General features: G+C 43.7%; 8 protein-coding genes and 1 long non-coding RNA gene across 21 annotated transcripts; 2 read left to right on the top strand and 7 right to left on the bottom strand.

The window, feature by feature from the left end:
* Positions 1-45,862: 45,862 nt before the first annotated feature.
* On the top strand, positions 45,863-50,141 carry TMEM17 (transmembrane protein 17). Its single transcript, XM_061356172.1, has 4 exons — positions 45,863-46,023; positions 48,932-49,035; positions 49,292-49,405; positions 49,503-50,141. Exons 1-4 carry the CDS (start codon positions 45,921-45,923, stop codon positions 49,830-49,832), a joined length of 651 nt encoding a protein of 216 aa, XP_061212156.1. The 5' UTR covers positions 45,863-45,920; the 3' UTR covers positions 49,833-50,141.
* A 19,623-nt stretch (positions 50,142-69,764) lies between these two features.
* Positions 69,765-82,740, bottom strand: LOC133213728 (uncharacterized). Of its 3 annotated transcripts, none has more exons than XM_061356165.1 (8): positions 82,097-82,740; positions 81,708-81,747; positions 75,377-75,442; positions 74,303-74,403; positions 73,666-73,730; positions 72,932-73,083; positions 72,700-72,852; positions 69,765-70,527 (listed from the first exon to the last, which is right to left on the bottom strand). In XM_061356165.1, exons 1-8 carry the CDS (start codon positions 82,226-82,228, stop codon positions 70,208-70,210), a joined length of 1,029 nt encoding a protein of 342 aa, XP_061212149.1. In that variant the 5' UTR covers positions 82,229-82,740; the 3' UTR covers positions 69,765-70,207. The 3 variants fall into 3 exon arrangements, with proteins under 3 accessions (XP_061212149.1, XP_061212147.1, XP_061212148.1); XM_061356163.1 differs by lacking the exons at positions 81,708-81,747; positions 82,097-82,740 and adding exons at positions 76,371-77,444; positions 78,100-78,137; XM_061356164.1 differs by lacking the exons at positions 81,708-81,747; positions 82,097-82,740 and adding exons at positions 76,809-77,444; positions 78,100-78,137.
* A 20,350-nt stretch (positions 82,741-103,090) lies between these two features.
* On the bottom strand, positions 103,091-128,406 carry B3GNT2 (UDP-GlcNAc:betaGal beta-1,3-N-acetylglucosaminyltransferase 2). Of its 5 annotated transcripts, none has more exons than XM_061356149.1 (2): positions 128,271-128,406; positions 103,091-105,509 (listed from the first exon to the last, which is right to left on the bottom strand). In XM_061356149.1, the coding sequence occupies exon 2, from the start codon at positions 105,498-105,500 to the stop codon at positions 104,307-104,309; it is 1,194 nt and encodes a 397-aa protein (XP_061212133.1). In that variant the 5' UTR covers positions 105,501-105,509; positions 128,271-128,406; the 3' UTR covers positions 103,091-104,306. The 5 variants fall into 5 exon arrangements, with proteins under 5 accessions (XP_061212133.1, XP_061212129.1, XP_061212131.1 ...); XM_061356145.1 differs by lacking the exon at positions 128,271-128,406 and adding an exon at positions 125,322-125,787; XM_061356147.1 differs by lacking the exon at positions 128,271-128,406 and adding an exon at positions 124,940-125,021.
* Positions 128,407-136,100: 7,694 nt separating this feature from the next.
* Positions 136,101-139,197, bottom strand: LOC133213722 (uncharacterized). The gene is made up of 2 exons (XR_009725862.1): positions 138,701-139,197; positions 136,101-136,292 (listed from the first exon to the last, which is right to left on the bottom strand). It is a non-coding gene; the product is annotated as an uncharacterized LOC133213722 (long non-coding RNA).
* A 1,986-nt stretch (positions 139,198-141,183) lies between these two features.
* COMMD1 (copper metabolism domain containing 1) lies at positions 141,184-220,931 on the bottom strand. 4 transcript variants are annotated; one of them, XM_061356175.1, is made up of 3 exons: positions 220,681-220,923; positions 195,735-196,016; positions 141,184-141,323 (listed from the first exon to the last, which is right to left on the bottom strand). In XM_061356175.1, exons 1-3 carry the CDS (start codon positions 220,873-220,875, stop codon positions 141,216-141,218), a joined length of 585 nt encoding a protein of 194 aa, XP_061212159.1. In that variant the 5' UTR covers positions 220,876-220,923; the 3' UTR covers positions 141,184-141,215. The 4 variants fall into 4 exon arrangements, with proteins under 4 accessions (XP_061212159.1, XP_061212157.1, XP_061212160.1 ...); XM_061356173.1 differs by lacking the exon at positions 141,184-141,323 and adding an exon at positions 163,087-163,257 and having other exon boundaries at positions 220,681-220,931; XM_061356176.1 differs by lacking the exons at positions 141,184-141,323; positions 220,681-220,923 and adding exons at positions 163,087-163,257; positions 211,795-211,933.
* Positions 220,932-221,033: 102 nt separating this feature from the next.
* On the bottom strand, positions 221,034-228,472 carry CRLS1 (cardiolipin synthase 1). Of its 2 annotated transcripts, none has more exons than XM_061356171.1 (7): positions 228,299-228,472; positions 227,225-227,362; positions 226,527-226,656; positions 225,983-226,068; positions 225,190-225,258; positions 224,630-224,721; positions 221,034-222,763 (listed from the first exon to the last, which is right to left on the bottom strand). In XM_061356171.1, exons 1-7 carry the CDS (start codon positions 228,350-228,352, stop codon positions 222,676-222,678), a joined length of 657 nt encoding a protein of 218 aa, XP_061212155.1. In that variant the 5' UTR covers positions 228,353-228,472; the 3' UTR covers positions 221,034-222,675. The 2 variants fall into 2 exon arrangements, with proteins under 2 accessions (XP_061212155.1, XP_061212154.1); XM_061356170.1 differs by lacking the exon at positions 228,299-228,472 and adding an exon at positions 227,647-228,062.
* Positions 228,473-229,249: 777 nt separating this feature from the next.
* On the bottom strand, positions 229,250-244,754 carry MCM8 (minichromosome maintenance 8 homologous recombination repair factor). The gene is made up of 18 exons (XM_061356151.1): positions 244,517-244,754; positions 244,262-244,336; positions 243,689-243,771; positions 243,366-243,515; positions 242,553-242,656; positions 241,877-242,075; positions 240,976-241,061; positions 239,343-239,494; positions 238,083-238,281; positions 237,591-237,621; positions 236,918-237,058; positions 235,132-235,273; positions 234,319-234,514; positions 233,855-234,068; positions 232,760-232,969; positions 231,976-232,052; positions 231,316-231,505; positions 229,250-230,113 (listed from the first exon to the last, which is right to left on the bottom strand). Exons 1-18 carry the CDS (start codon positions 244,641-244,643, stop codon positions 230,021-230,023), a joined length of 2,469 nt encoding a protein of 822 aa, XP_061212135.1. The 5' UTR covers positions 244,644-244,754; the 3' UTR covers positions 229,250-230,020.
* A 393-nt stretch (positions 244,755-245,147) lies between these two features.
* TRMT6 (tRNA methyltransferase 6 non-catalytic subunit) lies at positions 245,148-260,329 on the top strand. Of its 3 annotated transcripts, none has more exons than XM_061356166.1 (11): positions 245,148-245,309; positions 247,709-247,836; positions 248,258-248,367; positions 251,523-251,614; positions 251,701-251,784; positions 253,010-253,134; positions 254,380-254,744; positions 254,948-255,033; positions 258,185-258,287; positions 258,372-258,458; positions 259,387-260,329. In XM_061356166.1, the coding sequence occupies exons 1-11, from the start codon at positions 245,209-245,211 to the stop codon at positions 259,558-259,560; spliced, it is 1,455 nt and encodes a 484-aa protein (XP_061212150.1). In that variant the 5' UTR covers positions 245,148-245,208; the 3' UTR covers positions 259,561-260,329. The 3 variants fall into 3 exon arrangements, with proteins under 3 accessions (XP_061212150.1, XP_061212152.1, XP_061212153.1); XM_061356168.1 differs by lacking the exon at positions 248,258-248,367 and adding an exon at positions 245,854-246,022 and having other exon boundaries at positions 245,177-245,309; XM_061356169.1 differs by lacking the exons at positions 248,258-248,367; positions 251,523-251,614 and adding an exon at positions 245,854-246,022 and having other exon boundaries at positions 245,177-245,309.
* Positions 260,330-262,797: 2,468 nt separating this feature from the next.
* CHGB (chromogranin B) lies at positions 262,798-273,792 on the bottom strand. Its single transcript, XM_061356142.1, has 5 exons — positions 273,543-273,792; positions 269,656-269,699; positions 268,282-268,375; positions 264,848-266,598; positions 262,798-263,200 (listed from the first exon to the last, which is right to left on the bottom strand). Exons 1-5 carry the CDS (start codon positions 273,775-273,777, stop codon positions 263,117-263,119), a joined length of 2,208 nt encoding a protein of 735 aa, XP_061212126.1. The 5' UTR covers positions 273,778-273,792; the 3' UTR covers positions 262,798-263,116.
* Positions 273,793-288,358: the final 14,566 nt, after the last annotated feature.

The following is a 288,358-nucleotide window of genomic DNA, read 5'->3' as shown; positions in this document are numbered from 1 at the left end:
AAGAGAGCCACACGCATCCTGAGTGTTTGAGGAGCTTCCTATAGAAGTCCCATTGCTTCATTGCCCCAGACTAGGTGCTGCTCCTAGTACCCAGACGCACTCTCTGTCTACATGCAGCATCTCCTGAGGCATGTATGTATATATATATATACACATATATATACTTCCTCTCCCAAAGGTTCAAGGGCTGTGCTAATCCTCCCTCATTCATCTGCTGCAGCTTCTGTGCCTCTTTTTTCCACTGTGTGGAAAGCTGAATATCAGAGCATCTGCACAGCAGCACATCTCAGAGCCAACTCCTGCCTCTGTTATTCCCTGCTCACTGTTGTGAGCTGCACAGGCCCCAGATACTCAGCCCCACGCCTGACCTCTCTCCACACAGCAGAAGTCTGTGCTGGTATTGCTTCCCAGACACTTCTGTGGGCACAGAGGCAGAGATGGTATTTGCAGTTACACCCACTTATGCCTTCGTGCTGTGTGAAGAACTAGCACTCCCTGCTCATCTGGTTTTTGGCTAAAAAGATCTTGAATTTGATTACATCCTAAGACACATCTGGTTTTAGCAGACTTGATACTTGAAAAACCACTAAGAAGAGGTGTTTGGGTTAAGAATGCTCTTGTGATTAAAAAAATATTGAAAGTACTCAAGTGTTTGTTTAAGAAAACAATTTTCATTTAAATGCTGGCACAATTTCAACAATTTGGTTTTAATTTTAAAGTGTTGAAAATGCCCTCCGATAATTTCTGTAGCATTCCAGAACCCAAAAGTGATCACACAAAGCAAGGCACTTAAGAAATCAAGTTAAATGCAGAGCTAAAATTCATTTCCTGTTTCCTAAGAAAACAAAATAGGGCTCAATGCTCTTAAGTCTTTCTGAGAAAGATCTTCTCACGAACAGTTTTCAACCAGGCAGGCACAGCTTGCCTTTTTCCCCCAAATAAAACAGAGTTTGCCCTTTGAAAAAGCTTCCAAGAACCTCACAAACCATACCAATACAAACAATTTACTGGACTTTGGTACTAAGTACACTGCTTTAAGCACACCTTGGTTGGAGCTGAAAGCAGTCTAATATAATTAGATTATGATGATTATAAAAACGCTCAGTGATACATATTTTACGGTATTTGTGCTCTGAGTCTTATCAAAGCAGTAGTCTGACCATTTTATATTAGGATTTGATCTTGCCTTTAGGATTTAGGTGAGACCTACACACGAGCACTGAGTTTCTGTGTCATCACTGTCTAACTTCCTGGCTTAACAGAATCCTCAAGAGATGTTCAAAATCAGAAAACTTCTGGGGTCAAAGTTTGACTTAGTTTTCACTAAAACCAACCCACTGTTGGCCCAAATTCGCTCAAATTCAGGTCTCAATTTACTGAAGCTTCAGTTCATTGGACTTGGCTTGAATATGTGCAGCTCGTTCTTCAAAGAAACCAAGTGAAATCAGGTGTATAGCTCACCTCATGAGCTGACAATCTCCAGCCAGACAGGTCTCAGTAGGTTTCCTTCACAGAGGTTTTGTGAGCAGCCCCTCTTGTAACATGATGTGCCTCAGGGATGTTGCAACTAGCTGCTGTCACTGCCGTTGTCTCATACTGGTTTCAATGGAGCAGATTCTGTAAAACATTTTGCTAGGAAAGCTGGTTTCCATTTAAAAAAGAGAAGAAAAAAAAAAAAACAAATATGCCTCTGAGCAGGCTTTTGAATGCTCTCCTTTGTCAACTAACACAGTTAACAGGCCTGAATATGACAAGGAGCTTCACATCTATAGTCTGCCTCAAAGGGAAAACGCAAGTAAAGCAAAGCAGCTTATGATACATCAGCTCAAACAATGATGCGAGTATACCCGGGCAGAGCACAAGCCACCACTGAGATGGTTTACAGGAAGGAGGAAAGTATTAAGAAGGCAAGTATTAACAGTGTTCCCCTTGGCCAGGACATTTCTTCCCTTGTGATCATTTAGCTTTATTTGACCTTTATATTCACAGAGCACTGGGACACAATGTGTTTAAACACTTCTTCTAAAGCCTATGGTGATCTTGGAGGAAAGTGTATTCCAGCATCCTGCTAGCACTGCCATCGGGAAAGTAAACCAGCTGTCTACAAAGAGAGGATTCACCCCAATGTCTCTGAACTCAGTGGCAACCTCCAACACACAAAATCCCCATATCCTGTGCTATGCTGGTAGCAACCACTTTCATATGGCACATGGGTACTGACTGGACCAGCCAGCAGCTCTGCTCTTGGTGCACACAGCTAAGCACAGCCGTGAGAGCAGCCAGTGGGATTTTACACCAACTTCTGAAACCCTCTTAGATAATGCAGCAGGTTGGTCATGATTTCCACCATACTCCTAGAGACGACAGAGAGACCTCCTCCTGCCAAGGACATGGGACAGATACCAGACATTCAATGTGTTAGATGAATTATAAACTTCAATATGAATAGATAATTGTTTGCAGAATTAAACCAAAACAGTTATGGGCATAGACACATATAGTGGTATAGGCATTTCCTTGGTGTACCTGACAGTACAAGAGGGGGGTGACACAGACACCTCATAGTACCCAATCAATTTTTCTTTGCTGAGGTCCATCTGACTCACAGCCACAGCTCAACCTCTGCACTACTGCATCACATTTGAGGAGGAAAACATGGAGCTAACTTCAGTACAAATAGCAATGAAAATAATCGAGCCTTCTGCTATTATCCAGGCTGAACCAGCTCCAGGAAAGCAAACCTTAGTAGACCTTTCTGTTCCAGAGAGCTGAAGCTGCTTGATGCTTACCCTGAGACACCAAAAAGGGACCTTTATTTTATGGAACAGAATTCACCCTTTGACAAAACAGGCCACTTTAGGTATTGATAAAAGGCACATTAAAATGATATCGACAAAATCCCTATTTAGAAATACAGTCAATAATTACTATTTTTTAATCCATCATTCAACAGATTCAGCATCTATCCCAGTTTTCAGTTCCCCACAGTAGCTTTCATTGGGTTTACCACAATACTCACATTATTAACCTACACTCACTCTTCATCAGCATATCTACTGGGAGGCAGCTAAGAAATAAGAGGTTAGTTCACTGTTGAATCACTTGGTATAATAGATTAGGTGTGTTAATCCTGATGTATGTGGTCTCGGGAGGGGTTAGAGAGGGCTGTTTTGTTGGTTTTGGTATTTTTTTCTCCTCTGTGCCTAGCACATGTGGTAAAGCAACAGCAATAAATCAGAACAAAGGAAATAAAGTACTAAGGCTTTGGGGAACATGGGCTTTAGAAGAAAAACTTGGCTTGCACTAAAAGCAGTACTGCCTTATAACGGATGTTTAAAATTCAGATGTAGAAAGAGACAGAAAAAATGATATAAGTGACTTACAGGTCTGTGCAGCTTTCAAAGGGTACTGCAAGCCAGTCCATCTAAGCCAGCCCAACTCCTCACCTCCTTCTGGACCTGGCCAGACAGACCCCACATTCCACAATAGCAACAGTAAAGCATCAGCAGTGGCACATTTCACCTCCAAGCAATGCTGCACCACATTAGGTTGCAGACAAACGAGTAAAGAACTAAAACCAACCCAGGCAACTGACATACTGTTTTCCAGGATCAGGGCTCTCCAGCTGCTGTTGACAGTCGTATTGCAAATCAGCGTCAGCTAGAAACATGCTGCAGCAAGAGGAATTGTCTTCCCTTGGTTCAATGTGTCCCTCACACTGTAGTGCATATGGCAGCAGTTTCACACAGTAAGAAGGGACACTGCTGAGACTCTGTTCCCAGACTTGGGTGGGCAGAAACTGCTTAACAGAAGTAATAACTACTTTGGAGCAGGTTTTCCAAGATGCTTGGGGTGTTTAGACATGAAGTGAGGTGCCTGGTGAGGTTTTCCAAGGCTTCGAAGTGGGTAAGGCTCTTCAGACTCAATCCCTGAGATGGGAATTTTCCTCCTCTCTGCCTCTAATCTCTGGAGGAACTTCTAAAAGGCCACTAAGTGCCTCTCTGCACTTTTGGCCAGCTAAATACCTCTGCAGAGATGTTTAGGTTTCATGTCACTTCTCCTCCTCCTGTGAGCTCTCTCCATGGGACTCCCAGCCAGGCTGGTGGCCAAGGGTCAGCTCTGGACTGACCAGTGCTAAGGGCAAGAAAGCAATCTCAGCTGCTGGCAGGACGCAAGGAATCCCAAGAGGTCTAAAGGGCTCCTGTTTGTCTGTCCCGTGCCTTTTAACTTTATAGGGTAAATAGTCTCTTGTTTCTTTTAATGCAATAGCTTTGCTGCCAGTCTGCTGCCCATACACTTAAGGCCAATTAGCCTAACACTAAACGTACCCTACATACACTTTGCTTGTGATGTTGTTCTGCCTCTCCAAATCTTCCCCTTTCCTCATGCTTTATCAGTTCCAAGCTTAAATAAAAACAAAACCCAGATGCCAAGAACTGAGTAGTGACTAAGGTGGGGGCTGTGAAAAGGAATAGAGAGGGAAGACACTGTAAATAGAATCAGGGAAGTGCGGCTTGGGGTGTTTAATGAGCTTACCTCTGTGATGAGTCCTTACTATAAACAGCAGGTAGAGAAGCAGAGCCAGCAGCAGAAAGTGCTCAGGAGTAAAGAAGGTAGAGCTGTGCCTCACCACAACAGCAGCCCTGCTGATGGGAACAAGAGATCCTGGGTTAGCACTATTTCACCTAAGTGAGACTTTGACTGGGGGGTACAGTGGGATACATGAAATGTGTAGGGAGCAGAATGCATCCTTGTGGAAATCTGGGAGAAGAGAGGGCAAAAAAAATGAAATTCCTTCTACTAGCAGCAAAACAGCAAAGTGCTGGCAAAAGAGTAGTGAGGTGCAGCAAGAAAGTAGCTGTGCTTTTACCCTTCATCCCTGGGACTTTTCTCTCTCAGTAGATATACTTACAGTGCCCACAGTATTGTCTGCAGCCTCCTGGCAGGCAGGGTAGCACCAGTAGAAGAGAAATCAGTACATGTGCAGGCAGGTCACAGGCTCAGCCCATGGTGAGAGGGTGCCCCTCAGGGCAGGATGCCCCTTTCTGCAGGTTCAGAAGAGAGGAAAATCATTTCAGTCACAGCACTTCTCCGCATTTGCCACCTTGGAAAGCCAAACAGGAACCAACAGGAGCCACAGGAATCACAGCAGCAGGGCTGGCTGCTCAAAAAGCTGAGGAGCATCAGGTCACAAAGCTGAATGAGGACACATACCAAAAAGGAGCCTGAAGACACCAGCACCCTGCAATGATCATCTCCCATGGCCATCACTGCCTCCACCCATGGGGTCAGGTCCTGGGGATCTCTGGTGCCAAAGGAGAGCCTGAGGCTTGCTCTCTTTGAGTGAGTCAGGAGGGCACTCACACAATTGAGCTCTCCAGGCTTCAGCAAAGGAAAGCAAAGCGAAATTGCACTGGGGTAGAAAGAGAAGGACCTTGGGCAGGTTGAGGGACTAATGATCAGGGGAAACGAGAACAATTTGGAGCAGCTGTCCTGCAGTATTCAACAGGATCCCAGCATCGCCCATTGCTGAGTGGACAAACAAGGCCTCTGAAATCCTGTTGCTTGTTTGAAATCAGAAAGCCACAAGCAAACAAAAGATCTCAATGAATTTTGGGGGTTTTAATCATTGCTTTCTGATTCCTGAGCGTGTTGAGTGTATTCAGCTCTCATTTTCAATCTTTTCTCCATCATTACAAAAGAAAACACTATGCTTTTTAATATTACATTGTAATGAAAATTGAATTTTCCTCCTTGTTCTCTGTTTCAGGATCTGTGTCTCTAAGGAAAACATGAAGTATTGTAGGTTTGTGAGAAAATGGAGAATAAGCAAGATTGAAATTCCAGAGGTGGATAATCATGGCTAAATTCAATGCAGACTTTTTTTTATTTAATGAACTAGCCAAGACTGAATTATTGTTAAAACAAAATATGAATTTTAAACAGTGGGGAAATAAAAACCTGTATAAACCAACCTATTCAGAGTTTTTAAAGAGAAAGGCCAGGTTACTCAAACACAGTATGCTCTGAGAATAGCTCCAGGCCACTCCAGTTTGATTTTCTCCATTTAAACACATAAATGGTTTGCACTGCTTGTAGCAACCAGCACTAAGTTAGACGTAGAATCATAGAACAGTTAAGGTTGGAAAGGACTTTAGGATCATACTAATGAGAAAGCTATGCTTTGTGTAATGCATGTGTTTCTCATATGACAATGACATGTACGTCCAGAGAACAGTCAAAGCCATGGCTTTCGCTGCTGCCAAGCACCAGAGCCCTGTCGCAAGAGTACCTCACCCTTGAGATGCTAACAGGGGGATATCCACAATCCTGCCCAACACATACCCAAATACACGAGTATCACACCAAATCCTCTTCCTTCTGCCATTCTGTTACCACAGTACCCAGTCTCCTGCACCACAGCCAACAAGCTGGGTCAGGGTAATCTCCCGCAATCCAGCTAAGCTAACTTTCTGCCTGCTCAGCACATTTTGCAGCAATGCAGAGCAGATGCAATGGGGGTCAGGATCTGGCTCCCAACATGCATAGTTTTAAAGATTATCATTCAGCAGAAGCTATTGTGAGGAAGAAAAAATGCTAAGCACAGGGCCCGAGTGATTTCTCTGACCCCGAATGCTTTAAGACATAATATTTTATTTGGCTGGTTATGGAGAACATGTGGCAAAGCCTTCATTTTTTGGGTGAAGTTTTGGCCTGCAACTCAAGAAGAAAAATAACTGAACTTCTCTCCTGCCTCCCTTTGCTATGCACATCCCTGCATCCACACGAGCTGCTCTCACCTGAATTTTAAGATGTGAATATATTTGATAACTCTATTTACACAGCAGAAGTACCAGCAAGGTCCCAATCAAAGATTAACACAATGATCTAAGGGTAGGGGGCAAACAGGAAAGCACCCCCATGCAAAGTTTGTGCTCCAAGCAAAAAGGGAAGGTTCAAGATGATCAGTTACTAAAAAGGACACGAAAAGTGGCAGGTTCAGGACAGACTTGAACAGCAAAAAAACATTCCCCTGAGTCCTACTGTATTTAGCAGCATCAAGAAAAATTGCTCAGTGCTCAGCAGTCTCAGGGTTCTTACCTGAGGACAAGGACTACTTTACAGCAGTATTTTGCAGGGAGAAAAGCTTTGTTTTCAAGTTCCGATTTTGACCTAACATAAGGTCCCAAATATGGACTTATGCTTGTTAAAAAAGGACACAATTACTCATTTACCTCCTCAAACCCTGCCCATGCCAACGAGCTCAAGCAGCATTTGCAGGGGAGTTGAAGGGTGAGAGACACTAAATCACACAGGAGGAGCATAGTAAGAGAGCTGCTCACAAACTGTTTGTTTGCTGTTTTCTCCTTCCTGGATACAGCTGTTACTGCTGTATCATACCCTCTCCTAAACCTTCCTAAAGGACATAGTACAAAACGAAGGGGTCTCTTCCAAGCTTAGCTGTAGAGCTTTAAGCCCCCAGCCAGCAGAGTGGCATGAGCCTGCTGAGCAAGACAAAGGGAGGCTCAGACTCCCACCCTTCCCCAGAAGAAGGCTGATGCTGTGTCAATGCATGCATGTTTTCACCCTACTTGCTCAGCTCCAGAGATGGTTATTTCCAGCTGAGCAACAGCATCGAACAGCAGTAGCAGGTAACCTTTCCAGCCTTTCCATCTGTTCCTGTAGACAAAATGACATAACATTCTAAACATGCCAAAGCAAGCAGAGGGTTATGATAGTTGGGACAGTGTTGCCCTAGTTCCTTCATCAGGGGTAAATCCCTCAGCTGTTCCTGAAAGCCCCCTCCTCAACTGAGCCACTACAGGACGCATGGCTCCTTCGTAGCAGCATCTCTCCTGTGAAGACAGGCTGAGAGAGTTGGGGTTGTTCAGCCCTGGAGACTTTGCCAGGCTGAATAACCAAGGCTTATAGCAGCCTTACAGTACCTAAATGGGCCAACAGGAAAGCTGGAGAGGGGCTTTTTACAAGGACATGTAGGGATAGGACAAGGGGGAAAGGTGTTAAACTGACAGAGGGGAGACTGAGATTAGACATTAGGCAGAAGCTCTTGTGAAGGTGGTGAGACACTTGCAAAGGGTGCCCAGAGAAGCTGTGGCTACCCCATCCCTGGCAGTGTTCAGGGCCAGGTTGGATGGGGCTTGGAGCAACCTGGTCTAGCAGAAGGTGTCCCTGCCCATGGCAGGGGTTGGAACTGGGTGAGCTTTAAGGTCCCTTCCAAGCCAAAGCAGTCTGGGATTCTATGATTAAAACTCACCTCCCCCTTTTCCCCTGTTGACTGACCAGCAGCCCCAGCTCCCTTTTTGTATAACCAAGTGTCCAGCCCAGTGTTTAAGAGAGCTGTGCTCTTTGGCCAGCAAAACAGTTTCCATTCCTGGCTGTTTCATTCCTCGGGCAGTCAGTAGTGCCCCGAGGTCAGTGACCCAGCTGTGGACACGCTGCCCTTCAGCAGCTGGCACTTGGCACAGCGGCTTTTCATGACTCAGGCTCACAGGAGCCTTTGGAGATGCCTTCCCCTGATTTAAAACTGCAAGTGATTCTTTGTACTCAGGCCGTATTGTTCACATGCCAGCTACACTGTGAAAATCTGGAGTTAATAAACTCCACTTTCAGATCGTGGCAGATCTTTCCAGGGCACAGCTTTGTAGGGCTGGCAACGCTCGCTCCTGCCCTGTCAGCCAGCGTGGCTGCTGATGGATTTCACATTGGAAAAGTCCTGTGAGTGTGTACATCAACAGTCCTCTAGTAGCCTCCCTTTCTCTTGCTCCACCTCCTTTTCCCTTTTGGCGTGGAGTTGGGAGTCTGTGGTCCTGCAGCCCTACCCTCAACTGTGCGAAAAGCCTCCTGGCACCTGTGAGTTGGGGTCCCCCTGAGAAAAGAGGGAATTTCAAAAAAGGGGGAAAAAAAAAAAAAAGGAAAGAAAAGAGGTGGATGTGACCAGATGACCCTAGAATCCAATGGAATCGGAAAGTGATACCTTAGTTCTAGTAACAGAATTGTTACTGTCCTGGCAGCATCTTCTTGCATCCAAGCAGGTCCCTCTGGGAGAGCTGTTCAGCCACACCAGCTCTGGCCCCCATGAGACCTGTCTTGGGGCATCTTGTTTTGCAAAGGCCTACATCTGTTTCAGATCTGACCTTTAACTTCTGTGCCTCACATATGCAGCTGCAAGATGGAGCAATTTTTCTTTTCCTTGCATTTCCTGCAAGAAAGCAAAAGGAAAGGTGAGCTTTGCCCTCTGGACACGTTTTGCAACCTCCAGAGGACAGAAAGGAGAGAGGCTTTAAGGGGATGGAGCTATACTGAGAGTGACTTCTGGCACTTACCTGTCTCGTTCCTGATGCACTGCCATGCATTTGTGGCCCCGCTGGTGACACCGCACTGCCTTTCTTGCAGCGCTTACTCCTAGGGCTCTAAGTGCAGTTGGGACTTTCATGGTTTGGGCTGGAAGGGACCTTAAAGCTCATCCAGTTCCAACCCCCTGCCATAGGCAGGGACACCTTCCACTAGAGAGGTTGCTCCAAGCCCCATCCAACCTGGCCTTGAACACTGCCAGGGATGAGACAGCTTCTCTGGGCAACCTGTGCCAGAGTCTCACCACCTTCACAGGGAAGAATTTCATCCTAATATCTAATCTAAATCCTCTTCATCAGGCTTGCAGCAGCCCTGTCCCGCTTTGCTCCAGAGTGAGTAGCACTGGAAACTGCTCAAGGAAGAGCTATTATTTTGCAATGCAGTGAGTTTGTTTATGGAGCTGTACAAATAACAGGACCATCTCTGCCACCTGGGTTACACTCTGTTAAACAGCTGCTGCATCTGTCTCCAGAACCAGTGACATTTTATAGTGGGTAAAGTGACTCATGCATTTCACTGCTGCCTTTCCTCCATGCCAGGTCTGTGGCTCTTTCGTGGATTATCAGCCAAAAAGGGTGGAAACAACATTCACTTCTCAGCATCCCCATGGGACAGGTATGCTTCAGACCTGGCTACATTTCAGCAGAATGATTCATTTACTCTAGGCCGTATTTTCGGCTTGTGTAAGCTGGATCGACATCAATGGAGCTACACCAGTTTACATCAGCCCAAGAACATGACTCTGTATTTTCATGGCGTGGATCTCAGTCCTGGGAGGTTTTGAGCAGCCTCTTGATGGTGCAGGTTGGATGTTCCTGTGGGCAATGAGCCCTGCCTGGGAGGAGGGGATCTGGGGAGGCTGGTTTGCTTTGTGTTACTCTGCAGAATAGGGCCATACCAGTCACAGTGAATGACAATGTGGGTACCAGAGGCAATGTCTGGGAAACAGAATACAACACTTTGGGACTGAAACACGGATCTGGGGCTGGAGGAGAGCTGCAACAAGCTCAAGAGAGCCCCTGATGCAGGCAGCCAGGAAAGCAGGATCATTGATCACCTCCATGGGACAGACACAGTTTACCAAGAGCTTTTCATACCAAGAACTGAAAGGATTAAAGAACTTCCACTCAGACACCCAGAAGAAACCAGCAAACAAGGGATGGCTGTGTGTGACTATAACTAATACTTCAATGCTGGTTCTGTGCACAGGGCTGAGCAGTGGATCCTGTGCAGTGCTGGATGCCCAAGGTGAAGGGATGTGTGCAGTCCTTACCCTGTTCATGCCATACTAAGGTTAATGAGGGCTTACAGCCATCCTCTTTCCCCAGTCCTTTGTGGAGATTTATTCCTGGGCAAATCCCTCTTATAAAAACAAACATCTCAGACCCAAGACACAAGATGGACATGGAACTGCTCAAGTGACTCCAGAGGAGGCCACAAAGATGCTCCAAGGGTTGGAGCACCTCTGCTGGGGTTGTTCAGGCTGGAGAAGAGCAAGCTATGGGGAGACCTTATTGCAGCCTGCCAATACCTAAAAGGGGACTGAAAAAAATCTGGAGAGGGACTTTTTACAAGGGCAGGTAGTGACACAACAAGGGGGAATGGCTTTAAGATGAAAGAGGGGAAGGTGTCCCCGCCCATGGCAGGGGGGTAGAATTGGATAAGCTTTAAGGTCCCTTCCAACCCAAACCATTCTACGATTCTATGATTCTGTGATTCTAAGATATATACCCATTAAGAAGCTTGGAAACTGATTAGGCAGAGAATTAAGTGAAAATTAGGCAGAACCACAAAGCAATGGAATATGATAAATGTTGTGGTTGTCTACAGGAACATCTACCCAGAGACAGCAGTGCTCTTGCAAAACAGAGTTGAGCATAAGTAACCTCATCTTACACAAAGAGAATGTGAGCCACAGAGATTAAAGGCTGCACCATTAAAATGAAAACAAAGCCTGAAAATACCATTGGCATCTTAAGCAAGATTTTGGCAGAATTTGGGCACCTTGGTTGAAAACTGCAATCTGGGAGCTCCATACGCCCGTTCAGCTGCTGCCTAGCCCTGGAGGTGCCTGAACTTGCCCGCTGCCTCCTTGCTAGGCTCTCAGCCTCTGTAGGCGGCTGTTAACCCACTCCCAAGCGTGTCCAGAGCTGCTCCAGTCCAAGCATCTCCACTCCAGCTCTCACCTGAGTGCTGCCAGTGTTTGGTATCGCTGCCTGGGGCTGGCGATGCTGTCACCATCCGCAGCAGAGATCAGCCTGGGAGCTGCAATGAGAACACACTGTGACACAGCTTGCAAGGTGAAACATGGTGAGAAGCTCTACCACCCCTAAGAAATGCCTTTTGCTGCAGCATCCATCCCATGTGCTGCCCTGTGCAGCTCCATCCCATGTGCTACCCACACTGTGGGGCACAACGAGCTCCCTAAGAGCCACCTCTCAAGGAGCAAGACAAGGTGAGCCCTAGGGCAGGGCGAGAGGAGAGGGAGCAGGAGCCTGCACCGCAGTGGGGATCCCATGCAGAAAGCCAGGCCTTGCCCTTCGCCCCAAGCACGTGGCTGTGAAATTCTTCCCTGTGAGGGTGCTGAGGTGCTGGCACAGGGTGCCCAGAGAAGCTGTGGCTGCCCCATCCCTGGCAGTGTTTAAGGCCAGGTTGGACACAGGGGCTTGGAGCAACCTGCTCTAGTGGAAGGTGTCCCTGCCCAGTGCAGGGGGTTGGAACTGGGTGAGCTTTAAGGTCCCTTCTAACCCAAACCATTCTGTCATTCTGTGAGTACACATACAGCAAGAACTGTCTCCCTCCTTTGCAGATGCTCTCTGCAGCGTCACAGGGTCCTGGATGATGGTAACAAACTGCAGCCATTGCCCAGCCTCCTCTGTACCCTGTAAAGCTCCCAAGGTAACACATGCTGGGGTTGGTTGTATCTTTTGCCATTTTTTTTAGGATAACTGAGGCTTGAGGCAGAGCTTTGTTTCAGAAAACATATGCCCATTTCTCTCCCTGTTGTGTGACTAGAGTGGTTTCGGACAAGTAACAAACATATTAAGTACCTGTAGTAAGTGCTGAAGCCCAGCTTTCCCCATGCTGCAATCCTCTGCAGTTTTCTCAAACACAACCAAGCCTATGGCTTGTTTACCCACTTGCAGAATTCTTAGTCTGACAAGTACCAATGCATAAATCACTGTCAGACCACGATCTTTTGTTTCTGCTCCTCTGCAGGCATCTGTCAGAATCACAAAGGATTAATTATTGCACCAGCCTGGATACAGAAATTCAGACCCTCTCTGCATCTGCACTCCTTAGATGCTTTGTGGTCCCTTCAGCAACCACTTCACCTGTTCTTCCACTCTTACATTCACCCCTCTTATCTGCTCCCTCTTGCCCACATATCAGTCCTCTTTTAGCCTCACAAGGAAGAATAAAAGAGAAAACCACCCAAATCCTTCCCCGTGGCACTGGCCCATTTCAGATACTCTGCTTCCATTTGGTTAACCATGTGGAGAAGGTGCCTCCTCTCTCCTTCACATACACTTTCCTGTGGCTCAGTTCTAACTCCCATTCACACAGCACTCTAGAGCATGCAGTATTTAGAAGTATGAAACAACCTGGACAAAATAAAGCTGTCTTCCATCCAAAGCCTGTGGGATAATGAACAAACCCAGGAGCAGTCTCTGGGAGGCATCCAAGCTCTGCCATGGCAGATGAAGCAGCTGCATCACTTCTTCAAAAGAGCCCTGACAGACTCAAATATGCTTTTTCTTTGCACCTTGGGGTCAGGACCCAGCTGCCCACAGGGGACTGACACCTCCAGAAGATGGAGGGATAGCGAGGGTTCATCTGCACATGGTAGATGTAAATGTTCTTGCACAGTGGTGCAGCATGAGGTGCCTCTGGAGCTGATGCAGTTTGTGCCACAGTAAGGCTGTTCCCCACAGCACAAGCACAGCTGTTTACAAAGGCAAAAGGAAATAAGCTGTATGCATTAAAACATCTACAGTGAGAATAAATAAAAACTTGGTAGTTTTCACTCAGATGCAAACTACTTCCATGAACAGGGGTGCTGGACTCGCATACCCAGAGCTTTCTCTGCTGCAGCAGCAAGGAAAATCAGTTCAAGCCCCCTTTACTGCTAAGCACTGCCTAAGGAAGTCTCTTTTCTCCCTCCCATGAATGTTGCTGTGTGTGATTCAGCAGCTGTCTCCAGAAAGCAATTTGGAAGATGGATGAGTTCACTAGGACTGAGGAAAGAAACAGAAGAGAGCATCCCACTGGGTGCATGGGGACATACTGGTATTTACTTGGATCACATAGTCCTCTCTCCATTTCTTAAACATCCCCCAGGTGCCAGAGTTGCTTCAGTTCTTGTTTCCCTCTCTATGGTAAAGGCCTGAGAAGCAGGAATAGACAAAACCAAGCAGTGAACAGAATCATGTATTTGTACAGACACGGCAGCTTCATTCTGATAGCTCTTGAGTGTGTGGGCTTTACAGAAGGGGAATGCTTGGCACAGCCAATGCAATGTAATCATACTGCCACTGATATGTTGAAAGTGTAACCTGATATAAAAGTACCTCTTCCTATTTGGAGATTTAGACTGCAGCTCCTTTCCAGAGACAAATCTAAAGCAGGAAGAATTCTTGTTACCCAAAGTGGAGTTCTCCAAGTATTACACTGCTGGAGATTAAAATGTTTCATTTATACTTGGAAATTGTCCCCTGCAAAGAATCTCCAGAAGCTCCTATAATCCCAGCATTGTGTCTGCTGGCCTTCAAACGCTGCTCCAGCCAGAGCTTCCCAGCCTGCTGTGCTGCTCGTAAACTTCCAAGAAAGTGGCTGAGTCTTCTTAGAGCTTCACTTCCCATGCATTTATGAATGTTAATTGATGTGAGTGGGTCCAGCTGCTGGTTGACACTTGCAGAAAGGACAGAACTAAACTAACCCAACCCACATTTCCCCTCCCCACCGTCAAGTCTATTTGTGGCCCCGCACAGTGCCAGAAATAAACTGCTTTTCTTGGAGAGACCCACTGACAAGCACTGAGATCTCTATGGAGGGCACAGAAGCCTCAAAGACCGTCATTTTAACTTGGATTTCAAACTCCTCACCAAGGGAGTTTAGAGGGCTGGATATGCTCCCAGACTGGTGGTAAGTGAGGAAGGGGAGGGAGGTGAAGAATAAGCTTTGAGTCCCCTCCTCATGCTTGCAAAACAGTCCTTCAGGGTCTGCCCATTCCCTTCCATCACATTTCTTCTAGCTGTAAGATCCCAGCCTCACAAGTGCAGTGCTGAGCATACTTTAAATGGCTCATTAATGTTTGCATACATATGCCAGATGCTTTCTTTTTAAATAAACAAACAGAAACCTCAAACACCCTCTGAGAGATGGAACATTTTTCCTACAGTGAAGACCAGAGTGGCTGCTTGTGCAGGACAGTGGAAGAAGGTTCTCCCTATTCCCCAAAATCCCACTTTATGAACATTTCTCCCTTCCTCATCCCTTCCCCTGCCACATAGGTCATCCAGACTTTGGGGAGGGGTGGGGAAATGTCACAGCTACTTATTTCCTCCTGCATCACCTAACAGGAAGGGATTTTGCAGGATGAAAGCTGACCATAGCTGGTGGGACCCTGCAGTAATACAGAATTGATGGGTGTTCATCAGAGCATCTGCCCATGCAGGAACCCCCAGCTGAAAGAGGCAGTACCTGAGGTCACCACAGAGGGGATTTTCAGTAGTTCATGCCTCAGGCTTCCTAAGATACTCAGGCACTTTTTTAAACTTTGCCCCAAATCCTTTTTCTTCCAATATTTCACCTGGGAATATTTCACACGGGAAATTAATCACTGTGATTTCCCAGTCCTGGCAGCATTTAACTTTGCCACACAGTTCCCATATTCTTTACATCATGAAAATGGCAGTGTTACCAGAGGGACACCTGAGATAAGCACTGGATGTATACAAATGGACCATGACAGAGTTTGGAGTCAAAAAGCTTGGATCCAGAATTGCAAGGAAGGTGGTATCACTGAGAAGTGGTCTCTCTGCTCTGCAAGCTGAGCGTGTGTCTGCTCCCACAGGCAAAGGAAACTCCCGTTGCTCCATGTACATACAGCATCTTTCCTGTGGGGAACTGTTCATACATGCTGAACAGATTCCACATCAGCAAGCACCATAAAATTTTAAATAAAGTTGAGTGGATATTCCTTTTATGTCTTGTGCAAAGGCATTGGCTACTGAAAGCAAGAGGGATTCACGTGAGTGCTCCATGAGATGTGACTAGAATATGTTCCTTCTGAAGTCCTCTAATCAGAAGTAGTAATGTATTCCCTTTTTTCCCCTAAGACTTGGAAATCACATTTTAGTGCCTGCCACAGGACTGTCAGGATCAGCATTTCAAGTAGCAATTCAGCCTTTATCAACATTCAACAGCATTGTAAGTCAGGAATAATTAAAGTAATATTAACATAGAGTTATCAAGAAAGGTAAGACTGTCTGCATTCAACATCGGATTCATTTAGTATTTACTGCAATAATGCAATCAGCAGGAAGATATTTAACATGAATGTCAGCTTCAGTGGGATGTCTCAGGGGTTCAGACCTGTTTAGAGGTGTGCCCTGTTCTGTATGTACCACCCTCACGCTCTCCAGAGCTCTTCAATGCACTCCTTGCAGGGTCATCTTGGAAAGCTGTTTCATGTACCTGTGTCAAAACAAAAACCAAAGTGTTTCTGTACAGCCCCAAACCACTTTGCCATGATATAGACCAGATGAACACAGAGCTATGTGGTACAGATAAATCATACATCCAGGATATATAGAAATGACAGATGAGAGTCCATACAGCCCTATTTTTCTATTTATAGACACATACATATGTGAAAGGATCTATAAAATCAAATTCATGCATCCATTCACTAAAACAGGGCAATACATTATGGCTTTTACAGAAAGTGTTTCTTGACCTTCAGAGTACACATCTGACAGTGTAATGTGTACTGTGCTTATCTACAGCAATATACATAAACATGTACACAAAAATATATAAATTGATATAAATTCAGTCCAAGGTTTTGCCTCATAATGGAGGAAGACAGCTAAGCTACTTTTCTTAACGTCTGGAAAGGATTTACTGTCCCTTAGGAAAACTAGGTATCAGTTCAGCAGTTTTCAGGCATGAATCCTGCCTTTCTGCTCCCACTATCTCCAGGTCTGCTCCAGCACAGCTGAAAGAAAAAGAAGCCTGGCTGAGGGGTTTGGCTGAGCAGGTTTGCAAGTGTCTAGTGAGACTTTCAAACACTACCTTACACTGACATTAGCAAGAGTGAGGTGCCCAGGCATGCTGGAAAATCCCTGTAGCTACTTAAGTCTCACTTGTAAGAGCATGGTGCATGTGACAGAGCACCTGGAGCCAGGATTCCACTGAATTTCAGTGGAAATGGGGTACCTGCCTCCAGTGAGTTCCAGCAAACCCCTGCATCAGTGAACACTTACAGTGCTGCAGGACTGGAGCATATGCCCTGGGCTATATCCATGCCACAGCCTGGTTGCTCCCATCAAGCTCACTTTTCCCCTCACTGCCACGATTACTCCACAACTGGGGTACAAAGAACAGGGAATAATGGACGTTCACATAGGAACCACAAACCTTTGGTCTGCAAGATAAGCCCTAGAGGCCAAATTCTGCACCACCAATCATAAAGCTGTCATAAGCAGCATGCAGAGGAATAGGTGAAGGATCAAGGCTGACTCAGGAGAGAAGACACCTCTAACACTGTCCTAACAGCCTGAAGCAGTGGTGAGGGCATCTACTATAATCTCCTTGCTACATAGGCTGTGTCAAATATGCCTTGAACAAACACCACATCTGTCTTTAAAACAAAGAGCTCTTCATATGAGTAAAATAACACTATCAATCTGCTGCTTGGAATTATGTCCAGATATGCAGTTTCAACACACTGCCTCTTTCTGGGGTATGCAAAGAAGTTTCATTGCAACACAGACATTCTGAGAAGGTCTCCTCATTGCAGGGTTGGCAACAGGCAAGCTAGCCTGCTGCAGCTTCAGATGGCAAGCTCCCACTGAATCCAAGCCCCAACACTCCTTAGCCATGTCTTGTTTGACTGTGTAAAGACCAAGTGCTATAGAAAAATGTAAATATTTTTATGGCCTAGCTTGCCTAAAATCCTCAGAGGATGGCTGGCTAAGTGGAAAGGAATGCTGTGCACAAGCAGCAGAACAAATTTAAGGAAAGAAAGAACCCAGAAGTATTCTTTTACGCAGAGACAGAGTGCTTTGCATTGCTCAACAGCAGTTGTTTAGCACATCACAAAAAGGGCATTAAAGTCTAGATAACACAATTAATAATGAACTCTCCAACACAATGTACTGTCTCCATCAGCATGACCTCACCCTCCACATGCACGGAATACAGGCTGGCTTTACAAAGCTACTCACTCATCTCATCTTGCCTTTGAGAAACCAGCCAAGTGCCCAGTTCACTCCATCCTGGTGGAGGGCTACAAGAGAGATGGAGCCAGGCTCCTCTCAGAGGTGTGCGGGGAAAGGACAAGGTGCAAATATGAACCAGATTGAAGATGGGAATATTCACTTGGATATAACTGTTTTCACAGTGAGGGTGGTCAAACATTGGAATGGGGTGCAGAGCGGTGGTGGGACCCCTGTGCTTGGAGATAGTCAAACATCAACAACACATGGCCTTGAGCAACTAGACCCCGCTGGACCTGTGTTGCGCAGGCTTAGACTATGGACTTGAGAGACTCCTACATGCCTCTTGTTACCCTATTATTCCTTAGTTAACCCAAAAGGGCATTTTTGAACAAGGTATTTGTCACTACTTTTCTTGTCTGCCTTCTGTATCAGCATACTGACATTGACTGTCATAAATGCCAGATCCACTGTACTGGCTGACCAAGCCTCCAGCCAAGTGACACCTAGCAAACATGTGACTGGACCTAGGAATTGGTTTGAACTGGGCTACAAGTTAGTTTAAAGATCAGCTACATGTTGTCAAATCTAGAAGTCCACATAATAGACTGAAATTCGGTGCTCACAAAGCAAAGACCACAAGTCTTTGCTGACAGTTCAGATCCCTGGCACAGAAGCTGCAAATGGATGGGCCTACAGAAAAGGTGGTTCCTCTTGTGGCCACCATTAGGGTCGCTTTTGCCAGCACTGAGCCAAGAGAGTCCCACCGACTCTGATGGATCACTTCTGTTTGCCTTGCACAACCTCTCCAGCCAAGACCTCTCATCCTGCATGCACTCCTGCCTCTAACAGCTGAGTCCTGAATGGGATGTGGGAGGAAATACGGTTGGTTTAGGTCCACAAAGTCAGCTTTCTGATCACCCTCCCAGCCCCAGGCAGTGCAGACATTGGCAAACAGCCCAGTGTGCCCAGCCTGGTTGTGCAGGGTACTCCTGCTGACCTGCACTTACCTGGGGAACATGAGGGCTTTAATATCCACATAACAACCCCAAAACCATCTTCACAAAACAAAGCCAAAGAAAATCCCGAGCTGAGGTCCCCAAGCTGTGATCACTGAGTCCCCAAGTTGCCTCTCCCAGCACAACTCTTAATAAAGACACTGGTGTGAAGTACAGCCCCTACCTGATAGCTACCAGGACAGCAGAAGAATCAGCACTTGCCAACAACACACTTCAGCAGCAAGATCACGGGCAGCCAGCACCACCATCAGCTGACAAAAAAAAATCAAAGGCAGCTAAATTTCCCTCGCTCTTCTCTCTCTGTCAACATGATGCTCAAATCAGTTCTGGAAGTTGTAACTTATATTTATGTTATCCTTTATCTTTTCAAATGTTACCACCCCAGCCAGGCACAGCCTCTGGCATGGGGATCGCCCATTCAACTCCCATGGCCACCTCTGAGAGCACTGTACACTGGGAGGCAGCTTTAGTGAGGCCAAGAAAGCTATACAAGGTGTAAAAACTTTTGGATGAGAGCCTAGATACAACACCAAAGAAGAGGTAAGAGATGTGAGCCCTGCACAAAGCTTGGCAGCACCCTAATGTGCTTAATTTCTTTAGATAAGTTTATTAAATTAGTATCTTTTCATATCATCAGTGCTTATGAAGTTCAAGTTTAACCTGGGGGAAAAAAGAAAGACTTATGTGTATGGACAAAAGCCCATCTAAAATATTAAAGCCATTTTTACAGCTGAACATTAAAACTACTTCATGTTATTGGGTGGCATGGTTTAGTGTGAGGTGTCCCCACCCATGGCAGGGGCGTTGGAACTGGATGATCTTAAGGTCCTTTCCAACCCTAACTATTCTATGATTCTATGATTCTATTTCTTTAAATATAAATACTATAATTATGTTAAATGTAAGGTAATTTCTCCCCATTTAACAAGTCCCTGGTCTTGTCTGAATGCTTGCAAAAAAGGCAGGTAGACAAGGTTTAGCTGGGCCAGGATGAAAGCACAGACATCTTCATGCTTGTGCCAGATCAATTTAAATTGCAGGGTACAAGGTCTCTGGCTGTAAGTCTTGATGCCTGCAGCTGCTGGGAGATCTATCCCCAAGCTTTAAGTCCAAAACGGCACCACTGGGGCAAGTTCTGAGGACATTGTAGCAGTGCTTGCTGTGACAGGATGAGGGGTGATGGTTTTAAACTGAAAGAGGGGAGACTCAGGCTGGATGTGAGAAAGGAATCTTTTACAGCAAGTGAGGGTGGTGAAACACTGGCACAGGTTGCCTAGAGAGGTGGTGGATGCATCATCCCTGGAGACATGCAAGGCCAAATTGGATGCGGTTCTGGGCAACCTGATCTAGTTGAAGATGTCGCTGCTCATTGCTGGGTGGTTTGGACCAGATGAGCTTTAAGGTCCTTTCCAACCCAAGCTATCCTGTGATGCTGCAATCTTTCCCTTGACTCCAGGGCTTGCACTGATTTGTTGCTCCCTATGAACAGTCCCATCCTTCAAACTTGGGCAACAGCCCATCTTACCCCTCCAGCTGCCCTGTTGCCTTTTCCCCTTGCTGCTTCAGCAGTCTCTGCTCCCCTCCACCTGGACCCTTCTCTGCCCCAAAGCATCGGGGGCAGCTGATCCTCTCCCCTTTGACATCAGCAGTCTCTCTGCTCACCAAGTAGGGATTTGGATTTGTCTGGCTCCTATGTGCTTTTGGGGCATCTTTACACGTGTCTAAATTAAGAAAGGCTTCTGAGAGCTGAATACAGCTGCAGCAACCAGCCAGCAACCTGTGAAGGGGCCCACGGTCGTGTAGTTGCCTGACTGGGGACTATTTCCCTTGGGCTTTCACATGGTCTCACTCCCCTTTTCCTGCTGTTTCTGGCTTCAGTTACAACCATAATTGAACAATGTGCCCTGTGTGCATGTTTCCCATTTAGCATACAGGCTTGTAAAACATTTTTAATATGTGATTTACAAGGGTTCTGGCTTGGACTGAAACTGTTCCCCTCACAAGCTGAGCAAGAGTGGACTGGCTGAAGGTGTTTATGGAGGGCAAGGTGGAGCTGACAGGCAGGGCTGAAGGCTTCCAGGTCACTAGGAGCTTCAGCATCCAGCACTGCAGCCTATGAGAAATGATAAGGAAACAACACCATTCCTTCCTCAGCCAGTACTAGCCCCAGAAAAGCATCCCCACTTCCAAAAGTGGCACCTTTTGTGGACAAGCAATGTCTGGACTTGGTCAAAAGCAGAAGCAACCACAAGCCTCTAGCGTTTGAGCCACATCTGTTGTGTCTTTCTCCTTCCCCATAAAACAACAAAAAAATACTACTAGAAACATAGAAGGAATGGAGAAAACAATGGCATTTTGGTTAAACTGAATAGGATGGAAAAACACTATCTTATGTTCTTATAATTGAAATACATTTTAAAAGTGAATTCTCGCAAAAAGCAATATTTCATTTAGAAGCATCAGGCAGCCCGGTTTAGTGTCATTTGAGGTCTCCAAGTCAGCTTTCCAAATGCTCACATAACTACATCAGACACAATATCCTACCCAAATTCCAATTCCTTACTCAACTTCAATACAGATTCAATTGGAAAAGATAATATAAACTTCCTGGCCTAAAAAATGCTACCACATGCAATTAAATTGGTATGGGAAAGAGGCAGCACTGTACTATGCATCTGATCAGCAGATGCAGCATTCAAGTCTCCATCACAGTGATATGCATTATGAAATGGAAGACTGCTATGACTTGATCTTATATACATATATTACAAGATGATATAATCTCCACTTCAAGTGCCGACAAAACACACTTAATCACATCTTTGAGGATTCTTTAGAGTTATTGCTACAGAGTAAGTGCAGGGAAATGTTTCAGAGCTCTCCAGAAAGCCTCACTAAGGTGATTTCTTCACGGGCTGAAGCACACAAGACAAGTGCAGAAATCCAAAACACCCCCAGATACTGCCCTTATAACGAATCACTGGGGAAGGTGTCTTAAAGTAATCATGAATGCACAATTTTTCCCTTCAGAGACACCTCATCCCTGATAGCAGCAGCTCAAGGATCCTGAGTTTGATACCTGTTTTGAACTGCTTTATACCCCAATTCCATCAGCAACAAAGCAAGTTCAGCGCCAAGTGATGCTTAAACAGCATTTAGGCAGCACCTGATCATGCAGGTCTTGTGGCACCCAGTGGGATGCACCTGATGGGCTCTCCCCAGGAGATACGGGTGATCAAGGCCATGGGACTGAGGCTCCCAGCCATGCTGGGACCAGAGCAATGACTCACACTTGCTTTGCCAGCACTTGTGGAGGGAGGATGTTCCTCTGCACAAGCAGCACCAGTGCCAAATCCTGCTCTGCTCCCAGGAGCAAGGGAAGGCCAAGGCAGGAGACAAGCTGCTCACTTTCTGTGTGAGGACTCACATCACCTCTTGGGCAGCTTTCTCTATTAGGACAGTTCAGTGATTATAATCCCTCTGTACATGAAGCCTGCACCTCCCTTTGCACCTGGAAATGCTGCATTTCTCGGCTGTACCTATCTGCAGTAACTGAACTGATGCAAGGCTCCTCAAGACTCTTAGGAAAGTAATCAGGTCATCTAGCTCCTACCCAAATCCTTTGAGCTCTCAGGGCAGAAAGGATTTGGGATGGAACTGTGGAACTGCACAATTCTGAGCTTGAAGTTGCATCAGACAGGACACTTTCAGCACTGCGAATGTACTTTGGCACACCAGAGGGGTACAGAGAGATGCCAGAAATAGCCTGAAGGTCTCACTTTGCATAAAGATTTTCCTTTAGTTCAGCCATTTCATCTGTCTCTCACGCCAATCTGCTGAAGCAGCTCTTTCTTTTCTTTTTTTTTTGCTTCCCAGTACCAATTCCTGGGAACCACAAAGGGCAAGGCAGCCCACAGCTTTCAAAAGAATGACATTTCTTGGCATATTGATTACCAATACTGCCACTGCACTCCACATGCGAAAAACAGGTTTCTGAGAATGTCAGGACTTAAATGGCTCAGTAGACTTACAGTTTTTAGCTACACTTGAAAAAATCCATGAGAAGTTCTTCCTTATCCCCCTCCTGAATTTCTCTTCTCCAGACCCAAATGTCAACATTAGAATTTAAGACCTCTGCAAAACATATTTCCATGTGTTTGCTGCTCTCTTAAATGAGCTTTTCAACCATACACTGGCAGTAGCCTAAATATTCACTGATGGCTCTACAAAAGGGTCGGGAAGAACCTTCTTTCTCTCATTTCTACATAAATATTTTTGCTTAAAGCCAGCCAACAGCTTGAACAAGAGATGATGGAACATAAAATGAGAGTAGGTGATATCAATTAACCGTAGGAGCGGAGAGAGGAAATGAGAGAGCTTGTCTGTGTGTATGTGCACAGGCAATAATACAGCAATTTCACCGCAGAAGCAAAAACTAGTAACCTAGCACCCAAAGGTGTTCAAAGTGAGGTCACCTGTGCAAACATTACCTGCCTTCCCTGCACATTTACCTTGTGCTAGAGCCTCACATTTCATCATCACACAGCATTTTTCCATCCCAGATAATTCGATGCTTAGCAGAGTGGCACTAACTGAATAAAAAGTTATTCAACATTGATCATCATCACTGTTTGCTGGCTTGTGCCTTATGTACTGAACACAGAACGATTCATTTTCTGTATAGCCCTCACTGAGATGCCTATCCTATAGATTCTGACTGTCTGTAAGCTTTAATGACTGTAACCATGGAGGTCCTTGGTGAAACAAAAGGAATGGCTGTACTTCTTATTTAGGAGAGGTGGAAGTGGCCATATAGATGGTCAGAAGTGCCCTTTTATTTAGGGACTAATTTGGGATTCTTAGAGACTGACTCTTCAGGGACAACTGCATCCAGTAATACTTCATAGTACCTCCACCCTGACTTGCCAGGGAGGGAAGAATCTGTGGTGCTTTTCCTGGTGATGAGATGGCCGTTTCCTCTCAGGAGCTCACTGTTGATGCCCATGCATGGTCACCTCATCCTGGGCTGCACCCAGCTCTCTGCATCTTCTTGCTCCTGTTACCACAGCATACAGAGGAGCTGGGGGCAGAGCAGCACTCCATGCTCTGCCTTGGCTGCCAGTTTATTAATGGGCACAATTGAAAATGCTAATCCCAATCCACAAAGCCACCAGTGCACTGGGGTCAATTAGCTCTGCAGCTGCCTTGCCCTGAACACCCCACTGTGACATGCTTGGAAAATGTTTGCCGGCCCCTGCCACAGATTTCCTGGGAGCAGGAGAATAAGCCTCTTTGCCTTTAGACTTGACTTGAGCTGAACTGGTTTGCCTTTAGAGAGCCCTGAAAGAGCTGTCTTATCTCCAAATGCTACTGAAATCAGGAGTCCCTTTTTTTCCCCGATGAATTTTGAGTCATGCCCCAGCATGGCTCTGTATTTTCCCTTTGCCATACAGTCGAATTTCTTACTAAGGCATTGTAGGTAGGAGTTCAGCTAGGATGAAGCAGGCTGTGCTGTTCCCGAGTTGGCAGGAAACAAACAGTCCCTAGACATTAACATGATGGACATGTCGACACAGAGAAACGTATGGTACCAATTAAGACAGTATCAACAATTATGCAGAAAACAGTTGAGCAGATTAATTTGTTGCCTGGAGTAAAGGCTGCCATTACGAAGCTGGCTGTCAAGAGACAGACTTTCATCTTGTGTGCCAAATACTGTGAAGCCCATGTGCACTAAGGATGATTGTTGGGTTTCCTTTTCCACCATCAATCTTGAAGCAGGGAAGGAGCAAGCAATTAATGTCTCTACATGCTGCCTCCTTTCTTCTCTGTTAAATTTAAATAAATAAATAAATAAAAGCACACTTGAAAAAAAAAAAATCCCCAAATGACCATTATTCCCAAAACACTAAAATAAGAACTACAAAGTAACTGGGAAAGGATGCTTCTTTTCTTGCTCAAAACGGCTTCCTTTTGCTGAAGGGCTGATGAAATAATTCGTCAAATGCACTTTTTCCCAGTTCTCTAAGCAAAGAGAATAAAAATGGATGTCACGTGTGTGACTCATTTCCAACTTGTTATTTTCACACTGACCAGAAGGACATTTACATACTCTCCGTCTCTTGCTTCCCAATGTTCTTTGCTGAGGAAGATGCAAGATTACCTGTAGCAAGTTGCAGCTAAATTCTCCTGCTTTGCAAGGTACCTTCCAGAGGCTTGGTAAAATACCTTAGTTCTAGAGGGGTTGTAAGAACAAGCAGCTGATTTTCTCTCAAAACCTCATGTTTGCAACATGCTGCGTAGGTCTATGGCTGTCAGAGTATTTAACAGCAAAGAAAAAACTAGGACTTGTAAATAATCACTTGCTATGTTAATAAGCAACAGCATTTGCATTCCTGCTAAAGCTTTGTCCCAGCTGTGCTGTCCCAAAATCCAATTAAAAAAAAATCTGCTTATGCTTGTTCCTACAATACAAAGAATATTGAACCACCCTTCATAAAATCTGCTGTTGCTTACAGAGCATATGGCCCCACATCAGGCTCTCATTTCTCCATATTTAGCCTTGTTAAACTACAGCATGCCTACCTGAGATATAAATTACCTTGAGGCTTGGAGTAATGCCATCCTGAGTAAGGAAACTATTCATAACACAGGCAAAAGTTCCCTGGCCACTTACAACACAGCACACACTCATCATAGTCAATGGAGAAATCAAGTTTTAATGAACGTTCCCAGTAAACACGTTGTTCTCTAAGCACCAGAGCCATGAAATCTGGTTTCTGGAGGTTTATATCCTATATGCCTTACTCCTCTTGCCATTACATTTGTAGAATATTTGCAGTTTGGCAATATTCCCACCATAAAACCTTCCAGCTCCTTCCTATTATGTTTATTCCTACTACTACTCCTTAGGTAAAGAAGCTAGAAGCTGCTGGGTCCCAGAAACTAGCTCCTCCTGAGACCAGACATGGGGCTGCCCTTCCTTAGGGACAACACTCCAACTGTCCTCTCCTACTCTAACACTGATTTTCATGAAAAAAAGTATTTTTCAGACCTTTCCCCCTTGGCCAAATTTGATCAAAACTGCCTAACGCTTACCAAAACTTTTTAGGGTAAAGAATGGATGGACAGTATGAGAGATCAGATGACCCAATTTATATCTGCTACACGTAAGTGCAATCCATATCTGCACTTTTACCTGCTATGTGTAAGTGCAAAGGAGCATCCAAGGTGCTGAGTGTGAAGGCTGCGGGTGTTTCTGTCTAATTAGTAATTATTTGCTGATATTGCACAGGTAGCACGGGGCACTAAACAGGACACAGCCTTCAGAGAGGCACTTCATGCTTCCCACCAATGTCTCGACCACATCACAAAGGAATGGGAAGGAATCTCTGAAGCTACTTCCAACACCTTCACTGAACTCTAATGGATTTTTGGGCCCAAGTGTTTTGCCCCATTTTTCTCACTTAGGGCTCATATCTCTTCATTTCAAGAGCCAATGTACCCAGGGTTGTTTTCTTTCCTGTGCTCAAGGATTTGCATAGAACCAACATTCTCCAAAACAGAAGATAAAATCTCGCCAGGCACTTCCTGGAAAGTTATTTCTGCAGATGGCAATCCTCTGCCCACTGCCAGGCACACCATCTTCCTGGTAAATACCAGCCTAGGCCTGTGCTGGGTGGGTGACTTCCCCCTGAAGGAGAGGAGAGAGGCAGTTTTCAAAGTGCACAAGCACAGGCTCCACTGGAAGGGAGCTTCTCAGAGCACACAGCAGCTCCTCACATCCATATAGTTCCCAAAGCACACAGATGCCTCCTGCCCTCCAGCATGGCTGCTGCTTCCAAACTCCACTGCCCCAAGGCTCACTCTTATCTGTTATTTCCAGATGCTTCTGACACAGCCTACTGAGCAGAGGGGACTAGCAGTAATGTCAAGGAGAACTGTGGAAGGTCAAAACAGGGCAGGAAAAACTGCATCCATTCAAAAGTGCTCAAATATGATTTTTACTTTCTTCAATTAAACTTCTAAACATCTACACCATTAAGCATTTTGATAGAGAAAAAAATGTATTCCCTCTTCTTTTTCCTCCTGCTGGCATCCGCAATAAAAACATTTCATCCCAAACATCTTCACTACAACTTCTTTCTCTTCTACCATTTTCTTTCTCTTTTGCTATTTTTGAGCTTTCCCAATGTGAAATGTTTTCAGAAATGGCAAGATAATAAAACACCCACACAACAATAAAATAGATGAGATAGGAAAAACAACTGCAAGACTTCATTTATCCTTATAGACTCACTAGCACAAGGAGGAGAAAAATTGCAAACTTAAAATTCTGAAATATGTATGTATCACCTCCCCTAAAAAAACTCCAAAGTTTTTCTTTGAAGACATACTTATGAATATATGGAGATGGGCATCTGCTGAAAGACAAGTCGGGTTTTGGTGAAGCCTCGTCTTTTCTGCAGGAAACATTGCACTGGGGAAGAAAAAAAGCCAGCTCATTGTAATAAAAGCTTAGTGACCACCATTGCATGATCAGTGATTAAGGGGAGCATGATGCCATGTAGACTGCTCCCCTACCAAGTTAGTGTAGAGAGGAGCTTTAGGAGGCCTTGGTGATGGGAGAAGATACAGGACAGTGCATGGTGTAACAGCAAGGACAATTATCCTCCAGCACTGTTGGAATAGTCCTGAGCTTCCCACCCTCCCATGAGGAAGAGAAGGGTAGAGGCCACATGCAGCCTATGCCATTTGGGGGAGTGGGAAAAGAAACAGCAAAACAATCTGATTCCAGCCTGCTTTTAAAGAAATGACTCAGCCATTCAAACACACTAGACTATTAAACACTGTTTAGGTACTGAAGTACTTGAAAATTAAATGTTTTGTGGGGAAGGACTGGAAAGTGTGAGCTCAAAAGTGATGGCAATCCACCTGCCAAGCTGCCTCAAGGGAACCTCCTGAGAAATGTCACCCTAGTCTGCTCTGAGAATTTCCTGAAGATGGGAGATTGCTGGACAGGCCCCTCTTGGTACCCTCCCTTGTTTGCTATGTTCAAGACAAATTGATAGAGTTTCACAGAAGGCTGGGAAGGTCTGCTGGTTCAAATGCACCCCCACTATCAACAATGAGGTAAGAGGATTTCCTACTGACAACAAAACTGCCTTTTCTCCCCCAAAGACAGAGATCTCACTGGAGGAAATGCAAAGCTACACTGCATCAGCATCTGCACATATCTAGAGGGAAACCACCTCTCTACACACAGGTCTTCCTGAGCAGCACGCAGCAGCAAGCCCAGGCTGGGTCCTGACAACAGTTCTCTCCCATGTCCTCCCTTTCGGGAGCAATCACATCCTCACCTCCCAAGTCAAAATCTGCAAATACATGGCGCTCTCTAGTGTCTTTGCTCTGCTCGGGAGAAACACAAGTATCCCAAGGTGCTGACATGGCTCCAGACAGCACAGTACAAGCATCCAGCCAGAGGGATGCCCAAGGTCTGCTATTAATCAGGGTGAGTCTTCCAGCCTATCTGCTTGACTGAACATTCTGGTGGAAGCCACTCCAGCTCTCATTGTGGCCACCTCCAGCAGCATAATGCCTCTCAAAACAGTCATTTAAACTAAGCCAGGATTTTAAACCACAATCCTGATGGAGACAACTATTCCAGGAAAGTTTCTGTTCCAGGATTAGGTCTTCACAGAACCTGAGCATGATCCTGTCAGCTCCCAAACTGGCCATCAGCAATGTGTAACACAGATTGTAATTTCGGGGTGCAAGCTCTAAGAAGAAATCCTCATGGAGAAGCTGGCTCAGAGAGATGGCACCAGGGAGGGCTTGGCAAGCCACAGCATGAGTGGTACAAATACACGCACTGGGCAGGATGAGGAATCCTTCAGGACCTACAGGGACTTTTAGCCATGCAGAACAGCTTAACCCTCCAAGTAGTATGGATGGAAGCAGCCTCGACAGAAACACCACTCCTTCCCTTATGTCTTGCCTCTTCCCATCACTGCTTACTGGGGGAGGAGGCAAGGGTAGAGCACATTTCTAGCTGTTGAAGGCAAGCAATATCCGAAATGGCAACTGCTTTGATTTACCCTTAAATGGCTTGCTGGTCCCTTTATTACTGCATTTTATACCCTGTTACGGTGCCTCTCTTCTCCTGTGCTTCTCTGAGGCTGACAATTCATGACAGAAATCATGACAGCACATCCCACAGACTCATAGCCTCAGGTCCAATTGTGTTTGCCTAAATGACAAGATCAATGTGGCAATCTGCTGCAGAACATACGAGATTCCCCCTTCTCCCCCTCTTTTTTTCTCTCTCTCCTGTAATATACATTTCACATTAAATCAGCATCTAAAGAGAGGAGGCTCCTCTAGTGCCTAGGAGAACATATTTTCTTCCAGCTTGCAATGCTGACTGGTGACAAGGGGAAATACACTTGCACCGTGTAATTGATTTGATGTATGCCATGTTTCAGAGGAATAAACACCACCCCCTGGACTCCTTGCATTCCAGAGTCTCCAGCCTAAGCTCCTTGTTAAAGCGTGTTGGGAGTCCATCAAAGACACTGAGCAGTTTTGACGTGAAGATAAATGCTCTTATCTTCAGCTTCCAATGCTGCTTCTCTGAATAAGCACTCTTGACAGTTTTGCTATTTAAACTGCTCTTCAGCTAGGGACAGGAATAGGGGGAAACCATTTTAACCAACTGTATTTCAGCAAACTTCTCTACTGGGAGAATAAACTGAGCTTGTCACCAAGCCAGATGATTTCCACTGGGACACACCACCACAATTCACAGGGAATAAATTAAGGCCCTGTCCAGGCAACGCACTTAAGCACCTGAATAAACATGCATCTTAAGCTTATCTGTTGCTTTATGGGCTTAGCATGTTCCAGATAGACATGCATTGAGTACAACTGTAACACACCAGCAAAACTACACATCCAAATAGTACTGTGCTGCTGAGGAACTTTATTATTTTACAGCCAGGCAAACACTAAAACATAAATATGTATCTTTTAGGAGGCCAGTGCAAGAACCAGGAAGAAAACTTGTTCCTCCAAGTCCTCCGCTTCTTTGCCATAGCACACTATCCCTTGGCTCAGTCTCTCATCTCAGGATATGGGAGAGCAAATCCTGCTTTGTGCTTCCCATCCTCTCTCGCAGGAAGGCTGACTACAGACCACAAACCTGATCATTAGGCACCACTCAGCTGCAGCCCAGGGAAAGCCCCACTGATTTAAATGGATCTAGGATTTCACTCTCTGCTTCTCCATACAGGGGTTAAACAAATATTCTCCTGCCTGAATTCACTGTGATCTTTAAAGTAAAGATACAGAAAAGTTGCAGTAATTTCCAGTGGTACGGCAGGAGGCGAGTTTTAGGGCCAAACCACTATTTCAGGCATCATAAATCCAGCTCATGTGTCTCTTAATACAATGGAACAGTCTTTCACAGGAAAAATGAAAAAGAGATATTAAATAAAAAATCCAGGAGAATAAATTGCCAGAAGAAATAATACAAAATGCTTTAAGTATATCATGAGGGAGATGCCTAGAGAAACAGTAGGTCTTTGGCAGACCCAGCAAGCAGAGGGAGCAATCAAATAGGGAGGTTGCAACCAAGCCAAACAATGTCTTTGTAATCAGTTTTCACACTGGAGTATGATTGAGGTCAGAAAAAGGCAGAAGAAATAGCTATTCTAGAGGTTGCTGTCTATGTTGAGACACTACCCAACATGCAGGAATAACATAAATAAATAAGAGCAGTAGTGGAAAACCTCAAGATATCCCATTGAAATGAATGTACTGGACTGACAGCAGCTTTCTAAATCCACTGACTGACAAAATAACTGAGCCTCTGACAAGAATATGGAATTCATCTTTACACAGCTGTCACTGCAGAGGGACCCAAATTACACCCATCCTTTAGAAGAGGGCCAGATCACTGTGGGATGAGCTCAACATTTATGAAATGCCCAACCTAAGAAAAACAGCTGAAAAAATCACGTAGCTTGAAGTGAAAACCCCTCAGGCCAAATGCAGCAGCAGATTTTTTAAGTCAGTGAAGTTACTCTGAATTTCTAGCGGAGGAATCCAGTTTTGATATTGGCCAGAGCATTCTGTAAGAGCCTTTGAACTCTGGCAATGAAATACTCAGTTGCACGTATCAACAAGCCCACATCTATACCCAGTTCCTAGAGTGGTAAGAATGAAGAGTCCCAGAGGTGTCCAAAACAAACAGGATTTTGAATAATTGGTGTTAAAAGTATCAGACAGGAGATAAATTCTGGTTTATTGGACTGAGTTGAAAAGCCACCTAGATTATGTATGTGCTTGTATTTCTGGGTGAAGTTTTCAACTTATTATAAATGCCATCTCATCCCCCCACAAAATGCTAATCATAAAACCACCCATATCTTATCCTGTATGTGGAAGACAGTGTGTTTCACATGCTGCACACTAAACACTAAATTACATTGCCACAAGAGTAAGCACCCTTTGGATTCATTGGTTACATTGACTAGTAGTGTCTGAAGGAATGCAGAATAGACAGAAACAGTGATCCAACACTCATTCAGGCTCCAGCTGTATAAATTACAACCTCTCACAGAGGAAGTTACTGGATATACTCAAAAAGCAAACTGCAGATAGCAGTTGAAAGAAACCAGCCAAAAATCTGCCTCCCACCAACCGAACTTTTCTTGTTCTCAGCAGGACTGGAATTTTACCTTAGCATGAACAGTTGCTCCTACTTTGCTTGGTGTAGAGCAGACACATTATAAGACATCTCCTGAAAAACACCTGGAAAAAAAGACAAGACAGATGTTTTACAGATGTGTTTATATATATATATCAGTCTTGAGTTTGAGCAACATAAAATCATAGAATCATAGAATAGTTAGGGTTGGAAAGGACCTTAAGATCATCAAGTTCCAACCCCCCTGCCATGGGCAGGGACACCTTGCTCTAAACCATATTACCCAAGGCCTCGTCCAACCTAGCCTTGAACACTGCCAGGGTTGAAGCATTCACATCCTAATTATGTCAAAAACTATCAACTCTACATACTATTTGAGAAACTGTATTTCTATCAATTTAATATCTGGAAAGAGGATAACTCTTCACACTTCAGTCTGGTCCTACTAGCACCAATCAAAGAAGTAGAGTCTTACTGGATCCTCACTACAATCTACAGCAAGGACAATAAAGTACATCAGAAATAGAAATTACAGTTATAGTTACACCCACCTCCATGCTCCTGTAACATAGCATCATTCCATTACAATCCAGGAGGCTGTGCCAATCTGTATAGCTGACTACCTGGAAAACACTGTTATCCTACAGCACTAACAATTTTGCTGTCCTCTGTTTTGAGAGATTGCAAAGGTCAATCTATAAGATCAAACAGGAAAACAATGTGAATTTCCTATGCAACTTTTGCATATCATTGAGTCTAACTGCTGAAAAGGGCAATGCTCCAAGCAATCATGTACAGAAGTGTCTGAGAATCACAAGCAAGATAACATGTGCCTTAGTAGAGGTTGGTAACCTGCCAAATTTATGAGCTTGCTTTCAAGACTATAGACATTTTACTCTGCCTATAGATATGGTGGAAACACTGAACAGAACACTATTTTTCTGGTTTCAAGCTTAGAAAAACAAGTGTTGAGTAATTTCTGCACTAAACTGTTTAATAGTCAACTTTTATTCCCCTCTCTCCTCTTACAAGTTACCTGATCAGAGAGAAAAAACTACCAACTTTCTCATGGAGCAAAATTTCAAGCAACTGCTTTGTCTCTTTCCTTTAAAACCCCACATTGCTCAGACTTTGTGTTTCAAGCCACTGACAGACAACATTTACCAGAAAATTTCCCTGGGGCTACAAAGCATTATCCAGCAAGAACAAATTCCATCCGAAAAAGTAAAAGTAAAGCCTCTCATTTTGATTCTTAGCTTCTCACTGTGAGGTTGAGGAAGTCTTCACCACTTCCAAAAAAGAACAGAGAGGAAGTATCCTTTGAAAGTGGCTTGGCAATGTTGGTATGTATGTACCACTGCTACATACATGTACATGTAACACTGCTATGGAGTTGGGTTTTTACAAATCCACACCCAAGCAAACAGGCGGACTGAAATGATCAGGATTGCTTGAGTTACCCATAGGGTTTTTTGCTGCCATATGATCTGAACTATTTCTATGTGTAATGTCTCAGTATGCTCTATATCATCAGCATTTGTAAGTACCACTGCCGGATCTACAACACACCCTGACATGACATAAATAGGGGACACTCTGGGATTGATTTGACATGATGTGCTACAGTTCTAGCACTTGTTATCTACATAATGCTTACCAGCAATGTGGCTTGTATGGAGTTGCAGGCCACAGGCATGCCTGAGCAGTAAATTAATTGCTAGTGTTGTGCTCACAACACAAGCTGGTTACCATCGGGATCACTCCTGCATGATTTCAGCCTTTGTCCACCAGGAAGGAAACCACTTTGAGCACACTTCTGGCATGCATAAGGGATTACTGCAAAGACACAAAGATTGATGCCAGGTAAGGAATGCCTCCAGTGTACACTAACATAGAGGCACACTATGTAAAGCACTGCCAGGTCAGCCATGTGGAGCACCATATACTTGTGCTGTCTCAGGTATCTTCTGTAAGCAAGTATCAAGCTGCATCTGCATGGTGTATTAGTCCCTTTATTCCAGTATTAACTGATTACAAGCCATTGCCATAATTAAGATGAATAATACTGGGAGGAAATGAATATTACTGGGAGGAACAGGGTTTGTGACCAATGAGTTTTCTAAAGTCAGCAGTGGTTTCAAAGGCCTCAGTGCCTTGGTAAAACCCAAGAATAACTTCCATTTGAGAAGGTGGAGGCAGTATAAAAACCATCTCTTTTTAATGCATCTTTCCTTGGGAGACCCAAAACAGCTGGATCACATGCCATTTTCCATATGGTGGGCCAATATTTGCCTGTGCAATGGACTATGGCAGTTTCCAGAAAGCAGTATGCGAAATTAATCAGCCCAAATATCAGCCAACACTTACAAACCAAATAGCACTTAAATTTGATGAAAGTTCTGACTGAAAAGTCAGGTGTAGTTAGCAAAGGATTTTTAAATTACAATTTCTCTGAAGGGTCCTGGACTAGAAAGGCACTTCCACATAGCTAAAAGGGCTGGGGGTGAGTGGCAAAAAAAACAAGTAAACAAATTTGTTTGATGAAAAACCTTACTTCAGCTAAAATCTGTATCTTGACATCCTACTAATGGCAAAGCAAGACAGGCTGATGCTCAAATAGAGCAGGCTGAAGCTTTTGCTGCTACTCAGACTCTTGTGGTCATTATCCTTTCTTAGCATTCTTACATGAAAAGTCTTTTCCAGGCTAGATTTTGCCTAGACTATCTTTTAAGCGCATGTTCAACCCAGTCGAATCAAGACTGAACAAGAAACAAGTTCTCATTCCATTAGGAGTTACAAAGCTCACTGCAGACATGCTTAGTGAAGTTATATGGCTTGTTTTAATTGAAAGGTTAAAGATTTTCCTTACCTGAAAAAAGCAATACCATCTTTCATTCACTTCAGCAGAGTGCCTCAGGCTGTCAGGACCCTGCACACACAGAACTGAAAATACAGCTATATTAGTTGTCTACTCTTAGGCAAAATTAAGCCAGCCCCAAGGAATTACAGCTTTCTACCCGTTGCACTGGAGACTCCAGTTGATGAGCTTTCTCCTACAAATAATAAGGCATTCTGAAGTTTAGCCTAACTTGGCATTTCTCCTTCTCTCTGCTTTGACAGGTGTACAGCAAAAGGCTGCCTTAAAATATTTGTCCAGTGATGGACAGAAGTTCCCTGTTGCAGAGTAAAGAAACACTGAGGATTGAATGGAAATAGCAGAAGGGTAAATTTTTCAGTTGATGGATTCAACCTCTCACCAGGATGAGACTTTGGGACATAATGGCTGGAATAAAGCACTGCCACTCCAGGTTCTGAGGCTCAGCTCTCCCTCCTGGCACTGCAGACTGCACCCTTGGAATGTGAGGCAGCTTTGAGGCAGCTTTAAGGCAGCTTTGGGTACCTCTAACCTACAGCTGCCAGATCCTAGGTCCAGTTGCCCATGCAAGCTGGGGCAATCTGTAAGCTCTTCTATGCCATGTCTGCTGTCAACAGACATTCCTACAACCAAGGGTCAATGGGATTCAGGAATAATTTGAACAAGTCACCTTCAGCCAGGACAGACTGACAAGAAGGGACTGCCTAGCAATGTTTTTCGACTGCTCTTAAACCAGGATTCCTTGAGGCAAGGCTGAATGTCAAGCTGGAGGTACTGACAGCTTTAAGACTAATTTGCAAACCCAAGCAGCTAACCCAGATCTGATTTTAAAGGCCATCCACATCTGATAACTGAGACTTTCATAATAAACAATCTTTATGAGGACTGCTTGACTTCACCTCCAGGGTTCCTTGGCCTTACTGTTTTGTAGAAAAATAATTTCCTTTATACTACAACACAAAAAGAAATCCACTTTCAGCACAGAAGCAAATACTGACTTATACTCACTCTGTCTCAAGTAGCTGCTTGCCTTTTTTATAAACAAATTCACCTGCAGTGACTATAAAGCAGTCTCCTAGGGAATGTTATGTATGCACATCATACGTGCTAGTGTGTTTCTGGAAAGTGATACAGAGTTTGAGATTAGAGGTTAATAAAATGAAGAGAAATAACTCCTCATCTAATTCTCGAAAGGAAAAAAACACTCAGTAAAAATGTGGACAGACCCCAGCCTTACAGGAATTTCCTTCCATTACACATCTGGCATCAAGGTCTTTCTGGTTTCTTTATTCAGGCATATTTTCCTTCAGGGAGAATACATTCCAGTTAGAACACTGCCCATGATTTCATGACATGTATTTATGAAGGTGATCATACTCGCATCTCTCAATGGCTCAATGTCCAGCTGGAGACCAGTAACGAGTGGTGTCCCTCAGGGATCGGTGTTGGGATCGGTCTTGTTCAACATCTTTGTCGCTGACATGGACAGTGGGATTGAGTGCGCCCTCAGCAAGTTTGCGGATGACACCAAGCTGTGTGGTTCGGTTGATACGCTGGAGGGAAGGAATGCCATCCAGAGGGACCTTGACACGCTTGTGAGGTGGGCTGATGTCAACCTCATGAAGTTTAACCATGCCAAGTGCAAGGTCTTACACCTGGGTCGGAGCAATCCCAGGCACAGCTACAGGCTGGGCAGAGAAGAGATTCAGAGCAGCCCTGTGGAGAAGGACTTGGGGGTGCTGGTTGATGATAAAATGAACATGAGCCGGCTTCAGTGTGTGCTTGCAGCCCAGAAAGCCAACCGTATCCTGGGCTGCATCAAAAGAAGCATCACCAGCAGGTCGAAGGAAGTGATTCTGCCCCTCTACTCTGCTCTTGTGAGACCTCACTTGGAGTATTGTGTACAGTTCTGGTGTCCTCAACATAAAAAGGACATGGAACTGTTGGAACAAGTCCAGAGGAGGGCCACGAGGATGATCAGGGGACTGGAGCACCTCCCGTATGAAGATAGGCTGAGAAAGTTGGGGCTGTTCAGCCTGGAGAAGAGAAGGCTGCATGCAGACCTCATAGCAGCCTTCCAGTATCTGAAGGGGGCCTATAGGGATGCTGGGGAGGAACTCCTCATTAGGGACTGTAGTGATAGGACAACAGATAATGGGCTAAAACTTAAAACAGGGGGAGTTTAGACTGGATATAAGGATGAAGTTTTTACTGTAAGGGTGGTGAGGCACTGGAATGGGTTGCCCAGGGAGGTTGTGAATGCTCCACCCCTGGCATTATTCAAGGCCAGCTTGGACAGAGCCTTGGGTGACATGGTTTAGTGTGAGGTGTCCCAGCCCATGGCAGGGGGGTTGGAACTTGATGATCTTAAGGTCCTTTCCAACCCTAACTATTCTATGATTCTGTGATCTCTCAAGGCATCTGCTAATCTGGGCTGACAAATTCCTCACTATCCTTGCAAGACAGCAGTATCAATCCTGAGTCCTCATACAGTGAGTTGTAACATTTCATGTTCATGGAAAGAATATGTTCTTTAAGCACAATCACTGAGGGCTGTCTGGTACCGCAGTGGGCAATTTGCAATGTACACCAAAACTCTTCTAGTATATTCATCTAAATTTTTTCCTGTCTGCCTGTGAGAGTTCCTCTCAAGGGAAACAGGAGATACCTACTGTGATAAACATCTAGCATAAAGACACGGATTTGTTTCACTAAGGGAAGAGCAGATGAGGGAGCATGTAATACAGAAATGAAAATGTAGCTGCAGAAAGAAGCAGTGAAGTAGCTGCATGTGCATGGTGGGCAAGATAAGTAAAGAACTAAGTGAAAAGAAGTGTGGCTTAGGCCTTCGGCTACATTTCATAACAATCCAGACAGTTGAGCACCAGGGTAGGTTTGCCCAGGCAGGCTGAATAGTCTCTGTCACTGGAGAGGTGTGATTTGGACATGGTTGGCCTGGCTTTGGGACAGGAGGATGAAGTTCCCTTCTCAGAGCCTTACTGATTTACATGGAGAATTTAAGGGAGTCACAGATGTGACAGGTTACATCAGACAAGACCTACTGGTTATTCATGACATTTGGCCAGCAGAAGAACTAGCTGAATAGGAATCAACTAGCCAAGTAGAAAACGACTTTGCTGATTTCCACCTTCCATTTTAATTACTTCTTACTGACCACGTCACACTGTGACACAAAGCCTACAGCACCTCAGCACAGGTCTTCCCTGCCAACTAAACCACTGCAAATCAGTAATGCTACAGAAGCAAAAATTGTCATAAGCTATGCTAATTCACATCAAAGAAAGAAAACACAGTGCAGTGGCACTTCACAGCAGGCTTTAGCTTTTCTCATGGATACCTCCAGTTGTCCTTTACACATGTATCAACAGTCTGTATTTGCCTCTTGATGCAGACACTGCAGTTTAAAAACAACACTCCACCTGCACAGTGAATTCGATACACATCTACTTAGAGCTGCACCAGCACTAAGTGTTTTAAAATACTGTTGTAATAAATCCTGCAGCTGCAAATTCATAAAGGCAGGCAAGACCTTGTAGACAATCTGCTGGAAAAAAATGGTCTTAACTGAATTCCATAATAAAGCATTTTATGGAGAGGACAAGCAACCTGGATTTCACCCTTCCATCCTGCCTCCTCCACCATGAATGGGAACAACGCAGCACACATGAAAGGAATTCCTTGACTTTATAGTAAAAATCCCTTTAGACTTTCTCCACTGTTAAGTACCACTTCACAGATTCTAGTTCCATGAGAAACCCCCATTTCAAATGACAGAAATTTTACATTTCGAAGACAGCAGACTGGAGAGTTCAAAATGAACATTTGTATTACAATGGCTACTAGTGCCACAGCTGAGTCTGAAGTACAATGGCACAAGTACCCAACATGTACCTACAAATAGGAAACTCCTGCCTTAAGTGACTGAAAATGTAATAGAGAATTAAGCACTCTTTGGGACTTTGGAGAGTCACTACACTCTTTCTTCTTCCTACTTAATGAGAACTTGAGCCGAGTTTGCTTTGTCTGGAAACACAGCTAACAGGATATGGAACAAAAATAACTATGGAGCCAAATCTGCATCTTAAGGGAGGTATCATAGGTTGCAGTGGCGTTGCACTAACATCACAAAAGCATAACCCATGATGTTTGAAAGTAAAGACCCTGAACCAGAACTCTGCTTCTATGCCTGAATGTTCTATGCCTTCACTGAGACTTGTGGGATTTCCACTCAATCTCACAATCCTTTACTCTCACAAGGAGGAAGTGTTGGCCTGGATATGAAGAAGGGATAAAGAAAACACATAGATTCTTACCTGATAACACAACACTTAACTTTACATTCAGCAAAATTTCAAAGCAGAGAGGGGAAGACTGCTTGTGTTTAGAAATCCAAATTTAGGCACCCAAGTGCATATTGCAGAACACAAATATCTGACCTCAGTTTAGGGTGCTGCTGTTGCCCCAGTTAATTTGCACTGAAGATTCCACATACTTGCATTTTTTAAATCAGGCATTTATGTAACTGTCCAAATAGGAATTTAGAAACTAAAAATACAAGCCCTAACCCTGTGATTAGTTTCTTCACTAAACAACAGTCGTCTCTGCCTAAATGACAACATTACTAATGTTATCCTCCATCATTCACTCTGGGTTTGGGCTTGAGCTAGTTGCAAAGGATGTACAAAACAGCTATTACAGCGAACTGTCAGCAGCCACCAATAACAAAACAAATGCTGCCTTTGCATGGGTCTATGATGCAGGCCACCTTGGAGGTATTTTTTTAATACTGTGCCATCTTTGGATTCTGCAATAAAAAGACAAAGCATTGGGACAGTCAGGGCCCACATCCCAGGAAGCATTTTGCAAGTTATAGAGACTACAGATAACGTATCTGGTGTGATGCCCAGGGAGCACAAACAGCCCTACCATTTGGGGGAGCTTAGATCCACAAAACAACCTGTGAAGTGTTCAGTTCTCAAATGGCTGGGCACCTTCATATAGCAAAATAACTACACTCTACTAGTAAAAAGCAGAGAAGGACAGAAACATGTAAGCAAGCACATTGCTCCTTCCCATAAACAGTCTTCTGGGAGAACCCACCACAGAGGTGAAGCCTCTCCAACTAGTCTGGATTGAACAAGTAATATTTAGACAGCTAAAATTACTGCACAAAAGACCACCTCACCTATCTACACAAGCAAGAATGAGACCAAGGCTGAAGCCGTCAGTTCCTCTGCCATAAAAATCCTCCTACAAATACTCCCTGCAAACTGTCAGGGGTCTGCAAAGTGACTCTAGAGCCAAAGCAAAATTCTCCATGGGCATTTCTGCACACAGAGAACACTGCAGCTATTCTAAACACACAGTGGACAAAACACTATTTGCTGAGAATTACTGACAGTCCCCACCACCTCCCTGCTTATCTCCTGAAAGAACAATTCTCAAGTGCTGCCCAGACTTGCAGGTGTGACTGGGGCAGAGTTTATCCCCAACAAAGTCTGGAAGCATATGAAAAACATAACTTTGCTGAAAGAAAGGTACTCAGCCTGTTTACAGTGTTATAACATGGTGTTCACTGTCTATTCCAGAGCCACCTTTTGGAAGCAGAAGCCCTTTCATCACTGGCCAGGTCATGTAGAGTCATTTAAGAGAATGTCAATGATCTTCACAGAAGTGAAAATCTGGCTCAAAATCCATCTACTCACAGTAATCTTGAGTACTTTTGCAACACAAACTGTAAAGCTTGTTTAATAGCCACAAAACTTGTTTAATAGCCATGCCAGCTTTGAGTTTCCCAACATGCTTGACAAAACTACAAATCAATAAAATAAAACAAGCTAGGGAGCAGCTCTAACTAAATGCCAAGTACAGCAAGAAGAAACTCAGTCCACAGGAGCAAGTAATAGTCCTTTGGGGTTTGGGGATTTTTTCTGGGAGGTGGGTTTTTTTTGATGCTGTCTTTATGCTTAAGACTAAGATAGCCCATATATATTTCATGCACAGAATGACTGCAGCGTAGGTATTATCTGACACAAGGGCCTGGGCTAAGTCTCATCAGCAACAATAATTGTTTACCAGAAACAAATATCCTGTAGGTGTTAAATGAACACCAGGGACAAGTACAAGTGACACTGAGAAAAGATTGTCCTGGGGTACTGCAAACCAGGAGCACAGCTGTGAAATTGCTCTGGCAGACACTGTCACAGCTTATAACACCATCCTTTCAAATACACACATTAGAGCCTTCATGGCATTTGTAATTTGTTAAAACTCCCAATCTGTCACTTCATTCTGAGGACAGGAGGAAAAAGCAAGCGTGCATTCTGCTTGCCTGCACATAGCTCAGCTCATCAGCACTTTTTACATGTTTTACAGCACTCTGCTAAAGCACTGGGCAGGTATTGAAGGGCAAGCACGAAGGAGAGTGATTTCTGCTGCTTGCACACGTATGGCTACATAAGGGACAGCAGCACAGGCGTGCCAGGGAAAATAGCATTCATGAGATTCCACAGCAACACATTCAGAAATACAGCAATTGTGATTCAGGTGCGAAGATAAACCACTGGCACCATTTAAATGAACGCTGTGTTTCTGAAATGCCAACTGTAAGAAACTGCTAATATTTATTTTCGTTAGATATACTGCATCTGGTGTTTATGGCTTAGTGCTGTTGCCAGAGAGCCCCAGGAGCTTAGGTCTGGGAGCCAAGCCAGTGTCTACCAACTTAGTTGGACTACTGTGGATACACAAAGATCCAATATTTCTCTGATTTAAAGCTTTCCGGCAGATTTTGGGGGACTTTTGTTTTATTTATAGCTAACATGTGTAGAGAGAAATAAAACAGTCATTTAATATGCTGTGCAATTATGGGCCTGTTCCTTCCAGTTTCACATTTCAGTAGCTTATTTTGAAACAGAGAATGGGAAATCTGGTTATTTCTACCTTAACATTTCATACATGGATAGACACAAAGAAATTGAGCAATGGAATAATTTTCCATCAAAAAAGGAAATGGCCAAATAGAGTTTCATCACAAAAGTTATACAGTTACGCTGTTTATACAGATGGTCATTGTAACTGTTACAGCCACATAACAGTTAAATGTTTTTCCTTCTTTGACTCCTTATAGCACAGATTTATATCCTTCTGTTAGAGGAAGCTCTGACTTGTCAATGAAGATGCCCTGGTGTTCTGATCTCTGAAGCTTTAAGATTCTCTTCTGTTTGAAACTGGAGTGGGTGCTTTCCAACCCTCCCTACAGAAAATCAGAATTCTGTTTGTTAAATTGACCAAAATATGTATGCCTCAGTCTAAAGAAATGAAGCAGAATTAGTAAAAACAAAGAGTATATATTCCACCCTCAGGGAGTACTTTAAGCATCTGCACAGACAAAAATATTAAACAAAAGTGTGCACACTTTTATTTCGTGGGGACGTGTAGGATGCTTGGCCATCTGCTGAAAATACAAGGCTGCCAAATATCACAGATTCACACCTTGTGTCTGGAAATCGAGTTCACATGGCAAATCCATGTATTTCTTGTGGTGTCTGCATTCCACTGGCCTTTCCTGTACCTACTGCTCTGTTTTACACTTCACTGACTGCTATGCTGGATTGCTTCCATTTTTGAATGAGCAGAGCCCAATTTTGCAAAGTCCCACTGACTGCCACACAGCTGTTGGCAGGCTATCTGACTGCATGCTTGACAGGTTTTCATAAGAAAAATCAAAGTGTTTGGCAGATCAGGGCCCCTACTCAAAGCCACTGGCATCAGGAAAAGGCGTAACATTGTGGTGTTCAGGGAAAATTCTTCCATTCTTTCATTCTGAAAAAGTAATCAAACAGAAAATCCTTAAAGGCTGAACTTTTCCAGGCCACCAGCTTATATTATGAAAAAAAGGAACCTGGGATTTCCATGAATATCTGACTTCATCAAAACTCTGCCATACTTTTAATTCATATAAACCTAACAAGCTGAGAGTATGGGACTAGCATTTCCCTAAAGAGTTGTTAACCAGACCAGGACCAAGGCAACAACAGTAAAACAAGGTTTCATAGAATTACAGAATCATAGAATAGCTAGGATTGTAAAGGACCTTAAGATCATCAAGTTCCAACCCCTTTGCCATGGGCAGGGACACTTCACACTAAACCATGTCACCTAAGGCTCTGTCCAGCCCAGCCTTTCAGGTAATCTAATTGGAAATCTTGCACAGATTCATCACCTTGCTACTGTCCATAGCACAGAATTTTACAGTGATACCTGCTAAATTATAGAATCACAGAATGGCTTGGATTGGAAGAGACCTTACAGGTTGTCTACTTCCAAACCCTCTGTCACAGACAGGGGCACCTTCCATTAGATCAGGTTACTCCAAGCCCATCTAACCTGGCCTTAAACACTGTCAGGGACGGGGCAACCACAGCTCCTCTGGGCAACCTATGCCAGTGTCCCACCATCTCATAGTAAAGAATTTTTTCCTAATGTCTAATCTCAATCTCCCCTCTGTCAGTTTAAAGCCATTCCCCCTTGCTCTGTCACTACATGTCCTTGTAAAAGTCCCTCTTCAGCTTTCTTTAGGCTTGCTTTAGGCACTGGAAGCTGCCGTAAGGTCTCCCTTGAGCCTTCTCTTCTCCAGACTGAGCAAGCCGAGCTCTCTCAGTCTGACAGGAAATACATTTCTAGCACCTACTGGCAATTTGCAAGATAACAAATACAGACTGTACTTCTTGAAGTTCAGAAACCTATCTAACATTAAGGGTGCTTTTCATAATGGTTCCTCAAATGTAACAGTGATCTTTAAACTCTTCTATTATTTATTAGGTAGTGAGCCAATTATCAGGCATCCACTCACAGACTTTTATCATTGAAACTGCATTACACCTCTAATGCCTTCATAGCTCAGAGATCCACATCTGGCAAGGACACAACACAATGTTGCAGTCTATGCAGTCTTATGTTGCTTTAACCCCATCCCCACCCCACCACCCCCCCAGACATCACAGTCACTGTGCTAATTATGGGGGAAGCCTCACAGTTTAAAACAGACTCAGGTCAAAAACCATGAAAAATACTCTGACTTTTTACCTTTGCTAAATCATTTGCTGACAAGCATGAGTTACCCAGTTCAAAGGTGAACCATTGCTGAGCTGTGGTCACTGCTGTAAGGACTCACCCTGCCTGACAAAAGTTCCAGCATCTCTTTCACTTTACCTTACATTTTGATACTTTGTAAGGAGTGGTTTTCACCAGATGACTTACTCGTCCGCTTATGTCCAGGACGTGCTGAATTATGTGCCTTTTTCTGTGGTGTTCAACACAAACTGCAATCAGCATTTCACAGGACTCAACTTTTCATCTTCTATCTTATCTGTAAAAGAGGGATAACCCTCACCTGTGTTTAAAACTATTTTCTAGGTGCCCTTACACAGCAAAACCTGCTGCCCTCCCTGCTGCTAATGTGACATGTACAGCATCCCTTGAAAATGTGGGATATCTTTAGTTCCTTCTCCCTTCCAATCTGTTGCCATTATTTAAAATCCATTTCCTCTTCATTTCTTTTGAAGGTCTTCAGGGTTTTTTTAATGTGGATTCCTGCTGGCATACCCATGTTCGGACAAGCTCTTTGAAAAGCATCTGTTGTCAATATCACATTATTTATCAGCTGGATAACCAAATGGATTTCTCAGAACTCCTGCGTGTTCAGCCATCTTTCTCTGTAGTCCTCCCAGTGGGAAAAATGAAATTAAGTTTAAACATGGCTTTAAATTATTTAGTCAGAGATAACTGAGTTTTGGAAAGTCATACTGGAGAATGATCACCGTGGGAATTAGCAAAGTATGATTCTGGGGTAGGGGGCAGGAGAAGGGAGGCGATATGTCATGTTGGGTACAGTAAAATCAGATGTTATCAGTTCTCCTAGTGAAAGGCACAAGCTGCTCTTTCATTCTGTTCACACAAAATAATTTCCTGCACACTCAAGATCAGCATTGTTTCTCCCCAGAAGCAATTGAGCTCTAAGGAGGCTGAACAGCCTGGTGAACAGATTACCTTAATTTTAAGGGAACTACATTTCATGAATAAGAGAAGAACAAGCAGAATTCGGTTTTATATTATAGATTTCTCCCAATTCTGTGAGGGCCTCTTATAAGGGACAAAAGCTAACTAGACAAAAAAGGTAGTGATGGTCTCACCATTGCTTTTAACTTAACATTGACATAAGCAGGCTTCCTTGAGAAAAAAGATATTTTCTAATTTGGTTATAGCTCAATCTATCATAAAATTAAAGTCATTCATATTCACTGTGATAAAATAGCTCTGACAATGTTAATCCCTATTTCACACCCTCCTCTCTCTAGCCATCATCAAGCATCATCACTCCCCCAGATTTATCCTACCAGAAGCAGCTTCTTTTCTTGGTCCAAGATTTCATAATAACCTTCTCAGAAAAACCCAAACCCTGCCCTAACAGACAAGGGAAAAAAAATACACTCTGACTGATTAGAAGGGACCCAAAATTATAATAGAGCTGGGGGAAGACGCTCAGGGCTGGCATGCACCAGCACTTCTGAGGCAAAAAAATGCTGTTCTGAGAAACACATACGCCAGACTCACTGCTGACTGTGCCACCACCTTCTCAGGGTGACCTCCCTGCTGGGCCCTGCTTTCATTGTCAGCGATGATGGACAGTCACAATCAGGCAAGAAAGCACCTCACTTGCACAGGGACAAGCAAAAATGTTCTCCATGCACACACACAGAAAATTGGTGCTGTTCAGCCTGGAGAAGGCTGTGTGGAGACCTCATAGCAGCCTTCCAGTATCTGAAGGGGACTATAGGGATGCCAGAAAGAAACACTTCATCAAGGACTGCAGCGACAGGACAAGAGTTGACGGGTTTAAAGTTAAGCAGGGTAGATTTAAGTTGGATGTAAAGGAAGAAATTCTTCACTGTGAGGGTGCTGAGGTGCTGGCACAGGCTGCCCAGAGAAGCTGTGGCTGCCCCATCCTTGGCAGTATTCAAGGCCAGGTTGGATGCGACTTGGAGCAACCTGGTCTAGTGGAAGGTGTCCTTGCCCAGGGCAAGGGGGCTGGAACTAGATGATGTTTAGGTCCTTCCAATCCAAACCATTCTCTGATTCTATCTACGTTACAGAAGCAAGAACGCACTTCTATGTGTGTCTAACCACACACCGAGGCAGCAGTGACTGCTCTCGCACACACAACACACCTAAACATGTTTTTACATCACACCAGCAATTATGAACTTCTGGACTCGGCACCTCTCCCACAAAGCTCCACTATAACACTGTCCCCGTGGCCGAGGCACCGCTCTCCGCTCCTCAGGAGAAGCCCCTACCCAGATCCCCATGAGAGGACCCATAGCCCAGCCAGCGGCTGGCGGCCACCCGCCGGCACCTCTCCTCCCCACCGCGCCTGCGCGCCCCGTCGCCACAGCAACGGCTGGCCGCGGCGCCGCAGCATGTCGCTGCCCGAGCCCTTGAGGCGGCGGCTGGGCTCCTTCAGCCGCAGCGTCTTCACCGACAGCCAGCCCACCGGCCCGCGGGACCCGGGCGATGGCGCAGGTAACGCGCGGCACCGCCTTGCCAGCGACAAAAATGGCGGCGGGCGCGGGTGGGGTGAGGGGAAGCGTCCGGGGAAGGAAGATGGCGGCGCCAACCGGCACCTGGCGGCCGTTGGGGCGGGGCCTCGGGCTGGGCAGGGCCGTGAGGGCCGTGATCTGCCAGCGTTGGGGCGGGCTCGGTCGTTCCCGTTCTGTCCCGGCAGGAAGGGGGCGGTACCGGTTCCAGAGCCCCGGTGCTGTGCTCCAGATCCAGGGTCCCGGGAGAGGCCTCAGAGTAACCCCGGTACCCAGGTGTCAGCCCAGCCGTGAAATGCCTTATCGATAGGGCCTGGTTTCACCGCCAGGCTTGTATTGTGGCGGTGTGATGCCGTTTGCGGTAAAACTGCTCTAACACGTGCGGTGTGGCAGGCCTGAGAGAGGCTTCCTTAAAGGGTTACACAGGGAACAGGCGTGATTTAAAACCGGGTACACTCTACACCCACCGCCACAGCTTAGCAAGTTTGCCTAAAGCATTGCAGGTAAAATCCATTGTTACTCACACACCAGGCACTCTGCCTGTACCCAAGTAAAAAAACAATTACAGAGAACACAGAATAAACAGCACAACGAGGTGTACAAAGCTGGAGCTGGGTAGCAAAAACTCAGGCTTACGATATGCCAGCTTTCTCTTTGTTTTTCAAAGTCTGTCAGAATTGCCTATAGCCATTCCTTCATCGTACTGCCAGTGAAACTTGCAAGCCAACAATGCCCCCTTTTCATACCTTTGGACTAAGAGTAGCCATGAAAACAAACATGGTCTGTCTACATAAAAAGGCTATATTCATTCCAACTGGTAAATCCATTCAAGATGATAAAAATAACCAAAAGGTCATTCTCATTTCAAGACAGGAGTACTCATTTCCTTTATGTAGTTATACTGCTGAGAATTGTTAGTAATTCATTTATCAAACAACACTGAAATATTGTTATTCAGAATTAACTTTTAGTCATTTCCATTTCCCATTATGAAAACTCCTAAGTGAATATCCAGCTCTCAGAAGCCAATTGCAAATGTACCATTAACTCTTGGAGATCAGGATTTCAAAAGTTAAGTTTACACATCTATACATCAGCGAGTTGCTCTAGCATCAAAGAATTGGCAATCACAGTACTGTCTGACTTTTCCATTAATTTTAGCAAGCCCAGAAAGTAAGCATTAGTTCAGTTTAGGGATAGGAAGATGAATTAGAGTTGGTTTATATTGCAAAGCAGTCATCCAAAACACAGTTGTAAAACTTGAACAGAAGTTACAAATACACATGCTGTGTCAGCGAAGCCTTTAACATACCTAAAGCATGGTCATCCCAATTGAAATTGGAGCTCTTGGCTTTTCTGCTTTTGAGTAATATGGCCATGAACCATTAAATTTTGATCAAGTACATACAGGGCAGACACGTAGGTACTGGTAATTGGATGGTCATGTTTGAAAGGTAAAACAGCGTTTTAGAATTGTATAGCAGTGCTCCTCAAAGCTCTCCTGGTGTTAAAGAGATTAATTCATTAGGACATCTGGGACAATTTTAGGTAGATAGTGAAATTGAAGTACCTGTAGAATTTCATTCCTTTGCAGATGTACGAAAGTGCTGATGTTTAAAAATGGGATTATTAAATATATACAGATATTGGTTGTCTTACACCTTCTATTTCAGTATAACAATTCCCTGCCCCTCACACCCTACCCTTAAGGTCTGTCCCAGTTCTGTTCCCAAATCCTCCTCCCTTCCCATGTAGTCTAGTAGATACCATGAATACTTCTGCAACTGGCATAAAGACTTCTGGAACAGAGTGTACCAGGCTGCATGTGACTGGATTGGAAACAGGGATGCCAGACTGAGATGGAACAAAGACAGGTATGAAAGTGGTTGGAAGATACGGAAAGAGAAGGCAGTGGTTCCAAAGCTGGGACTGAGACAACATGACTGTTCAGACAGATTTCAATCAAGTATCACCACCGTGACAGACAGGGACGTAGGACTTGAATACAAATCAGCAAGTCACAATGAATACCTTCTAAACTTGCTCAGATAGTACCACATGTGCCTACAGGCTTCTTTTGGGTAAAACATAAGGAAGGGAACTTGGTAATTGAAGTAAAGTGGATGCATCATCAGTTGAATAGAATACAGCAATAAAACTTCACCCATTAAAAATGAATTATTTGCTTAGAATGCCCTTTTAAATTTTTCCTTGTTTTAAGTTTAATCTTGTATGTGTATTATGAAATCCTAAATGTAGAATTTAGTGCCTGCATGTTGGAGTTAAATATTTGCTTTTCTCTACATAGTATGAATGCATTTTGTTCTCTCCCGACTTTAAAGGATAAGTTTTAGTTTGACACATATTTGAAATTGTTAGCTGTTAAGAACTAGAAGAATTACTGGGTTCTTGCAACATCCAAATGTCTATTTAAATAAAGATTGAAAATGGAGTAGGCAGTGTAAATCCTCTACAAAATAATGATCATCTAGTATTTTGTATCATTTAAACTTTGTTCTCTGAGGAACAGCAATGAAATAACCACTTAATTCTTTCTGAATGTCAGTATATAGCACTACTTGAGCTAAGACTACCACTCAGAGTTTATGGAGTAAGCCACAAGCTATACCAGGTAATTAGCAGTCAGACACTCATCTTGAATATATGACTATGTGATAAAAATTCTCTGTCCTGTGAACTGAAAGTTTGCATTAGATTCCAGGAGATGGTGCAACTCAAGATAGGGTAAGAAGTTTTGCTCTGGGTAAAAATATTTTTCTTAATGTTTAGCTGGGGAGAATGTTAATGCCCTGCTTGAAGCTAAGGTGAATTCTGTTATATTTATGGAAGTATGGAACAAACTAGGAGTGATAAAGACTTCTCTCTATCTACAGACAATGAAGTAGTTTCCAGTTTACCATTGCAGATGTCCCTCTATTTCAACGTTTATTTTTTCCCATTTTGGTGGCTCAGCATAGTTGTCATGCTCCATCTGAAGGTGAGTCCTGAAGGAAAGGGTTTACAAATGTATTGTAAATACTAGGAGGAGACACCTCCTAGTACTGAAGTAGAACTCACTGTAGTTAGAGGTTATTGGGTTTATTTGGGAATTCCTTAGAACTGGAGGTTCAGGTGTATTTGCAAGCGAATAACAACACTGTCAGCTTAGAGTAGCAAACAGTATCTTCATTTAATCACAAACAGCATGTTGTTAAACAGCACAGCAGAAACTTTTACTCTCTTCTTCACTCTAGTATCCAGACTTGTCGGATTACTACAAGTTCATCTTGGTCACGATCATGATCCTGACCTCATTAATAGAGGTCATTCGACTCTACCTGGGATACATGGGCAATCTGCAGGAGAAAGTATGTTACTTCATGTACACATTAATGTGTGAAGTAGAGCTTAATTTTGGAGTTTAATTTTTGGAGTTTTTTAATAGGTGATATCTCCCTGTTATAGGTCCCTGAGTTGGCTGGGTTTTGGCTCCTGACTCTCCTCCTGCAGTTGCCTACGATTCTGTTCTTGCTTTTTAATGAAGGTCTAAAAATTCAGCCACTGGAGCGAGCAGTGAATAGCATCTTTGCTGTCTTCCTCACATTCCAAGTCATTGCAGCCTTTGTCACCCTGAAAAGAATGGTGAACAAACTGGCAACTCACTTTCGCCTTAATGAGTTTGACCACCTAGAGGACCAGCCCATTCCTGGTTTTTACGGCCTTGGTAAAGAAGAAGGAGCAGTTTCCGTGGCTGGTGGGGACCGCAGTGCTAGGGATCACACACTGAGGCCTTGAGGAGCTATCGGAGGGAGGCCTTATGCTGCTACAGAGTTGTTTCCATTTTGTTGGGTCTTTTTTTACCTTCCTACATCGAAGATATTAAAAAATATATACTGCTTAAAAGCCAACATTAAACCTCAGAGATTGGAGCTTCACTCTGCAAGGAAAAAAATCAAAGCCAGTTACGTTACTGGCTTGAGTGGGCTATTTGTGATCTGTTACTGTGTCCGGAAACAAGTTCAACAGAGTAGATTTGGTGGTTTCTACATTTTGTAAAGGCACGTGGTGGTTTTTAAAAAATGGAAGCCTTTTTCCCTTCACTGTTGTTTTGTAAACAAACACATTTTGTCTACAATAAATCTTTTATACTTGTTTATTGTGTGGATAGCAGTTTTGTCTATGTTCTTCCAGATATGTTGTACATAGTTAATGTCTGGTACCTCAGTGAAAATAAACATGGTCTGTCTGCATAGAAAGGCTGGATCTCAGTGAAGGAAAAAAAAGTAAAGAAACCCCCCAAAACCCACTCCAACAACAAAGAACCTCAAATAATCTTAAAGCCCAGAAAGAACAATGTATGATAGTGACCAAAGACTACAGTTTCAGAGGTGGTCTTCCAGATAATTCCAGTACTAGGAATTCCTTAATAATAGGCCAAGGATGGAATTTTAAAAGTATTGATTCCTCAAAACTCCTGCATTCATCTTTGTCTTAGTTGGAGTTTGAAGTATTGAAGGCACTCAAACAGAGTGGTGCAGTTTTCTCCAAAGGAGGATTCAATCAGCAGTAACAATGTTACAGCCATTAAAAAAATTGGTTTATGTCACTGAAAGGCAGAGCCCATTTCTTACAAGCCAGGGCATATACCAAGGTTCCCCCATTCCTGTCATTTGTATTAATGTCTAGACTATCTGCTCCAGTTTCTGTAATGGCTAAAAGTTCACTTTTTCTGTCAAGAAGGGATGGGGATCAAAAGTTAAAATACTTCTTGTTTTTTGACTCCTTTGAGTTTTTCAGCAGGGCAAGAGTCGTCAGCTTTGAGAGCTGACACAAACATCCAGCCTGCTCAAAGGAATGTAAAGATGGGTCTAACGTGAAAAAGGCACAGTGTGCTTAAAGCTGCTGCATGTTGAAAGCTTACAGAATCTCTTGTGAAAAGAAGGCATTAGCTTTGCTATATACCAGAACAGTTCATTTTCTTTTTAATCCATGAGTGAATGGTACAGTTAATTCTATTAAATTTCCCTCTTCATTTTGTTATTATAAAGCATATATTATCAGAGCATATACTCCTTTGGTTTGTTGTTTTGTTTTTTTCTTTTTAAAAACTCTCTTGGATTGGCTTTTGTGCTGAAAAAGAGGGTTTCTGTAAGAGAGTCCCTACGAGTGTCTTTAATGGTTAATATAAAACGTTTAGACCTCCATATTCAGAGCCTGCAAGAGGTTTCAGCAGAAGTTACTTCATTTCAAAAACACTTTCACAGCGTTAGAAACTCCTTGTGAAAACATTCATAACTGGTGCAGTGGAAACATTGCATGTATTTTTATGTCAACCACAATTACACCACTTGGAGAGTGCCAAGGTCAGGGCTGATGAGCTGCCGAACCTTGGTAGGATCCATTTCAATAGCAGGTACTGGCATAATAGGTCCTGGCAGGCCAAATAGAAACTTCAAATACCTTGGAGCCTGCTTTCTCCAATGTTTGTAAACTCAGGCTTAGTGCTTTAGTAGCCATACAGAGCTGCCTCTTCCTGCCCAAATATGATAGGACTAACACCAATGGATGCCCTTCCGGGCCATGGGTCTAGAGTAGACCTCCAAGGAGCTCACATCCACCACTGAGAAAACCAGGGTGTTAAGAGAAATACAAGTTGACGATGCAGCACTGAAGCTGAGCACTGCTAGCTTTTGATACCTCCCAGTAATTTGTCTAAGAGAACATACAAGTTAAGGGAAAGCACTATCTCTCCGCTAGGGACACCAGCTGTCCGAGTCTGCTCTCAATACTATTGACAGGACAAGCACTAGGACAGTTTAGAAAAGACACTAAGACAATGACTATGCCTTTTGTTCTTCATGTATCTTGCCTGCTCCCCTTATTAAAAGCCCACTATCAGAGATTAGTGGGGAAGTACACTGAGATGGTACAGTAATCCAACCACTCGCCTTAACTAGAAAATGGTATATCCTTTTATTTTCTTTCTTGTATCACCTTAACAAGTTTTAACTCTTTTGTGAGATTAAGAGTGTAAAGGGTGGAAAGGCTTTTAAAATCAAGTACATCAAATGCAACATAAAGATAAGTAAAAGTAAACCGTACACCAGTGCTGACAACAAGGAACTGGCCTCCCGTCTAAAGCCATGAGATACGACTCAGAATCTTTGCTTTTGGCAATAAGGAAATGATGCACTTGGAAGGTCAAATTGCCATGTAAAACAATTATCAGGAACCAATGATACAGGGACAGAAAGCTCTTTGGGATGGGAGGGAACACATCAATAAGGCAATCCAGAAAACAGAATTCAGAGAAACAGAGTTAGAAATAATGTTGCCTGGAAATGCTTAAGGTAGAAACCAGTCTGGAACGTAAAGGTCCAGCAACATACTTGGTAAACACAAGATTTTGGCATCCTCTCTTCGCAGGTTTCCTAACAGACCCCCTAATCTATTCCTAATTTCATCATTACTAGCTTAAACGTTTAACTATGAATAAACCCTGCAACTCCCAAAGCCTAGAACTCCCATTCAGTGCATACTGCTGTAGTTTTCGATGAGTTTTGTACTCCTTATGTGTCGAGACAAGAAAATTACAATAACACTCAGGAAAACAGAACAGAGAATTGCACTGAAAAAAGTGTCAGGTGAAGTATATGAGAAGAAAAGGGAGAAAAAACGCTACAGAAGGTACTTGCACAATAAGTATAAATGAGAAAATAAACAGAGGAACTTCCTATCATCAAGAACAAAGCTGCAATAATGGCATTAATGTTTTAAAGAAAAACATAGGAAAGCTTGCTTTGTTTTTAATGAAGAAATTCAGGAATAATTGCCAGAACAGACTGAAAGCAGTGAAAGGTTCATGGGACCTTCAAAGGGACACACAGCAGGAAAGCTAACAGGCCTTCAGAAGGTGGAGGTGATTCTGCCCCTCTATGCTGCTCTTGTGAGACCTCACTTGGAATACGGTGTACAGTTCTGGTGTCCTCAACATAAAAGGGACATGGAGCTGTTGGAACAAGTCCAGAGGAGGCCACGAGGATGATCGGGGGACTGGAGCACCTCCAGTAGGAAGACAGGATGAGAAAGTTGGGGCTGTTCAGCCTGGAGAAGAGAAGGCTGCATGGAGACCTCATAGCAGCCTTCCAGTATCTGAAGGGGGCCTATAGGGATGCTGGGGAGGGACTCTTCATTAGGGACTGTAGTGACAGGACAAGGGGTAACGGGTTAAAACTTAAACAGGGGAAGTTTAGATTGGATATAAGGAAGAAGTTCTTTCCTGTAAGGGTGGTGAGGCACTGGAATGGGTTGCCCAGGGAAGTTGTGAATGCTCCACCCCTGGCATTATTCAAGGCCAGGCTGGACAGAGCCTTGGGTGACATGGTTTACTGTGAGGTGTCCCTGTCCAAGGCAGGGGGGTTGGAACTTGACGATCTTAAGGTCCTTTCCAACCCTAACTATTCTATGATTCAGAAGTTTTCCTTGTCCTATTACTCAGACAGCTATGAGTAGGTATATAGTTCCATAACAGGAAGAATATACTCATCTTGCAGTGCAAAATATGCACAAAGAGGATATAAGAATTTAAGATTCAGCAAAGCAGGTGCTTGGGGAGCAAGGGGGCTTGGTATTACAGACACACAGAGAATAGGTGGAAACAAAGGTGAAAGGAAGGAACTTAAGAGCACTGGAAACAAGTGGAAGTTCATTGAGCAGCATCTTGACGCTTTTGAACACAAGCTGTGCAATGGCAGCTTTTTGCCACACTAGGGTTTGTGCAGAGAAAACTTCAAAACCTATTTTTTGATAATCTAGAGAGCTGCCGATAGCTTTCCCTTCATAAGCAAAGTCTTTGAATGCCAAAAGTCTATGTAGAGAACTCAATTATTTTATTTCACTAAGTTTACTGTTAAGAAAGGCCAACAGCCAATTTAAAGGAAATTTGTACCAACATAATTTCCTTTCACTAAAAAAAAATAAATGAGGAACAGGCATATTAGCTTAAAATGCTCTTTTTTTTTTTTAGGTTTCTGATCAATTTGAAGATGAGTTATGTGTTCAAGGGCATAGTTGCTGACTTGTTAATACCTGAACTTGGCTGTGTTCCTTGCCTAAAATAGACTTTGTAAAAGGATTTATTTTTTAATAGTAGTAGGACTTCCAAGAAGGGGAAATTAAATTTGGAAGAGGCTTCAATTATGTACCTTACTCAAGCAGATGTGATAAAGCAGACATGAGATAATGCACAGATTTGATAGAAAAACCAGACAATTGATAAAAAAAAGGGAGTACAGCATTAACCTTCCTATATCAACAATGCACTCTTTCAGATTGCTGAAAGAATTGTACCCAGAGCAAGGAGATCATGCATTTTACTTTTTGTACTTTGTCTCTTATAAACTAGACTAGACTTAGTGGTAATCTTTAACTAGTTAAAGAAGCAGGTAGAACTGGCGTCATTACACAGTCTGATAAGGTAGTCGATAGTAATATTTGATAGCTGGGTAAGGCTGCAGAGATCATTTCTTTTAAAAACAGATTTTGTTTCTCCAGGACAAAGATCAGATGGCAGCAATTAAAAAGGACTTTCTTCAGTGATACAAATAAAGCAAAGATAATAAAGCAGTCTTCTATAGGAGGCAGGCAAACACCCCCCATCACATAAGGGTCAGCTGATAAGACCAAGAACAACTGAAACGATAACAGAATAAATAGGTTCAGGAAGTGTAACAGTGAAGGAAAATGAGAATGTTGATGATGGATGTCCCTGAAGGAGCCCCTGGGTACATGAAGCAGAGGATTTATTAAAAGGAAATAGATGTGCTAAGTTACTAGCTTAAAGTCTTGTAAGGATTCAGGGAAGACGTTCCCCCAGCTATGCAGCAGCCTACAGGACACAGTTCCACATTGATCAAATACATGCAACTGTAACAGCTTCTTATGAAAAAGCACCTTCTTCTTCAGATGATCCAAGGTTTGAAAGTAATAAAAATACAGATCCTGGAAAGCACATACTAGCCAAGAGACTTGAGCACAAGAGAGAAACCATAGACAGAAATGAACAAATCTGGCAGGCAGCTGCAAGCACAACCATGCTAAGAACTGTGGCTTCCACAGTGAGTTTAGGACGTATTGGTGACTTCCTTGAGACCTGCCTTGAACATCCAGTGTTATGAAAGAAGTTCCTGCAGTCTATGAAAGAAGCTACTGTTGTTCTTTAGGGATAGAAAAGACACTTCTTTATTCATACTAGTATACCCCTACCGTTCCCAAGTAAAAAATGCAAGCAGAAATGCTTAAATGCTCTTTAGTTACCACGTTCTCAATATATAGGGCTTCCATAAGCCAAATTCAGTAGGGTGAGAAGAATACCAGATACAGCTGTTCCTAATCCCTTATACTGCTAATGCCAAGGGAAATTTATTTCTTACTATTTTACATAGAAAAAACTTAGGAGGCTAAAGCTTTGAACAGAACCTCTTGTCCCATGAAGCTACTGGTCACCAGCTGCTAAAAGAGAACCTACTGCTTGTGTCAATGTAGAGTGATTCCTGTCAATCAGTGTTTGACCTCCTATTTGAATTACAGAAAGGATTTTACCTTCAACAGCTGTTCTCTCTTTGTTTTGCCATTGACCCCATGTCTTTTTGCACAGGTAATGCAGAATTTATCACCAGATTAAAACTCACAGAAGATACCCAAGTATGCTTATGACTGCAGCATATTCATGTAAAAGTCAACAATTAAAATACATAGCTAAAGGACTCTATATTTGATTTGTTTGTTTTTAAAACACCACAGTTTAAAGCGAAATCTTACCACAATCACAAACACCACAAATCCTCCATTTGTAAAAGCAGCTGGGAGTAGTTGAACAAGCCTTTGAGCAATACCTTCTCTTTGAAGGTCCTGGAGGCACCTCACTCTTTTTCCCCTCAAATGAATCAGCATGGTTAACAGAGCATGTGCAAAAACAGAGGATGGGGTGGGGGAGTGTTTTGCCAAGGATCTTCCAATAACCACACAAACTATTCCAGCAGCCTATGAGGAACTACCTGAATTGATAGAAGTAGAAAATTCTCAGCATGCTGCAAGCATCCCAATATTCCAGGTGCCCTGGATGCAGTCATAGTGGCTCAGAGTACCCTGAAGCACAGCTGAGCAGTCTGTTGCAGACTGCAATGACAAAAAAGTTTCAAGGTTGTCATGCTGTTAGAAACATACCTCCAAAAGTTGATAGCATCTTTCAGCCAAGACAAAGCTATGCTCCTAGGAAAGAATACATCAGGCTTTATGTCAAAGCCACAGCTCTTCTGAAAGACCAACACCAGTCTGAGAAGTTACCTCCAGAAGAGCACAACCTTGATTGAAAGAACCTGAAAAGCAGAATTAATGTGTTGAATGAGGACAGCTGTGTGGGATGCCCTGGGTGTAACTTTGGCCCATTAGCAGGTGTCTCTTCATGCCCAAGAGGTTCAAGAGCACTCAGTGAGGAACAGCAAGCGACGCAGGATTGTCCTAGTGAACTGCTCAAGTGTGCCACATGGAAGAACATGTGATGAGAACAAGTATTTTCAGCTGATGTACCCACCAAAAAGAAACACCACTCAGTTTTGACATTTGGCAGTAATTTTCTTTCCCCTTTAAAAAAAAAATTCATCACACTGAAAGAAATACATGTTAGTCCTGTGCTAGGAGGCCCTAAAATACTGGTACCCTCTGCCTGCAAACATGCATGTATATAATGCCCAGACAGAAAAGCAATCCCCTTTACATCTACACAATGTTTGCAGTCCTATGCTAAGAGTAACAAGCAAGCAAATGAGCACACCCTGCTACATGCACACATGAACTTTTAGGCAGTGAGAGGGATTACTAAATATTCATTTATTCAAAATTGAAAGTGTTCTCATATGCCAAAAAAAAACCCAACAATCTCAGCTTGTCCAGTTATTTTATAGAGCTGCTTTTATTGATAGCAGAAAGAACATGCTCCTGCCACTAAGGCTCTGGTTCCCCTGTGGTAACCCCCTCCTACCAGAGCAATCAGCGCAGTGAAGTCTGTATTTCTCTAAACAAAGAGGCAATGCCCTTGACCCCCACCCCTGAGTGCAAGGCAGAGCTGGAGAATTTAGAACTATTTTTTTATACAGTTTTATTTAGGAAAAAAAAAAGCAGATGCAACCTGTGCCCTAAGAATGGTAGGATCTTGTCACCAGGGTTTGTGTGCCGTGTGGGGCCAGCATTGGCGGGTAAGCACCATGTAAATCATGGAGGTTAGTGTTCATCATACGTGGAAATGCACATGCTGATCTGTACCCTGTGCATATATACATTGGATCATATAGTGGTTCTCTGCTCTTTCACCACTCTCATCTGTAATGGAAATATTTCCTTGGTGTCAACTTAGGAGAATATTGAAATTTCTCTCTTTCACAGCTGGAGAAAATGTGATGGCAGCTGCCAAAATCAGGCTCCCAATATTAACTACCTGCACATCTTTGTACATTACCACTTACCAGGCTGAGCGATCACAGATGGCAGCCAAAAGTGTCCTGAAATTTGGGGGTAGGGGAAACAAGAAAAAACATCCCAAAAGCTGTGAAAGTAGAATGGACAAACAATGAATTAGAAAACATACTGGTAAGGCAGCAGCAGGATTAGCCAGCCTGGTTGCAGTCAGTGACAGTGAGATGTGACACAATAAAAACTCACTTAGTTGGTTAGGACAGCCCTAGGATACAAAAGACTGAAACAAAGGAAAATCGTGGATTGCTTTGTTCTGGAATACTTGGGGGTTTCCTAGAGCTATGAACTATTACAGTGGTAATGGAGATTAGAAAAGAAGGTTTATAAGGGTTTATTCAGGATGCACTGAAAGAATAATTTGTTTCAGTCTTGAACATTACCTACAACAAAGCAGCCCAACAGCTATGAGTAGCATGGGGAATGTTTGCCCCTGTTCACATTTCTTAGTACAGCTTTCAATGACACCTTGCTAAAGGAACGGCGCCAATCCAGGAAGCAGCAGTACAGCTCCCTGTGCTCCATAGACAGCACATTCCCACCCAGTGTGCCAAGGGGTCCTTTAGCAAAGCCAGTCCCTGCATGGGGCAGCTTTGGGACCCTTCTAGGGGGAAGATGTGGCAGATACAAATGGTGCCACCACTGCCCTGAAATCCAGCCCCTGCTAGTGGGGATTTTAACTCTGAGAAGATGAACCCTCATTGGGATCCAAGGAAGAGGTTGGTTGCTGTTTTAATTCCACTCTATGGCCATCTGCCGTTGTTTCAGGCTGTGTTGCTGGTGGTTAATCAGACAGCCAGAGGCTTGAATGTTTAGTGCTGGCTAGCAGCCAGTTGATAATAGTCCAGCCTGGCATGGTCACCAGCTGTGACAGGAGCTTCAGCAGGACCTTGGTGTCCAACCTACATTCATACTACTGTGTCTGAGTAAGCACAGAAGTGCTTACTCAGTGCATAGAAGTGCTGAGGACATACATAGAATCATAGAATAGTTAGGATTGGAAAGGACCTTAAGATCATCAAGTTCCAACCCCCCTGCCATGGGCAGGGACACCTCACACTAAACCATGTCACCCAAGGCTCTGTCCAACCTGGCCTTGAACACTGCCAGGGATGGAGCATTCACAACTTCCCTGGGCAACCCATTCCAGTGCCTCACCACCCTTACAGTAAAAACGTCTTCCTTATACCCAATCTAAACTTCCCCTGTTTAAGTTTTAACCCATTACTCCTTGTCCTACCACTACAGTCCCTAATGAAGAGTCCATCCCCAGCATCCCTATAGGCCCCCTTCAGATACTGGAAGGCTGCTATGAGGTCTCCATGCAGCCTTCTCCAGGCTGAACAGCCCCAACTTTCTCAGCCTGTCTTCATACTGGAGGTGCTCCAGTCCCCTGATCATCCTCATGGCCCTCCTCTGGACATATTCCCACTTCAGTGAGAAATCAGTTGTGTTTCCCTCACCCCAGCACCTTGGGTAAATACTATTTATACCTCCTGAGGTCTGCAGAAAACCAGTGAGTTCCAAAAATGTCACCTGGTATCTTTTCATCCTCAAAAGGTGTCTAAACTGTCTGGTTTGTTTCAGAGCACCAGACACTCAAAAATTGATATTATGCTATTTCAAGAATTAAAAAAAATAAGAATTAATTTTAGTTAAAGAATTAATAAGCCCTTGGGGGGAACAAAATCTCTTTAAGTTAAGAGCTCTGCCCATTGTCCCTCTGAACAAATGTTTTGACCTTGTAAAAATAAATAAATATTTTCTTACTCTTCTTCATGCTTGGAGGATTGGGATGTTTAGAGAAATTGCACAGTGCTTTGAGCCATTTTACTGCTTTATTGTTAGTTCTCCTGAAATCAGTCCATGAACAACTGATATTCTAGGTCTGAAGGCTGATGGACCCTTCTCCCCCAGAGCTGGAAGACCTTAGCCAGTCCTGCTTGCCACATACATAATAGAGTATTGCCCATTTTATACCATCAGAACACCATCCCTTATGAAGGATATTCAGAACACAGCTTTCCCATACCTTTATGTGAATTAGGCATTTTTCAAGGCACTCACAACTCAGCCCTGTAGAAATCCCAGTGCTGTTTGTATGCAGAACAGGCACATACAGCTAGCTCAGCGCTTCAGCAGCCTTGCAGTGACAGCCCTGTTATTTATTACCCATTTACTATACATCATTAATACCCTGTAGGCTTTCTAACATGTAGCTTGTTCCTGCCCTCACTTCTGTGTGGTTTTGATGTGGTAAACATGTGAACGGTGCCCTTCAGGGCTGTGTTCAGAGCAATGATCTTGTTTGTCTGCTGCTGCATCAGTGTGACTTGGAACATAAAATAAATTGAGACATCAGCTTCTCATGTCTGCAGCATGAACGTACATGGATGTTGTTGTCTGGAATCTTTGGGGGGGGGGAAATACTGGAAATATCTTCTATGCTGTTTTCAGCCAGCAGAAGGGCAGGGCAGCTTTTTCTCTTGCTAGCAATGTAAGAAATCCCAATTGTAGTATCTCTACTGCTTATTATCCTTGTTGATAGCTTCTGCTTCCTTCCAGCTTATGAAGAAGCTGTGGCAGGAGACAAGCACAGTTACAGTGATAGGGCTTTATTCGCTGCTGAAACTTCCAAACTCATCTAAACCTTCTGTCTCTCTCAGGTGCCTTCATTCTCCTTAACATGGAAAAGAAAAGGTAAACAGCCAGCACCAGAACTGTCACTGGGGAGATGCGGTAGGTGCCTGTAACCAGCATGGGCACAGGGAGAGGCAGTGTGGGTGGGTGTAGCACCACAGGTTGTAATAGAAAAAGGATTATTTTCCTCCTTTTCTATGCCTGGGAGAAATAAAGAGCAAACACACCCAGAATCTGAAGCAGTGCAACAAAAAGTGCTTTGGAAGTTTCTGGTGTGCAGTGAGAGGACAGCCCTTGGCTGAGATGCAGCACACAGTTCCTTCTCCAGGACAGACTGACTTCAGCTGTCTGCTTCAAGAGATTTAACTTCTAGAAAATGCCCATCATCCCCTTAAAAAAAGCCCTAAAATCTGATCACTTTAAAAGCTCTCAGGTTGTACCTTTGAAATCCTGTCAGGTTTTTTCCATGGTCTGCCTCCAGAGTGGAAAAGTGGAGAGCACGACAAGGTCTGAGGGACTTACAGAGGAGCATGGAGTTCCTAGAATAAAGTTGTCCATTATCACTGTGACCATGTAGCTTAACTGTCGAAGCTAAGACCAAAATCCTACTACAGTTAGCATTATCAAGCATCTCTTTCCTGCAATGTGTCTTTCACATGTGCATCCCACCCTTAAGAGAGAGGCACTTTGCCTCAATATGTTAGAAACCCTCTTAAATAAGTTTAAACTGTTGCACTTATTCAGCCATGTGCAGATGTGTTTCTGCTGCACTCTTCCATCCCTACTTCCCCTTCCTCCTCTGAACAAGCCCAGACCACTGTATGTCCCCAGAAACCAGCAGAAGACACCCAAACCCACAATTACACAGTCCCATGGCCAATTACCGCAAGTCTGACCTACAAGAACTACAGGGGGCCAGAAATTAGAGCTCAAATGGCCAAAACAAGTCAAGCCACAGCTAAGCTGAATGATTTCAAGGGCAGGTCTAAAAGGCACATACCAGCACGAGTATTTTGATGATCTGAGTTAAGAGACTTCACCACTCCCTCTTCTGGGCCATAAACAAAGTTAAGTCACTGCAAAAGCATTCTGAACTGAAGTACCCCAGCAGAAGAATGTGCTCTTCTTGGAGTTTTAACTATTAAAGCCTTACACTGCAAAAACATTTCCAAACAAAACTGGGATAAAACCAGTGTGTTTAAGTGGGAATTTTGTAGGGATTTTTTTAAAGCTAGCTACAGAGAGCTTGATGTTATCCCCAGAGTGCTTTGAAGTCTGATGCTGAGGCTGAAACACAGGCAATGGGCAGCTGGGCACAGCTTTTTCACCTTCCATAGGTTGAATCTAGTTGAATTTGGGTGGTTAAGTGTGAGGTGTCCCTGCCCGTGGCAGGGGGTTGGAACTGGATGATCTTAAGGTCCTTTCCAACCCTAACTATTCTATGGGTCTATGAATCCCAGCATTCCCTGGAAAGCTGAAAGCAAGCTTGAGCTGGGGACAAGTGGCTGGTGGTGCCCAATGGCACAGCCTGCACATTGCCCTGGACCAAGCACCCATGCTACGGCTGGCGGCTGCACAAGAATTTTGGGGGAAAACAACTATAATTACGTTTCTGAGACAGTAATTATGTGTATTTCACACAGCTTAGCAGATGTCATGTGGTACAATAGGTGCTGTGAAGAATACTCATTTATTAAGTAATTTATAGCATAATAATTAACAGCTAATCACTTGCAAGTTAAGATGCTCTGGGAACAGACCCAATTCACAATATGTGCTGCCTCCTTCCAGGAAATCTCGATATTTAGACAGCACTCCTCACCACCACAAAGCCAGCTTCTCTGCTCCATCCCCGCAGAGCCCGTGCTTGCACACACACATCTGCAGGTAATAACTGTGTATGTGGCAGCAGCTCAAATGAAGAAATCAAACTCTTATGTGATATCCATAGGGCGGGCAGGGAGCCTGAGCTGCTGCCTCTGAAGACGTAAGAAATAGGAGAACAAGCTTTTAAACCAGGCTAGAAGAAAAACGCCATCTTTTTACAATGGAGCAAGCTTCATTGCTCTGCTCTGCCTGGTTAATTTGAAGCTGACACAGATGTATCTACACTTAATACATCCACCACATCTCCACCACAGCGTAGCAATACCTAACTGGAAACTGCTTTAGCCTCCACTCATGTCAACAGTGACGTCACTGTCAGTCCTCAAACCTACATCACAGGATGGTTTAATGTAAAGCTTTCAGCTAAAAAGTTGCTCAGATGCAAAGCCACAGACTCCCAAAGCCTGCCCTCCCAATGCTTTCCCCATCCCTGCAATGCTCAGTTGCTGCTTTGCTGCACACCAGATTGTGTGGCCAAACCTGCACCTTCTGCAACAGCCCAGCCCTGACTGAAGTTGAGGGACTTGGGGTCACTCCAAGCCTTCCTACATCTGGGATGGCTATCCCGCAGTCTAAGTGGGATGTCGTAAGTGTTGGGACTTTCAAACTCGCATCACTGGCTCTCAGGTGGCTACCCTGGGGGAAGACCAGTGTGCAATCACTGTTCAGAAGCAGCCTGAGCTTTCCAGGAGATGGGGCTTTCCCAGCATTCCCAAGTAATTTCTTAGCCATATTCACTGCATTTTTCCTCATTGCAATCACTCACTTGGATGGGCAAAAAAGACTTTCTCAGGAGGGACTGTCCTCAGTTTGTGGCTATATTACAGCCTCACCAGCCTAGTGCCATTCAAACCACAGCATAAAGCCACATTTCCACTTTTCTCTGCTGGCAGAGAAGCCCTAGGAGCGTGTGCCAGTGCTCAGTGGGGAACAAGGAGCTGTTTCCACCACAGAGCAGCATGCCAGCCCATGCAAAAAGGCGTGCTTTGGCTGGGGCACTGAGCAAAGGTCCTCATCCTTGGATGGCATGACCCTATGCTGCTCAGTCCCAGCTATAGGTGTCATTACATCAGCCCCATGTGGTTTAGTCAGCTGTGCAAAGAAATTCCCTCCTGAAGCAGGAAACTTTCAGCCCCTTCACCGTGTATTTTCACTTAACTGGGGGTTGTCCTCGGTTGTCCCTGTACCTAACTCCCACCCAGGCACTGCAGCACTTGCTCGCAGCTGTATCTGCTGTCAGTGAACTCCAGTGCCCCATTTCACATCATTAAAAAACAGTATTTCCTTTATGAGTTTAAAGTTTGCCTTTCGGATTGCTTCCAGGGAGCGTCCCCTCATTCCTGCACAGTGAGGCAAGCCAGTTAGCAGATACACTATTACTACAGTCTTTTGTTTCTTTCCCCTTTAAGCTGCTCCAGTTCCTAAACTTTTCATTCAGGGACCATTCCAAATCACAATCATTTTCATCACCCACCCAGTCCCACAACTACCTGCACTTTTGAACAGCAGCAATAAGCTGAAACCATTTCTCTTGGGCTTCAGCCTTTGGTTTCGTTCCAGTCTTCTGCACTGAGATCAGAGGCAACTTGCAATGAGCTTTGCCTGCCTGCAGAGAGCTTATTCCCGCCCATCGGTGGGGTTGTGAGCTCGCTGGAGCATCCACATTCTCCTTTACTGCAAGGGATTGCTCAGGACATCATATATGTATGTACCTTGCAGGTAAAGGTCATGACCAGGAGAGTTTCAGTCTGGTGGAGATTGCCTCATACAACAGTGATGCTACAATACATAGCCGTGTGGCTAGCCAGTTCACTAAAGCACAAAGTTTAATGCAAGGCCAGTTGTAATTTTCATCGGCTGCCTGGTTAGAACAAGCACAGCAATGCATTCAGATTGCTCTGAGGAGATGGAGGGATGAGAGTTGAGCAGTTTACCCACCTCTGGACATGACTGATTTCATCCTGCCGAAGTCATCAACGGCACTTAAAAGCATCTGTAGGAAGAAGGAAGCTTTTTTCCCCTGCTCTTTCCACTGCTGCTGCAACATGGAGCAGTCACAGCAAAGGCTGGAGCATCATTCTGGTCTCTGATCTCATCTCCACTCCTACAAACATCTCTTTATCATCTGTCTATGAAAAATCCCCTCTTTGCTCACTTAGGGCCCATTTACTGCTCTGCCAGCTAGTACCTTAAATGAAGCCTTACATGTGCCTGAGGTTCCTCCCCAGCACACAGATGCAATGGAGAAGGAGGGTGAGAGGAGGAGGTCAGCTGGAGGGTGTCCAAAATCTGCCAGGGCCAATGAGGACATTTGAGCCTCTGGAGATCTCCCTTGATGTGACAATAACTTCGTGAGCCTCTATCAATGGTCAGACATTCAAGAGCAGCAGAAGACACACAAGTGTCCCAGCAGGGTGCAGGCATCCATGTTCCTTTCCCAGCTCTCTCCTGATTGTGGGAAAGAAAGCAAACTCCTTTCTAGGATCCACATCTTCTCCCCTAGCCTGGTGATCCCTGTCCCAGGACAGTGCTTTGTAGCAAGACAAGGCTTCAAAACCCAGGGAAAAAATAATCAGATTAGTTTGAAGCATCTGAGAAGAATGAGTTCAATCAGGGCTCAGTAAATGGCTCAAACAAAATAAATCAGCTGACATTCAAATACCATTCCTCCCCTGCAGCTCCTAGGATATCTCCCACTCTCCAGGTAAACCATGGACCCTCTGAAACCTCTGCACACACCACAGTCACCCAGCAATAATGCATGAAAGCTCCTGCCACAAAAAAAATACCATACCTCATGGCCCATAAATCACCAGCGTGTCATTTCACATGGCCAAGGGCTGCGAGCAAGCAGAGTGCTGCACAGCCAGGTGACAAAGTCATTTTGGATGTCAGAAGCAGCAGAGCTTCCAGTCAATCTCAGGCTGCAGTGCCTGAATTCAGATTTACACATCTAGCAGATTTGTCTTGGTTTATTGTCTGTTAATTCATTCCACCACAGATGAGAGTGAAGGGCAGACGCCAATGCCCTGGCTTGCAGCAGAGGGAGGGAAGAAATTCAGCCCCTCTTGATTTGACTCAGGAGAGCAGGAAAGGAGGGATGGACTGTTCCTAGAGCCAGCTGGTGTTCATGAGGCAAAGCAGGGCTCCTTCAGCCGTAGTGGAGAATAAAAAGCAACATCATTTGGGACTGAAACAGCAGATATTTGTAACAGGGAAACTGTAACACATATTGCTTGTGATGGGCTTGACGTCCAGATCTAAGTCCTGCTGTGTTTCACCAAGGATCACATGTGCACCTTAGATGCTTCCAATAAAAGCCTGACATTACTCCAAACACAGCCATGAGGGGCAGGTGCTGTCACTTCACACCCGATAAGAGGAGAGGCAGCATGCCACCTCCACCTCCCGCTTTCACACCAAGCACAGATGGACCTGCTGCTGTAGCGGGTTTGGTTGCAGCAAGTCCTGCCTGGGCACATTGCTGCACTGGGCTTTTCTCTCTCCCCCTGGGCCAGTGCATAAGCATCAGAAGGGTATTTTGTCTGGATGAAGGGCTGCAGGAATAGATGGTCCAATGCAAGCAATAGAAATAACATGCTGAAAGCAGCTCCACGCAGCCGGGTCCTCCCACAGCAGTTGGCTGTGCTGCAGTGGTAGTTCCAGTGATTTACAGTGTGAGTTTAAGTAATAAAGTCATAGAATGGTTTGGGTTGGAAGGAACCTTAAAGCTCATCCAGTTCCAGCTCTCTGCCATGGGCAGGGACACCTTCCACTAGACCAGGTTGCTCCAAGCCCCATCCAACCTGGCCTTGAACACTGCCAGGGATGGGGCAGTCACAACTTCTCTGGGCAAACTTCATGCGTGGGAATAGGCTGGAGTAATTAGCTTAAATGCTGGGGACTCTGCCCACAGCATTAGTTATTCCCTGCTCCCAGGTTTAAGAGCAAACATGCTGGGCAGAGGCAGGCAGAGTTTTGCCCATTGTCCTCATTGCCTGAGAAACAACAGCCTCAGAGCCTGGAGGCTGCTTGCTCAGGGCGATCTCTCACTGGGAATCCAGCCCAAGCCTGGCTGAACAAGCATTTCCAAGACACCTGCTTCAGGAGCTGGACACAATATCACTCAAGTGCACTTTTCTGGCTCTGCCAGCCCCAGAAACAACCTCAAGCACCCAAAATCTCAGAGGAACCCTCTCGCATCTCTCAAAGAGTGAGCTGTAAAAGAAACCCCTTGTATTACATCAGAAAACATCAGGAAAGGTGGTGTCTGACTGTTTTTCTCACGCAGGAGGGGATAAACGGTTTGCAGTTCTGCAGCCCCTTGCACATAAGCAGACTCAGAGCAGAGCATCCCTTTGCATGAGGCAAGGATTACATCACATTTCTACAAACAGGGGAAAGCCAGCAAAGATGCAGGTAGCTGAAGCCCTACCAGGGAACAGAAACCCTTCCAGTCTGCTCCCTCTGCTGCCTGTGCCGCACATATCCTGCCTGACATCCATCTTCAATAAATGGCAGCTCAGCTGATGGTCTTTTTCAGGAATGACATCATCTCTTTTCCTCTCATAGCATGCAGACCAAGCAAGCCAATTCCATCCTTGCATCTCCTTTTCTTGCCAGGTGCTCATGGGTTGCGTTAACCATGCACTGGTCGGGTGCAGGCACTGGCTCCCTCCTCGGGTGTATTTGGTACATTGGAATATCACTGAGGATATACCTCCTAGCCATAACGCTGGAGCAGGAATGAGCCATTAAAGGGAGGTAATTCCACATCACTGCCAGACATCCCAGCAGCGCTTTGCAGTAGCATAACATCGTGTGTGGAAGGTGATTAATGATACAGCTACAACAGGCAGGGCTGGGAATCATCACAGCACAGATCAGATTTCTTAAACCACTTCATGTCTGCAATATTGTAGGTATAGGTATTTGTGACAAACAAACAAACAAAGGGGGGGGGTGTCTTTCATTCAAACCCTTCTCTGACACATCAGTGAAAAGTAGAATCACTCCATGAAGAGCAGGAGGCCTCCAGCCCATCACCTCCTTGTGTATGTGCATGTAAAGACAATATACAGCTGTATCTCAGTGTTTTGATGCCCTGACTGAAAGCTGCCAAGCAGTCATCCCACCCACCCTTGCACAGCAGGGGATACTGCAGGATATCTCCATGCTTTGTAGCTGGAGCATGCTCCCAGATGTGAGTCTTCATCCACCCCCTTAGGACACCCCTGCTTTGGGGAACACAGGGGCTGCTCATCTCTGAGTGGTTATGGTTCTGGGGAGAAGACCCCTTGCCTCAGCAGGGTGCACAGGGCAGGACAATCCATGCTGCCCAGGGCCATGTGCATTTCCTCCAAAGCCTGTCCCTGACCCCCACGTTGTCTTCTTCAACATCACAGAGGAAATCACAGTGCAAACTAGAACTGGAAACCACGAGGGCCTGGGGCGTGCAGCAGCTCCTCTCTGCCATGGATCACCTCACTGCCTCCTTCCAGAGCAGCACACTCAAAAAGAGAATGGAAAATGCCTAAAGACAGCAAAACATCCCCATTTACAGGCTTGAAGATCGGCACCTCTCCCAGGCCACCATTTGATGTGCACAAGCATGCATTGCGTGTGCTTGTGGTACAGCTGGGTAACTTTTAATATAGAAATATGTCATCTTTTTAATATAGAAGCAGGGCTTTGAGTGTGAAGCTCTGTGATGTACAGAAGCAGCAATGCTGCATAGCTGCCAGGAGCTCTGGAAAGCACCAGCTCATTTCCAGTGTGTGTCACCTCTTTCTTCAGAAACAGAATAGCTAAACACCAGCTTCTGCTGCTTTCAAGCAACCACACAATGAGGGAAAGCAATTTTGAGGAACCCCCTTAAAATGGGATGAAATACACTGTGGCTATAGAAAGGAGGGGGATGCACTGGTTTCATAGCAGGCCAGGGGACGGTGGTACAGAAGGTTTATGGAAGGTAAATTGGTTTCTTTAACTCACTCCTGCATGGCACTGCAGGCTTGGGGAGATAATACAGCTTTTGCTAACCTGAAGAGCATTCCAGGAGCCAGGTTCCTATGCAGGAGAACCATGTAGAGCTCACCTTGGAGCTGGAAAAGCTCACCTTTTCAGCTGGAAAAGCTGGAAAGTCAGGAGAAACCTCAATCTGCCTGTTACTTGCTTAGCTTTGGGATCCAAACCCTGCTGGGAGAGAGCGGAGTTTTCAACCCAGAATGCTCCCAGGCCCGCTTTATGGAGCCAAGCAGGGAAAAGGGGAGGTGGTGGCCAGCCAAAACCAAGGTCAAGGCAAGGACAGTTTTATTGTAGCCCCTGCTGCTTTCCTTTGACCTCGAATGGGAAACAAGCACACTCTGCACAGACCCATTAATGGTTTCCTTCTCTTCACAATGACAATTTGCACACATTTAGCTGCCTCCTAGGGAGCTGTTTGCATTTTAATGCTTTGCTATTTGCAATAATTTGAAAACAGCAAGAGCCGATTGCTCCATGTATGTCACAGGAAGCAACAACCAAGATGTCTTGGGGAGACCTATTTTTGTCTAAACCTTATTGGTACCCAAACCTGGATGGCATTAAACAGCACTGAAGTGCTGCTGTTGAGGAAGTGTGTGCAGGGAGTAGTCATTCTGCTTTGCATATCTCTGCAGGCAGGAGGACCCCATCAGCATCAACTGCTTTGGATGAGCCTGTTATTGGGGAGCCACACAGTCCCGCCTTCACCCAAGGGGCACTGAGCACCACAGCAGCCAGCCAAGCACCAGGGATGCAGTTCTTTATCATCTCAGTGCAAGCAGCACGTTCTAACCTGGGTTTGCACAACACTGGCATTTATAGTGTCCTGATTTATACTGCAGCCCCTTCCCTTGTCATATCCGCCTCCATGCTGTACATTTTGCTCTTCCCGTGATTCAACAGCTGAAATATAGGAATTGCTTTTTAGGGGGGAAGGATGGTTACTATGAGGAAATCTTTGGGGTCCCTTTTTCCTCCTTCACCAGCCACCTCACCCCTTAGCTGCAGAAAAACACAGCAGGGCCCTTTCCAGACCCTTTAAAGCTCACCCTAGAGGGTAGACACTGAGCTGGGCACGCTGATGGTTCAAGCTGCTTTGGTCAGCCCTCACTTCCATAGCGCATCTTGCCCAAACCTGATGAACAAGTGCAAAGAGATTATCCACGAGCTGCACTAACTAGTCCTGTTTTCACTCGGAGACCACCAGCTCCAGCTGTGCCTCACATCTGGCAGCCGCTGCGCAGGCCAGCGTACAGGGGTATAGTTCTGCAGCAGCAGCCCTTGTTGGGTTTTGGTGGCAGACAGTGCCCTCCAGTGGGACATTTGCCACCACACCATCCACACATCTTCACATAAAACAAAAGCCATTCCAATTTTAAAAGCCCTAAACTGAGCAAATAGAGAAGTTAGCCTTCAGCTGCAGGACAAGCTGGGGACACAGCTGTGCTTTACTGACAGAGGAGGATTTACTTGGCAGTGGTGCTTTTCGCAGCTAACAGCAACCAGCATCCATGCAAGAACCAAGAATGCTATCCCCATCATTCAGTGACAGGGGATCCATGCGCTATAATCTGGTCAGAAGTCTCCCCAAAACACTAAGTGAAGCTCTGGGGGTGCAGCCTGAAAGCGCCCCAACCCCAGCCCCAGATCCTTAGGTCATGCCAGGGTTTCCCATAGAGTTCTGCCTCAGGGGCAGGGGAAAGCAGGCAGCATTGAGCGCAGATGCAAAATAACTTTTAATCTCTTAAATTAAACACCAAAATACCTCATTTGCTTTTTTTTTTTGTTGTTGTTGTTCCTTAAAAAAGCATTTAATTTCCATGTGCTGACAGCTCTGCACCGCTCTCATACAGGAGAAGTCAGGAGAAGATGCACAGCAGTGTGGAACACGCACTTTGTTTTCCAAGCTAGGTGAGTATTAAAAATTAAACTACAAGACGAGGAAGACTGCGGTGGGACATTTATGGTCCATAAAACACACCAGAAGGGCTCATTCACACAGCCAGTGGCTTGTGTCAGCTGGGGGAGGCAGGAGTGACAGCACAGGTCACCAGGGCCATAAGGGGGCTTGAGGGAGCCCCAGGACCCCCTCAGAGCTGGGGGGACTGCTCCAGGAACCCCTGGTACTCCTGGGCAGGGTGGACCCGGGCAGCCCAGAGCCACTCAGGGGGCCTGGCCCGCAGCTTCAGCTGGAAGGGGTCGAGGTGCAGGCACTGCCCCAGGTCATGCAGCTCCATCACCGGCTCCTCCGCAGCCCTCACTGGGGGCTCCTCAGGGCTCAGGCTCCTCCTGGGGTGCCGGCCCCGCATGGCTGCCCTGCACAGGACACCTGCAGCCACCAGCATCGACAGGGCAGCCGTGATGGCTGCACCCACCAGGATGTCGGCGTGGCGGAGGAATAAACTGATCCCTGCAAGAGAAGGGCCATGGCCTCATCCTTCTTGCCCCAAGTGGTCTCTACTGTGCTCACAAAGTCACCCACATTGTGACCACAGTGCTCGAGTGCTGTGGATGTTCCTCCAGGGGGGTCAATATCTCCCCTACTGCCCTGAATAAACCCTCATGACTGTCTCTGGGGCAGAGCCAGTCCATCCAGAATGGAGCCAAACCTCCATCCCAAAGATTTAGATCAACAGCCAGCCTGCAGGAGCAGAACAGGGCTGGTGCTACCCTAGGACAGCCCTGATAGAGGCAAAGCCGTGGCCAAACCCGTGTGCAGCTACACGGAGGCTAAAAGACCTGCTAACATTCCCACCCAGATGTGAAGGGATCCCCTCCTTGACCAAAGGGATAAATATGTATTTATCATATTATTTCTATCTTAATATAACAACATCCAGCTGACCTGGGTAGGCTTGGACTACATAACTGGTTAATGAATTTGGCTCTGGGAAAATTGAGGAGAAATGCAATTTGGCTGCAAAGTCACATTCAGGTTTAAGCCACTTCCAATGCTGCAGGGATGAGAAGTAGTTTTGGTAAAGTAGCAGCAGTGTTTTGAGTACATATTGCAGAACATTGCTGCTTTCATTCTAGCAGGACATATTACTCTGCAAGATTGCATTAGCCAGCTCTGATTACAGGCAAGCACCACATGCCATCTGCTTAGCCTTGTGTCAAATATGTCAGGCAAGAGCTGGGGTAAACACAACATCAATGCCTTTCTCACCAAGACCTGCACAGTGTGCCAGGAGACCACAGGGCACTTCAAGGAGTGACCAAGTTTGCTGAGCCACATCAGTTACAGCACAGGTAACTCATAAGTCACCCTTGTCCACGCTCTGCTTATAGCAGCAAGCTCTGAGCAACCAGGGCCAGAATATGCAGGTCTTGGAGAATAAAGGCTCACATGTGTCAAGTTGTAACCCTGGTGCAGAGAAAGTAGCAGACGGGAAAGGGAGGCTATGCCTTATAGAGAGGCTAACCAGCAAACACCATGGGCTGTTACCAGTATTTAAACATCTGTTAAATACTCCAGGCTAAGCTCCAGGTTCAGGTGCTGGCTGTCACATCAACTCACTGCTGCCAGGGAGCATGAGCTGTACCAAGAGTTTCCATCCACAGCCCCCCTCAAGCAGGAGGAAGAATCACAGAAGGGCTGAGGTGGGACAGTTGTTTGGTGTCTCCAAGGATGGAGACTCCAAAACCTCACCAGGCAACCTGTGCTAGTGCTCAGTCACCTTCACAGTAAAAACAACAGCAAGTGTTTCCCGATGCTCAGGAAGAGCATCCCATGTTTCACTTCGTTCCCACTGCCTCTGGTCCTGTCACTGGGCATCACCAAGAAGAGCCTGGCTCTGTCTTTTTTTGCACCCTCCCTTGAGGTATCAATACACATCAGTAAGATCCTCCTGAGACTTCTCCAAGCTGAACAGTCCCCGCTCTCTCTGCCTTTCCTCACAGGAGAGATGCTCTAGTCCCTCATCCTTGCGGACCTTCATTGTATTGAGGAGCGCAAAAGTGACAGCACTCCCTTAAACTTCCAGGCACACTCAGGAAAGCCCTTGGGAGCACAGATCTCACACTGAATTACACCCAACAAGCAGCAAGACTTTAACCTGCCACAGTTAAGTGATGCAGGTCACTCCTTGGAGGCTTATCTCGGCTGACCTCTGAAAGCCAATGCCTTTGGAGTCTGGGAAAGGCCATTTCTTCTTTGAGTACAAGACTCTCCTTCTAACTTAGATACCTATACTGCCTAAGCTTCACTTTTCCTTCCTCCTCTTACTTTCTGAAAGGATCACATTTGCCTCCCAGTCTGCTCATATCTGAGCACAACTCCTAAAGAAGAGCTCCTAAAGCTGAAGGGGACCAACAGCTAGGAACTGCCTTGCAAAGATATATATCCTTCCCACACCAGGCATGGACATCTAAAGCCACCACTCCAGTAGCAGTGCCATTTTTAAGCATCACATGCAATGCACATTTGCAGAGGCACAGTCACAGAGATAGCCCCTTATCCTTAGGTGCTTGCTCCACACTGCATGTGGCAAGAGTGATGCTGCACAAGTTACACACACACACAGACACAAGAAAAGCACTCAGCTGCAGGAGAAAGCAGAGCTGCTACTTTGTCCTCTACCTGATTGTGCAGCAGGGATGCAGAGGGTGCCAGACTTGGTGGGGGAATGATCTTCATAGTTCTTCTTGCAGCGGCAGAGGTATGTGCCCACACCATTGAAGCACTCTGCCTCCTCCCCACAGAGTCCAACCCCAGCAGTGCACTCATTCACATCTGTAATGGGAATAGGTGCTGTAAGTTGGGTCAGGCTTGGCTTAAAAGGGTTTACTCCAGAGAGAAGTGAAACACCCACCTTCAACAAACAGTGAAACAAGATGCAGCTTCTCTGCTCCTGCCGAGGAGCCAAGTAGGTCCTCCAGCTGGGAGTGCAGGAGCAGAGACATGTTCCTCTCCTCCGGCTTCAGATGCAGCCAGAAGGTGAGCAGCAGGTTGGCATTGCTCATCCTGCAGGCAGGAGGAAAACATCACCACCAGGCCCAACTATGAACGCCCATTTAGATCTTCTACCTACTTGTATTAGATCATGGTGCTGCAGGCTCTTGAAAAGATGATTTGTAACAAGAGGCAGCTTTGCACTTGGACCAAGGGATAAAGGAAAGCCTGGTAATGGTCCTCACTTGGAGCTAGGCTGAAGTGACTAGCTGTTTGCATAAAGCAATTTGTAATGGCAATCTGCAGCCCCAGGTCAGCCTCAACAAAGCGTGGAAGCTGATAGCTTCCAGCTTTTCTCCAGCAGACACAATGGCAGCTGTGAGGATCCTCATTTTCTCCAGATTTTAAATCCCTCTTAAATGTATAAAGATACTAGCCAACACTAAACATTATTTTTCAGCATCTTTCCTCTAGAAAATGATTTTTTTTCCTACTTTCAGGAGAAGTTACAGCCCACAGGAGAAGAGCAAGCCTGGATCTCTGCCTGGGGAAGGAGAATCAGGAGCCAAGCCTACACAATACTACCTAAGCAATATTGCAGGTTATAGCAGTCAGGTTATAGCTGCCAAGCCAGCAGCAGAGCAGTAGCCCTACCTTTTGATTTCCTTTAGCTTTATTTCATTGACTCTGTTGGCAGGAAGTTTCAGGTTCTCTTGGATCTGCAAAGGAACAGAGGCACTAGTGACGATTTGATGTTTGATGGGCAGGAGAATGGCAGTAATTTTTCCCAGTCTACCCCCCTGCCTTGCTCTTCCCCTTCACAAGCCACATGGGATGCATTAGATGTCCCATAGCCACTGCTCTGAGCCTTTTCTCTAAGGAGAATACTAACTGTTCCCATCTGCTTAGCTTCAGCTCAACCTCCACAACACACAAAGTCATTTGGGAAAAGGAAGGGCAATAGTAGTCCCAGGTAAGACTTTGGGTGCTAAACCTATTTAGGCTTTGGCCTCAAGCTGCCCCATTATCAGAGGTGAGTTCCAGCCCTCCACTGGTTATAACCCTATCTCTGCAGTGCTTCTCCGCCACCTTGCAATGGCACAACGCTATGAAGGCTGCAGCTAACGCCAGCCAGGCAACCTGCCAGAGCATCAGCATTGGCCTCAGATGCTGGTTCATCACATGGCTTTGACAGAAGATCCCTGGAATAAAGGGCACAGCGTGGTCGGTTCTAGTTGAACATTTGGGACATCACTTTTGTTTTTCTCCCCTTCCTCACACCCAGACTTACATAGTTCCTCATAGATTCAAGAAGATCCTTTTGGAGCTCACTTCCACCATGAGGAATCCAGTCCTTGGGTTTGATTTCAATAGTTACTTCAAACAGCACATCTACCAGAAGACACAAGATCCTAGAGTGTTTAAGTCCATAGAACACTAACAGGCTCCTTAAATGAGTTAGTCCTTTAAACAGACGCAAGCAGAAGAGCTCCACAAGGATGTGCTTGTGTAAGCCAGTGCCACGTGGGTATTGTCAGAGGCTGTGCTTCAGGTAGAACAAGTTGTTGAGTACTAGGTGAAAGGAAACCTTAGGTAATGCTCAGTGATGAATGCTAGAACTGACCTTTAATTGAATACCAAAAAGTGTTCAGAGCATTAATGTATATATAATCACATTCACATTTCTTTAGCTAGTATCTTTCTCAAAGGAATCACTGTAATTTCTGATAGTCTAAAATCCCATTTCTCACCTATATCTGGGATCAGCTTAGATAAACTGCTGTGGTCTGACTGAATCCAGGCTGGCACAGATTTGCCAGCGTCTGCTGTTTAAAGCCTATTTATTCAGCAATATTTCTCCTGTTCAATCCTCAGGCTCCTTCTGTATTGACTCCTTTTTGCAAGCTATTTCTGTGGCTTGCTCTGCCAAATAAGCCCAGTATTATGCTGCTCAGTTGCTAATGTTCCCATAAAGGGGTTTTGCTTCTCTCCCTGGCCTGAGGAGCAGAAAGAGCTGCAGGTTTCTGATCCAGGTAGTCACGAGACACCTATTGGAGTGTACTGGAGCAATTGAGGCTCATTCACCATAGAAAAATGTCCTTTAACCAACCAATGAGGAAAGCTTGAACTCAAACAAGCCAACATTTATGCCAGGTTTAGCACGTGAGCTGGAGTTTCTCCAGGGTACATTCAAAGTGGCCAAAGCACAACTGTGGGATTGCAGTGGTATCTTAAAATCTTCAAAGACTCAGAAGCACCCTGCACTGGTTTCTAAACCTAAGGAGAGCTGATGTCCATGCCCCACACCAACCAGCACTGAGCTTAGGGCAGGGTTTTAAGACATGCATAACTCTGCATTGCTCACCTCCGGGATGGTGCTGGGATTGCAGTGCTGTGCTGTTCTCCAGAGATGCCAGGGCAGAAGCCAGATCTGTCAGAGCAAGGAAAAGAATCAGGCCACTAACCTCAGCGTCTTGGTAAGGGTGTGGGGGGGGAAGTACATAAGGTATGTGTCACTTTGCAACAGGAGTGCCATGTGCCAGCTTCTCCCTGTATTCCTTCTGCTGAAACTAAATATCAAGCTCTAAATACAATATACTGTACAGTAGGAAGTGCTTTTTAGAAGATGTCATCCCAATAAACCTAATGTCCGTTCCTGGAAGTGAATGAAACTTTATCCCTGTGAAGCCATCAAAGCTCCTACAACCAACAGAGCTGCCCTGGACACTGATGAAGCAAAGCAGATTGTGTATTAGATGCCAGCAACTTCAAAAGAGCTAAATAAACTTTTCTCCACATCTACAAGAGCAGTTTGGAGGGGAGGAAAGACCAGTTGAGAACCTATTCTACCTTCAGACAGAAATTAGTAGGTATGGGTGGCTAAATATTTCTGTGAAGAAGTCTACCATCAACTCCTACACTTCCTTAGGAGACAGAAGCCTTCCCCTTCTCCACCCCTCAACTTCTGCAGCTCAAACTCATTTGTCATAGCTAGGAGCATTGTGCCAGGCTACAGCCATAGGAAGCAATGCAAGCCAGAGCTGTTTAAAACCAAAATGAGCAGCCACAGCCTGCTCTGGGTATAAAGTCACAGCTGAGAGGCTGGCTCCTCAAAGCACTTGGATTAGAAACTAGCCTGCCTCTGTTAAGAGGAGCATTATCCCGTAGATGCCCATGTTAAAACAAATAATCCTACGTCTTCTCAAGTACCACCTTCCTTGGATACAGAAGGAGTCAGTGATACCACATGGACCAGCTGAAGGCAACAGCCATGTTATGAGAGTGCCGCATCACTGGAGATGGATACTGCAGTGTGTCAGGCATCAGTTCAGCCACAAATAACCCAAAAAACACCTTACCAAAGAACTCTTCCATGCTTTCTCCCAGAGACACCGTATCTCCAGCATTCACACCAGGAAAGGGGTAGAGAGGAGGCTTTGTACTTGTGTTTAGCAGTGGCTCTTCCAGCACTGGTGTCTGTGTGAGATGTGCAGCAGCAGCCACTCCATCTGACAGGCTGCTGCTGGCCTGATCCAGGCTAGATGATCTGGCAAGGAGACCTGCACTGCTGCTGGGCACCTCTGAGGAAGGGGCACGTGCTGTGGTGACCAGAGCAGACATCACCTCTACATCCCCCTTTGCAGCCTCCAAGGCACATGGCTCAGCTTTATGCCCAGCACCTTGCCCAGATGGGGCTTGCTCCACCAGTGTATCAGCTTCAGTTTCTCTGCCCTCAGTGCCACTATCCTCAAGGCTCCTTTGCAGCTTGGTTTCATCCCATAGCTGATCATACTCACTGAGGTTAGCACCATACTGAGCATCTTCCATAAGATCAGGAGAGTGTTGGGTCTCTTCATCTGTGCTCACAAGCTCAGGCTGGGTCCTGCCACCAACAGGTATAGGCGATGGGCTTGCAGAGGCTCTCAGCATGGGCAATAGACCTTTTGTCACTGCTGTCTTCCAGCCCTCTTTCTTAGAGGTCTCCTGGATGGGCTCTCTGGTAGCTATGGCGTCATTTGAAGTGCCCATGGTTTCAGAGTCTCTGAACACATAATACTGTCCTTTAAAAGATGTGTATTCATGCCTTAGGGAACCACTCCCTGACAGAAACAACACATGGACTGCAGCAGCTTGCGTAGCAAAGATCAGGGTGCCTCGGTTTTGACAGGCATACACCACTTTGGTTTCCACACTCGATGAGATCCCCTGGAAGACAATCTTGTCCTGGTTCTTGCCGCAGCCGTCACTCCCATGGAACCCCTGGACATAGATGACAATGTGCTTCTGGGGGCCTGCCCAGATGGTCCAGTTGCACCAGATGTTGGTTTTAATGTCAGCATGCAGCGGCAGGTAGAACATCCCAGACCCGTTCTGAAAGACAAAGTGGCAGCTCCTGATGGGGAAGTACTCCATTGTCCAGGGAGGTCCAAGCTCTGACACATGGGAAACAGAAGAGAAACACGGTCAGCAGTTACTGTGTGCACCAGGACACGGCTATCACACATATGGGGTGCTGCAAGTTAACACAGAAAAAGCCCCACTTCAGACCTTCTCTTGGTGCAAGATTTCTATAGTTGTAGCTCCTAGAGCCACATCTTGGCTCCACAATCAGAGCTGAACCTGCTCTGCAGGGGTCTGGCCCCTCACAGCCCATCCAGCCTCCAGCAGCTGGAATTATGTGGGTTTGCTTCCCACAGAGGTTTGGCCAAAAGACCACTTGCTGGAAATCTTCCCCATATTGGGTTTCCATGGCAAGGAAGGAGTCAACATGTGATGACCTGACTACAACCCCCATTCCCTGTCCTGACACTGGGGGAGGAATCTGGGAGTAAAGTTGAGGCTGGGAAGAATGGAGTGGTGGGGGAAGAGATTTAAAGATTAGGTTTTATTTCTTGTTGCTCTGAATTGCATGGTAATAAATTAAATCAATATCCCCAAGTCTGTTCTGCCCATGACAGTGAGCAGACAGCAGGTAATGACTGCCAGGGAAGGACTGCAGGTGAAAGACACAGCCTCATCCTTGCCCCCACCAAGTTCTCCTGCCTTCTAAAGATGACATACTAAAACACAAAGTACTGTGAGACCTACCAGCATGTTTCTGTTGCTGTCCTCCTGGCATCAGACTGTTTCCAGATGCATCAGAGGGCTCCTGCGGCTTTTGGCCTCTTGACATTGATTCTCCCCTCGGGGCCATGGGAGGAGCAGGGTGTGCAGGAGTGGTGATGGAGGAGGCATTTCTCCCCTCCTCTGCATGCCCTTGAGGAGCTTCTATGGTTTTCTGCATTTTAACCCCCCTGAGGATGGAGTCAGAAGCCAGTGTGTCATTACCAGCCATGCCCTGATGATGCACAGGCACCGCATTCTCCACTCTCCTTGCCTCCCAGGCACCAGGCAGGGAAGCTGATGCCACCCCATAGCCACTGCTCACATGGTCCTCAGGCTGAGGAAGCCCCACATCAGGCCTTGGGACAATGATGGAGGCTGGGGAAGGACCCCTGCCCATCAAGGCCATAGAAGCTGAAGTTTCTGCTTGCTGGCCACTGGACTCCCCCAGCACCAGCTTTGGCATCCCAGGGCTGAGGTGCCTGGTGGATTCATCTGCTCCCAGTTCAGAGGCTGCTGGTGGGTGGTGAAGTGGTGAAGGGGAGAGCATCTCCTGTTCTCCTGGGCTAGCCAGTGAGATGCCCACCCTTCGCCTGAGACTGACAGGGTCCAAATGCAAAGCAGTTGGTGGAGAGAAGAGCACCTTGGACACAGGTTCTGGAGGACCAGGAACTTCAGGGATTAAATCAGTAGAGCCAAAGTCTGCAAGGACTGGAGCTGTGCAGGAGACCACCAGCACAGGGGTTGCTTCGGTTCCTAGGGTGGACATGGCTGCGGGGGAATGCTCCAGCCCCGTTGCCAAAGGGGGTACAACCAGCCCTGGCTGTGCAGCTCTGTCACTTTGGTGATGGCAGCTTTGTACAGCAAAGGAAGACACATGAGCTTTCTCAGCAGCGGGACCAATGTGTGCTTGGGCATTTTGGAGGAGGCTCCCAGGGTCTGTAGGGGATGTCTTCAGGATGTGACTGCTCTGGCCATGCAAATGAGGATGCTCTTGCAGGATGTCCCATACTACTGTGGGCTGCAGCGCTGTTTCCCCTCTGGCAATTCCCCTAAAACTTTCCAGGGGAGAAATATCCACACGTTTTGTATGTTGGAGGCCAGTTGTTCCCAGCACAGATTGAGTCATGAACAAACACCTTAAACTGCTTTGGCATCCTTGGCTTCTCTCGGGTAGCAGATGTGAGCGTTCCCTGTTTACCACTTCATATGGGCTACTCAGACTGGGCATCAGGCCCTTTGCAAGGCCATCAGCATCACTGCTCACAGTGCCATCAGTTGGGACACTCAACTGGGGATGGCTTTCAGCCTTCTCTAAGCTGACTGCACTGACCCCTCGGTACATGGTGGTATCTGTGCTATCTTTGCTTTCTCTTCTGCCAGGAGACAAAGACTGCGAGAGGGCAGCCAAGCCCATGCAACTTGTGCATGTCGGCTTAATAGTAAACTGTAGGTCTCGCACATCTTTCGGCCCCAGGGTAGGGTGCAGGGCAGACTGCCTGCTCTCCAGACCCACACCTGCTGGCTGCAAAAAAGGCTCCTTTACCTGCAAGGCACCAAGCAAAGGAGTTTCCAAAAGCATGCTTGAAGGCCTGTGGGTATAATCAAACCCCATGGTGATGTCCCCGCTCACAGAGAGACTCTGCCCCCAGGTATCCTGTGCTGCAGTGGGGACAATGCCCTCAGGTGTTCCTCTGCCTTGAGCTTCCTTGCAGCATCTCAGACTTTCCACAGCTGTAGCATCCAGCATAATCCCTCTTCCCAGCATCAATTCACCGCTTAGCACTGTGGTCTTGCGAAGGCTCATGGTGCTACGTGTGGATCTAGAGCCCAGCGCATCTCTCAGGTTTTCAGGCCGGCCAGACTGAAAAACATCATCTTCCTTTGGAAGGTTTGGAGCAGGAGGTTCAGAAACCACATCATCTTTAGAGGAGGATTCACCTTCCTGGTCTTGGAAGATGTAGTACTTCCCTTTAAATTGCTCATCTCTGCGGTTTGGCAAGTGCCTCTTCAGCAACACGATGTGGACAGCCTGGGCAAAGGTGGCAAAAGCATGGGTCTCCTTTTTCCAGCAAGCATAAACCACATTGCTTTCCACCAGTGAAGAGACACCTTCAAATATGATTTTGTCCTCATTTCTGTTGCACCCCTCCTCAGAGACAAAGCCCTGAATATAAATTATTATATGCTGTCTGGTGCCTGCCCAGATTGTCCAGTTGCACCAAAAGTTTATGGGGAAATCAGCAAGGTATGCTGGAGGAGAAAACTCCCCATACTTGCCCTTCAGGACTCTGTGGCAGCTCCTCATAGGCACATATGCCAATACCCAAGGAGACTCTGACCCTGGAAGACAAGAAGCAACAACCTCAAGTTTTCCTCCATCTCCACTTCCTGGAATCACTATTCTTTACTTCCACAAAGTATTTTCAAGGTCCCTCATCTCCCCATTTTGCTACCTCCTGCTTCCATTTGGGAAGCATGGAAACGCGTCAACAGAGCAACACACAAGAAATCCCATGTCAGGTCCTGGGGTCAAAGCGGGGAGGCCACCTAGGCGTGCACCAGCACATCAGCCTGGGGTGCACCTAAAACTGCCATCCTTTGCAGCCTGCAGGGCTGTTTCCATCCATGCCTGCCAGCAACCTACCCCAAACCTCCTCCCCATCCCTGCTCACCCCACCTGTATCTACTGCTCCAGCATACTCAGAAGCTGGAGAAACCCTGGCCGCCACCACCTCTTGCCCCACAGAGCCAGGCTGTACCCCCACTGCTACCACCCCAGGGCAGGGCACACTCATCCTTTAAGTGTCCCCTGATGTGGCCATGCAGGAACAGAGGTCCCAGCACAGCCATGCAGTTAGTACTGCTTGCAGGGAGGCAGGTTTCCATCACCAGGGTCGGATTATTTAGGGATCAAAGCTAAAGGCTTAAGGAATTGCCACATCTGAATGAGTTACACAAGCAACGAGTGTGCTGTTACCTTTGGTTTAGGCACACAAGCACTATTTGTTGTCTATACACTGCTGAGCTGGGAGATAGAGCTCTCTCTAAGGAGCTTACAACCCCTTTGCTTAAAGGGTTCAGCCAAACAAGAGTCCCTCAGAACCCCAGCAGGATGAACAATGTTAGCATCTCACTATTGCTAATTCAGCCCTCAAAGTGGGAAACACCTTCCCTTGGGCAGGAAGTGATATGGTGTATTCCAAACCCACTATCTCAAAGCTGGAAGAGCCACGAGCTAGTGATAGGTTTACCCTACAGGAGCACAATTAAAGTTTGGGCTGAACTTTTGCTCCTTGTTGTAATTGCAGCCTAACAGTGATTTACTGCTGCACATTGCTCCTGCCTCCAGGATCCTGCTCTGCAGTAGGGGTTTGGCAGCCACAACACAGCAGCACATGTTATCTCCCACACTAACACTGATTTTTCCCTCCCCAGCACTCAGTAGCAACCACATCTCCTCCCTCTCCATTCCACCTCAGGGCCACGTTTTTGCTCCTGGTTTTCCACACCATGGCTTGAGGTACCCAGCAAGTTTTAGGGAGGACTTAGTTAGGCTTAAAAAAAAAGAGCTGGTCTGAGAATTACCTCACCTGGTTTAACCTTCCGATATTCCCGGGGGGATCCACATGCCTATAAGGAGAAGAGGCTTATAACAAACCTGAGTACCACTGCCCATGCTTGTAATGCTGCTCAGAGAGATCCCAGCCTAATCCCAATATGAAGGGAGAGCAAAAGTTTTGCCTTTGGAGCAAGCCCCTACACCACCCCATTTTTTTCTATGTGATAATAAATATTCCCACCTCTAGAAGCATTACCTGATTTACGCTATTAGACCACAACCAGTACAAAAACACCCCCAAACACAGCAAGGCAAAGTCCAGCTGTGCTTTACCCCATAGGGGTCATAGAGAGAAGGATATGTAAGTAGGCAGGATGCCAAACCGAGGGAGGGAGCTCCCTGCAGCTTCCCATCACTCACCCCTCCGACAGCACCAGCAGCATCACAGCGGGACCTCAGCATTGCCCCAGGAACCTGCCTGCCAGCAGCCAGCCCCCAGGCCCAAGGTACCAGGAGCAGAGCCAACAGCACCAGGGAAGGCAAAGGCTTCATGGCAGAGGTTTATCAGAGACACATCAAAAGGAGCCCAAATAAGAAAAAGAAAACCTATTTCTCCCTAAAGTAACCCCCCAGGCAAAGTAAATGTGGGATCACCAACTTTCCCAGCCCCTCTCCAAAACACATCCCTGCAGCAAAAGAGCTGGCCTAGGAGCCCACTCACTCATATACTGCCCTGATACCTCTGTGATAGCAATTAGCTAATCAATGAAATGAGGCCAGCTGTTACTCATTAGCGACAGGCCTGCTCTTTCAATTCACTGTCCAGTGCTCTTTTGCTGGGTGTTTTGGTGGGAAGGCGTTATCTATTTATAATGCATCACGCTATAAACTGAAGTTAAAGTGATGCTGATACCCTGACCTGACCCAGAAGCAGAGCCCAAGCTGCTTGTTCTCTTAAGAAAAAAAATGAAAGATTCAGTTACTGGAGGGAAAAATCCCAACCCCAATGTAAAAGTTAATGTTTTCATCAAAACATTTTAACCAGCTTCTGCTGAAGGCTGAGATTTCCCCTAAGGCTGCACCATCCTGATGCAGGACTGAGTGAAACAGGTGAAACTGCCCTGAAATACAAGCAGCTCCTCTCCTACTCTATACTTAGTGAAGTGTGGAAAGCAAGTAGCCCAGGTGATGAAGTATAAATTATTAGGTGCTTAAAATTCTTTCAGCTGTAATTGTCAACTCATCATTAGGGGCCACGCAGATAAGGCAATTAGGCAGGTTGACATGCGGCTTTGACAATATTCCTTTTAAAACGTCAATCACCATTTAGCAAAACAAAAACCAGAATCCTTTTTTTCTTCTAAGTCATCACAGCTTGACAGACTGATGGATGTTCTGGGACAAATACACCCACTTTTTTGTGCGTTGAAACAAGCAGCGTGTCAGACCATCCCCCCAGCCCGGAGTTTGCAGCAGTGCTGATGTGAGCAACTGCATCCCGGCTCCCTGTTTTTAAGCTTTTTCCACACATCCCATGTGTGGTGTCACTGGCCAAAAGACCAGTGAGAAGCTGTGATTCTTGCAGCAGCATAAACCTCCTTCCACGGCCAACTGTCTGTAACTACACATCCAAAGAGACCCCAAATCTTTCTCACTGTGAAACAGGCATGAACAGACCTGCAAACCCTGCTCCACGCTTACCATAGGCTCATAGAATCATTTAGGTTTTAAAAGACTGTTAAGATAGATAGAATCATAGATAGAATCATATCACCTAGTCCAACTGTTAACCTAACATTGACAAGCCCACCATTAAACCATGTCACTAAGGGCTGCATCTATACATCTCCAGGGATGGTGACTCAACCACTTCCCTGGGGAGCCTGTTCCAGTGCTTGACAACTCTCTTGGGGAAGAAATTGTTCCTAATAGGCAGTCTAAGCTTCCCTTAGCACAGCTTGAGGCTGTTTTCTCTCGTTCCATAGCTTATCACTTGGGAGAAGAGACCAACTCACACCTCGATTCCATTCTTACTACAGCATGATTGTCCTGTGATGGCACTTGAGGTGATCTGCTCCATAACCTTCCCTGGCACTGAGGTGAGGCTGACAAACCTGTAGTTCCCCCACGCCTCCTTCTGATAAGCATCCTGGATGCCCTGCTATGAAGCAGGCAGATCCCTGAGGTATCATCCGGCTCACAAGGAGAACAGGAGCGTTTGCTTCATTTTAGTTTAGCAGATGGTAGAGCAGAAATGGTGAAATAAATGGTAAAGCCAAGTTTTCTGCTGATATGTAAGCATTTAAGTGAGGAATTTTAGCTTGCAGGTGGAGGTTGTTCGTTTGTGTCCTGATTGCTGGTGCAGGGCTGTGTTTTGGCTTTAGTATGAAAATAATGTTGATAACACACTGATGTTTTAGTTGTTGCTCAATAGCACTTACCCTGATCAAAGACTTTTCAGTCTCATGCTCTGCCAGTGAGGAGGGGCACAAGAAGCCAGGAGGAAGCAGAGACAGGACCTGACCCAAACTAGCCAAAGGGGTATTCCCCACCACAGACATCATGCCCAGTATATAAACTGGGGGGAGTTAGAGGGAAGGGACAGATTGCTGCTCAGGTCAGGCTAGGTATTGGTCAGTCAGTGTTACACAGTAGTACTGTGCATCACTTGTGGTTTTGGGGGGAGGTGAGGTTTATTCCTTCCTCTCTCTATTTCATAATTATTATTGTTATTAGTGTATGATTATTTTATTTTGCTTTTATTTCAATTATTAAACTGTTCATGTCTCAACCCATGAATTTCTACATTTTATTCCGATTCTCCTCCCCATCCTGCTGGAACATGACAGTTCAGCAGCTATTTCTTTTGTTTGTTTTACTGTGGGTATTTCCATAAAAACATAAATTGTCCATTAGGATGTTTGGCCCTTTTGACTAAACTCTTGTGCTCAGCAGTTGCTGATTTTCTTATTTATTTTGGGGATGCCTAGCCCAAGGGTGTCTGTTGGAGGCGAGCACATTGGCATGTTCACAATGGCCCATGCCAGGTTGCACAAACTCTGCACACTGAGGCCAAAAATTGTGTTTTCAGCTTCTCTACCAGGTCCTGTGCTTCCAGTTTCTTGGGATGAGGGTGAATGTCTCCCAGGATGAGCCAATGGGCCCAACACGACCCTTAGCAGCCAGGCAGCTCTGAAGCTGCTGAGACATTGTGGCTGCCCATTGCCACTGCGGGGCACACAGCCACCTTGGGGAGCACCGGTGCGGGCAATTCCACCAGACAGGCACCAAAATCAAGCTGATTTCAGCAAGTGCTCAAATTTCCCCCCCAGGCAGCACAAAGTATGAGGAGCTCCTACTTAACAACTGTTCTGCTGTCATTTATAAGGCAACGTAAACAGGCTGAGATAAATTTACCATCTGCCTCCCCCTAGTGATTGCATTGCTACATGAAAAGAGAGAGAAAATCATACTGGGCAATAGCTGGTTCTATTCTCTCTTTACAATCAAAGTTGTCACCCGAGGAAGCTGTGGCTGCCCCATCCCTGGCAGGGTTCAACGCCAGGTTGGATGGGGCTTGGAGCAGCCTGCTCTAGCAGGTGTCCCTGTCCATGGCAGGGGGTTTGGAACTGGATGATCTTAAGGTCCTTTCCAATCCAAACCATTCTATGATTCTATAGTTCTGTTATGCACCAGAGCAAATGGGAAGAGCTAAAGGGAGGCAAGAAATCAGGATTTCGCTTATCCCCTTGCTAACTAGAAATAACTCCGGTCCAAAACAAAGGGACGTTTTAGAACCCAACATTTTAATCAAAGTTGAGAATATTGGTGACATCACTGATAAGCTCTGCTTTTAGCAGGTTTACAAACTTGTGCTATCCTTTAGAACTCAGCAGGGCATCCAGCTAAATACTGGGGGATGTGTCCTAGGTGCCCATCTTAATGGCTCCATCCCTCCGAGTGAGCTGACAGTGCTGTGCTTGCTACTCTATTATTTATATATATGTTATGTAGAATGAGACCCCTGTATTTAGTTGCTGGAGATAAGCATCAGTTTAATTCCCATTTCTTTGTGTCACTTGTTAGCCAGATTGATTTTAGGTCTGTTGGGGACAAGAATGCAATTATACTTTTAGATGTATTAAAGGTAAGGGATTTCTAAGGACCTGATGTTTTCCTTATATACAGAGTTGGCTTTCCTCGATCACAGACTGCTTTTCATTGATTTGGCTGTTAATCCTCTGGACTATGCTTGGGGATGTTTTAAATGAGTGATGCCATCACAGTCCAGTTTATCATGGAGAGTGTTTTACCCAGGTTGATGGTGAACTGTAATACTATTAATAAAACTATGTACAGTTCAGGCTTCACATTTTGTGGGATTTTTACAGACTAACAGCACAAATCACACACAAGATCTGTGTATGAAGATGTGGAGCATGGGAGGGCTAAAGTGATTTTTCTCTGGGCTTCACTACGAGGGTGGTGAAGCTCTGGGTGAAGGGTGCCCAGAGAAGCTGTGGCTGCCCCATCCCTGGCAGTGTTCAAGGCCAGCTTGGACAGGGCTTGGAGCAACCTCTCTAGTGGAAGGTATCCCTACCCAATGCAGGGGGGTGGAACTGGATGAGCTTTAAGGTCCCTTCCAACCCAAACCATTCTGTGTTTCTCTGATGGCAAAGGAGCTGTTCTCCAGAACACACAGTAGAATGCATTTTAACATGTGATGGAAATAAATACCTGCAGAAATGGTTTTCAACAAAACATTCTTCACATTGAGAAGCTCATGCACCCTCTTCATACAGTGTGTGAGCTGCTGCTTCATTGCACTCAGCCTGATTTTTTTTTTCCACACATTTAATTCAGCACCACTCTGATGAACAATTCTCTAAAATCAAAGGAGCTATTTTCCTGCTAATAGCTCCCAAGGCCAGCTTTCCATCGGGAAAGCAAGTTAACTGACCCTATGTGTCTACAGCAATGTCTCAGCATCTCCCCAGCAACAGCACTTTCTGCTGGGTGACTGTGGAGAGGAGACTCGGGGCTCAAACAAGACAGATGCCAGAAGCAACATCTGGCAGGATCAGAGCATCTTCCCTGCACCCAGCCCAGTGGGAGTTTTGTCCCCCGGTCTCTCCTAGTAGGGCAGACATTGCATTTCTGCCATGGGGATGGTGAAGAGCAAGAGGGTTGGTGGCTGTCTCTTTGACCCCAGGAGGTTCCCAAGCCAGGGCTGCCTTGCGAGGACCAGTCCTGGAGGACTTTTAAGGGCTCACATCCAGCTGGACATGGGCATGTGCATCCCATTCACAGAACAGATCCCACCTCTGTGCATCCCGAGCAGCAGGAGGAAGAAAAGGCAGAGCAAAACCCCACAGCAATGATGCCCTGGCCACTGAAAGCACGTGCCTGGACAGGCCGTTCATTCTGGTGTGAGGAAACCCAGGCTGCAGGCAGCTTTGTGTCCTGCAAACCACTGCAGAACTGATTTATATTAAAAATAAAGAGCACACAATACCGACCTGGTTGGGGTTTGTCTATTAATCTCTCAGCAGTCAGCTGCAAACCTAACAAATCCCCTGGAACAGCAGCAGGGAGCCCTGTCCCAGCTCGTTCCTCCCTGCCCCCTTCTACAGCTAAAAATAATCAATAACGACTGTCCGAAACAGGGAGACCAAAGCCATTTTATGACTCACATCTTTATTTGCATGCTGGCTGGGCACAAAAAGCCACCACTGGGCTGCGTTTCCCAGCAGCCGTGGTGAAAAATCACCTCCAAACCTATGGGGACCTGGACAGAGGGGCTGCTGTTGTTAGGATGAGTGCCTGCATCCCTTCCTTTTGCCACCATCCTGTGTGATGCTTTGCTGGGAAGAAATCAAAATAGAAACGATGCAGCTGTGTTAACAGCGGTGTTATTCTTCCTGCTTTATGCAAGCGAGGGCTAATTGAACCGCCTGGGAGCAATCAGCCCCAGGGAGGCAGCAGTGGTTGTTATTCTGCTAGTAATTGTTGTTTTCAGCTGCCCTAAGCAGCAGAAGGGACTTGTCCAGTGTTTTCTGGGATGGCAATGGAGCTGGAGGAGCTTTCCATCCAAATTCCCATCCCTAAGGGCCACCATCCTCCCTGGGCAGCTGCTCCACCGGATGGGTCCATCCTCTCTTGTGCATGCCTGTCTGCAGCCGTTTAGCCTCAAGAACCAGCAGCAGCACAAAAGCAGATGCTGGCAACAGCCAAACTGGGGCTCATTTCCTCTGCTGCAACCACATTTCAACAGCCACTAACAAAAACGAGTGCTCTCCACCCGGCTTGCACTATGCTGGCTCCTACCACATCTGGGGAGTTTGTCAGGGAGGGGAAAATGCAGCCTCATGTCTCTGAATTGCTGTCACCAACATGGGGAAAGCCCAGTGCATTCAGGAGTTCCCCAGCCTGGCTCCCTTCTGCCCCAAAACAGCCTGGCCTGGCCTCAGAAAGGTGGTGCCGTGATGCCAGCACAGTGATGCGTAGCAAGCTGATGAACAGCCCCTGCCCCGCACTCTCAGGATGACTGTAGCTACAGCCATGTGCTGAGAAACACACTTTTTTGGTGGCCAGATCCTTTCTTCCCCCATCTTGTCTCCTTCCCCACTGCTCTCTCGCAGCAGCACACTTGGGTTTGAGGCAGCCTCATGTCACTCCGTGTTGGTTCGTTATTGCAAAGCTGGGGGGGGGGGAAATCCTGACCTCTTCATCAGGAAAACAAAAAAACAAACAAAAAAAACCCCAAACCCTAAAAGACCCGAAAAAAAGAAGAAAAAAAAAAAAAAAGAAAGAAAAAATAGAGCCCACTATAAAAAAAATCTGTGGCCAGATTTACTCCCTGACTGCCTGGGAACGGGGTGCCAAGGAGTTGCATGAGCCCTGTCCTGACCACAGCACAAGGCTCAGTGCAGACTGTCGCTCTTTGCATTGGGTTGTCCCCATTTCAGGCAAGTATGACCAGGGTGATGTGCTGGTCTGCAGACAGACTGACCCACCCCAGCTATACCTAGAGCTGGCAATCCTGCTTGGTGTAGCAAAACACCCTGTGAAGATGAGGCCATAGAGGAGAGATTTTCCCAAAGCCCTGAACAGACCTGCACATCTCTGACTGCACAGGCTCCCCACCTACTCTGGGTTTGTACACACCCCATCTTCCCAGCACAGTCTGTTACATCTGTGCTTGCATCTGATGCTTACAGTGCTAGGTAGGGATGGGTCACGTTGCTGAAACCATGACCAGAGGCTGGTGGTGGGCTCTGCAGGGGATGCTCATTGCCCCACATACAGACATGCATGGCCAAAAGGCTTCAAAGGCAGAAGCAGCAAATCAATGCATGGTGCTTGCCTACAACAGATACATTCAAATGTGCTTTATCTTGGCTGATAACCTCTCTCTTCCCATCTCCTTTGGCCCCATCACAGTTAGCAGCTACTCCATGAGTATGGCAGCACAGTCATCTTGAAACCTTTCCCCATCCAGAGTCACATTTCCAACCTGCTGCTGCTGCCATTGGCTTCACTGGGCACTGGAAGGTGCTGGAGGAAGGCAAAAAGGATCACTGGGCATGAAACCCCCCCAGGATGCTAGCAAAGAAACCAGCCCTTTGCAGTCAGGAAGCAGCTTAAGAAACAGTGCAAAAGTTCAGATTTGGAACACATCACCACTCTTGCCTTCAATGCCTCTAACAGCACATGATTCTGGAGAACAAGGTTATTCCTGGGACAGAGCTACCACTTCCTGCGCTTGCCAAAGGCTTTCACATGGAAAAGAAGTGGAATGTTGAAAATCCAACAAACAAACCATGAAAATGAGGCCAAAGCCTAGCTCTGGAATGCTGCAGGAAACACTGCTCTGTACATCCACACAACGGAGCCACCGCAGCAGCAAAGGCAATAAAAGAAATGGATCCTTCTTATTGCTCTATGCAGGGAGAAAACAGCTCCCAAGTATTGTCTTTGGAAATCATCCAGGTACAGGCCACGATGCTGCCTGCTTCAGCCAGAAGTCAGGTATTTTGGTGGAAACCCCTTGGGGAATGGGCTGCTCAGAAACAACCTGCGGCGTGCACAGAGGGGGTTCAACAAAGCCAATGGCAAAACCCTGCCTGATTTCAAGGCAGACGTGAGCTCAGCCTGAAAGGCTGAAATCCCAGATGCTTTGTGTGTGCTCACAGGGGTAATGACTGGGCCTGTGCTGGCAGCAGCCACCACCCTGAACATCAGCTCTTTGGGAGAACATGAGAATCGCATCCAATTCCTCCAGCGGGATGTTCAAATGACTAATCCAGTAATGTAAATGTCCTCAAACAACAGACTGGAAGAGCTGTTGAAGGGGAATTTCCCCTCCCTTCCGCCTGAACTCTCTTTTACTTGTGCTAATGACTTCACATGAAGGAATCCAGATGTTAGCAATGGCAGCCACGCCAAAGAGCTGGCCCGTGTCTGGTGTGTGCTTCCTTGCTCCCCTGGCTGGCTGGGCTGTGAAGGAGCTCTGGAGCAAATACCCAGCTGAACAACAGCTTACACTGGCTGAATGACTGCCAGCAGCCACAGCAGCTCCCAAACCAGAGTAACATCCCACCTGCAGTAAACCAGGATGATGGATGGTTAAAAAAGATAGACCAAGCAAACATCACAGCAGCCCTTCACAGCTTTGAAAGTTAAAACACCAGTAAAAGGTATGCTTGGAAAGGATATTTGTGAAATAGCAGCTTGAGCATCACTTCTCTGGATCTTTGTCCAAAGCAAGTGGGCTGCAAGTGCCTGGGCTGCTGCAGAGGAGGATGCTCCTATCAGCCATGCACACTGGGCTGGGGAGGATGTTGTGCAAGAGAGAACTCTGCAGGACTCAATTCATCTGTTAATGCATATGTATTTTAACAAATAGCTTGCACCTTTACTTTACATCTCCAGGTGACACTGGCTGCTGTCTATTAGCCACCAGCACCATCAAAAATCTCCCCACTTGGGGCATTTGTGTTCAACTGGGTGTTGTGGAGCTTGTACAACTTCAAGGTGCACAGCCCCAACATGATTGAGAACCAGGCTGTCACCCTCACCCCAGCAGAGAGCTCACCATGGAGCAGAGGGACTGAAAGAACCGACCACATTTTTTAAACGCAGTATTTCTGACTTATGGCAAATGATCCTAATGAAAAGCAGCTGCTTCCTGCCTGTAAATAGGATTTTTTTTTTTTAATGCAGAATTTTGCCCTAATAGAGTAAAATCATAACATAGGAATTTTTATATCTATAAAAAGAGTTGCAGCCCCAAATCTAAGCTTCACTGACACGGCAGCACCTTCGGTTGGATGGGGAGGGCTTAGGGTCAAGCATTTATTGAAACATTCAAATGTGCTGAGACTTGAAGCCCACCACGGGCTTTGCTCTGCCCACAGCTCCCTGGCTTTGAGCACACAGTGCTGCTCCTGCCCCACCAGCACCCTCCATCCCAGGGAGCTGCCATCACCCCAGCATCCAGGGACAACATCCTTCCCATGTAAGCGCTCAGTCAGGGCAGTGCTGGTTCAGAAGACAGCCTGCATGTGAATGCTCCAGTGTCTGCAAGGAAGCTCAGCACAGAGCTGTTGAGTTACCTCAAACAGCCTTAAATATGTTCCTCCAGCCACTCTGCAAATCCCGCTGGCAGCTGAGATACGCTTTATATCACACAAACATCTTCACTCCCAGCCCTCCCTCACTCTCTCAGGCTGGTTTCTCTGCCAGATCCCTCCTTGTTGGCTTCTTCAAGCTCAGGCTGATGGCTCAGACCCAGCTCCCGCCTGCTGGGCTCATCCTAGCTGAGTTTGCATCATACAGCCATGGAGAAATCCAGCCTAACCATCCTCAGAGAGCAGGCACTCATCCCAATGAAAACTTGTCCATGACACAAAGTGAGTGCAAGCTGGGGCTGCAATGTCCTCCTGAGCCAAGCCATCTCCATCCAGAACAACAGCGGGTGCTCCAGCAGTCCCTGGCTGTGGACACGGATGGATGGAGCAGCAGAAGCCTGTGTGGGAAGTGAGGAGTGTTGCTGTAGGGCAGGGCAGCTTGCCTGCCCCATCCTATCCACTTTCTCCAGACACTGGGGCAAAAACACCTACCCATTTCCAAGTGGCCTTTCCTCCCCAGGCGCTTACACAGCCAGCAAAACCAGCTGAGAAGTGGCATTTACTGTTTTCTCCCAGGGTACAGTCTCCTGCAGAAGGAAGAAGCAAGAACCAGAGCATTCCTGATGTAAACCTCAAGTATGAAGCTAATGGTAGACATGTGAGCAATAAGCACAGCCACCACCGTGTAACGCCAGCTTTCTCCACTCATTTACTCTCACTCAAGAAGCTGGCAAGTTGTCTGCAGAGCCAGTTATTCTTGCTTCAAAAGCCTGAGCTTTAGGACTGTGGTTCTGGGGAGCCACATGAAAATGAAGACAATGAAGTAAATGAGCACTTCCTACATGCAACAGCTTGTTGTGAAAATGAGGAAAATAACTATCAGCTGTGCAGTTATTACAGAGATGGTGTTCTTGCATGTTATACTGCTGTAATTGCTAGGAGTTTTGAATATTATGAGAAAGGGGGTTTTGGCTGGCTCCTGACAACGCTATGGAATGTGAGCATAGGATACAGTGCCATGTTAGGACAATGGTGCCTCGAGCCCTGTCTTCACTTCCAACAGCAGTCATGAGCAAATGATCATGGAAGAGTAAGAACAAGATGACCACAAAAGGTGTTTGCCCTGAAGTGCTGTCCTGCTTCAACTGCTTTCAGCTCAGGTGTCTTCTGAGATGGATGTGATTTCTGGTCAATGATACCAGCCACACAAACACCACACTCCTCAAGGGGACTCCCTTCTTGGGGTTCTTGCCCAGTTTCCCCTTGAGCCCATGTATATGTTTAGCACTCAAAAAGCCTCAGGCAGGAAGCTCCACAGATCTATTGCCTGCTGAATTTACGAAACCCACTCATTTCTGCTGTGTTTCTGGCTCTGGCTCCCTTTGAAGACCCCCACTTCTTGCTTTTCCAGGCCCTCTGTCATGCCTCTTTTCAGACATTTCTCTTAAACCCAAAACTCATACCTCAGTTACACCAAAACTTGTCAGTATGAATCCTTGTCTCCTTCTGCTGTCCTCCTTTTGCAGTCCTCCTCTGTCCTTTTCAGGTGAGAAAACCCAACCCACGGACATTATTGAAGGTATGGATGGACTGTGGATTTAGAGTGCCATGAAGACATACTCTGTCCCTTTCCTTGCCATGTTTTATGTACAACTGGCTTTGACCACTTCCCACCGCTGCCTATAGCAACCCCAAGATGTTGCTCCAGAGCAGCACCTTCTGTCTCCACTGTGTCATCTTCCACCTATCTTCCTTCATGTCTACCTCTCATTTTACTTGGTTTCCAGCAGCCTTTCTGAACTTCCCCCTGGCTGCCCATGTCCTCCTCTTCACCACCTTCAGAAACTTCATCTCATAAGCATGCTATCCCATCCCACCACTCACCTTCAGTTCAGCATGGCTCCTGTAAGAGACTGTCTTGGCTCCTTGGCTCATCTTGGCTCCTGTAAGAGACTGTCCTATGTTTTACCTGCCTAGGACCAAAGACATTGAGTGAGAAGGAGACTCCAAATAAGAGGACTAATTTCTGCTATAGACCATTTGCATCTTCTCAAAAATGTGTCTCAAATCTTTACTCTTCACTCTTCGAGTAAAGAAAGAGCATGCCCAAGAGGTTAGGAACAAAAGCTCTTCATTGAATTTTTACCTATATTTATACAGCACATCTCAGATGCTCTCCTTATGCTTTCCCCATGAGACAGTATGGAAGCATCCTGGAGACAATTCAGAAGTTATCCTTTTTTCCCCCCAAGAATGTCACCCCAGGAGGATATGACACAGCTGGTAAAAGCATAGAGCTCTTTATCCTGTTTCTTAAATACCAGACTCTTTTTCATCCAAGCACGTGTTTATGAAGTTCTTCAAATCTTAACATGAACAAAAATTCCCTGGAGTAGAGTCTGGCATCACACCACGTTATGTATCATTATAAAAGACAAATTCCAGACACCAGGATATTCAGAACAGACCAGAAATAAAAGGAAGAAACACAGGGGAAATTTAAAGAGAAGTATGTGGGAGGGATGTTTAATGCAATGTTAAAGCAGGACTCATGTATTTAAGCAAACGCCAAGTGACTAAAGGAAATGCCTGTTGCAGTGTTCATTTGCACAATTCAGGCCCTTTTCATTTCACAGATCTCACAGTAACATCAGCCCTAAAGCACCATGTTTATCTGCTCACCCTCACAGAACTACAGCCACAGGCGTATACGCTGGTGGCTTTTTAAGCCCCTGGAGACACGCAAGGTATGAACACACATTGTGTGTAGAAATAAGCTATCTACAGTGGGTCTGAAACCACTGTGCTTCACTTGAAGTCATGGAAGAGAGACCTTGGGGAAATAAAGTCACTCAGCTATTTCTGTGCATCAGTTTTCCACCAGATTTTTCATCAGTGCTTCCCTGGGAAGCAGCAGCAGTTGGGCCATGCTTCCTGCCTGCAGCTCCCAATTTGCAGTTCATGCAAAATCCTCCTGGCTCCAATGACCCTGCCTGCCCTCAGCAATGCAGGCTCCCCCTTTACAACAACCAGATGGATTGCTGGTTGGAGCGTGCAACTGCTTTATTGCAGCCATGATGGAGGTCTGAAACCATGCTAGCCTCTAACACTTTTGTCCCCAGCGTGGTGAAACCAGGAGAGGTGAGGCCTTCATCATTTGAGCTTCTCCCATTTACTGCAATGCTTTAGAACACTACCCTGCATACCCATCAGTTAAGAAGGTGAAGGGTAACTCCACCAGGTTATGTAGGAGCCTCCAAAAAGATGCTCCAGGGGCTGGAGCACCTTTCCTATGCAGACAGGCTGAGAGCTGGGTTTGTTCAGAGAAGAGGCGGTTTCCAGGAGACCTTATAACAGTCTTCCAGTACCTAAAGGGGTCAACAAGAAATCTGGAGAGGGACTTTTTACAATGGCATGTAGTGACAGGACAAAGGGGAATGGCTTTAAACTGACAGAGGGGAGATTTAGATATGATATTAGGAAGAAATTGTTTACTGTGAGGCTGGTGAGACATTGGAACAGGTTGAAAAACCTGTGGCTGCCCCATCCCTGGCAGAGTTCAAGGCCAGGCTGGATGGGGCTTGGCGCAACCTGGTCTAGTGGAAGGTGTCCCTGCCCATGGCAGGGGGTTGGAACTAAATGTTTTTTATTGTCCCTTCCAACCCAAACCATTCTATGATTCTACAATTTCTCTCTAGACAGAGTTTGGGAACGGATGTAAATAGGATTTTATATATAGATGTATCTTTAACATACTTCCCATTTAGTGAACATGACTTAAGGACTTCCTGAACAGAAAACCGCACTTGTGCACAACAGCCACAGGCAAAGCTGTCGCCTTTGAGTCTCCCTATTCCTGTTTGATATCTGCAATCTCCTACAGAGATCAAAACTTCATTGATCTCCTCTCCTGGTTTAGATGAAGGACAACAGTGTTGTTGAATTCAACCACAGCTTTCTCTGCTTAGAGGTTCAACTGCAGCAAGTTCCTTTGCTTCTCCAGGCAGGAACCACAGGGACCTGGAGAGTTACCCAACCCAAAATAAACAGGGAATTAATTTCATCAAGTGCCCTTGCTTTTTGGAGGCACGAAAGCCAAAGGACTGAATCATAGAGGTGGGGAACGAAGAACTCTTCTAATTATTAAGTACCATTAAAAATTTCAGTGCAGAACTCATCTATGTAATTAGGTCAGTATTAATTACCCCAAGTTAATGATTGAGATCTCTCTGCCATTAAACACCAGGTACATACAACAAACATCCTGAAACAGGGAAAATCCAAAAGGGACCACCTGACAACAAGGAAAATGAACCAGGGGGAAGGTTATTACACTGTTAATGGCCCAACTGAGAGCAGAACCAGGAGATCCATGTTCTCTCCTGCCCTAAAATATGCTCAGAGTAGGGAAAAAGCATCTGCGTTTGTGAGAGGACCCTCATATGTGCTGGAGCAGCCTGGAAAGTGGGATAGAGAACCAGGCATCATCCAAGAATTACTCTGCTGGGCCCATGCCAGTTTCTCCTCCCAAGACACAGGCATGTATTTCACTTCTCGTTGAGCCGGGAAACTTTCTAGCAGGCAGCTGCAACTACATCACACAGTATGGCTCAGGCAACACACAAGGGAGCTGGAGAATATGACAAATTTTGGCACATGTAAATGCAACTTTGGCATAGGAACTAGTAGGAAATCAGTTCCAAAGTTAGATCAAACATGAATATTTTGAAAACCTTTGAGAAGCTCCAATTAGATCCCCAAAGACAACGCCTCCATAAGGCCCCTACTGTGGCATTCACTTTCTGGCAGCTCTGAGGCCAATTTTTTCACACTTAATATTCTTTCACTTGCAGCTAAAATGGTTTATCTTGCTTTCCTGTGAGGAAGAAGGGACAGGAATTCAAAATCAGGAGGCTAGAGGAAAATAAATGGATAATCAGCACTGAGTAAGAACTGCTGCCACAGATCACATGAAGGTACAAGTTCATAGAGGAGAAGCAGCTCTGCTCAATGCACCATGTAACCAGTAACTGACCACCTATAAAGCTTCCATTGTTTTCTGTGATACTTTGTTACTAGATCACAAGGGGATCGGGTTTGTCATACCAGCCATTGCTGTACCACCAACACCCACTGAGGATGGTCCATTCCAAAAGGGTAATAAAGATGTCCTTCATGCTAAATCCATGTGCCATGGATTCTGAGGAGGTAACAGCTCCCTCAATGCATGTTTTCCTCCATGCCCAGAGTGGTTCAGTAGCACTGCAGGCTTTTACTAAGTAGAAGTAGATGGCGCAGAGCAGTGACTGTATACCATACGTACATACTAGCTCTCACATGGTTGCTACATGTCCTACAACATGATGTTTTGCTCAGAAGTCGCTACTGCACAAGTCAAGCCTTTCAGTTTTCAGGCATGGATTTGATAAGGAAGTGGAGTGAGTACTTGTGTCCACTCACAGTGGAGACAGCCAGCTAATGATCCTCTCATTCTTGGAGTGCCAGACACCGAATTTTCATACAGCACATAATTCTGTTGCAGGGATCTTTGCCAGAGCATGCAGTGAAATTAAAGACAAATTCCAGGAAGTTATTTAGGTTATTTTTGTTGCTTGTCACTAACCACCATGGTCTAGAAGCAACTTCTAATCATGATTAAAGGCTCTCCTGAGCTACCAGAAGCATTTTGTTCTTCCAAAAGGCCTGAAGGACCCATCTAGCCTTGGTTTGGCTCAATACAGCTCTTTCTCAAATCTAAATTGGAACAATCCGGGTTAGATCTATACAGAGAATGGATGACAGCTCTAACAAAAAGAATTCTCAGACTCATCCCAATGAGAAACCTCTCTGAAATCTGAAGGGCACAGACAGAGATGGGTTATGCAGCTTGCCTCTCCTGAAACCCATCCAATTCCTACTATCGTAAAGCATGGCTTATGTTTGAAGTTTCTTGATAGTGATCACAATTATCTTCACCCAAACACCATTAATATTTTTTCCTGAGCACCTGGGGTGATATCAAAACAATGCAGGATAGATTTAAGAAAACCAGAACAATTCACTGGCCTCTCTGGCATTTATTTTTGCATAAGCAAAGCAGTCAACAGCTAACAAGATGATGAAATTCTCCCTCTCAGGTCTCTTGGGCAGCTGCCAAACCGATGTCGAAAGCAGAAGTCTGTTTCCTCACACAGCAGAAAGACTGAAAGGAAGGGAAAACAGGCAAGCTCCTTTGGTTTTACATCTTAAAAAGAAATCTGTCACTTCACACTGTGAGTAACATGGCATCTGTCTTAGTGAGAGTTCATTTGTTCCTTCAGCTTAGCCTGTAATTCCCTACCCTGGCTGTTCCTTACCTGAAAGCTTTTGGGGATTTTTGCCCCTCCTTGTTTTTTTTTAATCATTTGTAAATGCTTCAATATGGCACAATCAGAAATGTGATGGAGATTCTGGAAAACACAAGGGGTCTCCAGGTACAAAAATCTGCTTCTATTTTCTTCAATAATGTTACTGAAGAACACTTTGAATCTCAGTAAAAATTTGGCCTATAACTGCCTGTTTTTAATCTCACCCCTACTCACAAGGTGAGCTTTCAGGTTTGACTTCTGTAGAGATGACCAATGCTAGCCTCCCTTCTTGGCTGAGTAGTTCTATAGACCAAACATAAATCACACAACTGTTTCCAGCTCTATCACAACAAACAATACAACACTGCAGAAAACCAGGAAAACAAGAGCACAAAATGTAGCAAAACCATTAAGAACCTGCGTGATCCTACAGGTAAGAAAACTGAAAAGAAGGGACTTTAAGGATGATGCTGTTTTCTGCAGTTACAGCTCCAATTTATCATGTAAAGGACTGTGTTCTTAAAAGGAAATCACAGTTTTTACAGAGGGCTATCAAATGCTCATCACACATGCATTCTTGATGGTCTGCCAGCATCACACATGTGATGTCCCCAGAAGAAGACAGAATTCAGACAGTCCTGAGATAATTGGCTTTTCTGGAGGAGGAATATCAGTAGTAGTGGTAGGAGTAGTGGAGAAAAAACAGATGACGCATTTCAGCCACATGAGGAAACAAATGAATGAATCACGTACAACCCCCTCACAGAGAATAAACAGCAAAAAGCAGAATTCGGTCAAAATTCAGCCAGAGGGATGGAGGAAGAGGGGAAAGGGACACAAAAATACAGCCACAACAAATGCCGAGCTGCAGATGTTGGCTTTAAAAGCTAACAGGGGATATATCTAGGGATTAGTTCTAACCCTTGTAGAAACTCTCTCCAAATCTGCCCTGGAGTAGTTTAGTTTGAAGATACAATGGCAGCACAAAAGGTAACTCTAAAATCAATGAGAAAGTTTACAGCTTGATTTGCAGCTCAGCACTTCCCCCCACCCCTTACTCCACTGACTCAAATGGTTTGAATCAGGCTCCAAGTCAGTGATGTTTAGGGTTTCTTTAAAGCTGAATTCCCAGGTGATTCCCCAGTGAACACTGTCCAAACTCTCTCTCCTCCACAGTCCAAAGGTGTGTCACTGAACATGAAGCCACAAGATCATCAAGTACCTTAAGACTACTGTGTCTGAGAGCATCCAAATCCATCTGCTAGAGGGAGGAAAATCCAACCATTCCAGTGAATCCAAAGAGGTGTTTCTGTTTCTCAGTAAACCTCGAGGTTTACTGGAGAGGGAAGCACTTTGTCTCCACCAACACCTGAGACAACACAGAACAGAGGGGACAAAAATGTCACAAGGGAAGAAAGACGGATGCATTTAGATGGGGAGCTTAGGGGGGACGACTGGAAATGACACAGGTCGTTAGCTGAACAAGCAGAGGAAAGTCAAGGAGCCTAGGAATTAGAGGAGTGATTTGGAATTTTTTCACTATGGAATTTGAGATTGTGTAAATTTCTATCTTGATAAATCTGTAACAGGACATTCACTATGCATTCATACAAACCCCCCTCCCAGAGAGAGCAGGGTAAGACTGAAAGAAGGACCTGACCAAAGGTCAGTAACTTTACAGCAACAGGAAAGATCCCAAAAGCAGAAATCCCATCTCTTCGTTGTCCTTTGGGGCTGAATGAATTCCCTTTGAGCCACCACAACACTGACATCCCAATCCACCTGTGGTCAGAACTGAGTGACCCTTACCAGGCCTCTGCGACAGTATCACAGACCAACCAGACTACTCCTGAGCTGGAAAGGAAATCTGGGTTATAAACTTACATGGACAAGTTTTGAGACCTCCCTTGATAGTTCTTCAGAGAGCAAAGCAGCTGCATGCTGCCAAGTGCCCCAGTCCCTGAAGCAGGGAAGGGTGCAAAGCTGTAAGTACTTAACTCATGATCTGAAGTCCTTAGGCTGAGGGGCAGTTAAAATAAAACTAAATTACTGCAATAACACACAAATACAGAAGAAAATTGACAACACACAGACTTACACGATAACAGACCCTGAAGTGAAGACTGACACACCAAGATCAGCAGATGTCCAACTCATATTTGCTCAGTCAGATGCTAGACACGGTACAAGTGTTTTCACTGATGAATGAAAACAGATTGTCTTTTCAAAAGGCTGGTGTGCAAACAACCACCCCTCCGCAGAGTCTAGCCAGCATTGTTTGAACACTACTTTGAGCAGGCTGAGCCAATATTACACTGAGTAGCAACCAAAGACCTAATTGAGCACAACAAAAGAAAACCTGACCTGCTCAGTCCTCAATCATCCCTGACATTTAGAAAATACACTTAAGTTTCTCAGTATACAGTTTGTAATTAAGTTTCCCAGTATACACTTTGTAGTATGTGGAGCTACAGGAAAACGAGACATCAAATTATTCCCGAGAGGTTAAGATCAAGAGTGGCTCTTTGCAACCCTGTCTTTATTCAGCTTCCATTCTCGAGAAAACCACTAGCAGATGTCTGGGTAGCATGGGGCTTGTTGGCCATGACAGCTTCCAGAACTGCATTTGCTTTACTAAAGTTCTCACTCCCACTCATCTCATCTTCATCCAGCAAGGAACAGGGCAAGAGCTTTAAGAATTTAGAGGAAGAGGCTGAAGAGAATTTGGTGATGTTCTGTACTCATGCTGAATGACACCCCTCCTTTCAGACCACCTCTTGCCCATTACTGTCTGTAAAAAGGGCCCATTAAGCAGATCTCCCTGCCCTATTTGCTTGCTAAGTTGGTTTCATGGTCATTCTTTGAAAAGGAAATAGTTCAGCGTAGACATGAATTCATTTGGATTGGTGCCTTCAGGCAAGCACAACTACAGTTGAAATCTTATGCGTATGAGGTGTTAATATGCCAGAAAGGAAAGGAGGCCAGATTCCAGCGAGTAAACTGCTTACTGTAAACTAGATCAGCACCACAGGAGCACTAGACAAGAGCTAGATTGCTCACTGCCACACCACAAAACCCCAAATTAAGAACTACCTGCGTGGGGATCCTTGTTGAATTGCATACCTAAAGCAAAAGCTTTAACTAAACTCTAATCTGCATTTTTCTTGCATTCTTCAGTGAAAGCTCTTTTGAAGTTCGGCTTTCAGTACTTCCAACACTGAAAAGCAGAAAGGATTGTCAGGAATTCTCTTATCACCAGTCAAGTGGCACATTTCACTCAAGCATACATAACAACACAAAACTGGGTAGGGGGAAGGGATTCAAGAATAGGTGCAGACAGTCCAAGTAGACAGGCAGAATGTTTTTTATTTAGGAAAAAGGGAATGCCATCTTCTAGAAGATAAACACAGTAATTTGGGCATTAATTATAGCTCATTTACCTTATCCAAAGGCCTCCAATTCCTCCTCCCAACTGGATTTAGAAGGCCTGAGCCTTTATACAAACAAGCTAATGGATTCTAATGGCTTACTCTGATGCAATGTCATTTAATCAGAGCAGTGCTTCCATTTTCCCTGCTGTATTCAGGGAAGAGAAAAAATAAAGACTACATCCACATTTATTTGCCTCATCTAAACACCTCCCATTGTAGTCAGTTTTTCTCATGCTTTAATCTTACTGGACTCTTTCCTCTCCCTTAAATTTAAGGGGGTGAAAAAAGTATCCATTTTTAGCTCCCTGTTATTTCTCAGATCACTTTCCACTAAAGTAACTCCAAAAGTCATTCATATGTTTGTTTATTTTATAGTAGTTACCAGTTTTTGTTCACTGTTTCCTCAACGCAAAGTTTGCTTCATTGGAAAACATCCTGTATTTAAAAAAAATAGAAAGATTCACGATTTAATTACCTTAACAAACCAGGAAAACAAACAAAATGCAACACAACCAAAGCAAGAAACAACAGCCTAATACTATATCTGCTTTTTAAAGACTTTTCATCTTCCAGTTCCCATCTGTCGCCAAATCCCTTTCCCACCTCATGTTGTTTCTTTTGGTTGCTTTCCATTTCCTTATCTCAGTTCTTATTTATTTCACTTACTTGTTACTCCACACACTCCCAGTTCTTAATCAAGACAATTCTTTCTCCATGGGAGTGGACCGGAGATCCAATGGGACAGTACAGTCACCAGTGCGTCTCCACACCCAGCATAAACAAAACCAGTCTGCCCAATTTCTTCAGCTGTACCTCTTACTTATTTAGCCCACTGAGGCCACCTGCTCAGTCTTTTCTCTCCTCTCTTATCTCTTCACAAGGCAGGTAGATGCTTTCTCACAGCATTCCTCCTTGGTAAGTATCACTCAGCCTGTTTTCCCTTAGTTGTGTCCTACACAGGAGGCCTGTTCTTAATCTCATGGTTACAGGAAGGGTATGAAGTAATTAATTAATGCTGCCACTCCACCAATCCCACCCACTTCACTAACAGGTTAATATCACATGTGCACTCCACCCTCTCTTAACTCATATGATTTAATTCTCGGGCTCTTTTCCTGTCCCTTTGTTCTTGCAACCTGCTCTTGGTCAAGCCTGATCCTTCCCTTGTCCTCATGACTACCTTTAGTGCTCACCTGCCTCTCCTCTCTCCCCACCATGTCTCTGCCCCTCCACAGTACCCTCCTCTTCCTCTCTCTGTAGTCCATATAGAATCTTAACACTCTATCTCCACTTGCATTCCCCATCATCAGCATAACTTTCCTTTCACCTGGCCCAAACTCCTGACAAAAATCCCACTAATATTTAAAAGGAAACTAGGTGCTGAGCATGGCCAGGAAGCAACACACGTACAGTAAAACCTGCAGCTCATTCAGACAGGTGCAATTCCCTATGAGGAACGACAAGGCACAGAGGCGAAACCTCACAACACAATACCAGAGCACAGACCATCTTCAATCTATGTTGGTTGGCGTCATCATGAAGAGAAGGTGGGAAGAGAAGACCACCTCACCTTTCCCCAGACGAAAAAAAAAAATCACCTTCTTTAAAGTCAATGAAGGAAGAAGAAAGCAGGTGAAGGAACCAAAGAACTTGTAGCTGCCAAGTTATTTCAAGCAAAACCTGAAGTGCCAGCCATTCAATCTATTCCTTGATTCCTTTCAATTGTACAAGCAGTGTTATTGTACAGGCAATTATTTCTGTACACACTATTTTTCCTACGGCACTTCATGTTCCCTGGCTTTTGCCAGAGTTGTCCATCTATTACAGCATCTAACAAATCCATGCACAACTGCAACGACAGTTTCCTGATAGCCTGCTACACAAGCATTAATTTGCCAAATAAGAGCCTTTTGCTTCTGAAATGTGGTGTTACTGAATGCCACGCAGTAGAGCGCAACTGCCCTGCAAGTCAACGTTATGTCTCAAATGAAGCATTCCAAGAAATATTTAAATCGCATTTTATTTTTCAAATTCAAAAATAACAATTAGCTTTATTTAACATGTTACACATCTCAGATTTAAAATATCATGCTCTATTTAAATATCCGAGTGACAACACTATACAAATAAAACGTTACACAAAATATATTTAAGAAAATGTTTTGGTCTTCAATCTGAACAATAAATAGACAGGCACTTCTACACATACAAAGGAAGCAACCACTATTTAGAATAACTCTTATAAGCAAATGTGGAAATACAGAAGTTCTGAGTTTTGAGAACATGTTTAACTCTACATGAGACATCATGCAACTTCAAAGTTTGTTTCAAAATCCCAAACTCTTAGGATCTGCACAATTCTAGATTTGCTACCGCTTTATAGGAGATCCAAACCATGCTTTCGTAAGCAATGTGCAATTTCAGTTACTTGCATCAAGTTGAGCTACCTGACCACATTTAGTGCCAAAACAGAAAGCAAAGACTGACCAGAGTAGCTTTTCACAAAAATAACATGAGCAACAAGTCAGCTTTACCTCCTGTATGCTTGGAGCAGACCTAACTGTACCTATTGCCGAGCCCCAAACAAAATCTGTCCTTCCTGTTCCTTATATATTCAGCTCTTTTATGGGGTGTTCCCAACAGCATTATCTAATAAAAGGGTAAATCCTTCAGACGCAGGCACGCTTTGCACAAAATATCCTAAGTAAAGGAGAAAAACACTGTTCCAGGGTGCAAAAAGACTGAAACCCATGAACTACAAAATCCAACAGTTGAAGTCTCGTAAGAGTGTTTCATACTTAAAACTACATCCTTCCAATTCGTGAATTTTCAATCTGACAGTGGTTTCCAAGCACCCACACACAGACACTACTCAAGGAAAAATTATCTTCCACCATCACAGTTCACAAAAGATGCATTGTAGTAGGCAATCCCTGTTTCCAATACAGCTAACCAGTCACTGACAGCTAGTTACAGCCTTGAAGTCCTTTTTCAAATTAAGACAAATATTGAAACATAATGACCACCAGGACAGTGGAAAAGTCAGGACCAAGTCTTCAAGCCATCAAGTCAAATTTTAGTATTATTCTTATCTTCAGAAGTACTGGAAAAGGTTTTCAGAGAAAATTTAACTATTAAAACAGAGCTTCACTGGTCCACCAAGAAAGTCAGACCCAAACTGCAAAAGTTATTTGTACTTAAGACACTTACGCACATTGCCTTAACAACTTAAGTGTGGATCTTGCAAGCGTGTCCAAATCCTAATCATTTCTTGAGGTTTTCTACTATGTACTAACATTAAGTTTGTGTAGGAACATATGTTATTTCTGTATTTCTCTTCAATATCAAATGTTTTGAAGCCTTTGTGTTTTTCCGGAGCAAGCCCAAGCTTCTGAAGGCACATTCCAGTATAAACATCATCAATAGGGTAAAGGAGTACCTGGTCAGATGCATTATTAAGTCTTAATGCCAGATCACCAGAGTACAGAAACCCACCACCTCCTGCATATGGAGGATACGACCCTTCATAAACACTTTCTGGGATGTAGTACTTCAATTTTTTTTCTCTGTGAGGTCCAGCATCTTTGATCACATCGCCTATAAATAAGTCTTTGGCTTTGTCCTTTGTTAAGCTCTTCAAGTAATCCAGGATCTGATTGGTATTCACAAAAACATCATCATCACCCTTAAAAATAAACTGGACATCTGCACAACTGCTGCTGACCCACTTGAGAAACAACACCTCTTTCAGAGTTAAGTTGAAGAAAGTGTCTCTGTAGTTCCAGAGGAGAATGTCTTGGTGGGTTTCACTTTCAAATCTTATCATGTCGGAAAGATCAGGGAAATTATCCTCTGGTGGTGTCTGTCCAAGTAAGAAGACCCTTCTGACAGTCACATCTCCTGATTTGATTTCCTTGCCCCAGGATTCCCTAATGGCTTGCCTTCTATCAAAATGCGGTGTAAGCGACTTAATAGCCAGCAGCAAAAAAGGTTTATGTTTGCACTTGTTTGGCTGATCCATTAATAATGAATAATTTCTACATCTCAAATACAGTAGAAAGTCTTTGAATCTGTCTGGCAAGTTTGCAAAGTCACTAACCTCTGAAGCTACCCATGGGTCAGGGTCACAGGAATTGAGAACACTCGCATTGGAAACTAAGTTCTCTTCCACAGTCATATTGGAAAGTAAGGTCAGAATAGGGTTGTAGAGCAGCTCAAGCTTCTGTTGCTGTCTGTTCCAATACGCTTTGTGAGGAGTGTATTTCCTCCAGAACTTGCTGCGTGGTATAATAACACGTCCTTTTGCATTCTTCTCTTGGCCGCCACTTTTTGAGACTTCCACAATCACATAAATAAAAATGTTTACCATCATCAGAATTCCCAGCAGCTTTAATCTTCTGCGTCCAACACTCATTTCTCATATCTGGAAAGAGGAACAAAAACACAACAGATTTTTAGCTTTCCTATCAAGTCCTTCATCTCAAACCTGCAAACTACTTTCAGACAAAGAATGTGCAAGTTAGTAGCCTAAAACCAGAGGTTATCTACCACCCCCCACAACAGCAAAAACTAACCTAAGACTGTGCCTACTAGATGTAGGTGTGCACAACAAAAAGCTGGCAAGAATGTAAAGTTGCCATTTGTTGCTTAGGAATTTTACAGAACATTTTGCTGTCTCTAAGCCAGCCAGCAGTTTTTGTTCCTCATTTAAGTCTCCTTTAAACACTGGTCTGTATAGTAATTAGAATCTGAGCCCTCAGCTTGGCAGAGAAACATTTTTTTCCTGTTAGTAAGGTGAGCTTAAGGGTATAGAATAAATTGCTATATGATAAGGTCAGTTATTTTTAAACTAAGTTTCAAGCTTTTATACTCACATTCTTATACCTTCCAAATACATAATAGGCAGAGCTGAATTTTAAAGTACACGATTCGTTTCTCTCCATTTCACTTGGCTGTTCCCTAGGAGAGAGGCTGACAAAACAGGCTACTGCACTGATGGTATTCAGATCTCTGCAGACATAAGAGAACATGAATTCCAATAGTTTTTTCTCCTCTCTCCAACTGGAAAAGGAAGTGAATGGCCCCAGAAAGTGAAAGTGTAATAAGGAAGGAAATAGAAACAGAGAAGAAATGAAAAAGGAGAGGTTTCCTATTTATTTAAGACCAGGAATTGTAAGTGCACCTCTCCCTGCTGTAGCAAAGGTTATTCTATAACCCATCTCCATTTTTTACTGAGAGGAACGGATCAACCCCTCTTTCTTCCACAGCTGTCAGAATGAAAGGTGCAAGGAGCAACATGAAAACAAGCACCCTTCTGAAGGGGTGCTTACCTGTTTACTAGCCATGGGGTATATCAATGTACAAGCAACAAGCCCTAAGTTGGGAAGTCAGACTAGAAAATAATTCAGAATTAGTAAGAAAGTAAGATTACACTGAAGTGAGATACAGAACTCATTGATGAAGATGCTTTCATTAGCCAGAAGTATATTGGAAGACCAGAAAAACCTCATGAAAAAGATTCACAATCACTGTTAAAAGCCCATCTGCCAGTACTGCCTCAGAGCTCCTGAAGTCACAGGGCAACAGCAGTCAGGAAGGCACACTGGAGAAGTACACCTTGTACTTGCTCTTCATCTTATTTCCAGTCACTGCCAGGCCCATAAGCTAGACTGACCCTTGGCCTCTTCTGGTTTGACCAGTCTTGCTTTCTTTTACTCCTCAGCAAGTGACATGCAAAAGATAGTGGCCAGTAAATAATCTGTAAACTCTTTTCTCCTCATTTCACACCTGGATTGTCATTAAATCTAAAGGAGGGGGAGTACTTTGGAATTTAAAAAGCCACTCCTAGACACAATAGACCACTCAGCAAAAAATCCCTGCTCTTCCTTCATTTGACATCATGCATCTGCATATTTATCTGTGCATACACTCAGGCCAGATCTAGGTTATTTAACATCCAGTTTCCAGGCAGCTATAAAGTTTGCTGTTCTTATTTTAAAGCAGTTTCCTTCTATACCTCAAAACCAAAAACGTGTGGTCAGTGCCATCATTTAAGCTAAACAACTGAACTGTCAGAAAGCACTGGCTTGGCCACACAGAATTCACAGGAACTGTATCTTTCTTTTCCAACTGCCACAGCAGCTTCCACTAAAACCAGCTCATTATATACCGTTTTCTTCCCTTCCAGTACAAGGTGAGAAGCAGCTGTCCCTCGCTTTGTGCTATTCCATGCAGTTCAGCATATACATCAATGCTTATCTACCCCATCCTCTACAGCACTTCTCACTAGAACAAAAAGCTCCCCCACATAGCTAGCAAACACAGGACTGCCAGGAGCCTCATTTTCCAGGATATCACAGCTTATCTGTCACATCCCCCAGCTACTAAACTATGAGTATTCAACACCTCTAAGTCATCTGGGTGCTTGACTGTTTTGAAGACAATGCGACACCATTTGCAAAGACTTTATTTCAATCACTTTACAAACCCCTTCAAATCACTAAGTCTCACGGGTAAGCATTTCACTTCTAATCTTCCTGATTTTCAGGTGTAGCCTTGCAATCCCCTGCAGCAAAGGAAGGAGGCACGGAAAAGATCTCCATTTACTGCTAGACTTGGCAGAATCTCACAAGGCGACTGTGGTTCCACCACATAAAGCACAGTAAATGCTATCAGACCCACATGTAAGTACTTCCAGTATAACTTTCAGTCTACTTTTTTCAAAAGCTATCGAATATTTGTGGTAAGATTAGTATTTCTGAGAAAACCTATGTAAGACGTGACAGTCACAGTACAAATAAGATTGACAAGACATGAACATGCCCCACAACTCGCATGAAAGCATTCTTTTCGATAATCAAAAGCTGTCAGCATATGGGGTTTTATCAATCACAATGGAGGGTGTGCTGCATTTGTAATGTTACTAGTGGGGCTTTTTTGTTTGGGGGTATTCAGCTGTTGGGTTTGTTGTCGTGTCCGTCCCACCCGTCCCCCAGTAAACACACCATAAGGTCTCAAGGCAAATCTCATATCTACATCTGCTTTGCTGACACTAACGATTCGCCAAAGCACTAGCACGATGGAGATTTTGTGCACAGGGCAGCTTGCTAAGGAGCAGCATTGTGCAATACAAGACAGCTCATTTCCTACTTACAGCTTAGTGACAACAATCTGGACACATCACAAGAACTTTCTCCTATACCAGTTTCTTCTATCAGCATTAATATTACAAAAATTCACAGCCTTTTTTGACTGCTGAGAATGGAAGATGTGTTAAAGCCAAAAACCGAACTAGAGGTGACTGGGTTCATGCTTAAATCTAGCCAATGCATTTTTATATAACTGCTGCTGAAGAACTGAGGCAAGCAGTACAAAGCAACACTCCATTTGAAAAAATTCCTGCTGCTTTAGGTGTTAAAAAGGGGCTAGAACACTTAGCTAGCTAGCATAAAAAGCAGAACATGAGAGTAAACACTATGTATCAGTAAAGCAAATCACAATACACGCAGACCCTGAAAAACAGAAAATACAGCAGAAATTATTCCAACTTCAGTGGGGAAGGTGAAGAGTTACCTACACTCAAAGGTGATCTGACACACAGTTTCTCACTGCCCATTTTCAACCTCTCAGTCTGTGAAGACCATTTTAGCAATCAGTTCAAGTTTGTACAAATCATCACATTTCTGCTTATGCAACTTCCAGCTGCGTGGAGTTCTGCGTCAGTATCACTGCATACATAAAATCAGTTTGTTCAAAGCCTTTAGAAAACACCCATGTGGCTAAGGAAAAAAGTTAACTACTCTGCATAAAACAAGGTTCTGCCACAGAAACTGTATTTGGAAAGTTTTATTCCGCAGAAATGGAGAGGGGAAGAGGGGGGAAAGGAGGAGTTGCCCTCTTCAGCTCCACTCCACTCTTTTACACTTCACTCAGTGAAAACTAAGATATTGATAGAAGGGAACAGATTTATGGAGCCACAAAAGCAGCACCGAGATCAAAAGATGGATGGGAATGGCAAGCTAGTGGAACCTGGTAAGAAAAACAGCTTCACTGTGGGAGCAGGCAGCAATTAATAAAACACAAAACACCACCACAAGAAAACAGGTATTACAAAGAAGCTGTGAGCTACAAATAGATTCCAGATGCCTTTAAATCCAAATAACATTAATGCAAATAATGAGAAACTGTTCACAGGTGGCTTTTAAACAGTATTATTTTATGCTTTATCTCAAGAGTGAATGTATTGCGAAAGCCTGCAAGGAACCTGTTCAGCAGTCTACAATAGCTGGCCTGAAATGAGAACAGAATCACTCTCCTGAGCTGGAAGGGACCCATAAGGCTCAAATCCAACTCTTGACTCCACAAGGGCAACCTAAAAGTTAAAACCATATATATGCAAGAGCATTGTCCAAATGCTCCTTGAACATTGAGTACGCACACTCCATCTAGTCCCAGGAATTAATTATGCATGAGAGTCTTTTCTGAACACAAGAATTTACACAAACAGGGGCCATGATGCCCCCTGAGCAGGGTTACACTAGGAGGAAGCCAAAACCAAGAACAAATACACCCAAGTGTACCAGCCCCTAATGTAGCACACATGCAGTATCAGCCTGAACTTCACATTGCACCGGAGTTGGGATCCTGCAGAATTTGATTAGCCCTATTGTGGCACTTGATTTTTCATAATGACTTCACAAAGCTAGAACGTGAAACATGTGATGACAGTTTTAGCTTTTTAACTGATGCTACTAACATGTTACTATACACATAAACAACCCTAAACCTCTACTGAGGTTTAGCTGTAGGAGACAAAAAGGCAAGAAAAAGCAGAAGTTGCAAAGAATTGGCTAAAAAAAGAAGTGTATTTACAAGTTCAGAAAAAGCAATCCTCCCTAGGATAGAGGCCATGAAACATAATGGATTCAGAGGGTGCACTGACTACTCTTCTACAGCAAGATATCAAAACAAACACCTAGATTTGCAGTCACTGCGTGCAGCCTATAATAAATCCAAAAAGGAACTCTAAAGAATGGAACTTGCTTCAACATCCCAATCTGAATCACCGCCCTGAACAATGCAGTTTTTCTTTCCTACAGTTTTTAAGCAAGGGTCTGAGTTAAAGATGTTACCATAGATGGTAAAACCTTCAAGGTAGCAGGTACTCTTTTGGAAATACCATCAAAACAAAGGGGGGCATCCATCAGCATGAATGCAAGTGGCAAATTAATACTTTTCTGACAGTCAATCCTACCAATTTTAGCAATGAAGCAAAAGCCCTCTTTCCTGAAAAGTCATACCAGCTTTGTATCTAATTATTTCATTCTGCTTATATTCAATGGAACACCCACTGAGTGTTTATAATGCCAGAGGATTAACTGGTTGCTTACACATTAACTGAGACATCATAAGACACTTGAGGAATGCAACTTTCCTAAATGAGAACTTTCTTTTACTCCAAGTTTCTACTTAGCAACCTGACTGACAAAGAACCATATATTCATACACCACATATTGATCATTTATGTTGACTTTTATTGATGTTTAGGTTCCCAATCAGCAGAGCCTCTAAGATACCCAACTATACATTGAAGCATCTTCTGCAGCACTCTACAGAGTTTCACTCTACACAGTATCCATCCCAAGCTCCCAGTTGCAATGCAATGAGAGTATACCTATAGCATGAAATCTAAGAACAAGCCTTCAGAAGACAGCTAAAAATGGGAAAGCAACTGTAACCTCATGTGTCTTTATACTGAGAAATGTCATCTTCCTTGCTCATAAGTGCTGAAGCCCATGATACATTATGCAATCAGAATGCTGGTGACTATTTAAAGCTTAACACCTAAAAAGGTATTACTTGTCATTGCAGTCAGGCTCCATCATTTCCCTTTTCAAATAAAGGGGTAAATTTTGTTAGCAGAACCACTGAGCATGATGTAATGAAGCATTACTCAGCAAGGATACTCAAAAGCAGCTCCAGGTCAGCAAGTGGGTTCACACACCACAGCCCTCAACAGTGACTACAAGGGTATTAGCTTGCTTTCAAAAGGCAGTGTGACCTGTGGTAGTACAGTGACCTGTGCTGCCTTCCACTGCCCAGCACCAGCATATACAAGCTCCTCCAGCAAGATGAACAAAACACAGTATTCCTGTATGTTACATAAAAAAAGAAAGCTTCAAGGAGCAAATGGCAAATAAGACAGCCATTTCAAGGTTGTAACTCTATTTAAAAATAAGTTTAAATGGTGTTTTTACATGTACCAACCATCAACTTTTTCTACCCAAGACAAGTCCTTTGCTATTAAGACATTCTGTCTTTATGCTTTTATTTATGAATATTTATTAACCTCAAATCTCAACAAGAAAGCTCAATAGCAGTAGAAGCAAGCTGTGACTATCAATAAGCAGTCTCAATAGCACATCAGAGATTCACAGCTAAGCAAACCACCCAAAGCAAAACTCCCTTAAACCAGCTTGAATATTTAGCATTGACAATTAACAATTCCACTAGGAAAGGAATATTAGATAACACAATGTGGGCTACCTCAGGTAGTGTTCCTTCCCCCACTGCATATATCTGCATAAGCATTCCTGCACTCACAAAGCACTCCACAGCAGATGCAGCCATAGCAGCAGAGCTGTACTTCATGGCACTAAACCAAACCTAGGCACACTCATGCAACCACAGAATTAAAGAACAATGTTTAACTATACTACCTGCCTCAACTCTCACCTCTTCCAGACGTTCCAGGCTGTGGATCTACAAGCATCTGAACCGATCTAATCGCCTGACCTCTCCTTTTGATGGAGACTTTCTCCTCCTCCCTTTCTGACTCCAAGAACTCAGGCCCAATCCCTCCCTCACACTGGCTCTGGTGCTTTGCCAGGCCTCTACATAAATCAGTTCACATCACTAACCCAGCAGAAAACTAACAATGACCAGAGATGCACAACAGATAAGCACCGCAGCAGCTACAGAGAAGGCACACAACAGAGAGTAGGGGAGGAGACAGATGTCCCCTCTTCAGTCAGGGATGACAACACACCAGGAACTGAGCCTTGGTTCTGGATTCATAACCCCGTTCACCCTCTAATAAGAGGCTATCTAGCATCATCAATGACATTATACTCAACCATGTAACAGCCACGTAACACCAGACTTTGAACAGATTGCATAGATGCAAGGTAAAACGTGTAACTTATCCACCTTCAAGTCTGCCAGAAGCCATAACCTTGAACTGCAAATATCTGTATCTTCTACTGAAGATAGGAATTATCCTGTATTTTCTAAGTGGGCTGAACAACCTGTCTACATTATTTGACTGCCAAACCCAAGCATTAAAACTCCATTTATTCACTGGGGCTGACAAAAGATAAGGTAATCCTTATTTCTTGCAGGTATGACACCTACCACTCCAGTGGTCCAGGGCTCAACTATCAGGAGTTTGGCAAAACAAAGCTGTAATTCAGGTATCCATCAGATCCTGCCACCTTTCTCTCTGCAAAGGCTAGCTATAACTAAGGCTACGGCAGACTTGGGTCTCCCCATGTAACTTCATTTTGAAGCCTGATATTCCTTATAGCAGTTGTACATAGAGCACAAGTTCCGGTAGTGCTAGAATGCAATAGCAACACTATGGTTCTGAAGATACTATTAAATACATCACAAGCCACACACAGTCCCTCTAACCCCTTGTGAGATGCTCCAGTTTTCCCAATATCATTTCTATTCAGGGGTAAAACCACTGAGAAATACCACAGCTTTACACTATGAAGATGTTAAACTCTCAGGCTGTTATAAAAAGTCTGTGCTATTTCCAGCTTTAAAGAACTTGGACACTACTTCTAGCAACACACAATCAGATCACTTTTTCCACCTGACCACTACACAAGTTCACGTTTACACAACAGTAATTAAGATCATAATAAGAACTGGCAAATATTGAACAGATACCAGCATTCTGCTTCTGCAGAAGCACATCACAGTGGCTACCAACATTTAATAATAGTCCCTTCTTTTCTGTGATCTCCAATCACTGGAGTCTGAAATAATGTTCCAGTTGAAGGAAAGTTAGAGAGATAACACACTACACAAAGCACCAAAAAGTGCAATGACATTCAGAGCAGCTAATGTTTAACATTAATTAATTTCATATACCTGCTTTGAGTTTTTGGAGAAATCCTACTCTTCCAGTATTTTAATACCCAAAGACACCAGCACAACTTGTACATGGAATTTCAAGATGCAAGTACATAGCAAGACCAGGGAAGGATGTGCTTCTATTTTCCTAAAATGCAGCCCAAGGCATAAAGAACTAGCGAGTTTGAATAAAAGACAATGTAGCTTCATATGGTCATCTTCAGCACCTTTTGCTCAAAGCACACACCAAAAACCCCAAAAGCAAAGCAACCAAAAACTACACCTAAAACCCCCAATGGCACAGTGCTCTCTAGTAATACTCACCTGGTTTTCTGCAGTTAGGTATTGAGAGGGCCAGGAACTGCATTTGGAGCATGTTTTATTACTGCTATTGTACCTAATCTCACTTTGTCCAAACCCTCTTTGAATGCATTTTGACTTTTACGAATTCCACTTGTGATTAATTTTCCACACAGCAAGAACTTGGAATTACTTGCTTTTCTATTACCACACAAGAGGGGGAACTCTTGGAAAACACAACATTAAAAAAATTGTAGTTTTCTCTATGTACATTTGCCATACCAGGTATAAACCAAACCTTTGGCCTCTGTTCCTCCTTTACCATGATAAAAGTCCTAGCCATTTTATTTCTGGAACTATTTTGCAATTCTGACTAACCTTTGTCGTTCCCCTGTCTTCCCCCCCCCTTCTGTTAGGTCATTTTTTGATATGGCAACAACATAAAAGCATTTAGCACTTACAGCTCACAAATAAAGATTTCTGGAAATATTTTTAGAGCCATGTATTAATGGGGCTGGGTATAAGGGGCAAGGGACACAGTATACTCAGTCTTGCTAAGCTTTAAATAGATATTACTTCCAAAACAACCCCAAAATTTGAGAAAGAACTTTCCCACACACACCTCTGTGTATTCCCATTAGCTTAGAAAGATGCCTCATTTGAAACACCTGCGTATGTAACTGCTTGTCCAAGACCCTCACAGTAGGTGGATGATGCTGAGCTTTTGCCATTTGGTTTATCAGGGAAGTCATCATTGTCTTGTAACTCATTATGAAGTTGGATGTTCTCAAATCAGTTTCCAGCACCCACAAATTTTACCACTGAAATTATCACTAATCAACACTTGTTTTGGCTGTCAGGTAAAAAGATTAACTGGACCTGAAGCCTCAATATTCCAAATATTAAACTTAACTAATCTTGTTACTCCCAGACCATGTCCTACAATTTAAGGGAATGAAGCATCTACTACATGGAATCTATAAAGCAATTTAATCAGTTTCATGCTACACCTCTTACTTTGCTTCTGTTATCCATGCCATAACTCCATTCCCAGATGGATTCTGCTTCTCTCTTCTGAAACAGACTGATGACAACAATTAATAAAATCCTCATAAACTACATTAAAATAAATCTGAAATTGCCAAAGTAAAGGAGGATTGTTAAACCGTTGCCAGTCTTGCAATGAAACAAGCATTTTTTTGTGGTTATCTGCCCAATTCCATCCTTTGCCCTAAAGGTACTGCTTCATTGTTACCATTTTCCACTCCACCTAACCGTCATCCATGTAACTCATCTGCTTTACAAAGCAGCTTTACAATGGCTATGATAAAGTTGAGCCATAAGCTCTACCACTGGTTTATCTTTTAGGTTACAACCTCAAAACTGCCTTTTCAAGTCTGGAACTGGTATGGAAGAACTGAAGCCTCCTGCATGAAAGAAAGCCATCTCCAAGCATGGGAGTCTCCCTAGGCAGAGGGACAGAGCCCTCCACTGTGCCTCCTTTCTTGATAGCTCAGTTTCTGCAAAAGGGTTTTCAAATGTGCTCTTGCTTTGAAATAATTCCTCTCAGCTTCACTGGTAGTTTTCAGTGAGTTCTACATTGCCAGGGGCAATCACAACAACTTGTGCAGCAGCAGCAACACTGGAGCTACCTACAGATTTCAGGAAATAACTGCACCGTTCATTCTCAATTCATTTGGCACACCACATTTGCAGTCACAGGGGTAAGAGCTTAGAATCAGCTTCTAAAAATATGCTGAATAAACATATGTCTGCACACAGATGGGTGAAAAACCCTGATTTCCAACTGAGATGGTGTTAAAAAACAGGAAAGATATAAACTGTTGCAGCTTCCCCACACAGAAAAATGTCTCACTCCATGTGGCATTTAGTCCAGTATTCTACAGAAACTTTTTGTTTCTTTAGTGATAAATACACTTAAGACAAGCTGGTCTAATTAACATGTACTATTCAATCCAAAGCTAATTTACTGGCTTCAATACAAACCTGCAAGATGTTGTAATGTAGTACTGACAAGGCCCATTGTTTTAATCATCAAAACAAGGCCTGCAAACTTGTTTTCAACAATCCAAACTTTTGCCATCAGCCAAGGAAACACTATGGTGAAAAATGAAAGAATCTATCCCTAAACACTGGCTGACTTTATCAAGCACTAAAGCAATAGACTACATGTAAACAGCTCTCCCTTCTCATTCATTCTTGTAAGAGTTACCGTTTTATGAAGATGACATTTCAAGAAGCCTATTGGGATTATGTTTCCTATGGTGGATTGAATGCATTAACTAAGCAATAGCCTCAAACAGCACATAAGGTAGAAATTAACATCACTATTGCAACTTCATAATGTTATAAAAACATCTAATGAAGGCATTTTCTCCAAATACAATCCAGACTTGTAACTTACAGCCCAGTTTTGTGAACCACTTATACTTTAAAATAAGGAACAGGTTTCTCCACACAGGCTGAGTGACCATCATCTGGCATCACGTAAATACAAATGAAATGACTTAATTATGTAAGCTATACCATCTCATGTTTCTCATGATCCATAGAACACCTTCCAAACATTCTAAGCAGCTGCTTCAGAAAGAGCCTGTGCAGTTACTATATACAGAAGGAAGACACAAAGACAATGAAGTCACCATGCAACCAACATAAGCTACAGTTTTGAAGTGAAATAACAAAGCAAGACTCCACTTGCAGCCTCTCAAACATCATCCAAGTCACAACCACAACCAAGTGGTGAGAACATGTTCCAACAAGGTTCTTCTATAGCGTAAGTCAGACTTGACCGAGCTCCGCCAGCAGCTCTCACCAAGACTCCAAATCGCATGGATTAAGAGCCTGTCTTCACCAGCTAAGAACACCATCCTATAACCTTGTCAGCAGATGATCAGATTATCATTGAATCCAACTCCTCTAGGTGCAATGCAGACAGACCCTGCAGCTATCTGAAAAGATCTGTGAGCACTACAAACATTTACATTTCTCTGACTACTACTACCTCAAGTCAGCAGGTTTATTCTCTGCAGAGTCTTGCTTCTCAAACCAATCAGATAACACATGTTTAAAGGCATTGCTCACAGTAGTTATATGAGGATGAAACTCAAGAAGTCATCTTGTCAGAAGCTGCTACAAAAAGGTGGGGAAATTCCCACTATGCTGAAGTTTGCAAAAGCATAATGAGACTCCAAAACTCTCCACCCCAATAACTTAACCTGACTGCTGTCCTGAGACTGTCCTGTCAGCTTCTGACTGTGGCATTAAGATTGAACAGTCTTTTATTTACTGCTGAATGGTAAATTCTGAATATCAGAATCCCAAAACTTCAAAGTTACACTACTAGGCTTCCTGTCACCCTTTTTGACTAATTCAAAGTGCCTTGCTCCCTCTCGCTCCTTCACTGTGAAAGAGACATTACCAGAGCATCACCTTACGCTATTTAAAGTAACATCTATGAAACAGATATTTTATTGACTTTATCTTTCTGCTCAAACACTGCAGCAACACGCACAAAGACTGCATCAAACTATCATTACAAAGGAATTCAAGAAGACAAGTTTTTTCATTTCATTAAAACCAGTTCACATTAAATACTTGCTCGACAGGTGAAGAGATACCACCCGATCTCCACTATCTCAAACTGAATACTTCCAACTCTGAATCTAACTGATAAATCTTCACAAAACCTTCAAGAGGAAAGTCATCTGCTTTTTTCCATCCATTCTTAATTAGACAGCTACCAGTAAATCACTTAGATCACTACAAACCCTTAGATCATTACAACCCCTACCTGTATGTTGTTACAGATGTTCATCTCAAAAGGTCTGGGTTTAATGAAGCCAGCATTTAAATATTGTGTACCTATTGAATTCAATGCAAGTTTTGTCTAAATAGATACCTTTTTTTTTTTTACCTGTTCAAATTAAATCCTTGGAATTTCTGAAAGAATGTTCATATCTGAATTGTTTTAAATATTACTCTAGAAGATCAAGGTATATGCAAGAAAAGCCCTTTGGTCATTAGAAAAGAGTTATCTATAAATTCAATCCCAGGTTTAATGTATACTTCAATTTTTCTACCAGCATGTACTACTGGAGTTTAGTCATGATTTTCTAGGGATGAAAAAATGATTTCATGATTTCTAGGGATAATAAAAAAGCAGCAAAGCTCCACATGAACACATCACTTACTTATAACAATTTAAACCATGGCAGTGTCTCTACATTAGTGCATTCTGCCAATATCACCATCCTAGGCTGCCATACCTGCAGCCACACTAAACATCTATGAAAGTGTTCCTAAGTGAATGCAAAAAACCAAAACCCAATCAAACCTTGCGATAAAGTCAGAGTTTTTTTGTTTAAGAGTAAAAGGATATGGGTTGCTTTTGGTTTCGGGGTTGGTTTGTTTTTTTTCTACATCGAGCTTGTACACTAACAACTCATCATGGTTTAAGCCCAGCTGTAACTTGCCATAAATACTAGTATTAAAGGTTAATACTTCAGTATCTGAGGGCCCACAGTAGTGAAAGTGACCTGTTTTTCCCAATCTAGTATTAAAAAAACCAAAACCAAAACAGAAACACGGCTACCAAAATTCACATATTGTTCTAAGGTCAGTTCAAGCTTTAGACTTATGACATTGTAGAATTCACTAGGAATAACCCAGAGCTGCTAACTTCCAATTTATGAACTTCAGATTTTTACGTACCTTTGAGAAGGCTTCAGCTTGAACAAATAATAATCAAGAGAAGAGGTTTAACTGGGTGGCAGCAGAGAAACACTTCTTGGGAGAAAATTCATTTCACTCACCACATTGATTACAAGTCAGTTGGTACAGTTTCATGGTGGTTTAAAACAGTCAGGGCTGACACATTCCTGTAATTTACTTCTTCCCATGTAAACTGCACATTCCCATCCCACTTTGCACTGATATGACTGTGATGAGTCAGTTCAGGCAACTAAAGAGGATGACACAGAACCTAACAAAGCAGCAATTAGTTTTCAGCCAGTTCACATCACCAGATTTGCTTGCTGCTGTGCTGCACAAACACCAGTAACAGTGCAGAAGAGAGAAGGCTCACACAGCCCAGACCACAGCAGATGCCTCCCCCACCTTAAGCTTTCCCTTACCAGCACACTGCTACCCCAGCATGACGCTACTGATGCGGTTCCCACCTTCATCCAGAGATCCCCACAGGCAGGGACAGACAAGCCTGATCCACCAGAAGCAGCTAGCCTGGCTGGCAACCTCAACCACAGCAAGACACACCCTGGGGTCTGAATTTCTCTAACATTTCTTGTAATCAGGCTAGCAGCGAACCAGCATGACCCACCCACTTCCGCTACTCCTACTGTGGTCTGCTCTTTGTTAAGGAGTTCATTTAAATTTGAGTGTTATCATAATTACTAGAAAGCTAAGAAGTGGATAATAAACTGCTGTCCTGCCAAGCACTTAGTACTTTGATCAATGCTAGCTCTGGTAATAAAAAATGAGTAACACATTGCAAACCTGATTGATGCTTTCAATGAACATTTATACAATTAATGTCTGCTGGACAGACGAGGTCTTTTGAAATAAAAAAGGTTATATGTGTTCCCATTCAAGATGCAGATAACAATAATTTCCACAAACAAGACAATTCATCTCCTCCTGGCATCTTTTCCAGCTTTATCTTCAGACCAATAATATTGCCTCAACCATATCCCAACCACTTTCATGTTTGCGTAGAGACCATCATTTAGTCAATGAAGTCATTCTGTATGCATCATACTTCAAGGTCACCAAAATTTTACTGCTACTTTGTCTTCTTACCCATGTTAAAGTCAGACATAACCCACACTACTAAAAACCATGTTTCAAAAGCAAGGTCGGTATAACTTGCTATGTCTGATGAAGTTACTGCCCCTGATTACTACTGGGTAATCAGTAATAAAAACAGACACCAGTGCTACCATTGCAGCCAGTGGCTAGGTGACAGGATACACAGCTGGGAGAGTCATCTTCCCAGCCATCTCAAGTCATGTTTCCCTGCAAGTGCTATGCCATTACTCCATCAAAAGTGAATTCAAACCAAACTCATACTGTGAATATTCAGGTCAGAATTCTAGGATCTGCCTCTGAATTTACAGTACTGAACTAAACTAATGTTAAAGAATGCAGAGCCTACATTTTAAAATGCAAATATATGAAAAGCCTAACTGGTTTTGGTTTCAAGTGTAATTAACATGTACAGGGGAAAAAAGGTTTTTAATCTTTCTGAAGAATCCATTTAAAGTTCAGAAAACCACTGAAGCTGTAAGTAGGGAAGTTCATTTTCCTCTTTCAAACTTGTAAGATGTAAGATACAAACCTCATTGCAGCCCATCAAGAAAATAGGTACAACTTCTCCAGCAGTTTTAGGCAGCTAAAGATTCATGTAAGTACCAGGAGGACTTCGTAGAAGACCTTTAAGCAGGTTAGGCAGCTAACTCCTGACAGATAAGCACGTAACCCAATTAGACACATCTAAATCCAAGCAGGAACTACTTCTGTACATATTACCTTCACACCAATGCAACGTATCCACTACATTTGAGAGATTCAAGTAATCAACTTTAAGCTGTTTTGCATGTCTCTTAATTTGTTTTATTCAAAAGCAAATCAACAGTAAATTTGCAATAACATTCTCTATTCCAAAGATAGCCTTCCATTACTGTTTCCTAACACTGAAATATTAGATTAAAAAATACCATTGCTCAAGTAAGATGAAACAGCACTAAATTCATGGTACAACCTGACATTCAGCCATACCACACCTTAAATCATATTAAAATAACCCCACCCTTCCCCAGTCCATGAATTCCCGTATTTGGAAAGCTCACTGTGTTACATTACCTATAACCCCCAAAGACAAGCAAACATAAAGGATTTTCTCAATCCACTTGGTTGCTCAGTTCAGCTCACAACACAGCTGTACAAATAGACTGGGGGGCACTGTTGTGCTACACCATACAACAGCCTGTGGGCAGAGGCAGACAGAAGCCCTGCTTTAGCAGCTATACCTCAAAACTGCACCAACCTACAAGAAGATGCTGTAAGCATGAAACCTAGTGCAGGCTGAATGGCAGCTGTCTGTGGAAGCTGAACATCCCACAGGTGTACACACACCTTGGTGGGGCACATCATATTCCAATACTGCATTGCTACTGTAAAAAGCATTCAAATATGCACATCCTCTGGTGGTTCATAAACCATCAAGAATTAATGTTTTATAGAAATGTAATAAAACTAGTCATTCACAAGAGAAAAAAATAATCCAAGACTCATTCAAGTTTGGTAGCTGATTTACAAATGAAGTCATTTAGTCAAGTCACTCTCAGAGTAACTCTTCTGTGAGTTTAAAGTAAAGCAGCTGTTAAATTTCAGAAGTTATTTATAAAGATGATCAAAACTAGCTCCAAATTAAATACTTTTCAACTCTTGCTACTGTATTTCTCTCAAACAACAAAGTTCTCTTAACCAACTGCTGATGGAAATTGTTTCATCAATTCTCCCTTTAAAGATTTCAGCACCACACCCCTCACACTGGGATTCTTATTTAAATGTTAATTGCCTCTCATGAGACATCAGCTCAATAATTCTTTAGCACAGTTCATCACAAGACATTTTAATGATCCAGTCTTCTCACTGGGTTTTACATGATCTGGAGTTTCGGAGAGGTTTACTTACTAGTCTTTAAAGTCCTAGAAGGGTCAATGAAATCAGTAAAAAGAATGCAAGAGAATTTTTTGCTGGGTTTTAAGCTCATAAGGATTGTGCAATGCAACTATGAAGTAGTAGCGGACTGATAAAAACATCTAAATATGTATCTGTGAGGTCAGAACATGACATAACAGGGAGGTTACACTAGTAATTTTTATTAACTGCATTCACAGGCATGTATCTTTCTCCAGACCATGTGAAGCACTTACCTGAACACAGCCTACAGCACCCTAGGAACATCAAATACTAACCCTGTGATTTCTTAGGCCCACAACTGTAACAACTGCACCTTCTTCCTCAACTAATTGGTAACACTTTGGTTAAAAATGTTACTTTACAACCATAAAAGGTGAAAATAGAGTATAACTGAAAAAAATTTTAAAGTTTAAATTCAAAATGCAAATACATGCCTACTTGCTTAAAAATTACTCGTGTACTTCTATTGTATAGTAATAGAAAATAAAATAGACATACTAGGCAAAAAGTCCCAAACTGTTCACCTATGAAAGGGACAAAGACTGTTTTAAGCTTTTGAAAGGTGATCAAACCTAATGACCTTCCATAAACATTAACATGAAAACTATACACATTAAAAAGGCTCATTATTTTAATAAAATACACCTTCCCCCCCATTACCCTCCCCAATATTCTGTGCTTCCTACATAAACATACCAATCTAAATGAAAAAGATTATTACGACCTTGTTGCCACAGTAAGCATACTTTTGCCAATAGCTCCCCTCTGGCCTATCCTTAGCAGGGTTTTGAATTATACAGTTTAAAAAGTTTAAGTGTGTGACAAACCCATGAGAAATCTACCAGGCTCTACTATTCAGAGCCACATACTTCAACTGAAAGAGAAGTTAATGAGATTTTTACAGCAGGAAACATAACCAAATGCAGTAAAAGAAAGATCTGAAACATCAACCCCTTGATGCATTTCTGATAGCTGCTCGGTCACTTCCCATCAAAACCCACAAATGTGACAGCATACAGAAGCAGCCCATCAAGAAACTAACTTTGTGAAGTTTCACAAACTGTCTGAAGCAAAGATTTTACAAGATAATTTGACACATTTGTCAAAAACTGAGTAATCTGCTGAAAAAGAACAAGTTACCATAGAAATTGGCTGAGGATTTTAGTTGATACTGCTCAATCTTTTTCTTCTCCTTTAGTTAATTTGGACAAATACAGCTATACAGATTTCAGTCAAATGCAGTTACCAGTGACAAGCCATCCCTGCTTTTTGACTGTTGTGATAATGACAATATTGGCTGTGGTAGGAGACATATGACTACATTTCAAGTTTCAACACTATCAGCACTGACATAGACTGTCTTTTATCACCACCGTTTGTTCTTTAAGTGGCTTCCTGCAGCCAACACGGAAAAATCACTATCAGAGCTAGTCCCACTATAAAAACAGCTGCACCAGGTGGCAGTAAAATGACAACTGCTAATGGTCTTGGCATTGACAAGTCACCATGGAGGAGTACTCCTCTGAAACTGTCCTCCAACGAGTCCAATGGGTAGGCAAGAAGATGAACACTCAAATCCTGCATTATTTTTTCCTCCATATACATAATGTGTAACTCATTCACGCAGACGACCGCAAATATTTTTTCAGCGTAGAATATAAAGCCACTTTATGCACTTCCCATTTTTCATTAAAGCCTTTCTGAGCAAGCACTACTTTTATACTGATCTCAGCAGTATCTTCATTACCAGGATGTATTTAAAACATTTAGGAGCTTAAAGGCAACAAAATTTTTCACCACCAGTGACATTGTGCTCACTGGGAACAATCTCTATGGAGATTGGTGAGCTGTATCTATTATGAGACGGGGCATCATCGGGCGGCTAGCTAGCACTCCCAGCCATCTAATACACGACCTTCAATTCAAAGCAAGTCCCTTCAGCAGTGTTACCTTGCTGCTGTACCTTGTCTTCCTCATCCATTTATACTACAATAGGAAAAGAAGCAAGCAAAAACCCAAGCAAAACCAGTTCAAAGGTGACAGAAATGCCAAATTCTCATTTCTGATCACTTCATGCAGTGTCTGTAGCTTTCGTATGGCTGTACAACAGTACTGCACAACATCTCTGGTAGGAAGTTGCACGTTCACAGCAAGCAGCAAAACCAGTGTTTCCTTTAAGGCAAAGGATTTCGATTCTAACCAACAGCACTATATTTTTAAGTACAAGACAAACATTCCTTACCTTAATTCATCTCCACTGCAATTCTGGTTGTTTGTTGGTTTTGGTTTGTTTGTGGGTTGTTTTTTTTTTTAAGAGCCTATTCTCTTTTCAAGTTGCTTACTTGAAAATCAGAAACACAGAAATCAAAACAAACCATCAGAAATTACATCTGCCGAACCAGAAAAGCTGATTCGTTTTGTGTCTTCCACGCATTTGATAACAGTTCGGAGCTAGTTCAATTCCCCCGGTGGTTTCAACAGGCATCAGGCTGGGTCACGAAGGTGACGAGGAGTTAAGAGTTACCAGCAGCCAGCTCATCACCCGATCAAAGGACCGGCTGCAGCTGTACCACTCACCGGAGTGCCATCTCTCTCCTCACCCCACCCATGCACACACCCTCCGTGACACCATGAAAATCTGCCTGACGCAAAAGCGGAACCGCAACAAGAACACGAAACCGTTTTAAGCAACTTCAGGAGATAACTAAATTCGAGGCTGTCTCTCTTTAAGACAGGGGAGGCATAATTAACCAGAAATTTCCTCACAGAAGAACGCTATAATCATGCTTCCTCAACAACTTTCAGATTATATATTTAGCATGTAATTTTATCCATGCATCCTTCCACGTCCACATTAAACTCTTCTGTCCCCAAACCCACTTTGTGTCCAATATAAAAAGGGGGGAGGGAAAAGCCACCCAACCGAACCAAGTAAGCTCTTACTCCGCGCAGTTAAACATTAATGTTTAATAATCACCTCCCAACAGCACTGAGCATTTTGGGATGTCGGCCTAAAGGGTTACTCGAATAACTTTCACCATAAATTTTTGCAGGATGACTAATGAATTGCGAGCTGCAGTTTGGCCATAACCACAGCGAGTAACCTGAAGTCCCCTCCTGACGGGGTACGGCATGTCTCAGGAAGTTCAAAGGGCTAGAAAGCATCATCTCGTGATACATTCAGGCCAATTCTACCAAAAAATACCATTTCCCCCCTTTCAGGTTCACCGAAGTCCGTAGCTCAGAGCCACCACCTCAGCACTGTAGCGTGACAGCAACACCCTAACGCTTAGCAGACATTAATCATTAACCGACTGGGTTAAAGCCGACTAATTTAGCTGATCCCAGGAGCTGTGAGAGCCTTCCAGCTCCTCCAACACCCTCCCCCGAAGAACACCCGACGGGAGCTACCGTGCCCGCGTCCTCCCCTGTCCCTCCCCTTCAGCCAAGGGCAGGATTGCAGCAGCACCCAGCACTGCAGCAACCCCACGTCCCAGGTTTTCTCTGGAAGCAAAAAGCTCACGGTTCCAGCACCAGCTCCTCCTCCCCACGTTAAAACAAAACGTATAAAAACAAATAAAAGGAGACGAGCATACGGTCGCTCAACGGGGCTGAGCTGGTTTAAGTTGCACCCATGCCCACAGCCTGCGCCTCTGCCTCGCTCTCACCGAGTTTGTTGCAACATGTGCCGGCTGCCGATGCTCCTGTGCGCCAAGGCAGAGATTCCGCGTCCGCGCAGTTTAACCCCACCCTTCCCACCGCCTGTCGCTTCCCCCACCGGGAGAGGAAAAAAATACATTAAAAAAGGGAAAAAAACACTGAAAAAAAGATCCCAAATAAACATATACGTCTGACCGCTTCCCCTCAGCTTGTATCTGTCTGTATACAAACAAGCTACGAGGAAGAAAAATCTCACGATGTGTAAAACAAGGGTAAAAAGGTAAAAATTAAGCAGAAAATGATGGGTTTTCCCCTCTCGCGCCCCGTCGCGGCGCCGACCCCGCCGCCCCGAGGAGGCAGCGCCGCCACCAAACCTCCTCACGCACGTACCTTGCCAGGCTGCCGCGGGGCTCTGCCGGGGTTCTTCCTGCCGCCGCCTCCACGTCCACCATGCTTTAGTCCGGCCGCCGGCTGCCTCTTAAGGCGGGGAGGGTGTCCCCCCTCCCCGGCCTGTCGCCCTACCGCGGCCCCAGCACCCGGCGGAGCTCCATGCTGCGGCCGCCGCACTCAGCCAGACCCCGCACCGGGCGTCGGCTCCGCACCTGAGGGTGATGCCGGGGCGGCAACCGCGGAGGGTTCGTCCCCTCCCGTCCCGCCTCTCTCTCTTTGGGGCCGGCGGACGGAGCGGGGCTGGGAGCGAAGGGAAGGGGCGCGGAGAGGGCAGAGTCACCTCGATGGAGCGCTGCAGGATCGGGGGGTGCCGGGGCGGCCGCCGCCGGGGGAGCGGGGAGCGCTCACTTGTTGCCCTGTGGCACAGCCGCGCGCTATGCCGCGCGAGCGACCCGGGGCGCGCGCACCGCCCGCCTACCAACCACGCGCTGCAAGATGGGCGGAGCCACAGAGAGCGGCGCTCCCGGTGAAGCCACGCCCCTGCCCGGCCGGCGGCGCAGCGGATTGGCGGAGCGGGGACGTGGGCGGGAGAGGGGTGAGGGGGGCCTTGAGCCCATTCTGGCCCCAGTTGTCCTCGTGGTTGCCGCACTGTTGTGTCCCTGAGGAAAGGAGCGGGCGGGCGGTATGGTACTGCCGCCCTACCTGCCTCTACTCCAGCAGGACGCAGTCTTCCCCCCACCCCTCCCTCGGCACCGCCTCTCTCCATCCTGTCCCGCGGGACCGCTTCCGAGCCCAGGGCTGCCGCTTATCCCCGCATTCTGACCCCATCGCTTTGGTGTCCGCCCGCAGCCCAGCCTCCCTTCTGCCATGTTTTCCCTCGACGCCTCACAGGTCGTGAGGTAAAGCTCATATGGAAGGGGAAATGCACGTTCCCAGCATGTCCCCAGACAGCAGTAGTTCGCTGCAAAGCACGCCATCGCTGTCGGCAGAGGAGAGAGAAGTCACCCAGGGGCTTCCCCACCAAGTGGAGGGTGCCCCGTTTGTACGCCATTCCCACAAGGAGGGAGCAGTGCTTGACCTGGCAGAAAGGCAGACACCAGTGCATTTATGTCTGCCAGCTTTGTTAGTGGGAGGTGAGCTGACACCTCTGTCCCTCCCTCCTGTAATATTAAAAACATGTTTCTGGGGTAAAACCTAGGTTTACAGGCTGGTGGCCTCTAGATCCACAGGGGCAGCTGGTCACTTACCTTGCCTTATGACAATGTTCATTCCTTTGGGGTTTTTTCCACAGAGCATCAAAGCCATGCTAAAGAAACGACATTTCACATCACCTTTTTATAAGGTTTCTCATTTTTAAGTAAAGTAATTGAAAACTGGCTCAGCTTTATGTGATGGTCTGTAAAGCTTTTGTTACTGTGGGGAGGAGAAGGAAAGGATTGGTTTAGGCTCTCAGTGCTTCTCTTGGTAAATAAGTTTCTGAGAGCTCCAGCTTTTGGCAATTTGCCCTCCAGAGCTGATACTAATCATGCAGGACTCACTCATTAGTAACCCTCTTCTTTGCTGTTTGCTTACTTGCTGAATTGATGAGATGACAAATCCTGGCGAGATACCCTTATGGAAACAAACTAGAGAAATCTCCAAGACGCGGGATGGTTACTGAAATAAAACATACAACTGTGTGCTGTTACAGCAAGGAATACAGGCTTCAGACTCATCAGGGCCAGAATGATAGCCACCAGCAGACAGATTTACAGCTCCCTTGGACTGTGAACCTCACAGCTTTTTATCCTGTCCGGGAAGAAAATGAACACATGCCATTTGTTTCTATTTTTAGCACCTGCATTCTCAATCCAATATAAGGAGAGGCCCAAACCAAAGCAATTATCTCAATGTCACCTGGCACAGTCACTTAAAAACTGTTTTCATTGCAGGGGGAGAGGTAAGCATGTCCCCACGATCCACAAAAATACACACCTATGCACTTTCATTTTACAGCACTCATTTTCCGCAAGCTTCAGTACCTGATACATACAGCAATAAAGGCTGGTTTGGTAAACAGCACGAGTGCTCATAGCACGCTCTGAGCTCTGTGTAATTACATATTGGAGGCTCAGAGAAAACCTGTGAGTCTCCTGCTCAGAAATCTCCTTTAGGAGTCTGAAAGGAACATCCATATCCACAGTTCTTTGGGAGGGACATTGCATATTTCATTCCTCTTCAAATATTTATATATGTACTTCACGTCTGAGTAAAGCTGTCCTTTTCATCGAAGTAGAAAGATTACAGCAAAGGGAGGAGTTACCCTAAATCACCAAGCATCTTTGTTCATTAAGTAACACAAGGCTTGAAAGGAGAATTAAGCGTCTGACAGCCAGGAACTTTGCTCCAGTGCATGGGAGATTTCATAACAATGTGTTTTGAGATCAATAAAGAAAAAAGGAAACCAAAAACCAACCAGAACAGCGTGTCATGTAACACTGGGTGCTAAGGAGCCCGGAAAAGCACACTGAAGATGTAAATTTTGGCCAGCGGTGAGGTGGTCTTGCTGTCTTTAGGGGAAGAAGACTTCTCTTTCCTCCTGGTCCCACCCCACAGCCGTGCCTGCTCCTCTGTAATCACACCGACTCCACTGGTCACGGGGCTGTGTTGTGAAACCTCGAGGAGGGGGAGGTGTCTTAATCCAAATATATTCCCTGATCCAACTGGCAGCTGAGCCTCAAAAATCAGCTGGAAGGAGGAAGATACCTAGAACTGACACTGCCACTGAGCACAGTGTATTTTCAAAACACTGCCTAACTGCAGTGTCCCCCCTGTTCTCGGTGCAGCTATACCCTACAAACCCCAGCGAGGGGTAAGGCAGGGGCTCACTTTGCAGTCCCATTACCCTGAGTGCAGGCAGCTTGACCTTCCCCAAATCCATGCATCATTAAGCCTCGGGAGGTTTCTTACCTGATGCTGACGATTAATAGGACCCAGCAGGGGTAATGGTGAGCACAGCACAGTCCTGGGGTAGGGACTGCCGAACTTCAGTGTGCCTCAGCCAGCTGCAACCACCTGAAAACTGCTCCAGCTCTCAACTCGAACCTCCTCTGTCAGTCAACAGGTTTAATGAAGTCTCGTTAGCATAAAAGTCCTAACGAAGCAACTCTCCCCCCTATCCTGCCATGACATCCTCCTTCAGGTTTCTCTTCAAAGCAGCCTCCTTCCCTCCTGCCCCACGCTGTCTTACTGGGGGCCATGACACTTCCCTGTCCCCACTGGGGTTTCAGGGATGAGGCGAGCACACTGGCTGGCACCAGCTAACCAACTCCTTTGAGGAGAAGCACCTCAGTTGCTCTCAGATTTATATCTATTGTGTTTTATTTATCTCTCTCCCTTTTCAGCAGACCGTGTTGCTTACTGCCACTGAGACAGGAGAAAACAAGGACACAAACCTACCTGATGCCCTGTCATGCTGTGTCATGACCTGATACAACCTTATACATTCATTAATTGGAACCAGTTCCTAGCAGCACACAGACATGCTGTTCCCAAGCTCTTGCTGTTGTTATCATTGCTTCCTTGACAGAGCCTGCTGGGAAAGAGGATTTGGTATTCAACTGTTGAGACAGGTAGTGAGGTGCCACAGTAAGGAGTAACCTTATAAAAATACACTTTTTAAAGCACTGGTGATGGAGCAGACACTCGTTACATCTGCCAGAGTGACTGTGAGGGAGTATGGACCCCTCTGTGAACAGCAGGATGAAGCAGAACATAGAATCGTAGCATTGGGACTGCATCTAAACACAGATGTACAACCTCCGCTGGATGGCTGATTGTGCTTGGGTGAAGCTAAGGAAGCCATGAAAAATTTGATGTTAAAGTTGTTCTGAAGTTTGTTTCATTAGAAAGGAAGCAGGATTTTCATTATTCAGGTCTTTAAAGCTGAGCTTTGTTATGGGCACATTAGTAAATACTTTTTTTTTCCTGAGAAAGAGAGCAGATGAAAGCATCTGCTGCATGATTGCAACTGTTCTCAGCAGCACATACACAGTTTAAATTCGCCTGAATCTGGAATAACTTTTTTGCCTACATATTAAAAAATACCACCTTGACTCAGCATCATGATGCAAATGATTAGACCCAGTGTACAGCCCTTGCCAGTGAGTTGCAGAACATCAGACATTTCTCAGGGGCTGGTTACAGGGAAGTCGTGTGTTCAGGCCGTTGGTGTAGTGCCACTTGGTGACACAAATTCTTGTTGTCTGAGTTTTTCCATAGGTAGTGTGATACACACGACCGCCAGAAAAGAGTCTTTTAAAAGGATATAACTCTCATTTTGTATCAGGTTCAAAACCATTTCTATTTTTTCCAGGCTATTTATTCATTGCTGTCATTGCAATTGGGTGCACTGGTATGAAAGCTGACTGGGGGGCTATGGCGTTTGCAGCTATGGAAATGAGCTATGTACTCATGTGTGCCTTTTCTCAGCAGTATTTGCCTGTTAATTAATAATTGGTACATTGCCAGGAGCAAAGGAGAAGTAGGAATGAGTCCCAGGTTATAAAATCTTCAAGGTTATCTTGCTCTTCCTGTTTCCCAGCAGCAAAGCAAGAGTACGAGAAGTCAGACACAGCTAGGTTGTGATGAGATGGGGCCTGGCTATGGAGCACTTCCCCTTGGGAGCTGTGGGCTGCTGCCCTGGGGGAGCCACATGGCAGCACATCTGGTTCCACAATACCTCCTGGGCTCATCACAGCAGCTGCAAGCACTTCCTCCCCCAGCAGACACAGGATTTTCCCTTAAATCTGTGTATTGCCTGGGATTTCCAGGTACTTGCAGCCACAGGATTTTCCCTTGAATCTGTGTATTGCCTGGGATTTCCAGGTACTTGCAGCCGCCCTTGTGAACATGGTCAGGGTCTCCTCCCCACCACCCATCTCATCAGAAACACTGATTAGCTCCATTCTATAAGGAGCACCTGCAAGTCTATCATTTGCATTACAGAAATGCTTGGCCCAGACCACTTACTCCACATCCTGTGGGATTAATGACATCTCTTATCACGACAGCCCCTGCTTCAAAGCGTGCACCCACCACCTGGGCCAAAATGCTGCTGGCTGCAGGCACACATGTACTGAAACACTTCCCAGCCTCCCTCTAGTAAATACTCACCTAGTTCACCTTGCTTAAACGCTCTCCTAAGGCCAGTGCATGCTGGAATTACTTTTCTGTGACGGACCAGAAAAGCTTATCCAGGACACAGGTCTAATCTGATTTTTGTGGACAGACTGGCGTGGCTGGAGAACACCTGGAAAGCATGGGACTAACCTGAGTGTGCTTCTGTGACCAAGGAGGGTAAGAACACAAGATAAGAGGTTAAAATTTAAATAATAACAAGAGCCTAAAGATTGCTCCTGTGACATGTGAGCACTTCAGCAGCAGCCCTGTTTTTCAAACAGAAGTAAGAATGCAAAGACAACATGCAATCGGAGCTGGAGCATCTTGGTTCCTCCAGGAATGAACCTGGTTCTCCCCACCCAAATGTTTGAGCCTGGAATTCAGCCAAGCAAAAAGCCTCTCCCAGGACTGGCAAGGTTTGACAGCAAGGCTTGCCAGTGACAGGAACACAGTATTTCAGTGGTCTCACAGTCATTTTCTCCACTTTCTCCTCCTGACACACCACCTGCATGCAAACCAGCACAGCAAGAACAACCACCACAGAACTGGTTTGCTCCACTTCCCTTTGCTTTTGAGCCTCAGTGAGCCAGGGGAGATGTGAGTGGTATGTTCAGCTTTAGCAAAACCACTCGAGCTGAAGAGATTGGCACATCCATCCATGTTCCCCAGAGCTCCACTTGTTTCTTCTGGAGTGCTGCAGTTTGCTCTTGCAGGCAAAGTGAGGCAGGATGGCGATGGAAGCAGCTCACCCGAGCTACACTGTGTGCTGTCATTGGTAAGCTGTGGGCAGAGCTGCATTGTGCTTGTATTGATTCACATTTGCCAAGAATAATTACTCTCCCAGCTGCTTGGATTCAAGACAGTGTTTTCTTGCTTTAGAAGGACATACCTGCATTTTTCAGAGAAAGGCTGCAGTAACTAACAGTGTTCCCCCCCGGTGAGGCTCCTTTTCCTTGCAGACAGAAGGCACAGCAGTGCAGAGTGCAGGCAAGAGGATGGAGAAGAATCCACTTGTGTAACAGCAGAAACCAGACAGGAATTATTTTGCAAACAACAAGAAAGCGCCTTCTATGTACAAAGCATCTTTTTTCTGTCTTCCTGGAAATGCAAGCCCCTTGCTCTTCTCCTTAGTTCAGAGGCATCCCACAGTGTTCTGCAGCAAGACCTGAAGACCTGCAAAACAGAAAACTGCCAGGCAGCAGAGGCTGCAGCTGAGTCTCTGCAAAGGTGAGAAAACTGTTTACACACAGGAAAAAAATGTATTTCAGCTGAATCACTTCAATTTTGCTTTTATTTTTTAGCAGATTCAGTTTTAAGCACCAAAATCCCAGCTGTGGGAGACCTGGGAGTCCTCACATGTCACTAGATTGTTTTAAACCATCTTGACTGCGGGCATCTCCTGGATGTGGCTCTGCTGTGTGATTTCCCTTGCATTCTCACAGTGTCAGCTTGGGTAAGGCAACTCCAATTAAAACCAGTCCTGTATCTGGAAGGGTGCTGGCATCCAAGCTGGCTGTTTCTGGGTGGCAAAGAAAATGAAGCCAACACTGTGCGCAGGAGGTTTTTCAAGACACTCCCAACCATTTGGCAAAGCACTTGCAGCCACCACAGGAGTGAAATCCTGCTCAGCCCATGGGGCTGTGGACTAGCAGTTGGGGCACAGTGCCTGTTATCACCTGGACCTGGCTGGCGCTCCTTGCTGAGGGCTTCTCCTGTGGATGGCATGAGCAGAAGCGGCTTCAAAACCAGGGTGGGGAGAGCAGCCGTGTCTCAGGCAGACAGCGGTGGCTCCTAAGGCTACAGGGTTGGGGTGGAACATAACTGTGCCCTCCAAGGCACTCATCAGGCCCTATCCAGAGGGAGATCTGTGCCAGCTCTCTGGGGACCCTGGCAGGAGAGCAGTTACTGGTTTCAGCCCCACTGGCATCCTCTGGGTGCAGGCACCAGTTCAGCATATTCAGCTCCCAGAGCACCCAGGGGCCTTGCTCCCGGCTGGGAAGCTCCTTCCCCACACCACCTGGCTGCTGACAGCTTCTTGCAGGCACATGGGGCTCATCAGATTTCCCCCAAGCCCTTCAGTTCTCCTGTAACCGTTTGACATATATTTATGCTCGTAAAAGCTACCTCAGAGGCTGCAGGCCACTTGCCTTGCCACATGGCTGGGTTACACACACTTATTACCAGGAGGCCTCATTGCACTGAATGGAGGCCAGCAGTACCACCTGGGGTGCAGGATGTAGCCCCTGGCATATCAGAATTACAATATATCAAAAAAGGAGATCAGAAACCTTTTATCTTGTTATTGTAGGATCTGCAGATAAACTTCAGAAATAAAAAACAGGTTAAAGGAAAATGAAATAATCCACATATCTAGATTTAATATCCAGCCTCATACCGATGCGTTACTGAAAAATGATCTGGAGGGAAGATAGCTCCTGCACTGGGGACTGAGATCAGCAACATAATCAGAGTAAATGAAGGGTTTTCTTGTGGTGCTTGGTGGAGAAATCCCTGTGACGTGGCTGTGCTCACTATAAATAAATAAAACTTCAGAAACCAGCACACAGCAGAGATGAGATCTGAGCCTCGTAAATGAGTAAACCACTGCCCATGTACGAAATCACTGCAGGTTTTGTGCCTGATCCTGTACGTATTAAACCTCCCCCATGTAAATAGTCCCCTGAAGTTAATGGAGCTGTACTAATTTGCAATGGCTGGGGATTAAGCCGTTGGGGTTAAGCATTTCTGCCAGCTCTGATTGCAGCACGTTGTAGTTACAGGGCTGGAGGATGACTTAGAGGTATTTCTGTTGTGGGAAAAAAACATCGGTGGCCATTCCACTATGTCAGCAGTGGCCCCAGAGCACAGCCCAGGTATGAGCACTCACCCTTCACAGGCTGTGTCCTTGCACAAATCCCACTCCTGCCCTGCAAAGGAGGGTGCAGATATATAGTCAGACACTACAGTGTAAAGCTCATTTCTCTCTTTCCTTCTCATGGAGGATGTGCCAATGTTTTCCAGAGACCGTTTCATTACTGTTATGCTGCTTGCAAGCATCTTAATTTAACTCACATTATAGATTCACCAAGGCAAAATGATCTATCCACAGCCTAAATAATAAACTGGAGCGAAAACATCCTTGGGCTGCAAGAGGCCAGAACAAGCACTAACTGAAATATATAAACTTACATAACATTATTTATAGAAAGGAGCCTGATTGTCAAAGGCCCTGAGAGAGCTGGAACATGGGACTGTTTGTTCTCCCCACAAAGAAAAATTAATTATGTAAGTTTATAAATTCCAGTTGCTTTGCTTGTCTCCTGATGTGCCTGAGGACTGCCTGAAAAGTATTTATGGTTCCTGGCCACTGCTTCTTGATGGCATTTTTTAACCTTCTACTTCTGCATGCCATTGCCTCGTAACATCTTAGAGCAGGGGATTAGCTTTACACACTGTGTTCTTTGGCCATAGAAAAATGCAGATTTGTCCTGAGGTTCTGCAATAGCAAATGTACTTTAAGGAGATGCCTGGAGGAGGCCATGGCTCACTGAGCCACCAGGCGTTTTGCAGAGGGCAGTGGGGTGGCTGCTGTGTTTTAGGAGCACAGGGAGAGAGACCTGACCCAGTCACAGGAGGCTGGGATCAGACACTTCTCTCTGTTTCAGCCTGCAGTCTTCCTGTTGTGGCTTTGCTTATTTTCTGTTTCACTGCCAAGAACAGAGATGCCATGAAGACTCTAATGCTCTACATGGTTTAATAGGCAAGGCAGGAAGATTGCCATTTATTACTAAAATGCACTGTATCATGCAATTTCCTGGTAATGCTGCATTTGGCCAGGATTTTGCCAGCTGGCCATAAAGCTCAGCAAATATGGCAGAGAAATTATGTGTTATCAACCCCAAATGATTAATGTTTCCTCACAGATTCTGTTCAGAGGAACTATGGGTTTTGTTCTGTGATCACTGTTTTTCCCCCCATTCACCCCTGTAAAGTGTCACTCCTCAGGGGTCTAGAGACACTTGTCAGCATCCAAAACCACCATTTATTCAATTGCCTGGTTTTAAATATTCTCCAGTACCATCTCATTACGAAAGCTAATGGCTGAGTGCTGGAGCTTCAGTGTAGCCAAACACTAAGTGAATTAAAATGCAAGTGAATTAAAATGCAAGCTCCAAGTCCCCTGCACTCAGGGGAGATAAGAAAATGTCATCGTAGAAGTATTTCACACCTCCCTGTTGGCCGATGTCCTCTGACAGCACCACATTTCAGGGACCTGCCCTTGGGTCCTGTGCTGCGATAATGCCAAGGGCCACCTGCAAAATGCCTGAGGCCAAATGCAATTCCAGCCCCCTCCTTCCAACATGCTTTCAAACCTATTTTCCTGCAATTTCTTGCAGGTCTACCTTGCAGTTCTGCCTTGTTCCCACCAAAAGGAAGGAGGAAGGGCAAGGCACTGGGGATTTGAGCATGGGGATGATCAAGGGGTAATGGCTTTGAACTGAAAGCTGGCTGGACATAGATTAGATATAAGGAAGAAATTCTTTTCTGTGAGGGTGGTGAGGCCCTGGCACAGGTTGCCCAGAGAAGCTGTGGCTCCTCATCCCTGGCAGTGTTGAAGGCCTAGTTGGCTAGGGCTTGGCGCAACCTGGTCTAGTGGAAGGTGTCCATGCCCATGGCAGAGGGTTGGAACTGGATGAGCTTTAAGGTCCCTTCCAATCCAAACCATTCTGTCATTCTATGAACTCCATTACTTCTGGGAGGAAAGCTTCATAGCACCAGCTCTGCCACCTGTGGATTTTTTGCTGGGACAACAATCTTGGGTGATATCCCAAAATAATCCTCCCCAAATGGTACTGGCAGTTCGGAGGTGGATTTGCAGCAGGTGAGGTTGTGGCTGCATCCCCCTTGAAACTCTTTCATTGGAGGTGACCCCAGGGATTACCCATGGGATTCAGCTACTGGGAAGAGGCATGTTTGTTGGTGTATGTGTGTCCCTCTTGAGGGGGGGAGGACTCATCTGCAGCTTTGCCAAGGTTTGACTAAACCAGGGTGACCTTTATGGGTAGAAACAGGTTTAGGTTGCTGTGCTGAGGTGAGAAAGTACCAATGGTGATGGCTGCCTGTCTCCCTGCACCATCACCTTTACCTCCCAACATGGTGAGACAGGCCTAGGAGCAGAGCTTTGGCCTTCATGTTGGATCAAACAGCACCCTGAGCTCTGCTTCCCCAGGATTTGGGAATAATTTAAGAGGCACATTTTAACAGCCCCGGCTCCAGGCAAGGACTCGTCGCCTGTTTTTCCATGTGAGGAGACCACATGAAACACAACGCATTAAAAAGTCATCAGCGGCTGCTGTGGAGGAGCACCACGTTCCCCTGCCCAGCACTGCCAAGGGGTACTGCCTTCTTAAAAAGGCTCCCTCTGTCCCCAGCACTGACTGAGCACCTCTTTATAAACGTTTGGCAGAAATGAAAGAACTGTTGAAACTCCCCAGAAGGGGAAGGAAACATTTCCACAAGCCATGTGTGGCAAACATGAGTCTTCAGGGAAAGCTCCTCAGAGACTTGCGCATCTGCAAATGGTCGGTAACTGTCTAAATCAGGAAATCCATGCAGAAAAACAGTCAGTTATTTTATTATAGATAGCAAAGAACTGATGTACAGGACAGAAAATCTATCAAAATATCAACCAGTTTATCAAAAAAGCTAAAGCACAATAAAATGGGGAGGTCACGGACTCCAGTGAAAACCCTCCCATGAAACACAATAAATGCAGATGTTAATGCTGATATTTATACCTGAAAAAAGGACCTGTAAGAAAGGAAAATAAAAAAGAAACGTAAAATAAAATGACAGTGAGTAACATGAGCAATGGGAAAGTAAATCGATACCAATATAAGTATGCCTCATCATCTGCTGCTTCCCATGGCCTGAAGCTTTATGAAGTACAACACCTGGATTTGGGAAAACACGGTGTGCTTAAACTGTTGGGGTTCTTTTCCAAATACAGATGTGCCTAGAAAAATACTCAAAAACTTCAGCAGTTCTGGGAATACACGGACCAAGAAAAAAGAAAATAGTGCTAAGAGAAATCATCTTGCCAAGCAGAGAACGCGTGCACAGCTTGCCAGTTGTGTAATGCGTGATTGAAAGCAACAGCACTCGCAGATATTTTAGGGAGCACCAGATCATAAACGAGTGGCAACTTGGAGGAATTCCCAGAAAACAAGAAGTGACTGCAGGAATAAATTGCAGAGCATTTTAGCGGTGAAAAAGGTGACATCTGAGGAAGAACCAGCTGAAGGCTGCAACATGTGGCTGTTGTTTGTGAGTCTCCAGTAAGAAGCAGCAGAGCTTGGGATGGGCTGTCCATCGTGTGCACAGTGCGTCATCATGGACATGGTGCCAGAGCTGCAGCAGCAGAACCTCACTCACCGCAGGACAAATCCACACAGGGAAGCACCAGCAAAAGTGGGACCAGAGGAAATTGCTGGTGCTCCTGGGTGCTGTCCCCTGCCTGAGCAGGATGTCCTGGCATGCTCTGTGCCCTGCCTCCACCAACACAATGCAGGTTAGATGAAATACCTGGACTTTGATTGAAACCAAACTTGCCCCAGCCTGGTGGTACACAGCGGTTCCACTCACAAGTGGTTTTCAGTCATTAGTAAACCAGAAAGGATGGATACTGGGCAGACTGCAGGTTCAACTGCAACAGTGCAGGTATAAAGGGGAGTTTTCCAAAGTTAAGGGTACTGGAGCATGGCATGACTTGTGTCTCAGTTCCTTCCCTGGCTGTTTCTGAAGCCTGGGCAGGGAAACCTCTCTCAGGGGAGAGGTGAGACTCAGGCACGGGCCCTCCTTCAGCTCTTCCTCCTGCTGCTTCCTATGTCACTCATTTTCCTCCTCTGGCTGTGCTGAGCTGCTTATGTCCCTGCTGTAAATCTCCAAATTGCCTGGCTTGACGAGCAGTGCAGGGTACACTGCAATGTGGCTGTTTCCCTGAAGGAAGGAGGAAGAGGAGGAGGAGAGATGTCCCTGGCATCACACTGCTGGCACAGCTCAGCATGCAGGCACATGAGCTGGTGCCTGTGGTAGGCAGCAGGTCTCCAAACAGGACGAGGCCCTTATAGCCAACAGGGCTGTGCTGGGATGTCTGCTCAGACAGACCTACACAGGAGGTCAGCATCCACATGTGGCCCGAGCCACAGCAAGAGCTGCCCAGCCACACGTTCAGGCTGAGTCTGGTTTACATCTGAGCTTTGAGGAAGGAATCTGAAATCTCTCCTGAAGTGTGTAAGCAGCAGCTTTCATTTGCCAACACCACAGAGATATTTAGTGGGACCATTGACAGCAAGTGACATTCCTGAATCCCAACAAATAGCCATGGATGCTCGTGTCCCTCACACAAGGAAACAAAGCAGAGCAGGCCTCTTTCTACAAGTTCAGTCAAAAATAGCCAATAGGTTCAAAACTCTGCAGGAAGGGACAGATGGATGGACACACACATAAACCATGCCAGCAAGATGGCATGGTCCTGCTCAAGGGGGAAATCTGTTCTCCGTGCCCCAGCTCCAGCTGGGGATTACAGCAGTCTGGGGAAGCACAGCATCCTCTTCCCTGACTATGTCAAACCTCATGAAGCAGAAACGATTTTACTGCCCTGTGATGCTCCTGTGCCCTGACCAAGAGCTGGGCAGTGTGGTCCTCAAAACACTCGGCTTTTTTCCCTCATTTTGCACAACAGCTTACGAAGATCCACCAAGAAGAAAATGAGGACATTAGCTATTCAGGGGAGCAACGATTAGGAAGGCAGAAGCAGGCACCCATAAAAACATGTCCCCTTTTAACTTCACACCCCTACCAGGAAAGTATCTAATCATTTCCTAAATGATCCTGATACTTTTTGCCTCAGCCTCCGTGCCTGGTTACCCATTCCACATATTTATTATTCTTTGCATGAAATAATACTTCCTGACATCTGTTCCCAGTTTGTTTCTCTTTAATTTCCATTTATAGCACATTTTCCTATCCTCTGACCATGTTAAAATAAAACAATAAGTATGTTTGACACAGTGCAAGTTACTTAAGATCATGATCCTTCCCTGACCCTGATTTTACTTTTTTTTTAAACATGCTCCAAAATGCAGAAAAACCCCTCCATTTTCATGAAAAAACAAGTGGAAAGCTCAGAGAATCATCAGCCACCCAGCATTCCACACCTGTGCCAGCAGCCACGTACCCATGGACCAGTGTGAGGATTGGCTGGTAGTTACAGTTCAGTTCCACTCTGACAAGTATTTGTTGCGGAGAGCAAGGAGCTATGGGGCTGTGCAGTCCTTCCATGAGATGGAGGGGAGAACCAGGGGGCCATAAGAGATGAGATGGCAGAGGGACAGGCACAGTAAAGGAAATGTTAATTCCCAATGCAGTGATGCAAATTGGCTTGAGTGATGCTTGGCCTTCTGACCAGGCAGATGGGAAAAGGTGCCCTTCCCTCACTCTGAAGAGATTCTGTGTCCAAGTGCAATCTGGCAAGTCCACAAGCAATAAATTCACAAGGAGGAGCAATAAGGAGTACTTCAGTTTTGGCACAAGAACATTTTATATTGTCATTTCTATCTTGGTACAAGCCCTCAATGTAATTTTAGCTCAGGAGGAGGTTGCTTATGAAGCTGAAATAAAACTGAAAGAATCAATGTGGCCTCCAACCAAATGTGTGTGCTGTCGTGGTTTAACCCCATCCAGACAGCTTGTTCACCCACTCCCCCCCCTTCTTGCCCTCCCCCTACTCCTGGAAGGATGGAGAAGAGAATCAGAGAGAAATCAACTCCCACGGGTTGAGATAAGAACAGTTTAGTAACTAAGGAATAACACAAATCACTACTGCTACCACCAATGATAATAATGATAAAGGAAATAACAAGGGAAGAGAATACAACACCTCATCACCAGGCGACCGATAACTCGCCCCCCCAGCCTGACCAAGCACCGACCGATACCTCCTCCAACCCCGCAGTCCCAGCCCTTCTGGTAACTCCCCGTTACCTCTGGGCATGACGTGCTGTGGTATGGAATACCTCTTTGGTCAGTTTGGGTCAGGTGTCCTGTCTCTGCTTCCTCCCAGCTTCCCTTCTCCCTGGCAGAGCATGAGGCTTGCAAAGTCCTTGGCCAAACCAAAACATCATTGTTTTCAGCTCTGTTCCCAGCCCGAAAGTCAAAACACAGCACTGCACCAGCTACCAAGAAAGAGAAAAATGACTGCTGCTGCTGAACCCAGGACAGTGGGCACACCTTCTGGTTAAGTACAAAACAGTGTACTGTGGTTAAGAGCACAAAACAGTGAGCCACTGTCATCACCAGCTGCTCCACCACCACCTTATGGACAATCAGGTATTTCTCCAGTAGGGACTATCATGCTCCATGCCCAGGACAGCCCCTCCAGGTCGTCCTGCATGGATAAGCCAGTCTGTGTGGTTATACATCCTGCTGTGACAGGGACGTGCACCCCTGAACGGAAACATCTGAAACAGAAAACAGTTCTCGGTCCTCTGCAGCAGAAGGGTGGTGGTTGCTCCGCAGTTTGGTGCTATGGCAAAGAGATGTGGGTGTCTCCACAGCCAAGGGCCAGAGCAACTTGGGGAACTCAGCTCGTGGTGCCCTATGCATACCTTATCTGCCTCTGGAAGCTTTCTTCACACAACTATTTTATCAACAGGGCTTTGGCCTGCAAGGCTGCCAAGGACATTTTCCTTTTATCCAAATTCCAAGCTGAATGAGCACACACTAGAAACCCTGGGTCTAACCTGGGGCTTTCTGAGGTCAAAACAAACATCATGACAAACAGGACTAAGAGCAGCCAAGTTAAACTGTGCTCTGACAAAGCACTGGCCTCTCAAACACACCGTGCAGCTTGGTGCCAGGGCTGCACCACTACCCACCGAGAGCTGGAAGGCTGATGAGGGTGGATGGTCTTTGGGGAAGCAGGTCAGAAGTGGCTTTGAAGGCTTGCCAGCAGATTGCTGGATCGGGTGCTCAGCACATGTAGGAGGGCTGCTCCTTTGGGAGAACTAGCATTTCCCAGCCCTGTGGCTCCTCTGGGTTGCCCTCTGGCTCTCCATAGTGTTGGGTAGGTGTGACTGGATGGTCTAGCAACACTGCCCAACCTCACACCCTCAGGATCCATTTAATCCTCAGCAGCACAGACACTCCCATTACAGAAGTGTGTTTGTCTCTGCTCCCTGAACTCGCTGCACTTCACCTTCTCTCCTGGACTTTAAGCTCGAAGCAGACACAGTTCATGTGGGTGGATTTGCTCTACATAGCCCATGGTTTGGAAGGATAAACATGAGTCCCCCATAGTCTGCTTGTTTCTTGTGCTCATTTCTTCCCTGCCACAACTGGCCAATTTACCTTTGCTGTTCATCCAGCCCAGTATTTACAGCATCTGCATGACTCAGAGATTGACTGAGGGGAAAAAGAGAAAAGCTACGCTCCACTCAAAGGCCTGATGATGCAAAGCTTTATGCAAACAACACCACTGCTGGCTTGGAGAACAGGCCTGGAGGAGGGGATGGAGAAAGCTTCATAGTGTGACTTAGCCCATACTTGGTTGTGAACGCATTCTGCGGTTTTAATCAGGATTTAACAATCATTAGCTAGATTATGTGCACAAAGGGGAATAATGAAAAAGTACCGAGGGCCATTCATTTTCTGAGTTCCAATCTCTTTATTTGGTTAAGTGGTCTGAGTCAACGAGTTCATGCTCTCCTCTATTTCAGAGAGCTTCTTCAGCATCTGGCTCACCTTGGCCTCATCAAACTCCAAACAGAGGAACTCCGATTCCTACAAAACAAAATTGTAAGAACAATAGTTGAGAAAGATAACAGGGTTTCAGATATACAATGGAGGCAGGACAGCGAGTTCTGGTTTCCTGATAATATGCGTCCTGTGTCCCCTTTCTTCCCGGTACCACTCAAATAACCTCAGTAGACCCAGATGCTGGCTCCACACCAACCGAGCGAGAGCAGTACGTGCCAGCAGCTGCCAAAGTGGACACAGGACAGCTGAGCTCTGCCCACCTTTCCTTTCAGTGTAGGCATCAGTTTGGGTCTCTCCTTAGCTGCAGGCTTCTGCAAAACTTGTGGAAATTGAATTATATGTGAAAATTCCCCTTTTCTTTCCAATCCACAAAGCTGTTGCTTCAGACACTGGGAACTGCAAAGTGACTGGAGCTGCCGCACAAAGCTCATTACATACAAAACCAAGGTTTTATACAGGGAAAAATCAGACTCCCAAACAGAGTTGTGTACAGGACATTCCAGTCTGGAAATTCAGGAGAGTTTTATACTCTCTTGTACATGGGCTGTAGTGTCAATACAGACTTAGAAGTGAGTTGTGAAGCAGCACTGATTCACTCTGAAAAGTCCTGTCACGTCTTGAAAAGTAGTTATCTATTGACTAGATGGATATTGGGATATAGTAAAACAATATTTTTGAAGGCCCAGATAATAAAGAAAAAAAAATATGTAAAAGAATATGCATGTATATATGAGGGTATATATATATATATATATAAAGTTTCAGTGATATGGAACCAAATAGTGAGATCTCCAGCCCATTAACCTTACCTACTGCTATGTCTACAGTTACAAAGCATTTCCTACAGTGAATCTGGCAGAAGTAATATTCAGATTGCCAGAAGCCTGTGTCCTAAAGGTCATTCCAGGTGAAGCACCGTCAGTGACAGAGAAACAAACTGAAAGGGTCTGGAGATGGAAGTGCAGCTGGTACGGAGGAGGTTTCCTTATGAGACACTGGAATAGTGTCAGCCATGAGAATCACTGTATATCCACCAAGTTTCTATATGCAACACAGGCCCCGTGGTGCTTGTAAAAGCAGAAGGGCATCTCCGGGTCTCACCTGTTTTCTGGCAGACTAAAATTTCTATCATTATTTCAAAATATGTTTTTTTTTCATATAATTAACCCCTTCCAAAGCCACCACAACTTCATCCTTTATGTTTATGGAATTAATAGTTAACACACAAGGATAAAATCACCGGACAAATTAAACCCATCAACTGGGTTAATTTTAGGACTGCTGCAAGCATTTTCATTAAATGTTTATTATCTTATCTGCTAACAACCAAATCAACCAATGGACCAAGGGACAGAGGTTTGTTGTAGATTTAGCATGTGGGTGCTTCTTATTAGAAAGGCTTTCACAGAACTAAGGAGAACTGTGTTTGAATGATGCACCAGTAAAGTTCAGTAATAGTCACATAGGTAAATATAAACCACGCAGAATATACAGGTGGCTACTAGGAAAGGCCTTTGTGTGAGCAAGCGATTATGTTCATCAACAGCATCCTACTGGAAACCATAGGTTGTGGTTTTCTTTTTTTAGAGCTAATTATTAATCTCTATAGCATCAGTTAGTACATTCCAAAACTTCACAGAAGTAGCATTAAACATTTAGGATCAATGACAAGAGAGATATGAAATCTAGGACTTGGAAGCAAGGGCTCTCTCACATCATTTTTCTTGTTCTTGACAATGGTTATTGACACATCTTATGGAAATACCTTGTATAAAATATCTCTGCAAGTGTAATTACAGCAAAGCATAATTACAGCTGGTCACTGTGCAGAAGGAAGATGTTTGGTGATGAATTTGACAGCTTAACTCCACAGCCACAGTCCTCAACAGGCCAAACTCCAAGGCCAAACTCCTGGTGACATACCAGGCTTTCCAGCCACAACTGTGCACCCCAAGTCATGTGAGCCCATCAACTTCCCCAGGCCAGGGTTTGCCCATGCAACCTCCAACATCTGCATAAGCTGATTTTAGGGTTTAATGACACAGCGCGTGTGAGCGAACAGAAGAGCAAAGTGCCCAGCTTTGGTGGAGATGTTTTTACACAAGCCTAAGGCATAAGGAGCCTTTTTTTGCCCCCCTCTTCAGGTTTTGTCAGTTAAAAGAAATGTAGACTGAGCAAAAGGACACTCCTGGATTACATTAAGACTCTGCAAGACATTTTATACAAGCTTGAGTGTACTTTTTAGTACTTTAGTACTTAGTACTTTAAAATGAAGCGGCTAAAACTTTCCTATGAGGATTGTATGGTACCTCGTTATGACAGTCTCATGTGGGCCAATCTAAAACATGACCAAGAGGGCTGTGTTTTTTATTTAATGCCTCATCAGTTTATACCCTCCATGAAAAACAGGAAGAAAAAAGAAGACAGAGCTGTGAAATTCTAAACTCCCCTTTGCTCTCCTCAGGTGTCCTCCAGGAGCAGCACAGATTTGGTACCTCTGCTCCCCCTCAGCAAGAAACACGGCATCTCTTTTGGTGCTTCCTACTGCTAAAGAAAATTTCAGCCCCCTTGGAGCCCAAAACCAAAATGGAACAAGTTATTCATTGCATGCAAGTCCTGAAGAACAGCACACTGGGCTTCAGCTGAGCTCTTTATGGAGATCGTGGGTTCATAGAATGGCCTGGGTTGGAAAGGATGTTAGAGAACACCCCATTCCGACCCCCTGCCACAGGCAGGGACGCTTTCCACTAGGGCAGGCTGCTCAAGGCCTTGTCCAACCTGGCCTTGAGATGGACAGGGTCTTTAGAAAAAGGCACATGTATGCACATAAGCAGGGCCATTAGAGCATAATTGTGTGCAGTGGCAACAGCACGTGCATCCCACCTTCAGGCTGGAAAGCCAAGCTTGGTGCTCTCAGAAAGGTGTGGGAATGGACATCCATTTCCTGTGGCTGTCTTGGTTTACCCCCACATGCTTTCCCACCCCTCCTCCCACTTCCCTCCTGAGCCTGGGCTATAAAAAGGAACTGCAAAACAAACATCCAAGAAACACAAACTCCCCCCAGCCTCGAATCAGATCTTCCAGGTTTTTTCTTTTTCAGTAACAAGAGTGCTGCAAAAACCTTTATGTGAGAGACGAAGAGAAGCACAACTTCATCTCGGTAACTACAGTTAAAAACCATGTGTTCTTAGAAAACCGGTCCTCACACGTTCAAACTTAAAAACATACAGTAGTTCTGTACTGCATCAGTGGGAGCAGTTACTTAAAATCGTTTCCAGCAAGTTGAATCCATCTGGTATTTCTAAGTTTTAGCTATTGTATTGGAAAACCAAAGATAAACCCTCTGTGTTCATGTATAATTTTATTCCTATTCATTTCCACTTGATTCAGGGACCTCCTATGACACTCATTCAGGGAACCTGGTCACTGCCAGGACTGCAACACAACCTGGGGTAAACCTGCTTTGGATCATGAAGTGTCTTGACTAAGGCTTGTTCCATGGGCCAGGGTGGTGGCTTTGGGGCATGTCCCAATGCAGAAGTGAGGAGTTCAGCTTTGTTAGCAAGCAGTGGTTGCACATGAGACACTGGTGGGGGTCAGTCAGTGGGGTGCCAAGCCTCACGCTTGCTGGCCCAAGGACAGTGAAGGCTGCTACATGCAAATATTTGCCTGCTCAGGTGGAAACACCTTGGACAAAGCTGTGAGAGGTGAGGGGAACCTCCTGCCAAGGGGCAGGAAACACAAACTGCTCAGCAACAGAACAAAGATGCTGAGGTGCTGATGACAGCCTCAACAACAGAGCTCAGGTGGGTTCAAGGAACTGGGGGCTTTTTGCCATTAAACCTGAGCAGTGCTGCCAAGCTGGGAGCCAGCTACCAGGAGAGCAGGTCTCCATGGCTCAGCAGAGATGTCCTGTGCAAGGGGAGAGGGAGCCAACTCCACCTTCTCTCAGGGAGCACTCTGTATCATTCAAGGCATGGAGACAGAGAGAAATGCAGGGTTTGTCCCATTAGATACTATTTCCATATGAGAAGCAGCAGCATTTTAAAGCTGTGCAAGGAGAATACAGGAAACGCTCTGTGCCCATCCTCACCTCCCTGGATTTCAGACGTGCCTGGAGTGAGCACAGGCCCACTTGCAGCCTTGAACTCAGGTTCCAGAGGCCACTGGTCTATCTATCAGTGCCATTACATCCTTGGCCTTTAACACTGCCAGGGATGAGGCAGCCCCAGATTCCCTGGGCAACCTGTGCCAGGGCCTCACCACCCTCACAGGGAAGAGCTTCTGCCTAATGTCTAATCTCAATCTCCCCTCTGTCAGTGTAAACCCATTCCCCCTTGTCCTGTCACTGCAGGCCCTTGTAAAACGATGTAATATTCTACCCTAATATGCCAGGAGCCAACCACGGACAGTTTTCCTCCTGAACGGCTGCTTGGTCACCTCTGCGGAACAGCTGGGCCAGGAGTCACCTGCAGACCACATCTGGCTCACGTGCCACAGCTGAACCCACACCAGACCTGCAGCAGGATGTGTGCAGCAGCTCAGAGAGCTCTGTGCACAGAGCCTGCAGAGAGACAAGGTGGACCCCGCCAGCCCAGCAGGGTTTCACCACTCCTCCACGGATGCTGCCATTTCCCACCACAGCACACCCAGCTGTAGGCACCCTCCTGCTGCACAATGTGGTGCCAGGCATCTTACTCAGACGGCCTTAGTTGTGCAGCAGCAAAAAGCACTGAAATACATAAAGGACAACCTGCCTTTGGAGGATTTCAGGCATACCTATATATGTGAATAATACATGTCTTATGTTTCATCCTAAGAAGTTATTGAGGGGGAGGTTTCAGATATAAATAGAATGCAACACATTCAAATTACTTATTTTCAAGGCCAGGTTGGATGCAGCTTTGAGCAACCTGGTCTAGTGGGAGGTGTTCCTGCCTGTGGCAGGGGGGTGGAACTGGATGGTCTCTAACCCAAGCAATCTTATGATTCAGAAGAAAGGCAAGGATATTTAAAGCCATGTTACAAGCTAACCAAACATTATCTTTCAGACAGAATTACCTCTGGAAACACATCTCTGAAAAACACTTTTGACTTTTATTGTAAGTGCACTAAAGAAACTGCAGAGCAGCCGGGTTAGGGTTAAATCAGCAATGTACTAACACCAGATGAATACCTCACAATTCGCAACACAAGCAAATCAGGCTGCAAACAGAAAAGCCAGTGGGGGGTGAATAAAACAATCCTGGAGAAAGCTGCTGGCAGGGTGAGGTGCAAGGAGCCGGTCACTAAGGCATCACTGAACATCACGCAAGCCTCAACCTGTGGTCAGGTTGCATCAAGCACGGCAGCGAACACGCGTGGGAATTCAGAGCACACTCATCTCCTCCAGCAACACCCACGAGCAGAAACTAATGTTGCTTTGTTTCCAAGGCATTAATTAAACAGAAGAGACAAAACACTGATTCCAGAGGACATCCACAGCATGTTGGGGGGGTTCCCACTTTACAAATGAGTCTCAAGACTCTGCTTATCTGGAGTAAAAGGAAACGTGCATGGGCTTAGATAGAACACGCTTCAGCAGCACGAGTTAGGGTTACCGAAAAAACATCTCATAAAGAAATCCTCCAAATTTGCTAATTCCATTTAAACGCTATTTTAGTAAAACACCTGCAGGGATGACCCTGTAAATAATATCCCAAGTCATAAATGAATCATAAATGGTTAGGCTTGGGAAAGACCTTAAGATCACCTAGTTCCAACCCCCCCTGCCATGGGCTAAATCAATACTGGCCTTATCAGTTCCCATTTTACCCTGACATAGAAGGTACGATTTCCTCCTTGCCTGCTCTGCACCAGGGCAGGTTTGGCCTGTGCCAGTGCGATCCAGCTTCCCATTCTCACAGCCAAGAACTGCACATTCTCTGTTACTCATTTTTTATTTCTTAATCACTAAAACATTATAATTGTACCTGAGAAGAAAGTGTCTGGAAATAGCCAGTGAGGAAACACAGGGAACTGCCAGAGACCTGACAGCAGTAACTGCACCTTGGCTTTGCAAATAACAATAATACAAACCAGTCAAAGTCCTTTAGACTTTCTTTTACACAATGCTCCATCAGGGTCACTCAGCTCGCTTTCAAGTCGACAGATTTAAAGCACAAGGTGGCTTTGGCCACCCCTCAACACCTCAGCACTGCTGGGAGCAGGGGGAGCGGAAGCAGCTCTAAAGCACGGACATTGAGTTCCCTGTGGAGCCCACTGGCTCCAGTGTTAAAAGGGAGCTGGCAAATAGCCCTGGTCATGCCAGTGACCTGGCCACTGCCTCAAGGTATTAATAGCAGGCTCCATGTTAGAGCTATTTCTCTTAACACAGACAGAAACAGTGTCACCTGCAAGGTTTAGCTGGACCTGCTTAGAGGCTTGCATGACAAAGAAATGGAAATCTTGATTAAAAGAAAAAAAAGGGGGGGAGGATTTTAAAAATTAAAAAAAAAAAAAAAAAAAAATTCTCCCACCCCAAAACAGACAAGACAAAAGAAATAATAATAAAAAAATCCCAACATAATCATAGCATCATGGAATGGTTTTGGGTTGGAAGGAACCGTAAAGCTCATCTGGTTCCAACCCCCTGCCATGGGCAGGGTCACCTTCCACTAGACCAGGTTGTTCAAAAACCCAAAATAACCCAAAATTCAAACTGGAAATTGGACACATTTAAAACAGGGAAAGGACTCATTCTCCTTGGAAAATGCACATCTGAAAGTCATTTTGCAATGATGCTGCCAAGTTCTATTGCAGAAGCTCCCTTCATCGCAGACTCTTACTCATTACTGTGGGAACTTGCTATTGTACTGTCTGGTGGCAGAAAATAAATAAACCCTGATAAGTAAACCCTGATAAACTCACCTCAGCATTATCATCACTATCACTTGCTTCCAAACCTTTCTTTGGAAGGCCTCTCCTTGACCCTTAGTGCACACAACTCAGATGTGACTCACCAGGGCTGCCTGGTTAAGAGGCACAATGCAAACCCACATCCATCTTCCATGCAAACATCTGTGGTAGCTGCTGCAGGAATGTCAAAATACACAGGGGGCTACACCTGATCTTCTCGTAGAACATCATGGTGGAGGATCCCTCCCAGCACTGAGCGCTTCCTGGCTGCTCCAGGTTTGCTTCTACAAGGAATACCTGCTCACGCCATTCCTAGCAGGACTGGGGAGAACATGAGACAGAAATTACCTGTGTAATTCGTGCTAAAAGAAGTAGTAAAAGATAATGTGTAAGTTACCATGACAATGTTCTCTAAAGTAGGAAAACAAGACCTCAAAAAGAAGAAAAATACTGAATTTGAGCTTATTTCTTCTTCAGAAATCAGGGTAACACGACACTGAACTGGGTGATTCATGCTAAGAGGAGTATTTTGTGTCACAGGTTTATGAAAGCAATTTATTTTTGCTGTTTAGATGCTCAGATTGGGAACACCTCATAAGTGATAAGAAGAAAAGAACCCCCCCAAAACCAGGCTGTCACAAACCAGTGCAGGGAGATAAAAGTACGAGATGCTGCATTGCATCTTCCATCACATTGCATCAGTCGTGATCCCCCTGCAAACCTCAGAAGTTATTCTTAGATTCATTAATATTCTGCAAAGATACACTGGGGCACAAGATAATGACAGCAAAGTCTAGATAATTCCAGAAAAATTGGAACGGATCCACTGATCTCATATGACCACATCTCTGACAATACTAAATCCATTACTTTTCATTCAGTGCAGAGCTATTTTTGCCACAAGCCTATAATCACGGCCTTAAAAAACTGTAAGGTAAAGTGCAGTTCATTTCCATAATACTGTATAAAATAAAGCACAAATATTTGTAACTGGAAGTGCCTTCTAATTCCCCTCCATTATTTTGGTATTACATGAACCAAGAATCTCTTAAGCAAATGATTACTACAGCCCCGTAGAAAAGAACGGTTAACCCGCTTGCAGAGTTTTTAATACTTTTAATGTAACATCAAGCCTGTAATATCACAGATTAAACAGATAAAGGATTGTGGAAACTGGAATAATTCCAGGAGCATAGGACTAGGTCTCTGATACTGCACAGCAAATGTAATGTCATTGCTTTTTGTTAGCAGCCTACTTCATGTTTTATACCTTACATGAAAAATGAGTATTTACGGATGCAGAGATGCACGTGCTTTAACCTGCTGGTCTTTATGTCTCTTTTAGAAGCACAGATTTCTTTTCAGAAAGTGTTACGGGGGGGGGGGGGGGGATGATGATATCCATATTTTAATCAGTGCAACTAATTAGAAGGATGCTTACACTGTAGTTCTTACATGTTTCGCATCAAATTAACAAGAATAACATATAATAAAGAATTCACAAGAAGAAAAAGACAGCTTAAGTGTTATGCAAGCTTTATATATTTTCTATGTGGTTATGCTATTTTCAAACGGATGGTAAGAACTTGCATTGATTCCTGTAAGCCTTCCAACTTCTCTTATTTTTTTGTAAAAGATCACTTTGATTTGTACCCGTTTCCCTTTTTTGAACTGCTTTAGCATTATGTATTTCCCATATCCCGCCCAGAGAGCAGCATCCTGCCCTGTGTGCTCCCCCTCCACAAACTCTATTACAGGGGTTACTTACCCATGCTTCCACTTAAAACTATTACAGCACACTGCACAAATACAGAGGCTGGCACTGAACAAACGCTGGACGTCCAACACGAGTAATTACCCTGCGTTCGTGATCGCCTGTTTCTTTTCATTAGCAGAAGAGTGCTCAGTCATAACCGCTGCGTTCCAGATGCTGCTAGGACACTGCTCATTCATTATGGATGTTGATTAGCCCAAACCCTCAGCTGGTTTGGAGGAAACACTGCAAACATCTCTCCTACAAGAGCAAAACACATTCAAATACCCTGAATGCTGAGCCACTTCATATGGCAACTTTCTGTGGCCAGAAGGGAAATGCTGTAAAAGCCACAGTTCTGCTGGTACCAACACAATACAGAAGAAAAGCCCTGTGTATGTTGACAAAATGCAAATTTCATTCACACCTATGGATGACTCTCTGCAAGATTATACCTGTAGCTTTTTATGTGGGCTTATCTGATTGACTGCCACTTGCTCAGCTTGCTTACCTGGTTCCTCCAATGCCCTTTTTAAATGTCTTTAAGTAGCTGAGACTCAAGTTACCCCATAAATGCCTTTCCAAATCTGATGCAGTTGTTGGACATCACAGGAGGTTAACACAATGGAACTCCCCCCTATGGTTTTCCCTCGCTGAAGAGCACCGTGTGTTTAGATGCATATAACATAATGGTATTTTGGTCTCCTGTTTACAGTTCAAGTCACTAGTTATAAAACTGTGAATTTGATAGGGAATTCCCTATCATTTCTTCAACCCTGTAGTCAACCGGATTCATAAATGTGGAGTGATTGAAATGTGTTAATAATAATTGTTTAAAAATAGGCTGGTTTCTCCTCCTGAGTCCCACATGCCAACACTGAGCACCAATAATAATGTTGCAAAGTCAATCAAACCCATGAAGCTGCATCAGCTTCATTTCAGCACTTGGCAAACAGGCAAAGAGATGGAGAACCTAAAACCCCTCTGTGTAGCCACAGTTTGAGACATCTCTCCCATTTTTTAGGAACCTGCAGTACTGTTAACAGTGCTCCATCACTTTTCAACACGGCTCCAACTCCTGTGGTTGTAAGCACATAGCTCTTTGCAGATTTACCTGCATCTGCCTCTGGCACCCAGAAAATGGGGAACATCTCATCTGGGAAAGGACTCTGCAGTGCTCAGCTGTGGCCAGCTTCACCGAGCCTCACACCAGAGCTTTGCAGGCTGAGGTTGCGTTTCACTGTCTTACATGTGAAGTTGTCTCTTACCTTCTGGCAATGCCCTGTGTCCTACCCTCAGGTAGCCTGTCCATCAGCCTGAACCAAAAGCTGGGTACCTACAGGACTGCCTACAGCATCCAGAGGCTGCATTTCCACCCTGGAACATGCTGAATTTAGGCAAAATCTTCTAGGAACTGAGCTGCTGAATGAAATCTCTATCAAGGATGCACAAATAAGATTTTCAGAGGCTCCTAAATACATTTTTCTTTTTCTCCTAGTCTTGATCTTGGAGATGGACAAACAGTCTGGAAAGGATTCAGTCCGGCATCCAAAATACTGACCATGTAAGCTGGTCAAAGCTGAAGGCCACTAAGTACAGTGTTAGGTAATTACAACTAACAGCAATGGCATTGCTGTTGCCTTCTTTAGGTAGGAAGGGAGTTGCAGCAGGAGAACAGGAAGTCTTAGGACCTAACTCCTGGCACAGGAATGAAAAGCAAGATGCTTCTGTATCTAAACTGATGTCTAGAACATATTGCAACGAGAACCCCCTCCAATTCTTGTCCACCCCTATGGACACTATTTTGACACAGAAAGCACATCACATCTGTTTGCAGTTGAACTCCAGCATCTCTGAAAGAACAGCTGAGCTCAAGAGTCTTTCAAACCCTAAAACAATGGGCATGGGATGTTTAGTCTTTAAAAGGGGCATTTATCTCCTGCTGCTTGAGCAGCTTGAAGTAAACAGGTGTAACAGCATGCAAAACAAATCACTTCACCTGCTTAGTCCACTAACACTTTCTTGGTGTTGCTGGTATGCAACTGTGGTTGGATATGAAGCCCAGTTGTTACATACAGAAGGAGCAAACAAGCAAAGAGTTAAATCACCACTTAAGAAATGCATCTGCTTTCTAACTATTCTTTGCACAAACTTTGTTTCCATTAGGCAAGCTTAAAATTCCTCTCTGCAGATGGGCTGCAGAGATTTCTATTGCTCCATGGGTATATTAGGGAGAAAGCCCTGGTCTTCCACACCCTACAGGCATGGCTGTTTCCTCCTTGCATGAAAGGGGCAACACAAGTCTAGAGAGCTGGGACTCTTCAGGAGCAAGGATTATTAAGGGAGAATTTAGGGAGAATTTATTTTAGGGCTTGTGGTCAATTTTTGAAAATCACAGAATCACAGAATGGTTTGGGCTGGAAGGGACCTTCAGAGCTCATCCGGTTCAACCCCCCTGCAATGAGCAGGGACATCTCCAACCAGATCAGGTTGCCCAGAGCCACATCCAGCCTGGCCTTGCATGTCTCCAGGGATGGGGTATCTGTCACCTCTGTGGGCAACCTGAGCCCGTGTTTCACCACCGTCACTGTAAAAAATTGTTTCCTTATATATGGACTATATAGGGACTTACATATGGACTAACCCCCATTTGGGAGATAGTACATTAAAGCTTTATGTGGAATCATGTTAATTCTGTAACAAACACGGTTGCCAGTTCTCAATCATCCTAGAAGTATAAATTAGACTGAAATTTTCTCATTGTTTTTCCTCCTTTACAAGAAAGCTTTTGAGAACCCTATGCAATGCCAGTGTCTGTCATAGGATGCAGTCCTAGGGAGACAAAGGCTGAACTATTAAGTTCAACATTTATATGTATCTTTCTCCATGTGAATGCCCCAGTGCATGCCTATGGATATCTGGCAGAGCTGTAGTGACAGAACAAGGGGTAATGAGCTAAAACTTAAACAGGGAAAGTTTAGATTGGATATACGAAGGAAGTTCTTTACTGTGAGGGTGGTGAGGCACTGGAATGGGTTGCCCAGGGAAGTTGTGAATGCTCCATCCCTGGCAGTGTTCAAGGCCAGGTTGGACAGAGCCTTGGGTGAGATGGTTTAGTGTGAGGTGTTCCTGCCCATGGCAGGGGGGTTGGAACTTGATGATCTTAAGGTCCTTTCCAGCCGAAACCATTCTGTGATTCTATGATTAAGAGGTTTTAAAAGCAAAGATACAGTGATACCTGCAAATGTCACCAAACTGTACAGAGAAGCAGATAAAGACAGCATTAAAGAAAATAAAATATCTTTACCACTGTGAGATTTGTATCAACACGTGTTTAAAAACTAAAGGAAATACAGTATTTCTGGCAGGGTATCACGTTCTCATCTTCATCATCATTCTCTAGCTCATCTCAGCTCCCCCACACTGGTATTCCTTCCCCTGCCGGTGCTCACAAGGGTACCAGTGATGAGAAAGCTCCATCATCATTTACTTGAGCTGTGTCTGCTGTGTCAGCTCTTCATTAACAAAGAGGAACCGCTGCAGGGTGATGTACTTTCCTCCACAAGTCCCCTGCAGGGCACCTGAAAGGGTAAATGCCCTTCCTCAGCTGTGATCGCTGCCTTCCTGTGCTGATCTGCATTTTTCTATTTCTATCTCCTTTGACAGCTGTACTTGTTTTCTTGCACCATAGTTTGTTTGGTTCGTGCTTTTAAGCCTGCACACAGAGCTGAAATGTCAGTGAGGAGCTTTCTCAATCGATGTTTAATCTCCAAATACCTAGTCTCTGGGTTTTCAGTCTTGTGGCACTTAATTGCAGTATGAAACGAGTTTAAGGAAAAGACAGCCCCTGCTGGAAGGATCTTCTGCTTTTACCTTAAGTTCGACTTCCCTAGGGAGAACATTAATCAGACCTGGAATTCAGATTCATCACATTTTAACCTCCCTATTATCTAACATGGGAGCCATTCAGCATCACAGAGAAAAAAATAAAATCAGGCACCATCCAGCATTGTAAAAAAAAAACCCCTTTTCAGAATCAAGTTTAAGTACTTTGTGATATTATTTACAGTTTTCTTAAATGCATGGGAAAGTACCATATTATACCATCAAACCCTCCTTGCTACAGGGGTATGTGTTTGTCTGAGGGTACTGGCAACACTGGAGTTTGCAGACTGTGCATTTAGTTAACTCTTCATTACATAAGGAAATTTCTGTGCTTTCAACTCAACTGTTTATTTAATCTAATCAGTGTCAACCACATTCCTTTGTTACTGCAGTGTTTACTGGCAAGGCAACGGCAATGAGCTGTGGGGTTAAGAATTACTTTTATAGCAACTACATAGACACAGTTTAAGTAATATACATATAAGAATAACCCCACAGTCAAAGAATGCAGTCAAAACCTGAGCAGAGGATACCTGACCTTTAGGAGGATGCATGACTTGGGATCTGGGTGTATTCTGGCTGAGAGCACTATCAGCCTGCAGGTTTAATAACTTGGTTAGCATGCCCCAAACAGATCTCTCTTGCTCCCTCGCAGCTCTTCAGTGTTTTAGGTTGTGTGTTACATAAAGGATTCAAGTGTCCATTACTGTTCTGCCTGAAAATATTGCACCAACTATAAAAGCTAAGTGGAAATTAATACTCTAAGATAGTTCAAGTGGCCTTATTTTCCATGACAGCAGGCAGTCCTAACTCCTGTTGATGGCAATTGCTAGGAGATTTTGACTTTTCAACTTCCAATCTGTCTTTAGCCAAGAACACATCTGGTTTGGGCAAAGAAGAAACTGAAGACTCTGAGAATCTACTGCTAAGACTGAATCAGCATTCTGAATAAGCTGTGTTTAAAACCTTCTTTTCTGCTCCTTTCTGAACAGTGTGTACTTGTGTCCTGTGGTCTAAAAGGCACCTAGATTGCCCAAAAGGGAGCAGATGAGGGGAGTAGAGGGCATATTGCTGAAAGACTTCAACACAGAGAGCTGAACAAAAAGGACAACGGCGTTTACTTTGGTTGCTGCAAGTTTTGCAAGTGGTTAGTAAAAGCCATGCAAACCTGCTGGCTCCATCTCTGAACAGCGACAGGTACTGCCCTCAGAAAGCCCCATGTCCCAAAAGTCCTTGCACCTAAGCTCTCAGATCAGCACAACCCAGCTACAGCAAAGAATCTGTGACCACAACATGGAATTTTTCATACAGTAATTTTTCAAGGGCATCTGTTTATGTGCATCTATCCCTGCTGTGTTTACAGCATCACTGTGATGCCAGGCAGACATTTGCTCCAGGGTATTTTACCACCTAGGAGGAAGAGCACAAAGCCTGGCAGCATCCTTGAAGGCACACACACCACCACCAGCATCCCCATCTTGTTAAGGCAACATTAACCCTCTGTCCCTGGCACACTGATACATCACACAGCTCCTGAATTACACACAAATATGCCTCAAAACAGAGAGTGAAAAGAGAAGGGCTCATCTAAAAATACAAAAACAGGCCTGAAAATATGCCTGCAGTTCAGGATGCATTCAGCTGGGTTTTCCTTCTTAAAAGATGTAACAAGACAAAGTGGTCAGGCCAAACAGGCTTTTTTTGCTGTTTTTACAGCATGCATCCATGCCCTTTCCAATGATCTGAAAATAGAGTTTACGGGGACAAAAGGGACTACTCAGGAGTTATGTTGCCACTGCAAACACATAATTCTCAGCAGAACCAAAATAACCATGCTTGCTTCTTTTTAGTAATTTGAATGTATGAACTTATATGGGGGAAAAAAGCCAAACTGGAAAGAAAATGATTTAATTTTTGGCTTTTTTTTCCTCTAATTTCTTTTCGAAAGCAAAATCCTGTTTTTACATTCGCCATGAGAAACGTGCCACAGAAGGGAGGGCAGCCACGTCTCTGCAGTCCAGCCTGTTTTACAGCCCCTTATACACTGCTGCTATTGCTGTTTTCAAAGCCTCAGGACAGGCATTGCACTCGGATTTATCAGCAAAACAGCAGCTCTTGCTGAGTGTGGTGCAAAGCCCACTAAAGATAGTGGGAATCTCTGCGCTGACTCCACTGACCTTTGGATCAAATGCACTAAAATATCACTGTTACGTGCCAGCAGGGAGCCACTGGAGGAATACAGCTCTCTGCTGAAAAAAGAGAGAAGGCAAAGATTTGCATTTTTCTTCCCTCCCCCTTTTTTTTTAACACATAATATGTCCTTGCTAATATTTGCTGCATGATACTTAATGCCTTTTTCCCCCAGCCTTTTCCTTGTGTAAGAGGAAAAGCAAAGACTCACGGTGAGAGCTGAAGCTCTAGGTGCAATACTGCAGAGAGATTAGTGTGGGAGGACACTTAACGCCTGTGCAGAATCCCACTGAAGCCCTGGGGCCCCAGGCTCTGCCCACACAGCCCTCTCTGCCTTAGCTAGTATTACAACCTTGTTTTAGTCAAGCTAAATTCACCCTAGAAATCAGCACAGGCAACAGAATATGAACTCTGCACCACGGTCACTGCATCACCTCTGCATCAATCTGTTTAAAAGTTTAATTAGGACAGATTAGGACACCAGTTCCCAATGTGATCCCCAAACCTGTGATGCCATAAAGACCGTTTTCACACACAGCACTTCACAGTCTTCTAGACACAGACAGGCACCATGTTGAACCTTATGTTTTTAGAAGAAGATTCAAAGAAAAGTTATCTAATTTTGGTTGATCTCTTGTTCTCAATTCAAGGGCAAAGTGGCACTGATGTGGAAATCATTTCCGTACCTGAATTGCAGAGCAGTCATTTAACAATTAATAAGTGATCTGCTCGGCATATGAAAACTGATATGAAAATAAGCAAGTAAGAGCTGGAGATATCTCTGCACAAAGAAAAGCTGCAGCTCCTCCACATCAGATACTTAATTGCTCCTCTATTTCTTTTTCTCCCCATGAACAAGGGAATGAGAGGGTGATGAAATGTAAAAGAACTTAACCACTCCTCCTGAGGAAAACAGAGATGATGTGAATGGCTCATTTAAGCCTTCTGTATCTTTGAAGCAGAGAAGTCTCTCTCTTTTTTTTTTCTCTCCACAACAACAACCTTTCTTTTTCAGTCTGCATCCACAGTTTGCACATCAGCATTTAGAACAGATGCATTTCTCATTGGCAGCAAACCTGTAACGCCACAGCCTATTTCTCCTGCATCAACAAAATGTAAGATTTGTGACTGGTTCCCCTTGGTAGATGTAAGGTCATCACTTGCTGTGGGACTGTGAGAAATAAGATGTGTTTTACCTACTCCTTGTTCACGTGATCAGACTAAACACGTCCTCCTGGGAGGTCTTGGCAGTGCTGGGGTAATGGCTGGACTTGATAATCTGAAAGGTGTTTTCCAACCTAGCTGGTTCTATGATTCTTTAAGCTTGCTTTTATCTGAACTGTTGCTGAATGCCCAGTGGAGATTTTCATTGACCATCCAACACTTGCACCCTGCTTTTCCCTTCCTTCACAAACCTTTACACACAGACCTAGGAGAGGTTTACAAAATCCAGATGACTCCTCTGCAGCACCATTTTGCCTCCCCTCTGGAGATGTAAAAACAAATTCATCTTGGCTGTATTAATTAGCAAGGCTGGGTTCAACTCATGTTAGCTGCTGTCTGTATCTACCACAAACCCATAGTGATTAATTTCTTGGAGCCTGCCAAACCATTTGCAGGAAGAGCACGGGACAATGCACAGACAGCACTGAACACGGGGAGAGGTGCATTGGCAGGGTTGGGCAGTGAACACTGCAGCATGAGCTTGCCTGCGTTCTGCATGATGCAATGCCAAAAGTGGTATTTCATTTTCAGGAGGACTAAATTCACTCATAAATCAAAAACCAAGTTTGATAAATAGCTAAGAAGTTCTAAGAAAAGCAGACATGGTGGCATGCTGGGCTCATTGCATTCATTCTGCTCCACTGTAGGCTTGGTAATGTTCCACTGGACATTATAAAATATACCTTTATTTCCTTTGCTAAATGGATTATCCTGAGATAAAGGATGCTGGGAAGCAGCTTTACATTTGACACAGCCTTTCTCCCCACAAGTCCAATTAACAGTTTTGGAAACAAGTTATAGACAGGTAAAGATATTTTCTAAGATATCAACCTGGGTTATAAAAGGGTGCTCATACTATAGAGCTCCTGAAGTAACCAGCGAGTGAAGATGGCATTTTTTACCTCCTTTGATTGATTCTCCAATAAACAAGTTCTTGATGAGAACTCAGCATTACCATTTAATGAGTTTGTGCTACTTCTGTATGCACCCGTCTAACAAAGGACTGTAATTAAATGCTGATAAAATACTTTAGCTTGACATTACAAACCCCAGCTTTTCATTTCAAACCAGTGCAGTGGCAGAAATGGGTGTCTGTTTGGGGTTTTTTTGTTGTGGCAGCAGAGCAGGGGAGGACACTGGTCACCATAAGCATCCTCTGCACCAAAAAAGTAACAACACAAGAGTAACTTCCAAAACAATTAACTTTCACCATACCTTTTAACAAGGCAACTCAGCCACATGAAGAAATCAAACACATCTTCAGTGTGTTACAAAATCGGAACAACACACCCCTAATGAAAAACATCTCAGAGATGCTTTCCAGAAGAAACTCTTCTCATGCAGTGTTGAATCCTGTGCTGCTGCAAAGAGATTAAGGCCTGGGTTCAGTCTGGGCCTGTAGTCACACTCAGTGATCAATCCTTAGCAGCAACTTCATGGATGTGTCTGAAGTTCAGACAGTGGAGGGCTCTACATGACTTCCCCTTAAGAGAAAAACCAAATAGGGATGAGAACAAACCTGCTTGTGAATCATTTGAGACAAGCGATGAGACATTTCCCTTGCTGGAAACCCCTCTCACATGGTACCGTGGATGGACAATGCGCTCTCCTCTCTCCACTGTCCTCCAGCACTGCTCTTGAGTGTGTGCCATGAAATCTCCAAGAAAACCAAAGTCTTCCTGAACAAGGGACTAATGCTCCCATTACAAATGGGATTAGCATTTGTGCTCCCATGAAAGATGAACCTCAAAAACATGGCGTGGTACTTGCACTGCATCACTGTAGAGGAGTTAAGGAGAAGGCAAGAGGGTCATTGGCCATGTTAACACCTCAGACAATATTTTCCAGCTGGACCAGTCCTCCAATGCAATTCCCCTTTTTCTTGCTAGTTTTTGGCTGCCTTGGATTCTCTGTCTCAAAATGGTCATGAATAGGAAGTAATAAGCAAACACAACATCTCCATTATTCTTACCACATGTTACACATCCTTTGTGAGCAAAATGACCAGGACTTTTTAAAACTGTGGTGAAGTGTATTTTTAACTGTTACTGAAGATACAGTGAGTCATTAATGACCCGAGTGCCAGAAGAATGTGGCTTCTGGAGTCATCAGTGCTCATTATTTCAAGAAAACAATTAGTCAAAATTAAAAATGAAGCCCCAGAGCTTCCAGGAACTGGATACTGCTCTTTGAATCATTCATGAACAGGATGAAGACAATAAAGGCCGTCTGGGCCATCCCCTCACCCCTTTGTAATGGGTATAATAAGTGGAGACAACTTCATCAGTAAGGGACAATAAAAATATAGAAACCCTTCAGGAGCTCTGAATGTGGAGGATGCAGGGATGTAAACACTGAAAACTGATGCTTATTTACTGACCTGGCTGTGTTAAACTCCAAGCTCCATACTTTTTATTTTTAAACAAGAGTCTTCAACATCGAAAAATACCAGCCTGAGAGGAATACTTATACTGGAAGTAAGTTCAAATAACAACCCCCGCAGTGTCTAAAACTGGGATTAGACTTTTAAATGACAGCACAGGGATAGAAGATAGCATATTACCAGAAACAGAAAAGAACTGAAGCCATTTCTTTCCATTAAAAAATGAATCACCATACTTTTCCCCAGCTATAACCCATTTATCTGACTATAATGAGGAGCTAGCATTTAATGTTCTATCTCTGCAGATTCACCCACTAAAATGTAACTACCGCAGGAGCAAAAAGACCTTGGTACCTGCATCTAAAGCACCGGTAGCGCTGTCTGAAGTTCTTCAATCTTAGAATAGCCACATCCCTAAGGCCAGGTGCACTCTGCTTGATGAGATTTATTGCTATCAGATAAAATGGCCAGAAAAGCAGCTTTACTAATTTTCTGTCTGAGGCAAAAGCTCTAATCACTGTCCTCTTGGTTTTCAGCTACAAACGGCAAAATTGAGGGGGTTTTGTGGGTGGTTCTCTTTTTTAAAGGAAAAACCCCCAAACCCAGCAAACCCCAAATATGTTTGGAGTTTCAGTTACATCACCCCTCCCCATACTCTCACTGACCTGAGAGACACACTGCTGCAGCAAGACCTTACTGCAGATGCAGACATGTACCCTCAGCTGACAGCTCCAAAAGAGGGGAAGCAAACAGTGTGGTTGCTCACCTCAGTCTGAATTCACTTATGGAAAGAAAAAAACATAGGGTTTTCCTCAAAGAAGGCTTGGGGAATCTGGACTGTGGACCCCGGGGGATATTTTTCCCTAAAGATACCTTTCAATTTGCAGCTTTCTGTGCTTAGTCTGTGATCTACTTTTTCCTCGTGTCATAGGCTCTCCCTGACATGGCTTGTCTCAGTGTGATTCAGAGCAGGCATCTTGGGACTCTTCACTGACAGCAGGAAACACCATTTTCTGAGTGGAAAATACAAATCCTCTACAAAGCTGAGTTTCACATCTCTTCTTCAGAAAATGTGGCACCCTTTTTGGGTCTGGGTTGGAAGGGACCTTAAAGCTCATCCAGTTCCAGCCCATTGTCATGGGCAGGGACACCTTCCACTAGGGCAGGTTGCTCCAAGCACTGTCCAACCTAGCCTTGAAAACAAATAATCTGAATGTGTTACATTTGATTTATATCTGACACATCCCTTCAAGAACTTCTTGGCATTGCAGATGTGACTGCTGTCATTGTCTAGTGGTGAACGGCTCTAAAGACAGTGTAAAAAGCACAGAAACATTATAAATGTATAATGAGGCCTCAGAAGAGCAGCTTGCCATTCTTTCTGTTGGCTTAAACATTACACTTCGGTTTGCAGTCCAGAATGCCCCATATTGAGAGCCTAGATAAGCAGCTGGCTGAGGATTAAATATAGCACTAAATCTTATGCATCTTCCTCTTTGTCACACCCATGGAATACCCTCTCTGGTCTTGATCTGACATCATCAATGTCACAAGCTTCTCTGTTTCAGCTTTTCTGATTCATATCTCATTTCTCCATCTCTACAGAAACAGAGAGGACCACCACGTGCCACTCTGATTACAATACGCTGCCTTGGGACTGACTTTGATACATGTTTAAGGCATCTTTACTTTCAAATTGCAATACATGTGCTCCTTACAGGGTGACTATGTTATCACAGCAAAGAGAGCAGGAAAAAACCCCACACAATTAGAAGAACAGCATTTATTGTTTCAAAAAGGAAGTAGTTTCTTCTGCTTAATCTCCCTTTGTTGCCTTCCATTAGCAGTCTGGTAACGACATCATTTCTTACAACACATTCTCAACACACCTAATGTAGCATGTTTTATTCTGGAATCCTTGAACCACTGTCAGGAGATGAGGAAGAGTTAACAAAGAAAACTCATTTCATAGTTCTGCAAAGTATTTTGAGCCCCACAATTCAAAAAAGATGATCCCATGCCACAGGTACCATCCTGAGACCATATTAAAATGGAAGGGGATTAATACCAGCACACGCTATACTCATTTTGAGATCATGCCACTTCTGTCCCTAATACCGCTGTCTAATACTGCTGTTCATTTTCAGGGTCCATTTTCATAGGACAGTTTGGGTCAGAAGGGACCTTAAAGCTCATCCAGTTCCAACCCCTGCCATAAGCAGGGACCCCTTCCACTGGAGCAGCTTGCTCCAAGCCCCTGTGTCCAACCTGGCCTTGAACACTGCCAGGGATGGGGCAGTCACAGCTTCTCTGGGCACCCTGTGCCAGGGCCTCAGCACCCTCACAGGGAAGAACTTCTGCCTAAGAGCTCATCTCAATCTCACCTCTGTCAGTTTAAAGCCATTCCCCCTTGTCCTGTCCCTACAGGTCCTTGTCAAAAGCCCTTCTCCAGCTTTCTTGTAGGCCCTCTTTAGGCACTGGAAGCTGCTCTAAGGTGTCCCTGGAGCTTTCTCTTCTACAGGCTGAACAAGCCCAGCTCTCTCAGCCTGTCTCCATAGTAGAGCTGCTCTGGCCCTCAGAGCATCTTTGTGGCCTCCTCTGGACTTGCTCCAACAGCTCTACATCCTTCTTATACTGTGGGCACCAGAGCTGGATGCAGGACTGCAGGGGGCTCTCACCAGAGTGGAGTAAAAGGGGAGAATCCCCTCCTTCAACATACTGATCACACTGCTGCTGATGCAGCCCAGGACACAGCTGGTTTCTGGGCTGCAAGCGCACACTGCTGGGTCATATTGAGCTCTTCTGCGAACAACACTGCCAAGTCCTTCTCAGGGCTGCTCTCAATCCAATCTCTGCCAGCCTGTGTTTGTGCTTGGGATTGCCCTGACCCACATGCAGGACCTTGCAATTGGCCTTGTTGAAATTATGACGTTTGCACTGGCCCACCTCTCCAACCCTTTCCAGGTCCCCCTGGATGGCATCCCTTCCCTCAGGAATGTCAGCAGCATCACTCCACTTGGCGTTTTCTGCAAACCTGCTGCGGGTGTATTTAAGCCATGTCCCCAGCAAAGATGTTAAATAATGGATCAAGCATCTCCAAGTGCATAACAGCAGACTAGTCCCTCTCAAATGCAAAACCAGGGCATTTAATAGTAGGGGTATTTAAGAAGCTACTTGTGCATCATCTGGTTAATATTTATACCTCAGCTAAAAGCAGCTTTGAAAAGGCACTTTTTCAGCCACATGTACCAGTGTTAATGACTAATGTGCTTTTGCATGAAGAGGAGGAGAGGAACAGGTGTAGCAAAAAGAAATAGTAGGAAATAGTAGGAAAAAGGCTGTTAGGGAAAAACCGTGTAAAGGTCAAAGAACGGAGAACTGGTCCATCCTTAGAGCTAGTAAGTGTAGCAGCTCACAGTAAATGAAGGATGGTGCGGTTTCATTTTGTGGAGAAGACAATTTGCCAGTTGCTACAGAACTCCACTACAGCAATTTTCCAACTTACCAAATTGGTCCACAGAGAAAAACCCTTTTTTCCAGGTGCTTTTGCTGCTTTTCATTTGATGTTTTCCAACCCTAACCACTCTGTGATTCTGTTTTTGTAGGTGACACAACTGGGCAGCACTCTTTGAAGTAAATACAGAAATGTTTCTTGTTGGGAGGGAAGAAAGCCCCTGTAAAGTCTTCAGTGCTCATTTTACATCACTAACATCAGGCACTGCAGATGTAACTGCCTAGCACACACAAAAGACTGGCTGAAGAAATCAGAATTAGCATGTATTTTCTTCTTTCTTTGGGGGAACAAGCAGACGTGACATGGCATCTAAATGAGCCATCTGAGACTTCATTTCCATGAAGCACAATACAACTTGGGCAGGAAAAACAAAATCTGAAGCAGCCTTGGAATAAATCTCCTCTCTCAGAAATACTCTTCAATACCTTAGCATGATTTTGAAGGTTGGTTACTGTGTTAAACCATTATTAAATGACACACATCAGGCTGAAACATCAGGCCTTTCAGGAGTTTTGCTCCTTGTGATAATCACTGTTCCTGGCTGGGGAGGGCTCCCTCTTGGTGGCCCATTCTAAGAAAGGGTTATCAGAGAGCTGCTACCTCCCACTGCAGGATGACAGAGCCAGGGCACTGAATTACTCTGCTGGAGAACTTCCTCATCTGCTTCTTACAAGTTTCCCTTTGCTTACCCCAACAAGTTCTTAAAATTGCCCTTCTCCTTGGTGCTAAGGAGAAGGGCAGGCAGGAAGGCACATACAAAGCACCCCACTCACATGAAGAGGACAGTAAACATGATTATATTTTAACTATTTAATCAAGGACTGGGTTTATTACTGGAATTTTATGTTCTGCACTATCTGCATGGTCTGCACAAGGAAGTAAACATCCCTAATTCAGTAATGCGGATCCCACCACAGCAAGATCCACTAAAGCTTTTGCTTTAATGCCTGAGCCGGTCTGGTTATTTGAAACAGAGATGCCAGTTCACAGGGCGAGCAACTACTTTTAGATTTTCAAAACCAGAAATTCAGCAGTTCATCAGTAGTCATTCTTCCATTTAATCTCTAATGCCCTTCCTGTTTTGCTCATGGATTATCCAGCTTTACTTTAAACACTGCAGATGTAGCATCAGACTCATACACAGCCATAACACATTCAGAGAACAGTTTGTGTAAGATTGCAAACTTTACAGGAAACAGGACTGTATGTGGATCTCATCTTGATCAGTGTGTCTAGTATAGAATCTAGTTTCCAAAAATATCACTGTAGTTCCCTCTTGTAAGGAAAAGAACCTCAAAATGTTTGAGATGAGGTGATGAGATGATGCTTGCCATGAATAAGAATGTTTATATTGCTGATGAATTAATGTTTGCATGAATGTTTGTGTAACACTTTGTTTTTATCCTTCAGAGTGAGCTTTACATAAATTTTAGATGTATTTGCCATCCATTAATGATGGTAATAAATCCAGATTGATTTCTGTTGGAGCAAAAAAAAGAATTGTAAAGAAGCAGGGAAGAACATCACAAATCAATCGTCTCTGACAGATGACTACAACTGGACTTGTTTTTAAGTAAATGGACTTGGGTTTAAGCCATGGTTTAGCAAGAGATCAATAGAAGCTGGCAACGGCAGCTAACAGCCAAATTCATGCTTGGATGAATTTTGAGAGCTACAAGATAGGCTTTGCATGTTAAAACCTGGAGGAAGGCGAAGAGATACGGAAGACCCAAGATTATGGCCGAGGAATCTTTCACATCCTCAAATCTACAGAAGAAAAAAATGCATGTTGAGACCTGTCACCTAAGAAAATGAAGTCTGGGGAGCAAAGCAATCCCGTCCCTCCTCCCATCCAAATCAAGGAAAAAGCAAGCGGCTTTTGAAGCTCTTTGAAGTTCCCTGCGCTGGGAGAGGGCTGATCACTGATCACCAGGAAAAACAACAGGCAGCGCTAAAAACAAAGGGACCGGCTCCAGTCTGTAGCTCCAGACACTGTTCCTGGAGCCTCCAGGAACCTGAAGGAATTACATCCTTTTCACCTATTTCTGGTTTTCTTTTTTAAGGGATGCCCATGGGTGCATGGGAGCATCAACCAAGTACTGGCCTGACAAAGAGATTTCTTCTGCTTTTCAGTTTTCACACCATGTGCTTTTGAAACTAGAGCTCTAATTGGAGTGCTCTTTCCACATCCATTAAAAGACAGAAAACCAAAATACAATCCAAACCTGAGACTACAAACATATGCTATTGCAGCTGGCAACCTTGGTTAATTCAAGACTTGGATAGTCTCAGTAGAGGAAGGAAGTGCCAGTGTAATGCCCTGTGCTGATGTGTAAGTGCCTTGCTCCACTGCATTTTACTCTCATTTGAAGGTTTTGCTAGCAACAATTAGTTTTTTAAGCTATGAAAGCTTGTTTTCTTAAGCCCTGATGTACCTGTCAATAGTTTGTTTCTTGGAAAAAGCAGGACACTTATTACTTGCACATCTTGGGAAATCTAACAGGTTAAAGATTGGCAGAGCAAAGCAATCAATATCCTAATCAATATAGCACTCAATGTGCTAAGTTTCAAGAGTTTGGTAGCAAACCCACCCATGAAATATTATCTGGGAATCTCAGTGTATGGGTTAAGAGGTGCATGATGAGAGAGAAGAGAAACTCATGGTTTCATTTATTGAGAGCCCCTGGGCTGTAGCCTATTGCTTGGGCCCTTGCTGATCCCAGCCAAGAAGTTCATCTTCCTGCACAAAAGAAATTAGCTTAGCATCACCAGAAAGCTTCATCTTGCTTACTGATGCCTGTCAAGATGTTTGTTCTAAAAAGGTTAGGAAATGGAGGTCTATGGAATCTGCTAATGAAAGGTTTATTATGTTTAATTGAGACTGATGTTGCATCTGGGTTGGGTTTATTCATTCATGTGGTTAAACACAGATGAGCGATTGTATCATTAGCAAACTTTGTAAAACAATCAATATTCTGTTATGAGAAAAGCAAAGTTATTTTGGGCCATAAATGTTAATAAAGGCACAAGACATCTCCACAGCCCTTTCAGTTTTGCCTCCTGGGTGCATTTGTTTTAGCAGCTTCCCCTGACATCCACATGCTGCATTTTCTTACAACTGGGATCCACAAAGCCATTGACAGAGTAACTAAACACAGATTTCAAGTTACAAAACCAAGTTGTTCACATTTGGTGGTAAAACAATCCCTGTTCCTGTTGGAGTGAGCTTCAAAACACCTCAGTGAACTCATGTTGCAGATACAGCTCTAAATATAGCTTGCCCTTAAGAGAGTTTTGACCAAAACAAATGATCCAGTTTAATAAGCATCGCTCCCTCCTTATCCCCTGAACATTCTGCCTGCCAAAGGAGTTAGAAACAAAAATAGCAGGTTTATCTTCCTCAAATCTACCCATCCTACAGGCTCCTAACGGAGTCCCAGCTCAGAAGAGTGCAAGAGCCTGAGCTATATGGTGTTGGAATTGAAAGCCAGAAAACTGTAAATTAGCTCTTCAAGTATCTGAAAGGGTAGAACATATTATAGTCAACAATTCCACAAGTTCAGCCGCAGCTCTTGGATTACTGGTTGTTGATGCTGTCCTCAAAGCACAGGATTACACATATGCCCCCTGAAGCTTGTCACTGAGCATCCCAAAGAAACTCCAAAACAAACCCCAAACTGAAAATATTTTAAGGAACAGATGACTGAAAAATACAGAATGAACACAGGAAAAGACCATGACTTTCAATAAGGCTCTTCATTAAAACATCCGTGCTTGAACAATCTGCTTTTCTCCCAAGAGTTGTTAAACATTCACTTCAAGTTCCATGTTTCAAAAATTCCCTCTTCCACTACCAGATTATTTCCTTGCAATGAAACCTGATGCCCAACATGTCACAGGAACTTTTATTATAGGTGTTTTTCTATAGAGCTGATTTCATTGTCAGACTTCGGCATCTTGCCCCAAATCCCAGAAATCAACACAGAAATCAACCCCAATTTGCAGATTACCAATCTACTATGTCCATCTGCTGCACTATTTAAAGATACCACATTCGTTGACAGAACTTCACCTCCCAAAGGTGAAGCTCCTTGAGCTGCTTTATTTTGGTCCAAATACTTGTAGTACTTGACATACTAATAAGAAAGAATCTTTTTGAGTAGCCATAGTCAAAGAACAACCCTTCTTAAATCCCAGTATGCACCCTTGCAAAGCTATTTGCTCAGAATTTCCATACTTTGCATGTTTCTTGCTTTGAAATACATGCGTGATTTATGCTACACAATGCATTTCTACCTAATACATTGCCACAAGTAGAAATTATCAACAGCAGATCCATCAGTCTTCAGTTTAACAGGAATTTACAATGATCTATCATTTATAGTAAGGGACAAGCCATCAAGCTTCTCCAGAAAGACCCTGAAAACTAAGAGAGTAACCAATGTCTGAAGATAGAAAATTACAGAGGAAGAAGAGATGAATTTAATGAAAGCAATGTCAGAGGGAGTGTAAGTGGTTATTTGCATATGGTTTCAGTAGTCTCGGGAAGAGCAGGAAGACAGCTGGATAAATAGTGAGCACCATCAGTTTCTCCCTCCTTAAAGACAGAGTACCCACAGCTAATTGTAAGAGTTAAGTTTTAGAATTAAATATAATTTGAAGGGCCAAGAATTACTTTTTTATCAAAGATTACTAATAAGCATGAAATATCAAAGTATTTCTCTAAATTTGCAATGAATTTCAGATTTTCTGAATAACAGTAATCATGAAATACTTTTGCATTTTGTAAGATTTCTGAAAGAAGTAATAAAGAGAATTCTTAGAAATAGGTACTTTCATTTAGAACTAATAAAATCCAAGTTTGTAAATGCCTAAGCTATAATTTTGTTTTATTTCATAAAATAGAGCTTTTGCTGGACCCTAACCATGCACTGTTCAGCTACAACTGCTCTATTCACAAGAGTTTTTGTTAAATGTACTTTAATAAAGTATTATTCATACACTTAGACTGCAGTAGTGGTTTGTGTTGCATCTTCTTGAGCTCACAAGGAGCCATGCTCCAACAGTTAACAAGTTTCAGGAGCAAAACACGCATGTTCAACATGTGTGATGGTGTATGCAATGAAGCAAACCAGTCCACAGCCAGCGCTTCCTTGACTTCAGTTCTGAACATTTTGACTTCTTCAAGAAGAGACAAGATTAATTCTCTTCTCAAAGTGTTCACTGAGAGTAAACACAAATGAAACCCATTTTAAAACCAGCATATTTTTAAACAGAGTAACACAAGTGGCAGAGAAGACTTGTTAAAGTTCGATTATGGGACAGCCAGCAAGCCACAGGAAAAAAACCCCATGTTTAACACAGGACTGAAAGGTCCCAAAATGTATTAAAAACCCCTCCTAAAAAATTAAGCTTCTCATCTCAGGGATGGGTGATGGACATCTCACATATCTTCTCAAACCAGGCATATACCGATGCTGAGGGGCAAAACTGTGCTTGCTGCTCGAAACCTGAAATGAACTGGAGTGGCCCTTGCGCAGTACAGCCAGTGTTTGAGTAAAAACATCCAGAGGGACTTTGACACGCTTGTGAGGTGGGCTGATGCCAACCTCATGAAGTTTAACAATGCCAAGTGCAAGGTCCTACACCTGGGTCGGAGCAGTCCCAGGCACAGCTACAGGCTGGGCAGAGAAGAGATTCAGAGCAGCCCTGCGGAGAAGGACTTGGGGGTGCTGGTCGATGAGAAAATGAACATGAGCCGGCTTCAGTGTGCGCTTGCAGCCCAGAAAGCCAATGGTATCCTGGGCTGCATCAAAAGGAGCATGATCAGCAGGTCGAGGTAGGTGATCCTGCCCCTTTACTCTGCTCTCGTGAGACCTCACTTGGAGTATTGTGTGCAGTTCTGGTGTCCTCAACATAAAAGGGACATGGATCTGTTGGAACAAGTCCAGAGGAGGCCACGAGGATGATCAGGGGACTGGAGAACCTCCTGTATGAAGACAGGCTGAGAAAGTTGGGGCTGTTCAGCCTGGAGAAGAGAAGGCTGCGTGGAGACCTCATAGCAGCCTTCCAGTATCTGAAGGGGGCCTATAGGGATGCTGGGGAGGGACTCTTCATTAGGGACTGTAGTGATAGGACAAGGGGTAATGGGTTAAAACTTAAACAGGGAATGTTTAGATTGGATATAAGGAAGACGTTCTTTACTGTAAGGGTGGTGAGGCACTGGAATGGGTTGCCCAGGGAGGTTGTGAATGCTCCATCCCTGGCAGTGTTCAAGGCCAGGCTGGACGAGGCCTTGGGTGACATGGTTTAGCGCGAGGTGTCCCTGCCCATGGCAGGGGGGTTGGAACTTGATGATCTGAAGGTCCTTTCCAACCCTAACTATTCTATGATTCTATGATAAAACATATCTTGAGCTACAAATAATTTGTAATCTTTAATGCTCACCGCTAACTCCGCATCAGGCCTGTGATGGGGACGTTCCAGAACACTTGTTGGATTCGTTTCTGGAGTAGCCAGATAATGAAATTTCAGATATTCTGCTTTTTCCTTCTCCACAGCAGTCTGAAACCCTAACCACATGCAAAGTCTGGATCTGGCAGGACAAACTAGTTCACCTCAGCTTTTTTGCTGTTCATAAACAACAACAAAAGCCCAAGACACCAATGGAAACAGCTTTAGGTGTGCAACCTGAAAACCTTTGAATGTTGTTAATAAGCAGCACAAGAAAATGTACATGGGGGACTTAAGGCCAGCAGAACAAGATGAAAAAACATCTCTGAATAGCACAGGTTGCAATCTTGCCACAGACCTTTTCTGAATAGAGGAGCAAGATTTGCTGCTGAGGTGTGTCTGAGGCAATTCAGAGGATGGCAATATGCCATTTCTGCCCAATAAACCTGTCACTTAAACCAAAGGATCGTGTCGACGTGTGAGTAGCTTCATGAGGCAAAAGCAAACACGTAATCGCCAATAAAAGCCTCACCACACAATTAATGTGGGTTGTTCAAAAAACAATGTCCAAATGAATTATATTTATTTGAACAGCAGGAGATGTAAGCCTTCCTCCCTCTGGGGTGGAAGCCACGAACATGTTCCAGGGCCCTGACACTGTGATGAGGGGCTGGACTGGGTCACACTCTGAGCACAACTCCAGGTCACAAAATGCCCCTACAGCTTTTCGGGTGACCTGGCTATACGATGGTTGAGGAACCATATGGCATCCTGACACCCGCACAAAGCTCTTGCGCAACTGTATGGTGGACAGCACCTTTGAAAAACAAGCCCTCTCCCTGGGAAAATACGCCCTGCCCTGAAACCTCTTTCAGTGACCCATTTGTAAACCATAACAGGCATCAGTATCTTGATAGTTAAGTTGGCAAAAAGTGGATGGAAACACCAGATACCATCTGGAAACAGCCCCCATCAGATACCATCGCAGTCCATCAGGCAAAGCCTCAAAACGCCAAGTGTCTGCAACTGCTGCCCAGCTGGCCTGACTGCGTTGCTAGTAAGGGTTTTGGCCTGCTTCACTTTACCAGACAAAAAGGTCTTTCTTGGGAGATGTGACTTTCTAATGAGGCACTATAACAAGGACTGCAATTCAGTGCCCAGAAGACAATAGAAGACGTGAACAAGCCAAAGAGTGATCTGAATAAATAAAGCGTAAGGCAAAATAAGTTTTAGCCAACAGGACCATGTTTTTCACGTAGCAAAGCTGAAAAGTACTAAATTTAAAGGCTGAAAATAAAGGAGATGCTGTTCCAGTTCTTCTTCATGAGATGCTTTCCCCCCGCTACTCTTTACTTACCAGGCACCAAGCAAGCTAACAGGAGAGAAGCTGAATTTTGTAGGAAAACATCTTTCCCTTCTAGAAGGAAGAAGAGAGACTCCTCTGACCCCCAACTGCACAGCCGCCACGACGCCAGGGAAAAGGGTTTCACCTCCCTCCCAGGCTTTGCAGAGACAATTCATAAATGTCTTACGCCTGGCGCTGGACTAACCTTATGCAAATACCATGATAAATCACAGCATGTGCGCAAGGGACAGAAGGCAGAGTATCAAATGACAGAAATAGCCCCGTCTCCTTCATTGTTTATTGTTTTTCCTTAATTTTCAGTTAAAATGCACTTTAGAGATAAGCACAAAAGACTTCCACACCACCACCACCACCCAGGTCAGATACAATGAACTTGTCCTGAAAGAATTTAACCTTACTTTTTAGTCGTGCTGCAGAAACACTATGAAAACAAGGTTTTCCTCATGCTGGGAAGAACAGAAACAAACCCAAGGGTTTAAAAACTGGCTGCCTTGACCTGCAGCTCCTCCTGTCCCAAAGCCAAATGCTTCCCTCATCCTTGCTGGGCTGAACTGTTCAGCTACTGGCTGTCACCTTAACACCTTTTTCTGGGTTGGGGTTTCTTTTTGGGCCATGCAAATGCATGCAGAGCATGACAACATAGAAGTGTGGACTTCTGGAAGGCAATGTTAAATTTAAGGGTACAGCTTTTCCCTCAACACCTGGGTAGAGGGTTGAACAGCAAAGCTGTGCAGTGTGAGAAGAGGTAAAGACAGGCTTTCCTGGAGCAGAAACCCTAAACCATTGACTCCTGCTCATAACCACTGACTCCTGCACATAAGCCAGCTCTGTTAAGTCATTCTTGAGGAGGTCCCTGGTCACTGCTGATCCTAAACCTAGAAAAGACAAAAACTCAGAGCTCAGTGGTCAGAAACTCCTCAGCCTGTCCAGCAGCTTCCCATTCACTGCAGATCCTGTGCCAGCAATCCTTCCACCATGGCTCATTTAACACAAAAATGCCAGAATCTGAAGAGTCTTTTTAAGCTGGTATAATTTGCACTACAGCAGACAGTCAAGGCCTGGCTGGATTTGGTTCTGGGCAACCTGATCTAGTTGAAGGACATCCCTGCTCACTGCAGGGGGTTAGATTAGATGAGCTTTGAAGGTCCCTTCCAATCCAAACCATCCTGTGATTCTGTGATTTGACTAGACCGCTTCTTCCACAGAAAGCCTCACAGTGAAATCCAACAACACTTTTTCACTTAATAGAGAGTTAGCTGATATATTTTAAATATATGTATTTTGTATGTATAAATCTAAGATGGAAAAGTACACAACACTTTTTGTCTGACTCACTATTAATACAAAATATAGTTGTTTACAGTGATAATAACAATAAAAAAGAAAATACCTAAAAAAACCTGGACTAAATTGTCCATCTTTTTGATCTATGCACTTACTTGTACATATATATATTTTTAAGGAGGTTTCTGAATGCTGATTATCAGCAAAGTTGCTCTCTCTCATGAAATTCCCTGAGCCACGCAGTGCACCGGATAAACAGGGAAAACAGAAGTCGCCAGTCTGGAAGTTCAAGACACACAGAGAGGTCAGTAAGTGTTCCTATGGATCTACTCCTAATGGGAAAACTCCCTAGATAGCACTGGCCACTTCCTGCTCAGAGGGAAAGGAATTAATGTTACCATTTCATGTTTGAAAGTTGAATAAATGGTTAGTTTTTAGGGTACTGATGTGTTTCAATGAAAAAAGAAACCAAACTGGGTTTAATTCTGTCTTCCCAGCTATGCTGTCAAATCGAGCCCCTCCTGTTTTAAACACCATGCAGTAAGCAATATGCTACACCAGTTTCCTACAGTTCTATAATATAGAATATTTAAGTCATTTTATTAACCCTATGATAAATCTTTCTTACTGCAACTGGTACTCACTGTGAAAATATTGATGCAATATTAAATTATTCTGTAATTTCAAAATGGAAATATATACTTGCTAAAGATTAAGGCAGAACAGTCTCAGGCATTTGACAGAAAGCGAAAGGAAAACAGAATTATAGAGGTTTAATTGTTTTTGCAGAAGTGTTCATATCTTTGATCGCAAGTTTAGAAAACTACTCAGAGCCACACAGAAACACTTCTGTTGGTGACAGCTGATCGATTTATGAAGATTTTGTTTCTCTTAGAGCATTAGGCTGACAAATTCCCTCTATTTTTTTATAAACAGAAAATTGTTTTTCCATTATTCCTATTACAACTTCTATAAATCAATAACCTTTGTTACAGCATTGCACTCATCTTGAATTTCCATCTCATTTTAAAAACTGAGGTGTCAAAGACAAAGTAATACCACTTTGCACAGAACGTAACAGGGCAGCCCTCCAACACTGGAAGGTAAGAATCAGCAAAATTTCGGCTTTTATTTAAGGATGATGTTACAGGCATAGCTACTAAGAATGTTGTTGAGATAACATGAGACAAAGAAACACCTCACAAAAAATGTCTTTCACAGTACACATTTCCTTTTGACCCTCTTCTTGCCACCAGCAACAAAGAGATTAAATAGTGTGGCCTACCAAAAAGATGCGGGAAAATGCTGCCACTCAAAGCATGAGTGTGTGATTTTGGAGGGAGACAAGATCATCGAATCATAGATTGACACAATGGTTTGGGCTGGAAGGGACATTAAAGCTCATCCAGTTCCAACCCCTGTCATGGGCAGGGACACCTTCCACTAGACCAGGTTGCTCCAAACCCTGTCCAGCCTGACCTTGAACACTGCCAGGGATGGGGCAGCCACAGCTTCTCTGGGCACCCTGTGCCAGGGCCTCACCACCCTCACAGTAAAGATCAAAAAGGGCTAGCATAGGAAAAAATGACAAACGGTCAAGGACGGACTGTCAACATACATATGAGTATCACAAAGCAACTTTTCTTTACTGCGTAAGTTGAACTTGGAAGATGGCTTTTTGAGGTGCTGGTTGGACAACCAACAGTCTTCTACAAATATTTGCACAATAAACCACACTGAGGAGCATTCACATCATCAGGTCCAGGTAGCTGTGGTGCTTAAGGTGGTCTTTGTCAGGCTAAATTTGCCCTTTGAGTCAACTCTGAGACACTCCCTGGAGAAGCTTCTTCCTCCACTACAAGGAACCTACAGAGATGAGACTCAAGACTCAACACATGCAATTCAGAAGCAATTCTGGTCGTCAAAAATTAGGTAGGGAATTAATCTTACCAGCTGTCACCTTGTACTTCTTGGAAGTTGTTCCTTGAATTTATTGTTTAGTTGTCGATTTCATCGCTGTTTTTGTTAAGATGGCCCATCAGGTCATGTTAATTTTTTATCCCCCCAGAAAAAGACCTTTTCCAAGGTTATCTCTGGTATCCTGGATACAAGCTCCATGAGCCTGTTCCCACTATCATCAAACCTTAAGAAACAGCCAAAAGGTCTGTTAAGTGTATCAGGATCCATAATACAGAACAAGAAACCACATTACTTGCAGATGAACACTGCTGTGGGTCCAGCCAAGCTGAAGAACAAAGTATTGCCATGAATCAGGAGAGCAGCATCCGTCAGAAATTTCACTGACATTCTGGCACTGCACTTTGAAAACAAATCCTCACCTTCAGCTGCTGGCAGGAGGGGGAACAAACTCAACCCCAGGTAATTCCATTCATTTCACTATAATTCACATTTTCACGCACTACCCCAAGCACCTGGGTAGCAGGAAAACATGCAGGCAGCGTAATGAGGAGACACTAGGAAGGAAGACAAGCATTGAACATAAAGGCTGGTACTGAAGTCCTCATGAAAGTAAAAAAAACCCCACTGCAATATTATCTAAGTTCCTGCTGCAACATCTCTTTCAGCAAGCAATATTGGCAGATTTCAGTTACGTCCTTAGTGAAATACAAGCTGTTAGTAAAACAGACCCGTAATTCATCACTTAGAGCCTCTTCTTGCTCTCTCTGTACTCTTACAAAAAGCCAAGGACAGCCTTAGAGACAGAGCTTTAGGAGAAGGAACAAAAAACCCCAGGGCTCCGGCCCAGGAAGCTTGACCCCAGGTAGGTGTTGCAGGCATCAGCCTTGGGAAAAGCCTGTGAACCTGCTAGCACAAAAGAGAGAGAAACAGCAAGATCAAACACCTCCTTGCACTAATTCTTAGCAGATTTTCTCTGCTGGAAAAGTGTTTTAGCTGACGGTCCACTCTACCTTTCACATGTTTCTATATTCAGTCAGCTCCATGTATTTCTTGCAGATGATTTTTATAGATATATAAACCCACATATGTATATAAAACTTAATTTCAAAATCTAACTATTAACTTAGCTTTACTCTTCTAAGCTCCTTATAAACCCACAGTGAAACAGGATCCTTTCTGTGAAATTCAACAGTATTATCTTCCTCAAGCCCATGGCAACAAGCCTGTGGCTTTATTTTTGAAGGAGAAAAAAAAACCAACTATTTTAAATCTCAGATCCTGAGATGAGAATAAAATAACACTCCCAAAAATAAGTGAAAGGCCTCCTTTACTTCAGATACTGAGAGTTAGCCTTTGTCAAACCCACATAACAAGTTATTTAGATAGAACTTAAGAACTTCTTAAGAGTTCTCGCAGGAGAAAGCTATCCCACTCAAAATATTCCTTTCCGTCCCCCATCAGCTTCCTGGTAAGTTAGTGTTTAGTGCTTCTGGACACTTGGTCCTTATGTGACTCACAGAATATGAGGAAAAAAAGAAGGAATTATTGTATGCTTAAAGTTCTCATTAAGTTGTTTGTTGACTTTACCAAACTTAACATCCCCTCAAAATAATTCTTTAGCTTGTTTTGAGTGGTGAAAACAAAGTATGCTTCAGGTTAGGCAAAAGCAGTAATTACAGCATCACTGGTTCAGACACAGGATGAACTCTTCGAAATCATGGCCATCACAGCTGGCTTGTGGGCACCATCACTTAGAGCAAGTTTCTGGCAGAGCCTCCTCAAGTTACACAAGGCAGTCAAACAGAGGTCCTCTCCCCTGTCCAGAAAATTCCTTTGCACCATTGCTAGTGATCACTGGAGTCTTCTGTGGGCCAATTATGTTCATCAACCCGGCCAAAAATCAATCTACTAAAGCAGGCAAATTGCTGTGTGAAAGAAGAAAAGAGCAGAGCAGCGGAGAGGGGACTAAAACCTCTCTTTCAGCTGCGGCAGTTTGTTAGACCTGCTCAAGCATGATGCATACCTTCAATTCTAACCCACGTGACAAATGTTTCCAAGATAGTATCAGCTAAATCATGGTACTAACTATACTCCTGCCCTGTAAGGAGAGCATTTCTGACTTCAACATGATTCTGGAATCACAGGAGGCTTTGCCACACAGGAAGGGAAGGCTATATACCTTCTGGTACCACCAGCAATGTCTAAACACAGTTCTGAACTGGTTCTGCTCCATGCCTACAGCCATAGCCTTGAGTTCCATATGCAGTGAGTTTTCCCATGTTTTAGAACATTCTGTTTCAGGCTTCAGGACAAGACTGTTAAGAAATGCTTCCTGAATAAATTAAAGGCCAGGGACGTCAGGACAAGTTTGTGTCATTTTGTATTTCTAATCTCAAAGTAGAAGTACAAAAGAGTTCCTTATCTGCACTCATCTGAAACACATTCCTTGAAGTAGGGATCCATTTGTATTACAGGGAGCAGCACTTTTACACAGGCAGATTCCATGGTCAGAATCATAGAATCATAGAATAGTTAGGGTTGGAAAGGACCTTAAGATCATCCAGTTCCAACCCCCCTGCCATGGGCAGGGACACCTCACACTAAACCATATCACCCAAGGCTTCCTGAAGCTAAAGCAGTACAAAGGAGTAAGGCACTGATATGCACTAAACAAATAGTTAAGAATTAATTTCTTCTAAGGTAAATCATCACTGACACTGCAGTAGGAATTAGATATGCCTGTTGTTTAACCATCTTGGCATCAAAGCAATTAAAAAAACCCCTTATAAAAATCATTTGACAAGTACATGCAGGCAGTGTGACAGTGTTTAAGATCACCATGGTACCTGACTGCAACGCTGTCGCAATGACAGTTACAGCAAGCCAGAAATCTGGAGGTGTTTCAAATGAGGTAAGCTCCGAGGCTCCCTTTTAGATTCTGATTTCCTTGGATGGAAAAAGAAAGAGAAGGTAAGCACACAAAGAAAAGATACTCTTGGTATTACTGCAAGAGAAGAGACCTTGCAACCTGGGGGGCAGGAAAAGATAGTTATTTCCTTTAACACCCTTTAAAACCTAGTAATGCTGATTGTGTTTGAGCCCCTGGGCATGAAACAACTCTAAGGTGGTGCAACTTATACTAATAAGCATTTCAGTATTTTGAAAACAGTATGTACTCCCTCCTGTCCTCTTGAAACATTCCATTAATCCAGGAATTATTAGAAATGAAATGGCAGAGGAGAAGCAAAACCTCTGAATTATTACAGTGCACAACAGCATCTTTGTAAGGTTAGAATTGGCACTCATCGTTCACAAGCACGACATATGGGACTAACTAATTTCTCTTCCACATCCAGAAAGAAGTGAAGAATTTGTTTCCCTTGCACTCCTGTGAGGAGGAAGACAAACAAAATGAACTATGGACAGGGAAAGGCTGCTATGGGAAATATTTACTGCAAAGACTTGTTTTGATAATTAACTAAGCAAAAATAAGCTCTGAATTCCCCTCATCTCTATCCCTAACATGGAAACAGCTGTCTGTATCTGGGACACATAAGATTACCCATGTGTAATCAAGAGGGTCATAGATAACATTGGTACTAACATGAGTAAAGCAGACCTCTGCATTTACTTCTAGTGACTACTATTATTACCATTGAAATAACCAGATTTTAGCCTTGCAAGTGCCTCAGAAGTAATGCTCCCTGAGTATCCCCAGGGCTGCCTCCACCCTGGAGATTTCCCTCTGCATCAGTAATCGATACTCTGCTCCTGGCACACCTACATACAGCATCTTGGGAAGGGTGCAGCCCTGTGAGTTTGAAATCAAGTTTCCAAAAAAGACAGAAGTCCATGGGCATGTACGATTGTGAGAGGGTGAGTTATAAGAGTACCTGACACATGGCAATGACTCAAATCAGAGTGAGAATTTCAGAGGTGAGAAGGAGGAGGAGACAAAGTGAAGAGCAGGAAAAGCCAGAATAGCTTGTTATGCCCAGGTGCTTATGCAAGTGGAAGGCTGCATACGGAACCAATATATTAAGAGTTTATCAGGGGCATGGATATATGCCATTAGCTTTGTAAAGCCTGACCTTCTCTGCCCATGTTCACAGCACAGCACTTACTGTGCATGAAGGCAACTTCTCTGATGATTCAGCACACTCATAATTGTAAGGTGTGGGTTTTTTCTGTTTAGTTTCTTATGCTATCACTTTAAGACCCTAAAATACCCTGGGAAGAACATGAAAAAGTCCTCCTGCTTATCCAGAAATACAGATTGTGTACGCAGAGCACTTTGCTTTGATCCAAAAAAGCCGTATCTTTCCCTCAACATATGACTCATGACTTTCCACCTGGTTTGTCTCTAATTATTACCAGCCAAGTCTAGAGTCTAAACACAAGATAAAGATGTGCTTGTACAGACGAGAGAGAAACCATGGACAAAACATGTCTTCAAGTGAGAAATTTGAATGTGGTTTTTTTCAGTGCAAAAAGTCATGTTCCATCCACTTTGGTGACCCAACCCTTGACTTCATCAAAAATATCACTGAGTATCAACAGGATGCTGAGCTTTGCATTAACAATGCTTGTAGTGTGAAGTATGTTTACTAGTGGGCAAAGGAAAATGAAAAAATATCTATTTCCATATGCAACATACAGAGCTAGTCTTCTCTAAATAAATGGACCCATTTGTTCGTGTATGTCAATCTTCAGTTCTCTGAATTGATTTTCAAGGAAGTCCAACTTAAAAGTAAAGGTCTAAAGAGGAAGACTTTTATGCAGGCTGCAAACAGATGACAGATGAAGCATGGGGGATGATGACCCTTTGGTTTGCTGATATTTAATGAGAAATCTGAATACTTCATCTAACACATGCACAATTAATTCTCTCAGTTAATCTATTAAACCCCTTGATGGCATCCTATTGGAAGCTGAGGTTGCCACATGATCCACTGCTCTAAAGGGGAAAAAACTTCACAAAGAACCAGTATCCTGGTGCACCCCAGAGCCACATGTTGGGCTGCATTAGCATGCAGGATCATTTGTACAGTCTGACACACAATTTTAGTTGACAGCAGTTTACATACCTTTATGGCAACGGCAGCTCACTTAAATGCAAATATGCTTACTCTTAAGCTGCACTCTGCCCAAGTCCCGCACTATTGCTAATCAGGTCTCCTGGGTAATAAGCCTACGTTGTGTTCACATGTATCTCAACTAGCAAAGGTGATTCTCTGTATAATTATCATCATGAACAAATTTACACAGCTCAGCTACGTAAACTTACCACATAAAGCTCATTATTTAGAATACATTAGAACATGCAGGTGCCAAGTAATTCCCATATGTTCCATCCTTGTTTTTAAAGCTCTGCTTTGATACTGCAGGACAATTACAGACAAGGGTTTTCATGCACAGTTATAAGTGAAGACTTCATACACTGCTTTAAAAAAAAACCCCAAACTCAAGCCACACACAACCCCAAGAACACAACTGACTCCATTCACAGCTTCCCAGAAAAATAAGCTTTGCCACAGAGCAATTAGAATACACTGTTTCCGTAACACAGTGCTGGTCTCAGTACAACAGCATAGAGAACACATGGAGTCACCGTGCAAACCTGAACCTTCCCCAGAATAGCCTCTGTACTTCCATGTGCTCATGGGCAGCTTTGACCTGGGACAGTTCATGGCCCCCTGCTGAGCTGCACAGCTCTGACAAAGAAAAAAGCCCTAGGTAGCTCTGCTGAAACGAAATAAAAACTCAAGTTTGAGAGCAAGGAAGAAGCCAAGGGGATGAAAAGAGGGGGGAAGAGGCAGAGCAGCACCCTGAGGCAGCAGAAGGGAAAAGAGAAGACAGAGAAGAAATGAAAGCAGAACTGACAGAGAAAGGCAAAGGAGAAACAGGAAGATTCACGCAGAGCTGCCACTGCTGAGAGGTGACCTGCATTTAAGGACCTGGTGGAGTCCAAGCCCTCTCCAGACTCTTACTTGGGCATGTTTGCTAAAGCCTCCTGCTCCCAACTGACCCTTCTCTAGCAGTCCCCTATTTAGCAGCTAACCCTAGTGAAAGTCTCCTTTCTACCAGCAAACCCACCATAACTGGTGCACAAGCAATCTTAAAGCCATGGGTAATCATCTAGAAAAGCAGCAGAGTATCTCAAAAACAAATCCTCGATGTCAGGTTGCCACACTTCGAACAACCTTCTCCAGATGTTCCAAAGAAAATGACCTTTCTGCCCTGACAAAGATGACAGATGCTTCCTTGCACAAACACAGCCCAGTGCTAATTGTTCTATAATGTGCTTCCTGACCAGCTTTCCAGCCTCGAAAAATACCCACTTTAGCCAAGAAAAAACAGTCAGCACCTCCCCAGGGTGTACTTCAGTCGCAGCTCAGCAGGATCTGGTATTACACCTATCCTACTGCACCAGTGTAACTCAGATTTTTCTGCATGATTGCCTACTCCTGTAGCTAAGGCTGAGATTCACCTTATTGACTAGAGTGCATGCAATGTAACTGTATAATTACGTTTCACTATGCACAAAATGCTACTGCTGCACACTTCAAAATTTAGAAAAAGGAAGATGTTAAGAAAAGGATGAGGCAGGATAATGAATACACTCGCATGCAGCACATGTCTCTGGGTAAACGCAGCATTTGACTTAGGTTCTAACAACTGGGAAAGAAAACAGAAGCACTAAAAGCCATTTTCCAGATTTTGGATGGGGAGGTATTAATATTCTGTGCCAATATACCTACATCTCAGATTTTCTTTAGCTGGAAGAATCCCACTAATATTTTCTCCAGTGGCTTATGAATATCATGAGTGTTCTGCCTTTATTTGCATGCAGCTATTAAGTAAACTTATTTGCCTGCACGTAAATGTTCGTGTGTGCATACAGGAGGTCCAAGTCAGGACCTTCTGCATGCATGATCTAAAGAAACTCTTTTCAACCCCAATCTTGAAAACTGTATTAAAGAAACGAGCACTACAATGCAAAATTATCGTAATACAGAAAATGTCAGAATTACAGTTGCCAGGCAACTTAAAATAACCTCCTGCCCTTTTGCATAAGCGCTGTAATGCAAGCTGCCATGTCAAGATCCAATACTATTTATCTTCCAGCAGAACTCTGTTGCAGGCAGTGCCCAGGCAAAGAATGAACTGTGTAGGAGGTGTGTAGGGAAGCAGGCTGAGGTCTGCAGGCTGCCCACTGCAGAAGCTGGAAGGTGCAGAGCAAAGCAGACAGGGAACTGCAGGAAGAGAAAGAAGGATCTTACAGATAAACCAGCTGAATGATACTCAGGGAACAAGGCTGTGCCTGTACAGGAAAGCACATGAAATGGTGGGCAAGTCACACCAACAGCATTTTTCCAGGGGGTCACTCCTTGTGTGTTCCCAGTTTTCTTCAGGTTCTGATTGAAACACCTGGGGTCTGCTTTGCAGAAGGGCTGATATCCATCAGAGTGGTGGGTATGCAACCAGAAACGTACACGGGCTGTACCACCACAGCTCAGCACTCTGGAAACTCAGGGTTAGGGTTTTTCAAACTGGGCAGCAGAATTAGTAGAAATCCTTGTGTCTGTGTTCTCTGCCCTTCGATTGTATCCTTGGAATGGATATGGGAACTATAATGTCATTGTAACTGATGATAACTATTTATTTATGAGACTTTTATGGCAGTAATAGGGCTTGCACAGGAGCCTCCAAAATAATAAATACTATTAAAATAGACCGTGAAGAAATTTGCAATTTTGTATTCCAAGCAGGCTGCAAACTAATGTTAAATAAATACAGAATGAACGAAGAAGACAAATTACTTCACAGCACCCTTTCAACAAGCCCCTTATTATTCTGGGCAGCAAATGAAACAGAGACAGTGTGGGAGAGAAAACAAACACACAACCAGAGCCAAGCAAAGGGCATAGAAGAAAGGAGAGGGGAGAGGAGCTGTGCTCAAGCAGGGAATGATGCCAAATAGGGAAGACAGTGAGACGACAACAGGAGAGCCCTGGTGACAACTCCCTGCCTGAAGGAGAAAGCCCTGTCCTCCGAAGGGAGGGAGGGCTGCTGGACACTGCTGTCACTTCTTAGGATGGGAAATCATGAGCCAGGCCAACCCAGAGCACAGCCAGCACATAAAGTCACATGCAACTTCCTGGTCAACAGCAAATTTCTCCCACCATTTGCATGTTAAAGTGCTTACAGTACTTAGCCCTCTGGCCTGGCACGTGGTTTGATGCCCTGAGAAAAAGGTATGAGTTGAAATCTCTTTCAGGAACACCAAGAGCTTGTGGAGAGCTCTGCATCTTGTCATGTAAACAGGAGGAGCAAGAAACACAACAGAAGGGGCAGAAGGAATGATGTGTTGCATGTGTTGCAGGCTTGGAGCACAGCATCACACCTCTGAAAACTCCTTCCAAAAATCCTCTTTCAAAAAGCAATGACTGAGAAAAGAAACATCCAATGCTGTCTGAAATAAAGTACTGCCTGTGCAAAGCAAAAGTCGATGGTTTAGAGTAAAAAGATTACCTGAACGCAGTTTTCTTATCAGGTAGCTTCTGTATGAGAATCATGGCAAGCCAACATCCCTCATACAACCCCAAGACCACTGGGATGTGGCAGCACCATCCAACCTCCTCAAGTCCCTCAAGCTAAACTCTCCTCCAGCAGCTATGGGGAACAGTCTCCTTCAGGGGTGAGCAAGTCTTCATGATCTCTAAGCTCTGTGCCTGGAAAAACAAGCCTCTCCCTGCCTCCAAGAGAGAAGCTTCAAGCCCTTGAAACTGATCTGTTCATCCACTGTCTTTCAAATCCTTGCTCTCAGCTGAGGGTATTGTCTTTCTTCTGCTGCTTCTTCTTCAGCATCCACTAAGCTTGACTCGGGATGTTTGCAGAGGAGAGTACTATGACCCAAACTGGCCCAGTCACACACCACATCCAGACCATTACAATATTTCGGAGCTTTTAACTGTCACATAGTGTTTCTGTGTGTTTAAACCCAGAAGTACTGCTCTGCAAACTTAATGATTGTTTAATATGACTTTAAAAAAATGAAACAAACATTTAAACATCGTTTCTTTATCCTTTCACTTGTATCTTGCATTAATTTTACCCCAGGAGTTTAGATTCAGTGCAAATGCAGGTCTTTGATCCAGCAGCCAGCACTTACTTGGTTGACAGTTCAATGACATTCACCTGTCTACTATTCCTACAGTATAAGTGGATGAGCTGTCTCTCTCTTCTGTTTTTGCTTCCTAGAAAACAAAGAATGAGATAGTTTGCCTCATCTTCTCTGAGCTCAACTAAGCAATGTTTTATCCACATCCTTCATCAGAGAAGTATGGTTGTTAAGCCATCAGTACACAGTTCAGATGAAGGGTGGGATCTATTTCACCAAACTTCAGGCCTCTAGAGCTCAGCTAATAATGCTTGCTTTCCTTTGGAGTCCATGGAAACAGATCCTTTGAGGGAACAGTCCAAGGCAGACACGTAAGCTGAGCCAGATTTACCACTCCCTCAAACAGCCAGGGTTTCTCCACATGCTCTCCAGTAAGCTCCGGATAATCAGCTGGGTGCAAACATGGCTCATTGCTCAAACTCCAGCGGTGGCTACCTAACCACCCCAGGACAGCAATGGCAGTGAATAAAAGGCACATATTACTAATCACAGAAGTTGACTGGATTCAATCAGTATCTTTTCTAGTGGAAAGGGTAAGAAGAAAAAACAATACAGGAAGATGCTGTTGTCAATGCCTGCACCTTCAGCAAGACAGAAGACATGAATCGACAGTTCTTTTCCATGTCCTTACAGCAGTAGGTACCACAAAAGCCAATTCTGTCAAGTGTCATGTTTGTTCTCATGTATAATCAAGACATTTCCAGGCAGGAACAGGTTCCAGTCTGATTCAGTTTGATCAGACTTCAGCTTTTTCCCAGACAGTCGCACTTCACAGCTGTCTCTGAGCATCATGGTGGTATTTACTGGGAAATGTAAGTGCTCCATTTCCACAAAAGCAGGCAGTTTAAAATTAGCTGCAAATAACTCAAAATGACTGCTTAGAGCAGAAATGTAATTTTCTGAACAGGGTTATTTGTTGTGAACATGATGCACTGCACTCATGATCTGTCATGCCTCATTACTTCAGATAAGTCAGGCCAGCGTAACGGGATACGGTAGAGACTCTCCTCAATGATGAGTTCATTTAAGATGCTGCCTTCCAGGCTGAAGTCTTAAAAAAAACCCAAAAGCCATTATCAAACTCATTTTCTCAAGTCCTGTGGCATATTTACAGGTTAAATGGAATGAACATTTTTTAATAGTTCTTAAAGCACAGCTCCACTTTTGAGAGTGATTCAACAAAAATGGAATCAATTGACTGAAGTTTACTGCCTGTAAGCATTCAGGTATCTCTTCAGAGGTTTAAAGAAATAGATATTATAGAAGCTTTGAATGATCAATGAAGGTTCAGAAGCTTTCAGAGAATTTATTCTAATTCCAGCAGTAATTTGTGAGTATCTCATTTGGTTAGGCCACCACAAATTAAATATAGGGCAAGCATGTCCCTGATTTGCATTGGTGGAGCTTAGCCACACTGGAACACAAGGAAACTGTGTTCTTTCCATCTTGTATCTGGCTACCTAACTCCACCTAATTTGAGTCTGGGAACTCAAATACAATGCCATAATCTTCACTAGGTGTCCACTGGCGCAATTTATTACAATTACATCATTTGGAATGTAATGCATACAAAGAGAACTAAAACTCAGCACAGGGGTCCTTTAGTTGTACAGAGTCATGGTAAAAAGCACTAGAAACTTTTGTACTTAAAACAAGAGTCTTTATACCCTCCTTGTAACTTAAACAGAAAAAAATCCTGAAAAAGTGGCATCATTTGTATGTTACTTTTAAAAGTGGGACTACATTTCAAGCATTTATTAACCAAATTAAGCATATGCAATTTAAATTATGCTTTCCTTGCCTTAATAACATATTAATGAATATACATCAGTGAGCTGAACTAAAAATATACTGAAGATTTGCATGTCTGATTAGCTTTATGGAGTTTTGCAAATGACAGTTTGAAAGGAGGACAGAAAAAACCCTCTTGTGTCAAGGTCTATGCAAAATTACAGCTTAGAGAGGTTTCTTAATCAAAGGCTTGTTTTGTATCTTTTGTAAGCTAGAATCTCTTCTGAAATGAAGAGGACTTGCTCTTGGAATTATATTCAAAGTAGTCAGTTCCTCAACTTTTAAAGCAGTAAGTGGGACAGTGATGTCTTAATCAAAAGCACTGTCAGGGATCTCCTCCCAACCATCTCCTTTCAGAGAAAAGCAGGGAAACTTCTGCTTCAGCACAGTGCCTCAAGTAAGTATATTCAAAACAAGCAAAAAGAAAAAAGAACGGAAGAGAGGCACACAAGGCAACAAGGAAAAAGCTATTTTGACAATGAAATTGTTGACAGCAATCAACTTATTCTAACTATTGAATGAGAAAAACCCCAAACTCCACACAACCCCAAACTCCAAACAATAAACCAGTTTCATTGTTAGAGCTGTGACTAAGTCAGGACTTGCTTGCTGTTCAGCTCTACTCCTTCCTGTTTCCAGACTTCTAGCATCACTCCAGGCAACTCGGCCAAATCTGTGGTTCAGCTTGCCATATTTCCCACCTAACACTGGAGAAAATAACCAGACAAATATAAGACAAGTATTTCAATCATGTTTCTCATTAATGATGTCACTAATGTATGTAGCTGAGATATATTCTAGAAACAGAATAAAAGAATAAAAGAATTTGCTAAAATATCAAGATTCCTCTGTTCTTGCAATCTTAGCAGGTTCCCACCTCCAGATACCATTTTAGATCATTTCCAAATCAGATACCTTTTCCACACTTCTCCAGATTAAGTTTACAATACCAAAGCCATGTCTCTCATTTTCTATTCCTCCTCCACTCTTTGAGGAAAAGCTGGCACTTCGGAGAGGTCATCCTTAGCATTCAAGGAAAGCCGCTTTACTTCTCATGTTCAAGACACTACTAGCTCAGGTTTAAAAGAGGTAATCCTTTGACCATGTATGTTTAAATGAGCACTTTTCTGGATGACTTCTCAATTTCTTTTGCTCAATTTTGCCCCCATCCCATCCCTTCAACAAATGGGTCCAGACTAAAAATTATTTGGGGAAAACAAAACAAAGGTGGGGAGGGAGCAACAAAACAACATTAATCTGGACTCATTCAGCTACTCTCAACTCTGTAAATGTGTAACTACCAGGGAGTGCAATGGTGAAAACAAGTAACAAAGGTCTGGAACTCTAAATCCACAGAATTACAAGAAAAAGACCTGTAACTTGAAACTACAGTCTCAGACCCACATGTGATTTTTCCACAGCAGTTCTATTTATTGCCTTCCTTTCAGCTTATGTTTTTCACAAGATGAAGAAAAGGGAGCGTACTAAGGTGCACCTGTAAGGCAGATCTATTTAATATGGAGAAAAGTGAACCTGCAAATGGAGATGAAAAGTTTGTGCTGCTTCGGTGCAAACTCCTACCAGTCATCTGCTGAAAACCTGGCCTACACGACATGGAGGTTGATGTCTTCTAAAAGAGCCTTGTTTCCAACAGTTTTAATTCATTCCCTCAGGAAGGGGCAGAAGCCTCACCCAGAATTTCTTTGCTGGCATCCAGAAGTCCCTAGGTACCACTGCTAGTAGTATAAAGTGATAGCAGCAAGAGCATCTGCAGCAGGAATGAAAGCTCACTTTTGTACAAACACAGAGATTGTATTCCAAGCATCACACATGTTGACTGACTACATTTCCATGCAGGGAGCTCATAATATCCCAGCATTAACTCTCAGTTACTGACTGCAAAGGACAGCTTTGTACACCAGCAAATTCCAGCTGCTACCAGTGAAGTCCCTCAGAGATTTTGTAAATGGAATTGTAAGAAGAAAAGGAAGGAAAAAGGGTGACACTTATCCTTTCTTTTTTCATTTTTAACTAGGATGAGATGTGTAGAAGCACTAGAAGGACAGAAAGCCACAGCTTGCTAGAAGTTAGAAGTATCTCCTCAATAAAAAGATTACACTGAGAACTGCCTATGAATTGCATTCTCCTGTTGCCCATGCCTTCTGCTGCCTAATGTATTAATAGAACTGCTCACCACGTGGGAATTCAAGTCGTGTAGAAAGGTGAAAAAACAAAGCTGCTGGCAGATAACGTACAAGCTGCTCAAAAGAAATCACGCAGGTTCACTCTTCAAAAAACTAATACATGCAGAGAAACATGCAAGTTTAATGGTACAGTTTGCAGTGGTTTTGCTTTCTTTCTGTGGACTGTGTTGGGGTTTTTTTGTTGAATCAATTCTTGCACAGCCAAAGCTGCATGTGTATATACTTTATGAAGTGTATATACATATATATAAGACAGAGTAAAGAGAATCCAATTGGTTAAGCAGCAGAGTGTAAGTTACAAGCATTTATCCCCAGTGACATGCCAGCTTTCCAATTTTCTGTCCTCTGATACCTTCTCCTGCAGTAGCTCTTCCTAATTAAAGTAGGTTAAGAACCTGTTCTTATGTACACGCCTGAACACTAGTATCTGGGGATCTCAAGAGAGACTGTGACAAACCTGGAAGGATCTCCAGAATGTTTTTCAGCAGCAATGTGGCATAGCATCAAAAGAGTGGGCAGGCTGGCCAACTGGCAAAAACAACTTTAAATGTGTTTGGCCAGGCTAGGCCTGTATAAACAAGATGCTTTGTTAACCAATGCAGTGGGCACTTATGTTCACAACAACTCCTTTTTCTCCCTGAGTTTTCTAAGAACAAATTACTTGCTAATGTTGACACCCAAGTCCTCTGAAGAACACAGACAGCCAGCAACACTGGAGCCAAGATGCAAAGAAACCAGTTACTTTGATTTCCCGGGTACAGGGTTTCCAGCACAAATATTCCCCCTTTTAAAAATGTTTTATTTGAGAATCACATAAAACTTCTGACTTTTGTTAAAAAGAACCCAGCAGAAATTGCAATTTTTAGTCCTTCAACCATGTTCCACTTCCTTGAAAGCCTCTCTGGGTAACTGTATTTCACAAAATATATTTATCCCAAGAGGAATTAATTCAGAAATCAGAATATATTCACTTTCACACCCAAACTACACATCGCTGCTTTCACAAAAGGTGGGCAGTGCCAAAAGAATTCACTAATTCCTACTGATCCCAGGAGGCCTTACATCAGCAAATGCTCTCTCTGGGTCCTCAACAGGCGGAAACACGGCAGCAAACAGACCCACTCTTTGCATTCAAAGCTGCTTTTTAATAAACCAGAAATCAATCACATTGGCCAAACGTGGTCCCCTCTGCCTCCTGCCCCAGGTTTGGCATTAGTAAAATGAGAAATGGTGGTATTTTTTAATGTACCTTTCCCATTTCAGGTTTTTCATCTCACTTTCTGCAAATCTCCAAAGACCTTCCACTTCATACATTAAACTCCATCTTTCCAAGCCTTACACTACATTTTACCCCAGTTAAAGCCTGGTTTTGCAGCAGCAAGGCTGAATCTCTACCTGCTTGGTAGGTGTGGGAAGTGCAGAGCTGCTCCTCTACCGTCTGACAGCAACCCAGGCCAGGCCACATGATCTGAAGAAGGCAGAAGCCTTGACTAAGCTAGTGTAAGAGCAAGGTCATGCAGCCAAATGGTGCCATCTGCATGTGGAATTTTGTGCAAATGCAGTGCTTTTATTTGCATATTTGCAGTCAGTTTCTATATAATTCCAAGTCCACGGTGATGGGGGATTGCACCAACAGTGGAGTCATTGTGATTATTTAGACCCACCACAGCAGCAGTGTGAGTGTTACGTTGAAACTGCTCTGCCAACCTGCTTCAAACTGAGCAATCCCTTTGGTGATGGGGGGTGTGCAATTCAGCATCTCCAAATTACCCAGTTAACACAAAGCAATGAGAAACCACAAGAAACTCATAACCATCCTCTAAGCTCATTAGCAACACAGAATAACTTTCTTATTAGAGAACAGAGCCAGAGCTGTGGAGGTTTTGAAGCTCATCATCCATCTCTGCATCCAGCCTCTCCAAAATGTTCTCTTTAAGTGCTGTCAGCTTTTTTTACTTCCCACTCCAGTGCCACAGCTCCCAAAAAAATGCTCTCGCTCTCCTGAAACCAAACTCCCGATTTCCTGACCCAGAAGTTCACGCATTCAGATGGAACTAAAGCACAAAGTACAAAAGAAACATGCTCTTAGCTCAATCTTCCACGTGAGGTTCAGTGAATAGAGAAGAAACTGAAATGCACACAGAGACTGGATTAAACAAGGAGCATGAAGCCATCTGTTCCACCTTAAAGCCTGTGGGCTAAATGCTCAGGTCTGTTGTGGCCAAGACCCTGCCTGCATATTTGACCGCACTGAATTTATCCAGCTTGAGTCTTGAAGATCTAAAAGCATGCACAACCACAAACTTTCAGAGTAACCTACCCCAGTGCAGCACTAATGGCAAAGAAAAGGTTGAAAACTATAGAAATGCTTTTAGTAGGGGAGCCAGGATGAGGACCGAGGCCTGTTAGCTAAGGGTAGGTTCCAAAAGCATATCCACCACTCCTGGGGGCAAGGGAGTTGGTAGAAAACCAGGGCGAGGACTTCCAGAAAAGACATGAGCAGACAGGGATAATAACGTAAGGATGATAAGAACGAGAAAGAACAGGTCCTTCTGACTGTAAATGGGTAGCGCCAATTCCAGAAAAAGGTGTAGCTGAGTGATGAAATGCATTTGCTGGAAACAGTTTTCAACAGATAGGCCTGTTGAACCCAGCTGCCCCTGTCCCAGCCTCATCGTAATCTGCACTCCAACGCTGCAAGACATGGCTCTGGAGGGTGTTTCATCGAAGCTAAGCAACATTTTATCGCTCTATGAGAATGCCAGACAGATGTTAGATTGCAAAACATTCGTCGATCATATGGGACACATAACAGATGGCAAGTTCCCTGTCATAATATAGACCTCAATATATTTTCTGAGAAGGCAAAAAAAATCACAAGGCTCCAGGACTGAATCTGAATTTATGCAGATGAAAGGCAGCCAATATGCATCATTATAACACCTATCTTCATACAGCTCACCTTCAGTTCTCCCCATAACACTCTGAGCTCAGCTACAATCAATACCTGTCTCACTTAAATTACTCTATTAAACTACTTCAGCAAATCCAGTTCCAGAGTAAAAACAGGTGACAAGGGATGTTTGCGTGTGCATGCCCCTGCACACCACTATGTGTGTATACATGGCACAAATAAACAGTGATGTAAACTGTTAGTACCAGTAACTGTAGAATATCCTTGCTTCATTCATGTAGGATGGACAGATGAGGTACTAATGAAAAAATATTGTCATATATATTCAAAGGAAAAGTGACAATTCAAGAAGACAGTTATTTGATATCTCAGTTTAATGCTCTTATCTCTGTAATATATAACACTTAAAAATCCCAACAGCCACAAGCAACAGAATTCTCTTCTTGTTCCCCAAATCTCACTTTGCTTTCAGGAGAAGGTGACAAAAACTGAGCTGTCAAAGGAAAGGACTACAGAGGGTGCTGTGCAGGGGTTTAAGAAAATAACTGAGTTAAGTCAGTCAGCTGTGTTCCAGTTTTCTCTGTGCTGAGTGACCCTCTGCCCTCTGGTTTTTATTTGCTTTTGCACTGTACTGCCTTATGTAACTGTTCCCTCTAGCTCATAAATTTCCAAGGTGAACAAAAAGCTCAAGTGATGACATTTGGCTTGGCCACAAAGGTGATTTTTTTCCACTAACTTCTACTTAACGGGGTTTATATTTTTAATCACATAGAAGTATTAAGCCTGTTGCACTTAAGTTGATCAATTCTGCTTCTAAATGCCCATGTTTTTCCATTTTTGACCAGAACAACATTTCTGATAATGTTAATAACTACAAAGATTAAAGTGGATTAAGGCCGGAAAGGAGAAACAGTTTAGTGGTTGTTTTTCCTCCCCCTTCTCAGGCCAGGCTGCCCTTAGTTTGGTCTGAGTACCCAGAACTGCTGCTGATCTCCCAGAGCATCACTTTGCTCATACTGATATTGTACAAAAGGCGGTATATCTTTTCAGAATGGATCCTACATAAAAAGGACAGGAAGTCCATTATCTGAAGTTATGAGATAGCTCTGAAGCAGCCTGACCTGCAGTCACACAGAATCAAAAGCAGCCATAATCCTTCCTCTCTATAGCATGAGTTTACTCATGACGCTTTCTTGATCTGACCTTTCTCTATTGGTGAAAGCTATTGCTGGAGATAACCACAGCCAAGAGACCTGTGCTTACAAAAATGTGACAAACACCAAGAGATGCTCAGCAGCATCCAATCTGTAATGCTAGCAAGGTAATGAGATTTATAGAAGCTACATAATAATAATTCTTTGACTATTTTACTGTGAAAGCATGTTCAATTTCAGTGTTTGTCTATGTCTATGAATTCAACTTTGCATTTGCTTATATCATGGCTAATACAAATTTCACCTAAATTTGTTTAGAATATACATAATTAATAAGTCAGAAACTTGGTTTTCTTTGAGATCTATTTCACTCCTTCCCAGAACAGTAAAATAATAAAATCTTCATAGTCATAGAAACTAAAGTTGATGAAATTTCAGAAAACCTCTCCAATCCATAATCCCGATGCAATTTCTTTATGTCTTTTGGGGAGATTCCTGCAGTGGAATCTCAGATTTCATGTTAAATTAGGGCAGAAAATACTCTTTGCTCATATGCTTAACATCCCACAGAACTCCAATAAAAGTGCTATTACATGGATTAACAGTATTTTAAACAATGGAAAGAAATGCATGAGAAAATACCCATTTGGTAATTAAATTTAAGCATGAAAGCCAAGAGCAAATACTCAGGCTAATCTATAATATTTGATCAGTCTCAGATATGAAACTGCAAAATATATGTAATGCTGCAAGAAAGTAAAACTTAATGGTAAATCAGCCCACAATAGTAGTGGGAAGAACATAGCCTCAGTGGAGGGGCACATCTCATTAGGAAAATAACATGGCAAAGTCCATAAAACAAGTTTAAATATCTTAATGCCAAACCACAGTGCAAAAGCTATGCATTTATTTTCTATTAATGACAAGGTCAGATATAAATCTGTGACAGAAATCTGCAGGTAACCTAACGTTGTGCAGCAGTGACTGCTCACCATATGGAGCAGCGCTGGTGCAGCAGGGCAGGAAGGGCACAAGAAGGGCGACTGTAGCTCACACCACTGTCCCTTGCAGCAGATTCTCATCCAGTTGAAATTTCATGCCAAAATAGCTTTACAGCAATGCTCAGAGAGAGAGAACAAAGACATAAAGAAGGGGGCAGGGACCTATAGATGTTTTAAGAGAAAGCCAGCAAGGTACAGAGATGCAGGAGGATAAAACCACTGCACCAAAGAAAAGATGAGCTGTTCAAAAGGAAAGAATGAACTGGCAGTGATGAGCAGTGAATATCATGAACAGATGAAGGCAAATGCAGGCTAAAGTGCAACTGCTTTAGGGATTTATTTTTAGCCATACTGTTAAAGAAAATGGGCTTTCAAAGCAGTCTTTCATGGCCAGCATATTCATCTGCCTTTAACCAAGATTTTTAAAGACTACATCACCAGCACAAAGGAAACTTTAAATGTTACAGTAAAATCTTTACTGAAGAAGCAAAGTTCAAGATGCAAGTTATGATGCAAGATCCTGAACCAAACTTCCCAAAGTTGAGGACACCAGTATTTCCAAATGTTTCTCATCAGAAGTGTTTTTAAGAGCACTTAGAGGAAAGGGATACTTTTTTTTTCTATGATCAGTAATGCCAAGGCTAGTAAGAAGTAATGCGTAACTATTCTATGCAAGTTGTAATGGATTCTCAAGCCCAGAAACACCTCTATTCCATCAGAAAACACTTGTGAAATGTAACAAAATTCATGCAAACTCAGTCTAGTGGCATTATCACTTCAAACTTCCCATTTCTAGACATATTAGGTCTTACACATACAGTCTTTCCATCATGAAAGAACTGCCTGATTAAAATTCAGAGATGACAAGCAGAAAGCAAGGTCATTTATTGAAGCTGAAGGAGCAGACACTCCACCAAACTGTCTTGCCTTCTGCTGGGAAGAGATCTAAATCCAGCCCAGAGGCACAGAGAAGAATCAGAGCAACTTCAAATTCTGTAAAGGTATGTTTTATACAGAGTATTTCTTTGCTTCTGTTGAAACATGAAATATTAACGTCAATTCATTACACATCAATGCATTTGTATACTCCCCTGTTATCAAGTGTCCAAATGAAAACAATCTGCTCTAAATAATTTACTCCTGAATCATCAGTCAGCTTTCTTCTGCAAATCCAGATCTTCACTATTTGCCAAGTCATATATATGACTGACAACCTTTTAGAAAAGACATTCTCTTTGTTAAGTTTCAGAAAGGTACCAGCATATGTGTATTTGACGTGCAACAAAACTTGATTATTTAGAACTGATAGAAATGTGCTAACGATAATGTAAAAATACATATAGAGGCTATAAAACATGATTGTTTTAAGCTTATAGACTGGATCCAGTGTGCAAGAACAACTTGTTCAACCTTCAATAGTAGCCTCTTTCCAGAAGGTCCCCAAACACATGTGAGAAGAGGCTGAGGGCTGGATGAACTGTCCTGGCAACCTGCTTGCTGACATTTCAGTCCTGGGGTTCTCAAAACTCTGCCCATCACAGGAACGTGCAGCCTGATGCGGACTGCCTCAACCAAAAGCTTTTCAGCAGAGAAGCTATTTAATCCAAAGCTAAAGACCATGTGAAACCACAGCTCCTGAAAATAAATGCCAATTTTGACTCAAGTGGTGACAATGCTAATTACTCTGTGATTGTTTCTGTAAGTACCAGTCTAATACCCTTAGTTGCACCAAGTATCAGACACTTGCTGACAGCTCACTACTGTCCTCAGCAAGAGAGGCAAAAGCTGTGTCTGGTGGCAGTTCAAAAAAGTACATTCACACAACTGCTTTCCTTTGAAATACAAAGCTGCACTGCTAAAATAATTCATTTCCTTTTGTTGTGGGACTCTGGTAAAAGGAATGACAGTGTCTCTGAAATGTGTATTCTTCCTTCATGTTCACATCCCCTTTCCCATGCTACACAGGGTGGAAGAAATACAAATGTACTTGCTGACTGATGTTACCGCAAAAATCCATTACTGGGGAAAACAGTTTCACAACAAGAGTCACGAGCTACATAATTCCCTCATGAAATACAACAGTGGTTCTGAGTTCAGGATTTGTATTTGGTTTTAGATGAACATAGGTATTTTTCCCATTTGCTCACTAATGTACTGATTCAGTTGTACTCCTGTAACCTTTTTTTCTTAACTTTTTCTATTTATTACTAATAGAATATAATTGTTTCCAATCTCAACAGCAGAAATCTTCACTTTTTTTTTTTGACACTAGGAAAAAACCCCTAAACTCACACACTCTTATTGTATTGGTCACTGCAGAGATACATGAGTGGAAGGCAGAGGGACAGCGCTTAGTAAGGATACGTTTTCAAAGACTGGGGAAAAGTGGATAAACAGAGTAACTTCAACAAATATATTGTCTCTGTAGGATCCCAGTTTACTTCCAGGTACTAAAACATTATAAAATCTAAAGCAACTTGCTAAATGTTAACTATTAACATCAAAACCCCCAAATCAGCTCATGGTATGTTTTGCAGTAGCTGCTGCTAAGAAATGAGGTTTTAAGATGTGCTAACACATTGCAGAGAAAAAAAGATAACAAATTGAAACATATTTCCTGTCAGAAAAAGACAGAAAGTTTGAAGATGGGAAGCTATGCCTTTAGTTATACATTCATATGCCAAAGATTAAAAAGAAATGCAGCGTTCAGCACTGATAGAGCTGTATCTTTTCCTCTGGCCAGACTGCCTGAGAGTAGATTGCATAGGGTGTGACTGGTAATAAAGATGCAACACGAAAATAGGTGTTATGTAAAATAAAGGAGTCTTTCCCCTTATTTGTCCTAAAATGTAAGGGATGCTTGATCATCATAATCTGTGAACTTTATTTTTTTTTCAGCTTCTACTTTGCAGATATTATCTATTTTTAGTATTTGGCTAGAAAAATAAAACAAACGAAGACTAATGGACTTTGCAGGGCACGGATGCCCTGATGTCTAAATCATGGCAATGGAATACAAATATAATCACTAGTATGGCTGATTTTATGTTTTTTTTTTCTACATCATCAGAGTTTTCAAGCTTAATGTAAAGAGAGCTGTCAATACATATATGGAGATATAAAAAGAAACCAAATTGCATTCATCAGCCAGAATGTATCTTTGTATTCAAAGATGGACCACAAGTACAAGTACATTAAAGGCCTGGTGGTGAAAAACACACTGACTTGATTTGGATATAGAGAATTCAGCAATAGGTAAAATGTCTCAGGACATACGTAGTTAAATCAGGTTTCTGTATTTTGCAACAGAAAGCTTACCTGCCCAATTTTTCCCAGTTCCATTTCAACTATTGCAACAGGAGTGTTTATCTGATCAATGTGTCTCGACTGTGACTTCAGATCCACTCTCCAGTTCATGTTTTTCAGGATGTTATCCCAACGGCTCTGACTGATCAGGCTCTCGTGGATCTTCATCCGGTGGTTCTTCCAAAATTTTGCAATGACTGCAGCTTGGTCTGATGTGATGCCACCTTGTTTTTTGGTTTGGGCAGTAAGAAAAGCCTCCAGCTGATTCAAATCCATGTCCGCTGAAGCAATGGACTGTAGGGAAATAAGAGTAGTAAAAGGGAAAAGCTGGCTCAAAACTGCTTTTTAACAGTCTACCAAAAGGTCACATCTTTAGGGTTTTACAAAATACAGGATTTTAAAACGATAGCACAAACAGATCTGGGTCATAGAAATCTGATGACTTTCATTAAAACACAGTTTGTAAATGCCTACCACTCATCCCAGATTCCTGTCCCCAGAGAGATCGAGGGCAATGGATCGGCAACAGTGATGAGGAAACTGGAAGTACCTTTGGGAATGCAGTACTGGTACAGGAGGCTTCTCACTGTCTGCCTCACCCGCTCCCCAGAAAGGCATCCGTATCCTGGGCTGCATCAAAAGAAGCATGACCAGCAGGTCGAAGGAGGTGATCCTGCCCCTCTACTCTGCTCTCGTGAGACCTCACCTGGAGTATTGTGTGCAGTTCTGGTGTCCCCAACATAAAAAGGACACGGAACTGTTGGAACAAGTCCAGAGGAGGGCCATGAGGATGATCAGGGACTGGAGCACCTCCTGTATGAAGACAGGCTGAGAAAGTTGAGGCTGTTCAGCCTTGAGAAGGCTGTGTGGAGACCTCATAGCAGCCTTCCAGTATGTGAAGGGGGCCTATAGGGATGCTGGGGAGGTACTCTTCATTAGGGACTGTAGTGATAGGACAAGGGGTAATGGGTTAAAACTTAAACAGGGGAAGTTTAGATTGGATATAAGGAGGAAATTCTTTCTTGTTAGGGTGGTGAGGCACTGGAATGCGTTGCCCAGGGAGGTTGTGAATGCTCCATCCCTGGCAGCATTCAAGGCCAGGTTGGACGAAGCCTTGGGTGAGATGGTTTAGTGTGAGGTGCCCCTGCCCATGGCAGGGGGGTTGGAACTGGATGATCTTAAGGTCCTTTCCAACCCTAACGATTCTATGATTCTGTGATTCTGTACCCAACTGGTCACTGCTGGGAACACTGAATCAGGCACAATACTGCTGGTTCTGATGGTCTGGGGAAAGCTGGGGCAAACATGGCATGCCCCTGGCCAAGGCTGAGACAAGTGAGGAGACATCCCAGCTCATTGCAACATCCACAGCTTCATCTGCCACCACCATACCACAGACAAGGAAGCAAAACTGGTAAATGCTGCACCAGTAAAGCAGGGTCTGCAGCACTGGCCACTGCAACATGCTGGCTGTGGCAGGAAGAATGTGAGTCTTCCAAGGTTGAGAGCCTGTGTGCATGGAGCAATCCTTAGAAACTCAACTGCAGCTTTTTCCAAAGGGTCAGTGAACTCTGTTAGGCTAAATGTGCATTTTGCAAGGGAGTGTGAAGGGTCATTTATTTCTCCTCCCTGCAGAACAACAGAAATTATTCTTGCCAAACCCTTTTTTTAATAGGTACCCAGTTCTTCCACCTTGTAGGAGTATCAAAGCTGATACTCCTACAGCCTTAAATTTGCATTGCCTAACTGGCAGCAGTTGCTAAATATGGCTGTGAAAGGAAGGGAGGACAGGAGGTGGGGAGAGGAAACTGTGGCTAAGTTTCCCCATTGTAGTTTCAAACAGACGCTTTTGCTTCATTCTCACTCAAAATGGATGCATCTTATCCTAAATGACCATGACAGCTCCAAGCAGGTGCTGATCTGGAGCACAGCAAGGTGAATTGGAGCTAACGCTGCAATCTCTGGGGTTTGCCTCTATTTAATTTTCATTGACACGGTATTCCTGCTGCTGTACTCCATGCATTCAGGGAAGTAACGATCTTGCTCTCTTTAACCAAATGGGTGACACCATGTGGCTTTTGGCTGGATGCACTCTGTGTGCTTCACATTGCCTGTCTGCAAAACTGGGTATCACTTAGCTGAAAACCAAGGGGTTAGTGCTTTCTGAGATTGCCAAGGGTGTGAGACCTGCTGCTTCATTGGCGATGAACTGAAACTGTCAGCGGGGTGAGCTACCAGCAGGCTTTGCCACCTTCCTCTAGAAAAGACAGATGTCAAAGTACGGGATCTTACTTACAACAGGAGTGGCCTGAAATAAAATGGCAGGTAGAAAAAAAGAACTATCACAAGACCTAACATAAGAACCAGCCCAAAACAAAGAGCTTATGCATCACACAAATGACAGAACAGCAGCAGGTTTGCTGTTTTGAAGCGAGTAAAGCCAACACCATGACATGCCCAAGCTCCAGTACGTACACCACCACATCCTCCTTACTTAAAGGGCTTTGCTTCTTACCAAGAGAAGAGCAAACCAGAAACACCACCATGGCCCACCCAATATCCCGCCCCTCCTCCAACAAACAACTTCTGATTTACAACAGTTTTTTAAACAGCCTTTAATCATCCAGTGTGTAAGATCTTTCTCCTGGAGCTTTTGTAGTGTTTTAAGAGGAACGTGCTGCCTTCCCTCACTCTCACAATGGATTAGCTGCCATCTGTTACATGATCAAGAGAAGAAATGGCAATCCCCACTAGAAGTAAACACTCAGCTGTATCAGGGTTCCAGCTTAACAGAAGCATCTGCCAATTTATTACAAAATTTGAGATGTCTAGTGCACCAATGTTTTTTCTATAGGGCATTCACCCCGTGTAGATTGCTTGCTTTTATCACGAACATATTTAAGTTAAGAGGAAATTATCCCCTAATGTCTAGTTATGCTGTAAGTTAAAAAAGCACTTCTCATTTTCAAAAGAAAAGCTGGTTAGACTCACTGTCCTTTCCTACATCCACTTCTTACATGAACAGGACTGTCTATTACAGCAGTGTGGAATAGCTTCTGGTTTAATGTTTTCATATCACTACATCTGTGTGGGGATCTGTTTGAGTGTTGTGATACCAACTATCACTTATGCACATCTTTTCATTGTTTCATGTTGGTTTATGTGAATGACCCAAGCACCTTATGTAAACCCTGTAAAAACCAAGATCAAGTTGAGATGCAGACTTTATTCTGTGCAGAAGTGTGTGCAGACTGTGCAGACTCTTTCTGTGCGGTTTCAGCTGTGCAGAAAACGGCCTTCTGTTTTATTCCTGTGCAGGAACTGAGACTATAAACTGCATCCTCTGCACTGAATGGAGCAAAGGTGTCACGGAGAAACAGCTGATCTTTGTTAATGCAGATTCACTGGTTCAAATAACCAGGCAACCCTTTCCTAGGCTTGATTTCATAAACTTCAAATATTTCACAGTTGTAACTCTTCAGGTTATTTTTAACCTCACCCCTTCCCAACAACTCTTCTTGCAAGGTGCAGCAAGATTTCTGGCAGTGCTTTGCTAAGATGACAAAAAACAAACACACGGAGTTCCTTACTGTGCTTGACACATAACGCAAGTCTGACTCCACAGTGTATCTGAAAGAGGAAGCTGATGACCAAGCTTGCAGTTTTAAGCAGAAGGAAGGTTATAAAGGAGGGTTAAACTTCCTTGTTTGGCAAGTATCATCAGCAGATTGATGATTAGTTAAGATCTGGTGCAAGCTACATTTAAAAACTCCATATGTTCGTGTAGCATAAGCACGCTGATAGAGCTTGCTACCAAAATACTACCCCATAATACAGAGGAATGAAACCATGTATCATAATTAGCAATTATTTATCTTGCTTGCTCTCACACATGTGCACAGGTACACACAGTATGGATTGCTTAATCTGTACATGTACACAGCTAAGAAATCAGAAGGTAACAACCATACTGTATTTCGGTGGAATATTTATCAGGTAATGGCCTTAAATAGTATACCAACAGAGGCCATCATTCAGACTGAAATCTCTCTCAGCTTGTAAATACAACTACTACTTAAAAACTCCTTTTAAAAAGTATATAGAGATTTTAATTGGAAGTGGGTACAAAGAATCAATGAGTACAACTACAGAATAGCTGCCTGAAGATATTACTGAAGATACATTTACTTTGAATTTCCTCAACATAACTCACCAGCTATAAAAACTGTCAAAACACGTAAGAACAGCAACTCATTTAACATTATTTTTCATCTTGGAAACATTTCACTGTTGACAGGAAACCTGACAGAAGTTAAAAATGAGAGAACAATTAAGGTCTTTGCTGATCTTCCATCTCCTCTACTGTATGAACACTTAACTCGTTCTTTAAACAAATGCAGTTCTACTCCATTGCTCATATGAATGGACACAGTTAAATTCTGGACTTTCTTCAAGGTTGAGGGAATATTTAAATTTAACTTTAAAGAAAAAAAGGATTTGTATTTCCAGTGATACTCTGAAGAGCATTACAAACAGTTCTGTCCATTTCCTGTAACAATGTTCATTTATTACACAAAAATTCAAATTACAGTGAATACATCTTACTGATATTTCTAAGGATTAATTTAAAGTTAAAACATGAGTGGTTCTTCTGTACTTATGACTAATTACAAATAAAATATATCTGATTATAGGTATCCCTCTCATGCTTTTAAACCCTAGGAGTTTTGGAGGACAATGACCAGCTCTTGTCCAGTTCCCACAGCAATCAGCAGTGATCAAGATAGTTTCACTGGTGGAATAAACACCACAGACATGTTTCAGCATCACAACTGGCTCTTGTGAGACCTCACTTGGAGTATTGTGTGCAGTTCTGGTGTCCTCAACATAAAAAGGACACAGAACTGCTGGAACAAGTCCAGAGGAGGCCACGAGGATGATCAGGGACTGGAGCACCTCCCGTATGAAGACAGGCTGAGAAAGTTGGGGCTGTTCAGTCTGGAGAAGAGAAGGCTGCACGGAGACCTCATAGCAGCCTTCCAGTATCTGAAGGGGGGCTATAGGGATGCTGGGGATGGACTGTTCAGTAGGGCCTGTAGTGATAGGACAAGGGGTAATGGGTTCAAACTTAAACAGGGGAAGTTTAGACTGGATATAAGGAAGAAGTTCTTTACTGTGAAGGTGGTGAGGCACTGGAATGGGTTGCCCAGGGAAGTTGTGAATGCTCCATCCCTGGCAGTGTTCAAAGCCAGGTTGGACAAAGCCTTGGGTGACATGGTTTAATGTGAGGTGTCCCTGCCCATGGCATAGGGGTTGGAACTTGATGATCTCAAGATCCTTTCCAACCCTAGCTATCCTATGATCCTATGATTTAAAGGTGTGGAAAGTTGCTTCATCCATCAGCTCCTACAGCTGAATCACTGTGAGCATCAATTCAAGAGGGATACATCTTACTAATGTCAATGACTTAGTCCAGACAGACCCTGAAGTGCAGGATCCACTCCCATACTTTGACTCACCATACTGTCAGTAGTGACATGTCATTAAATTATAAAGACTTTATATTCTGAGCTAAGCACGTGTACATGGAGATCCTGCCTTCATTTTTTCTCACTTCATCTCTTTAATGATCCTCAATAAACATACTTTTGCAATATGTTACCACAGTTCCCTTTTTATTTACAGACTGTCCCATCTCTAAGCAGTTCTACAGCATGTCAACAAGCACTGTGATAAAAGTATGACATGGAGGAAAAAAAGGTTATGTAGGACCTAATTCCAGTTCTCACTGGAAATCACAAATGCTTTACTGTTTCAACATAAAAATCTTCAACTAACAAAAAACAGAAGTTTTCTAGGAATGTAAAGAATCACACCTGTTCTACACCAGTAACTTAATTTACAATATTATGACTATTCACTCAAGTAACTAAGTGAAAAAAGCCTATTTTCAAAACTAGAGTCTTTAAGAGACACTACTAATATCTAAGGGTTATTAAAAATTTCCCCATGCTACCTCTTTTGAGATTTTTTTAAAAAATATCTATTTTTTTATCCCTAGGAAGCACAGCTCATGGACAGTATTTAGAACAGAACAGAACAGAACAGAACAGAACAGAATAGAATAGAATAGAATAGAATAGAATAGGGTTGGAAAGGACCTTAAGATCATCAAGTTCCAACCCCCCTGCCATGGGCAGGGACACCTAGCTCTAAACCATATCACCCAAGGCCACGTCCAACCTGGCCTTGAACACTGCCAGGGATGGAGCATTTACAACCTCCCTGGGCAACAGAAAAGAATTTCCTCCTTATAGCCAATCTAAACTTACCCTGTTTAAGTTTTAACACATTACCCCTTGTCCTATCACTACAGCCCCTAATGAACAGTCACTCCCCAGCATCCCTATACGCCCCCTTCAGATACTGGAAGGCTGCTATGAGGTCTCCACGCAGCCTTCTCTTCTCCAGGCTGAACAGCCCCAACTTTCTCAGCCTATCTTCATACAGGAGGTGCTCCAGTCCCCTGATCATCCTCGTGGCCCTCCTCTGGACTTGTTCCAACAGATCCATGTCCTTTTTATGTTGAGGACACCAGAACTGCACACAATACTCCAAGTGAGGTCTCATGAGAGCAGAGTAAAGGGGCAGGATCACCTCCTCGACCTGCTGGTCACACTACAAGCATGCAAACCCTACTGTCAGCAACTGTCTCCACCTTTCTTTCTAGAGGCTAAGCAGATGCTTTTAAACAAGAAACAGTTTTGGTCATACTGACTTCTCTTTGTGCTAATCTTCAACACATACCCACTGTGTTTTCAAATATAATTCAGCCAATAAAAATACGACTTCAAATACCGTTTCCTTAATGGAACAGTATTTGATAATCTGGAGAGTTTTGTATTAGCTTAATTAGATCCATTAGATGTGTGCTATGGTACACAGAACAGGAAAACAGACTTATATTCATTATCTCTTCTCAGAAACAAAGCCTGACAAGCAATACTGGTGAGAAACAACAACTGGTAAAACCCCTAGGGAAAAAGAGAACGCACTTCATTTCCAGAAAGAAAACATTACTTGTCAACCATTACAGAAGAGCTCCAAGAGTTGGCCTTGCCAGCATGTGCAGGCATTTTCTCCAGCTGACCCTCAAAATCACAAGCTGCTGCCAGCCTGTAGCACAAAGCAATCACAAGCTCAGAGAAATAAACAGTTCAGTTCTGTTCACACTAATGAAGCTCACACTAATGAACTTGCCTCCTCAGGTTTTGGGGAGGTGGGAGTGAGAGGCTATAGCTGTATCACAACTGTCGTTATTCAGACACTCTTGAAAACTGGAAACAGTTCAGACCCTTGAAACACAAGCACGGAGTGGGGGGACCAGCCACAGACAGGAGGAAGATGCCAAGGGACCCCACTTTGGCCAAACCCTTTGATAACACGAAAGCCAATTCTTGTTAACATCAGGATACTGTGCATTCCTTTCACTTGGAAGGGCTTTGGGGCAAATATGGGGTACCTGCTCCATGCAGCTTTGGGGTGTATAGTTTCTTTCTCCTTCTCTAAAAAGAAAGGCAACCCTGGGAGAGCAGGATAGGGCACGGAAGCAGCTTTCATCATCTTTGGGTGTAACAGCACATGGGTCCAAGTGACACTAAGCTATTTGTCAAAGATAGCTCAGCGTGCCCTTCTGCAAATAGTAGCTTCAGACAGAAGGAACTAGAGAAGATCTCTGCAACTCTGTGGTTTCTGGATCCTCCTTTGCATACATTAACCAGACTCTCTCCCAAGGGCTGCTGAGATATCCAGCCCTGTAATATACGAGCTGTTCCCATAGATGCTCCCTGGACATTAGTCCAGTAGACTTTCCCACGTTTCTGGAGACAGTGGAGGTTTTCAACTAGTTGGTAGGTTGTGCCTCACAAACACTGTTTGTTAGAGTCCAAGAGCTCTCCTGAGAATTGGAATTAAGATAAAATTAGATGCAACAGCCTGCTTGTCTGCACTTGAAAATGGTGATCCATCTTTCAGGAAAAAACCCAAAGCTAAAGGCTTCTACACGCCCGCAAATTTGTAAGTCAGAAATCACAAGCGACCTTAACCGTAAGTGACCATGTAGTGTTTCTGCATCAAAGAAGAAATACTTTAACTAATCTTTAAGTCTTCACCTTAAGCCTTGGGAGACCACACAAATTTCTTTTATTAGAATTCCATACTATGTCCCAATATTACTAACTGTAATGAACAGTTAGAAATGAAATGAAACTGTTTGCTAATAGAATGAGCTAGCTGTGTATCATTAAAAGGATCATAATACATATACTGTTTAAAACCTGTAGTTCAATCTTTTTTCTGGCATGTAATAAATAGATCTTCTGCAACAACTGTTTCTTATTCCAACCTGTGTAGCCTTTTGATTCATTGCTGAGGCGACACTAACCAGGTCAACGGACATTCAGTAGACTTGTAAATATTTTCAAGTTGGAGTTATTCTGATTTTCATGAATCATGATTGTCTTGGATGGGAGGACTCACACCACACAGCAGCAACAAAAAAAACACATTTAACTGCTACTGCAGATGGGAAAAAATTAGTGTGCATGCTGAAGTTGCAGGCAAAATTCCATTCTTCCTGTACTTCTAATCTTATTATGCTTGATTCCGTCCAGATTTGTAAAATGTGCACACTGAAGATGAAACTCCTCTCAATGGGTCACTTCCATGCCTCTTGACTGACTCCTCCATTGCTATTCCCAAGTTTCCCACCAAGCACAAACCCTCCAAACCCCTACCTACTTTTTTTCTTTTTGTGCATACAAGCTCCCCAAACCCAATGTTCTCTGCTGAAATTACTTTTTCACTTGAACATGAAGCTCAATAACAGTGGAGTAGAGATTCAGCTATTTTTGGCCTAGCTTACAATTGAACGTAAAAGAGATCTTTGCATTAGTTTCTAAAAGCATCTGAAGTGACCACATAATTTCCCTCTAGCCTGCCTCTGCCATTAGCCTGTGTGTCTGTAGATATGATCAGTTTGAGCTCACAATTCCATAAAACGCAACTTCCTAAATTTATTTACAGGAGGTGTCATTTTTCTGTGGTCTGAAGACTCATTTGATGACAAAGGAGGATGAAAGGTTGATTAAAATAGGCAGCCACCACTGAATCACAACCTGAGCTATGCTCCCGCGGTCAGATCGTACTTCCTGCAAGCCTGCTCTGCTAAGCTCAAAAGTAGTGGCTCCCCCATCCCAGAGCCATTCTAAAAACCATCTTTAGCTGAAGGAAAATTGAAGATCATCTGGATTTCGCTGTCTGGACCTACTTAGAATCATAGAATGGTTTGGGTTGGAAAGGACTTTATCTAGTTCCAACCCCCCTCACACTTGACCATGTTGCCCAAGGCTCTGTGTAGCATTTACTGCTTCTTTGGGCAACCCATTCCAGGACCTTAAGATCATCAAGTTCCAACCCCCCTGCCATGGGCAGGGGCACCTCGTGCTAAACCATATCACCTAAGGCCACATCCAACCTGGCCTTGAACACTGCCAGGGATGGAGCATTCACAACCTCCCTGGGGAACCTATTCTAGTGCCTCACCACCTTCACAGTAAAGAACTTCTTCCTTATATCTAACCTGAACTTCCCCTGTTCTAGTTTTAACCCATTCCCCCTTGTCCTATCACTGCAGTCCCTAATGAAAAGTCCATCCCCAGCATCCTTAGAGGCCCCCTTCACGTACTGGAAGGCTGCTATGAGGTCTCCACACAGCCTTCTCCAGGCTGAACAGTCCCAACTTTCTCAGCCTATCTTCATACAGGAGGTGCTCCAGTCCCCTGATCATCCTCATGGCCCTCCTCTGGACTTGTTCCAACAGTTCCATGTCCTTTTTATGTTGAAGACACCAGAACTGCACACAATACTCCAGGTGAGGTCTCACAAGAGCGGAGTAGAGGGGCAGGATCACCTCCTTCCACCTGCTGGTCATGCTCCTTTTTATGCAGCCCAGGATACAGTTGGCTTTCTGCGCTGTGAGTGCACACTGCTGGCTCATGTTCAGTTTCTCAATGACCAACACCCCCAAGAACTTTTCTTAAAGACTCTGTCTAGGCTTTGTACCACTTACAGAACAAGAATAAATAAATATTTAGGAATAAAACCCCAAAAGACAGAACGAGCCCACCCACTAATAACATTAGTCATAGCTAGATTTCTGAACAATGCCTGCACTCTCAGATTGTAAACAGACAATAAAAGCTTGGATTTTAAGCAGCAAACATAAAAGAAAAAGCACTACCCTCCCGTTCCTGAATAATAGTTTCCAAACTACTTAAATTATTTAAAATAGAAAGAGGAAGAGATGTACAAGAAAAAAGGCAATGGAAAATGCTTCTTGGAGAGCACAGATAGCTGTTGGACAGGCTAACGGGAGATAAAACAAGGAACTGAAAAAATAAGGAAATGTGTTAGTAATAGCAAATATGCTTGCAACTTCAAGGGTCAAATAGAAAACTAAAAATCTGTTTATATTAAAAATACAAATATCAATTGTCCATCCCAGCCTGTTTTCAACTGAATTACAGCAAAAACCCCCCAAGCTTTGCTGTCAGTTTTCTTCCCACTTGAGTCAAATTCTTTGCTATGGTTCAGAAAGCATTTTGCCACTTGGGGTGGAGGCAAAGAAGTGTCTCATTTCCAGCAGTTCTTAAACATGCAGCTGTGTCACAGACAAGTTCGAGAGGTTCAACCTTTTCCAAAACAAATGTGCGGACACATGTGCTCCCTGAACTCCCTTCGGCTGAAGCAAGTTGTTTTCTTGGAGAACATATAAATCCTGCAGGTGACATGCAGTATAAAACATTTTCTTCTTCAGTCCTCCTGAAGGAACTGGATTCAGAAATAAGAACTCTCAACAGATGGAAGCCATTTAATGCAGTATTGCTAAAGACAGAGAGGAAAATAAAAGACAGAGAGGAAAATAAAAGGCAGAGAGAAATCCAGATAGGACAGAATAAATACCAGATGGTAAACTAAAAAATTAAAAGAAAATTCAACAGAGGGAGTTAAAGCAGGAAGAGAGGAGATGGACATGGTGACAGTTCCGGAATTGGTGACATGACCTTAAGAGACCACGTGGTCAGCCTCTTTTTCTGCTCCTCTGTTCTCTCACAGTACAATAAATGAGAACTGTGTTTATCAGGTTTGTACAATCATTCTGGGAAAATGACTTGCTGTCGCAGCCACCGCTTCATGTTTAATCTCGTTTCACTTAGGAGAGTTAAAAATAGAAGTTGGAGCAGCTCATGTTTTGAAGGCACGTGGAAAAGAAGTTGTAGCCCTACCCTGAGCGCAGTAAATGGTGCAGACATTAGCAGAGCTTATTGGAGCTCTCTGCAGGCCACAATCCTGTCAGTGAAACAGGCAAAGCACAAACTTGCTTTATGAGGAACCAAACACAGAAAACAGAACTAACATCATAAATTAATTTTCACTTTTACTCTGTGTATCTTGTTTGCATCTTAACAGTTAATCATTAACTCAGCTCATTTCCCCCTTGGTTTACATTTGGACATCAGCTTCCTTTACAGCAAAGCACAGATGCTCCAGCAGTGAACAACATGAGATACATGAGTCACACCCCTCAACTGTATGATGTCTTGCCATATAATGTTTTACAGCCAAATCCTGACTCCAGGCTCTGCCTTCCTTCCTTTCACAGCACTATATTGGGCATTATTACCTGCACTATCATGGGCAATAGCTGGAGTTACATTTTCCTATCTGTGAATAGAGGGGTTTCTGCACTCCTAGGCCAGGCTCACACCATGGCACATCACTGCCTTAGCCCATAACCCTGCAGACACATTCCACAGCAGCAAAGAGATCAGCAAGTAAAGGAAACAAGGCTACAGACCACACAGTTTCAAGGGAAGCAAGCAAGAGCACTTTACCATCTGGTCATTCATCACCTATTTTGACAACTTGTGTTGCACATTTACAGGTTTGACAGGCGAGAGGTAAGCTTCTAGTCTCAGGACACCAGCCTGCAGATCTTGCTTTTGATGCAGATAAAATGGTTTTCCCTGTTGTCAGCTCAGTGAAATACAAAACATGTTCCCCAAACCAGCTATGGTGGTTGTTAAGAGCTGAGCCTTTATAAGAAGAAAGGAGCAGCAGGTCAAACTCTTCACCGTAGGCATCAACTGTTCTGTAAAGGTCTCTGCTCCATCCCCAGTGCTGGAAAACAACACCTGATCAGGAACAAAGTCCAAATCAGGTTGCTCAGAATAAAGCATCCTTCACTTTCCCATAAAGATGTAAGTACCATTTGCTGTGTCAAAAATCCTTACAAGTAAATGCAGTAAAAGTTGTTTTTGGAAAAAAAACCCAAAAAAAACCAAAAAGAAAAAAAACCACAGCTAAAACGTCAATGTGAAAGTACCATCCAACAGAATTCCATTAAATATTAATGACTGCTTTAACTACCCCAGAGAGAGTTCTCTATTTCTATCAGGTTAGGCTTCTGATGAAATCATCCATCAGTAGAGATGGCCAAGTAACTAGGTTTTCCAGCGAGGTCATAGGAACCACTCCACACCCCTGCGCCTTCACAGACAACATGCACCCCTCTTGAGAGCTGCACATGCATGAAAGTGGTCTGAAGAGCTCGTAGACACACACCACGAGTAAGAAGTGTGTGGTGACCAACAAAATCTGGCTTTAGATTTCATCATCACAGGCCTTAACCTAAAAACTTCATTACTCAATTGCTCCAAGACACTGCAGCCCATGCCATCAAAAATAGTTCAACTAGATTTTCCCATGGCTTTTCTTTGTCTTTTAGTCAAACTGAGGTCTACTCATATTAAATGAACTCCCTACTATTTGTCCACATGAACTAGAAAATTTCTCCAGTGCTTTCTTTTTATTAGACCTTTTATAGATTTCCTGACATGTCATAAACTGACATGTCATAAAATGAATCCTGTGAACAAAAGTGCTCTCCCTGCTCAGCAAGGAACAACTGACACTCTTCTAACCTGGGTCACAAGAAGTCAAAGCCAGATCCTTCTCTTTCAAACATTCAGGAGACTTTATATAATGGACACAAAATAGAGGCACGTAGGCAGGTGTTTGTTTACAAGGAGGCATGTCCACTAACCGATGGGGAAAGAGTCCTTTGCCAAGTTGCATCAGCCTTTGGGCTCCTTTGGGTCTTAGAGGTCTTAGAGGTCTCAGGAGTTCTGAAGTGCACAGTAACAACCTCTAGTCTCCTGAGGACTCATCAGTAAAGTACAGCTCCAGCTACCCATGCATCCCACATTTAACACTGGAGAACAAACCTTGGGACCACTCTGGAAGACTCCAACCAGGCTCAGAACCATCATCTTCATCCTAGGCAATGTATAAAAACTAGAGTCTGTCACTGAATGGTGTTAGAAGGGCAGTCGTTTCTGCCCTCTGTTCTTACCTCTGCATTCTCTGTAAACATGTATGTGTGAGCACCATATGAATATCTGACCATCATAGCAGCCTTCCAGTATCTGAAGGTGGCCTACAAGGATGCTGGAGAGTGACTCTTCATCAGGGACTGCAGCATTAGGACAAGCAGTAATGAGTTTAAACTAAAACGGGGAAGTTAAGGTTAGATATTAGGAAGAAGTTCTTTACTGTGAGGGTGGTGAGGCACTGGAACAGGCTGCCCAAAGAAGTGGTGACTGGTCCATCCCCAGCAGTGTTTAATGCCAGGTTGGACAGAGCCTTGAGTGATAAGGTCTGGTGTGAGGTGTCCCTACCAATGGCAGGGGGTTGGAACTAGATGATCCTAAGGTCCTTTCCAACCCAAACCATTCTATGAGTCTATCTACTAAAATAATAGCTGTTTCTACTTCTACAGAAAAAGGGAGTTATGAATATTTTGTTCAGAAGAGGCAAAAATTGAGTTTAATGAAAAACACAAAAGAAATCACAAATTGCTCAACTGCATGCAATATTTGTACCATATTTGACTATGTAAAACTACAGGGTACTTATACGAACAGCTTGCTCTTGTTAGAACAGAATATAAACTACTTTTGAACCTCAAATGGCAAAAAGAGTATAAGAGAACAGCACATCTGATGCGACAGTCTGAAGAGAGACAACAGAGCCATGTGCAAATGTCAGACAAGGAGTAAAAATGTGTTGCTTACTTGCCTTTTACACAGCTACTACTTAAGTGTCTGTGTCTATCTTCAGAGCATGTTTCACAATCCTGGCATCATGGTTTATAGAGACTATAAAGAAAGAAAAAAACTACCCACCAAGCTGAGGTAGGAATCTTTTGGCAGAGATCCCAAAAAAATCTTAACTAGAAAAAAATCTAACCTTATTTGGAAAAAACCACAGAATTTCACTCAAACTGTATTTGTATTGCCACTTCTTATTGTTAGAGGAGAGATGAAAAATGTGTTTTCAGAAATACATTAACATATGCAAAGTGAGATAATTTCAAAAGCATTTAAAAAAATTATTAGAAAAACACTTAAGTCTAAAACTGTTCATACAAGTTGGCTCTTATTTCACATTTGCTCCGCACAGTATATTTTAGGTCTTCTTTCAGTGAGATTCTGTTGTAATCTATTTTTACTTATGTGGAATCACACATAAACCAGCATTGTTAAGAGGTAAATATAGAAGATGGCAAAGAATTAGAGGGATTAAAAAAAAAATGTGTTCCAGAATCACTGTCACCTTTAGAATAGCAACACACAGTCCTTAAGGACAGCAGATAAACAGATACCGAACTCCACAGGGAGCTGGGAAGGAGGAGGTAGTCACAATCTTGCTATACAACTATAAAACTACCAACGTCCTAAGAGATGGAGTACTCTGATTTAGATCTTTGGCTATCAGCTATAAACAGATGCTCATGCACTGTAAACAAAAGTAGTAAGAAACCAGTTTAGTTTTCCCAGTAATGAACTCCTAATCCTTCACAATGGAGGCCATCCATAAAATCACAGCATGGTTTGTGTCGGAAGGGACCTTCACATCTCATCTAGTCCAACCCCCTATAATGAGCAGGGACATCTTAACTAGATCAGGTTGCCCAGAACCACATTAGTTTGGCCTTGGATGTCTCCTTGAATGTCTCATTCACCACCCCTCTGTGCAACCCATGCCAGTCAGTTCTGACTTACTCCACATATTAAACACATTTTTAAGTTATGGAAAAGAATATATTTATAATGATAAACACAGAATTAAAAAATAGGATACTTTAGGCTCCGCCTTCAAAGAAAGTAACTTAATCTTTTTCTAAAGCCAGAGATCATCTAGGGGTGAACTTGGAGCCCTCTCAGTAAATTGCAGCGAACACTTCCTGCCCAGGGAGGCCCACAGGGAATCATACCACCCATTCAGACAGCAGCTGAAGCTGCCAGAGGTTCTTACCTGACAAATTCTGCCCCATTAGGCCCAATTATTAAAACATCAATGAACAAAAGACTTCAAGTAACAACTGCAGCTATTATGAAAACCAACATCATCCAAACATGTTGAAAAGTTCAAGTCTCCATCACCTTCCTCACCAGACTAGAAGAAATCCACAGAATACAAGCTGCAAAATGGAATTAATTGTAGTCACACAGCATTTTCACCACTCTTAAAAGTGTGGTATTGTCAGCTTGGTTCTTAGAATAAAGTTGTTGGATATACTGCATTCAAATGCTACAAAAAAGTACAGTAGAAAAACTAACATACATCATCCTAAGCCAGCAGCTGCTAAACATTACTGGGAATGGAAAATTTCAACTTATAAAAAGGCTGACTCGTGTCATCCAAGTTTCCTTTCCTACACTAGCTCTGAACTTCAGTGGCTAAAGCGAATGCCACAGCTCTGCATCACTGATAGGGTGTTGGTTATTTAGCACATTAACACATCTTTCCTGTTGCTCTCTTCTTGGTCTGAATTGTGAAATGAGGATGTATATGTTAGCAGAAGAAATTATGCTCACTCCGATATGATGGCTCCATTGAATAGTCTTTTCCTAATAAGATTACTTGCATTGAAACAAAATGTATGTACCTTTGAAGAAAGCAAGAAGTCTATTATCGCCCCAGCTGTAGGCAGCCTCATGTGACACCAGCAAGGCTGGAGTAAGAATTTCTACTCCATTGCCAATATCAATACTCTCCTGGAGGAAGCAAGCACTAATCTTCCTTCACACCAGTTGTAACAGACACAATTCCAGTTGTAACAGACACAATTTCAAAAGTATCACGTAATAAACAATATAATCTCAGTGTACAGCCTTCCTTTCCTTTTAGCCTTTCTTTGTACATCAAATCAAAGAAGGGACATCTCACATTCTCCCCTTTTCATAGGCCATACCCCAAGAGAAAAAACAATTCATACTAGTCCAGAAAACCACCAGTGCTGAGATGACGGCAGTGAACTTCATTACCTTCTCCAGCATTTCCCACACACTTGGGGAAACAGGGAATGGAGCATTAATGTTACTGTAATAAACGCATGAAACTACATGTGAAGCCTAAGGGAGTCTTCTTCCTTTTTCAAATATGCTCCATACGGCATGTGTTTGATAAATGCTAATTAAGTATAGTAGAAGCATTTAATTTGTAGTAATGAATTTCAAAGGTAAGGTCCAACTCCCTCATCTTCACAGTATTCTCTTGATATGGTCAAGAGAAACTCTGCAGGGACCAGAGTGGACTAATGAATTTCAGCATAACCAATATACTTGCCTTTCTGTGCATGTGTGCAAACACATGAATATACTCATATGCTAATCACATACACATGTATATGGAACTTCTGTTCACCATACCTGTGTGGAGTGGGTTTCTTGAGAAGAGTGCAGCCAAAACTTGATGGTGTTATTCATGATGAAAATACTACTTACTGACAGAAGTTCTACAAATGCAACAAAGTGAGCCACACGTTTTGACGGCAAAGGGAAATCAACAGCATACAAAGCATGAGGACAATCAAGGAATCCAGCTTTCTCAGCAGCAAGCTGTTGTAAAAGCCCATTAACAATTAGCTGATTTTCAGTAGGGCATTTCAAAACTAAGAGGTAATGCAGAGTCATCATAACCGTGAAGAGCTGCCACTGATCTGCCTGCTCTAGACACAGATAGGGAGGGCAGCCCCCTCCTCTGCAACTGGGACAAAGGAACTACATTTCTACTTGCAGAGATACTATCAACACTGTAATTGAGGGAAAACGCAGAGAGAGAGACTCTCATTTGGGCAATAGGGAGTTTACCACACCTATTACACATCAGTGACGCAGGTCTACCGACTTCTTTTGATTTACCATTTTTCCATTGATAAGAACATCAGAAAATAATGACAGGAAAGGTCAAGTAAACCATAAAACGTAAGGTAAGCCATTTGCACTAAAGTGACACAGCTACAGCATAATGGCACTTTTTGATCTCAAATGAAATGGGTCTTAGATTGATCTCGTTAAGTAAATAACCTTTCCCCTGTCTCACACTTGAGTAATAGAAAATACTACTAATTAAATGAATGATGTTATAATGGTGGGAGTCCTCCTACATGTGCCTGCCTTCAGGATTTGCACTTGTAGTAGCACATCAGTAGGAAGATTACTACATTTGTAATATAGAGGCGCAGATTCCTTGCTCACACCCCATTGTTTAATGACAGCCCACTTCATTCCACTCAGGGTGCAGAATACCATCACCTCTGCATCCCACAGCTGCTGACACCACCTGCTATATAGCTCTTCAATAATTCCAATAGCACTGAAAGCAGTATTGCAAATACAATAGGCTTTAACAAACACCAACTTTCATAATTGGAGAATTTACAGGAAAAGGAGCATTAAAAAAATCCAGAACAATGCAGGTAAGTTTTTCTTCCTAGTTAGGTTGTGTGTGACACATACACTAAATTGCTGCTCTAGGCAGTGAAGCACTGATCTTACTGCTCCTGTCAATGTTCTCCAACCATGTAACATCCCCCAGCCAACCTTCCTCTCCAGTTCATTCTTTTGAAGAACTTTCCCCCTCCACTTTATGTTGTTCCTACAACTGGCAGCTGCACTAATCCTTATGTGAACTGACTGCACATACACATACCTAAAACCTAAAATAACTCAATCAGAAGCACTAATAAGAACACTTCAGGTCAGTATCCATGAACATTTTCATGGTCGCAATAAAGCACATTCAAGTAAACATGCCATTTTCTACCCTCCTAAGATGATGCTGAAGGAGGGCAAAAAAAAAGCAGTAACTGAAGTTTATACAGAGGAGAGAAAATGCAGAGGTGCAGTCCAGCTTTGTTAAGATTAGTGAGCTATATAACAGTGATGTTTCACTAAATTAGAGAGTATGTTTGTTATGCAGTTGTTCCAGGCAAACATCGACACAATAATTTTCTTATGTATGGCCAATTATAACACTGCAGACATTCTCCCCCTCCCCTCCCAAAATTCTGCATGCAGTTATTGTCAATATATTTTGCCTAATCCAATAACAAATAGAATTATTCATAATAAGCACAGTCATTCACTGGAGTGAAAGTTGTAACACTATGAAAGATTCATATTTGTCCAGAAAGCACCTCATATTGACACAGCACTTGCTGATACTGCTTTGCGAGCAACTTGTTACCTTTTACCCAAATCCAGAAGAATGAGCATGCTTATGGAGCTATCTTTCTAGTCAATAGACGGAGGCACAACTGCAATTCTAAATGGCAGAAAACAAGCAGTCTCTCCTATCAACTCTTCCCAAATGATTTTATATCAGTCTTTGGACCGAGGCTGTTCTGCTTCTCAGCCCGCAGAAGCTTGGACAACTGCAAAGCACTAAGAGCTCACGACTCAGCTCACATACTTGAGGAATCACAAGTTATCTGGGGAGAGGCAAGAATGACAGCTCTTCCCTTAACAGAAAATGCAAGAAGTCATTTATTTTTCCACCAGTGGCTGTCAGCAGAAATCCTGCTGAAGGCCTTTATCCTCCACAACACGGTGAACCCTGTGACTGTTTTCCTGCTCTGACTTTTCACAGATCCATTTTACGAAGAGCAAACAGCCTCTTCCTTCTCAAGCAGAAACAGTGATGCTTTGGGACCTCCTCTCTAGGTAACAACAGCAACTTCACAGAAAAGAGCTGCAGTCCCCATCAGGAAAGGGACAGTCTTTAGGGACAACACAGGATAACAGCACTAGGCAGCTTCCAAAGCACCCTCAGTTTGCACATGTGAGTCCAGAGCATTTTACACACCGAGCACTTTTATCCACTAGTGTCATCGAGTTTCCCCCACAAGCCTTTGGATTGGATTTTGATGAAAAGCTTTCTTATTCAACAGATTTTCATCAAAGGCATGAAGAAAAGTAATCACTAGAAATAGCTGGGCATTCCACAACATAGAAATAGCTATGAGATGGGATTTGAATACACTGTGTGTGCCAGTGGCTAAGCAGAGCCAAATAATGTTGGTTACCATCAGCCTCTTGGCTGAAAAACAGTGAAATTAAACATCTGCCATCAGAAAAGTCTAGTAGAAATACCAGCATGGTTCCTAATGAAAGCCACCAATGGAAGAGGGCTAGTGAGTGTTATAAAGTGTATACATCGAGTTGAGGTGCATTTTACATGATGGATATCAAGCTCTTGGTTCTCATATATCACTTGCATAGAGCCTGATTAATATTTTTACCAATAACGTGTCAGTATTTGTTATTACAGATGGTGGCACCCTCAGTATTTCTGAAAATAAACACGTGTAAATCAAATATAATAAAATATTTAGACTCCTCACACTGCAATTTTTATTGTCATTTAGCCAACGTACAGTTTGTTCTGAGGCAGAAGAGCGAACCAGGACGCTTCCAATAAAGCAGCAACTGAATCGTGTTCAGTAACTCCAATAGCCTACTGCCACCAAAAGGAAACCAGTAGAATTACTCCAGATGTAAAGTAACTATTACCAGCGGAATACAGTTAACTAAACTTACAAAAAGAGAAGACGAATTTAGTATTTTAATCAGGACGATGAAGTCTTTAAAAACCGAAAAAGCTGGGGATAAGGAATTTCTAAAAGCTGATCTATGGTCTCCTCCAGTTGCTCAATATTTTGCCACCTTATGGGCCAGAAGGCCGGGAAGTATGAAGGTAAAGAGCAACTGACAGAACATTAAAATGGTACAGTGGTCCAGGGCCAGCCTTCCTAGGGCTCTGATCTACCTTCCACGATATTCCACACAAGAAGTGAGATTTTTTTAAAAGTAAATTTAATAAGGTAACATGACTTCTCTACAAAATAAATTCAGCATTTTAGAGGTCAAATGATTCATGTACATTCAGCAGATCTATGGGCATGAAACAGCTGTAAGAAGCAGATCACAACAACATCTTTTATAAATACAAACCCAGGACTAGTCAATACACAAACAAGGGGGAAAGAAACATTTAAATGCTTACTGCTGCAATAAATATGATACGCTTTTGTGGCTCTTCTTCATCTCAGTACTTCTCCCAGGTGCCATGCTTTGCACAGGTGGAACACAGGAGGGTACAGGAAAAGTCCTTCACCTTGTTTATACTCAGCTCTAATACAACTAAGTGGTTGATTTATAGTACAGATTTATGATTACTACTTAGAAAACATGAAGTACTACAGCAATTAATTCACAAGGGTAATGAATGCCTCTGCTTCTAACTATCAAGAAGATGGGTATCAGAGAAAAAAATCCTCAAGAGATAGGCAGAAGGCATTATTCATCTCATTCAATTTAGGTGCTTACATTCCCTTGAAATTCAACAGAACACAGTACAAGACATCAAATTCTTTCCAGAATGGCCATACAAAGGACCTGGGCTTCTAAGAAGGTGTTTGAAACCAAACAGCATGGCTACCTCCTGAAAGAATGTATTTGGTGCAACCAGGTACTATCGTCAATGGAGACAGAAAAGCTACCTGTTGCCTTCTGAAGTTCGGATAAGATCACTGCACACAAGGAAAATGGCTGCATAAACAAGTACTCTGACTTTCTATTGTCTATTTCTGCTATTTGCTCCCCTTCCTCCACTATCCAGAGGAGGAACAAAAATATACAACCACACAAAGATAACACAAACATTTTAATCATGCAGATTTTTCACAATGAAATATCAAGACTTGGAATAAATTTGCTGCAAAACCCATGTGACAATTGACAAGGAAGGGACAAAACAGATCTCCGAGTTGAGCTTGTTCCTCCAGCATCCCAGGTGTGTGTCCAAATACCAAGATGTTATAAGCACATAGGAACACTTTTGAAGTTTGCTGTTGTCAACAAATACAATATAACACCACCTCACACATAGTTAAATTCACAGAGATACTAAAAGTGTTCCAGGCAACTCTCTAAAGCATGCAAGTATGTGTGTGGTAGCTCTCAGTTAAGCAACTGGTAGGGCCAAGATGGCTCTTCCCCTGCACATTGTTCAAACAAAAGAGAACAGCTCACAATGTATCTGTGCGACCTCTGTGTCATAGCTTCAGAAGAGTCAGTTTATGCAAGAGGCAGAGATTTGCAGGCTAGCTGTAAGAACTAAAAAGGAGGTATCAAAAATAATAGCTAAGACAATGGTTTTTCCTACTAGGTAGATGGAGGAAAATATGTTTAAGTCTTCCTACTTTCAAAGTACAACACTAATATCAACCTTTCCCTCACAAACTAAGGGGTGGGAAAAAGGAAGGGCCCTCAAACTGACCAGAAAGCCAAGAGATTTTTTCAGAATGCTCTAGCACAGAGGTCCTGAAAATATCCACAGGAATTAAAGTGTTATATCCTTTAAGTCACCCAATCCACAATATTTGACTTGAAGCTGTGTCTGTACAATATAGTTGGTGTATTGCTTAGCTCAGAACTTCAACTTTAAAGTGTGTTGAACTACATAAACTTTGGTTATATCCCAGGAATTTCATTCGTAAGATGAGAAGAGTGATGGCAATAAAAACCATGAGACGAACCTGACAATAGTGAGATGATGCTTTGTTATTTATGAATACAAATTTATGTTGCAAGGCATGACCCTGAAGACCACAACTGTTACCAGTTTTGGTTCTTAAAGCAGCACACAGGGAATGTGATATCCTTTCCCCAACACATTGCCATCCTCCTAAGCTATATGTCTATGTTACAGAAATGGGTAAATATTGAATACTTTGAATCACCTGTGCTTTCTGAGGCCTGAATTTATGTTATCTCCAGAATATGACACTCAACAGTGCTTGAATAAGAGTTGTATTTAAAAGCTAAATTTCTCTAGCTATCTCCTGTAAATGTGGTACTGTCTTTTCTTCTGGCCTCAAACACACCACATTGGCTGAGCAGCTATGACATTCCAGCGATGGCTAAAGAGCCACCCACTTCTGCAAGCAGAAAAACAAAGCTATATAGCTTGGAGACCATTCACATGAAGTCATTATTCATCTAAGGTTACTATACTGCAGTACTGCACTGAAATAACTAGAAAAATACTAATTGTGTTTCTTATCTGCCCCATCTGTCACAGGTAAGTCAAAGGCACCTCAAAAAAAGCACCAAGAAAACCAGGTGAGGAAAAAGGTATATCTATCAGGTCTAAAAAATTACTACCAAAGCAGGATGACGACACAGTAAAATTTGGCTTGGGGAGATTTAGCAAAGAAACTGACTTTTAAATTAGCACAAAAAATGAATAAAGAACTGATTAGGAATCTACAACAAAGCATTGAAGTATCAGATAGAATACATGGGGAGAATCCTAGAATCCCAGGTTGGAAGAGACATCAAGGACCATCCGGTCCAACATTTCCTGGCAAAGCATGATCTAGACTGCTGTGTCCAGTACCCTGTCCAGCTGCATCTTAAAAGCATCCAGTACTGGGGAAGCCACCACTTCCCTGGGGAAGCCATTCCAATGGCTGACTGGTCTCATTATGAAAGATTTCCCTCTGGTCTGCAACCCGAATCTCCCCAGGAGTAACTTGTGCCCACTACACACAATTAAAATGGCACAATTAATGGTCTGTTACATTAGGGCATGTAGGCATAAGACAAGAGGGAATGGTTTAAAACTGACAGAGGGGAGATGTAAGTCAGATATTAGGAAGAAATTCTTGACTATGAGGGTGGTGAGACACCGCCACAGGTTGCCCAGAGAAGCTGTGGCTGCCCAATCCCTGACAGCGTTCAAGGCCAGGTTAGATGGGGCTTGGAGCAACCTGGTTTAGTGGAGGCATCCCTGCCTGTGGCAGGGGAGTTGGAACTGGATGAACTTTAAGGTCTCTTACAACCCAAACCATTCTATGATTCCATGATTTTGCTTCTTGCTCCCCTTTACTCCTGGCTATGCAGTCACAGCTGTCTCCTTGCATCACTTGTATCAATGCTCATCAGATCTTTGTCAGAAGAGGATTCAAACTCAGGAACTTTGCAGCAGTTATCTTTCTCCTCCTCCCTTTGAGTTATTCAATAATCTGACAGAAAACTGTTACCTCACAGAGCAGTCCAGAAAGTACAGCAGTTGTCAAAAGGTAAGAAATAGCAGTGGATGGGGCAAAAGGGTCAAACCCCCTCATTTTGGCCATAACATACTTCCTCACTGGCAAACTGCATCTTGCAGAACACACACCAGATCCAACTGCTCTGCCCACCACAGCGGTTGTCTTCAGGCATGTGTGACAGTAACCAAACATCAGATTAAAGTGGCACATTTCACACATGCAGTTTCTTACCTGCCACAAAGAGGGAGACTGCTGCTAACAGCGCTGTGGGCACACCCTAATGATGAGAGACTAAGCTGAATTCTCTGCTGAATCTTGTGACACTGCATTGAATTACTGGTCATTTAAAGCAGCAGTTAACTTCATCTGCTGGGCTAACCTGCATGTCTGCACTAACACACTGATTCCTGAGAACAAGATAGCACTAAAAGGGGGTGGGAGGTTGAAGACACTTTATAGTGATTTTTCTTTTAAAAGGCACATACTTGTTTTTGACCTTGTGACAAATAAGAAAACAGATAAAAGCAAGAAAAGCCAATTCCTTTTAAAATTTCCAGCATCTTTTTCCATCATATAGACTAACGCAAGGTAATCCTGAGGATTCTTTCCAGTAATTTAAAAGATGACCTTCAGCAACACAAATAGCATGCAGTAATAATAACGTGCAGTGACCGAGAAAGCAAAGCAGGCAAGCATGTTGCTTTACTTGTAAGCAAAATATGACACTTTATAAAGGGGAACAGCTCGCTGCTAAATACGGTGGTTTGGGCGTAAAAAATTCCCCAGCCAGAACTATGCTACCACGTTTCCTTTTTCCTTCCCGAAAACCTGCCAGGCTGATACAACCTGCGAACACCCGTGGATTTAACCGCCAGGTGGCAGCGGCCACTCAGGTATTTGTTAGCTGGAGGCTCCCTGTGCCACGCTGAGCTACGAGAACTACACCGCGCTGTTCTCTCGAACAGAGCAAAAACATCTATTCCAAGGGAAAATACCTTCCTTTCTACGTAAAGCCAAATCTGTTTGCTGCTTAAAGCAGCCTGCCTCGCAATTGGTGATACTTCTCCTAAAACGCAGTTTCCTTCTAAGAAATACGTGAACAGCAGCTCTTCGCAGGAAGTTCTCAAGTACCGGTACTTCCATGAGCATAAACCCAAGAGCTGCCTTTGCCCTCAACAGAGCGCTGGCCTGGTGGGCTCCTGCTTCTGAGGAGACGCCTCCACGACACCGGGAGCTCACCACGGCATGCAAGGGAAGGGACGGAGCCAAAGGCTTCACCTCCTACTGAGGGCGACCGGCTTCACTCCGCGGCAGCACCCCCGGCCCCGGCTGCAGCCAGAGCCGAACCGCGGGGAAGGATGCTGGTCCCTCTGCGGAGGCGCCCCCCGGACCGGGGTTCCCTCCCTTCAGTGCCGCGCTGCCCGCACCCGGTACCTGGAGGAGGCCGCCCATCTTGGCGCGCAGGGCGCGGAACTCCTCCGGCGCCGCCTCGGGGTAGAGCTGCCCGCGCAGCAGCTCCTCCGTGATGTCCGCGTTGCCGTAGTAGGCGGCCTGGGCGATGCCGCTGAGGAGCGCGCTCAGCGGCTTCGAGCCTTCGGGCGGCGGCTGAGGTGGCTCCGGCGCCGCCATCGTGAGGAGGGCGGAGGCACCGCCCGCGAGTGTACGGCGGCCGCGCAGGGACAGTCCCCGCCGCTGTACCGAGTCTTCTCGGGGTGAGGCGGATCGTGCCCTTAGCAAGGTAATTACAACCACCGAGTACCCAACATGCAAACGGAAAACGCAGCGGCTCTGCCGTCCAGACTGATTTTATTTAACACTAGTATTTAGGCACGTCGCACCGAGTACATGGAACTTATTTCAACAAGGTGTAATAACACACACCACCATAGAGCCTCCACGGGCCAGTATTCCATTCCCTGACAATGCTATGCAATGTTCCAAAGGTATCTGTGATTAAAACAGGAAAAAAAAACCTCAACACAACAGAAACCCCAATTCAACCCCAATCCCATTAACCAGAACCAAACAGGAATGACATGACTGGGTAGAATGCATTTTTCTCTATGCTGATTCTTCAAGTACTCCATTTTACTGAACACTCAGTTTAAGGAAGCTTCCATCAGCTTTGCTCTCTATCCTTTTGCTATAAGAGGCAGGGTTGGCCACAAAACACGGGACAGTTAAGAAAAAGGTACTAACAAATATCAAGTGTTTTCTCTGTGCACCATTCTATACAAGTTTAAATATAAAAAATATTAAAATGCTTTGTATATACAAGCATGTGCAGTCACAAAAGAGACTGTGTGCTTTCAAGTCTACAGCAAATTGTCTTCTAGTATGTGGAATCACCACCTGATTTCAGTTATTTAAGCCCTTCATAGTTACACTTTTTCGACATACAAGAAATATCACATTGCTCAGAAATATAAAACATAGGTTTATGATCAACATGATCTGTTCTGCCTAGTTCTTTATTCTGTATCTTTTTGTAAGTAGAGAATAAGCAAAGAACATGTGCAAGCTGTCCCCTGGCCTGGGGGAATCTTCAAGCTAGAGGAACAGGAAAATTAAAGATGTAACAATATGTGCAGCTAACAATTTCTCCATTCTCCACTCTCTCCATTAATTTAGACAATACTTAAAACGTCTCTTTTCCACAGCAGTATTTAGATTAAATAGCATTGTTAAAAGCTTTTAAAGAATCTGGAGATACAGGAGTTCCTTTCAATCACTAGAAATTAATACATAGCATGAGAAACTAACTCCATTTGGGTACAGACTACTCACTGCACAGCCAACCTTTCTGGGGGTAATGCTCTTCTCTGGTGAATACAGTTCATGGTTGCTCGTATTGAAAAATGGGGCAGGGTAGTAACTCTTCATGGCTTATCCGTATTACCATGGAACACGAAGGAAAAGATTTTTATCCTTCTGGTTTAGATCTCTGAAGATACTGTTCCCGATGAGATGCTTTCCTCTGCTTCAGGCTGATGGACGTCATAATGAGCAATGCTGGTTTAGTGACTTAGGCTGAGGTACAAAGACAAATCTGTTCTTTTAATTGCTTTTTCTTCTCAGATCTCGGCCTACTCAGTGTCTTGTGTGAAGATGGCAAGAAAGCTGGTGAAAGGTGCATATTTTGACTTCAAAAGGAGTATAAAATTATTCAGAATGCACGTGGCATCAATCAGCAACCTGTGTCTTTAAGGATATTATTTGTTTTGTAAACAACCCTATTTTTATACAAATAAAAAACACATTGAAAAGTCTATATATATACAGTACATGTTCAATCTTCACTCCATTGTGATGCCATGGTTTTAAGCAGGAAAAAAAAAAGAGTTCTTGATCCAAAATTCAGTAGCAATATAACCCCCTTTGGCAGTACAGCACCCAGTGGTGCCAAGAGCCTGTCCTTTCAGGAGAACTTCATTTGTTATTTATCACCTGAACCGTTTTTCGGCCATAGTGGTAATAACTGTAGGCAGATGTTACCGTCGTGAAAGCCGTGATGCACCTTTGGGGAAAATAGTTCCTGTAAGTTGTTTGAGTCCAAGTACAATAATAAAGTATCATTTTTAAGCTCATCATTATTTTTCACTAGAAGGTCAAGGGCTATGTCTGACAGAAATAGGTTTTACAGTTAATATGCTGAAATTCAGTTTGAAGTGGATTAGATAAACAAAGGAACTGCTATGTAGTGCAAAGTAGAATATTTCAGTGTAACTGCATAGGAGGCAAAATTTTACCATATTAGCACTTGTCTTAGAGAAGGGAAGACAAAAGATTCAGTATTTGTAGCCTACACTAATTTTTACCAGCTTGAGAACTGTCTGATGGGAGATAGATATTATATGTTGGTAGTATAAAAGGGGAACATTCAAGCCACACAAAACTGGAATGTCTCATTGAACCAAGTTGCAAAGCTAAAGCATAAGTTTTGGCTTCAGCCTCTTTTGTTCCCTTCTCAGACACTGGGTAATAACTACCTATATTTCTAAATTAACAGTGCTCCTCTGTGTCAAAGGCTGACACCATTCAGGTGAGAGCCACCAATACAGTCCTAAACCTCCATTACCACTGCTCTCCCTTGGCCCACTCATTTAGATAATTTTTGAGTGTGTGTTTACAGAAGACCCTGGTGAGTTACACCCAGCATTTCTTCATTACTCACACAATAGAATTGTACAATGGTTTGGGTTGGAAGGGACCTTAGGGATCATCTGGTTTAAACCCCCTTGCCATGGGCAGGGACACCTTCCACTAGTTGGCTCAAAGCCCCATCCAAGCGAGCCTTGAACACTGCCAGAGATGGGGTGGCCACAGCTTGCCAAAACCAGGAGATACTAAAGAAGCTGCCACCAAAATTAGCTGAACCTCTGTATTCACCAATATAAGCAAAGTACGAAATTTGAACAAAACGAAGATGTCGTAACTCACTCAGAGTCCCAAACAAGCAGCAAAGTAAGCACCTTTCACAGATGCAATTCTAGTTTTGGCTTTCAAAAGGATGAAAAACTACATTGATTGTCAAGATCAAGGTCCGTAGCTCCTTAAAAGCTTTTAGGTTTGTTTTGGTTTGGGGGGGTTTTGGGGGGTTTTTTGAGTGTCTCTCTCCCTCCCCCAAAAAAGAATACAAGTAACACTGGGCTTTTTACTACTTGAAACTAAGTTACTTAGTAATTCTGCTGCTCAGCCTCTTTGTCCTCATCTCTTACCCAAGTGCTCAGGAGAAGTAACTGCATTTGTAACACCTGCCCTCAGCTACAGTTAAGCTTCAGGTACAGCTCACACCTCCAACGACACCAGCGAAAGAAACAGCCACTATTTAAGGAGTTACACTCCTGTTTGCCTGTTCTCATTCCATCCTTCACCTTCCTTCCTGTAGTCTAGCAGGAATCACAGATTTCATCAGGTGCTTTTCAGATAGGTTTCAGAAACCTAGATTTCAAGGTAGCAGGTATAACATAAAGCAAAACCAAGAAAACATTTCCCATCTATTTTTACTGACATCAGAGTTACTTCTTCAAGGACACCTATGGCATGAATAAATAAAGAATCCATACAGTCTTTCTTCCCACTCCCTTCTTTTCTATTAATCTGAATTCTGCCTATTCTGACGACTTGTTACTCAGCTCTTATTCCTGGATCTTAACTAGTATCGTTTGACTACATTTTGCTTGTACAGTAAATCAAATACCAATACCGGAGCTTTTAAGAATAAATGTGTAAAAAATTCAGGCATACGGGTCTATTACATCATCTCTGCACAGTTTTTTTTGTGCCACACAATTAGATTAATCTCAATTACCAGTTTCTTTAAGAGTACATTAAATTATCAGAAAAAAAAACAAAATCAAAAGCAAGTGAAGAGATAAGTTACCATAATGTCTGTAGGTATATGCTGTCCACATAATTGAAAACAGGAGCTGCTAAAGAAGCTGCCACCAAAATTAGCTGAACCGCTGTGTTCATCTGATAAAAGCAAAATAGGAAATGTGACCAAAATGAAGACATGTACTATGTAAAGAATATAGACACTTTTATTACTGGTTTAAGTATTAGTCTATATACAGAAAATTTATTTAGGAGCCTCTTTTAATGAGTTATATACTCAGCTGAACTATACACTATACATACTCAAAATTAGCATGCACTCTGACAGAGCATAGCTGAAAATCTTTCAGGATGTAAATTGCCTTCAAATTGGTTGGCACTATTTTGAAACTGCATTCAGGGGTAGTAGGAATCAGCCCCCTCCCTCCAAACTGGACACCACTCCAAGTACTGCGGTGTTACAGAATCACAGAATTGTTAGGGTTGCAAAGGACCTTAAGATCATCAAGTTCCAACCTCCCCCCACCATGGGCAGGGACACCTCACACTAAACCATAGTTACTACTATGTAGTAACTATGTAAGTACTGTTAGTTACTACTCTTACCTTACTAATGAATGTTGGTTTTAGTTGGGCAGTAGCGTAACAGGGGTTAAAATACCTACTGAGTGTTCTCTGTTGGGTGAGAAAAAAGAGGGAAAAAAAGTCAATTTAGTATATTCAATTTGATATTCCTTTTCACACAACACAGAACAGACAATTGTAGCACTACAGATTATACTGATATTGCTCTTATATGATTTACTACATAGTATATGTAGGAAAAATGTAAAAATAAATTTTATATGATTTATTACACATCATACACAGGAAAAATATCAGTAGCTCTGACTCACCTTGATGAAACCTATTTTATGAAATACTGCTCTGCTTACAAACCTATCTGGTGAAAGAACAAGCACAACACCACATCTTAGGTTAACCACCCAAGTTTTAAGTCATCATCAAGTCTCAAGATTAAAATCTTCTTTGGTTACAACTTTGTTGAAGGCTTATTCATATTTTTGTACTTTTAAAAATCATTGAATTGTAGAATGGTTTGGGTTGAAAAGGACCTTAATGTCATCTAGTTCCAACCCCCTGCCTTGGACAGTGGATGCCTCACATGAGACCACATTGCCTAAGGCTCTGTCCAACCTGGCCTTTGAACACTGACAGGGATGGAGCATTTACCACTTCTTTGGGCAACCTGCTCCAGTGCCTCACCACCCTCACAGTAAAGAACTTCTTTATATCCAACCTGAACTTACCCTGTTTTAGTTTAAACCCATTACAGAAGGTTTAATCAAAATACAATGACTACATGTTCCTACAATTTTGTTTAAGGCTATACACTTACCGGTGGAGAAAGAGTTTTGTATCGCACGTAAAAAACAGCAGCAATGAGCGCTACATCCCTCAGAATAATCATGGAAGTAAGAGGAACTGAAAAACCAAGCCAATAGAATCTAATGAAAAATCATGTTCATGATTAAAACCAAACCAAAAAGTGCACAAAATATGAAGCAAGAGGATAACCACTCTCAAATGCTTCTGAACAAGTTTTATGTGTGGCTGGAGATTTTTACCATGACTTCTGAAAGGGTTTAATCTGAAGTCTTAAAACAATCCAGTCCATGAGAAAATTTCTGATATAGTTACTCACTATTATTGCTTTAAAGAAACACACTTGAAAATGGCAGTATATGCTAGTTGGTTTTGGATATAGCAGCACGTGCTTTCTGTGATGTGTGTTAAGTATTTGATCAGAGCAAATAACCAAGTGCAACTGACAAAGCAAGAGTTCCAAGCCATAGTTTTCCTACCAGAAACACAAGAAATATTACTACACATAAAATCAGCTTCTTTACCTTATACAGTACATGCAATTGATGTTTTCTCACCTGGGATAAGATTTGTACAGGTCAGGCTTACGTAGAGCACACTGATGAGAATTTTGTCAGCCAGAGGATCAAGAGCACTTCCCAAAGCTGATTTCTGATTAGCCCAGTTCCGTGCAATAAATCCATCCAACTGAGAAAAACAAAGGTCAACGTTTTTGTTAGAAAACCAATAATAAAAATAGCTTATATAGGCTGTATACAGAAGTATTTCATGAATGACTTCACATAATACAGCTAGCTTAAGATGAACTATTATACCCTTTAGCTGTATTTTATGCTTTTTTTCATATTGCATTCCAGATTTTGGAAGCCTCTGAACGTATTCAATTCTGATTATTAAACAATATATTAAAAAAGGGAGAAAAAAGAAAAAAGTGACCGATGCTCTTAAAATTCACACAATTATTGTTATAATGGCTGGACCTGGGACACCTGCACACAGTTACAGACTACCAGTGCATAAGCACTGACTGGAGAATGCCCACTTGGGGCTGGGTCAGGGAACTCTGATACTCATTCCCCGTGCTCCAACAGCACTAGGTCTCCTTCGGACACCTCCCAGCTCCCTTCACAATGTTGCCAAGGACATACATAGCATAAAACCAAATCTGTATTGGAATATGAATTTCAGTGCATGCCAATTGGTCACCATAACCCACCACTATCCCCACAGTATTCCCAAGCTGATGCACACATACCAAATCCGTAATACCAGCCAAAACAAAGACACCCAGTGCAACGTTGAAGTTTTCTTCAACGATCAAATAGCCCAAAACTGGCGCCAAACCCATTCTTGCCATTGACAGTATGTTTGGGATGGTCCAGGGGTTTTCATACTGTAAAACAAGAAAGCAAAAACTTCAGGTCAGGAAGGCAAACCCCGATTTGGCACGTAACAGTCAAGGCAAACACACACTTTACGTTAAACCAACCTTTGTGTGCTGTTTGCGCAAGACACATGGACACGTCCCTAAGCTACTGAACATTGTAACACAGCCTCCAGAGCGACAACGCACCACCGACAGAAACCCACAGAGCCCTCCCGGGGCTCCAACTCCGGGCAAACCCACCCGTTCCCACCAGTACCGGGGTTACGAGCGCTCCCCCCCGTATCACGTACCAGCTCGGCGTAGCGCCCTGCCACACGCCGCTCCTGGGGGGGTTCCGATGGGGTGGCGCCGCCGCTGAGGAGGCGCCAGGCGGCGGCGGGCTCCCGCAGCAGCCGCTGGGGCTGCCGCCACCACTCCGCCGGAGCCCGGCCGCCCGCCCAGGAGAACACTCCGCTGTTGCCATGGCGGCGGCCACCGCGCCTCTCCGCCGCCGCTGCCCCGAGCCGGCTGACCAGAGGCCTTGCGCCGCCGCCCGGCCGCCTCCGCCCCGCGCCGCGGAGGAGCCCCCAGAACCCCCTGCCCAGCCAAGCGGCGGCCAGCATGGTGCGGGGTGGAGCCTGCCCGCGGGGCCTAGGCGCGCTGCGGGCCTGCCCGCGGCAGCGAGCGGCCTCCGGCCGCCGGCGCCATCCGCCGCCCTGGCAGCCGTGCGGGGGCTCGGGGACAGGGGACGAGCCGCGGGCTGTGCATGTGCGGCAACGGGGGGGTGGAACGCGCGACTTTTTGCGGCGCTTTACGGCAGTGCTTTCGCCGCTGCACCGCGCATTTTACGGCAGGCTGCCTCCCGTGGTGGGGGGGTCAGCGGCTGTGTTGGTAGATCCCAGCTATCAGGAGAAACGGGGAGAAATAAGGAGAAAACGGGGATTTCGCCGCTTAAGGACTTACCCGGTGGTTACAGCTGTCCCCTGGGGGCCCCCGGGAGCGGGCGGCGGAGTCCATGGCGGCATGGCGGGCGGCTGCCTGGGGTCACCCCGCTCCTCCTCACGGCGGGCGGCGATGTGCTCCAGCTGTTCTATAAGGGGATGAAGGTTTACTTCATCGTAAGAGACTTCTCAGAGGAACGAAGTGGTTTCCTGTGCTCGCTTTTCGCTCTCCCTCACCCACGTTTACTTTAGCTCAAGGAGGAATAAGAGTTTACTTTTCCAAGTGCAGCCGCTGATTTGCTTCTGAGGCCTGCGCCTGCCCGCCCTCCCTGCCGGTAAGAGGCAGCGGTGGTGTTCATAGTTCTGGCACCAGTTTATCACCCAGGTAGGGTTTGAGCCCCAGCTGTTTAATCAGCATTAGTTACATGCAGTAGTAAGTAAAACAAACGGAGGCTCTTAAAACCCAGTGGCATGTAGGATATTTACCTCTTCCACAGCCACCTCAATCTAGAAAAAGCAGTTAAAATGTGTGTGATTTTGTTAATTTATTAACCCTTCTGCCACATCAGGTAGATGTATTTGTTTTTTTCGTTTTTAGACGTGTGGAGGGTGAAGGCAGGAGTTGAACATGACCTGGGCACCGGGAAAGGGTGCACCATCAGCAAGTTTGCTAATGAACAGAAGCAGAAGAGTGGCTGAGCATTGTGCTGCCATCGAGGAGGATTCTTATACTGAAAGCTTCTCAGCTGGCATTTTATTGCACTAGACAATGATTCTGATTTAGTAAGACTCAGGAAACGTTCCGCACTTTACTCTTGTGGAACAGACATTACTTATGTTACATAGATGCCATAAAAATCACAGAATGGTTTGGGTTGGAAGGGACCTTAAACCTTCCACTATACTAGGTTGCTCAAGGCCCCATCCAGCCTGGCCTTGGAACACTGCCAGGGATGGGGCATAAATAATAATAAATGTTATTTATGTTTCCATGACACAGAAACATAAATAACATGTTCCCATGACACCTACACCAGCATTCACTGTCACTGGGTGACACAAAAACAAAACACAGATTTCTCATAAAGTTTAATGAAAGACATAAATAAAAGCCAAATGCCATTTTACAAATTAAATAGGGTAATAAAGATATTTTCTTATATCAGACTTACATTTCAAATGAAAATATCATCTACAAAGAGCAACAAATACAGAGCTGCCAAACAGAAAATCAGGTCAGTTTCAATAAGGCAGCATTTCTTAAAAGCAACAAAACTGTGTTGTCTCAATATGAAGGTTCCCAACTTTTGGACAATATTTCCATATTTAAAATTCTTCTAATGAGCTACGGTGTTAAAAATATAACTCTTGTGTTCTTGTGATAATGTTGTGGGTCCAATGTTTGTTGTAAAGTAAAATCTGTTACAGTACTGCAATCATGTCAATACAAAACACACTCCCCCCTCATGGATGATGAAGCACGTGTTGGTCTTACCCAATCTCACACCCTGGAGCAGACCTAAGATCTGTCAAGCAGCAACACCAGGTGTCTGTTCGTACTACAGCACCCTGTGGGCACTCTTAGTTTCTGAAAGGTGATCTCACACCTCAGTAAGCAACAGTGCCAGCAGTGCCTTGACTGCTGTGCTAGGCTGCAGCTCAGTGTGCTTCATTGCTGCAGGGCCATCAAGTCCATTCCAGGTGCAATGATTAGGTCTCTCAAAGCTTTGCACTGTGGCTGTTTTCACATAGTCTGAAGCTGATAAATTCTTGAGCCTTTTTTCAAAAGATAACCCTGATCATTTAGGGATCCAATAAAGCTTTCAAAATCAGATACCTGGGAAAAGAAAGACAAAAACGTGTTTCAAACTGAAAAAATGACATTTTATCTGAGGTAAACCAACAAAGTTTAAAAGAACTGAGTAAAATAATTTGAAACTTGCCTAAGAATAGGTTAGTTTCCTTAGCAAACTGCTGACCTGCTAGGAGGTTGCACCCTTTTGCACTCTATTTACACACCGTTTTTAATGGTGTGTTTAATGGTGGTGTTACATAGAACAAGTGTTCTCCATATAATGACATGCAGAAAGTATGCAGTTACATATGTCTAAATCTAAGTCTGAAACCCAAGTATCTGTCAAATAAAAGTCTATTTTCTACATCACCCACTGATTCCCAGCTATTTGTTACAGGTGCAGGGCTTTGAATGCTTTTTCATAGAATCACAGAATGGTTTGGGTTGGAAGGGACCTTAAAGCTCATCCAGTTACAACCTTCTGCCATGGGTAGGGACACCTTCCACTATACCAGGTTGCTCCAAGCCCTGTCCAACCTGGTCTTGAACCCTGCTAGGGATGGGGCAGCCGCAGCTTCTCTGGGCAGCCTTTGCCAGGGCCTCACCACTCTCACAGTAGAGAATTTCTTCCTATTATCTCATCTAAATCTCCCTTCTTTCAGTAGAATGAGCTATCAATATTTTTGTTTGGTTGAAGTCCCCACCCATGTACAGAATGCAGATCAGCTGCAGAATAAAACGTGTGTGGCCATGTGTCCCACAAGATACTCTATCAAGTTACAGCATTAGGATGCCTGAAGCAGGAATGAAAACCCCAAAGATGTATTTGGGCCAGAGAAGGTCAAACAGAAACATCACTGCACTGCTGAAATAGAGCACAGACACCACAAGAGTCTAAATTTGGGAGCAAAAATAGGTGTGTCCCCTGGGGAGCCAGAGCAAGTAGAGAACACTGGAACCAAAATTGCCTTTCATAAACAAAGCAGGATCTTGTTAAGGACCAGAAGAAGAACCAGCCCTTACTAGTGCAAGGAGCCATTACTGTCAGCTAGTAACATTAGTAAAGCTAACAAACAAAAGGCAATTCGGGAAAATTGTTAAGCCTGACAAGCAGAAAACATTGCTTATTTCTGTTCATTGCAGAGGCACAACAGATGTGCCTTTTCTGCCTTCTATTTTGCAATAAATCATTTTGACTGACCTTGCAGTTTATTGCAGGAGAAATGCTCAATTTCCTAACTTACCCGGATCTGCAGCTCCTTTGCAATCTGCCGAAGCTGTTGCAAGTCAAAGAGATTGTTGTAAGTTCTCTCTGCAATACTGTTAAGGGCAGAAACAAATCTTTTTGCTTGTGACCGATTGCTCATCCCAGACCCATGCTGTGAACGCTCGAAGTCCAGTTTTCCAAACTCATCAGAGTAGGTTCCCAGCATGCTAAAAATATATTTAAAACAAGAGCAACAGAAGGGAAAAGCAAAAGTGCATCAGTTTGCTTCCTGAGGCATAATCACATGGGGAAGCTTTCAGAAGCCACATAGGAAACTATCCCCTGGTAAGAAAGTCACTATCTAGGGAACTTAGACTAAGCATCTATCCAAATCACTTCTAAAGATGAATTGTTCAACTGAAACAACAGAGTAATTATACAAGAGAAGAAAAACCTTTGGCAGTGCCTTATGTCTAATCTACTGTGCACAGATCTACGTAACCACTACAATGATACAACTCAAAGGCCTAAGCAATCATAGTCAACCTAGGGTTTTTAAAGAGCTAACAAATCTGAATATTGGCATTATGGGGCTAAATTTGATAAAGTAATTTCTTCACTGTGTTTGTGTACCAAAAAGTAAAAGGTTTGAATGAATGGCACTGTGATTGTTTATTTTTAAAGCAGTGTGTATTACCTGTATTTCATTATTTCTATTACATCCTCAGCATCTTCCTTGGTAGATTTCTCTCTTAATTCCAGTCTTGATCGTGCCTTAAAACAGAACAAAAAACTCCACAGAAGTACATTTAAGATATATTATAGCCAATGTGAAAAAAGGCTACAGTCACTCCATAACAAGCACAAAGTTCAGGAGCAGAGATGGAACCTAAGCCTACAGGATTTAGAGGAAGATTTCTCTATTTTTTCAACAGTGATTCCATGTAATCTCCTGCACATTCACATTATCAGGCTGTAGCGTGGAGTTTACTTGCAGCAGTTTCAGCTTATTCCTGCCTGCACCTACTTTTTTTCCTTTTGGGAGAATGTGATAGAGCCTCTTTCATAGAACCACAGAACACTTTGGGTTGGGGAAGGGACCTTTAAAGGCCATCCAGTTCCAACCCCCTGCCACAGGGGCAGGGACACCTTCCACTAGAGCAGGTCGCTCCAAGCCCTGTCCAGCCTGGCCTTGAACACTGCCAGGGATGGGGCAGCCACAGCTTCTCTGGGCAACCTGTGCCAGGGCCTCACCAACCTCATAGTGAAGAGTTTTTACCCCATCAAGGGTGTTTTACTTTATAAGAGGCTTTAAGCAACAGCAGCTCTTAAGCATTTTCAAGTCTTTTGCATTCTTACCGTTTTGTTAACAACAAAAAAGCACAGCAGTGAATAAGCTGTCAAAAACTATAGGGTATCAGTAGCAGTTTAGGAATAATCTGTTTGCTTTCAATCCATTCAGTATTACAGCTTGCATTTACCTCAGTAAGTCGTATCAGTGACTCTAGCTGCCTTGTGGTGATTGGGGTGCTGTCTGCTCCTTGGTTCTGTTTCCGGAGCTCAAGGTAGAATTCCTGGAGGACCTGAGCAGCTTCTGAAGATAAATTTGGGTGAACGTACTGCCGAGCATATCCAATGTACTTCCTCAGCAGCTGATGTGGAATGGCATCAAAGTTTTCTCCTGGTAAAATCTAACCCAGTTACAAGGAGCTTAGATTTCTGTCTGTCAGAACCCTATAGAATACAATTTTTAACATATAATCTTCATCCTCTGTGCTTTATCTGCTGAAATCTTCACTGGAAGGATTTTAGTGCATCATATATGAACTGTGTACTTGTAAAAGTCCATACACTAGGCTTAGACATGTAATTAAACACGTTTGTCCATCTCAAAAAAAGAAGCTAAAGCTTCTTGTTTGCAGTGACTTAACCGTATCACGAATTCTTACTCAAAAAGAGAAAATCCAGTTTCACAGTTGTTATACCATATAACTCCACAGATAAAACCACCACTGCTGATATTCCATTCCCAAAAGTGCATGGGTTTAGCTGCAGTAGAAGATATATCTCCCAAGACTTGGCATTTGACAACAACAGCCCTCAGAAAGATCACTTAAGTTCAACAAGAAATATGCTTCCTCTTCCATAATCTCCGAATCTGTCATGAGTTGCAAATGCTCAAGGATTTGTTTACACACTGCTTTATTCGGATTCAATACTTCACATCACATCATGTTATATTAAATTATTGTATCCAGTCTAGTTCTGTAGCTTTTTATTGAAATCTAACACAGCAAATCTGCTTTAGAGCATCACACACAAATTATCTTCTTGCTACCACAGTTGAACCCAGCTTGGCTAATAAATTCTTTTCTGTGTGGAGATGAATATGGCTTAGGCACATCTAACAGCTCCAGCAGCATGGAGCCATAAGTGTTGCTTGAATGCAGAGCAAATTATTGTGAGAAGAATGAGAGTGGGAGACTGAGGGCATCCAGCAAGTCAGGCTTGCCCAGGTCTCAGTGCCAAGAACATCACAGGAAGGGGCACAGCAGCAGTCACAGGACAAGTCTTACCTTTAGTCTTTCCAGCAGGGGTCGATCTGAAGTGGCTTCAAGGATAGAGCGATCCTGTGTGTTGGTGCGAGTCACAACAGCGCTGCTGCACATTGCCTGCTTTCCAGCACGAATTGCCATCACGTGCTCAGACAGCAAGTGATCGTGGTCTTCATTTGGGGTATCCAGCAAAATGAAAACTAGATCAAATCTCGACAGCAAAGCACTCCCCATTCTAGAGACGAGACAAGAAAACCACAATGCTCATAAAGAAGGAACTCTGCTCTACTTCAAATGCACGTAAAGAATCTTGTCCCATTATTCAGAATGAAGTAGAACATTTTCTCTCTCAAAAGTTCAAGCTCCAGGAAACGAAAAAGCAGTTATATAAAGCTACAAGACTATTATAAACATCTACGGTGATGAACTATATAAATAGCATTTCAGTGGTGAACTATATAAATAGCATTTCAGAAAGTGCTCACTTTAAGTTCTCAGACACAGTTTTGGCTTTGTTATAATGTCCTCCAACTGGGTTTGCTGCAGCAACAATAGATGTTCGAGCTGGCAGGCTGCAAACAATGCCAGCTTTGGCAAGGCTGATGCTTTGCTGTTCCATGGCTTCCAACAAAGCCTGATGCTGGTTTCCCATCTTATCAAATTCATCTATTCCACAAATTCCTGGAAGCAATTAACAACAGGGCAAAGACTTACTACAGAATGCATTAACTGATGGATGAGTGAGTGTATGTTACAATCCAATGCTATATCAGAAGCCCAACCTAGAGTCTTAGGGACTGCAGGAGACACTGGATCAGGTATCCATTTCAGCAAGGGCTGTTTTCATTTCATGGTGCTGCAGGTGAACCATTATGCAGTTGGTCTGGCTTGTGGAAACAGTGTCTTGACCACACATTAAGATAACAAAACAAGCTTTGTAAAAGTATAAATAGCTGACAGCAGCTCTTTTTCAAAACCAGTAAGAGTCCAGCAGCTGCTATTAAGTCAGAGATTTCTCAAAAAGGAAATCCTAGTTCTTTGCCACAGTAAGGCTGGTTTATGAATTGCAGAACGCCAGTTTCATATGAATCCTAATCCCTAAGAAAGCAGAAACCACCTCCAGAGAAGTTACTGGAGAGGCTCAGAACTTCTCAAGGTGTGGAAAGCCAATATCATACTTCAGATTTACATTTTTAGTCCACAGTTACGTAAGCACTGTAGTTAATCTTAGACTTAGTAGCATATACACCCACCCCCCACTTACAGTCACACAAACTCTGTAGCATTACATGTATTACCTTGATCTCCAAGCACTAAAGCGCCAGCTTCTAAGGCAAAATCTCCAGTAGCGCCATCTCTAGACAGTGTAACAGTCAGGCCAGAGCTGGTGGAAGTGTTACCACAAACATACACACCTCGAGGAGCAACATTGCACACTGCCTAGAAGAGAAATAAGTACTTTTTCCCTCCCCCAGATGAAGAATTTCATAAGCCTTATTCTAGGGAAACAATTTAAAGTAAACACAAGTTTCTATCTTTCTCCTTAAGGTGGCCCAGCAGTAATGTTGTGTCTTTTGGGGTTGCAAGATGTTACTTCTGTAAAACAGTAGGAGTAACTTTGATCACAAGATTTGCAGCACAACCATGTCTACCGTGTTATCAAAACTGTTAGGACCTTGGGTATAGCACTTGATATCCGTCACAGAACTGCAGATATACAGTTTCTGTGTCTTCAGACCCCAAGGTCTATTCAGACTAATATCTTGTCCTGGTGCCCAACATGCTGGCTGCTTCAGAAGAAGCATGCATAGTTCTCCCCGCAACTAGAGCATGAAGGACAGTCTAGTCTTTTCTATGTCGTTAGCATCCAGAAAGCACCCTGCAATTTGAAATATGAGCTAGAAAAACAAAGCATGGTCAGCTTGAACACTGACACATTGCAGTTCAGTTTGCCTAGAATACAGTTCTAACTGGATTCTCCCAGTAAATATCTATAGTTTTGGGTGCCCGTTTTATTTAAACGATAATACCAAGTGTTTTGTTCAGTACCACCTTGACAGGCACCAAGTTTTACATTAAAAACCCCCAAGCACCCAACCAGACAAAAAGCCCTGGCTCTTTATACAGCTTTGCTTTTCTCCTTGGGATTTTTTTTCCCTGTCACAGTGATGACAGAGGAGCCTTGCCTCAGGGTCTTAGCTGAGGAACAGATTACTAGCTTTTCTTGGATGGCATTCAGCTGTTTAGTAACAGTATGGAAAAACAAATCACCCGCTGTATGCAGAGAGTCCCCATTCAATGAAAAAAATAACTGAGAAATTTGTTTGTCAAGATGCTTGCATACAAATCCATCACTTTCAGTTATTGCAAGTTGTATCCTAACAAAACATGTCCACATTAGAAAGAGTCTGACTTTTTAAATGAGGTACTGCAAGTCCAGGTGAACTCTGTCCCTCTGTCACTTCACAGTAGCCGTGGGAAAAGACATGGAGCTTTAGAACCATTTGGTTTAAGATTAAAAAAAAAAAAAAACATAAATCTATTACTAACAGATTTTATCACAGCCATGTAGAAACGTCCACCAAGATTAAAAATCCCAAATGCAGGTCTCCCCCAAAAGCCAAGATCTAGAGCTACTAACATAGCAGGTAAGAGAATGGAGGTAAACCTCATAGAAAGTGAATAACACGATATTTTAAACTGCATTAGTTCCAAGCGTGTACCTTCTTCATTCAGCTAGTCCATTGTCAAATAAAGTTATGAAGGAGTAAAACTCTTCACTGGGAAAAACCTCAACTGTAAAAGGGCAGGAGAGCAAGCCTATACTTGAAAACCCACAGGCTTGACCAAGTATACCTGCTTTAGTAAGAGTTTTAACAGGCCTGACCCCTTCAGCAAGGAGAGGACAGCAGTGGACCGCCCTTTGGGTTCTATCCTATATTTGAGGTGTCCTACATTAAAAGACAGCTGTAGCCAGACCCACGCAACCCTTTGGTCTTGGCACAGCTTGTGCTTACAAGAAGTCAAGATAACAAGGAATTGGAGAAAAATACAATAGCACAACAGAAGTAAATCAAGCCTTACTTGCAACATTTGACTTTTTCCCAATCCTGGATCTCCAACAACCAGAACATGTGGATCTCCTCGCACTGGGATTCTATTCTTGTCATCTACAAACTTCTGACATCCTCCAAATAATGCCAGGGCCAAACCTGCCTTTACAATCTGTAGTGGTACATACCAACACTTGTAAGTATTTGATCGTGGTGACAAATTCTGACAGTTCCCTGGTATTGGCCATAACAATGCTTTCCTTCTGGATGGCTGAACTTAAGGTTATAAAGCTGCCACGTTCTGGTCACTGAAAGTGACTCTGAGTCACAGTTACCTGCAAATACATTCCCTGCTCCTTCCCTTCACCCTGGATAAGCTTTATAAATCACAGAATGGTTTGGGTTAGAAGGGACCTTAAAGGTCATCAGTTCCACTCCCCTGGCATAGGCAGGGACATCTTCCACTAGAGCAGGTTGCTCCAAGCCCCGTCCAACCTGGCCTTGAACACTGCCAGGAATGGGGCAGCCACAGCTTTTCCGGGCAGCCTGTGCCAGAGCCTCACCACCTTCACAGGGAAGAACTTTTCACTGTCTAATCTAAATCTCTCCCCCATCATCTTCAAGTCATTCTCCCTTCTTTAGGAGCTTACTGTGGCATAAACATTCCAAACTGAAGTTGCAGTCAGAGCTGTTGAATTACTTACCTCATGGCCATAAATTGCAGGACAAAGAGAGCTGAAAAACAAAGAAGATTGTAACCTAAGGGAAATATAAATCTTGTAGAAGAGTACTTCTCTGTCTGAACTGAGGGTCTTTCGCACCCTCTGCTCAATTCTTGCACCTCTTTCCTCTGCTGTGGAAAAGCAGAGTGAGGAACAGAACAATACTCATGAGCTGAATGTACTCAGTGAAGAGCAAAAATAATTCATTGTTTTTTTTTACCCATAGCTTTCTGTCTCAAGGTTGAACTGAAACACTCCTAACTTCCCTGTGTCCTTAAATCCCCCTCAAAGTTCTAACACCCCAACTGCAATACTTCTTCCCAAGCTCCTTGCCCATGAAAGGTTTTTAAATCTCTGGTGTCTGTTGCACAAGCCTTAGACATTTCATAGCTTTGACTGTCATGTTTGTTTGAAGGTGGTCATGCTGATTCAGAAATCTAATTCTAGACCTACTGTAGGTCTGACAGAACTTACTTCACAATGAGCCTGAACAGGTTTTCCTCAGCTTGAATTTCTTGAACAGCATAAAGGTCTTTAAGTGAGAATTCCATGAACGATCTCTGAAAAGCCTCATCATCAAAACTCTTTGTTTTTTGTCCTTTACTGTTGCTGACAGAATTGGCCTCGATGTACAACAAGAACATACACTTGTCAGTCTTACTTTTAGAAGCTCCTGTTAGAAAAATTGAGAAAGGATGAAGGAATATTCTTTCTATCATTAAGTACCAATGTTATTTACAAATGGCATAGGGTAATTCAGAAATATTAAGTTCAGCCATGTGCAAAATGTTCGTATTTAAGTAATGGAACATCTGCATTTTCAAAAAAAAATGGTGAGTTTCTGGTTACATTGTTCTTTAAATTCCCTCCATTTAGGTACATAATAAAATATTCTGCTGCATTAGGAGGTTATATGCATATAGAAAAAAAACTTTCTCCCAGAATAAATGAAGTTTTCCAGGAATTTCAAATTATTACATTACTTTAGTCAAAGTTGAATACAAAATGTTCCCACTCAATATTTAGAGGGGAAAAAAAAATCCATAGTGCAGAATAATTAAACATGTGGCTTAATAATTACTTATTTTCTATATCCCCAATGATTACTTAGCAGAGAACATGGTCTCATGGTAAATCAGTACTGCATTTCTCTGCAATGTATTCTGTTACAGTTGTGTGCAACGTAACTCCTCGCTTTGGGGAAAAAAAGAAAGAAAAACAAGTTGTAAGATTTCTCCAGGGAGGACTGAACTAAGAAGGGTGATACTCCTTCACAGCAGAGTGACAGCTTTCCAATCTTTTGAAGGAGATCTTAAAGGGAAAAGGCTAAGCAAACAATGACTCTCAGTGAGATTTCAAGAAATAAGGATGTCCCTGCTACATTAGTGCTCCAGAGAAGGCTTTCCTATCAGCTGACACTAAAACATCAGATGTCAGACTGGTACTTAAATTCAGGTCAATAGTTGTGTCTAGACCAGTGGATTGTGAACCCCGACATGTCACTGATGGAGATCTGTGGATGTTAGAGACAGTGCTCCTCTTGGACAGCCCTATATCTAGCCTTCTCAAAATAACTCCTTGTTATAAAACTTTGACAACTTCTGAAGGAACACACACTTTAACACATCTACAATTTTGAGGCTGACATTAAGGGAATAGCTGTTACCGTTCTTGTGTTATCACTAGAAAAAACACTGCCCTAGCAAAAAGATGTTCTCAGATGATGCGTTTTACCTTCCTCAGTGCTTGACACTTTTACTATCCCTGTAACAGTGACCACATCTCCCGGGACACAGCTGTCCACAAGATCTTGAACCAGTTCACATTCAATTGTGCGAGGGATTCGCCCTGCCTCTTGCTGATCATCTGCCATGAGCTCCTGCACCCTGCAAAACATGAGGTGGGTGCACAATCCCTGTATAACATTACAAATTCAGTTACAGCACACAGGATCTGCAGCTGTATGCTTCCAACCAATCCAGAATGGAGACAGCAGGAATGCCCTAAAAAACTCTAGAAAACGCAGCACTGAATTTGGAGAAAGACTTTTTCAGTTCAGGCTTCAATAAATGGGTGTGTATTATGCATAAACCCCAGAAAGACAATTAACTATAAACTCCAGAAATAATAAAAATTCAGATTTTGTAGCACTGAAGAGAAGAAATAAGTACAGTATGTGAAAAAAGATGGACCTCACATAAAAAAAATTAAGGCGTCAGCCACGATATTCCTGATGAAATGTTTAAGTGGCATTTTAACCCTATCAAAGCCCAGAGTATCCCTCATACTGTAACCAGGACAGTAGCTCACTCTTTGTATAGTTGTAAAAGGCAAGCAAATAACAAGTTCTTCAAAAGGTTCCAGTTTGGGCTCTGCACTTAAAGCTCTGATAGTTTTTCTCTAAGCTCATTGTCAAGCTTTTCTTAAGCTGCGATAAACAGCACCCTCTAGAGCTGCTGACAAGAATGTCAGCATTGGTTTTTAAATAAAATCTTCAAATTACTTTTATTACAGCACGTTAATAAATCAAAAACATTTAGGTGTCATTTGACATGATAACTTTTGACACAGAGCACATGAAGCTACAGAATCTGAATCTGAAGTGGGAAAAAGCCGAGTCCTGCTTTTTCCAAGCCTTGTCCATCCCCTTAGCTTAGTAAGGGGCCACACATCAAACTCTTCTGAATATATATTATAGGGCAACAGTAGGCTAGCTAATAGCACATAGTAGAATGGAAGCAATGAAAACCAGATCCACCATCCACCTTCCTATACTTTAACATTGTTAATTTGTATAGAAACAGTGACTTGTTCCCCTATAGCAGAATAGCAACAACAACAAAAAAATATTTAGGCATGCCCACTTGCTGATTAGACATAGAAAGCAAATGAATGGGGAGGCACAGCACTATTTCCTTCTACTGAGTGTACCTTAGGAACACATCATCACTTCAACCTAAGATTTCTAGCCCTCAAATTTACTTCCAGTTCATTCAACTGGCATAGCTGATCAATGTAATTTAATAGGTGTTTTGTAGCTGACTTATAGTGTGATAAAGGGAATCATTAAATAATAGATGCAATTAGAAATGATCAAGCTGCAAAGAGCACAAACTGGACATTTCCCAGAGAACTCAGTCATGGTAGGAGGAATTTCCAAGAAGCTATTATATTGGGTAGGTTTAATACATGAAGTATATAAGTGCTCAGATAAAACCAGCGCTTCGTAATACAAATTTTGAAGAGTGCTTGCCACAGAAGAGTTAGATTATTAAACTTATGCCATGTGATATGGAATGAGCCATCCTGTCCCTCTTTGACTACCTTGGTGCATTACATCTTTGAGCAGAAGTGAAGACATGCTTACTTAACAGACTGCCAGTCCACTGTAGTGGTTAAAGGAGAGCTTCTGTCAGCTGTGAAAGATCGGCCCCGGCACTCAGGAATAAGGCACTGTAATGACAGTCATTCTAGTTCATTCTCAACTGCTTTTTTAAACATCAGGATTTCAAATTGCCTAATTTAATTAAAAAAAAATATATATATACATATAAAGAGGGAAAACAAAGCAATGTGATTCATTGACATCACTTCAGGAAAACAGCTAGTTAAATTAGGGCTACAAATTAGCACATACATAATTAATGAAGAGTTATCAGCCACAGACACACAAATTCAGAGTTGTTTGAGCAGATACAGCGCATCTTATGATCCCCTTGGTGAATTGGTTCAAGTTCTTGGGTGCTGGGGGGGGAAGGGTGATGGTAGGTGAGGGGTTTTGTGGGTTTGTTTGTCTGGTTTTGGTTTTTTATTTTTAATACTTGCAGATGTTCCAGAGGAGATAATTTTTTCACTTGAGCACATCAGCTAACGTAACTAGGCACTGTCTTATGTCTAATAACTTTCTAAATCCAGATAAAAAACAGTGAAATTAAAATGTTCTAAACAAAATCCACAGAAGACCCCAATCTAAACATAGTAACCACCACAGTGAGGTGGAGGAGGATTTTTAAACAAAACTGGTGAAATGAAAATGAGAAGATATTTCATTTTTTCCTAGATTTGAGTGAGTTTCTACATATTGCATTTGTTTCAGCAGGATACAACTTTTTTTCAAATACCAAGGGTATGTAGTAATACAAAGTTGCTTTTGATAAGCTTTATGTTTTTTTGGCATGTCATTTGTTTAATGTAGCTTTAAAGATACTGGGTTTTGTCAGATCAGTACAAATAAGAGAAAAGTATGAAGTTAGATGGTTTTAACTTACCTTAGTTGGAAGGGTATACTTTCCATCAGGTAGAGGAACACTCTGAACATCTCCACATGTGCCACATACAAAAGCCAGCTTAGTGCACAGAGGCTTAATGTTACTGACACGCACAACAGTGCCACGCAAGGCAATGTATTTCCCATAGCAGTTGGCTCGAACGTTTTTCAGCTGAGTTAGCGGATCATAGTTGTACACCCTACAGAGAAGTTAAACAGTAACATTTGAAAGCTTACCATACTTAAATACAGAAACAAACAAACCCAACAAAAACCCCAAACCCCAATAAATGCAAACAAAAAAAATCCTACACCCAATTATTAGCAGTAACCCAGAGCAATAAGTAGAAGCAGTTTGGCTGCAGGCTCATGGCATAGTATTTCATTCCTGTTTTAGGAAGCAGTGAGACACTTGCTATTCCCCAGGTGTTCCCGCTATTCCCCTTAACACCTGTTTCTCCATTTCACTCTTTTGTTCACAAGGACAGTTTAGCCTTTGTCATGGTGAACCAAAAGCAAAATGTAGACTGCTCTTCTGTAACTAGCTTCACAGAGACAAGTCTCTCAATAAAATAAATACGTAAGCCTTATTACTATGCATGGATATTGACAACCATTAGACAAGAAGCAAACAGATCTTCCTGGAAAAAAAACCCTGAATACTCAACACACATTACCTAGCATGAATGAGAGGCACATTTATTATAGGTTCTCCTTCAAGTGGTAATCCTTCCTGCACCTGCAGCTCTGCAGCATGCCTTTCAAGGTCCTTTGTTAGCACCTAGACAGAACAGAGAAGCAGGCACAAATGCAGTGTGCCATGCAACACGGAGTCAATTTGCTGTTAGGCTTGATTCCATTTTTTTTACAACCAGATCCCCCTACTGCAGTTTGAAGAGTTCTCTGCTTCTGGGCAGTTTTAAGCTTCATTTTAAATGGAACTAAAATCAACATATTTGTTGTGTTTCAGTTTTTAATTAACAAAGCGTCTACAATAATCTTTAATGCTGTGCTCAATATATGGATTTTTGTGTGACATAAGCCACAAACATCTCAACTTGTCTGTCAACAAGTAGTGAAATGCTACTTTAAGAGACAAAGAGACAGGAACCTGCTCACCATTCACCCACCAGCCGTGGTTTTGCTACATGACATGGGAGACACAGCACAGATAATTCCCAGTGTGTTAAAAATAAAAACACCCCCCCCTCCCCCCCCCCCGGAATTAGAACTCCCAGTAGGGAATAACAAAACTGTTGGAACTACATTTAATTTACTGCTTTGATGATGAATAAGCAAAAAAGAAAATACCAAGCCAAAAGGATTTTCAAAAACATGATTTTGTGGGCTGTACAGAAATGGTTGAGAAATGGCAGAGTTTCAGTTTTAAATAAAGAGTAATTTCCAATAAGGGAGAAAAAAATAGAGTCCCACTGATTTGTTTTTCATTGTGAGGATTATGCCTCTGTGTATTAGAACATCTTACTTACCTGGTGAATTGCCAGACCCATACATTGCAGTATCTTCTGAGGCATGTCCCTTAACTCAGTAGATAAGTTTGGTATTGATTTAGTCAATTCTTTGTCTTGTATCAGTTCTTTATAGTCCACAAGAATACTTCCTTTTCTTTCTATTTCATCCTGTGAAACATTAAGTTATAAAATACACCTAAAATTTTAAACACAACACATAGAAATCACATCATAAATATTTCATATCTATGATGGAAATTATTTTTAATGGAGAAAACACAGGATTTGTAATGTTATTGTATCAACAGGCTGTTGGATGGGATGTTTTATTTTGTTTTTACCTTATCATAAAGCTCAATGCGTTGCATGAAAAACTTTTCAAAGGCTTGAGTCTTCTGGACAAAAGGAGACTTGTCAGCATAAGCTAATTAGAAAATGCCGTGTTAGTAATGGACAGAAATAATCACTTCCCATTTCACAAAATACATGAACTTTTTTTTCTGCATTCCAAACCTGAGAAAGATGATAGATCATTACAATATCAGTTACGTTCTATCGTTACACCCGATAGAAAAAAAAACAGAGCTTTGTCTAGGATGATATGACAAGCACATAGGAATAAGAGAAATACAGCAGAGGTATGCAAGTTCCAGTCTTTGGTAGCTGCAGGATTTATGTGGCTTATTGATCAAGTTTAAGAAAGACCATGTTTTACGTTATGCAAGACTCTTCACAGTTTGGAACACACAGAGATTATTGTCTCCCACAAGATTGAAATCTCTGTTGTATTCATGTTTACATACAATAAATACAAATTTCAGTTGTTTTTTGTTGAACTTATCCACTCTACTTATAACCAATTCTAGAAAAAAAAAAGGAACAAAATGCTTTATAAAATTTTAGTCTAAAAATACCTTCTGAGAAGTAAAGTTTCCAGCCTTTATAGGGAATAAATTGGTCCAACGTTGATTGAACTAGTCGAGATTTTACTAGGAAGAAATTACAAAAGTGGGGATTAAAACAACGTGAATATTAGACCTTTGCAAGTTTTATTCTTGGTGATTCTTTTGACCGTGGGGAGGCAAATAGCTGTAATCGCCTAGCGCAGTAGGTCAAAAGCAAAGCATTATAGCTTTAGAGAACAGGTAGAAGCACAGGAGAAGGCTCACCAGGCTCAGGCACTCTTCTCCACTCTCCCCTGTGTCCTCTGCCTCGCCATCCGCCTCGCCATCCTGCTCGCCACCCCTGAAAGCCTCTCCCGCGGACACATCCCCTGCCTCTGAGGTCCCTGCTCATTCTGCTCCGCAGGCGTCAGCCTGGGGATGCGACAGCAAACTGAGCCAAGAGAAACAGAAGTGTTACCAAAAGAAATTTAATCTATATTAGGGCCAATTGCCAAGGGGGCTTCACCTGCGGGGCTACGACTAAGGCCCTGAGGGACCTCGGAGGCCCTGCGGAAGATTCGGCCGCCCACTCCCTACCACAGAGCCCGGGGAAGCAAAGAGGAGCCCCGCTGAGCAGCCCCGGCAGTGAGGGGGCAAAACAACAGCACTAAGCTCCCTCAGCAAGAACCTCCACCAGCCCCTAAGGAGGCAGGGAAGCTCTCATATCCCCCTCAGCGCTCTATTTTGGCGCCCATACACTCCTTCCGGCACTGTAGCCAATCGCGAAGGAGCATATAGCGTCGCCATGGAGCAGAGGGCGCAGCTCGCCAGCTCTCATTGGCCGCCCCTTTCCCTTCCGAGGGAGTTTCACCCCGCCCACTCGCTCTTGTCCTCTGCGTGTTCTGCTCCACCTCCAAGATGTACTTACGCATGCGCACTGGCCCTCTCCTTGGTGCGGAAGCGCACGAGTGGCGGCAATGGAGGACGGGTTGAGTGTGGTCTCGCGTATTCGTGAGGGGGATTGCGCTGTCCTGAAGCGGGACGATGTCTTCAAAGCGGTACCCGTGTTGCGGCGGAGGTGAGGGGTGTTCGGTGCTGCTTGTCGTCTCCCCCTTGGCCGAGGCTCGCTCGCTCCCCTCCCCCCCACCCTTGAGGCGGCTCCAATGGTCGCCTACCTGAGGGAAGGGGGGGGGGTCCCTGTGCTGCTGTTGTGACCCACAGAGCCTTGCTATGCAGTGAGGAATAACGGCCTCACTGCGCTGAGGTGACAGGCAGCGTGAAAGGTGTCAGTGCTGCCTCAGTTCCTGTGAGGAAAGACAGTCCCGAAAATCACCTGGCTGCGTTTCTTATATAAGTTTGGAAGTTATTTAACCTGTTCTTGTGTTTTCATTGTTAAACGGGTGCCGATTGAAGAGGAGGAAAGGTGCGGCAGTCTGAAAAGCGTGTCTCCATCATATTTCTCTCATTGGGGCATATAATATCTGCAAGATGCAACATTGCCTTCTTAAATACCGATTGGCTTCAGTGTTCTCATCGGTGTTAGGAAGATGCTAGGTGTCAGGTCTGTATAGTTACTGGCTTGTAGGAGATGATATGAAAGGTTTCCTGTTTCTTTTTCCTAGGCCAACTGGCATAGCAAGAAGCACCTGCACCCCAGCAGGAAATACTGTAATCAGTGGACACAGCCTGGGCTCTTCCCATTGCAGCAGACAATTTTATAAACCAGTGTTGTAGAAGTCAGTGTTGGGTAATGTGGCCAGACATCTGATTCAGTAGCGTGGAGCTTTAAAGGTACTATGCTTGAATGAGACTGGTTTAAAAATGACATAGCTCAGACCTAGGGATTTGGGAGTACTGGTTATTGACAGTCTTAATGTTCACCAGTAGAATCTGGCACCGGAATCAGGTAGTTACTCTGTTAGCATGCAGAGCTCTGCCAGGATCTGCTCATTGGGTCCCTCTTCACTTTTTGTTTAAAACCCTTGCTGTAAAATAAAGAATAAAAAGTCAGAGAGTAAATATTGCCATTTAAATGACAGTTTAAATGACAAAGGAAATTAAATTACTTTTGCATTGATTTTTCCCTTTTTATAATCTGATGTGGGTCAGCCCAGTTGAGTAACATATGACAATAGCTGTGGTTGGATGTTCTGTTTTGAATGGTCATCAAAATAAGATTTGAGTACATGCATGCAATTTTTTTTGTATGTCTAAATTCTTTTCCGTAATTTCAAGTTTTTATGAACTTTTATTGTTCTTTTAAGATCTGGTTGGCAGGGATTAATAGATTCTGTGAGCAAGTATGTTAATTTTGTATGAAAAGAATTTTGTAATGTCTGACAGAACTATCTTCTTATGCTTTATTTAAGTTCTGGATTGTACTTGGAGATTTAAGTAATATCATATGCAAAGAATATGCATGAATTGCATTCTTCAGCCAGTACAAAACTGGAAATAACAAAGAACACAACCTTTTTGCTTAGCTTCAGAATTAGTAATGAGTCTAATCAGCAAAATAAGAGCTCTTAATGATAAATTTTGATTCAAATGTGAGTGTGGCATATACACTGGTACCTGTTTCATTTGAGAACATTGGTATTTCCCTGGTCAGCAAGAAAACCTTTGTAGGTCAGGCTGAAAGTTAAAGGTTTTGTGAGTCTTGTTTTGTGTGAAGGAGAAAGAATGCAAGCCTCCTTTAGTGCAATCAAAATGAAAGTGAAAAAAATGAAAAAAAAATTTTGTGTTAAACATTTCTGCTGTCTTCTTCATAGTCTTTTGGCAAATGTTATTTCAAAGGAGCTTGTAAAATACAGGCTCATCCTCATCAAGGGGAATGGCTTTAAACTGAAAAAGGGTAGATTTAGGTTAGCTATTAGGAGGAAATTCTTTACTACAAGGGTGGTGAGACACTGGCACAGGTTGCCCAGAGAAGCCGTGGCTGCCCCATCCCTGGCAGTGTTCAGGGCCAGATTGGATGGGACTTGGAGCAACATGGTCTAGTGGAAGGTGTCCCTGCCCATGGCAGGGGTTGGAACTGAATGAGCTTTAAAGGTCCCTTCCAACCCAAACCATTCTGTGTCCTTTTTGCACTATTCTGCATGACCTAGCATAGGTTTAATATACTTCAGATTTATTTCATTCCTTGCCTTATTCTGATGTTCTCTGTCACAAATGGTACTCTGTAATTCAAGTGATATATACTTATTTTAGCTGTCATTAATGAATTTTTTTGAACTGGGGAAAACAAAAAATCTTCTTACTGTACGCTCAACTGAAGTTCTTTGTTCTTTCCTGACCAGTTTCAGTTAAATGTGGTTTTGTGGTTAATTTCACTTTTTATGCTAGTCCTCCTGGTTTTCTTCAAGGATATAGATAAAAATGGCATGTGTGAAGCTGTAATTTAGTTTCGACTGTTGTGGGTTTCAAACATGATAAAAAATAATGCTTTTAATATCATCAACTTTTTTATTATTTCAGAAAAATTATCTTTGAGAAGCAGTGGTTCTACCTGGATAATGCCATTGGTCATGTTTATGGAACTACATTCGAAGTAACCGGTGGAGGAAACCTCCAGCCAAAGCAAGAGGCAGAAGAGACTAACAAAGGTATTGCAAAGGATTGACTGATGTTTGGAAAAAAAAATGAATTCCAGTTAATTTGTTTCTTTGATAATACCAAAGGTGATGGAAAAGCTTTGTATTAATCATTGGTTAACTTAACATTACTTAACGTTTTTTCTGTCATAAAAGTGCATGGTTTTGTCTTGATCTGTTGTTTCACTAGTCTCATAACAAATAAGCTTTTTAATATGGGATAATATTTGGGCCTTACTTTGGGTGAATATATATACATTAAGATGTGTTCTACATATTACATTTCACTGATTGCTTAGGCAATACTTTGCAAGGCCATGAAGCATGTGGGTTTAATCCTGAGAAGTCTGCTTTCTGTGAAACTAAAATAATGTTTTTCCAACTTAAAGATATTTAGAGGGAGATTTTACAAATCTATATCCTTTTCCTTTAGAAACAAAAGAAGCAGGTACAGATAATCGTAACATAGTTGACGATGGAAAGTCTCAAAAACTGACTCATGATGACATAAAGGCTTTGAAGGACAAGGGTATTAAAGGACAGGTAAAAATAAGGTTTTGGTGTCATTTCTGTGCTACCTTGATGGTTATATTTTAGCATATGAAATAGGCTATTTTTATTGGTGCATAGACTTCAGTGCTTTTTCTTTGTTCTGCTGCTCAAGTCATTGGTTTCCCTAAAGATGTGGTTTTACAAAAATGCAAAGGCTATTTTGAGAGAAAACTTCATGTAAGGTTAGCAGTTCTGTCAATAGTAAATTACGGTTTTGTATGGCATCAGAAGTCATAACAAGGCAAAAATATTAAAACCTTTAAAGAAAGACAGTTCACATAATCACCTTTCAGTTTTGTTTGTTCATAAGGTTAAAATCAGTGTTTCTATATTACAGACCTATTAATTATGCAATAATTAATCAAAGGTGTAGGAAAGGATTATAGATTAATACCAAAGTGGTAACAAAGAACACTATGTAACCTATATACTATCAGCATGCCTCTAGGCAGTACCTACCAAACACATGATGCCAAAACACGTGTTTTATCTGCATCTCAAAAGCAAAGAATATTCTTAAGAGATCTGTTCTGTTAGAAAAGGGTTTGATTTTTACCCTGCAGTTTGTCAAAAAGAAGTGAGGCCATATTAAATGTTAATAAACCACTGCAGCTAGTTCTGTTGCACACATATTATGAGCCAAAATTCTCTATTGTCTTTGGTTTACCCTTTCAAATAAAAATAAGAAATTGCTCATGCTTACATCAAGTTCATCTCCTTTTTGCATCTTGCTGTTTTCTGCTGCTCTTCAGAGCAGCTGTTCTGCTTTTGCCTGCTTAATAATGGATGGCTCCAAGCAGTTTAAATTGGTATTTCGTCCGTTTCCATGATTGTGCTGCTATTTGTGTTACCTCCTTGAGAGGAATGTACTAATCAGTCTGATAGCTTTGATGTTTTTCATTCAATCTCATTATCTGTGGCAGAAGATCACTCTGGTCTTTTTGTATGTCCTCAGCATGCCTGTGCCATATACCTACCATACTTTTATTGTAGGTTATTAAAAAATCCTAGTTTGTTAACTCTGATTTCTGAACTGCAGCTGAATATTCATTTTAGACTGTTGTATGTGGGATGCTGGACAGGGACCCTTCATCTCAGGGACGGTAGTGATAGGACAAGTGGTAATGGGTTTAAACTTAAACAGGGGAAGTTCAGGGTAGATATAAGGAAGAAATTCCTTACTGTGAGGCACTGGAACAAGTTGTCCAAAGAAGCAGTAAATGCTCCAACCCTGGCAATGCCTAAGGCCAGGTTGAATAGAGCTTTGGGCAATGTGGTCGAGTATGAGGTGTCCCTGTCCATGGCAGGGGCGTTGGAGCTAGATGATCTTAAGGTCCTTTCCAACCCAAAGCATTCTATGATTCTATGATATGAACAATGACAGATATTACTCTCCCATAAATGACTGAAAAATCTGAACTCATGTTTGTAAATGGCATGTCTCTATGATGCAGGCTCATTTTAGAGATGACTGTTACTTGAAATAAAGCAACCTCAATGTTCATGGGGCCCATCACTTCCCAAATCCTTCCCAGGTGCTGAGGGATAGTTATTAGGATGAAGACATGAAGTGGCATGTACTCCCAGAGCATTCTGTAGTGCTGTCAGGGCATTGTGTAGTGCTGCAGCTTCCTTTTGGCTTTTGCTTGCTCTAGAGAAATACTCCTCAGTTTCCTCACAGTAAATTTAACAAAAAAACCCCAACAAAACAACACAGGTATTCCATTTAACTTTTTCTGAGAATAAGGCAAAAAAGGGAAGATAAGTTGTCTCATGCCATTAATAATACCTTTTAAGTATTTGAAGGACTTTTAAGAACTAATGGCTTGAAAAGCAGCAATAGCAAGTATGTGCACCACTGCATTTTGGAGCAGGTTCTTAAAGTGCAGTAGGAGATGCGATGTCCACATTGAAAATAATACTTTTTGTCATTCTCCCCCTGCCAATTCCTGTGAGGCTAAGTTATACTATTGTTCTTGTTTCATAGAAATTTACGGTTTTAGCAGTTAAACTACTTTGATCACAACAACCAAAACAGCACTCTGCAGCATTTATTCTTGTATTACAGGCAGGGAGACAAATCCATTTTTTTTGCTGGAGGACTTAGTGATCCCTCCAGCTGTAAGCCAAAAATATGAGGAGGAGTTTGATTTGGCAAAGAGAAAAGATGAGAACAAGGAGAGCAGGAAACAAAAACTGGAATTCTGAGAAAACCTGGGAGATAGACAAGGAAGAAGTCAGGGGAGTATTGTAGGAAATAGTAAATGCTGAGTTTGACATTGTGCAAGGAGTTGGTACATGAGTCCAGCACAATCTGTGATGCAGACAAAGTGGTATAAGGAAAATGTCTGCAAAGTAGTCAGACTATAGGGGAAGAACTAGGACAACATGGAAAAAAAAGATACCCTCAAAGATAGAGATGCTGAAGTCAGACAGAGAGACCCAACGAGGGAGTTGGATTAAAGTAAATGTTACATATGACATCAGGTTCCTTATTTTGTTTTGTTGTTGTATTTTGTCTGTATAGCTCGACACAGGACTTGGGGTACTGTTGTGCAATCCAGTTATTATGGGGAATGTTAGACTAACAGTGTATGTCAGTTATACTGTAATAACTGACAATAATCATAACTGACTCATTCAAAATACAGGATAATAAAAAGTAACTAATCACTTGGGAGAAAGCAGGGTAGTCTCATTCACATTCAGCATCGGATAGGAATATTTAGGTACTGAGGCTTCACAGTAAGGGTTAAAGTAATGAGTTGCTGATGCCAAAAGGAACAATCATGGTTTTAATTCATTTTGGGGCAGTATGAGTCTGACCTCTCTCATGAGTTAGTTCTGGCACCTACCAGACTCCTTCCCCACAAAATGCCCTATTTCCAGGATAGAAATTTTCAATTGCACATTTTCATGCTGGCATTATGTAGCTACAGAACACCAAGAGACAAAAGCAGATGATTAAATTACTGCACTTGTCATGTTGAATAATAGGAATTTACTTCACAGTTAATGTCAGTAGAAATTAATGGTATACATGTCTCTACTAGAAGAAAATATTTTCAGTGTTTGTTTAAAAAATTACTCTATATAAAATGAATGAGAAATACCAGCTATAATAAAAAGAAATTGTCTCTTCCAAGGAAATAGTTCAACAATTAATAGAAAACAGTACAACGTTCAGAGACAAAACAGAATTTGCTCAAGATAAATACATAAAGAAGAAGAAAAAAAAGTAAGTGAATTTCAAAGTGTAGAAAATATGTAGTAGTTCTCCAATTTGCAGAACTTAGAATAAGACTTGCTGTGTGTTTCTTACAGATATGAGGCACTTATTACAATTGTGAAACCATCTACTCGCATTCTTTCAACTATGTATTATGCAAGGGAACCTGGAAAAATTAAGTAAGTTTTTATTTTGTTTCTTTTTTCAAATTATAACAAATTATAATTTATAAAAAAAAAATCTGTTATAATTTTTTAAGAAATTATAACAAAGATATTTTTATATTCTTTCAAAATACTTGTATTATTCAGGAGTATATAATACATATCTTTTTCCCTATTAATGGAAAGTAAATTAAAAATGGGATCTAGAAAATGAATCAATATGCTGTTGCAGCAAAGATGAAGACTTTTGCACAGACAAAGCTTTCACCATTTCCCTACCACCACCATCTTGCTAATTATCTATGGAGGCAGAGGCTCTCCACATGTTCAGAGCTATTTCTTACCTGGTTTTGGTCACTGGCATATCACCTCTTGTTTTCTAGCTCAGTAATAAAAATAACAAGCCACCTACCAGAAGCATGAATTTTTGTTTTTAATGTGTTAGAAATTCAAAACCTTCTTCAGTCAGAAGTCTTTCTAGAATTTAAAAACATGTGGTTAACATTAGGGATGGGGGGTGACAACAACAGAGATCTAGCAGTGTTTGGTTTTTCACTTACCTAAATTAAATGGTGCACTGTCACAGACATTGTTTGAAGTGAACTTGTTGTTTTTAAAGTAGTAAGAGTCGATCTAAGATGCTGAGACTTAAAACCCCCAAATTTATGTTACTTAAGGCTTCCCAAATCTTTTTCCTTCTCCTTCCCCCATCTCCATCAGTTAGCTTTACTTATCTACTAAGATTAGTTGTCATTTCCTTGGCCATCAGTGAGTCTCTTTAGTGCATGTTCTGTGGCCAGTAGAGTTTGGTTTTGGTCCTGGACTGCAGGTGGTGCATCTTGCTGCAGCACAGATAAACATCACAAAGGACACCTCACTGGATTAGGAAATACATCCAAATACCATTTGTTCTTTACAAAACTGACCTATCAGAGAAAACAAAGTTTAAAAAATATTTTGTCTTACTGACACAGCAGATGTCCACTTCAGTATGTGCGCCCTACTTCACATCCTACTTTTGCCATTCCCTGCTAATTCCTTGTTGGCTGTGATTGTAGTCCTTTTTTATTAACAGATGGTTAATTTTAAGTGCCCACATGGTGACTCTGAAGACCACTGATGCTATTCCTGAAAATCTTTCTGTAATCCAGCTTTTTTTGACAGGCTCCTGAGCTAATACACAGTATTTCTAACTCTTAAGAAAACTAACTTGATATTGCTAAACCTCCCTGTCTTCCAGCCACCTGCGGTATGACACCTTGGCTCAGATGTTGACTTTAGGAAACATCCGTGCTGGCAACAAGATGATTGTAATGGAAACATGTGCGGGCCTTGTGCTGGGTGCAGTGATGGAGCGAATGGGAGGTGAGGAACATGATAGCTTAAGTAACGTATGGACTGAGGGCTTACTTGAAACTTAAGAAATGCATATGTATGTGGTACGTCTAAAAGGCAGTACTTCAAAATGCATTCTCAGTTTTTAAAATGACTTTCAGTGTCTCCACTATTCAAAGAGATACGTGGTTTTCCATTGGAGACAGTTGTATTTTGCATATTACAATTTGATTTATTTTACACCATTTAAAAAAAGAATAGGAAATCTAAAGTTGGTATCACTCTATGTAGGTCTGTTCTAGTCTCTGTCTTAGCATAATAATATTATGTACAGAAAAGGCTGTAAGGAGCTTGTATGCTGATTGTTCCCAGGCACTTGGGAAGTCCAGGAAGGTCAGTGGCAGAAAACAGGAATAGTAACACTGGAATTCAGACAGCCCACAACACTGGAAATGTCATCATTCCTCTTGTTCACTGCACCAGAGGTTTAATGTATGCAAAATGTGCGTTTTAAAAACTAAGTCAAACTTATCCTAGAATGTGCTCAAGAAAATGTCATATGACTTTTATGTTTCAAATTTAGTTAAGTAATTTAATTACAAATCAGTCAAAGACACTAGAGAGAGGTCACAGTTATATTCCAGAAGCCTAGAAAGGTAGGAAGTGCTATCTGGTGTTGTGCACCCAGATGTCCTGACTGTTGGCTGAGGAGCTCACTGGCAGCTGTACTGTAATTTGGTTTCTGTTTCAGCAACTTTTGGCCATATGGATACTTTCTGAAGTATATTAAATAAGATGCCATTTCAGTCTATTGAAAAGCTCTTTTTAGTATGTTTAAACATCTGACGTCTCTTCCTTTAGCATCTGGATGTTGAAGAAATTCTTTGCCTATTAATACTGCTTAAACTAGCCTTTATTTTTTTCTCAAAACCACTCCATAGTTTACAAGTAACAAATACTATATCAAATGTCTTTTAATTCTTAATTAGCTTTTCTAACAATTTGTCACTACTTACATGTTCTGTGCTGATCCTAAATACATGCAAAATCTTTGAGTTACCTTGTCCTTTTGACTTTTCGTAACTTGTCCTTCCAATAAAGATCTTCTACCTTGAGGCATGCTTCAGCATCTTTAACGTAATGAAGGTTAGATTAAACCCAGGCGATTTACTTATCTATTTCTAAATGAACAGTTAATTTTAGCATTTTAGAAATTTTAAGTAATTTAAGAAATTCTGGCTTTCCAAAGTGTTTTTGATTTTCTTATTCTTGTAGGCTATGGATCCATTATTCAAATGTATCCCGGAGGGGGACCTGTTAGAGCTGCTACCAGTTGTTTTGGATTTCCAAAAGTCTTTTTTGATAACCTTCATGAATTCCCTCTCAGCAAAGTGGATAGTCTGCTCTCTGGGACATTTTCTACAGAGACTCTGCCTTCAGAACCCGAAGATAATGCACTAGCAGAAGAAGAAAGCAATGGATTGACTGATGAGAAGCAGGCTTCCCTGCAGGAAACAGAAGAGGAATCTACTACTGAAGCAGCTATGGAGATCAACCAAACAGAAGAGCAAGAAACAATGGACATTAATGCTGAAGATGTAGAACATAAAGAGAACAAAGAAAAAGAAAATAAGGAAAATGTAAGAATATTTATCGTGGCTACTGAAGTTTTACAATGTCTATGTACTTTTACAATGATATCTGAATCAGACATGCTGAAATACAGCCTGATAGGTATCAAAATGGAACTCTGGAAGTTGTCTTTTGTCTTACATTAAGCCATCTAAGATGAAAAAAATAGTTACCAGTTAAAGTGCAAACTTACTTGTTTTGTTGTTCAAAGGTTCGGGAAAAGCAAAGAAAACAGTGGGAGAGAAGGAAAAAGCTGTTAGAAACCGCTGCTTTGTTGAGAGAGAAGAATGCTGATGGGTGAGTGTAGTCAGAAACATGTTTGAAAACACACCTACAGGAAATGATTTCCTTTGAAACAAATCAAAGCTTTGCTTTAAAAATACCCCAATGTATCTCTTTATATTTACAAGCAAGTAGTCAACGCACATGTGTCTTGGGTCTGGTTTGGTTCTTACATGGTTGAGGTTTTTTTTCTGTTACCTAAATAGCTTGAAGTTTCATGATCTAACAGTCATGGTTTCCTCACTAACTACGAGTAAACATTTAAAAAGAAATAAATCTCTTCCATCCAAAGAGAAACAGGATTCAGGAGGAATTTCATACAAAATGATTGCCAATTAAAATAATTCCAGGATTCTGATTGGCAAAGTAGAACCTGAGGGTTTAAGTTTATTGAATTGGATCCAAGTTTGTTGGTTCGGGGTTGGTTGGTTGTTTTTAGAAACTCATTTCTTTCTTACACAGGAGAAAACACATAACTTCATTTTAATGCTTTAGCCAGGATCGATTGTTCCCAAGGAGCAATTTAAAATAAAGATTTAATATCAGAAGTTTAAAACAAATATAATAAATATATTCCTAAAAATAAATGTGGGAATATATAAAAATATTAAACATGTATTCCCATAGTAGTGTAAGAGCATTTGATGGTTTTAACTTGTGCCTTGAAGCTGAAGTGATTTGAGTTAATCAAGTAAAGTTGATTTAATTAATAACATTCATTTTCCTATCTTAATAATACTGGCTCACTGGGAATAAAGCAGTTCTGCTTGGGTAAATTTTAATACACATTTATTGGTTATCTTTAAATGCTTGTGTATAACTTTGTATTATGATGAAATATTTTAACTTGTGCTCATTCATATCTAGCATATTTAAGTGGTAGAATTACTATAAAAAGGCAGAGACAGGGCATTCTGTGTTCCCCAAAGCAATCAAATGGTACAGGAGGTTTATAGAAAGTCCTGCACATCTGTTTGGCAGCAGGAGTACCACTGGCCATTGCAGTGGGTGACCATGGTGCTGGTCTAAACCACAACATCAAGCTGTCTAAATAGCACTAGGGTTTTACCCTAGCTGGTTTTACCACTGTCTCCTGCAGCCATCATTATAATTAATGTCTGTGTGTGGTCTGGCAAAGTGGAAACTAATACATGAGTTGATACTTCCTATAGTGTAAAATAGTATTTTTGATTGTCGATTAAGTTTGAATGTAAGGAAGTCTATTTAGTATTTGTCTCTTTTTCAGTTGTTTGCTGTAACAAATTACCTTCTTGAAGGGAGGAGTGATTTCTTGCTTTAGGAAGTCTTCAGCATGATGAGGGGAAGAGAAGTTTATGGTTGCCTGAAGGCACTGTCACAGATGGCTCAGTCAGGATCACCTTTCTTTAGTCATCTGCCTTTTATAGCTCACCATTTGTTTAGATCAAGAACTGCAGGAAACATACTGCTAAGCCAGGAAAAATTGGCCTAGAATAAAGAAATGCTTCAAACTAACGACCTGGTGCATGAGTAGAAGCAGGCAGGGAAGTTAGGGGTTTGTTTTGCAAGAGAAACAGGGAAAGGATAGGTAAAAAAAGCCAGAGGTGGGGAGAAAGATTAGGATTTATTGTCAGAGTAAAGAAGAACTGGGCATAAGGTAAAGACTGGCACCAGCTTTAGGAGAATTGATTCTTGAGGTCCTGGATTTAACAGTATTTACTACTTAATGTAGAAGATAAAAATTTTATTTAAATTGTATCTTCTGTGCTGTTACGTGCTAAAACATTGCTTGTACTATACTGATTTGTTCAATTCCATTTTTATGAGAGTTGAAGTCTGTCATAGGTCTTGGGGGGGGGGAAAGGAAGACATTAGGGATTTGGTATTCTTTCAAAGACGACTTCTTTAAGACAGACTATTTTTCTGATACTACAGAAGTGGAAATTTGTTAATAGACACCTCATTGTTCAGAATTAGACCTTATCCTTCTCCCTGCCCTTCTGTGCCCTTCCTCTCTCCTCATCCTCCCCTCTCACCCATTACATTAATTTTGTGGCTTGCCAGACCACCTGCTAACAACAATATGTGCTGCCATATGAGGGAACAGAATTTCATTTTTACAGTCTCTCTCATCTCTCACTTACCTTCCTGATGTCTGGCAGAGCTCCTGGCAGCATCAGTGCAGCATTCATGCAGCATTCCAAGCCTCCTGAGACTCAGTTTGGAGTATTTCTCTTTATGACCTGCTTGGTTAATTGCTGAGCACAAATGTTTTGAAGTCTGGATTTGAAGTAAATGGCTCGCAAGGCCACGATGGGCAGAAAACCAAAATGGAAACCACTGGAAGAGTTGTCTCCCCTCTCTGTTGTGTTCAGAAAATTGAACATCCATTTATACCTCCCTTTTGATAGGAAGTTTAACAGTGTCTCCAGTGCTTCATGCTCCCCAGGAGAACAAATGTAAATGGATGAATCTTCTCGTAGAGTATCTGTATACCGGAGAAGTAGTTTCATTAGCCAAATCTTTCTGCATCAGAACAACTTACTGATTTACTCATCCAAGTCTAGTTTAGCAGTGATTTTCGTGATTAAAACTCTCCATTAGTCTGTAGAGAATCTTAACTATCTGTTACACTACGTTATTGAAATGTGAGAATGGAGAATAAAATATGAAACCTTTAAAGGAAAACCTAAGTTGGCAAGGACGTAATTTCTTTTTAAAAGATTTTTAGTCATATCTATTAAGGAATTGTTTTACAGAATAACTTTTACATAAAACTGTATTTAATGAAGATGATCCAGTCTATAAAGAATCACACAGAGGTTCCATTCTAAGCGACAATTACCAGTCACAAAATGTAAACTCTATTTGGAGGGTAGGCTTAGAGAAAGCAGCATGCAAATTCTTGGGTCGGAAGAATTAGTGTGCAGCTCAACACAGCTGAACTGAGTGCTCCTGTGGTGCCTTTAATATACTGCACTTTAGGGAGCAAGTGTTTTATCCTCTTAATTATGCAAGTAGGAAATCGTGATCTGTTCTTTTATTTGGGGAGTTGTTGGAGCCATGCAAACATGCTGATGAGCAACATTTAAGCTATAATTGATTGCTGTACTAAGTAGGAGAAAATGACACTTGATGAATAGGCTACAGAAGCAGAAGACTAATGTGCATGAAATTTCTTTTGCAGCTTAATTGTAGCCAGCAAGTTTCATCCCACTCCTTTACTGCTTGCTTTACTGGAATTTGTTGCTCCTTCAAGGCCTTTTGTTGTCTACTGCCAGTATAAAGAGGTAAACCATGTTTGTTACTTCAGTGGTTATAGCTAAAGTAAAGTTTGGGACTGTTCTGCTCTAACCTACTATTTTCTCTTTAAGCCGTTATTAGAATGTTACACAAAGCTGAGGGAAAGAGGCGGTGTTATTAACCTAAAGGTGTCTGAAACCTGGCTACGGAACTACCAGGTAAGGAGTACAGTGAGTGGCTGTTAAGAGAGGGTAAAATGCCTCCACAATGAAAAATACCAGTTCGTCTAACTTTGTTTGAATTAGATGTTTGCACACGTGGAGTAGTACCATCTCAACAATGAAAAAGCAGAAGCATGTCTGATTTCTGATCAGCTCACCACCTCTGGAGAGGTTCTTTTATCTTCCTGACTTTCTCCTTGCCTATAGATTTCTGGAGTTCATGAGGAATTAACTATCTGGGGGATGACTTAATTCAAGGCTAGCCACGATTACTGACTGTTGATCAGGCAGCCAGACTGGGAACAACGAGGAGACTCGTAGATGAAGATGTCCACACAAGTTAGGCTTGGTGAGGGTGACTGTGTCCAGGCGCAGGTAGGAACAACACACTACAGTGTCCTGGACACAGGTAAATGAGCATAGACCTGTGATGGCAGTCACAGCAATGAGGAAGCATAACTGAAGAGAAAGCATTTACAGAAAAGTACAGTGTAGATGAAAGTGATGGTTCATTGCCATGCCTTACCTGAAGAGTAGCTACTTAAAGATGATGGTGACAGAACTGGAAATTACTGTACTACTCAATGCTGTTAGATCAGCTGTGGCTTCCTGCAGAGTACACCAGTTCTGAACACATTACAGGGACTTTCATGGATCCCAAACCTTGGCTTTACAGCTTTGCTGGAAAGGCAATAAGTAGTAACCAGCAAAGCTCGTAATCTCATGTATTTCTGTGGTTCCTGGTATCAAATACTTGGCCCTTTAAAGACAAAATATGTTTTCCAAAGGGCTGTTGTTGTGATGGCTGGAAAAAAAATGACATCTTGCACTGTAAGTTTAAAATACACAATTTGATGTGCACCTACAGAGTGAGTTCTTGCAGATGCTTGTTTTCTTGTTTATTTTGGGTTTTATGTTTTTAAAGGTCTTACCAGATCGAAGCCATCCAAAACTGACAATGAGCGGAGGTGGAGGGTACCTTCTGTCTGGTATAACTGTTGTCTTGGATAAGGGCAAATGTGATTCCAGTAACTTAGAAGCACTGAAGATGGAAGAGCCATCATCTAAAAGATGCAAAGTTCAAGACCTCCACTGTTAACGTTTGAAGAATTGATTTGTTTTTTAGATCTCGGGAGTCTTAACTGTTAGTAAAATAACAAATACACATTCTGTGCACTTGACAGCACAGGAATTGTACCTGCCATACATCTGTCAGCAAAAAGCAGCAGAACTGCCTGGTAGGGAGGACTGGCTCACTTTTTACCAGCATACACAATCAGAATGAGAAGAAAAACCCCTTGGAAGCAAACATCACAGTGACTTCAAAAGAGAAGATCAAGAGAAGCTCAAGTATCGGTGAAAGCATTCTGTTTGTTTGGTGCCAAAAGTGGACATGATGAAGTAGTTTTTAAAAGGTTGAATTCCAAATCACCACATGGACCTTTGCTTTCCATCTTCTGAGAACAGGATCAAGATGACACATTGTAGGTAGTGATCTGCTCCCCCTTGGGACACAGAACCTGAACGTGTTCAGCAATTTAAGAGGGGGAATCAACAGCAAAAATCAGTTTTCTTTCCAAAGGAACAGTAAAAAGAGAATACTGATGCCAGAACTTTACAGCATAACACCATTTTCCTAAATAAGTACAGAACAGAGTGCATGTTCAGAAATTAAAATACCAGCTATTTAAACAGAATGTCTCTGTTAGCATTGCCTGTCATTTTCCTGGGAGTTGTGATACGGTTTTACACCACTATGTGTGTGTATAGGTATTTATTCTCCTGGCTTATTTCATGTGTAGCCTCTTTTTAATTATGTGGTTTTTTCACTTTGTCATTTCAATTAAACCACAGGATGCTTTTCCTAAGGAGCTTTATTTTAATTTTCTTACTTTTCCCTCTTTTGGGAAATAGAGTTCTGGCAGAGGCTTTAGGAGGGGAGCACCCTTGATAGCTGCACACCCTGGAACCTCCTGTTGGGGAGCTTTAGGCTGTGGAGCGAACAAACTTGGGCATTCTTGCACTTGCTCATTAGGGGCAGTCTGGATCTCTGGGGTCAGGTAACCAGACTTCATAAAGCTGTAAAATTCTCTAATGAGAGCAGCATTGTTGAAATGCAAGTTATGATTGAAATGTGGGAGCCTTTATTGTTTTACAAGTTAGTAATAATACAAAATTGAGAGAGAGTGCATCCTGCAAGATTTTAATATATTAAGTTGAAAATAATGTAGGTAATAAAAAGTGTATTGAAGACACACGGGGGCTGAGGAAGAGGTACTTGCATATGTGTGTTTAGTCTCTATCAAGTGTAGCTCAGGAACCTGCTAATCAGGATGAGTGCCTTGTGTGCAGTTGGCCATTATCTGTATCTCCTGACGTGCTCCTCCAAGCATACATCCTGCCCAAAGGGGGTGATGGAGGACACCCGGGTGCTGCTGGCACCTCAAGAGAGCCTCAGCCTTCCCGCAGCAGCCAGCAGGGTCCCAGCTCAATGGCTCACTGCAAGCTCAAGCCTCTGCTCCTGTAACACACTGGGGATGTCTGGCACGGCCTGGCTTGGCCTGGCAAAGGGATCGTTGCATGTAAAGGGATTTGGTACCTGTCTTTATTCCTGCCTTTCGTCACAGAGCAAACATACAACTGCCTTCACTCTGCAAACTGAACTGGCTCAAAATAGATTAGAAGAAATGAGCAGTTCCTGAGCTTTCTAGTCCTGTGCTTTACTAAAACTACACATCAGATTTACCTCTAGCCAGGGGTGCACGAGCCAGAAGCAAGACAACACTTTCTTTCAGAAGCCAAAACCACCATCTGTGCTTCACTTGATTTCCTGGAACACGGTTATGCACCTCAGTACACCGATACTTGTTTTAAATTGTCGCACCTAGCTTCAATGCCAAAAGTATGCTGTTTGCCTTTAAATAATGCAAATTAAATTGTATTGAAGGGCTGTTAAAAAAAAAAAACCCTCATGTTACCCATCAAAGTCTTGAGCAGGGAATGCAAATGGGTGGATAAAAACGGAACAGGCAGCACAGTCAAAACAGCTGCTCGGCTCTTGGTGCTGGTGGCGTCAGCCCCGCAAAGCAACGAAGCGGAGCAGGGAAAGATGACAGATAAAAGGGCTGTCACAAAGCTCTTGGAACCACCGAATGGTACTTCAAGTCTTTCCAGGGACGTGTTTAAGCAAAACTCTGCTGATTCATGAATGTGTGTTTGCAAAGACTGAGCTTTTGAAAGAAGTTACATACTTGAACAGCTTAGAAAGCTTTCTGTGCTACAGCTAAAGCCGTTTGCTTCTAAGTGTTTACATACTCATTGACATGCTTTCTCTCATACCAGCTAGGGGCTGCTCCAAGCCCCATCCAACCTGGCCTTGAACACTGCCAGGGATGGGGCAGCCACAACTCTGGGCAACCTGTGCCAGGGCCTCACTACCCTTATAGTGGAGAATTTCTTCCTAGTATCTAATGTGAATCTACCATTTGTCATTTTAAAGCCATACAAACAACTGAAGACACTGTCACAGCAGAAAGTCAGTAAAAACCATATTTGGGTAAATTTAATTAAATTGAACCCCAGATACTTGCAGTAATTGAAACTAATTATGGGATCATTTCTTTTACTGCTTTGTAGTTCACACAGCTTCATAGGTTACTAAGTGGTTCCTTCCACACACCGTTTATTCATGTAAGGCATCCTACCAGTGATTCCAGAGACCATCCTGCCTCATCGCTGCCTGCTGGGAAGCTCACCTTGTGCATGGTCAGCCCTGCTCCAGTGCTACACACAGGCTCTGCAGTGCTGCTCACCACGACCTGCTTGCCTGCAGTAGGCAGAAAGAACATATCATTAGCAAAGGATATTCAGTAGGTGATTAAAGTAATGGTACTACTCAGTCTGAGTAAGTGGCAAAACCACCATGTGATGCATTGATTCTGAAGCACCATGTGCTTTCCAGATTAACAGACGTCCATTTGGTGTTGCAGCCTCTTTGCTGCTTTAAGTGAGTAATTTCCAAAACTAAGTAATTCCCAGGATGTTTCTGAGTTACTGGAGCAAATTAATTGTTCCTTCTTACCTCTTGTGCTCCTGCTAACTGGCATATAAAGGGCACAGGCAGGCTCCCTGTAGCATTCAAAATCATTGGTGAAACACAAGTCAGTGTGAGTTTTAGTGTAAGGTGTCCCTGCCCATGGCAGGGGGGTTGGAACTGGATGATCTTAAGGTCATTTCCAACCCTAACTATTCTAAGCCAACATTTTGTACACAATCTGATACAGCTTACTTTGAAATAACCCAATCAATCAAATAAGCAAGGAGAAAGTTTGGTCCAAGATCAGTGGTTTTTATTATTTCAAACTCAGACAAATATATCTCTGAAGAACACCAACACAATTATTTTCACAAGCGTATTAAAAATATCTGCCTTGCATGAAAGGGTAGAATACTAAAATTCATGCTATTCAAATCTCAATAGCATAATAGCAAATCAAAGACATTTTCAGCTGTATAAATCACTACACTATAGTGGACAGTAAATAGTATTTCCTGTCTTTAGGGCAAACAACAATCCAGTGGCAATGAATTTACCACAAAATACAGGTATTGTGAGTGCAGCTACACCGAGCTTTGAAGCGCCAAGCAGCTCATCTTCAGCCTCTCCTGTTGTCATTAAACTTCTCAGCTATTTTCTGCAGCTCCAGGTCCATAGCGGCCAGGTTCTCCAGTTCTTTTTCCTGGGGAAACAATAAAGAGCATTTCACATATCAAATAACACTGGCAAATGTTTTGTTCCATGAGAACAAGAGACAGACTGTTTCCGAGTCAGACATCTCCGGCAGCTCACTGGTCCCTGGGCAGGCTGCTGGGGTGAGCCGTGTTAACAGCAGTGCCTGCAGCACATACTTTGGGGATTTGTGTAATTTCCTCCTTTTAACCAAATTAGGGCTGGGGAATGTATCAAAATGCTCATTCTGAGACCTGGCCTAATTACAGCTTGATGTTTTTAGCTTTAAAGCACCATTATCAGCTCTGGGGCCCCCAGAACACAAAGGACAGGGACCTGCTTGGGTGAGTCCAGAGGAAGCCACAAAAATGCTCTGAGGGCTGGAGCACCTCTGTTCTGGAGACAGGCTGAGAGAGCTGGGGTGGGTCAGCCTGCAGAAGAGAAGACTCTGGGGAGACCTTAGAGCAGCTTCCAGTGCCTAAAGGGGCTGACAAGAAACATGGAAAGGGACTTTTGACAAGGACCTGTAGTGACAGGACAAGGGGCAATGGATTTAAACTCAGAGGGGAGATTTAGATTAGATATTAGGAGGGTGGTGAGGCCCTGGCATAGGTTGCCCAGAGAAGCTGTGGCTGCCCCATCCCTGGCAGTGTTCAAGGCCAGGTTGGACAGGCCTTGGAGCAACCTGGTCTAGTGGGAAGTGTCCCTGCCAATGGCAGGGGGTTGGAACTGGATGAGCTTTAAGGTCCCTTCCAAACCAAAGCATTCTGTGATTGTCTAGCGGTGACCTCCTGCTATCTCACAGCTGCTGCTCCCTGAGGCTTGCAGTTTCTTGCTGCCCAGCTGAAGATCCCTTAGGAGGCTACAACCTTGTGATGACAGTGGTTCAGGTTTATGGCACACAGCAAGCACAGTGTGCAACAAGATGAACACCTCTACCTTAACAGATGCTGGGGGGGGGAAACATATGCAGCCAATTCTTGTTTATTACGATGACTTGCTAACACTGTTTAACCTCTATATAAATGACTAAACATCCACTGCTCCCAGTCCAGCTCTGTGCAATAGATACAGTGACATACATGAGGAGCTGATGGGTGTAGAGTCAGTTTTCCTGGACGTAACAGGAGGCTCCAGAGCGTAACAGGAAGTTCAACAAGAAAAGGACTTACATCCACGGAAACTACATCCATGAAGCGGGCTTACAAGTGCAAGCCAGGCTCTGCTCTGCTGTTACAGCAGAAGTCAATGGACAGCTGCATTTCACTCTATGTCTGACTCAGTTTTCACTCAGTTTAAACAACCCGACAGACCAAGTGGTGCTTGTTCATCACCTCTCTACTCCTTGTTGTTTTATTAGTCTGAAAGACTCTAGAGGGACCAAAGAGGAAGAAAATCTCTTTTCTCTTCCTTGTCTTGCAGCAGATATAAGCTAATATATCTAATGTGTCTCTATTTTATGAACCGTGCTGTAGGGCAGTTCTGCTGAATTTGTTCAAAGAAAGCAGATTTTTGTATCATTTAACACCTGTCAGTGTGACTTAAATCATGTTTGTGTTTCAATAAGCAGTTTACCAGCTGCCCTGGGAATGGACTTAGAAACGTGCATGTGAAGTCAGCTTCCCCTGGCTTTGCAGGGAAACACCAGCACACGTACCTCCTCTTCTGTCAGAGGCCTCTGGCTCAGACTTCTCCTGTCATTCCTGATGTGACGTTTTTTCACGTCTTCCCCAGAACTGTACAACTCTGGGAATTCAGCTGATTTCTTCCTGTAACCCAGGAGTTGTGCGAGTGAATCCATCTTCTTGTACTGCCTTTTCATGTCGTATCTGTTCATCTTGCCAGAATTCCTCTTCTCGCTGCGCCCGTGGTTCAGAGCACTCAGGATTTGCTTTTGCTCCCACCAGTCATAGTCATATTCAGGGAAAAGACTCTTCTCATCCAGGATGGGCCTGCCTTCCTCTTTGCCCTCCAGAAGCTGCTCTCCTGTGCTATCCCTCTTCTCAAAACGCTGACTCTTCCACCACAGCAGTGGGTAGAAAGAGCTGTAGGATGCTGTGGTTCTCTTATTCTCTGCAGGGAGACGGCTTCTGTACTCTTCCATCTCTGCATATCTTCCCTCCTCCATGTTCTCCTCTTCATTTTCCATCTCATCACTGCTGTGATGCTTCTTTTCTGTTTCCTCCTCCTCCTCACTGTTGCCAGGGTAGTGCTGCTGCTCTACCCTGTCCTCAGTGCTGTAGTGTTTTCGGGCCTGCCCTTTGCGCTCTCGAGCGTATGCTTTCTGTGCCCCTTCATCTTCATTGTCCCACAGGCTGTATCTCCCTCCAGCACGATGCTGCCTCTCCTTGCTGCCACCACTGAGGTACCTGTCCAGCTCTTCCTCGCTTTCATCTCCAAGATATGTCCTTTCCTCAGGATGGTGCCTCCTTGCCTCATGTGATTCATCACGGTGTCTCCTCTTCTCGTGCCCTTTCTCATTACTTTCTTCACTGTGGTGATGCTTCTTGTTCTCTTCTTCACTGCTCTCTTCACTCTGCTGCCACCTTTCTCTGTATTCCTCAGTTCCCCGCTCTGCATGGCTCTTCTCCTCCACCTCTTCAGACCCATGCCTCTCCTGATAACCACTCTTCTCCTCACGCTGCTGCTCAGACTCTTCATGGTGTTTTTGATGGTGGTTCCTTTTGTCCCAGAGAAGCGCTGTATCTATGTTTGATTCCTCATGTTGTTCCTCTTCCCCACCACCACGGCCCCTCTTTTCTTCAGCAGTGTCACCCATTCTGAGCTTCCCTTGATAGCGTTTAGGTTTGGAGGGTTGCTTTTCCTCCTCTGTTTCTTCACCTTCATCAGATTCCTCATGCTCTTGCTGATGGGAGAAACCGCGTACCTTAGACTCATGGTAGTATTTTTCACTCTTTTCTTCCTCTGCTTCTCCCTCTTCCCCTTCATGAATTCTTTTGTAAGGGCTCTTCATTCCCTCCTCCGAGTGCCAGTGGCCCATGGGGCGCTGATCATTCCCATTAGGCAGCTCCTCTGTGCTTGTGCCTCCAGAGTGGGGCTTCCTGTTGAGAACAGCATGCTCTGCCTCTTCATCACGGCTCTTGCTCTCTTTGCTGTCTTCTTCACTGAGGTAGCTCTTCTCCTGCTCTTTTCTGATTCCCTGATAGTGTTTCTTTTCTTCTGTATGCATAGGTGCGTAGTGTCCATCCTCCTCTTCCTGGCTTTTACCTTCTTCCTGATCAAGTTTCTCCTCATTACTTCCTTTCATGTACATTTTAGACTCCTCTTCTATCTGACTCTGCTCTTTCTCCACACTCCCAGTTTGATGTTTTTCAGTCTCTGCTGGGTCTTTCAGATGCCTCACTTCAAGTTGTTTGTTTTCACTTCTCTCTCTGTCATTTCTACCACCTATAACAACAAAAGCAGCATAATGCAATAATTCAGCTCTCCACTGAAGCACAGTTTTCAGTTTAAATAGATAACTGTCTTCCCAAAGTAACAGGAAGATTTGGCCAGAATCAATGTTCTAATTCTACTTTTCAACTTAGCCAGTTTCTAACAGTTTGTACGTTTGCTTGGACAAGCATTGACTACTTTCCATTTAATTATGTGTTTATGCAAGTTCCACTGACATTTCCAGAATAATTCTTCCTCCCTGGCTTTTTTCTCTGTTTGTGATCACATTTTTAGTATTGAATTAAATTCACCCTCATTCCCACTAAAAAAAAAAAAAATCAATGGGATCTGGAGCTCGTTCAGTTCTCTGAATGCCAGGTCTTATCCATCACATACTCTTATTCACAAAAAAGACGACCATCTCTTTCAAGCTACTCAAAAATATCTGGGGATTTTAGCATATTCTAAAAGTTCTAAATTGACTGAGTAAAAATAGTTACTTCATAATAATTTTATTTAATCAAATGCTGCTCCTTCCACTATTTCTAACATGCTAAATGAAAGTCTGACATTGACCACAACGGTAACGGTCTATTTCTGTGATGATATTGTTGCTTCACTTGTGTCCCGGTAGCATCAGAAATAGCTCATGGTTCCTAGAGGTTTTCAGACAATAGCTATGCAGGTTTAAAAATAACTCCTTATTTCCGAAAAGCTTCCCATCACCTGGTACCCTGTGCAGTGAATTAGTTTTCTAATGGCAAAAATATGGTCCTACCTGCTCTTTGCAGTAACCGTGCTTTTATTTTCCAGAACATGGTAAATGTACTTTTTTTTTCCCCTGCAATCAACAGTGTCATAAACAAAGCTCAGTGCCTGATGGTAATCAGCATCTCTTAGAAATTTGGAGCTGAGGACAAATACAAGTATTCCCAAAGCCCCAAACCCGCTGTCTTCTGGTTACTTTATTAGGGCCATGCATTATTCCCTCTATGAACAAAGAGGAGTCAGATGGGTTTCATGAATGCTTCCTGCTGGCAGGTACGCTCAAGAGCCTTTTTACTGTTCTGTAATCACATGAATATAACTGGACGGAGGAGAAAGATGTGTGTGTTGTGCAGTTTGGCACAGTCTCGAACTAAACCACGCTTCATACAGAGATCAAGCATGCAAACAGGCTTACACCTGACACAGGCAGCTAAGCACGGTGCTGCAGGAATGAGCTCATCTGAAATGAGCACTTCCACAGGGAGTGCACATCTTTCAGCACACATCTCCAGACCTCTGGAATCAGTAGCACAAATCGTTTCCAGGCTGAGCAAAAGACTCCCCTCTCCCGAGCTGGGCATTGATTCATTTGCTACCAGTCAGAGGAGCTGTGCTGATTTAAGTGGTGGTTATTTGAAGCAGTTCACACTCTGGGAAGCGTTCAGCGTGTGGCCCAAACCTCTCTCTCAGGCTACCTAAAGAACTTGTCCCAGACTCTCCAGTGGCATACATAGAGAGCCACATGTGTTATCCTGGAGTCCCTGACAGTTACCAGGTCAGGCTGTTTGCTCTGTGACCATGACAGACTGAACAGAAGGAAATGAGAATTCTGACAGCTTCACATGGGCTGAAATAACAGTTCAGCAGCTGCAACATAGAATCCTTCTAGCAAATCCCTTCCAGAAGCTCAGGTGATTTTGTACTTACCCTTCCTCAGGATTTCTTTGCACTCGGGATTAATTGGTGGGGCATTTGGCTTGGAGAGAGCGTTAGACAGAACCTCCACTATGCACCGTGTTACCTGGAGGAGACAAAACAGGAGCAAAAATTCTCACAGCAGAAATGGAAATCCTGCTTCTGACCCAGGCAGGGAGGAAAGCTGCTTCAGGACTGGAGTTCAGGCTTACATTTATGAGTTCTGAGTAATCCCCAGCTCTACCACAACTTGCAACAAGTGCTTTGCTCCTCACTCCCATACCAGTAACAGGAGTGTAGTCATTAGCTCTTTTTTTCTCCCCTTTTCTTTGCATAGGTAACAGGCTTCTTTAAAATACTAAATACCCTATTCAGTACAAAGGAGAGTCAAACAACATGAGGTAACAGCACCCTGCAAGCAAAATAACCAACACTACACATGTTCAAAAGACAAGGATCATCCTGTAGGATCTGTCCAAATGAGGATCCTGCAAAGGGGTTACCAGAAGTGCTGCCTGGATTGCCAATAAATGAAAACCACCTTTATACCCACTGTGACACGTTCCATTTTTCCTGCCCTGCCTCTTCAGTGCTTAATGTTCAACTGGGTAGGCTTCTGGGAACACAGGAACTCAACTGATTTAGGGAAGCTACACAATTTCCTCTAGTCCTAAGTGATACCAGAGCATGAATTCTACCGGAGTGTGAACTCCTGTATGAATTCATGCATCATTTGTGAAGTGCTGAAGCTGTTGGTTGTGAGCGAGTGCTCAGATCATCAGCAGTACAAGAGCCTCAGGCTCACAATCTGGGTGCCTGGATGGGAGGACACAATCGAACATTCATACAGACATTTGTGCTTTAATTGTTTTCAGTTATTACCAGGTGTTTACTGACCTAAATTATTACACTGCCAGCCAGTGGAGAGGGTCTGATGTCAGGTTACAGGGTCTGAGAGTAGCTAATGGAATCTATTAATCAAACAGGTTAAGAATCTCTTTCCAAAGCAGAAGGCAGGACTGCATTATGAAGTCCATTACATAGTTGGCAACTGCAGATATTTCATCTTTCTTCACAGCTGCCATCTCACTTTTTACAATTCAGTAACATGTGCTATCAAATAATGCTTCAGATCATTTCTGGGGCAGCTGTACAGTGTGTAACACCACACTGACACAAGAAGCCAGCTTCCATTTTCATCGAACGCACTGAAGTGCATGCAGGCATCTTCTGACAGCTAAAGGGACCTGAGCTCCACATCACCAATGATCTCTGAAGACTTTACCCTTAGGGGAAAAAAGCATTATACTGAGAGTTTAAAGTCGAAACATGGAGAGCATGAGGCTGATTTCTCTCTGAAGCTTGCTTTCACACCCAGCTACTCACCATTTCTTCAACATGGTCTTTTTCCACTGGAACTGCACTGACACCTAGAAGAAAAACAGATTATTACAGACTCACTAATCCTGCAACAAGCATCACTGACAGGAGCCCTCAGTCAAATTATCCACAAGAAGAACATACACCAAGAAACAGAAAGCAATGCTCAAATTCGAAGACAAAAGCTTTATTGCAAGTTAGATCTTCACGTAGCTGCACCTGTCTGGTGGTGAAAAGCCAGGAAACAAGCAAGGCCAGTTTGCACCTTTTGGCTTCTGCAAGGGGCTCTGGGTGCCACATCATCCCTTCCCCATTAGGATACCATTCTTCAAGACTTTAAAGCAATTGCTGTCCTAATCATACAGGAGAAATCCTGTCTCACTTGGATGGGAAGTGGCATCTCAAGGGAAGGACAGAGCCAGAAGGGACAAGGAAAACTCCATTCACCGAGTGGGCCATTACCACCCCAAGAAATAAGACAAATCAAATCCCAGTGGAGAACACTGCTCTGGAAGGAAGCAGCACAACCTGCCTCAATCTCTGTCCTGAGGACACGTGGGGTATTAACACCTCCTTGCATCAGTTCTACTCAGTCCAACACATTTGCTTACAGAAGGAAGCTGTCACAAATGCAGCCTCCATGCTGCTTTGTTTTGCCATCACTGCTGCAATGTCTCCAGCTGCCTAATGAGCTTGGCTGCATTATTCAAGAACCATGTCAAGTCTCATCCACACTGAGGTTTGCAGAGGTGAAGTTAGGCGAGTCTGCCAGCCACACACCAGTACGTAGAGAAAAGGCTCATTGTACTGTGGCTTCATGGACTTACTGCATGGTGTATAATCACAGTACACAAAGGTACAGTTGGGGTGCAGCTCTTGAAGTTTCGACACAAGTCAGGAAAGTCTTAACTTCATCTATCACCCTCTCTGCAATGCTGCTTGGCTGGGGACAGAGTTCTTCTGTATCAAGTGAGCACAGAGCAGGTTATGGAGATGAAGGGGGCCAGTCTACAATAGAGTGGCCAGGAAAACCAATACTGCCCAAGGAAGCTTCCTGCAAAGCAGGCAGGAGCTTGTAGCCTTGTACTACTGACAGCAGCAAACCCTTTTCTTCTCTTCTGTGCCTGCAGCGGAAGCAGACATCCCCTTGAGAACTGACTCTGTGTGTAATAACTGAGCACAACACAATAATAACTCTCTTGGGATTTCCGCTGCCCTCTATTTTTGCTCCCCAAGCACTTACGTAGGAAGGTGCTTCTCCAGCCCCCGTCTCTTCACTGCATATATAACTGCGTGCAGAGAAGGGAACCCACACATGGCTAGCACAGAAGGGATCCCCCTAAAATAGCACTGCATCCCTACCCCATCGTTTCCCCAGAGTGCCAGATGGTGTGTGGGGAGATGGTGCTATCAGAGCCAACCCTCTCCCCACCTCTTGCGTTCAGGGCTGACTGAGCCAGCCTTTTGGTTACTTTATTTACTAACCTGGTACGCAAACAACTACCACGCTGCACAGTGCTGACGCTGCTGCAGCCCAACCTGCCCGCATCCTCCATCTGAGGATAAGGATGTACGTACACACGGGGGTAGGAGGCTGGCAGCAAAGTTCCTTCTACTAGAAAACAGTGTTAACCACTAAGGGAACATTCTCCCAATCCCAAAGCGGTTGGAGACACTGCTGTTATGGCACGAGCTGCTCACAGTCACCACCTGCATGTAAAGAGAGGGGATGACCGACTTCATTGCCTCTTGATGAGGCTCCTCTGGTGCTCCCACCCCTGAGAGATCATGACATGTAGGAAAGCACACATCTGATTTTGTCCTGTTAGTTGTGATGCTGCCACAGTGCATCTCCTGCGAGTTACACCCAGCTGATGTGGTAAAACACAGAACAGACAAACTTCTGTATGTCTTTTGCTATGAGAGATGCCAACTTGAGCACTGCGTCAGTGGTGCAGAAACATAAAGCCAGGCTGTACTCGCTGACTATGCCCTGCCACTCCAAAGCTCCCACCTCTCTTAGGAGATCTACAATAGATTAATGACCAGGCAAGTGCTTGGTTAATGATGAAAGCTGGCATGCACAAAGAGGAAACATGGGCTAGGCTATGACAGCACAGCAATCATAACGTCAGAAGAAGCAAATAGAACTGAACATATGCCATATTAACCTGCTGGAGGAACAAAATGAGTATCCAATCCATCCCAGAGCCTGAAATAATACATTGAGGCAGCTTCTCTGCCAGAGCAAAGATAGGAAGCCCGTGGGGAGCGAGCGTGCCCCACTTTACACTAGTGCTGGCAGCGCTAGCTCATGCCAGCTGGCAAGAGCTCCCCTAGGGCCATGCGCCAGCTGGAGATGGCTGCCAGGACCTCTGCCTTCCTCTCCTCTCCACGTGTGGTCAGGAGGGGTGAAGCCATCGCCCTGGCACCACTGATAGCGCCGGGCACCCTCACACCCAGCAGACGTGGAGCTGCAGGGATTCACAGCAGAAACACAGCCAGAGCAAGCACCTAGATGGAAAACCTCCCCCTGCCTGCACACAGACCCACACAGTGAAGCCAAGCCCTGGGTCTGCTTCCCCCTCCTGAGCCAGACCTGCCCAGGCAGTTATGATCAGGTTATGTGATTTTGCAGAGGTGCCGAGAGCTGATGAAGATCACAAGAAGAGGATGAGAAATGCAGGACAAATTCACGTGGCTTTTGCTCGTGTCTCCAAGACTGGGACACATCTTTTGGTGGGTGCCTGATGAAATCCCCGCATGGCTTTGTTCCATTAATGCTGATGACTCAGTGCAGTGCCATTGCTCATCAAAATGTCAGCAAGAACCTTTCCTAGGAAAGATCACAGGAACTTTGGCATATTGATTTGCAGAAGGAGCACTAGAAAGTTCTTGAAGTTAATGTTTCACCCATGCCCAGCCCCAACGAAAGTCCCTTAGCTGACTGACTCTGTCTGCCGTTTTAAAGCAAGGATGTAAAGAGGTACCTGACCTATTTTTATGGCACAAACAGGAAAAACAAACTTAGTAAAGAATCCCCATGGGTCTGTGAAATAAGTCTGGTGAGCTCCTTGGAGCTGGGGTCTCTCACCCACCTTCCACCCTCCCTTCTGATTACAACAAAGGTACCTGAAGGATGCCAACTTCTTTACAAAGTACAAGTCCCAGAAGCATTTTGATGTGGATACCTCTAATAGACCTAAAGCTGAATTACTCAGCCCAGAACAACACTGATTCATTCAATAGATGATGTAGCACATATAAAAAGCTATAAAGCTAAGCTGCCACCTCATCCTATTGTGTTTAATCTTCATTTCACAGAGTGGATTTAGTATTTAGTGCTGAACACCAAGAACACAGTGTTACGTTAAAAGATGCAGAGCTGCTACTTTAGTCATCCCTCAGTGTTAACAACAAGGTGGCAAATACCTAGCAGCACCACTTGAATAGAATTTGTGGAAAGAAACTGTACAGAGGGTGGGGAAGGGGGCCATAACAGACCATAGAACCATAGAGTCCAGCCGTTACCCCAGCACTGCCAAGACCACCACCAACCCATGGCACTGAGGGCTTCATCTACACGGCTCTTGAGCACTGCCAGTGATGAAGGGGGCGCAGCGCACAGCAGCAGCGGGTGCGGGACCAGCCCCGACACGGCTCCGGGCAGCCCCGCCGCCCCCCGGCCCTGCTCAACCCTGCCTCGTCCCAAGGGGCGACCCCGGGGTGACACAGGGCGGGCGGGCATGACGTCACGACCCAGCGGTGTCGTCACCCCTCGGCTCCAGCGCTCTCCAGAGGCAAAACCCGCCCGTCCCCTCCCAGCCGCCCCACGGCCACGGAGCGGCCGCGGCAGGGGCTCAGGCGCCGCCCGTCCCTCGGGTCCCGCTCACCTGCCAGGGCGGCGGCGCCCAGAAGGCCGAGCAGCGCCAGCGGCCCCATGCTCCGCTCCGCTCCGCTCCGTTCGGCTCCGCTCCGTTCGGCTCGGCTCCGCTCGGCGCTATTTAAAGGGGGCAGAGGGGGCGGAGGAGACGGGCGGGGGGCGCCGCTGGGAGCCTGCGTCACTGCGAGCCCCCGGGGGCGGCGCCGATACCGACACCCCCCCACCGCGGGCTGCCCCCTCCCCATTCCGCCTCCATCCCCTCTCCATCCCATCTTCATCCCTTCTCCATCCCTTCTCCATCCCTTCCACCCCGGCCTCGAGTCGAGTTTCTCCCAGGGTGGGGAAGCTGAGCTCGTGTTCCCTTCCTTTGCGACTACCTACCAGGTATCTTCCTCCTGCCCCCGCCCATACTCCTAATAGCCCTGTACACCCCCATAGCCATCCCCTAAGAAAAGGAGAAGAGCGGGATTTCCTGCCCCCTTCTCCAGCTCAGAGGATGCGGGATCGTCCTCAGGTCTTTCCCGCCGTCAGAGGATGCTGAGCCTCTGCCTACAGGGAGGAGGTGCGGTAATCCAGCCCTCTGGAACAGCTCTCACAAGAAATCCCCGCTGCCTTTCCAGGTCCGTTTCCGACCAAAGCCTTTCAGATGCTGCAGCAGTCTCTTTTTTTCCTGCAAGGTTTTTGTCCCTTCCATTTAAATCACTTTGTGTCCCCCCCACCCTTCACACAGCAAACCCCGAACCAGAGAACTACTGGAAAGTGATCCCGGTACTTATGTCATCTGGTGTGTGAATGACACGCAGGGTTCCTCCAGAGCTTTACTGGGGAAATCACTGCTCTCAGCATCCATCTCCACAGGCAAACCTCGTATTTACTGTGATGATGCTCTGGGGAGCCACAGCAAACCTACAGAGATGGAGTTTGCATAATTTTCTTAAGACAGCCCCACTGTCCCAATTAGTCTGTGATGGACTGGAAAGCACAAATGCCAGGCTATGATGAGCTCTCCACAGAGCAAGTCTGATCGCTCCTGCCTGCTACCTTCAGAGCTAGGCAAAGCCATTGTAAGACTATGACTTGTTTTGCTTTTCCTTTCATTAACTCTTAGAGGGCCATCTCCACACGTGTATTTTTCATCTGTTCTTTTTTTGTTTGTTCTCAGCACTAAGCAGGTGGCCCTCTACTTGCCAGTGTTCATGGAGGACAATGGATCTATACATCAAAACGGCAGTTATCTGTTACCATTCTGTGTGCTGGCTATTGTGTATTAACAATACCAGGCTGCTGTAAGCAGACAGCCTTTAAACAGATAAAATAGGACACAAGGACACAAGACTCCAATAAAACTCACATGTAGCTCCATGTGTCCATGAAGGAAGCCAGGAACTTCAACTCCACTTGAAGCTTGTTTTACCTCTAGGAGACAAAGTACTTTGCCCACCTTGCATTCAGATTACAGTTTCTGCAAACAGAGCCCCTTGTTACCTGGCCACCATGAAAAGCAAATCCATGCTGCAATGTCTTCACTCCTTCCTCAGCCTCCCCCTTCTGCATGCTGCTCTTCCCTATACAAGCCTTATCTCCATAGGCAGAAACTCCTTTGGACGTCACCAGACTGTGGGAAGTTGAGAGCCTGATCCAAGACTACGAAGGATTTCAATGTCTCCAAGGCCCCCATGTCCTCTCATGTCTGTCTGAGGATTCAGCCTGGCCTCAACCTCCTCAGCTGCTCATGAGAAAGAATTTTAGATGAAATATTTGCCTTTTAAGCATTCTCTGCTTCCCCAGGCATATAAATAGCACTCTCTGGTTACCCTTGTGTAACTGCTCTACTCCAGCATTTGCTTGGCTGTACTTAACTTGGACATGACAGTCAGAAGGGACAAGTGATAGAAAGATGCTGAGTAAAAATGGCCAGTTATTTTAGTTTCTATGAGGTATTCATACTAAGTACCTGTACCACATAAATCCTGCTGATGATCACTACAATCACCACTACAGAAGCCTTCTTGCTGCAGAACAGACAGCTCAGACTAAGCAGTCCCACACCCCTGCCTCACGTGGCTTCTAATCCATCCCTTGCACTGCAGCAGTGTGGTGAGGCACTGCAAGAGAAGCTGTGGCTGCCCCATCCCTGGCAGTGTTCAAGGCCAAGTTGGATGGGGCTTGGAGCAACCTGGTCTAGTGGAAGGTGTCCCTGCCTGTGGCAGGGGGGTTGGAATTAGATGAGCTTTAATGTCCCTTCCAATCCATTTTGTGATTCAGGGTTGTTTTCTCAGTGCCAGTTGGTTTATTTATACTTGACTTGTAGGATTTCTGTGAAATGCTCCCTAACCTCAGCATTGTGTGGGCTGATCCCAAAGAATCAAGAAGCCCTGTATCTGCCATTGATAAGAGAAGATGTGAGAGCACTGCCAGGGCATGTTTGGCCATCATTTGAATCAGAGTCTAAATGGGAGCACATGTTAATGCCTTCAGATTTGATCAGAATCGAGGTTACAAAGATTTGCAAGCTCTGCAGGAGGTCTGTGACAGGAGCTGGGACAGAACTGGATGGAATATATCTAATTCCATCTTCAGCACCCAAGGGTAGGATTTCTAAACATGATCCCACAGACTTTTCTTTCCAGGGCTTGAAAACCAGACAGAGAAGGCAGAGGAAATCCAAGCACGCTGCCCACAGTTAATTAAGTCAGCATGTGTTTTCAAAACAGTGTTGCTTCACATGGACTTTTACAGCCAGGTATCAGCTGGCATGAGCTTTCCCTTGGATTAAGAAAGAGATGTGACTGCATTAAATCAAGATTATTGCAGGCAGTGGCACATTTCACTCCATGGGTTGTGAGTGGCACACCCCAACCTCCCTTCTCAGATGTGTCAGAACTTCGATTGCAGTGACATACGTGCCTCATAATATTGTGACAGACTATCGTGCTATGAATAAATAGCATTTATCCTGCTGGATTCTCTCAAATATAAATGCTTAAAAAAACCCAAACATGTTTGGCTCATGCTAGAAGCTAGAACTTCAAAGGATGACAAGTGAGTTCTTGTGTCTGAGCTCCTTCTAAATTGAGGCTGCTCGGGGAATACGAGGATCGCTTTCTTCTAATTAGACATGCTAGTCGGATTATCTTCATTCTTGGATGCCAATTAGTTTTCATGGCTTGAAAATCCTGCAGCCCATTTCAGGAACAAATTCATCTCATTCAGAGGGTGCTAAGGGGACAGATCTGGAGAAAACACCAATCAAATCTGAAAAGGCAGCACCTCAAGGGACACCATCTATCCAGCTCCACTAATGGCAACAAAAATCGTTTCAGAGGTCTTATGCATATGCAGTGCTGGTTGCAACATAACAGATAATGGAGTTGCACAGATACTTAGGCTTTGCTGTTGTTATACATCACTCTCTCTCTATATTCACCCATAGCTCACTAGTACCAACTCTTACAGTGGCTTACAGCTGGAGCAGCACATGGTTGAACCAAGCCCCAGGAATTCAATGATCATCTTAGTAGCTCTACAGTAAGGCAGGATGAGGTGCCTGGCTCATCTCTTTGTTCATATGAGGAATTAAAATCCATCAGACACATCCACCAGAGAAGGAACAGGCCAGTTCTCAGCTGGATCTCATCTGCACTATGTCCAGACAGGGGTCTGGCAAAGCAGAAGGGGTGCCTCTGCCCATATATACCCCAAAATCCTTGCATTGCTCCAGCCAAAGCCTCTGTGAGAGGCAGCAGCCAGGACCACACTCAGGCCTCCTCCTTCTCACTGAGATTATTTATCCTGTACCAGGCACACGCAGTGATGCTAATGAGTGGAGCTTGCTTGTCTAGCTACAGGAGGATCTGACAAATGACAGGGACAGAGGTATCAGGAACAATGTCTGCTTGAGCTGAATCCATGGGAGATGAAATGATACTGCTATTAAATAAGCCATAATGCTTCTAAGCACACCTTGCAGCAGCCTGTGCTTGGGCACATCAGGCTGGTACGGTTTGTCACTTGTAATGGGCAGTCAGCCTGCACCTTTCAGTTTAGCCTGTTATCCAAAACCCAACAGCGATAAAAATGCACCCTCACAGCAGAACTGAGTCCACAAGATACAAATCACCTGAACACACCGAGATATAAACCCACCTAATTCTGTATTTACACAGTAATCAGCTTCCAATTTCAATCTAAAATCCACATCTTTTGCCTCCACTGAAGTATTTTGGGTCATTTTCCCCCTGAAAGTTAAACATGCCTGTCACTGCCTGTGGCCTTAGCACATGGCATCAATGAACTGCCTAGCAAATTGAACTCCAGCTGAGAGAGGAGCTGTGAAGAGATGCTGTGTGGTACAGATACGTAATTTCTGTAATGTGGGCAACTATCTTGTTTTCCTTACTATACTTGCATAGTACCTCACACAGTGGGGTTTTGTTCATGACACGTTGCTCTTAGGCAGTGCAGAAACAACTGCTAGAAATTGCTTATCTTTAGTCTCAAAGGCTTTCTTCAAAGAAAATCTAAAGAATCTACAGGATATTCCTGCTTCAGAACCAAGAGAACCTTAAAAATTCAGGTTGACTCTTCTTCAGTTGTCTTTCTACGACTTTAAAAAAAGATTTTGCTCACCGGTAACTCTCTTCCATGCAGGATCCTTCTAGCTCCAGCTCATCAGTGATATACCTATATGATAGGAATATAAGGTCAAATGTTACATGGCCAAACTGAAAAAAGGTTTAAAATACACCTATCAAACAAGTCATAATAACTTAAGGAATATTAGAAATGCATGCACAGACTCCACTGTGGTCTTCTGGTAACAGCTCTGCGTCAGCTGATAAAAATCTTCAGGGCCTCTGGGTACACTCACAGGCTCCAGAAGCTGTAGAAACCTTATAAGCCAAACCCAAAACAAAGGTGAGAGAGGAAAGACCCAAAACACAACCATTTCCCTGACATCCCAGGTTTTCCACATGAACACCTTCATATACACCACTGACATATCTCCCATCCCTCCCCAATCATTCCTCTCAGCGTTCTCCAGCTTAGGTGGGAGAAAACTACATTATGCTGCAATACAGAAATAAATACATCAATAAAAAGCAGACGTTGGGAACAGCACTGTCAGCATGATCACCCCTAAAAAGCAGTGCCACTTCCGAGGTCTTCCCCTGGTAGCAACTCACTGACCTTGCTTGCTCCAGGCAGTATATGCAACTTAGCTCTTGAAATTACACTGGTATGGCACCCATGGCAACGATGACACTGATGTGAAACAATATGTGTGTTTCCTGCCCTCCTACAAGAGAAAGTTGGAATTTGCCTAATACTGCTGCGTTGCTGGGATTTTTAGTCACAAGTCTCTTCATCTTCTCTGTGCTGCCACTTCTCACCTTGGTACAAATTCCTGATCTGCTGTCAGAAAATGCTGTGCTGGAGTCCCAGTCAAAACCTGCCACTCCAGATGAACTGGCCATCAAGCTAAAATACAGCTTTGGATCCACAGGAGCCCAGGAAGCCCTTACATGATTACTCATGGCTTTATGAATTTGGCCATGACTAAATCCTCTCCTAGCTTTGGCTGTAGTGAAAACTGCCTTGCTGACAACAGGAGCTACCTCTGCAGCCCCAGACACCTCCTCTTGCTCAAGGAAAAGTAACAGCACCCCAACACCCTCCTCACCAGAGACACATCCTGGACAAAGAGCAGCCCCCAGAGGCTACCAGCATGTCTCCTTGGCCCTGCTTTCATATGCTCAGCATCACTGTGTTACTGGAGCTCCCAGGCAGCTGATGCCCAGAGAGCAGCATGAGAGCTATGGAGCATCTCACACTCCAGCCTGGGCACAGTGGAGCTACACATCCAAATCCCCTCACCCCTAGAACCACAAAACAACCCCTGCTCAAGGGTCCCCCTCAACGTTTTAAGTATGCAATTAAGCATGCTGGTAACCTCCCTGGTGAAGCAGCCTGGGGCTTGTGCAGTAGACTGTAAAACATGATGGAAATTTTCTTTCAGCACGCAAAATGCTGACTTAAGCCCTTGTATTCTGAGTGCTGCTCGTCATTAAGCAAAAATGACTTTTACAGTTGCCTTTGCACTGCAAATAATTTCATTTAGGTGATGAAACGGCCCCATTCAGTGTTTCTGCCTGCGTTTTGTCAACTGTGTATACTCCATTTAATATTTACAGACTAGGGCACTAGTCTGGCTTCCTTAGTAATTCGTTTCTTTAAATATTTATAGCACTTTTGACTCTCAGCAAGGGTTCTGTTTGGTAAGAACAACATTGGTCTGTGGTTGATAGTGTCATGGAAATTTCAGAGGCAAATTTCAATGTTGTAAGATAAAAATACATAGGTTTTTGCAACAGACCATAACGATTTCAAAGGAAACCTTTTACTGACGAATGACACATGTACTGAAAAAAAAAAATCCCATTATGCCCTTACACATCATTCCAGACTGAAAGCACAGTGCTGAGAGATCTATTTCATGACACTGGTACTCACGCAGCAAAAGCAATCGCCAAAGGAATTTTCAATCACCTCTTTTCAATTGCCATTGACACTAAAAGCAGAAACCCAGCTGCAAGAGGACCTCCTGAAAGAGAGTAAAACCTCCAAAATGCAAGAGGAGTTTTTGCTAAGATCTCTTCCCACTAGAAAATCCCTTTTTCTTTGCATATGCTGATTTTAAGACTTTTAGGCTCTCTGTGTGAAATGCTGTGTGCTTATAAAAAAGGCTTAAGAGGCTTAAGTTTAAAGGCAGCCTTGGGAATTGAAAATATCTGGCAGATATTACTTACTCCATCACTGTAAATTTGTTTAGTTCCACTGACTTCAGAGACTACATTCAAATGATACCAGTGGAGACCCAGGACCAGAAAGCACATCCCTCGCCTGCCATTTTAGGCTTTGCTGTAGATGCCTAAGTTTTCAGGCATTCCTTCCTGGGTAAGACAGTAACTACCTACATTGGTGATGTAGGAACAATTTTCCAGAGCAAATGACAGATATAATTTCTCTGCAAAATGCCAGATGGAAAAGTTGTGGCCTGTCAGGGATTTTGACTTCTTCATGCACAAACCCCTGTTTGCTCGACACCACCATCCTTCTGCTCCTGATTTTTTCCAGTCTCATCTCCCCCATTACAAGTCCAGGGACATCAGATAACTCGCTCAAACAGTGGGGCAGAGGAAGCAGACACACTGCATTTCAGTGCTCCTCTGATGTTCTGCAAGACATGCTCTATCCCTGGCAGTGTTCAAGGCCAGGCTGGACGGGGCTTAAGGCAACCTGGTCTAGCGGAAGGTGGCTCTGCCCAATGCAGGGGATTGGAACTGGATGAGCTTTAAGGTCCTTTCCAAACCAAACCATTCCGTGATTCTATAAAGGACCTTTCCTACCACTACAGCACATCAGCCAGTAGAGTAATCATCTGCCCTGGGCCTGAAAAAGCAGCCACCATGATAAATAATATCAGCAGGAATAAGCAGCTGGGAGTGAGAATGATCAGTGGGAAAAAGCCCAACAGACAGTGGCTCTGCAAGCCAAGTGGCAGTGACTGCTTCTCCTTGCAGAAGGAGACACCAGAGTTCAGCTCCCTGAACATGAAGGCTTTCAAATGCAACCTAAGCCTTCCCTCCAATAACCAAGAAGGTCCCTCTCAAGGACGATGAGAGTATTTTTAGAGTGGAAGAGCTATTCTGCAAGAGACAGAATTAATGACACATGAATTCAATGATTTTGACTGCATTCCTTTTCTCCCTAGGCATCCCAGCGTGCTTCTCTACCCCAGCCTAGGCATCCACCTGCTCCACCCTGTACTGTCTTCAGCTCCTTCCCTCTCGTTCCAACCATTTTGGTTGGGCATGGTGCAGTCTGGCGTTGTGCAAGTGCTGACTGGCCAACAGAATGGATATGAGCTGATCCCTCAGGGAGGCATTAATTTAGGTCTCTATCCATGGGCCAGTAACATTAATTTAGGTCCTTCTCTCCAAACATGGTCACAAACCTTCTGGCTTTGCCACCTCTGTACAAACAAGCCAGGCAGCACTAGCATACCAAAGCTATAAGCACAGATGACACACAGGGATCCTATGGCTCCACACCAGGGCCACCACTCTCTCCCTTCTCCAAAGATCTCTCCCTGTGCAGAGAGAGCAGCCTGGTCTGGCAGAAATTCACTTCCACAGTGCCTGGCACTCATTCCCCCTCTCATCCATCTAGCTGGTCTTGATGAGAAGTTTATGGCTTTGTGGCTGCCAGAGATTGGGTATTTGGTTTCTGCTGGGCTCCCTGGAAAAGCACCAGTTTTCAAGAAGCAGCACTTCCTGCAAGAGGTTCACTGCAGCTGGCACTTGGCAGCCTACAGGCAGGACCAGGCAGAGAGCAATGGGCATCTTTACTGATATCCAAAACCCCATTATACACGTCTGCCCCTGCACCTTTCGAGCCAAAAAGCCTCACAATGTGCTGAAGGCCCCTAGCCAGGGATGTGGAGCCAGCATACAGCCTGCCAGGGAATATAGAAAAAAGCTCTTTCAAGATTAAATGTCCTCACAAGGTGGAAACCAGCAGATGCCAAGAGCTGTGATTTGTTACCCAGTGATACTAATGTGGGAGCCTGCCGCTGCTTCCCTTTCCAGATCATGACCAGGTGGAAGCCAGGCTCCCATCGGAATGGGGTGGTGTAGCTCTCCCTGGGATCCTCAGCACCTTTGATACCACACTACCTTGTCCTCAGGTCTGTCTCTTGAAAAAGCACGTGCAGGACATTCTCTTTGGCACAAGCTCTCTGGATTTGCAACATCACAGAGTTTCTTCAGCCTTTCTGCTGGCAGCTGGTGCTCACCACACTCATACAGGAGGTCCTTAGGGGTGACTCCATCCAGCCACTCCATGTGATGTTTGAAAAGCTGAGTAGAAACCATTTTAAACACTGGGAGGAAAACAATATGTGCTGGTGCAAGCCCTGATGAAAGGCCCAACATACAGCTGTTACCCTGAGAGCAGAGCGGTGATGCAGGTGGGAAAAGCAGGAAAAGTGACCCTGAAAGAGACTCTGCAACTCTGGACCTGGGGAAGAGCAAGCAAAACTTTCATGTGAGGTAAACTAAGCATCAAGCCCTGGCTTTGGGAAGAGACAGCTCCCAGATGGCTCCTGCTCCATGCAGACCCACACTGGGTGGCCACCTCAGTGGAGATATTTCAGCTCAAATGGGTCAAGTGTGGCAAACTTACACTGGGAACAAAGCTAAGAGGGCACCTCCATTCAAGGTTAGGAGCACTGGGCAGTGTATATGGGTGACTGTCACACCCAGACTTAGCAGCTCTGTGGACAACCAGGGACCCGGGCTGTTGAGCGTGCCTGCTGCACTCAAACACTGAACAAAGAGCATCTGTGCTTGGCTGGCTTAATTTCCTTCTCCTCATGGAAGGATGGGTGCTGATGCTTGCTCCTCTCAGCAACCACTAGCACTGCAGAGGCACCCCATGGAAGCAGAAGCAGGAGGAAAGGGCCAGAATCAATCTGAACCTTGTCCAGAACACCACTGTGCTTTGAGCCTGATTCACTGCTGCCTTGGGAACTACTTCCCCAGCCTTCAAAGCAGTCTTTAGCCACAGTCTGTTTTTCCTCATCCCAGTGGATTTTTTCTCTTTAATTCATATGCAACAGGTTTATTCTTGAACACCAGATGATCAGCATTAACAGTCACAGAGACAAAAACACAGACATGGGACTTGTCTACATGCTTCTCATCGCTCCACGTGATACTCACCTCATGGGCACCTCTTTCTGCTTCCAGCACCAAATATGTCTCAAAACTAAGAACAGCCTTTCCTTATTGGCGTGAGAACTCAGATGACGAAAAAGCCACCCCAAAATACAAAAGAAAGCAACTGCCCTATAGGTCCAGCCATCCCATAGAGGGAAGAGATGCTTTGAGAACACATAGGCAGTTACCTCACAACTGCCTTTGGCTGTGTCCTCTCTTGGCTCCCAGCCCATGCTCAGAGCAGTGATGTTTCCTTAGGGATCACCAAGACCCAGGAAGAATGAGGGGACGAGGACATGAAGACAAGCCGACCTCACAGAGCACATGCTCAGTGACTTCTTAAACAAGGGGACCTGGACCACAGTAACAAACCCATGTTATTTCAACTTCTAACTGTAGCCTTCCTGGAGAAGTTACTGTCAGACAAAAAGGGGGTGGTGCCCTGTCCTCTCACTCCTTCTTCAAAGCTCTCAAGGTACCCAGAACAGCCTCCTGGGAACTCAGAACAAACCAGTTTGTGAAGGTCACACTGAAAATGTGTTGCAGGGCACAGCACTCATCTCCCCTATTGACACATTGGTGTCTTTAATCACACAATCATCCTGTTTCCCTGGTGCTGATTTTTAGCACCCATTTAGCAGCATTCCTAGCCCAGGTACTGCATCTTACCCAGAAATGCAGTCATTACAGCTAATGCTGGATAGGGTTACCTGCCCTGAGGTTGACTGACATTTCCCGGTACAAGAAACCTACCTTCTGGAGTGAGTGTAACTTTGTTCAGCTCCAACTGAGGTGAGATTTTCCATGCCAGATGTCCTTTCATTACAAGACTTTCCCTCCTAATTCACAGCACCTGCAAATAAATAGGTCATTGCAAAGGCAATTTAAATAAAGGTTTGACCTTTCAGCTATGAGTTTTCTGGCTTTGGTTAGCTCCAGCTACTGTCTTAATCGTGTCTTATTATTTCATGCTCTGTGTGCTATGTGCCAGTTTATACTTTTAAGGAAGAAATGATGGCATATGTTGTTGGCTAGTAGATGTGTGGGGAAAAATAGTCATTAGGGAAAGCCTACAGAACAGGGTATTTTTAAAATGAACTTTTGTGTTGTGGGACAACATATGCCCCACACAGTCACCTACACTCCATAATGAAACTGACACATTTATATAGGATGCATATTGCCTCTTGTACACTGAGTTTAGCAACCTTATGGTTGGACAAGGCCTTGGGTGACATGGTCTAGTGGGAGGTGGCCCTGCCCAGGCAGAAGGGTTCAACTAGATGATCTTAAGGTCCTTTCAAACCCAAACCATCCTATGACTCTAGGCTATACCCACACATAGCAAAACACAGCAGACTCCTGGGAAAAGATCTTCCATTGGTGTAAATGACCCCAGCTCCATTTGCAAGCTGGGAGGTGCTGAGGATCTGCTCCAGCACCTGCCTTTTGCAGGAGCTCAGCTCCCTCCTTGGCTGCCTTTCAGCTCTGGGATGGGGCAGGTCATTGGCATGAATCAGTGCCTCCCACTAGCAGCTGTGTGGGAGGGAAATCAAAATGCTGTTGGAGTAGGCATCAGTGAGGCCATCAATACCAAAAGTCCTGGAGGAGCTCCCAGCTGGGGAGAGTGTGGAATGACTTAACAGCAGAAGGATTTGTCAAGGATGACAAAACAGTTTGAATCAGGCATTTCTGTAAGGTTCGTTCTGGGAATAGAGAGGTAGCGCTCAATGCCTGCCACGCTTTGTCTGAAGATGAGCCCCAAGGCAACCCAGGTGGCTGGGGGCCTGCTGGTGTGCCTGCTGCAGCCTGAGTCACCATGGGCTTTGGATCTGGGCTGAACTGCAGGGAAAGCCCTTGGGCACTGGCTGTCAAGTCCTGTGTTCCTCCTCCTTGGCAATAATGGATCAATTTTGCTTGTCATACCTGCTGATGTTATTTCGCCATATTACACTTCACTTGCACATTTCATTGGAAGATTCTGTGGAATCTTATATACCCACAGCCCTGAAGGGTGTTGTGGGTTTTAGGTGTTGTCCTAACCCAGCCTTGGAGCACTGCTCCTTTGCTGTGAGCCAGGAAGCTTTTCTGAACAAGCAGAAGGGAAAAACATACTTGGATTTGTTCTACAGTGAAAGACAGCAAATGCCTTTGCAAAAGCAACCTCTACATGCTACTAGAGAGGACAGAGAGACAAATGGAGGGGACAAAGGAAGACTAAAGCTTAGGCACAGCTTCCTGGGAGAAGCCCTGGGATGGTGCAGGGTATGCAGCTCTAGGGGCTCACACCAGGAGACAGAGGGGAGGTGGGTGGAAGGAACACGGGCTGCAGAGGGGACACCTTCACTGCTGCAGGCCACTGCAGCCAGGGAGGAAACAAATATGCCTTGCGCGTGTTCAACTTTTGTAACAGGGATCAGGAGTTCCTGCTCTCCTTCTGTGCCAGTTGCCAGAGCTGCAGCAGCATGATTTAGGGAAAGCTGGGAAAACTTCCTCTGACAGCTCTTAAAGCAGGCAGAGGACAGGAGGGTGCCTGGGATCATTCTCCCCTAGGGTCATGCAGCCAGCTGGGCTGAGCAGCACCTCATGGTTGGGATAGAGCAAGGGAAAAACAATAGCTCAGAGGGATTTTTTCCACTGCACAAAGGGGCAACTTGCAAGGGATCTTGCCCTGAGCATGCACACAGCAGTTTTTCTGCCTGGCAGGTAGATGTTCAGTGGTTACACCTAAGTCTGCTTTTGAGAGCTGTACCAAAGCAGCCCAGCTGCCTACTGAGCTCATGGTGGTGGAGCGTGTTTGGGTACAAAGCAGTCCAGCATTGCCTGGTTCCTTGCCTCCAGGGAAACAGGTTATTTCCTGCCTTAAATTATGCAGTGGAGGAAAAAATGAAATGATTGGATGGATCACAGAAGCAAACAAAGCGAATGGAGAGAAACCAACAGCAGAGGGGCTCTGAAAGACAGTGGTTTGTACTTCACTGAGTGCTGAAACCAAGGAAGCATCAAAGCCAAGTCAAATGCAAGGCAGGCAGAGGAAAGCACTTCATCTCTCAGAAAGAAACAGTTCCCTGAGGTTATTGCACCGGATGAAATGTACAAAATATGGGACATTTCTATGAGGGCCTTGTACCACTCTTGGCACTTAACATCCAGAAACCCCTGTTATTTACCTGGAAGGAGCCACCACCTTCCACCCATGGATACACAACAGGACTGAATGTTCTTGCAATTCAGGGATAGCAACATGACAGGAGAAGGCAGATATTCCATAGTAACCCATACCCAGACAGTGTAAACTCAGCAGGGTATCAGGGGTCATGGCAGCAGCAAAGCTGGGGCGTGAACACTGGGACATATCTAAGGGCAGGAACATTTGCAGGAGTGTTCATCCTCTCCTGTATGTAGGGATAGGGCAGAGGGAGAGCTAAGTCACGTCAAAAGCATTAAACCTTTGGAGTAAGAGCACGAGCTGATTCATGTCTTTGACTTCAGAAGGGATGAAAAATAACCACAGTGTAAGGCCTTTCTAGATGTAACTGCTACAAATATCTTGGATATTAATAACTTGGATATCCTGGATATAGATTCCCTCCCATCCCAAGACGGAACTTCAAGATGAATTTGAGCCCCAAGCACATAATTTCTGGTTTTATTAACAAAGGACACAATCTTCCTCCCCTTTGTTCTGCAACAAGTGTGGGGGCCTTGTCTGTGAATCACAGAATCATAGAATAGTTAGGGTTGGAAAGGACCTTAAGATCATCCAGTTCCAGCCCCCCTGCCACAGGCAGGGACACCTCACACTAAACCATGCCACCCAAGGCTTTGTTCAACCTGGCCTTGAACACTGGCCAGGGATGGAGCATTCACAGCCTCCCTGGGCAACCCATTCCAGTGCCTCACCACCCTAACAAGAAAGAATTTCCTCCTTATATCCAGTCTAAACTTCCCCTGTTTAAGTTTTAACCCGTTACCCCTTGTCCTGTCACTACAGTCCCTAATGAAGAGTCCATCCCCAGCATCCCTATAGCCCCCCTTCAGATACTGGAAGGCTGCTATGAAGGCAGTGACTCTAGAGGTGCTTTGTAGTAGCACTTCCAACCACACAACCACTTTTGCCAACTCTTTCCAAACCACATCCCAGCATGCCGGATTATCACCCACCTAAACAAGTGCTGAGACATATCCCCTCTCCATTTTCCTTGAAGGTAATTTACCCTCCCTCAACACCCAGCCTCTGTGCAAAACAGCACGGACACAGGAATCAGACTCGTACTCCAAAGAAAACAAATACAGTTAAGAAAAAATACCTCTCTACAAGACAAGACCTGTGTCAAATGTATCACCTGCTCCAGAGATGTCTATTCCAAAGGGCTAAATCTTTGCCCTTCCTTCCGTCTCAGCATAAGACATACATCTATTTTTGGCAGGCTTATTGGCCTGAGCTGAATATTGTACCTGGAAGTGAGCAGCACACAGAAGAACTGTAGGCAGTTCTGACCGTGAGGGATGCAAACATCTCAAAAGGTGGCATGTTTCAGTAGCACAGAGCTTACCACATCCTCTGTGAGATGCCAGCCAAGACTTGTAGATGTGAGTCATAATCCAAATTTTTCAGCTGCATCCAGGCTGTTCTGCCTACATTGCTCTTTAAAATCAAAGTTTCATGCTCTCTTCTGTCACCATCTATCTTCATGCTCTTTCCACAGCTGCCTATTCTCTGTTTTGTCATTGCTTCCATCTCATTTCCTACAAGGTTGAAGAGTAATGAGTCTTCTTTTCTCTCTTCTTGCCACATCAGAGATTTCTAATAAGAAGACCAGGATGTTAAAGGCAGTGGCTGTGCAGCCCCATGAGCCTGGAGGAGCTGAAGCAGAAGCATGATATCCCTGGAGGCACCTCACCTCCCCTCTGACCCTTGGTGTGTAGAGAAGCAGCATAATCCCCTCACAGCAGGACCCCAGATTAACTTCCTGGATATGTACCTGCCAAACCAAGATTGCCTCATTTCTGCTGCCCAGAAGAATAGGACATGGCGGTGCTG

The sequence above is a fragment of the Neopsephotus bourkii genome, unplaced genomic scaffold (genome assembly GCF_033783945.1).
Source record: "Neopsephotus bourkii isolate Nb327-2 ecotype Australia unplaced genomic scaffold, CSIRO-AGI_Nbou_v1 NB_845, whole genome shotgun sequence".
NCBI lineage: Eukaryota > Metazoa > Chordata > Aves > Psittaciformes > Psittacidae > Neopsephotus > Neopsephotus bourkii.
This window is presented reverse-complemented; position numbering and strand designations above follow the sequence as displayed.

What these genes read in the sequence shown, in the direction of transcription:
- TMEM17 (XM_061356172.1), top strand. Translation starts at nt 45,921, where the DNA reads ATGTCGCTGCCCGAGCCCTTGAGGCGGCGGCTGGGCTCCTTCAGCCGC. An exon ending in GGACCCGGGCGATGGCGCAG is followed by an intron (nt 46,024 to 48,931) that starts GTAACGCGCGGC and finishes CTCTATCTACAG; the next exon opens with ACAATGAAGTAGTTTCCAGT. An exon ending in TTGTCATGCTCCATCTGAAG is followed by an intron (nt 49,036 to 49,291) that starts GTGAGTCCTGAA and finishes TCTTCACTCTAG; the next exon opens with TATCCAGACTTGTCGGATTA.
- LOC133213728 (XM_061356163.1), bottom strand. Translation starts at nt 78,130, where the DNA reads ATGCCAGGAGGACAGCAACAGAAACATGCTG. An exon ending in AAGCATGGAAGAGTTCTTTG is followed by an intron (nt 75,443 to 76,370) that starts GTAAGGTGTTTT and finishes TTGCTCTGACAG; the next exon opens with ATCTGGCTTCTGCCCTGGCA. An exon ending in TTGAATCTATGAGGAACTAT is followed by an intron (nt 73,731 to 74,302) that starts GTAAGTCTGGGT and finishes GTTCCTTTGCAG; the next exon opens with ATCCAAGAGAACCTGAAACT.
- B3GNT2 (XM_061356149.1), bottom strand. Translation starts at nt 105,500, where the DNA reads ATGAGTGTTGGACGCAGAAGATTAAAGCTGCTGGGAATTCTGATGATG.
- COMMD1 (XM_061356173.1), bottom strand. Translation starts at nt 220,875, where the DNA reads ATGGCGGCGCCGGAGCCACCTCAGCCGCCGCCCGAAGGCTCGAAGCCG. An exon ending in AGATGGGCGGCCTCCTCCAG is followed by an intron (nt 196,017 to 220,680) that starts GTACCGGGTGCG and finishes ATTTCCCTACAG; the next exon opens with TCCATTGCTTCAGCGGACAT. An exon ending in AACTGGGAAAAATTGGGCAG is followed by an intron (nt 163,258 to 195,734) that starts GTAAGCTTTCTG and finishes TTTACTTCAAAG; the next exon opens with AGTGCTGCCCAGTTGTGTCA.
- CRLS1 (XM_061356170.1), bottom strand. Translation starts at nt 227,958, where the DNA reads ATGCTGGCCGCCGCTTGGCTGGGCAGGGGGTTCTGGGGGCTCCTCCGC. An exon ending in ACAAAACTCTTTCTCCACCG is followed by an intron (nt 225,259 to 225,982) that starts GTAAGTGTATAG and finishes CTCACCCAACAG; the next exon opens with AGAACACTCAGTAGGTATTT. An exon ending in AACCAACATTCATTAGTAAG is followed by an intron (nt 224,722 to 225,189) that starts GTAAGAGTAGTA and finishes TGCTTTTATCAG; the next exon opens with ATGAACACAGCGGTTCAGCT.
- MCM8 (XM_061356151.1), bottom strand. Translation starts at nt 244,643, where the DNA reads ATGAGCAGGGACCTCAGAGGCAGGGGATGTGTCCGCGGGAGAGGCTTT. An exon ending in TGGGTCTGGCAATTCACCAG is followed by an intron (nt 242,657 to 243,365) that starts GTAAGTAAGATG and finishes TGTTCTGTCTAG; the next exon opens with GTGCTAACAAAGGACCTTGA. An exon ending in CACTGATACGACTTACTGAG is followed by an intron (nt 232,053 to 232,759) that starts GTAAATGCAAGC and finishes TTCTGTTTTAAG; the next exon opens with GCACGATCAAGACTGGAATT.
- TRMT6 (XM_061356166.1), top strand. Translation starts at nt 245,209, where the DNA reads ATGGAGGACGGGTTGAGTGTGGTCTCGCGTATTCGTGAGGGGGATTGC. An exon ending in AGAGAGAAGAATGCTGATGG is followed by an intron (nt 255,034 to 258,184) that starts GTGAGTGTAGTC and finishes TTTCTTTTGCAG; the next exon opens with CTTAATTGTAGCCAGCAAGT. An exon ending in TCTACTGCCAGTATAAAGAG is followed by an intron (nt 258,288 to 258,371) that starts GTAAACCATGTT and finishes TTTCTCTTTAAG; the next exon opens with CCGTTATTAGAATGTTACAC.
- CHGB (XM_061356142.1), bottom strand. Translation starts at nt 273,777, where the DNA reads ATGGGGAGGGGGCAGCCCGCGGTGGGGGGGTGTCGGTATCGGCGCCGC. An exon ending in AAGACCATGTTGAAGAAATG is followed by an intron (nt 268,376 to 269,655) that starts GTGAGTAGCTGG and finishes TGTCTCCTCCAG; the next exon opens with GTAACACGGTGCATAGTGGA. An exon ending in CAAAGAAATCCTGAGGAAGG is followed by an intron (nt 266,599 to 268,281) that starts GTAAGTACAAAA and finishes TTGTTGTTATAG; the next exon opens with GTGGTAGAAATGACAGAGAG.